Here is a 212,038-nt window from a genome sequence, read left to right on the forward strand (position 1 = left end):
CGAACACGCTAAGTTTGCACCGACTTACCAGAATGCATGCATATACTCGTACCTTAGGAGTGCCATACTTGGCATGAAAGTATACATAGGTATGTATGCAATATATGCAACTGATACCTACGACTGCAAGTAAGTATATCCTACAATAAGTACAGTACGAGTAGGCATTTGATAGTGCTATCATTAGTAAGCGATATAATATTCTGCTGCTAGCTAGCAGCGCCTATATGTGTACCACGGGCTTTAGATATTGCTTGCTTAAATAATAAAAATGGGGGCGGAATTTAGTAGTCTGTGAATATTGGTGTGGTGATTAAGGCAAGATGCGGTGGACAGTTCTGTGTCTAGTGACGTATTACCTTGCCAGTCATGCGTATGGTTAGTTAAGCATATATTATTATATCTTCGCTTTCGGTTAATATTTTCAGGATGGAAATGGATTGTCCATTTATTTTTATTTACAACTAAAAAAATAACTTGGCTAAGTATCGCTCCTTCATAAATAATTTGGTCAACTTAAGGAAAATAATTATTTACTTATAACAACCGTTGCGATACAGCGAGGAAATGCCGCCAGCATCCTTGGTACAATGCCTCAAGGGCCTATTTTAGATTTAAGCTAGTTATTAATTTCGTTTAGTAGTACCACTGTATATATATTGTATGTAAATAAATGTTAAAAAAAACAACCGTTTAATTAAAATCGTTATTATTTAAATAATAACGATTTAAAGTTGCTCTGTTTCCTTTTAGATATAGATTTAGGCAGTTTTTTTTACTCGTTAGGTATAATAATCTATGAATTTATTAATTATTAGATTCAAGCTATACCACACCCACTTTTATAAAATTTCTGTCAACAGCTCAACAAACATTGAAGACCATCAACTTCCTTACCAACACCGACGCCACCGTCGACATTAATCTCAGCAACACAGGCACCGCGGGAACATGTCTGCTAAAACAGCCCAACGGTCTAGAGGTCGACCTAGCCTCCCTCAACGTGGTGGGGGTTACAGTTCAGCCAAGCAGCAAATTTGTGTCTTGTCGAGTTACTATTGGACCAATGACAGCAGCGCTTCTTGGCAGTTGGGAGTTGATTGAGAATTCAGGACTTACTTCTCGCATTCAACCCGTTACTATTGCTTGGGCTGGTAAGTTCCAGATGTTTCATATCCAGTAAATCTTCAAACAATGCGGAAGTTCAGCACGCAGTCCAAGGAGTTCACTTAGCGCCACTTGCACCATCCCACTAACCAAGGCTCGGAACCGGTTTTTTCTTCATACAAAAAATACCGGTACTATTGCGTTCTTTGTTCTTTTTTGTTCTTTGGTTTATTATTTAACTTTTTATTGGACAATCTAATAATACGAAGTTGTTAACTAAATAGGTACATACTTCAGTCCTACGTTAAGAGCATAAAATTATTTAAAATATTGGGCTATTTCGGGTTATACCCGTGTAGCCCAATATTAACGTGTAGGTACTAACAAACCGGTTCCGAGCCTTGCCACTAACCCGAGGTTAACCGGTTAAACCTGGAGTTACCATGGTTACCAGTACAATTTGACGCTCGGTTAACGGTTTAACCGGTTAACCCCGGGTTCGTGGGATGGTGCAAGTGGCCCTTAGCAACTCATTTAAGTGGGCAAGTAGCAAGTAGAAGTTTTAACATGTCTGAATCTGAGTCTAAGAAGAAAGTGGTAGACCTTCCGCGACCGCTTCTCCATACAAACGTTAGTCCCCATTTTGATCTCTGGATATTGTCACTATGGAAAATATTTTACAAGCAATAGGATAGGATCCATTGGTTAATATTGGATCGATTTTTACACAAGATTCTGACATCATCACAGTTAGGCACAATTAGGTAGGTACAGGAAAGTTGCTGAAAGCTGCGCTGCGCACTTCTGCAATAGGTATTTGTTCATGCAAGCCGATAAGATAAGATAAGATAATCTTTATTGGTAGCATTACTGGTACACGTACGTTAAATACAATTTTGTACAACAAACATACAAATTGCACATTACAGAATACCTACTTATTTCTTACGAAATACACCTACAGGATCATCCATTAATTACATCACACGTTTAGGGGGAGGAAGGGGGTCAAGAATATGTGACATGTTGTGATAAACGGGAGAGAGAGTCACAAAAATTGTGGCGTCACTTTAACTTCATCAGTACCCGATTCTTTTTTTTCGTTTTATTTTCTTTCCTAATCGATTTTGTGTAATAATATTACTAATATTTTGAAAGGCTATTAATAATACATTCCCCTCCCGCACAGACTCTATTTGTGTGGGTGAAGGTTGCAATTTGAAGGATTGATAAAGAATAAAATTCTAATTTCAGATACCGCAAATCCTTCAGCGACAGCACGACAAAGAGTCTTAAGTGGCGAACAACACTACAAAGTAGACGTCGGTGGTTTAGTCGTCGCAAACCTTCGCCGAGAAACCGGTACCTACGAAGGCTGCTTCATCACAGCCCCTGATGGCACCACCATGCCCTTGTCGGACACTACTGACTATCCTGGCATTCAGTGGACTTCAAGACCTACTTTCACGAACATTTGTAGTGTGCAGCTGGGGCCTATTGACGCGGACATGCTCGGGGCATGGATGATGAGCGGCTGGTTCGTCCATAACGGGCTTTTGATCGAGGCGCAACAACCTGTACTTGTTCACGAGGAAGGTAGGCGGGACCATTTCTTGGTAAACGACTTATTTATTTTATGTTTAACTTTCTTTGTTGTTCTGTACTTGTGTATGTTATAGTTTATCACGAATAAATGCAATGATTATGTTAATGATTATAGGTAGGTATGTAGATTGTAGGTACATTAAAAATATACTTGATAGGAATGAAAGGCGTTGAAACTTGGTGTTGAAACTCTAGGTCCATGGGGTCCCAGCGCGCATAAGTTGTTCGCAGAAATCGCGAAGCGTCTGGTTGACGTAACTGGTGACCGAAGAGCTGGCGGCTACCTCGCACAACGTATCAGCATTGCGATACAGCGAGGAAATGCCGCCAGCATCCTTGGTACAATGCCTCAAGGGCCTATTTTAGATTTAAGCTAGTTATTAATTTCGTTTAGTAGTACCACTGTATATATATTGTATGAAAGTTAGGTAGGCATAATAATATGTAGACAGTGACAATCTTTGTATTTCGTCGGTTAGCAACTAGCCGGCTAATAGGCAGTGCTATCGGAGTCATAGTGCTCAAACCACATTAAAAAGCATTCCACTGTGACTGTGATTTAAAGAACATTTTTTTTTCCAGATGGGATCGAGCATTTACCCGTGTTGGAATATCTGACCCACACTGGCAAAACATACGACATCAGCTTGAATCGAACAGTCAACCTCGCCACCTGCATTTTAATCGATCCTGCTGGCACAGAATACACCCTTAGTACAGCCTCCACCATCCCAGGAGTCACGGTCTACAACGCCGACCAATACGTCATCTGCCGCGTGCGTATAGGACCCATGGAACAGAGTTTGCTAGGGGAATGGACGTTGGTTCAGCAAAACACTGATAGTACGCAGCGTCGGCAACATGTAATTTTTCAATGGGCAAGTAAGTACTCGCAGAACCAATTAGTAATATGAAAGTGAACTGAAGTTCATTGCATTGAAGTAAATTGTAGGTCCGATATTTTAGTAGTTGTAGGTTACGTGTGTTATTAAGTCAATTTTTTTCCAGATCCTTCCAACCCGGATGAAGAATCCTGGTTTGTGGCGCACGATATGCCAAGGGAAATTTTTGCAACCACTGGATCCACTACAGAAATATTTATAGGAAGAAACGAAGGCTTCTTTGAGTTTTGCTACATCACCACACCTACCGGAGTACATTTGCCTATGTACGGACGAAACTATCCGGGAATACAGCACGTGTTATCCAATAGAGTATCATCGTGCGTTGTTGAACTAGGCCCCTTAAATACTGAAATGTGGGGTGACTGGACCTTACACGCAAGACACGATGTCGACGGAAGACACATTGAATTGGCGCAAGTTTTTCATGTTACCCAGGACAGTAAGTACTTAGTGTTAAAACAGATTTGTCAACTCTAAATGATAAATCTGATATATTTAGCAAATAAAACTGTTTTAATTTACAGCCGGCGTCAGAACACTGCCACGTATGCGGCACTGGACAAACATAGGAGCGACAATCGATATTAATTTGAACCAAACTGGAGTGACAGCGACTTGCCGACTCCAGGCACCAAGTGGGATTGAATATGCCATAACGCCCGGAGCCACACCTTTAGCCGGCGTCACCGTCCACAGCAGCTCCAGTTACGTATCCTGCCGAGTCACCATCGGACCAATGGCTGAGAATTTGATAGGTCAATGGGTACTGGTTGAGCAAAGCACCGGGCTGCAGCGTAGACAACCTGTCATCATTCAATGGGCCCGTAAGTTTACATATGTACCTATATTGTAACTTAATTTAATGCATTACCTGTACACAGCTAAACATGATAACGATTTTGTTTATTTAGACCCAGCAGATCCCGAGAGGGATGCAAGACAACTGATTATTGCCCCCGAGTTAATACTACCTACGGACCTTGACGGTATAGTAGAAGTGGGGGTCGGGCGAGAGATGGGTACTTTCTTTGGTTGTTTCCTGACCATCCCAGACGGGACCGTAATCCCGGTGATGTACAACACCATCTACCCTGGAATTAGGCTTGGTCAACCTAACAGGAGTATTAGTTGTCCCATTGAGATCGGTCCAGTGACTGCTGACATGGTTGGTCGGTATACATTGTCAGGAATGGGTCACCATGTCGGATTTAGAACGGAATCTCAACAGAGTTTTACTATAATCGAAGATGGTAAGTAAACATTGTCGGAGAGTTCAAAAGGCTCATTATAACTACGGACACCGGGTTAACATTTTTTGTCGATTACAGATGGAATTACGAACCTGCCACCACTTATAGTACAGACGCATAGAGGAGACAATGTAGATATTAATCTGGAACAAGCGGGCAGTATCGGTATCAGTGCCGGTACTTGCATGCTCAGGAACCCAGCCGGACAGATCTTCGTACTAGACTCCACGTTCAACAACCCTGGAATCACCGTGCACAGCAGCAGCAAGTTTGTGGCCTGCAGAGTAACCATCGGGCCAATGAGTGACGACCTGTTGGGCGATTGGTCTTTGATGCACCAAGTCGCCGGGGAAAGAGATAGACATGTCCATGCTAGTGTATTTTGGGCAAGTAAGTAACAAAATATTCGCATTTACTATTTGGCCAAACTAAATCTCATTATGTATCAGTATCTTAGAGTCAATATCTTTGTACTGTGTTCATAGGTGTTTGAAATATACCTATACTTATAAGCGTATCTTTGATAATATTGTTGCAGGCATTAAGACATTGTTAAGAAAGTATTAACATTTACACCGAAGATTATTAAGTCTGATTCTATTTACAGATCCAATGGACCCATCATGGTCGTATCAGGTTATAACAGCACCAGAACAAAATGTGATCGGGGCATTCGGTGACATTATCTCAGTTACCGTACCTTGGCATCAAGGTTTGCAAATAAGCTGCGTCATCATAGCTCCCGATGGTACTGTTATGCCTCACTCCGAAGGCCACAACTACCCTGGTGTCGGCTGGGCTAGAGCCAACAGTATTGCTTCTTGTAACGCTCTACTCGGCCCACTCGATGACAGTATGCTTGGCAGATGGACCTTGGCGGCGAGATTCGATGATGATGGATCACTTTTGGAGTCACAACAGTCTATTACATTAGGACGCGACAGTAAGTCGTTTAATAATGTGAATAATACAGTTGCTATTGAGTTAAAAGCAATAGGACTAAACACTATAATTTATGTTTTAGCTGGAAATGAACTGGAGTTACCAGCGCTCGAGTATTTGACCAATATTGATGCGTTAGTTGACCTAAGTCTGGATAATATGAACAGTCCAGTCCAAAGCTGTGCTCTGTTGACGCCCGGTGGAGAATATCACGAGCTTGCGGCAGATTCAAATATACCTGGAGTTACAGTTCACGGGCCGAATAAATTTGTCTCTTGCAGTGTAACTATCGGACCTATGACTGAGCAACTGTTAGGTACCTGGACGCTCGTCGAGAATAGTGTGGATGGTAGACACAGAAGGCAAGCTGCTTTGTTTTCATGGGCAAGTAAGTGTCGTCAAGTTTTTGATAATATACTGAAGCTATTGACGTCAAACCAGTAACCACAACTTATTATAACCTTTATTTCAGATCCTTCTAATCCCAATGCTGCACCAAGATTAATTATTGCATCCCAATATGATCTAAGAGCAGATACTGGTGAAATTCGTAATGTGTTCGTAGCTAGAGAAGATGGGTTATTTGAGGGTTGTTACATCACCACCCCTGATGGCACTGTCTTACCGCTGTTTCCTCATATGGAGTACCCTGGCATCGCCCACGCCGGTGTTAACAGGTTTACAGCGTGCTTCGTCGACTTGGGACCCATGGACGCCGATATGGTCGGGACATGGACCATAGCCGCAAGGTTTAACAATGCCGGAAGCAGAGTTGAGTCGCAGTTGCCTATTAACATCGTTCTAGTCGGTGAGTGAAATTTTGATTAATATTTAATTTAAATTACACAATGCGCGCGGGACAATTTATGCGCGGTAGGAGGTATCCAAAAAACTAGCTATGATATCAATCAGTTGGATACAAAGGGCAAAATAAATAGCCAATCAATAATTATACAATGTTTATCCGATCAACATATTGAGTTATTCAATGAAAAGTGTCAGAACTCGAACTGAAAAGGTACCCGTAAAAATGGTGTGATTAATTGACAATCCTCTTATTTTTTCAGATGGCACACATAGACATCTACCTATCCACGAATTGACGTACTTAGGTGGTTACGTGGACTTAAACTTGAATCAAACTGGTACTACAGGAGGTTGCAGCTTGACTACTCCTGACGGCCAAGAGTACATCTTAGGCACGACATCGAATATACCAGGAGTTGCTATACATGCCGCGAGTAAATTCGTCGCGTGTAGAGTTGTTATTGGACCAATGACGGAATCTCTTTTGGGCGATTGGGTTATTTCGCATATGGGATCAGATAATACTGAAAGGCATCAAAATATGACGATTACTTGGGAAAGTAAGTTTATGAACTGGGTGCGCAGCCAACATGCCAATCATTTACGCTCCGTAGCGAACGAAATACAACGGTCCCTTTCGTACTAATATGCAAGAATTATAAAGAATTGTGGCAGCGCAAGCGATTGTCACCTTGGCTAGGCACCCAGAACTACTTAAGTATTCCACGCAAATAATCACACAAAATGAATCATATCTCTTTATAGATTTAGGAAGGAAATTCGTGTGATTAAGAAAATGAAAGTTTGCTTTGTTTTATACATCCATGTTTACCACTATTTTCAATCCAGACCCTGCGGACCCGTCGGCACAACGGCAAGTAACAACACAAGAGCAACAAACATACAGCGTTCGACCCGGCACCATCATATCCACTTCAATCGCACGTGATGGTGATGCCCTGTTTGAGGGGTGTTTCCTTACCACTCCGGATGGCACAGTCCTGCCCGTTCTGGAAACCAATGCTTACCCTGGCACTATCTGGGCAGGGGCCAACAGAGTTACTGCCTGTTTCGTCCAAATAGGACCGGTTGACCCCGAGGAGGAGGGCACCTGGATTCTGACCGCAAAATCTAACGATTATGGAGTCCGTGCGGAATTAAGGATACCTATCCAAATAACACTTATACGTAAGGAACACCTACCTTTATTTTAATGTTTTAACATCAAACTGTAATCTGAACTAAAATCCACATTTTATTACGACTCGTAGAGACTGTTAAGTTTTAAAATTTAATAAAGTGTGATTATCTTCATTAATTAAACTTTTAAAACAATTATTTTAGCTGATCAGAACCTTCTCACGGATAATCTCCCAAGACGTGAAACCTTCACTAACACCGGAGGATTCGTAGACATTGCTATGAACGAAACTGGAAATGTAGCTGGGTCCTGCAGCCTGAGGAATCCCGCGGGCCAAACCTTCCTCCTCCAGAACACCGTAATGGTATCGGGAGTTCAAGTGCGTGAAAGCAATCAATTTGTGTCGTGCAACGTTAGAATCGGACCGATGTCCCAAGAGCTGCTCGGCACTTGGACTCTTATTCAACAGGACTCCTTGACGACGGAAAGAACACAACAGGTTCAAATATCTTGGGCCCGTAAGTATTGAAGCTGCACAGTATTTAAAGCTGATCATATGAAATATGACTTTTAAAACGTGGTCTTGCCTTTTGCAGATCCAGCAAGTCCACAAGATCCACCGACGTTAATAAGGCAAGCTGTAGAGGAAATCGTCGTGGAAGAAAACGACGTTTTCACCTTAGCCGCGCCTAGAAACTACAACGACAGCTTTGCTGAGGGCTGCTATATCATCACTCCTGACTTCACAACTCTGCCGATCTTCGGCGATAACGGATACCCTGGCATTCAGTACGCTGGTGCCAACCGTCACACCATATGTTTTGTTGACATTGGTCCTATTACTGCTGATATGGCGGGGCCTTGGACACTCTTTTCGATTGTGAATAGAGCTGGGGAGAGAATAATTTCAGAGACACCTAGCCATATAACTTTTAGCGGTAAGTTTTTACTGGCTATTAATTTAGATGAACCGTATTGAATCTACATGATTAAGTGTAAAAATTTACAAGTACCTACTCATTTTGATGCAGAAAATAACTAAAATGACGTAACTCGAAATGACGCATAAGCATGTTTTGTCCTAACAAACCTTACTTAATTTCATTTTAGACGGAGTCATAAGATTGCCAACTCTTCAACACGTTGCACATGAAGGTCACTTTGTCGACCTGGCGTTGAATCAAACTGGCCAGACAGGGAACTGCCTCCTCAGGGTCCCATCCGGTCACGAGTACACCTTGGCCACGGCAGGAACTCTGGACGGCATCACAGCACACGAACAGAGCAAATTCGTGTCCTGCCGGGTGGTGATAGGGCCGATTACTGAGACGCTAATCGGAGATTGGGTTTTGATACAACAGTTCACCGATCCCCATTTAAGGGAACAGCCAGCTACGATTTCTTGGGCTAGTAAGTCAAAAATAAACTTTGTATTTAATTTTCGAATTATTTATATCAAACTGCCAAATGAGTACCTACCAAAATAATATCTTCTAGATCCCGATGATATCACGGCGGAAGTGTGGGATATCAGAACAGAACCCGATAAAGACATTTACGGAGACTACGGAGCCTCTGTCGAAATCTCCATCCCACGGCAGAACCTTAACTATCTCTTCGAAGGCTGCTTTATCACGACGCCTGACGGAACTACCCTTCCTATTTTCGCCAACCTTGCGTAAGTTTTACTCAGTTGCACATAATTTAGTTTGTGATAAATAATATTTATAAATACAAAAATATGGTTGTCTGTAAAGTCGGTTTACGGGCGATAATTTTGCGTGATAACGTCATAAGAAAACATTGATGAAAAATTGCATACTTTGGCCGTAACGTTACCATGGAGATTTGTCCACAACGTTACCATGGAGATCTGTCCACAGCGTGACACTTTTTCGTGCATGCTACCGGTGTTCATCGATTTATAAGACGTTATCACGTCAAAAAAGTTTGTGCTTAGTATTAAATTCAAAAAGTACCTACATGTAAAGATTATGATGTATTTTCATAATAGAGCATTAAGTAGGTACAATTGCTGCATATTTATACCTATTAACAAATAACTTAAGTATGCGTAAAATATAACTACCTAATTTATTTCAAACTGTGATCGCTCGTTTGACTCATAGACGCGCAAGTTTATTGCCCTTCAACCTATGTTTCCTTCACCGCATTCAATGATGTATTTGATCCAGGTATCCAGGAATCGCGCACTTAGGAGTGAACCAAAACACAGCTTGCTTCGTGGAGCTCGGGCCTATAGACAGCGACATGGAAGGGACCTGGGTACTGGCAGCCAGGTTTAATGACAACGGAGATCGCCACGAGGACCGCCAGCCGTTCATCCTCGCTATCGGACGTGAGTACCTTACCTACCGTTGGTTGTATTCTGTTCATGTTGGTTTCTATTGTGTGCTCGCACGGGACTATTACTCTTATGTTTCATCTGCAGCAGGTATTCGAAACTAGATACTCGTAATTTTAATTTTTAACAAGCAGAAACGTCTGCGAACGATGCTATTAAGCTTAGAATAAATTTAAAAGTGGCAGAGGCCGTGAGTTCAAGTCTCACCCAAAACAGTATTTTTTTCCACTTTTAAATTTAGATACTCGTACTTTATTGATTGTTAATTTTGATCCCCGTAAGCTGGATCTTTGAATCTTTGCATCCTAATTTGAACAATGACCTAAGATTACCTGTTTGTGTTTTAGTAGCAGTTCTTAATCGCAAATTTGACAAATTTCTAAAGAAAATTAGGAAGTTTATGCAAATGTACCTTGGTCTACTGTATACGAATCACTCGTAAGATATTCTTTCTGCGTCAGAATTCTCATGTTACTTTTTTCTGCAGCTCCTCCAGCCACCTTCAACGCGACGGCCCTCATCGTCAGCCTGACGGTGATCTTCGGCCTGGTCTTCATCGTGGTGGGATTCTTAAGCTACAAGCCGACGAGGGACTGGGGCTCAAACACGTGGAACCAATCGCGGTCCTGGAGTACGCAGAGGTGGAACCGACTTCGGAATAGCATGCGCAGTGTTTCCAGCAGGAGTCCTGTCGTTGATCATGAGTTAGGGTCGACGAGCTAGTTGTATTTGTTTTCAATTTTGTTGTTATAAATTGGTCATAGACTACACGAAGGCTATCAAAAGTTTCAACGGAAAATATAACAGTACGTCCCGGTTTTTAACTTCTCAAGCTGAAATGGGACCCTATATAGGGTACACATATAATAAAACTATATTCAATATATTCATCCAATATTTATTTCCTTCATGCTTCTCGATACTTATTTATAATTTGGTATAGTAACAACTGCTTTTTATGTACATTCGTAATATATACCTAGGTACCTACTCGGTACTCGGCAAGTTAATGGCTTTCCAAAATGATGACAATAAAATATGATATGAATAGTTTTGTAAAAGTGAATAGATATTTAAATATACTGTGATATACTGAGTGACAGGCAAAAAATAAGTACTTAAAATAGGTATATTAGGACTAATTCTACAGTTTTATGTATTGTAATAATTAATTTTTAATAAATAATCTGATGAATTCTTTATGATCTACTAGATAGGTATATAGACCATGTTTATACCTACATATTCGTGATAAAGAGCTGTATATAGCTGTAATTAAAATAATTAATACCTGATAGATTGTTATCATTTATCACTTGTGCATGGAGGTTTCTCACGTATCCTTTATCACCTAAATCTATTTTACCTTCCCGATAAGTTCGGAGTTATAATTATAAAATAATTACGACTCAAGGTGAGACTCGGATGGTAACTCCGGACGGGTGGGCTCGAGAATTGCCCGGAGCCCTCCTACAGCAGCAGATCGGATAGGGCCCATCAGCATGCGGACCCGCTTAGGGTGGTATTCCATCTGTCCAATGTCATTGCATCTCACTCTCTCCATTAAGCAAAATGTGAGACAAAATACAAATTGGACAGGTGGAAGGCCCCCAGGTACCAGATACCTGTCCTAACACTCTGCGTACGGTCGGTGCCCCAACTTATAAGTACCTAGCCAAGTTCTGATAGGTACTAATTGTATAGAAAAGTGGATACCTACATAGGTTAGGGAACCTACTGTAGAAATGTTTGTTGTACATATTCCACAATCTATTTTGACCTTTTATTGAGTAACTAAGGGTACCAAAGTTCCAATTAAAAAAAATATCTATGTGTAAACAAAATATTAAGTAAGTACCTAATTCAATGAATGAACTTTGATAATATTTCACCTTGTATAAAGCTAAGGACGAACATCGTATTTAGACAAAGGCCAATAGGTTAAGCAGGCCAAATAAGCGAGAATCTTTTTAACTGAATTGTCCTTCAGCACTCTGGAACGTGTTTATTGACGGACTTCCAAAAATGAGGAAGTTCTCAATTGCACTCTTATATTAACGCATCCACTGATGTTTACACATAACACGGTTTTTCCCGTTTGTAGCGAATAGTGCCCAAGAACCGAACAGAGAACCCGCTTAGCGGGTTGCTGGCAGTTAATATGTTAACGTGTAGCTATTTACACGGTTGGTATGAAATCGATGGTAGGTAGATAGGGACAACTGAAAACGACATTGTCGTGGTAGGAAAAACGATATAGGTACCTACCTACTTATCGTCAACAGCCAAACCGACTCTACCGCCATCGTCATGCAATAATATGCAATCATATGCTGGTATAATAATTAGGTAACCGTAGACCTACTGAAAGAGTCCATTCACAGACATCAACCCACTGAACGACCGAGTCGACCGACAATGTTTGTAATGTTTGTATACAATCTATCTATTCACAACACAGCTTAATCAACTGTGAGCTAATATCTACTCTCATTTGACCCTTGCATTTTAAACAATTAAGGTCAAACTTATACTGGTCCGTTTGCGTATAGCGTTGTTAGGTTTTGTGAACTGTGTTGTCTGTGGACGATATCAGTGTGGCCGTGCGCGCCGCTATGCACGCGCGTGCGTTGATCATCACAATCTGTGTCGCCATTTCAAATTGTTTGACGATCCATCAAAACAACGAGCCAGACATAGGTACGTGACTTATCGACTAAGACACGCGTGATGTGTAACGGTAATAAGGTTTTTTAATTGAAGTGGACATTGATTTATCAAGTTCTGTTTGTTTACGCTCAAAAGTGATTGAAAAAACGTGCACCGATAGCAAATTACGTGATTATTGTGAAGTAAAAACACAATTCCTTTAAATTAAAACACTAACTTGCATATAGGTATTCATTTCGAATTGAAAATCCATACCTACCTATCAAAAATTGTTGTTTTTGCTTGTCAAAAAGTTGTAAGTTCTTCGAGTGACGATGACTAAGAGTTGGTCGCCCGTAACGCCATATGTTTGGACGCGGGCGCAATGCCCTCCCGAAACGGGCCTCTTTGCCCGCGTAATTCAAATAACGGTCAGCTGTCATTTAAAGTTAGCTAATTCCTAAAAAGTAGGTAGGTTCCTAACTTGAATTTAACAACCTCCTAGCCAGTTGGTAGTGGCCATGCCTACGCAGCAGGTCTCGGGTTCGAATCCCGGTAAAGGCATTTATTTGTGTGTTTATCACGAATACTGGTTCGTTATCTATGTATTTATGTAATTATATTTATTTTAATGTAGTACGATGGTAGTACGTATGTCGTCGTCGCCAAGTACCTATCTAAATCCATCACAAGCTTTTTCTGTATGAGGCTCGGTCAATCTATGTAAGACTGTCCCCATAAATTTAATATTTAAAATATTTAAATAGGTAAGTATTTTCACCGTAACAAGGTAGGTAGCTTACAATTCACGCTAACATTACTGAACCGTTTTTAATTTTAAGTCAACTGAATAAATACAGATGGCTAGATAAGTACCTACATGCGATGTTCCAGTTTAACCTACTTAGGTACTGCTTGGGTATATCAATAGGTACTAGTTTATTTAGATAAGTTATCGAAAGTAAATACATACACGGTGTGGATATTATCACCACCTATATCTTGTCATTCCGACAAACCGCATGACTAACTATACGCTCAAACAATTTTTGTCAACGTTGCATGACACTTATTCCACTGTTTGATAAACTCCGCAGGAATTTACTTCAATGAAGCGCCGTAATTCAGAAACATAAAATAAAGAAAAACATTTCAATATCAATCCATCGCGCTCACAATTCGAGTACTTTGACATAAAATATCTCTGAGTACCGTCCAAAACTTATAACAATAATATAAGTACTTAAGTAATTTTGTTATTCATTTCAGAAACGCTTTCAAAAGAAGAACTGCCGCCACTCTTCATAGTGTGTAACCTCACCGACATAGTAACAATCACTGCACCAGGAAAATACAGCACCGACGCACTATACTATTTATACAACCCAAGTAATGACGTCACTAAACTGGACATTAAGCAAAATGCAGCGATAGACGAAAGACATGATGCGAATACCGGTGATAAAGCCGTAGTAAATAATAAATACAGTGTAAGAAATGTTAATCTAGGACAGAAGGTCGACTCCAAAACGAATGATTCGTTTGGAGGAAACAATGAATTTGTCATTGGGCCTGTGGGGCAAGAGGAACACGGGAATTGGGTGCTCAGTATTTATTACAAGAGGAATGGATCATGGATGGAAGAGTTCCAGGTTATCACAATTCAGATAATTGGTAAGTATACCAGTATACCTAAAGAAATCTGCCAGGTACATTTAGCATTATAAAAGTTGCTTCCCTTATAGACGGACAGACAGGGTCCCGTTTTTACCCTTTGGGTACGGTAAGTGGCGGAGCGTCCATAGAACTCGATTCCCATCGGCTTGTCTGATATTCAGGCTCTTGGACCATTTTCTTTAAACTTATGAAGAAAAGAAAGGGCAACTCAGCTACGGTTTGCCTACGAACAATCTAGACGCGCCGCCATTGGTACGGAACCCTAAAAATGTTAACTTTCGTGCTCATAAGTCATAATATTAGACAGTTGTTAATAATTATATGTCTCATACCCGCCAGGGCGGCACCTGTGCCGAGCGAATAGACGAAGACGCATGTTGGCAATTCAATTAACTAGCATTCGATACGGAATGCGCAGCTAAAGTTATTGCCAAATGCTTAGTGCATTGTTTCATCAGGCGTTAGCGAAAGAATAACATCACAAATAAATAAATAATAACACATAATCGTAAAAACAATCATCACAGTCACAATAGCAACATTAGGAAGAGTACATATAGGTACACCGCGCGTAACTTGGTTAGATTGGTTTTATGCACATACATAATGGACATAAGTTTAAAGCGAACATATTATAATAAAGCCATAAAAAGAACAATGGTTTAAAACAATAAACGTTTACGTACCTACAGCTTACATCACGCTTCCATAATTTTTTAAGTCTCATTTAGCGCTGTTTAGAGACCATTTACTTAAATACCTAAATATTTTCATTTTATTTTAGATTACGTCCCTATCCAGCCAGCATCCCCCGTACTCACGGAGGGAGAAACATTGGAGTTCGGTTTCGCGTACCCCTTACCCGACGTCGAGACCTGTGAGCTGGTGCAACCCTCTGTCGACCGACCATACGACAGGTACTTTAGGTAGGTAGGAACATATACAAACACAACTTCAGACTATGTTTCGATATCACCAGCACTAACTACTCACATTGGAGTTTGGTTTCGCGTACCCCTTACCAAACGTCGAGACCTGTGAGCTGGTGCAACCCTCTGTCGACCGACCTTACGACAGGTACTTTAGGTAGGTAGGAACATATACAAACACAACTTCAGACCATGTTTCGATATCGCAAGCACTAACAGTAAAACATTGGAGTTTGGTTTCGCGTACCCCTTACCCGACGTCGAGACCTGTGAGCTGGTGCAACCCTCTGTCGACCGACCTTACGACAGGTACTTTAGGTAGGTAGGAACATATACAAACACAACTTATTCAGACTATGTTTCGATCCAGCATTGACAGTAACACATTGGGTTTCGCGTACCCCTTACCGGACGTCGGGACCTGTGAGCTGGTGCAACCCTCTGTCGACCGACCTTACGACAGGTACTTTAGGTAGGTAGGAACATTATACAAACACAACTTCAGACTATGTTTCGATCCAGCATTGACAGTAACACATTGGGTTTCGCGTACCCCTTACCGGACGTCGGGACCTGTGAGCTGGTGCAACCCTCTGTCGACCGACCTTACGACAGGTACTTTAGGTAGGTAGGAACATTATACAAACACAACTTCAGACTATGTTTCGATCCAGCATTGACAGTAACACATTGGGTTTCGCGTACCCCTTACCGGACGTCGGGACCTGTGAGCTGGTGCAACCCTCTGTCGACCGACCTTACGACAGGTACTTTAGGTAGGTAGGAACATTATACAAACACAACTTCAGACTATGTTTCGATCCAGCATTGACAGTACCAGCATTACGTATGAATTTACACGTGCGACAGAGAGGCAACACGTCGAACGTGTTTCGCGGTAGGCCCTCAGATACACTTGTAAGCGTAAAGAGGTAACAGACGGGCAGAGTTACTTTCGCTTACAATATTAGGAGGGATTTAGAATTCATTACAAAATACCCATGATCTCGAAAAAGTAGGTAATCTAATGTACTGTACTGGACCTTTATTATTTTGAATAGGTACATGTACCTACTCAATATTATTTTAAATAAATAAATAAATAAATATTAAGGACATTTTTACACAAATTGACTAAGTCCCACGGTAAGCTCAAGAAGGCTTGTGTTGTGGGTACTCAGACAACGATATATATAATATATAAATACTTAAATACATAGAAAAAAACCATGACTCAGGAACAAATATCTGTATCATCATACAAATAAATGCCCTTACCAGGATTCGAACCCGGGACCATCGGCTTCATAGGCAGGGTCACTACCCACTAGGCCAGACCGGTCGTCAAAATTTTATTTGACTAAACAACGATACTTTTTTACCTTATCAGTACACGTAAAAAATATCAGTCTCAGATATAACTTGCTATCCAAAGTAATTACCTGTATAGATAATTTGTTTTCACCACACCAGCTGGTAAAGGCTCTCTTGATTGTTCAAAAAAGAAAGTTGCATTTTATCCACATGTGGAGCAAAGTAATCAGATGCAAATTTTGAGTTGTTTCCTTATGTTAGCTGGTAGAATTGACTTTTTAATGATGATTTTGAGTGATACCTACATATTCAATGACGTTCATTTGGATTTGATTTTATTTGATATCTTACAGTTAATATTTTCTTTAGGTTGGTGTAAGTGGTGAAAAAAATTGTTTTTCAGTCGCGGGCAAATTTTGTTTAACCCTCGTGCTTTGAAACCCGAAGGTTATTAAAGGTTCGATAATCCAATTGGCCGACTTGCACTATCGTATTATATAGTCCAGCTGTCAAAACCAAGCCTAACATTTTTTCCCATCACTTTATGCGTTTTAAATATTCCTTCGTGTACGACCGAATGTAATAGCATTGTGCATTAATGCCTACATTGTTGTTGGCAGAGCAGTTTTGACTGCATCTACTTATACTATGTATCTTTAGGTATTTAAATAAAAGTAAACAAAATCTACCCTAAAATGGGTCCTTAAGCCAGTTCAGGGTAGAAGAAAACATTACACGATCAAATTTCTTGGATCTTCTTCTTCTTCGATCAAACGACTTGGCCTCCGACACAAGACAGCGCCACTTTTCTCGGTCCTGTGCGACCTCTCGCCAATTGTTGACTCGAAGTTCGCGCAGATCAAATAATGTAGGTTAAAGTCAAGTCGTTCAGTGACTGATCCAGGCGGTTTTGTAATTGGTTGGTTAACCAATAAATGTTATAACTACCCGAAAATGTACAGATTGTTTGTATACTTTTATTTAAATACCTAAAGATACAGACTATAGAATCTGGACTTACTTAATATTTGAAACAACATTTGAAGTCGATAAGCGGGTCCGGTGCCAAAATTAACGCAACGCTTTTATTCTCCTGACAATAAAGTTGTGTTCTGACAGGACAACTCGCAGGGGTTTTTTTATTATGTAAATACTTTTTATTATGTACACTTACAAGTGTGATATGAGCGAAAGCTTGAATTAAATTATTTTTTAGTTACTGCTGAAGAAAAATGTTGGTTGTACGTTGTTTTACAGATATTACGAGAGGACATCGCTGCACACGTGTACTTACGTCATTCGTAACCTGAGCACCCAGGACTCAGGTGTATGGAAGATAATCGCAGTTGGAAACATCGTGTACGAAGGTCATAGTTCCGTGGAAGTCAGGAAAATCGGGGACGGTCTTTCAGAGGCTTTGCCTCTTGTGAGCGCTAGTGGAGATGGAACCAAATACTTAATATTTAGTGTACTTCTGCCAGTTGGACTGATTTTGAAAATATATTGCTTGTAATTAATTGTACGTATTTATTATTTTCGTTTATTTACCAGTGATACTCTTGTAATACTTGATGCCAGAGGATTTTTAGTTTATTAACATGATAGGGTCACCAATCATGGGCAAGGCTTGTAATAAAAAAATATAGGTTGAATGTCACTATAGTTATAATTAAATATTTACATGCTTACATTTAAAGTTGTTTGTCAATTGGACATCATTAGTATTAACTTAAGTTAAGGGGGAGGCCTATGTTCAGCAGTGGCCGTCTTATGGCTGAGATGATGATGATGATGATGATGATGATGATGAGCATTAACTTATAATATGTTTAAGGGCCACACTAGTTATTAAATGTAGAGAAACCGTTGCAATTTGCAAGACGTCTCATAGACTTTAAACTTCCAATAAAATTTTCAGGACAAACAGTCTTAAAAAAGCCGTTGCTTAAGTTTGTTTTTTATAAAATTATCACCGTAAACTTGTATCAACATAATACAAAATTTGACGATCATATATCACCCGTGTCCTCTCGACAATCGTCTATTCGTCTCCGCTGCCGCTTCCGCTTCCGCTGGCGCTGGCGCTGCGACTGCCGCTGCGGCTGCCCGCGGCGCCGGCGGGCGCGGCCTCGCTGCCCGACGAGTCCGAGTCCTTCAACGCCTTGGCGCGGTCCAGGCGGCGCGCGCGCCGGGTCTCCACGTCCGACCCGTCCGACTCGCTCGAGTATATCGCTGCTCCTGCCGTCGCTGTAAATTTAATTAAGCATTTGTGAACCTCAAAACTGCGGGCATATTTGGGCGGTCTTCACACGGTGGGATAGCCACTTTACGAACTAAAAATAGATTCACACACGAATGCCTCTTCAATTGCAAAATGAGTCGCTTTACTTCAAACTCGGGTAAATCCATCTGTCAGATTATGCGATTTTGGTAGCAAGAAAAGGTAATAGAGATAGGGTAGGGTAGAGTTTGCTGAGATCGAATGAATTTACCCGAGTTAGAAGTTAAGCGACACAACTATAAATATTAAGAGACGAGAAATGCTCAATCTCAACACGGATTTACATTCGAAGGTGGCGAGGACTCGAGTGTATTATGGGCTGCTTGCAGAAAAGCTGAATTGTCAGAGTCCCGTCGTCCCTGTAATACTTACAACGGACGCAAGTGTATCATGGGCTCGGAGCTGAGCGTTTCTTATATTTTTTGCCATTTTTATATATTGTGACATTTTTTAGCCACTTTTGTGTTATTTCTAGTCAGGATCGCGAGCCCTTTCCATCCTTATAGGAGAAAAAAGTGTCCTAAAAAAAACTCTGCGACATTTTTTTATCCCATTAGGATCGAAAGAGCTCGTGATTCTGAATAGAAATAACACAAAAATGGCAAAAAAAGTCACCATATATGAAAATGGCAAAAAATAAAAGAAACGCTCAGCCTCAGCTATACTTCCTCAAGTACGTAGCAGTAGTAGTAGTTCTCAATGGCCTGCAGACCGACGGCGACGCCACCCTCGAGTACCGCTAATACTTAGATCCGACACAAACGCAAGTATATCAATAACTCAAGTTTCTCAAGGTTGTATAATTTTTTATACCTTTCTGTCCCTGCTTGTACTTGTTCTTGATGGCCTGCAGGCTGACGCCGCCCTCGTCGTCGGAGTCGTCGCGGCGGCTGGCGGCGGCGGCGCCGGCGCGCCGCTTGGGCCGCGCCGACGGCCGCGACCGCATCGCCGCGCGCAACTCCATCTCCTCTTTCTGTACACAATGTTCACAAATTAAAGTTAAACAATAGGGTAATGGTCTAAGAGCTAGCCACGGCAATAGGTATGCAATTTATAGAGCAACGAAATCGCTCTAGTTAGTATGCCATACTATATCATTATTAATTAATCCGGGCGCTTGGCAGCTGTCTAGCGGTGGGTGTGGGAGTGGATGGGCAACAAAGTGGTTGTAAAGTCAATTGAAGGTGTGCAATTTATAGAGCTCTGTGTTTGGTGTGATATAATAGCTAATTATGTATTTAATTCAAATGTAACAATGCCAGGCGTTTTATTTGGGGGAAAAGTAGTGCCAGGTGATGAATATACACAATCACTTGTGCGCCTCACGGTGGGCTGAAAATCGGCCTCCATAGAAATAGAAACCGAAGTCTTAATTTTGAACTTTTTTTTATTGGAATAGCTTTTGTTAGGTTTTATTATGTCCCAAAATTAATCTTAGCTAATTTGGTTGGAAAAATAATTAATTATAATTTTTATTCAAAATCTTAAAAAATTGTATGGCGCGTATCAGAAAAATCGAGTGTTCTCCGAAAATAAAAAGTTAACCGTAATATCCTGACAGATGATTTTAAAACCAATTATTCTTGATTTTTCCACATAATTAGAATTTTCCTACGGGGTGCACTTTTTTTTTTTTAAATCGATATATCTTTTTTATTTTTTTTATTAATTTTTTTTTATTTTAATACGGTTATACTCGTTATTTTGACTACAAAAAATGAATTTGAGTTTGATCGAACCAATAACTTACGCGTAGTGAATTTTTGTTCTAAGCAAATGTATGGAGCGTACAGTCAGCAGCAGAAGTCGCTATACACTCCAGGTGCTCAAAGAGAGGTATACGTTTAAACTGTCAAAAAGTTGTTGACTGTCATAGTAGTATTTACTTGTGAGCGCTCAACGTGTCACATATAACTGAACAGTCGCTATTCATTAATTTCTACACTTACAACAAGTCATTGATACCTTAGCTGTCAAAAAAGCACTGGTATCTAAGCGGTCAACGTGTCAAATATATCTGAACAATATGGAAAAATAGACGTTTAAAGCATACGACTATGGTCGAATATTGAATGAAAAATAGCCTTGCTAATTTCAGGTAACGCGTTTTGACAATCATCGAAAGCAGTACAGTCTTGTCATCACATACATCTATCTCACGTTTTGCTCTTCAACCATTTGACCCTCTCGGTCAACTTACTGCAAACTATTTCTTTTAGCAGAATCGTCAAAACGAATGACACAGACACATAGCGAAAGTAACTGAAGCCGAATTTAGAGCCAATTGTCAAGGCACGTTGTGGTCTCAGTAACAGGCGTTTGCTTTTCAAAGCAGAGACCGCGGGTTCAAATCTCAGTCGCACGCACCTAGAGATTACAGCTTTTTATTTTTTTTTGGGTTTCATTTCTATTATTAAGTTGTGTCTTCTGGTTTTATGTTAATATCGCATTAGTTTATATAATTTTTGAAGATAGGTATGTCACACACACAACAGGACGTTGTAGGTTTGAACCCGCAGTGGGCGTTCCTTAGATTACTCCTGTGCGGAATGCCATTTGATCAAGGCCCCAACGCTGTCTGTTCTCTTTGACGGCGCAGCAACTAGTATAATTTCGCTCTCCTTGCTCTTTTAAAAATGCCGTTTGTCAAAAAAGGACAACCATACTGTTGACAAGATGGACTTCAAATCCAGGTGTCCCCTTTTTAGGTAGACCCAGGTTGTGTATGTGTGCGTGAAAACGTATGTGTGCTCATTTAGGGATGTGGAAAGTCGATTTTAATCATGTTATATATCGATAAACGCTACACAGCGGAACGAAATAGCGATTAATTGAAGCTTCAATATCGTCGTTAAACATAATTGAAATGCTAATGAATAATGAATATATTATAATATAATAAAATAATTCAATTATTGCGGAACACCTATTTTAGTAGGTATGTATGTATTTTAATTAAATATCTGAACTTTCCCTTGGTTCCCTGCTGGGGCGTGACTATAAAATTGTGATCTGATAACCACAATAAATAATAAAAGCGTTTTTGTTCATTTTAGGTATCGTTAAACCTTTGAAGTAAAATTTAAATTGCAAGAAATGTCGATAGTTTATAGATATGACTTTATCGACATGGCTACAGCAAGGTGGGCCACATTGTTAATCGTACACTAAACAAAAGTGGTCCCACTGACAGCTCACTTGGAAGGTATCTCTGTATATTATATCTATGCATTTGATGTTTACTGCTAGGTTATACTAAGTTGTAAAAACAAAATTCGTTATTCCTATGGTCAACAGTTTATTACTTATATGCATGGCAGTGATGTTTTTATCGCATACATCTATAGAAGAGGAGGCACCGTTTTTGCGGATCATAAGTCCAACCAACAAAATAAAGAGAGGAGTCATAGTTGGATATGTTTAACACCTTATTACTGCCCGTGCTCCTCACGTGGGGCCACGGCTAGCCTCTATTAAAAAGCCATAAGGTTTACATGTCAGATTGGGACAGTGTACGTGTTACGTTTCAATTCAATTATTTTCTTCTTCGTTCTTTGATCGATTCGGAGCATTGTATTTTAGTACTATATAGTATATTTTAGTACAATAAGCGGGCTAAATAAATATATTAACATATATATATATATATGCTCTACGGTTTGGAAGAACGGCCGGCCGCCTATGACAGTTAAAATAAAAACCGATTATTTCAGGTAGAACCTAATACTTATTTATTGTCTAAGTTTGACACTTGACGATAAAATACTTCTTTATGAAAGGAGGTGTCAATTCGTAGGTGCTACAGTATTTTTTTAAAAGTTAAACAGATAAAATGTTGATGCTTAGTTACCATTGAAATAACAACTGCTTAGCACCCTGTGGCACCCTGGCTGCTGACGTACGTGATTGGCAGTGCGTGTAGGTATTAATGACAGCAGCTTGAATTTGAGTGCTTAGTTACCACTGTCTTTCTAACCGTTATTGTCATTGTGATTAAATAAGGGTGTATGTGTTAAAGGAAAACTCAGAAGTTAAGATATATGTGACGAACTGAAAGACTACGTGAAAATGACAACTTAGATGTCCTTATTTTTGTGACGATTGAAGTGTATATGTTTTCTTGGACACCTTGCCCGCTCAGGTATATCTGCTGCTGACTGTACGAGTAAAACGGATTTTTTTTCAAAAATTAAAGGTATACCGTAATATCCTTGCAGATGACTTAAGTACCAATTATTAAGGATATTTTGACATAACGCGAACTTTTCTACCGTATGCACTTATTTAATAAAAAATAAAAAACTTATTTTTTCATGCTGAAATTACTTTTGCTCATTGTTTTAATTAAATAAATAATAAACATACAAGAGTTACAAGTAGAAAATTGAAAATAAAACCATTATATCCTTTACATTATTACCCTTGTATCCTCTTTATTACATTATCTTTGTACTTAATGAAATAATATTTAACAAATTTGACATATTGACAACTGATGAGTCTTAAATTAATGAGGTCCGGTTACAATCATTAGTAGATACTACGAATTTACTTAATTAAATAAATATCAGTAACATTATCAATAATTGGTTTACATAAAAACAGAAATAAGTATGTGTATCCTACACTAAACTAACTACTACTACACTGTCCTATCCTAATTAAAAGTATTCTAATGCTAATATTGGAATCCTGAAAGTTTAGTTTTCCTGATCGCTTACTTCCGAATTACTTCCATTTCAGAATCAGGGTACACATTTGAGGTATCTGTCACTTCTACTTCTTGAGGTTCCAGACAAGTCTATAATATAGTCGTCCGCTGTATCTTTGCATTAGGCTTTAAACTTTTCAATGTCAATTACTTCACCTGATGTGACAGCTTGCAGAATTACAGCAAATCTCCGAATCAGTTGTTTGTCCAGTCATATTAGCTGTTTTTTCGGGATCTTCGAAAAAATTTCGTGCTGTGTTTCCATCATTCATTGTTCCAGAACCTTGTTTTACTACATCGACTAAAAGATTTAGTTCGTCTTTGAAGCGATCTTGAATAATCTTCTTCCGTAGTTTCATCTTCTGTTTAAGGCCCCTCTTTTCAGTTGCATAAAATTCTTTAAAGTCCAATCGATATGCTATATGAAGAAGGCATTCCATGGTATTGATCCGGGCATGTAAAGATGATAGTCCAAATTCATATAAGGTAGTATCAGGCACTGTTTTTTTCGAAACTTTGTCTATATTGTTCATTTCATTAGGCTTAGCTAAACATAAAACGCATGTTGCACTTGACTTAGCCTGTGAAAGATATGTGCTGAAAAATCAGCAAAAGATGATGGCAAAAGCCATCTACCATCGTCATCTTCAGCTTATGTGTCACTTTGTTGTTCCTATGTTCTGTGGGCACTAGGTCTTTGATTTCATCGTCCATTTTTTTCTTTTGAGCTAGAACAAAGTTTTTGTTCTCTTTAGTAAATGTAAATTGCTTTGGACGACAATATGAAGCAGAACATGGCTTTGGATTTGTCCAAATTGTCTTGTCGCCAGAGATAAGCTTTAGTGGCACTAAAGTCGTCATAAAAATGCTTGAGTCATCTTGTTCACTGCCACCAATTTTCTGCTTGTACCGGCCTTGACTGGAAGCACCGTCAAATCCCCATTTAGAAATTAAACTTAACTGCATGTCTTCTACTTGTTCCTGTAAACTATTCAAAATTCGTGTAACTGTTAAATTCAGCAAAGCTTGCAATGTTATCTCACACAAAAAAAACCGTTACAGTAACAGATTGCGTTGGCGGATAACAATCTAATTTAGCCTTCTGGACTTTATAATACGATGGGTATAAGTTTGAAGCACCCTCTCTGATGGCTGTATCTCGTAAAGTTATGTATTGCCTAATGCCTTCTCTGCTGTAAGTGACGCGGTAGAACCAGGCTTCTTGATGATTGCAGTGAATTTCTGGACTGCTTCTGGGTTCTTTAACATATATTCTATCACTGATGCAATTTCACCCCGACCATCTTCTTTTAAAAGCTTTACAGCTGAAAACACCACTTCGTCTGTGTTTTCAACGCTTAGATCGCTGCATCTGTTTCTTTTCTGCTTCGTTCCGAGGTCTTCGAATGGTTTACGTTTCAATCGCATCATGGTTCCAGTTGATGATGTGCTTAGTGTATGAGGAATGAAATCACTGCTGGTAGATGCGTGGGCTAACTGAAGATCCAACTGAAGATAAAAGCAACTTGGCCAGTCAATATTTGCTTCTAACCAAGATCCATACATTTTTCTAAATTTTTCTGTGTTCCGTTGGCTTTTCTTCCATCTGTCAGTAGCAGCTCTTGTAAATCTTCGGCAAAATTCTTTCAAGGTGTCACGATCTTCTTCTGATAGGTTAAGGTTTAATTTAGTTAGCACTATTTCAAACAAAGCTTCGTGATTTAAACTAGATCCTTGAGATTTTAGGATAACGAACAAGTCCAAGTTCGTAATAAGACTGTCCATGGTTTATGGTCGTATAAGTTAGCGGTTAAGAAGCTCAAGATGAACTAAAATATAAAATGTACCCCTTACCTATTTATTGCTAGTACTAATGAACACCACCATTATATCCCCCTTATTCATAAACGCGCTACAAACCTCAATTAGCTAATAAACGTTTGTCTTTATCTGTCATTTTGACTTATGTATGGGTAAGAAAGGGATAAAACATAATTTGACTAAATCAGGCCCGTAAAGTTTTATGAATAAGGGGGTATATCATTGTTATTGTAATTAGTTTTACGTCTAATTATAAGCATAATGATTAAAACCTTAATGATTAAACTGCATTCATAGTATCTACTAACGATTGTAACCGGACCTCATTAATGATCATTAATTTTAGACTCATCAGTTGTCAATGTGTCATTTGTTAAATACTGTTTCATTAAGTACAAAGATAATGTAATAAAGAGGATACAAGGGTAATAACGTAAAGGATGTAATGGTTTTATTTTCAATTTTCTACTTGTAACTCTTGTATGTTTATTATTTATTTGATTAAAACAATGAGAAAAAGCTATTTCAGCATGAAAAAATAAGTTTTTTATTTTTTATTAAATAAGTGCATAGGTACGGTAGAAAAGTTCGCGTTATGTCAAAATATCCTTAATAATTGGTACTTAAATCATCTGCAAGGATATTACGGTATACCTTTAATTTTTGAAAAAAAAAATCCGTTTTATTCGTACGCTCCATACATTTGCTTAGAACAAAAATTCACTACGCGTAAGTAATTGGTTCGATCAAACTCAAATTCATTTTTTGTAGTCTAAATAACGAGTATAACCGTATTTAAAAAATAATATATATATATATCGATTTTTTTTAAAGTGCACCCCGTAGAAAAATTCTAATTATGCGAAAAAATCAAGAATAATTGGTTTTATAAATCATCTGTCAGGATATTACGGTTAACTTTTTATATTCGGAGAAAACTCGATTTTTCTGATACGCGCCATACAAAGATTTTGCAAAATAATTATAATTAAATATTTTTCCAACCAAATTAGCTAAGCTTAATTTTGGGACATAATAAAACCTAACAAAAGCTATTCCAATAAAAAAAAGTTCAAATTTAAGACTTCGGTTTCTATTTCTATGGAGGCCGATTTTCAGCCCACCGTGCGCCTGCAGGAAGTACTCACAATTACCAAAGACATATGTAACTTCGTTAAGATGAATAAAGTCTAAGGAAAAAACGTGCCTCGGAAATCAAGAAATAGTTATTTGTACAACAAGAGATCAAAGCTTGATATTTCTTCGAGTGCTTATTTTGAGTCCCGTGCAAGCGAAAGATTCTATAATAATCTAATTTAGAATCTTGAGCGTAGTAAGGGACTCAAAAGCGCACGAGATGTAAATAACTTTGATCTCGTGTAGTACACAAAATTTTTCACACCTTAGCAGTGAGAACATACCTATTAGACACCTTGAAAAATGTAATCCTTCTTCGTCACTTAATACCTATGCACTCATGTTTTCTTAAGATATACAAACAATTAAGTTTAATTACCGCAATCGAACACAAAAACAAAACGTAATAATTAATTTCAGTAAAATAATATGGAAATAACGAACATAAACTAACACATCAACCGACAACTTTTTTTTTGTAAAAAAAAAACTTTGTAAGATACGGTCCGAATTGCGGATACGTACTGTTTGTCAACTATAGTAGAAATTCATAAAAGTAAAATAATTAATTTTGCGTGATAATCTGTGTATTTTTTGAGTTCATTATTTTAATTGTACAATAAAATACCTAAAATATAGTATTGTTATCAAATCTTAAACTTTATTTTAATTAAATAATTATTAAGAATTCATACTCGTACGCCTAGTACGTGATTTGGAACGATGCGTTCTGTTCAGTTTTTCGGGGGTCTATTATATAAACAGTCAATATACCGTTGACTAATAGCCTTGACACCCCCATCAATGTAAAAGGAAATACAATTGAATATGTAAAGAAATACATATACCTGGGTAAACAAATTTCCTTTTCACGGACTAATAACGAGGAAGAGGTAGATAGAAGGAAAAATATTACATGGCGAAAGTTTTGGTCATTCAAAGAAATTCTGAAAGGAAAATTTAGTATGAAGATAAAAAGAATAGTAATGGACACATGCCTTCTGCCTAGTTTATTATACGGATGTCAAACGTGGACTTACACCAACAAGATCAAACAAAAAATAAACACCACACAACGAGCCATGGAAAGAAGCATACTGGGAATAAACAAAATGCACAAAATTAAAAACGACACTATAAGAATAAAAACAAACGTCAAAGATGCGCTCACACAAGCCCTTAAGCTCAAATGGCAATGGGCAGGACATATTTCAAGATATACAGATGACAGATGGACAACACTAACAACAAGATGGAAAGGACCATTACCAGCCAAGAGGAAAGTTGGCAAACCAGTCAAACGGTGGACTGATGACATAGTAGAGGTTGCAGGAAAAGACTGGATGTACAATGCCAAACACAGACATTTATGGAAGAAATGGGAGGAGGCCTTTACCCAAACGGGATCCATACCTCACGAAAGGAGGAAAAACAACAGAAACAACAGCATAAAAACATATCTTAACAGAAACTAAAAAAGAGTTATGGAAATAAAGAGGCTATAATAATAATAATAATACCGTTGAATGTCGTTTGAACTTTTTTCGTCTGTTTCTTTTTGCTAACAGTGTGAAAGGGACAGAGATAATAGAACCCAAGTATTTCGAACTTGTATAAGACCCCGCATGTTGAAATGACATTTGACTATAAAGGTCACTTGAATATCATTTTGTCTCACTCAGTGAGCAAAATCGTATTTTGCTCACTATTTTTATGAAGCAAAGTACCCTTGTTCGAGCTGCTGAGGTGAAAAAGTCATTCTCGGATAGATGGCGCACACACCTTTAGCCTATGGTCGGCTAGATGGCGTGACGACACCGTTTCATATTTAACAATTTTAACACATAGATATTAGTGAATGAACATGGGTCAAAATGATATAAAAATAATAAAATCATTTATCCATATATATTCATTCAGATTTTTCTTGGTCTAACTCTATCTATCCTGTTTGAGACGGGCGTAGATAACGCACTATTCGACAATCTATGCATTCTTGTGGTGGTGGAAATAGAAATAGAGGGAGAGGGAGAGGGAGAGGGAGAGGGAGAGGGAGAGGGAGAGGGAGAGGGAGAGGGAGAGGGAGAGGGAGAGGGAGAGGGAGAGGGAGAGGGAGAGGGAGAGGGAGAGGGAGAGGGAGAGGGAGAGGGAGAGGGAGAGGGAGAGGGAGAGGGAGAGGGAGAGGGAGAGGGAGAGGGAGAGGGAGAGGGAGAGGGAGAGGGAGAGGGAGAGGGAGAGGGAGAGGGAGAGGGAGAGGGAGAGGGAGAGGGAGAGGGAGAGGGAGAGGGAGAGGGAGAGGGAGAGGGAGAGGGAGAGGGAGAGGGAGAGGGAGAGGGAGAGGGAGAGGGAGAGGGAGAGGGAGAGGGAGAGGGAGAGGGAGAGGGAGAGGGAGAGGGAGAGGGAGAGGGAGAGGGAGAGGGAGAGGGAGAGGGAGAGGGAGAGGGAGAGGGAGAGGGAGAGGGAGAGGGAGAGGGAGAGGGAGAGGGAGAGGGAGAGGGAGAGGGAGAGGGAGAGGGAGAGGGAGAGGGAGAGGGAGAGGGAGAGGGAGAGGGAGAGGGAGAGGGAGAGGGAGAGGGAGAGGGAGAGGGAGAGGGAGAGGGAGAGGGAGAGGGAGAGGGAGAGGGAGAGGGAGAGGGAGAGGGAGAGGGAGAGGGAGAGGGAGAGGGAGAGGGAGAGGGAGAGGGAGAGGGAGAGGGAGAGGGAGAGGGAGAGGGAGAGGGAGAGGGAGAGGGAGAGGGAGAGGGAGAGGGAGAGGGAGAGGGAGAGGGAGAGGGAGAGGGAGAGGGAGAGGGAGAGGGAGAGGGAGAGGGAGAGGGAGAGGGAGAGGGAGAGGGAGAGGGAGAGGGAGAGGGAGAGGGAGAGGGAGAGGGAGAGGGAGAGGGAGAGGGAGAGGGAGAGGGAGAGGGAGAGGGAGAGGGAGAGGGAGAGGGAGAGGGAGAGGGAGAGGGAGAGGGAGAGGGAGAGGGAGAGGGAGAGGGAGAGGGAGAGGGAGAGGGAGAGGGAGAGGGAGAGGGAGAGGGAGAGGGAGAGGGAGAGGGAGAGGGAGAGGGAGAGGGAGAGGGAGAGGGAGAGGGAGAGGGAGAGGGAGAGGGAGAGGGAGAGGGAGAGGGAGAGGGAGAGGGAGAGGGAGAGGGAGAGGGAGAGGGAGAGGGAGAGGGAGAGGGAGAGGGAGAGGGAGAGGGAGAGGGAGAGGGAGAGGGAGAGGGAGAGGGAGAGGGAGAGGGAGAGGGAGAGGTGACTACAAAATTTACTATGACAGGACCCCTCTATACTATCTATTCTCTTTGCAATTACTTTACGCATAGATTGTGAGTCAGGTGCAATTTGCTCGCGATCTTCCTGCAGGCGCACAAGTGATTGTGTATTTTCATCACCTGACACTACTTTTCCGCCAAATAAAACACCTGGCATTATTATATTTGATGGGGTTGGCAACTGTCAAAGGTTTGCATAGATGGCGCCATCATAGCTTGCCCCTTTTTCTGTGAGATTTGGCTTAAAGGGCTGGCATCCAGGGTATTAAAAAAACAAAAATTTGATACAATTCTAGGGATTGACAGGGCAAGCTACGATGGCGCCATCTGCTAAAAACTTCCACCGGCCAACCCCATTAAATACATAATTAGCTATTATATCACACCAAACTCAGAGCTCTATAAATTGCACACCTTCAATTGATTTTACAACCCCTTTGTTGCCCATCCACTCCCGCACCCACCGCTGAACAGCTGCCAGGCGCCCGAATTCATTAATAATGATAATATGGCACACTAACTAGCTCTCCGGCTATAAAGAAGAAACGCTTTCCAGATACATTTTCGTACATTGACCCGCCTGGCAAGTAAATGTACGAAAATCTTCTGGAAAGCGTCTGGTGCTTTATAGACTGACTATAGTCAAATCAGTTCCTTTTTTCAAAATTATGAAGGTTTCAAAATTATTAACTGTGGAATTTTTTTAATGTATCCGACGAGACATCAGTATGCGGAGGACGGAAACAGATTGAGAGAGAGAAAATATAAACTCACCTTAAGTTGATACTTCCTATCGGCGTCAGGGTCAGCGCCGACCTGCGACAGGATCTTGATGGAGCTGGTCTTTGTGGAGCGGTCCGCCAGAGACAGCGTCATCTTCCTGTGGGTGAAGGACTCTGTCGAATGCGGACGGAAGGACAGCTTCGTGCGGAACACCGCCTGGCCTTGCAGACCCGTGCCTTGGCGGACGAAGAGATGGTTGTGGTCGCCCTGAAATTAAAGGATACATTGAAACATTACAATTGGTAGCCAAGGCTAACTCTTTTATAAAGGCCCCGAGTAGCTGCCTTGACGATAGGTACTACATAATAATTATATATCTTGCCAAGCACCTCTTAACAGCATGTCATCGTCATATGGTCACTGCCAATGTCGCTACAAAACAATACAAATATCAATCTATCTCCAACCACTTTTATCCTGCGGCGGTGTCATGGTCCCATTTTTATGGGTGCGTATCGATGGCTATAAACATTTTTATTATAATATCAGTTGTAAAATAACGCTTATTTAGTATAATTATTAAATGATATAACAACACTTAATATATTTTCATATGATATATATTATCATTTTATATAATGATTAATTGATCTAATAACATTTAGCATAACATTCTTGAAGTATAATGCATATTTCCTATACCGAATTTATGATATAAAGTTATTTCATCTAAAGTAGAATTGTTATAACCTTTGTTGATATAATGTATTAGATATATAATTCCACAGTTACTATTACACACTACAAAAAACGATACTCTTTCTACGTATAACGAACTGCTATTTATAACTAGGTAGGTAAGGTTAAGAACTGCGACCCCTACACAAAACCAACCGCTACCAGAATGGTTAGGTTAGGTTAAGAACTGCGACTCCTACACAAAACGAACCGCTAACAGAATAGTAGGTTAGGTTAGGTTAGAATTGCGTCCATTACACAAAACAAACCACTACCAGAATACTAGGTTAGGTTAGGTTGGAATTATGACCCCTATATAAGGAAAAAAGTTTAGATTAGGTAAAGATAACCCAATTTGCAACGAAAAATTGATATATATATATATATATATAGGTATTTAAATTAAACATTGGATGTTTTTTTAGATTCAAATTGGAAGCCTCACGATACTTGTTAGTATGTACGTGTTTGCTGTAAAAAAAAGTATCAGGCGTTAAACATTTACATATGTCGTCATAAAAATACCTATATTATACCGAATAATGCTTATATAATAATACTTGTATAATAAATGAGCATTATATCACATGATCGTTATAATAAATGAGTGTTATATCAAAAGATAATTATATAAAATGATATTAAACATTTTAATAATATACCAAATGTATATTATACAATATGAGTTATTATATTTTCTGAAATTATATTAAATGTTGTTATATCTACAGAAAATATATTAATTATTTTTATATCGATCATTACACACCCCATTTTTATCACTTGTCATGGCATGCGTCACTTTTACACTTACATACTTGGTAGAACGTGACAGGCATGATGACAGATGACAGGCATGATGACAGATGATAAAAACCGACCAACTTAGCCATACTGTACACTGACAACTTTCAACAAATTTTCATTCCACATGTTGGAGGCGTATTACTTTTAACTTTTATACTGATGACTTCTTCCTTGGTGTTACATTTGGTGCGGTCTACATCTGGGGACCACTACTCAAAAGATGAAGCTCGTAGCGAGAGAGATTTTGCTGTGAAGTTACTAATAGGTACCTACCTATTTATATTAGCTCTACCTTAAAAAAGCTTAGCGTAGCTTTAAAAAAGGATTATCTTACATGCAACGGTTGTTTATACACGTCAAATATCTCAGCGCCGAGATGCAGGGACATACTCCCGTCCGACCATTTGACCATGCGCGCGTTGGACTCTTTGATGGCGTTGCCTTCCTTGTCGAAATTGGTGCGCCAGCGCATCGTGTTCTCCACCTTCAGTTTCAGTCTGCAATATAACAATGTAGCTTTAAGAAAGTCGAAGATGATCTATATAGGTTTTTAGTTTAGAGTCTGGCTAGCCAAAAATTGTTGACAGATATTTCGTTGTTGTATCACCAATTGTATATGATTTAAAAAAAGCTATAGTGCGACCACAGAAACTTTGCAGCGCAATAATTTGACAGTAAAAAAACTATGTATGGCAATGTTTTCTAGCAGACAGTAAACGTCATTCTCTATGGTATGTGTTTGTCAAAATTGTTTAAATATTCGTTGTGTTTTGTGATGAACGAGAAAAACATGGTGAAACCTTACAAAATCGGCGTGCGGGAATCACTTTTCCGCATGACGAATAATTTTACACTAGTAAAAAACCAGCACTAGGCGATTCAAGCTCAAAAACGACAATGTTTACAAAATTTTGAGTTGATGACGGGGAAGTGGAATGAAACATTTTAATACTTGCACCATATCTATTACATAAATAGATAATATATTATAATATCGGTTTAGACTAAGGTTTCACAGCAAATTGAACACACCTAATAGGTATAGGCATACTATTACCTTATGAACTTCCTCTAACATTTCGAGAAACCCATGGGTTCGAGCTGGGTTTTGAGATCGAAGTCCTCTAACCCACAACCTCCATGCTTAATGCTTACGGCATGGGTGCCTACTAGTTAAAGCTTATATTTATTTTGAATGTATGTATGTTTATTGTTTTAATGGTTTATTTCGTTTTTCCGAAATCCGAAGTTCGCGAATTGCGGGCAATTTCTTTTTCAATATAATTACGCCTTAATGGGAGTAAAAGAGAAAGATGCTCGCAATTTGCGAACTTCGGTGTTTGCGGTAGGCTCTCTGTACCTATTTACCGCTAGGCCGTCGCGGATATTACAAAAGCTCAATAATTTTGATGAAGCCAAATGTCATATGTATACATATTAATAGTGACATATATTGTTGGAATTAAATTTATTTAACCATAAATGCACAGCTTAAATGCGGCTGCCGCGGCATTGCATCGCGTCTGGCATGTTCGCGGACGCGCACGTTGACGGTTTTCATGCGACGCTGCGCAAGCGCTGCGCCGCGACGCTCCGCAGAGTCCGCGACAGCCGCCACAGCCTCCTGAGCGTAGTAGCGGGGAGATGGGACAGTGGCCTAGTCAGGCACTGGTCCTCGCTTCACTTAGGTTTAGGTACTAATATAGTTGTTTAAGTATTTTCTTGTTACTAACAAACTATGGACACTTATTAGTCTGAAATAAATGCATTTTTTTTTTTTTTTAATTTTGCATAGACGGTAAATTATGGTAGAAATTTCACAAGTATCAAGACTATTTAATCCATTTTCTGTGGTGTTGTCACATACTGATTTTTAAAAACTACTTTTTATCTAGCGCTGCAAAGTTCCTGTGGTCGAACTATAAAAGTCAGTTGTCAATTTATGTCATTCATTCAAATTATTTGCGGTTTATAAGGGGTTTATTTTAAATAATATTAATAATGTCTATACTGAGTGAGGTTCGCAAACTATTATTTAAGCTCATAAATAATTTATACGACAATGTGCGAAGTCGACGTGTAGCGTTGTATAACGAAAAACTGCAATGTTTACAACTCCTAAACAAATTAGGAGGTTGGTGCTCTATAAAAATTTGGATACTTAGCATTTAGCATATTTGGCATAGTACTTATATATATTTTTTGGTGATGGATTAATATTACGGTTTTATCGAGCTAGGTCTTATTTACACTACATTTCATTTTTCGCCTTGTTACAATGGTATATGGTGAGAAAGTGTTAACATGTGTTTATCGTTGACTGTACTTTACATAGTGGTAGAAATTATGTGAGCTGACTTTGAGTTCACGTCAACGTATATTTAACTTATATCCTTAGGTACCTTACGTGTGCACAGAAAATCAAAAATATTTTCTAGTATCAAAACTATAATTCCTACTACACAAAGTGTGACCAGCCCAAGATTTTTTGAATTTCCCGCCAAACATTTGTGTAATATTTCAGTAGCCAGACTCTAACTTATGAAATGGCAAACTTAAGCCATTTCATTTCATGCCTTAGAAATGTCTGAGGTCTGAGACCATGTCCGACCTTGAAAACCTAGAAATCGACTCCTACGTCGATTTGTTACAAATTGGAATGCTGAAAAGTCAATCACGACTATGTCATGAAAAATACGTTTTAATTCCTGTCGACCGTTTTCTTCTAATGTCTCATTAATTTCATCTTTTCATCCTCATAGGGCACCAGATATCGTAAGGTCGTATTTTCACCGATAAGAAACAGGGCAGATTCTCGGAGTGTTTCTTGTCATTTCGGTCCAGACGTTGACCGATCATGACCAGAACAACTCCTCAGGCAAAGATTCCCTTGGGCCACATCAGACCTCGAGTCAATTTCTGACATACAAATCAAACAACATAAACATACTCTAAGAACAAATTAAATTACTTTCTATGAAAATATTTAAATTTGTGTTATTTCAAGTAGACACACTACTATTTAAATTGTGTCGCTGAACTTCAAACCCGGGTAAATCCATTCGACCCTCTCAGCAAATATCTACCCTATTACCTTTTCTTAATACCAAAATCGCATAATCTGACAGATGGATTTACCCAAGTTTGAAGATAAGCGACTCAATTACAAACGGAAATAAATGTCATATACGAAGGAAAAAACTACTAAGGTCAGGAGTCTAAGGCTGGAATCGAACCAGCGTTCTCCGATTACACGTACCAGACTACCAGTTAGCATAAACGTAACCGATGTCTCACCTGTATCGACCTTCCTCATCCAACGTTTCTTCTTCGTCAATCTCATCTTCATAAGTCGCGGGGTCGTAAGGCCTGGTCTCCACCGACAAGAAATTGGGCAGTTTCACGAAGTGCAGCTCCTTGCCGAGCTCGGTCCAGATCTTGGGCATGTCCACGTCTATGCGCGTCTCAGGGATCTCCACTTCTTCCTCCTCTTCGGGTTTGTCGCGGCCCTAAGATGGAAATTGGGGGTTTTAAAAGATGCTAACTGAAGTAGAGAAGGAACGAAATCGACCACATCCTCTCCAACAAACCAAGCCAAATAACCAACATAGAAGTGCTAAACAACATTGAATTTCCTAGCGATCACAGAGCAGTTAGAGCAACAGTCAAGCTTTCAAATCAGAAATTAAGCAGGAAAAAATTTCAAATATCAGTAAAAACTCCAAAACTCCTGTACACAAATTAATAAAAGGGCAAACCGAAACAAGATCAAGAGACGATGTAATAGACTCGGCAAGATCCTTCTACCAAAATTTATATAAGAAACAGATGAATCTAGACGAACAAAACTATGAAAACACTTTTACTAGTGAAGAACTAAACATAGAAGAAAAAGAAGTATACAACCAAATAAAACACCTAAAGAGTGAGAAAAGTCCAGGTCCAGATTCTATCCCCAACGAAGCCATCAAAATTGGAGCACCAGTTCTCATTACATTCTAAACACAGGTGATATACCAAAACAGTGGGAAAACTCGGACATCACTTTAATATACAAGAAAGGAGATCCACTAAACATAGAAAACTACAGACCAATTAGCCTTCTAGCGAGTATATACAAACTCTTTACATCAATCATTCTCAAGCGAATAACACAAGTCATCGACAATGCCCAAGCTGTAGAACAAGCAGGCTTTCGCTCCGGATATAGCACTGTTGATCATATACATACATTGGAGCAAGTACTTGAAAAGTATAAAGAGTTTAACAAACCACTATATATAGGCTTCATAGATTACAGCAAGGCTTTCGACACTATCAGTCATAACGCTATATGGGAAGCTCTACAACTAGCTCAGGTTAACACAAAATATATCAACATATTTAAGAACATATATAAAAACAACACCAGCAGAGTAAAGTTAGACAGAAGAGGACAAGCAATAAAAATAGAACGGGGTGTGCGGCAAGGTGACCCACTCTCTCCTAAGCTCTTTATCGCAGTGCTAGAAGGAGTCTTCCGGAAGCTCGGCTGGGAAAAGAATGGAATAAGGATAAATGATCAATACCTAAGTCATCTAAGATTCGCTGACGACATAGTGCTATTTTCAGAAACTGCCACAAGCCTAGAAACCATGATGAGAACACTAACTGAACAAAGCAGCAAAGTAGGACTGGAAATGAACACTAATAAAACAAAAGTGATGACCAACAGTTATGAAAAGCCTATAATAATTGGTAACGAGACAATAGAGTATGTTAATAACTATATATATTTTGTGTCCAAGTCTAAGCAGCGGCCGAAGAAAGGGGTGCAGAGCCTTCGTGAACCTGTTCACAAGGATCGGTCACAGCTGACTCTAAAAGAGTCGGGATGCGACAGAGATGGCTTCAAAAAGGTGGAGAGGAGAAAGAAGTCAGCTCGTCTGAATCAGTGCGGTACCGCACCGACTGGACCTAACCATTTGCTGCGTCCTGCAACACCGACGACGCTGCTGTATGTGTCCCGATTACACTACCTTACGAAGGTCGAGGAGATCGTGAAGTATGTACGAGCCAAGTCCGGATTCATCCTGAGGGTCGCGAAGTTGGAATCTCGACACAGTGTGAATTTTAATTCTTTTATGCTGAGCGTTCCGACTGAACATCTAGCGACCTTCACCAAGGAGGAGTTTTGGCCGAAGGGTGTCAAGTTCCGGCGGTTCCGCGGCCGGCTCCCTGACACTGCGGGGTTGCGAACTGCATCGCAGCCATAATTGTGTTTTTAGTATTAAGATATATTTTGTAATAATATGTATGCTAGTTTTAAGGTATTTATCTATGGGCCAATAGTTGCCTGAAAATAAATGTTTTCATTCATTCATTCATTTAGGCAAACAGGTATCATTTTCGAAAACCAGCAACGAAGAAGAGGTTAACAGAAGATCAACTAATAACCTGACCAAATAATAGAAGAAGTACTGGTCTCTGAAAGAAGTTATGAAGGGAGACTACATGACATTAAAAAAAGTGGTGAGTGACACCTGTCTCCTGCCATGTCTAGTCTATGGCTCACAAACATGGGTATACACCAACAAAGTGAAGGAGAAAATAAGAACTACGCAAAGAGCTATGGAGAGAAGTATGACGGGGCTGCGGAAAATATACAAAATAAGACACACAAGTATCAGAGAAAAAACCAAGGTAACCGACGCTCTTATCCATGCTCTCAAGCTTAAGTGGAACTGGACTGGCCATGTAGCCCGCATGACAGACAAAAGATGGACCATACAAACCCCAAAATGGAAGGGACCACACGGAAAACGCCGTGGCAGGCCGAAGAAACGCTGGTCCGAAGACATTACCCAAATAGCCGGAAAACATTGGGTGGAGACAGGAGAAGACAGAGAAAGATGGAAAAAACTGGAGGAGGCCTTCACCCAGAGAGGGATCCATATAAATAAATAAAACAACTAGTTCAAAAATACATAGTTAAACTAAAAATGGATATGGAAGAAAAGGCTATAATAATAATAATAACTGAAGTAGAGATGCAGTGCATAATTCTTTTCCATCGTTTTTTCACGGAAACGTACGAACGTCTTGCTATTTCAGTCAGTCTCGCCACAATAAGTACTGAGGTTGACTGAAGTAGCCTGACAAATACGAACGTTTCCGAGAAAATACGATGGAAAACAATTATGTACTACATCTGCAGACCGGTGTATTACACATATTTGTGATATTTGGCTTCCACATTGGACTGATCAAATAACGATATGTAAAATTATGTCTACGTCTAATCGAGTGTACAAGCAGTCTCTGCGCTCGTCATCGTACTTGGCACGGCTGCCGCTACGCGACCTTGACCTTAACCTCGATCGTGACTTTGATTAGCCACAGATCTTATCACCTGATACCTCACTAGTCATGTATTATATCTTGGACTAACCTCATCCCCGCTTCTACGAGCATCATCGTCCCTGCGCTCATCATCCGACCTGCCTCGGCTTCCGCTGCGTGACCTTGACCGTGACCGCGACCTTGACCTCGAACGGGACCGCGCGGAGGCCTTGTCGCCTTCGTCTTCTGTACTGATGTCGGAGGCGTCGCCGAATAGGGCGTCGGCGGTTACTGTAAAATGTTTTGAGGTAGACATTGGTGAGTAATGCTTTTAAAAGTCAGTCTTTTTGGCATTGACGACGTTTGATTTCAACCGACCTGCAGGGTTTTGGTTGGGTTTTCACTAGACCGCCTTAAAGAACAACATTATAAGTTAGCCTTGATAATTCTTATTATAAAGGGAAAAGTCTACATTGAGTTGTATGTAATAGCATTGCATTGACCCCTCCCTCAACTTCCAGGAGCAAACAAAGCCAAAAACATCCTCCAAGGTTTTAGTTTAAATATAACTTTTTTTCTCTTTTTTTATCGCTTCGGTGGAAAGGAATCTTACCAGTGTCAGTCTTTTCTTTGTCCTCATTGTCATCATCGTCCGAATCCACCAGTTTCTTAGCCTTCCGTTTGGGTTTGCCGCTGGTGTCGGACCCGCTGTCAGAGCCTTTACGTTTCGGCACGCTCTTGCCGCCATCGCTGTCCGAGTCGGATATCACGGCGCGTTTCTTCTTTTCTGCTGCTGTTGGGTAACATGTAACATATATAAGTTACTAAAAAAAACGAGCGGCCACACGTTTTGATCCCAGGCTCAAAATTTTAAAAAAAAGCTACAAAATTATAATATCACTATCTGCTTAAAACTGTCTAAGAACCATTCATTGCTTGTGTATCACAAAATTCACAAATCCTTTGGAAAAGACCGCAACAAAAAAATATATCCAAATACTACCGTCCTTAGAATATATTCTAAAATTAAGGGAACATTAATTTGTGCACAAACACACAAATAGCCTCTTGTGCTCATTACGCTGAGAAAGCTGAGAGTTATTTAATTGCTAGGATCTTTGAAGATGCTATAGAGCAACGGTCGGCAACGTTTTTTTGCGTAGTTTTAGTAGCGTAGTTAACGATGAGTAAGTTGACGCGGGCCGCACTTTGTTAATATTTATGACTTTATCAGACATTGTCGTTGCTCAATATTACATAGCCAGAGGGGCTCGCAGGCCGCAAGTGACAGTTTCACGAGCCGCATGCGGCCCGCGGGCCGCAGGTTGCCGACCGCCGCTATAGAGTATAGATGTCTAGCAAGAATTTTCGAAGTAAAAATGAAGACTATCCAAACTGGGCTGTAGTGAAAATATAGGAAGAAAATACACACTGGTTCGTCCTCTTACTCACCAGCATTAGTTTCTGACGCATTAGAACTCTTAGAACGCGACCGAGAACGGCTTTTCGACTTGGATTTACTTCTGGACTTTGATCTCGACTGTCTTGATCCCGATCTGAAACATATCACAGATTTTTTTCAAATATTGACATGATTTACTAAAAAAAAAGTAATTTGAGCAACAGCAGACATGCAGCATGCATGTTCTAGCAAACTTGTTTTAGTAGTAAAGCATGTAAACAAAAAGGAAGGAATGGAGATATTCGCAAGCTTCTGGTAAGCTTCAGCAGCTCAGTTGGTTAAGAGCGATCGGACTGGTGTACCGAAAGGTCGCAAGTTCGATAAGCAGTGAATTTTGAAATTTTTCCTTTAATATAAAAATTGTATTATTAGATTAGCTATTAGAAATCACAACGAAATTTACCTGGATCTGCTTTTGGCCTTAGCCTGGTCATCTATCATGAGATTCGGCGAATTCGATCTACTGTCCTGCACATCCTGCCTCTGAACCGGGCTTTTAGACCTCGAGGAAGCACTACCAGACCTAGACCTCGACTTCCTACTCTTCGGACTCGCGCTCACCGACTTTGACCGCGACCGGCTTTTCGCCTTCGGACTTGGGGACCGCGACTTTGACGAATGCGACCGAGTTTTCGGACTCTGGGATCTGGACTTTGGACTCTGGGACCGGGATTTGGGGCTGGCGGATCCTGATTTGGGACTTTGGGACCGGGATTTGGGAGATTGCGCGCCAGATTTCGGACTGGCTGAACGAGATTTCGCGCTGCCTGAACGAGATTTCGCGCTGCCTGAACGAGATTTCGCGCTGCCTGATCGAGATCTGGCGCTGCCTGAGCCTGACCTACGAGAACCGCTTCTAGACCTTGACTTAGACTTGCTTCGGCCTTTAGCGCTTCCAGATGATGAAGCTGATTTGTTACTGTGAGCTGAGCCGGAGCGTGATCTATTAGAAGCGGCAGGGGAGTTGGATTTGCTTCGGGATGCATTGGAGGATTTTCTGGAGGCAGCGGAATGGTGGGACTGTGGGGAGCCACTTCCTGATTTAGCTGGACTGCGGGAACCGGATCTGAAAAATTAAAATAAAATAATATTAAACCACTTTCACATGTGAAATAACAAAACTACTTGTGAGATTCATTGTTTTTTCATAAGAGTTTCTCAAAAGAGTTAAGAAGCCTACTAGATAATGTTGCACACTACACAAAACGTTATTATTATAGCCTCCATAATAAATGGTTACAGGTTATAGGTGTTATTTGGTGCTGGAAAATATCATGAGGTAACCTACATATTTCTGCAAAGTAACGGTTCCCTTTCTTTATTTCGTATACTGATAGAAATGACATATAGAATAGAACTGATGCCAATACTCTTAAACGGAACACAACTTCTATATACAAAAGGGACACATATTTAACTCCCGGTGCTTAAAGAGGGGTATATTTTATTATTAAGAGATATTTCTTTTGCTTTTTTATTTAATTTGAAAGTTCATAAACTAACTAAACACTTCACTAATATAGTGAAGTATTAAATACATAGTGTAGTGACCTAGATTGGCTGCCCTCCTTGCCGGATGGAGCCGGACTAGGGCTTTTCTTGCTACTGGCACTGGACCCACTCTCTGACTCTGACCCAGAATCCGTGTCTGAAACAAAATTTTATCACTATTAGGTTTGCTTGTATTTCTTATACCTTTACTTACATGTCCTAAGGTTAATGACCTATTACCACACTATTCTTTGTCAGATTTGCTGGAGACTTGGCTAGTGTCAAAGTTTTCTTGGCAAAAATCAGTGCTTAAGATTTTAAAAACCTGTCAGATGTCAGGGCCGGTCAGTTGTAGGCAAATTGGTGTTGGGCAAGTGTGAATAGCTTCATATTAAATCTGCCACTGAGACATCAGATTAAAATGTCTAACATTCAAAATGTAGTAACGGACTCTTAATCCAAAACCTTTCATGGGCCACTAACCCTTTAACTTTCCACCATATGTGATGTTCTTAATCAAAAGGTACCACATTGTCGCATACGATAAGAACACTCTGACAGGTTATTCATATAGAGATACATGTAAATTTTGTCTTTACGGTAATCGACAAAGCTATACCTTTTGATTGAGAACATCACATATGCTGTAGCTACAGCTTAACCTTCCCTTTCCTGTACTTAGCTCCAAATTTGTAGCTAGCTTCTATTGGTTAGCTGAGGTTTCTAAAAAACCCTGGCACTTGGCAAGTTCTCCTAAAATCCTGACATGTCAGGGCAAATCCTGACACCTGGCAACTGTAGGTGTGGTAGTTCAGGTCAGGTTCTTTACATGCAAAACTTGGAAACCTAAATTAATGACATATCACTACACCTTATAAAACAAAGTCCCCCGCCGCGTTTGTCTGTTCGTGTGTTTCTATGTTTGTTCATGATAAAGTCAAAAGCTACTGAACGGATTTTCATGCGGTTTTCACCTATCAATAGAGTGATTCTTGAGGAAGGTTTAGGTGTAGAATTTGCTAAGCCGTGTGAAGCGGGGGCGGGTCGCTAGTTGGATATAAAAATATAAACTGACGAGTTGTCAGATTGTATAAGATTATATTATTTTTTTAGTACAACGAAACGAAACACGAACAAGGCTTAGACTTTATTAAATCTTTAACTTTGAAAACATGTCTTAGTATACAGTTCAATATTGAAACAAATACCAAATATCCGACAAAACATTGAATATTTTTAACTCGGCCTTTCAAAATTCGTTTTAGCAAGCTGTAGCAACTTACCCTCAGAAACATTTTGCGCTACTGGTGCCATTGTTATGTGTTTCAATAAAACACAATTCTAGTAGCAAATATGATTAGAAAATCACCATTAAATCGAAACCGTACACAAACACAATTACAAACGGATTAATACTTTTGAGGTTATAAGTAAACGTCAAATGTGACGCTTGTTTGACGCGTATGAAACACGTTCACATAGATCTAGTATCGCTACTTTTCTTGAATGTAAAAGCTACTACGCCACTTGAAACACAGATGTAAAGAATAGGTATTAAGGGTGTTAATTCGAAGTTACAATCATTATTACTACATGAATAATAACGGTTGACTAAACACATTAATTTATTTTGAAAATTCAACAAGGTAGTGCTTACGCCAAGTTTGGGTAATATTATATGAAATTTATAAGGCCATATCGTCAGGTGACAAGCAAAAGTCACTAATTACTAAAAAAAAAATTAAACAAAAATCGACCTTCTATTAGTACTAATATGGTGCACTATGGCTATGAACTTGTGGTGGTAATTAGTAAGTTTTGCTTGTCACCTGACGATATTTATTTCTTTAACCTTTATGGACAAAAGAAAACCTTTCCGTACAAAAGGCGGACTTAATGCCATAAGTGCCATAACCATAAGGCATTCTCCGCCAGTCATTCTTTACTGAAACGACGCTACTTTTAACTTTTCTTGAATTAGGCAAGTAGCCACTTATTCTGGCAATGCCGAAATAAATAGTGACCATTATTTAAGCCCAGCAAGCCTAAGCTTCCTTCGCATTGATATAAAAGGTCTACATCTATTAGGTATATAGGTATTATTAGTTTAGTGATTTAGTGTACCTAGTCCTATTCAGGGACAGGAACCGGTTACCTTAACCGGGGTTTTTCATAGGGTTATTTTAGAGGTGTTTATAAAAACCCCTACCATAACGGTAACCGCTTAATAAGGTAACACTTTGATTCGGTAACCGTATCAGATCGAGTTAACCTCTGTTACCGGTAACCGAAATAAAAACCCAGTCTATTCAGTTACCTCATTATGAGGTTTTTGACCAGTTCAAACGATTGTAATCTTTACGCACACTTAAATTCAACTTATTATTGAATAACCGAGGTTGGCATGGGCGGTCTATGAAGCCTCCAGCACAAACAAGTTTTTTTGCCTTTCCTTTGTTTATCTTTATACCTACCTGTGTGGTGTGTTCTTATTATAAATATTATTATTTATAACTAAAATAATTAAATTAAATAAATTAAATAAATTAAATAAATTAAATAAATTAAATAAATTAAATAAATTAAATAAATTAAATAAATTAAATAAATTAAATAAATTAAATAAATTAAATAAATTAAATAAATTAAATAAATTAAATAAATTAAATAAATTAAATAAATTAAATAAATTAAATAAATTAAATAAATTAAATAAATTAAATAAATTAAATAAATTAAATAAATTAAATAAATTAAATAAATTAAATAAATTAAATAAATTAAATAAATTAAATAAATTAAATAAATTAAATAAATTAAATAAATTAAATAAATTAAATAAATTAAATAAATTAAATAAATTAAATAAATTAAATAAATTAAATAAATTAAATAAATTAAATAAATTAAATAAATTAAATAAATTAAATGAATTGAATGAATTGAATGAATTGAATAAATTAAATAAATTAAATAAATTAAATAAATTAAATAAATTAAATAAATTAAATAAATTAAATAAATTAAATAAATTAAATAAATTTAATAAATTTAATAAATTAAATAAATTTAATAAATTTAATAAATTAAATAAATTAAATAAATTATATAAATTAATAAATTAAACAAATTAAACAAATTAAACAAATTAAACAAATTAAACAAATTAAACAAATTAAACAAATTAAACAAATTAAACAAATTAAACAAATTAAACAAATTAAACAAATTAAACAAATTAAACAAATTAAACAAATTAAACAAATTAAAAAAATTAAACAAATTAAACAAATTAAACAAATTAAACAAATTAAACAAATTAAACAAATTAAACAAATTAAACAAATTAAACAAATTAAACAAATTAAACAAATTAAACAAATTAAACAAATTAAACAAATTAAACAAATTAAACAGATTAAACAGATTAAACAGATTAAACAGATTAAACAGATTAAACAGATTAAACAGATTAAACAGATTAAACAGATTAAACAGATTAAACAAATTAAACAAATTAAACAAATTAAACAAATTAAACAAATTAAACAAATTAAACAAATTAAACAAATTAAACAAATTAAACAAATTAAACAAATTAAACAAATTAAACAAATTAAACAAATTAAACAAATTAAACAAATTAAACAAATTAAACAAATTAAACAAATTAAACAAATTAAACAAATTAAACAAATTAAACAAATTAAATAAATTAAATAAATTAAATAAATTAAATAAATTAAATAAATTAAATAAATTAAATAAATTAAATAAATTAAATAAATTAAATAAATTAAATAAATTAAATAAATTAAATAAATTAAATAAATTAAATAAATTAAATAAATTAAATAAATTAAATAAATTAAATAAATTAAATAAATTAAATAAATTAAATTAATTAAATAAATTAAATAAATTAAATAAATTAAATAAATTAAATAAATTAAATAAATTAAATAAATTAAATAAATTAAATAAATTAAATAAATAAATTAAATTTAATAAATTTAATAAATAAAGTCAATAAAATCAACAAAATATAAATAAAGTAAATAAAACAAACAATTTTTTAGTATTTTTTTTAGTTCTGACGGCACATCACTAAAACTACTTTAATGTAGCAAACCAGTAAGCAACCGATAATAAAGGTTACCATAACTGAATAAAAACCTGTTAAAAACCCTTAACAAAAACCCTATCGCGATGGGGTTTTGAGATTAACTCGGTTAAAGGTTAGGGTTACCGTTTCAATAAGGTTACCATTACAATCAGGTAACAGTATGATAGGGTTACCGAATGATACGGTAACCGAATCGATTGGGTTACCGAATTGATAGGATTAAGCGTAAAGAGGGGTTTTCCGGTCCTTGGTCCTATTGTATCATCATCATCATCTCAGCCATAAGACGTCCACTGCTGAACATAGGCCTCCCCCTTTATGGGGGGTGAATGCCATAATCGCCACGCTTGGCAGGCGGGTTGGCGATCGCAGTCGAGTACACTGAATTTGAGGGACGCTGCTGCCCGTCCACCGGTGGTCTTGGACGTAGTTTAAGGACATACCCGGGTCCGTATACCTATTGTATAATATTCATAAAACCTAGAGAATGTAAGTTTTTAAAGACAATGGAACATACCTACCTATCAACCTGCTACTTATGTTATGTACATAGTTGTAAACATTGTAAACAAACTTCTAGTACCTACGTAAAAGTAAACTCAATGCGATAGCAATAAGTACTAGGTACCTAACCAGAGTTTCTAAGTAAATTGGGTACCTACCTACCCAGTATTATCTAGTCTTGGGTAAAGATCTTAAGATTATAACTCGACTTCGTCGCCGCCGGTGCCATTAGGCCCGGAGCATGCCCGGAGCCCAGAGCACACTATGTCGAAACAAGGGTCGAGCTTGATAGTTGATAGCTACGTGACCCGTCTATAGTGAACATAGCCGCACACGCTTGCATCTGTTCCCACTTTGAATGGGCCGACTCAATGGCAACCTTTTTTTCACCGTCTGTTCTGTTTGTTAGTTGAACGATGGCAGCGGCCGGCGACGTATGTGCCGGTCTCATACGGCACAAAGTAACTTTACTACGAGAATTGTGCAACACGAATATCTTAGATGTACTTGTTAAAAAAGGACTTTTCAGTTTGAGTGACCATGAGTTGATAACCGGTGCCTCGGACACCGATAAGTGTAATTATTTTGTGGAAGTTGTTAGTAAACAAAGTGGTGCAAAGTTAAATGAGTTGTGTTCGGTGCTGGAGCGGGAATGCCCGAAGTTGTCGAAGGAGCTTATGAATGACAGGCACAGATTTATAGTTAACGGTAAGTTAAAGAAACTGTCTTGATCTGGATTTTAAGGAGACAGCGACGGGGTTAAGAAAGTAACCGGCATTACAATAATAATATAAAATTAAACAATAATTATTATTAAACAGCTTCTACTAATAACTTCTAGTCGTTTCAGTGAACGGTCTAATAGCGAAGAGTCTCGACCAACATCTTGAGAGACTCTCGCTAGGTGGTTGGATCAAGGGTCAGATGCAGAAGGCGGTGATCTTGGACACGGCACGGATAGTCCGCCGGTTCCTCTCTCTGCAGCCCTGACCACCGGTAGCTTGGGCCTTGCCCCGCTGCTGGCGGTACCCTAGGTTAGGTTTTTTATAATGTGTTTATATGTTTTTTTTTATCGTTTTGTAAGTGTTTTTATATTTTACTTTTATATTCATATTATAAAAACCCTAACTTAAGACGAAAAATAAATAAAGAGAACTTAGGTATGGTAAAAGAAACGTCAATGTAATTTAAATCAGGGTGATGGACATGGACACAAAATGAAGACCTTTCTGGTAAGTATCTACACCTACCCACCTAAGTTAGATTTTAAAGTCTGTTGAGGGCAGGTCCAGATCCAGGATATCTTTATCACACCGACTAATAAGACAATAAGATAATCTATTTGTTTGTCCGTAAATTTACCATTGCTTTAGATTTTTTGTTGTATTACCTTACCGGTAGATAAACCTAAGATAAAATGTAATTACTACCTATAACCCGGAAATAATCTATCATTTTAAAATGAAACCACTTTTGATACCACTAATTGTATTGAATCACGAAAGGTCTATTACGGTATGAATTTGATTGAAAAATTGCATGGCTACAGACCAAAAGAAGGGGAGCTTTAGTGTTTTGATATTGCTCGGTGCATTTCGATAACACATAACATGGGCCATGGTAATTATACTTACCATCAGACGATTGATCTGCTCGTTTCGAAAATACAGAATAAAAAATAGAATTAAAATCAAACAAATCATTTTGAAACGGGAATGGATGGGTTATACTTAGCAATAAAAGACAAAAGCATCCCAAAAGTAACTAAATTTCGTGGATTTACATGTCACATGAAAGAAGAGATAAAGCCAAGTCATTAAATAATTAAGTAAAAAGAAAAAGTCGAAGCCTCATCTCCACAAATGCTGCCACTGTTCGAGTGTTGGATCGTCAAAACGATTACCTATGCGGGTATGGGAGTTGACCCCTCCCCATCATCGTGGGAATCAATCGTTTGTCTATTTATTCAGTTGTCATTGTTTAGGACATCCTGGAAATGGATAACCATTATATACCGAAATAAAAAGTTATTCCACGTTATTAATCGTTGGTCTGTACCTACTACTCTACTCCATATGTATAGGTAATGTATTTTTTGATGTAACTTTGGTGTCAAGCATGCATACGCCCTACCTCTTATCTATTGATAAGCGGTTGTGGGACTTGTGGGTACCCAAGCTTAAAGGCGACATGTAACTAAAAAGGTGTGAAAACCGTTGCAAACCTTTTAAAAACTTGTACACTCCTTTTTTAAGACCCCCAACAAATTTAACAAAAATCTGCTAAGATCTTTGTGACTCATAAGCCATGAAGGTTTATTGAAGGTCAAATACGCAAGTAACGTGCCTCAATGAAGTAGGTAGTATCCAATGGTTGGAAACGAAGCTTTATAAGAGACATAAGTAAATTAAGATGATCAATTTGATCTTGAGACAACATACTTTAATAAATTTACATGTAATAGGTGCTAAGGCATGCAAAAGCACAGCTAATAAATGGTGTTTCTACTACAAACTACAAGCAAATGTTGCATTACTCCTCGTGACAAGATTATTTTGCTTACTAACAGTTTATGTTTCTAATTCCCAGAAACTTCTGTAATACGACTGTACCTACTCTTATTTCTGCGAAAAGGTTACTGTAGCAGATTTACTGACACGATAACTTGGCTAGAATATATTATGTTTAACGAGACATTGTTAAAACTTATACCTACTTGCTTATTAAAAACCTGTCAAAAATAAGGTACCAGCATATGTATATTCCATAGTATTATTTATTAATACAACTAATAAGAGCTGTACCTAAAGGATAAAAATTAAAAAAACGGGTCTCGGCAGCTGTGAAGTACCTATTTGCAAAATTGTTTCCTTAACGCACGTGACGTGCAGGTGCATCTGAGCACATGTTATCGTTTAACATTTTGCTTCTCGTTTCTTATCTCAAACCGTTATCCTAATTTTAAATAATAGGGGTCAATTGCAGTTTAGTATGAGTAGATTACATTAAATGAAATAACATATAACAGACCTTTTATAGTATTTAATTCTACTTATAGGTACTTTTCCTCGTTATTTTGTTAATTAATTATTTATGTTCTACGTCATATTGCCAGCTAAATGGCAGCATTTAATGATATATTGTGTAATATAAGTAGATTTATATTTTTATAATATTTAATTACACCTGTAATTACTGATTATTTACATCGAATGCCATCAATCGAAACCATAGAATTTCATAGTCCACTAACTCTAAGACGGGTCAAAGGCCGCCCAACCCCGTCTAGGGCCATTTAAGAGCCTCTTATAACGCCATTGCTCACGGGGTGTGACGGCGCGTGTGAATCCACCATGGGAACATCTTTGATAATGAACCCGGGTTATTTATCAAGCTTCTTTGTTCCATGCTTATGTCATAATGTTGAACTTGGAATTTCTTATCGTTAAGATAGCTTCGAGCATTATGGCATTTTTTCGACTAAACGATAGGCAACGCATTGTGTTCATGAGAACTTTTGTTTTTTTTGTGAGTCAGAGCATTTTTAATGACAGGAAGTAGACGTGTGCGCCGATTATAAAATGATCGGCGGCGGCGTTAGCCAAAAAATCGGCGGCGGCGGCGTGTTTTCGGCGTGAAATCGGCGTGACCTTGACTTTTAGGTTCCTTAAGAAAAATCATTAAATTGTTGTTTTTCTTGAAAATTTGATGAATTCAGGTTGCTGGTAAGTGAATTACATAATCTACGTATAGTTATGAATACGCTGTGAGTAAAATAGAGTTTGTAAATTAATATAGGATAGGTATAATAACTTGATTTCCCTAGTAACTGGCTTGCTGTAAGCGGTCAGCTGGCCCCAATGACCTACGATTCGATCTGTAACTCTCCGTTTTTTTATGCTTTCCATAAGTTATCGTATTAAAATGACGTACTTTAACAAAATAGAATATCAGATATCCTTGAAATTTGCTAGACATACGACGGACTGCTATTATGTCTTCCCTTTAATGGTTTTCCTGTCGTACAACCTACAAGCACCAGGCTCATTGAGATGTATCTTCTTCTTTCTGGTTTTTTCATTGCTTTTTTGCTTTTGAGCATTGCTGAGGATCACGACATGTAATTTGTCTCCATTTCGTGCGGTCATAAGCCGTGTGGACTGCACATCTGTACACTTCTTCACAACGTTTGACCATCTCACACATGCTCCTCTCCGAGCATGTTTGCCATTCGCCATTCATTCATTCATTCATCCATTCATGCGTTGGAAACCGCATAATAATTATGTCCGAAGAATCTAAGGGCTCGCCCATGGAGAGCCGAGTGGCAATATTCTCTCTAAGAATTAAGGGGTTTGTTCTTCTAGCTGTCCTAGGTAGAAGCAGCAGTCTTCGTCAACATCACATCTCAAAAGTACCTTTGCACGGCACACTTTTTGAGGCTCCAGTCCACTTTGCGGCACCATACTGGAATATTGAAAAGACGAGAGCTCGTACCAAGCGCACTTTACATAGTTGCACGTCGAATACCTCTGTTCTTCCAGATCTTGTCCAAGTTAGCCATAGTACTCTTAGCCATGCCAGCTCTGCGGCGTAACTCGGCGGTGCAACCACCGGCACTGGTTATCATCCCAACATATACTAGCTAGCTTTTCTGTAATCGCCGAGTGCGTCGGTAACTGGGAGCATGTTTGCTCTGTTTACTACCATTACTTTGGTCTTGAAATGGTTGATATTAAGACCTCTCTAGAATTTTCATCTTCAGTTTTCATCAAAAGGGCCGCCATTTCGATGTTTTTCATTCAAAAATTCAAATTAAGAGTTGAAAGTGAATTCACAATGAATAGGAAAACTTACTTCATATATCGCTCCCTCATCTTTCTCGACGCTGAATACTGACGATTACTCAGTTTAAAGTAACTTTAATTCTGTTTCATTCTATAAATAATTGGTATAAATTTGACAACTGTTACAATATAATGAAAAAAATCCAGATTGTAATCCAAAAACCAAGTTGGAATAACTAATTAACAACACTCAAGGACACGCCGATTTCACGCCGATCATTTATCGGCGGCGGCGGCGTGGCAAAAAAGCCCGGCGGCGGCGGCGCGCCGGCGCGGCGCACACGTCTACAGGAAAGGTATGCTAGTTTGCGTATACATGGCAATTCAAAAACATGCAATTTGAAGAGAAATCACTTCTCACTTTACTCACTTCTAGATCAATTTTATGTTTAACTAAGTGGAAAACGTCAACGCTTCTTACTTAGTTGCGGTTGTAAAATGCCAGTGAAAACACTAGTTAAACCACAAATCTGAAAGGAGTTAGTGTTAACTAGTAAGGAATAAGAAAGTGAAATGCTTGAGTGCGTTAGTTTAAGTGCCTAAATGTTTACAGCCGCTGTTAAATTATAATTGCGTAAATGCTTGTATAATAAAATTAATATGTTAGCGAAATTAGCTATTTTCCGGCTCCATAATAGCTAATTATTTTCAAGAACTTGGACTTTTCACTTCATGTAGCATACTCCACTTACTTACACTTACTACACAATGTAATAGCCTACATATGATATAAGTAATGTATTGTTATGCTGGATTAGCCTATTATTGTCGTATAGGAACTTTCGAAAAACTGCAAATCTTTAGCAACTATTATAACAATAGACCTCGAATCGAAACAAAAATTCACAATATTATATTATACAAAGTTTGTACCAACCTACATATACCTACTTCAGCTCACTTAGATCGTCTGATCCATATATGCGTGTGCTTACGGATTCTATTGTACGGAAACCGCTTACCGTCTCGTGGGTCGTACGCTTGTTTGCTACACTACCGACATTGAAAATAAATAATATTATATGTAGGTGAGACCGCTCCTGCATTTCCTACTACCACTTTTATAGTTTCCTGAATTAAAGCTCAGTTACAAAGCCAATACGTGCTCGAATGCGCAGCCAATACGCCATTAAGCTTATCCCGTCACAACAACGTTCGCATTATACCATAAAATACTATTTGACAAGGTGCTGATGGCTACGTGCGCGAAAGTTCAATACCCCGGTGTCTGCCTGAGAAAATTAAAAATACTTAATGTTCAATTACTTACCGATATTGGGCCGGTTCTAAATGGTTGCTGAAGCATTTCATTTTAACAAGCTTGAATTGGGTGCTTTTTGTTATTTAGCTGAAGCAATTGATTTTGTATTTGAACGAAATATCCCCATCGTGTTTTTTTATAACCACCAGATTACAGTTCACAACTTTTTGCAATACTACGTGGATAGATTAATAAGATATTCGCACGCTGTTTTTCCTTGTTAATTGATTGTTAAAAGTTGGGGAAAAATGAAGGAAGGGCCATTGTATAAAAAACTTATATCACACCGAATCTAATGAGATCACATACAGGGGTGTTGATTGTTGATTAAGAATAACAAACGCAAACTGTAAATTAGCCCAACGAGGCGCGTGATTAGGTCACGCTCATGATTGAATTAGCGAAGCACCGTGAGCATTCCTTGTTAACTCCCAAGAATCTACATTTAGTACCTTCTGCATTTAAGTATTTATCAAATCAATCATTACCTACCGAATGCTTGGCTTCTTCTTTTCATTGCCTATGTACATATTTGCCTATTTGGGTAGCGAATTGGCTACTAGCTCAAACAACGCATGTGAAAATAGTACCTAGCTACGCTACATATACAACTAAAGTAAGTAAACAATTAACCCAACAATAAAACGCTGCATCTACGCTTAACCTTAATTAGTCCTCTTTTCTAATTTAATGCTATAGATTAAAAAATATGACACTTTCTTGTCATGCAAGCCTTGCTTTAATTTACTTTTAATGAATCCGGAACGCGGGTTCTGTTAATTTCGAGAAACCATCAGACTCATATTGTTATATACGGGTGTGAAGATTTCTCATTGGGCCTGATCCCACGTACAGGTTATAGGAAAATTTATGGTATGGTTGGTAATTACTTTTTGTTTCATTACAATATTTATGATAAGTTTTATTGATATTTAAGTATGTATCAATAAAAACCTTTAGATATGGACGTGTTTACCGTTTATATTTCTTCGTTACATAAATTGAATATATACTTGGTGAAAACAAAATTAGGATTATCTATATTGGTGCGTTTACCACAGTTATGTATTTTTATCCCGCATTAAAATATTTATGATAGTTTTAAAATAATGATCGAAGCACTAATACTCTTTGTAGATTAAGAATACGGAAATAGGTATTGTGATTTAATTCGTAGCATTCCCATAAATAGTATGTTGCTTAGTTCCATTTCATTATTCACGGACATAAACGCTATAATTTTATGACACATCAGTGTAACGGGCCATATATGGCACTTACTATGCGATCCCCGACAAGACGGCCAAGATAGCGTTATCACATTTCAGACGGGCATAGTTAGAGCTTTCTTGTGTATCGCCGTTTGATGTTTAGACTCATAAATCTTATAGCTTTAAGACAATAAATTACAGAAAACGTCGACTCAAAAAAGATATAAGTAGCTTCTGGTAATCTTTTTCATGAATTTATATTTATTTATAAAAATGCCATATCTCAGAAATTATGTGTCTGATTAAAAATATGGTAAAATTATAATTTATGTACAGAACTACGATGACAATTAATTCTAATTGCTACAACTTGGTAATGCACTTCCGTGCGCACACGTCTCATAGTGTTGCAAAATTAAGTTTAGGGATGGGATGGGTATACTCGTAGTTCGAAACTTTACGATTATCTGCTAATCGATTTTTACCTTTGATTCCCTCAGAAATTAATCGATTAATCAAATCGATATTAAACATATCGCCATGTTACGCTCCAGAATATTAAGTATAAGTATACTGGGTCAAGCAAATCTTGTCAGTAGCAAACGGCGGCAAATTTAAAAAATCGCGGGTTAGCAACACTGTGTTCGAATAATTCGAAAATCGCGTGTCATCTGTGTTTTATCTGTGGAATGTGGATCGCGAATGACAGCCATCATCTTTGTTTACATTCTGAATCGATTTTATTTCAAGAGATATTTCTGCTGTGTCACCATTAAATACCAATGTATTAAATAAGATTGTGCTTAATCAAAGCTAAGATGCCTACAATGCCTACAGTGCCAACTGAGAAATCTAATAAAATATTAAAATCCAGTAGGACATCTACCTGCTGAAGCAATGATTTTATTCTGAATACATTCTTGTTTAACGGCATAGTCCACTTCTAATTTTATTTTGAGATCTTCAAATTAGTTAATCATTTTTATCAACATCACACACCGCTTTTAAATTGTCCGTCCATACCTATTAATAACAATTTCAAACATTTTCAATAGAGAATCCGCGAGTGACAATTTAAATTGACGGGCGCGCTCATCGAAAAAAAAAAGTTGGTTCGATGTACATTGTACATTGCTGCTTTTCTTAGCGCAATACTACTCTTTGAGTGTTGCCCTCAAGTTGCCCTACTTTCGTTTGCTTTACATTGCTACTGACAAGATTTGCTTGACGCACTATAGTTTGCTTACGTGTGATCTACTTTAGTTTCACTTTTAACCAGTAATAGTAATTTTTCTTATACCTATTGCATTTGCTCAACATAAACGAACACGACTAGTAATTATATTCTTTGCTAGTAACGCAGGATGACATAATAAGTGGTTGCATAGCATTGTTAAACGTAACTTGCACATAACTTAGCGCTTGGCAACGTTAAATGCAGTTGGCCTCGCTTGGCATGGAGGATGGTAGGTTATTCATCCAATAATAGGTAATCAAAATTTTAATAGACCCGGGTCTAATAAATAAACCTGAGTTAGAGTATAAATTTAGGGACTACTAAATTCGTAAAAAAACGCAGCAAAATGTGAAATTGTGTTTAATTAACCTATAATTTTATTACATATAACAAAAAAAAATCTTAACGGGCAAAGGATCAAACAGAGTACTTTACCTACGGAAAAAAATATACCTATTGAGATTTCTTAGTTGATCTTATTGAGTGTGCATTATAGGAAGATATTAGATATTTAGTAAACAATTTACTATAATGCACCTTTTTGCAAGTTAAGAAACAATATGCACAATATTTATGACCGCAAATCCGGCAGCCACGGTTGTAAGTAGGTACCTACCTAACTTGAGACCCTTTGATGTATTCCTCATCCTCACCGCTCACCGCAGTTTCCGCCCACATTGCGATGGCTCTCACTCTTTACATTAATGTCCTAGGATGTAAGTAATAGCTCAGTAAAGACTCTATTGCACACTTATCACGCACTTAAAACTCTTTCTATGGTGAGGCTGAGGACCTTGCTACTTAGGAGCTCAATTTTTTTCTTAGGTCGTTATGCTCTTATTTCTTGCTAGTAGGTCCTACATCACTTTACAGCAAACGTTTACTACAATACACAGTTATAATTTGTAAATCACAGGATAAACAACGATATTAGAGTAAAACACTTCTTACAAGTAGGTAATGCATTATAGTACTTACCTATACAATATTTATTTGGATTTGTAATCTGTCTTCGAATCGTACCTACCTAGGAATGATTTTCGAAGGGTCTAGATGCAATTTGGATACTTTCCGATAATTTAAAATTTTAAATATCATACGAGTACTACCTACTCGTAAAAACATTGACGGAGAGATGTGCATTTTACAATTGTTTACACTACTTGAACTATACCTACATAGGCGTTCCTATTAGATACATGTATTGTATAAGTAAACACTGTGGTACAACTGTAGAATCAGAGCTGGAGCATGGTCTCTAATGATGTAGTTCAACACCTGAAAGTTCGACGAACTTTGCTCTAACGAGCCACGAAGGGTAAACAAACACAGAAACAAGACCAGCCCAGGTATTCCCATTGCGCGGGCCATGTCGATTGTAGAGTCATTTGGTAAACTAGTATAACGTGACCACCAGTCTCTTAGAGCGTTTTTACATTGCCCGATCCGATATCGGATGTCGGATAACCTTTAGAGAAAAACAGCTGCTAGAAAATGCCCTATGACATCAGATCGGATCGGACAATGTGAAAAAGCGCTTAGATGGAATGGAGGATACATTGTGCGCTGTGTTAAAATCTGACTCCAGGAGCATTGATTTGTAATAATAAGGATCAGGGGAAGTGCCCCAGAAGAAGTGATACAGAGCCCCAGAATATGTTCATGTCTGCAAGCAGGACTATTCCTAATGGAGAGCGAATAATTGCTCATCACAGCATACGACTCGTTATTGCTTGAAAACGATACGAACACCACAACACAAATACAAGAGAACTTGTATAGGTACCTAAAGGCCGTAAGTGACGCACTTTTTAGTGCATTCTGGGAGTATGTATTAGTGTTGGAAACGTAAGGTAGGGCTACGTAAGTATGCTACTTTTCTTTGTCGTATTTAGTTTGCTTTTGGTTCCATGTTTGTGTTGCACTTTATACGTATATATAGTGGTTAAGGTTGGGTTCATTTATAGGTACACATAATATATTGGTATTGGTTCCTCTCCATAAAAATAGGTACATTGGTACATGAGTCACGGATGGTGTGGTGTTTAACTCTCGTGCATCCCATGCAATTAAAATAAAACACCAGCAGCAGTGTTAAACCAAGAAAGAGAGAATAGCTAATGAAAACTGTGTACCTACCTATTCAATCTATGTAGTTTTGGCTATATCTACCTAAATTAAAACTGCGCTCTTAGTGTTGTTTGAATCAAGATTTAGGTAAGTATATATGTTGCAGTCAAAAGTGTGAACTGGTCAAAAGAACTTTTAACCGACAAAAACAGGCAAAACTGCTTTTGACTGAGCATGTTGGTCAAAAGTAGTTTTACCTGAAAATCATACCTATTATTTCTGGCAGCAGTTTCGTTTTTAGGGCGTAACAAAAAAAAACTGGTCAAGTGCGAGTCGTACTCGCGTTTCAAGGGTTCCGTACATCACACAATTTATAGCAATTTTTTTTGTACGTGTAACGTGAGTGAAACTTTCAAATACCCGAATGGGTCAGTTCAAAAACCAGCTGATGTAACATGAAGTGTTATAGCGCGATGGCTTATATCTCTGCAACTATGCAAAGTAGCAAAGTAGCTTGGATAGGAATATTAAATGCCGAACAATAGTACAAGTGTCCAAATGCGAAGACTGAAGGCCGAGCTCCGCGTAGGGCTGAAAGCTCGGAGCGTCCGGCGGGTTCGCGCTTCCCAAATATTCCGCAAGTTTTTTAAAAGCGAAGGTCGAAAAGAGATAAACATATCTTATATTTTTAAACGAGCAATTCTGTGCATGGTCCTGGGTTCGAATCCCGGTAAGGGCATTTATTTGTGTAATGAACACAGATATTTGTTCCTGAGTCATGGCTGTTTTCTATGTATATGTATAAGTAATATGTATTTATCTATATTTGTATGTTTATATCGTCGCCTAGTACCCATAGTACAAGCTATGCTTAGCTTGGAGTTAGGTCGATCTGTGTAAGATGTCCCCAATATATATTTATTTATTTTATATATTTATTTATATTTATATTTCGGAATTTCGGAAACGGCTCTAACGATTTCGATTATATTTGCTATATGGGAGTTTTCGGGGGCGAAAAATCGATCTAGCTAGGTCTTATCTCCGGGAAAACGTGCATCTTTTAGTTTTTATGTTTTCCGAGCAAAGCTCGGTCTCCCAGATGTTAAATGCTAAAACAACAGTACAAGTCAAGTACCTAATCAATCAATAGTACAAGTACCATTGCGGCTGTGTGCCAGATACAGCCTAGTCGACATTTTTTGTCTTCAATCGGACTCACGCTTGAACCTAAAGGCACACTTCTTCGGGACGCTTCGGACCTTCGGCTTTATGCAGATATCAGCCTAGGGCCTTCGCAATAGCTGTCTACACCACTTTTCACTTAAACCATTGCTGCTGCGTCCCTAAAATTACCTAAACTCATTTTTGTTCCTAAATCCGTCTCACACTTGACTGTAGATTTCTAATAGGTTTTCCTGTCATCTTTCGGTAAAGAACTATTTTGTGTATTTTTTTCAAAATTTTAGACCCAGTAGTTTCGGAGATAGAGGGGGGGGATGGTCATTTTTTGTCTACTTTCTTGAATAACTTCTAAACTATTTATCCTAAAATTATAAAAAAAATATACTTGAGATTCTCACAATGAGCCCTTTCGTTTGATATATAACACGATATGGTTTGCTAAACTTTGTTTTTTAATTTTCTTATTTACCCCCCAAAAGTAGCCCCTATGTTAAAAATTCATTTGTTTACGTTACATGTCCGTCTTTGGGTCACAGACTTTCATATGTGTACCAAATTTCAACTTTTGAGGTACGGAACCCTAAAAATAACCCTAACCTACCTATCTCTGGGAACAGTTTTGACTGATAGTAACAGTCACAATTACTATTAACCAATGATTTTCAGGTAAAACTACTTTTGACCAACATGCTCAGTTAAAAGCAGTTTTGCCTGTTTTTGTCGGTTAAAAGTTCTTTTGACCAGTTCACACTTTTGACTGCGACATCTATACTTAATCTCAGTAATTATACCTACTAGGTACACTAAAGCAAGAAGCCTGAATGCCAAAAATGGCGTAATGTGCACAAAAATCTCGAGATTGTGGGTGCAACTGCAGTTTTTGTCACATGGCCTCGGACAGCGAACGTGACACGAATAGAACGTTCACTAAATCTCGTGTTATTCTTGTAACTCTGGCATTTATGACAGATTAAAATATGTGCAGCTAATTGCTCACGATTTTATTGCAGCTAGAGTGCAATAAAATCACCAGTTGGGTTGGGTTTTGATCATACCGCGACAAAAACTGATGACGGTGTGGCATAACAATGTTACCATAAGATAACATCTCTGCGTGTTACATTGCATAGCTTCAGAAATCTCAGGCGGCAAAGGAGTAATAATCAATCATACTCATTGCGTTAAGTTAAGGTACTTTACGATCCTATATTATAAAGCTACAGTGGGCAAATGGCCTCTCGCCATCGGTCAAGCTCGTGACAATCGTATCAATTACACGAAACACTTTTTCTTTTGCGTCCTATTTATATGTTGGTGAAGAATTGAAGATATATCAGCACTAGCGTCTAGTCCTTACGTTCCAGTTTGAAAATTTTACTTTAATTTAAAGTTTTACTCCAAAATCAAAAGTAGGCGACTGCATATATATAGGTAATGAGTAATGACTTAGCTTAGGATGGATCACCTGCGTTATGTAAACAGTAGCACTTGTCTACAGCGATTTTCCTTGACAGGACTGGTTGACTGGTCAGTTCACATTCTCTGCAAATATATACTAGGTTCTAAGTAATTGAGCACATCCTTTAGGATAGAGTATATTTAAAGAATGCCTTAGGCCTGTTGGTTATTTGCCGAGTATAACAGTGGCGGCTCATCACGCAAACCCCCAAGCGACGTAAATTATGGTCATATAAATGATTTCTGCAGTAGAAATTACTTGGAACTTTCATTCTCAACAATCGAAGGATATTAATATTATTAATATTTGAGACAACTTTTTGTAGTAGGCAATTCTTAATAAAACATGTGAACAGAACAGTGATATCTGATAAGAAACAAATTAGAACTTATTTCATGATTAAAATCATTTCAAATAGCGCATCCCCGCACCTCCACCATGAGGGCCTTTTACTAAATTTAATACCTATTTTGACGATCTATATTTTTGTTTCCTTCACCAAAGAAAAACTAATACAAATGAGTACATTATCTGAACTTGATCGCTGCTATACTTATTTTCCTAACGCCTCCATTCGGATATTTCTAAGTTTGACAAAGACCGCGCGAGTTCTAAATTTAATTTATTTACACGCCAGCCTAAGCTGCTGTAAGACAAACATTTATAGTACCTAAATACCTGTAATAATCAATAACTAAACATCATTAAATCCATAAAACTGTCTAGTCTAGGCCCAACCCAGCCGCACCTAGCGCAATACCCTTCAAAAACCACATAAAAAGCTATAAATAGTACAGAATGCGTGTCCTGTCCCTCATTTGTGGAAAAAATGTCCACGACTTGATGACATCCGCTGCCATTAACGTCGACTTAGGGTAGACAACTACACTACCCGACTATATTTGTCTTTGTTTATTGGAGTAGGTACGAGGGTTTGCGAAGACAAAACACTTTTCACGTCCATTTGTGATTGGAGCATGCGTCGTTTAGATTCTTAATATTTTTATAGATTATCGATTTAATCGAGTGTAAGTAGGTACAAGCAGAGCAGACGATCTGTTTAATGATTGTGGTAATTGTGGAAACAATTATGGGCAATACGTCGGTCACTTCCTTTTGGTCTTTCATGCAAACGAAATTAATACGTAGTCGTACGTATTCTCAAGATGTAGAAGCCGTTTTTGACCTATCTTTTTCACTGTATATACAGAGAGAACATCTGACACTGTGCATACTAACATGAGAAAGGAAGCGTATTTATAGTGTTAGCGGTACACCCCGAAATTCAGCAAATGGTGTTAAAGGTATGAAACTACGGGTCAAATTGATACAAATGTCCTAAAGATCAATCGTACCAATTTTCATGCTTTTAACACAATTTGCAGCGTTTTTTGTACTACTAGGCATTTTTATTTAACTTGTACTTTAAAACGCAACTTTGTTTAAGTCACGGCGACTGTTACTTTGGATAAAATGTATGGTGTTCGCACAGAAAACTCTGTGGGTGTTCGACAACGGCATTGACCGTCAGTTCAGTAACGGTTGCTAGCCGGCCATTAATGGTACACAGCTAAGTGAAAACGCCCATTTAGTAACTTAGCTGAGTGTACCAACTAAACCCTCATAAGCACCAGTGACCCGATGACGTGAGAACTATGCTAATGAGTGACACAGCGCAGTCCAGTTGCATTGTTTAACCGAACCTGTCTCCGACCGTGTATGGAGTGACGGACAGACCTGTCTGACACTATGTATAGTGCTGACTGATTGATGAATGTGTTGAAACTAGATATCTAACACTTATGAACTAAAATTTAAAATAGAAGAGTTAGAAAACACACATAATTATGTACATACACATCAAGATTTTTGATGTTTCGGCCTTAAATAACTTAAGAAGGCCGGCAACGCACTTACAACCCCTCTGGTGTTGCGTGCGGCCATGGGCGACGGTAATCACTTACCATCAGGTGATTAATTTGCTCGTTTGCCTCCTTTATCATTAAAAAGACTGCATAGGTACACCATATTAGAGTATTTGATTCAGCCCGTATACCTACTTTCTAAGCCGTGTCTACTGAATATTGACTAATATGTTCGAACTGACTCGTATGGAGGAAATATTTTATGTAAATTGCGCCCTCGAAATTCAATTGTCAGACAACTTACATCGTACGAACAGGATGATAAATATAGAACAATATAACTAAATCACAGAAAGCCACTTCAAGATCAAGACACGTGCGCAACTTCAAACAAACACCAAAAAAAAGTCTACAGTCACCGCAATCAAACCAAAATATCCTTCCATTTTAAACCTCAATTGTTTTCGGATACGATTGAAGTCAGCATGGTTTTATTTTTGTCTTAAGTACAATGGTAGCATGGCAAATGAGTCATGGTGCGTTGATCCAACATCTACATTACATTTTTTGTCGACATATAAGTATCGTGTCAAGCCGATACCATGGCTGATGGAAGTCAATCTGTATCAGATTAAAGAACATGAGTGGCAGTTTTAGAGCGAAGCTAATATCGTTTTTGCTGAACGAGTATTATCTTTGGTTTTAATGGACACAAATCACAATAACGGATGAGAGTTGTTGTGTTTCCAACGGATATAAAAATAAATATGGACATAGTTAATCCAATGACAATAGGTACTATGCAATCTATGCATACAACAGAAAATTGTGTCGTTTGGCAAAGAGCCTTCTTTATAATACAAGTGACCCAATAGTTTTCTTTTTAAGAAAGGTTTCATCTATTGAGATTACCTACGTCTAACATTGGGATTGGGACCTTGAAAATTATCATTTGGTGTTTGGGAGTTTACATTTTCTTCCGCAACTTGAATTCATGTACAACTCGTTGGGTGGCAATCGTTCTTATTTGATCACTATCCAATCTATCCGTGAACCCGGGTAATCCGATATTGTGTAATCAAACTAAATGGATAGACAAACTCGGCGCACACGCACCCCTGATTTTATGAATTAACTACCTAGCCTCCGCGACTTTGTTGGCGTAAAAATTGTTAAAATAAAAAAATGCACAATTTTTACCCTCCTAGGCATTTAATTAAAGGGGCCCACAGATTACCAGTTCGCCGGACGATATCAGCCTATCAGTTAATCGCAAAAAGTGACAGTTCCGAACAGGCTCATTATGGTCCGGCGAACTGGTACCTAATCTGTGGGCCCCCTTTAGAAAAGTATTTGAAAACTGCCGGGTGATGTGATTAGATTTTACGATTTTTACTTGTTGATACAATTTACAAGACTCTTATTTTTTTCCACAATTCTTGGGACCCTCATTTTTAATTACTTTCTAACCAAATAGTGTAAGATTTTTTAAAGAATTTGTTTTGTTGCAGGATACAGTGCAGCTGACAGTGCCAAAGAAAACATGGTTATGAGCCATAATTTAAACAGGTTAGTTTTCAAAGTACCTACTAAATGTACCTACTAATCGATAATTTTGCATTATGTTTGATAATTGCCAAACAAGATGGTCCGTTTTCATTACTTTTGAGTGTAAATAAATGTGATTTGGTTGGAAAAAGGAAAGTCGGACATCCACGACAAAGATGGGCGGATGATCTTGTTAAAGTAATCGGCAAAAGCTGGCTAACAGCAGCCCAGGACAGAACGAGGTGGAAGAATCTGGAGGAGGCCTATACCCTACAAGAGGGGTCCCTATAAATTAAGAAACGTAATAAAATAAACTAATATCGATGTAAATTATGTATTTGGGAAATAAAAAAAGGCTTTATTATTATTATTATTAAATGTGATTTAAGGCCAAGGACAAAAAGCAACTGCAAAGTTGCAAACAAATAACCAACATAATTAAACAATAACCGTGTAGCGAATAGGCATTGTCGACACGATTGTCAGGTCGATAGCGAATAGCCCGCTTTGTGGCTGGTTGTAGGCGTTGCCGATCTGATCTGTAATTCCTGTTTGCAATGCAACTGTGGCTTATTGTTTGTTATTTGAGTTAATAGTTAAGTGGTAAAACAGTAGCGGTATCGTTTATACTTAATGGTTATCTCTGTTAATAAAACGGTAGCTTAAGGCTTGTTATTTTAATTATTTATACTTAACATACAGTAACTAAGTTGAGTAAGTTGTACCTAATAAAATATATGTTTTAATAGGTTAGTAAGGTACAATCAGGAATTCATTTAAAAAAAAACATTTATTTGACAACAATGCTGCTTAAAAACTTGTACTTAAGTAGTTTCTTCAAGAAGTTTCCGTTTTTGCTTGTTTTTCACTGAATCAGTAAATGAATTTATATAAATGTAGGTACTTACCTATAACGAAATCGAAATATTTTAAAAGAACACGCGAAGAAGTGGAATAGGTAAAACGATCAATATCTACATATATTATAAATGTATGTTTATTATTGTGTACGATAAATAGAGTTTGTACAGAAAGAGCAGATTCGTGGAATGTATGGGGCCCAACGCATTCCACGACTCTTCTCTTTCCGAAGACTCTATATGAGTGTTAATGAATCTTGACATCCCAACATATTTCAATTAGCCATCTGATTCCATGTACATATTTATATTTAAATGTAATCGTAATCAAAATAAAAGTATTCATGCTCGTGCGCACTGCACCGCGTCTGCAGCATGGGATGTTCCGGTGGGGTTCTTCAACATTTTTTGCAAATAGCTTGAACAGAACAAACTGAGGAAGTATCATTATAAACGACATACATATTTTCATAGTAATTAATGATGACATTGCCACAATGCAGAGTTAGCTTGGTTCGACTATCTCTTAGTCAGCTATGAATTCATTTAAGGTTTAAGGTAAGTAGATAAGTGGATATAACTTATAATAGGTCTCGAAATATTGACAAAGGCTTACAGTATGAACTATTATAAATTAATGGAATCAAACACTCGTGTAAAAAAGTAAAGGTCATAATCATCTTCCTAGCGAAGTCCCGGCTTATTACCACAGCAGAGCTCATCGGACCCTGAGTAACCTACTTTTTTGTCAAAAACGAATGATAAGAATTCTAATGTTATCATTTCTTCACTTTCTTCCTTAGTAGCACTTCCTAACTGCATCAGAAATGAGAGGCCCTATCGAAAGAACCCCTTAGCTCAGCTGCTTACGCGCACGTGCGCTCTCAGAGTGCAAGATCCGTTCTACGAAGAAGGACGTATGTCTAATAAGAACTCTATGGATGCTAGGTTGTTTTGGAACTGAGCTGAGTATAATATCCGACTTACGAAGAAGGGCGTATGTGCCACAGGAACTTTATAGATGCTAGGCTGTTGCAGAACTGAGGACGTTGGAGATTGTGCAGCGATCTTATGAAACCAGCTGTTTAAGTTTATTTGATAAACTTTCATTGTGAGCACATATGTATACGCAATACGCATTGAGTAGGTACAAATATTCTTTGTTGTGTCCAACAAACCAAAGATATTGGACTTATAAAACTACTCCCGGTGTCCCGGTACACACACACACACTGCATGCACACTGCTATTGCTGCTCACTTATAAAGTGGGACCTTAATTATAACCCTCAACTATTCGACCATTTTTAAGTAAGTAGGTAGTTACCTACTTATTTTATATTTATAACGTTAATATGTACGTAAAATTTTAATAATTATACTATATGTGTACATTGTGTACTGATTTAAGGTAAAAAGGTGTTGTTTTTTTTTGATATCGTTCAAATAAAACACAATTCGATTATCCGAACCTTTGATTATCCATATTAGTCTCGGTCCCAATTAGTTCGGATAATCGAGGTTCATGCTGTGTGATACGGTATGAGAGCAACTACTTTTTTCTAAGAAGTGTAAGTTCTTCAAATAAGTTGCTAAGCTGTATAAAATGTAGGCAGATACTCGTATACCTTACATATACGTAAGAGCAGTAAAAATACCTATTCTCCTAAGAAGGTCATAAATAAAGTGCACTTAGTGCACACTGCAAGCCGATCGGAGTAGACCCGCCCACAACACTGACGGAAAATGCCCTTTGAAGTGGCTTAACTCCGAATCAAACGTAATGCACCCGCGACGTAAACTTCCTGCAATAACGGATGGGCTTATTGACAGGACTTCAGTCTGCTCAGAGTGTTCAATTTAGACGCTTAATGTATATTTTATAAACGTTTTGATTTAGGAGAAAAAGTGTAAAAGTGACTCACTTTACCGAATGGGACTACGGACTACATATATGGTATGGGAATATCCCCCTTATTCATAAACGCGCTACAGACCTCAATTAGCTAATAAACGTTTGTCTTAACTGTCATTTTGACTTATGTATTGGAAAGAAAGGGATAAAACATAATTTAACTACTTAAATCAGGTCCGTAAAGTTTTATGAATAAGGGGGTTAGTAAGTACATATTTATTAGTGAGGGCTCATATATTCGTTGGCAGGCTAATTTAGTTTTCCTTCTGTTGTTATAGTTTTTCGTTTAGCAATTAATCCGGTTCCTGCGCTAACGGATGGACTTACTTAATATACATTTTATAAATGATTTGATTCAGATAAAAAGTAAGGGCGATAACACACTGCATGGGGCTATTTGGAAATAGTTTGAATTACAGTCGGAAAAACAAAAACCTGATCCATATAAATATTTGGGAGCGAAATATTCGCTAATTATTTTATTCCTCTGGGTCAGAAGAAGGACACATTCATTGTCTGTCCATTGACACCTGTCATATCTTAAGGGGCCCACAGATTACCAGTTCGCCGGACGATATCACCCTGTCATTTGTTCGGAACTGTCACCTTTTGCATTTTTTGACAGGCTGATATCGTCCGGCGAACTGTTAATCTGTGGGCCCCTAGGTATTGTGAGAAAATAGGCCCACGAATTTCTCATTTTTCTCACGCCGTACGTTGCCGTCGTTTTTTGTTTACACTACGTCAACAAGCATTTAATTAAAATCCTTCACTCTATTTTACACGCAATCCCATGGAGGCTCTATTCTATTTAAATAGATACGGTCATAATGCACTTTAGTTCCGGTCGCAACCCATCAAATTATTCCAATTCGAGCACATTTCCCGCGGGGTTCGCTTCTAGACCAAAATACAGTCATGCCCGTAGCGCAACGAACAATTGAATTGTAAAACCATGGCGCTGTGTTGTGCTACCACAGATATAATAATTGACAGTAGAAAGAGCAAGATGTGCAATATAAATGTCTAAATATTTCTAGAGTCGAGCCAAGCCAATTCTGCACAGACTTTACAGTAACAAAGTGTTGTAAGCATCGAAGTACCTACCGCCTATTTGCATTATGTGTCTAACAAAACACGTAAACAAAAGTTATATTTTTTTTTTACTTTTCATAAACGGATAAAACTTATAACTCATACTCCAAAGAGCCATTGAGATTGATATCGGCTTTCAGCACTAACTGGGTTGACCTAGATGTCGAGCGCTGCGGTGCACTCGCCAAAAATACTGTGCATGCCTAGATGGAGCTGGAGATTTTGTCTATACTTTTCTAAAGGCTTTGATGGAAAAATACTGGCCATTTACACACGCAGGGTTTTTTATTAGGGCGGTGTTGCAGACTCGTTGGTTTGGAACTTTGGAGCAGCATCAAGCTAGTCATGTGTTAAAATACAAAATTTGCGTTTCTATAAATTGTGGCACGATAAAAAAAATACATTCATAATATTGGTTGCATCGATATAGTCTAACTGCAATTTATTTGTATACTTGATGATGATGATGATGATATCCTGTTATCCCTCATCAGGGACATAGGGCTCTCAGAAGGGATTTCCATTCTTCGCGGTCCAGCGCGGCCTCTTCTCTCTCTTATTTGTATACTTACTATAAATAAATATAAATCTTGAAATTTACATTATAGGTATTATTGATTTATCGAAGGTAACATTCAGTTTCATTTATTAGGATTACTGCCCATTCTCATCTTTATTAGGGGTAAAATCAGCCTCCCAAATAGGTCACTGGAATAACAACAATATTAAAAAGGTTAGAATAGTAACCTAAATGTGCACTTACCAAACTCGATGCATGGATCAATGCCTGACTGCTCCCAATTTAAGTTTCCAGCCAAACCTAGATTAAGCCTAGAGCAGTACTTATAATAGCACATTACTTACCGAGCACTCGCCTCACGAACTAGAATATATGTCTGATCCCGATTTAATAAGGTAATTAAATTGAAAAAGGCACTATGGTTCTCAATGTAAATTGACAAATTATGTCGTTATATTAATCGAAATGGCGGCTCTGAACGGCAGAAGAAAAAAATTAGAAGCATAAAAAATAATATTTTTAGAAAATCAATTTCCCCATTTGGACGAAACATCATGTTTGGTGTATTCGGGTAATTCCGAAAACATCAGGGGCCCGTTTCTAAAATGCTTGTAACTTGTATATATACATACAAGCGGATGTCACTTTCTGACAGCTTTTGTTAAAAAGGGACTTCCACTTGTATTACAAGTTACAAGCTATCGATAAACAGGGCACAGGTCGGGTTATTCTAAAAATAGACTCTAATACATTATTATGATGTAATTATTGGTGATTTTGAAGTAGTCGGAATTACCCGAATACACCTTACCTATACTATTTAGGGGTCCGAGTCCACGTTTATATTATACTGGTTAGCCAGTTCTCTGTATGTAATTCGAGTAGCACCCAACCCAGGTCGACTATCCCCTGTTTCTTTTACGTCCCACCCACGATGATGTCTGACTTAACAACAATTTAGCCGTTATTCCCGAGGGCTAAAGCTCGTTTTTGCTTGGTAAACAAAAATTAAAGTGCATAGTCCGTACCTGAAGTACAGTGGACACATGTGCAATAGGTCAGCTTTCGACTGAAAACTAGGTCACGCAGTTAATTTTAAACATTGAGTTCCCCTCAATCGCCTCTCCCATTTTTTTGACCTTTGTTAGTTTGGACTACCTATTTTTGACAGCTCCCTATGTTAATCGGCGGAAGTCATCAAAATGTTTGAGAGCATGCGTCAATATCCTGTAGGTAGGTACCTTACCTACAACTACATATAGCAATTACAGTTTTTTTTTTCTAAAAATAACTCAAATTGCATTTTCTCGAAAAGCATCTTCCGCATTTGCTAAGGCTGACCAAATATATACCATTTCTAATCTGGCTAATGACTTTTTGTGGTTTTTTTTTCAGAATGTGTTTTAGATCTAGGTAAAATCTGATGACTGTTTTCCTTTGCGATCTTCGATCAGCTTTTGTTTTTAACCAATTGACAGTAGGTACCTCCTTACAGAATTTAGGGCAGCCATCAAGTTAATAAGTGTTTGAGTAACTGAGCAAAATAGCGTCTATTCAGTTCAATCGTGATCGTGACCGGCGATCCGATTAAAATTGCGTGAGAATAAATCTTCTTGAAGCCTTAGGCTCAGTTATTGTTTACCTACAGACTTGTCTATTTTCATGGAACTTTGTATGGAAATAAAACTTACCTAGTGAAATGTATTCGAAAGATCTGAAGCTACATCTAGTTACTGAGATCATAGTGGCACAGCTGTAAACCTCGCGAAATCGCATAGCTCTGCCATTTTAAAAAACTTCAAAAACTGAATCGACGTGAAAAAACATATACCTACATAATTATCGAACCTGCTCATAAAATTTCACGAGAATCGGTTGAGAAATGCGAAACAGTCGGACATATGAAAGCATTTTTGGCCTAGCTGAAAAGAAACGCTTTGCTCGTGCTTCGCGCTCGCTTGGTTAAATATGAAGTAGGATGGTAACGGGGCCGCGGGGGGCGTACTCAGCAATGGATGGTAAAGGGCAAAAATGAAGATGATGATGATGACGACAATAGAAAAATGGAGAGATGATGATAAGATTGATAAGAATGTTAACATTTAAAAAATTACCCACTATAAACACTTGATTATGAAAAAAACTCCGCAAATCGTGTCGACTTTACATACAGAGGTAGGTTGGTAATGTTCGTAGTTATGTGTCTATGAATTAGAGCACGTTAACATTATGTCATCCACGCTTGAAAATACTTATTCACCCGATGAAATAAGCCGTCTATTTACCAGTGACAGATGCTATATAATATCGTGAAGACATCTTGACGGCTGCCACAAAGAATGCTGTCAAAAAAGTCAAAAATAATTCAGCTGGCCTACTGTATTTTATACACATGTCGCTCAAATGCAGTATGCGCCTGAACTTTTATTGCTATTCTATATAAATAACCAGCTATCGGGTCGTTACGGTTTGATTCGGCTCCGCCATTAGGGGTAACTACGAGTTTCCAACTTCTTTATCTTCTAAATTACTTACACTTGGGTTTTGTTGAAGGTATTCCTTTTTTTTTTAAGGTGCAGACGATTGTTTCGAATAAGGGATAGGACTTTTATCAAACACATACGAAACTGTAGGATTTACCTTAGTGCAATTAAATTAATCATACATTTTTATAAATTTTAATAAAAAATACTATCTTGTGACAAATCATCTTACATACTGTACGACTCATTTAATTTTAAGAATATCTTTAATACCATGCATGGTTTGCGACAAATAAATGATGATGATTATGATCTATTCCATGATTTTCAGGAATGAATAGAGCAAGGTAAGCTAATTATATTATTCAATTATCGTATTAGCTAGAACAGTTGTACTTGAAATAGGTATGTATGTACGAGACGACTTGTATCTCGGGCACTCGTATTGTACGAGTACGCGTAGTCGTTAGCCCAGAATAAGCCATATAAACCGTACAATTTATGAACAGTAAACACTGCAGTTCTAAACATCAAACTGGAAATTATCTTTCTAATGCTAAAATAAATAGTCATATCTATATAAATAAATGTTTTCTCCAAGCGTCGCTGGCAGACGGCCGAACGGCGCGGCGCCCAGTCGACGAGGGCGGCCCGACGCGTCGCGTCGCGGGCGGACTACGAAATTAAAAAGTAAAGCATTCGGAAATCGAATGTTCGAAATTTGAATTTGAAAAAGTTCAAATGTAGAGTAGTGATGCGACACGAAATACCGAATACCGATTAGTGTAGTGTGACAGTGAAGTGAGAATTGGAACATGTGCGAAAAAGTTTTATGGCGATAAAGGATTAAACTATAGCGGTTTGAAATATAGAGTCGGACTAAGCTAACTCTGCATTGGCATTTGCAGTAACAATGTGTGGCAATGTCATTATTAATGTCAAATTTCTATGAAAATATGACGTGTATAATGACACTCCCTCACAGTCTCACCTTGTTTTAGTCAAGTTGGTGCAAAGTTAGAGTAGCCGGTCTCTTCTTAAATCATAATTTGTTATACAACATACTTGCATCACCTTTCGACCATTGCTTTCATACATAACATACCTACTTACATTTACGGAGGCCTGTAAAGTAGTGAGTATGAAGTGTAAGTTTGTAATGTCGTATAGGTACATCAACCTAAAATCATTGTTGACTCAAAAACTTATCACAACTGCGCCTATTACCTACATACTTAAACTTTTGAACTTTATGAATACAGTAAAACTTTTGCTATTTGTTCTAATTACTTTCCCAAATGAATTAGGTACTTACGCAAAGCTCTGGAGTCTAATTAAAGTAAACGACACTGTTAGAATCATTATTCCAGTGTACCTAGGTATCAACATCATCATTATTTTCGTGAACACTTTTTGACGAATTAGTCGTAGATTTTAATATCGTTCGTTTTTTGCTAGAGGTCCTATACTTTTACAAGATAACCGCAAAAACTACAGAAATCAACAGTTATACAAAAGTATATTGTGACATCAAATTAAATCAAACATGCCAAAGGAACAAAGGTCTTATCTTAACCTTGTAATGATATATGCCACACTGCTTGTATGTAGCTCATCATTACCTTGATATCGATGTTATGAACCTGAGGTCGTACCGCGAAAACCGCGAAAATCTAAATTTCGCTCTTGCCCATTCGAGTGATAGAGAGGTAAATAAAGAAACTTCGATTTTCTTTTTCGCGGTACGGCCGCTGGTACGTACGGGAAATGAGCTATTATGCTATTTAACTCAATCAATTATGATACGAACGATTAAAATGTTAGGCATTCCAAGTGCGCTCTACAATCCGCAAACAAATCTTCAAACACAAAACGAAAGTATTAGCACATTGTATAAATAAACGGAATACGTTGACCCGGCGCCGGATCCGCCAATAACACAACTGGGGTAATGTTTGCGCTAATTGTCTAACCTGCGAAAAGTAGATTGGTATGTTTACGTTTTGGTGGCAGTGGAACTTTTATGTAAAATCAGGGCACCTGTATTTTAATTTTAATTCGTATGTGCATTATAAGTCATCGATTAAATTAAAGTATAGGTACGCATAGAACAGTGGCACTCTTAAGTAAACTTAGGGCACCTGTTTCTCAATTTTAATTCGTATACCTATGCATTACCTATAACTCTAAATTAAAGTATAAGCAAAGAAGATTCAAACTAATCTGCACGAAAAGAAAAGAAAGATTAATTTTTTGCGTAGTGATTATATTCTCTTTGATTTTTGCATCTACTGCTGCTTCTACTGAGCCGAGACAACTGCGAGAGCCCATTGTACTCGTATTGTATTGTAGTTCGGGCGATTTTCCGCAACGCGACAACGAGAGCTCAAAATGCGAGGTGTGTCTACTATTTCCAAGTCGGGCAAAGACTGCAAATTTACTTCACAAATCATGAACTAGGTACAGTACTGTCTCGCTATTTACTTATAAGTTTCTGGGGTACAATAGATAGCAAGTTTATTAGAAACATGAACCTCACAGGAAGTAGAATCGATGGGGATCTTGCAAAAAAAAATCATGTGTAGTTAATTATACATATTTACCTCACCTCCTCATAACTTTACCGCGTCTAAACAAATATTCTAAGCTTTTACCAGCGCCCCAAAGTGTCTGCAAGTAGTAAAATCCCCGAACAGGCGTCGCGAATGATCGAACACAAATAAGTTCCTCAGTGTTTGCACATTACAGATAAGATAAGGGAACGCTGATGGGCGGAAGACGAAGTTTTGCATCATTTCAGAGTTTATTTTCTGAGATGAAAGAATTATCGTTAAGTATAAAATTTTGTCAGTCTTTGCACCAAACAAATGAAAAGTCTTGAATTGGATGACTTTCTTGGCTGAATAACCTCAGGTAATAAACACACAATTTAGTACTCAGTAAGTCAGTGTGATATTTGAGCAATAACAGTGAAAGTTTGTGTTGACTTGAGCCAGTCTTCTCCGAGACCACGGGGACAACGCCGTCCTCAAAACGTCGGAGGTAAAACTTAAATACGCGATTAAGTCCCGTTGTTCAATTTAATGTTTAATAATCGTTAAAGTTTAAATCAGATACAGATGTAGTGCATAATTGTTTTCGATTGTAGTTTCTCGGAAACGTTCGTATTTGTCATGCTACTTTAGTCAACCTCAGTACTTTTTGTACCGAGACTGACTGCCGGATTCGAACTTTAAGATACGTCAATTAATAGATCTAGAAACAATATGGATTAGATATGTCAGTGTCAAAAGTGACGTATATATGTTTGAAGAAACGTCACATTTGACACTGACATATCTAATCCATATCGTTTCTAGATCTATTAATTGACGTATCTTAAACTTAGAATCGGGCCGTGACTGAAATAGCAAGACACGTTCGTACGTTTCGGTGAAAGTACGATGGAAAATGATTATACACAACATCTGGTCTAAAAATCGAAAACTTATAAAAACGGCAAAAGTATAGAAAATAGTAAATACGCTTATTAGAAAACTGATGCGATAGTACCTATGACAGGCATTTGCGAATAAATTATTAAGAAATTGCACCAATTTTGCTTACCGCAAGACAATGGTATTGCATGTGGAAGTAATAGAAGGCGTAATGTTTACAACTTGCGCCGATTGAATGAATGGGCGGCTCAACGAATGGACAAAACTCGCAATGACACGGGTTACCGCCATCAGTACGGTTACCATCAGTTTGTCACTGACATAAACGCCGTCGAGAACGTAATTTACTTTCTATACATCTCGCTCGCACTCGCATATTAGTGCAAACGGGATGTATAGAAAGTAAATTACGTTCTCGACGGCGTTTATGTTAGTGACAAACTTATGGTAACCGTACAGGTCAACTGAAACTGTTTTACTAATTTTGGTCACGTTAAAATTCGACCCGCGAGTCTTATCAGATTTTTTTAAAACTCTATTGGTTATAATTTTATCCATCAAATAAGCTTCAAGCGGTAATTTAATTTCGTATAAATATGTAGTAGGTTTTTTTACCGAATAGGCACCAAAGGGTTTTTGGGATATTTTAACTTTAGTAGATATGTATATCGCGAGCTCTTATGATTCTACCACACCACCATACACGGATCCACCATCATGTGATAGGTTTTATTACCAATTCTAATTTCCCGTACTATTTTTTTTATGTTTGAATTGGTAAATTAGCTACTTAACGTACCTTTATCTAGCTCTACCGCTATTTATCGCTATTTAACTAGTTAACTACTGGCCATTTAATCAACTTCTATTATCTGTCATATAACCGATATCTTCCGCATCGCATGTAGTGCCAAATTGGTGCCAAAATGCAGTGAACACGGAACTTTCTTTAACGCTAATATCGCTACATTTGAACAATATGGGTCTTGTACATAATATAGAATAGAACCTAACAATGAATTATAGTTTCCTAATCTCATTCTGTAGCTGTATTAACCTTTAAAGTTCTTACAACAGTCGGAGTAACCCGTTGGGACAATGGTTATTAATTTGTTAAAGTAACAGTTGCTGTCGGCGCAGAGCGGGCCAATAACAATAAATCTGTCAATGAACGAACGACTTGAACTAACTGGCCGACTATTTTCTACGTTATACATTTAAAAACATTTATTTACATACAAAATATATACAGTGGTACTACTAAACGAAATTAATAACTAGCTTAAATCTAAAATAGGCCCTTGAGGCATTGTACCAAGGATGCTGGCGGCATTTCCTCGCTGTATCGCAATGCTGATACGTTGTGCGAGGTAGCCGCCAGCTCTTCGGTCACCAGTTACGTCAACCAGACGCTTCGCGATTTCTGCGAACAACTTATGCGCGCTGGGACCCCATGGACCTAGAGTTTCAACACCAAATGGTACAAAATGGTACTCTCTACCGAGGCTCTTATATTTGTTACGTTTTAGAATTTCGGCGCTTTCCGCCGCTCCGCCCGCTTTTACAGTAGTCCGTTGGAGGTGGGACGGTGCCAGTGTGTCTACGCAGGTAGCATCCCACACCAACATCCGTCCCAAGCTCCAAGGAACTAAGGACACTCCATCGGGCAATACATACATATACATTATACATTACTAAAACTAATAAAAAGAAATGACACTTTTGTAGATTTTTTTACGAATATCATTTGTTTTGCTGTTTGATTGTGACCATGGTATAATAATATACTCCGCCTGGTACTCCATTCCGAAATTCGCGTATGACCTAACTGACACGCGCCTACGTCATCATGCTGTTTACAGGTTCTCAAACTTTGAAATGTGGGAGAATTTTAACCAACGGTGAAAATTATTTTAACGGCATTAATTTTAAGTTATTCATGTAGAAACATAGTAAAATAAAACAAATCTAATGTATTAAATTAAACTTTATTTATCTATACAAGACAAACGTTTAAAAAACTAATTCACAGTTACACATTAATTACCAAGCTTACGACGTGAAAAGTTTGGAAAACACTGCGACAGCTGACACTGAGCGAGAAGGAAATAACAATTAACACGCGTTCGACAAGGATGACGGTCAGGGCATGAAGTTATCTAGATCCGAATTGTCAAATGTGCACAGCGCTATCCTGTGTTGCCAGTAGTATAAACAGAATTACCCGAAAGTCTGAAATTTCTTTCGTGAATCGGAAGATATTGCTAACGAGTAATTAAAAATGACGTGTTATTGTAAAATTTAAGCTAAAATACATATAAATGAAAATTATAAAATTATAAAGAAATATTTTAACTTATTAACCATAGGTATAATGTACCCATGTAACATGTTATGTTGAAATAAAGTAGCAATGTTATTGTGACGTAGGCCCGTGTCACTTTGGGAATAGAAGACCATGTTTTATTAGACCATGATTGTGACCAGACACTGACCAGATCACGACGCGTTCTAGAACGTGTCAAAAAGTTCGTTAACATCGTAAATATTATAACTATTCATTTTCCTTAAAAATAGCCAGTATTCAGCCAGTCGGTAAGTAGTCATATGTTTTTCTTGACAGAGACACATTTCATGACATGACATGCCTAGTGTTTATATTTACAAAACCATTATTTTTATGTTAACTATTATAGTATATGCTGGAGAAAAAAAAGTGGCATGGGCGTAGAAATACCAAAATTAAATCATGTCAAAAAGTTACGCAAGCCACAAACGTTAACCAATTTAACCACAAAAAAATTAGTTGACGCGTGATTCTTTTTAATTCTACCAGACAGGCCGATTCGTTTTCGGCCAGCCCTTTTCTTTTTTTTTCTAATTCTCAGAGACGTATTAGTTTCGGCCAACCATACGCGAGTTGTCACCGAGACATCCGGATATAGAACGGTTGCGTAGACGTCTGCCCTAATTGACGGATTCAAGTGCAAATTACGACCGTTATGATATTTTTGGAAATGGAAATGTCATTGGCCCGGATCTAAGGCGAGGGATTATTATTTTTGGAAACAAAATGTCGGTGATCTGAGTAGTGCGAAATGGTAGTTGATAAAATATTGATTATGTTTTCCTGGAAAAAAATAATAATTAGAGCATTAGGCTCCCATATAACCATTCCAGTCGCAGAATCACAAAGTGGTAACTAAATGTCAGATGTGTCGTAACAGAGTCCACACAATGTGTCTAGAATTGTTTCGAAACAAAGTGTCGTCGCCGTGTCTACACTTTTCCGTAACAAGGTGTCGACACATTTGTGTGCACTTTGCGTGCGGTTTGCGACTAAATCTGACAGCAAATTTGTGACAGCAAATGTCAATATAAAATACCTCTTGAAAACCAAGGTTTGTCAAACTACTATTAGTGTCTCGTGTGCTCGTAATTCTAGTAAGTCATCATGGGCAATGCAAATGATAATAATCGACCGAAACCATATAAACACCCAACACCCGTCAACCTTTTACAGAAAAGTTTTTAAAGAAATTCAATAAGCTACTTAGGTCAGGCAACGAATGCTCCAAAAGTTGTAGAGGGAAATGCTCGGAACACAATTTTTGACTCCGTAACTCGGTTTGACAAGTTAGGAGGTGAACATATCAAAAGTCCCCGGCCGTAGCCCTTGAGCGGGGGGGAGAGAGGGGGCTTTGAAGGTCCCATTTTCCATCCATTCCATTTTTTCCATTATATCTATATTATATCATTATATTATATCTCGGAAACTATGCATCTCAGCGACATGGCCACTTATACAAAATGAAAGTTAATTTAATTTGTTACAAGTTTATTCCGTCAATTTTTTCGATATGTTGAATAGTTTTTGAGATATCCGCTCTTGAAAGTTTATTTAGGGCTCTCAATTTTATCTTGATATATCTATATCAGTGAAGGTGCTATTAGGCCGTGTTTGGTATCGTTTTCGTATAAATCTGGGGTGCTGAATCCATTTAAGATATCACATTGACACCATTCCACAAAATAAAAATAAATCTTTTTAGGGTTCCGTACCTCAAAAGGAAAAAAACGGAACCCTTATAGGATCACTCGTGCGTCTGTATGTATGTCCGTCTGAATACACAAAATAGTTCTTTACCTATAGATGACAGGAAAACCTATTAGAAATGTGCAGTCAAGCGCGAGTCGGACTTAATGCACGGAACCCTTAATACGCGAGTCCGACTCGCACTTGGCCGGTTTTTTTGAAACTCTTCTTGACGCTTAACCGCTGAACCGATTTCGTTGAAATTTGGTATAGAAATAGTTTGCGTCCCGGAACAGGACATCGGATAGATCTTATAACCAAAATCGTCTTTTGAAGGTGTGAAAAGTGGCGTGGAAATTTGTACGGGAAATCAATAACCGCTGAACCGATTTATATGAAATTTGGGATGGTCTACATCTTTGATTTAGTTAAAAAAACCGGCCAAGTGCGAGTCGGACTCGCACACACACGAAGGGTTCCGTACCATTATCTATAAAAACGGTCACCCATCCAAGTACTGACCCCGCCCGACGTTGCTTAACTTCGGTCAAAAATTACGTTTGTTGTATGGGTGCTCCACTTAAATCTTTATTTTATTCTGTTTTTAGTATTTGTTGTTATAGCGGCAACAGAAATACATCATCTGTGAAAATTTCAGCTGTCTAGCTATCACAGATTGCGAGATACAGCCTGGTGACAGACGGACGGACGGACGGACGGACGGACGGACGGACGGACGGACGGACGGACGGACGGACGGACGGACGGACGGACGGACGGACGGACGGACAGCGGAGTCTTAGTAATAGGGTCCCGTTTCACCCTTTGGGTACGGCACCCTAAAAATGATGAAAAAACATGACTTCAAACCTAAACTTAAACAGTATTAACTTCAAGAAGTCAAATAGTGAATTCCCCCCTACACCTCATTTCACACCTTTAAAGGGTGATTTTTGAGATAACTTATTATATCCTGTCTCGGGACTCAAAATATATGTGTACCAAATTTAAATTAAAACTGTTCAGCAGTTTAAGCGTGAAGAGGAGTTTAAAAGAAAGTATTTTAATAAGTTTATATGTTTTTACTTCGGAATGGTGTCAATGTGATACCTTAACTAAATTTGGTACTGCGAATTTATACGAAAACGATACCAAAACATGGCCTCGTAGCTTTACTGTTGTAGAAGTCAAAATAAAATTGAGTGCCCTAAATTCTTATTACTTGGCCAAACTTGTGTAGAAGGAAAAGGTAAAATAAAAGTCTTCGGCAGGAATATAAGACACAAATATATTTTTTTTTGCGTTACTATTTCATTCATCAAATATAAACATACCTTGATTATACTATTCTAGTGAGATCCTCATAGATAAACAAAAACATTTACTTAAAAAATTACAAGGTCGAAATGTCACGGAACTTTTTTTTTTTCCTTTATTAAGGGGCTTTTTCGATTGAACGAATATGTCACCCCATAAAAAACAGACTTAATTAACAAAGTTAAAAGAAAGTAAATAGCTACATCTAGTTTAATTACATCACACATTTCTGTCCCTCAGACCGCACTTAACAATATTTAGTACCTTTTCAACAACCTCAGACATGGGGTTCGAAAGGTAGGTATTACATAACCCAATGGAACTGTCATTGTCATGAAATATCTGTCTTCTAAGTCGCTCATTTCGGACACACTCCATTAAAATATGATACACATCCTCGACGCGATTACATAAGGTGCATAATTCCGAATTCACTTTACGCATGAGGTAGGCGAACTTATTCAATGGAATGTGTCCAGAGCGCAATCTCAATAATAAAACTAGATCCTGCCTACACAACACACTATTATCAATCCAAGGAGAATTAAAGGGTTGTGGCTGTATTGTCTTATACCAAATACCTTTGTCCCTAGATCTCTCGTCGAAATATTCCTTCCACAATTCGCGACACTTTAATTTGACTAAATGTAAACAGTCATTATTGCCCCCATATAATGTTTCAAGTGAAATTCAATGCCATCGCTGCATGCCTGTTTTGCTAATGCATCAGCTGTCTCATTGCCACTTATACCTACATGCGATGGAATCCATTGCAATATTATAACTTTTGCCATAGATTTAGTAATATGTGAAAAATATAAACTTTTATGACAAAAAAAATCTGGACACAATTTAAGAATCACCCAATTGCGTCGAGGAATCATCTGTATTTTTGCTTGTTTCATTACCTCCTCGCTTCTTTTTTGTCCTTTGTATTCTGTAGCAATTTGTTAGATCTGAAAATAAAGATAACTTGCGTCGTCACGGATGTCGATTTATAGGTTTTAGGGAGTGCAGAATTCGAAAACGATGATCATTTTATAATCCAAGATGGCGGCTACGTATTTTGTCATAAAAGTGGAATCCAAAATAGTCATCATTTTCGAAATCTGCGCCCCCTAAAACCTATAAAACGACATCCATGACGACTTTTATGACATAGTGCATGGCCGCCATCTTGGAATCCAAAATAGTCATCATTTTCGAAATCTGCGCCCCCTAAAACCTATAAAACGATATCCATGACGACTTTTATGACATAGTGCATTGCCGCCATTTTTAAATTGAAAATGTTATCATTTTCGAAATCTGCGCCCCCTAAAACCTATAAAACGACATACATGACGACTTTTATGACATAGTGCATGGCCGCCATCTTGGAATCCAAAATGGTCATCATTTTCGAAATCTGCGCCCCCTAAAACCTATAAAACGACACCCATGACGACTTTTATGACATAGTGCATGGCCGCCATTTTGGAATCCAAAATGGTTATCATTTTCTAAATCTGCGCCCCCCAAAACCTATAAAACGACACCCATGACGACTTTTATGACATAGTGCATGGCCGCCATTTTGGATTTCAAAATGGTCATCATTTTCGAAATCTGCGCCCCCTAAAACCTATAAAACGACACCCATGACGACTTTTATGACATAATGCATGGCTGCCATTTTGGAATCCAAAATGGTTATCATTTTCTAAATCTGCGCCCCCCAAAACCTATAAAACGACACCCATGACGACTTTTATGACATAGTGCATGGCCGCCATTTTGGATTTCAAAATGGTCATCATTTTCTAAATCGGGGCCCCCTAAAACCTATAAAACGACATCCATGACGACTTTTATGACATAGTGCATGGCCGCCATCTTGGAATCTAAAATGGTTATCATTTTCGAAATCTGCGCCCCCTAAAACCTATAAAACGATACCCATGACGACTTTTATGGCATAGTGCATGGCCGCCATTTTGGATTCCAAAATGGTCATCATTTTCAAAATTGGGGCCCCCTAAAACGTATAAAACGACATCCATGACGACTTTTATGACACAGTGCATGGCCGCCATTTCGGATTCCAAAATGGTCATTATTTTCGAAATCGGCACTCCCTAAAACATATATATCGACACCCATCTCGACTTTTATGACAAAGTGTTTTGCTACCATCTGCATGCAAGACATTTCTATTATTTTTACGTACAAAAATGGCCCCCTGTCAACTTTCAATCGAGATTTAATCGATAATTTATTCGATTAATATTCAGATTAATTCAATTTCAATCTATGTTAGGTCGACTAAACTAATCGCGATTAAAATTTGAGAATTAACTTTTTTTATTCCATTAATTAGTCGAATAAACAGTTAATCGATTAATGCCCATCTCTGGCCACGGCATTTTTACACTTTGAGAATATCTGAAAACAAATCAACACAAGGAGCCATTTTGCAAATCCAGTAACATACCAGTAACTTTGTTATTACTTTTGACAGCGCGTGTCATGTGTCAACACAGAGTCGACACAAAGTCGAAACATTGCAACTACTTTGTGACTGCAATATTTCTCAGCCTTAAACCATATTTATACATCATAATTAACAAGTTTCGTAGTATGTAAAGCGTTATTTCTGTTATTTAAGTATAGTATACGCATCGAAGTACTAAAAATGCTTCAAATAATATAGTTATGAACACAGGCACTGAGAAGTAAACAATTTCATTTCCGGCTAAACTAAAACAATGTGGTGGCGCGTTGATTATATTACACTTAGTTTATCAAATCACTCGAGCAGTTTAATTCCCCATAATAATTTAAGTCATATTGTAATATAAATGCAAACAATATATTATAATTACGTCTTGTAATCCGTTTTAGAGATGGCGTATTAATGTCACTTAGTTTTATTAAAGTATTTTTCCATCTGACAGTTTCCATTTGACAGGAACAAAATGAACGAATGAACGAATGATTTTGGCATAAAGTAGTCGCAAACCCGAAACAATGTGTGCACACGGCGACCACACTTTATGTCACTTTGTGTCATGTGTCGACCCTTCCCCATTTCTGGTAACTGTGTCGACACGGCGACGACTCTGCGACTGGAATTGTGACCGAAACAGACGGTGTCGACACAAGATGTGTCAACACCGCGTCGTAACGGCGACTGGAAATGGTTGTATGGGCTAGTCAACACAATTTTTGTAATGAACTTTTATCATTATCATATGTGTATGACAATAATGAGAATAATCATCACTTGTATAAGGGGCTATTCATAAATTACGTCATTTCAAATTAGGGGGGGGGGGGTCTGGACATCGGATGACGGTAGCATGAAGTAGGAGGAAATGGGGTCATTTGAAGCATGATTTTTGGATGATTATAGGGGGGGGGGGGGGTCACAAATTGTCAAAAATCGATGACGTAATTTATGGACAGCCCCTAAGTAGGTAACTATGAGCCGAGTTAACAAATACAGGATAAATATGGAAATTCAAAATTAACTTCTGAATCTACAGTGAAAACGTTAGGCCTTTTAACTAAATTACTTATATTTACATAGTACCCTGTTAACAAGAATGTTTCACCTCCACTTTCGTTACGTTACACGCCTCTTCCTACAAAGATCAAGACTCTAACCAGCCCAGCCGTTGCATATTAGTTTAACAACATTATTGACTCAACTCACAAAGTCAACATACGTATTACTTACACAAGATCTCTCGTCCTCCTCTGGTTAGTACCGTTAGTAAAGGACAGGGATAGCTGTAGGAGTTGGCAGTAGGATCTTCGGAAGTGTTCTGAGTACTTCTGAGTCATTAGAAAGATTACTGTTTGTTATCTAAATGATACTGTAGTGTTAGATTTTCTCACGATGTTTTTGCTTGTCGATTTTGAAGCCCATTTCCTGTAAATTTCAAAATAGATCGGCCGATAGATTTCATAATATTTCGTTTTTCTCATTATATGGTAAACATTGAATGAGTTTATAATTTTGCAAAATGGAGACTGGAAGGAAAGATTAGAGTGACAATCAAGAAATAAAGTGTGTTCCAAAAAGGTTCCAAAACTACTTACCTACACCGCTTTCAGTTTATTGAACAACTAGGTAAATTAGTTCTACACAACATTCAATTTGAATAAGAGACTAATATTGGAATTGGAATTGGAAAGGTGGTATTCCTCCTGTCCAATTTCTTGATCCAATGTCATTGCGTCTCACTCTCTCACTAAGCAAAATGTGAGACGCAATACATATTGGACAAAGAAATTGGATAGGTGGAATACCATGCCAGATAAAAGTTTTTTTGTGTTTGTTTTACAAAAGATTCCAATTACATACTTATCGGTTCACATAATAGTCCCATTCTCTTATCTACACAAAAGGCATAATTAAGTATCAAGATAGTACTTCGAACCGCCAATATTGAAGCTAATGTATGTGACAATACCCCTTCAGATAATGGCCAATTCCTGATAGCAAACTTCATAATAAATGGCCAACTCCTGATGGTATCAAAACAAGCATTACACAGATTGTTTGACCAAGTTGTAACAATAACAGTTATCTCAATCGAGATTTCAATGAATAGACTCGAACAACCATGGGATACCGAATCAGGGAATCAATTGTAGGGATTGGGTATGCGGGTAACCTGTCAATGGAAATAAATGGCACAGAATATAATTGTCATTGTTATTTGTTTGGCAGGATAGTAACGACGTACGATGGATGTTCCAATAATGGTTAAGGTGAGGGTAAACTGTAGGGAATAAAATAAAACTATTTAAACGGATTAATATCGCGTGTTCATGCTAGTTATACCACTTATACCTACATTATAACTTTTTCGTTTTTAAGGCCTACTTGATTCAAGAAAATGTTGACTCTGCACAGAAGTTTACGAGTACCGTCAGCTGCAACTAAATTTAGTACAGTGATAAATTATCTGACACTATAACTTATTAAATAGAGCCTTATAAGCGCGTTAATATATTTTTCCGCGCATATTTAGGTGACTGCACCTACTAAGTGCATTTACATTCTACAATATCGCACTGCCTTGTAATAATAAACGGTTTTTCGGTCGATCTTTTAAAGCTACCTATATAAACCATAAGATATAGCACTGATCCCAATTGCTATTACTGCCATTAGGTACACGAAATTATTTTAAGAGATCCGGAAACTTGCCGAGATACCTACACGTTACACTTAATTATAAAACGGGACAGCTCGGGGAAAGAGCTAACGGAATGTACTAAAAATACCGAAATGACGATGTTGATGTCATTTAAAAAGAACATTTTTGGTGACTGAGATGAACGGAACAAACTACGAAATTTATGGATGCTGTTAATTTTCGTACAAGAATAGTTTTGGATACCTAATTTAAATGAACAGGAGATTGAGCTGTCACTCAAATAAGCCGTGATGTTGTACTGTTTAATTTGTAAGTACCTATCTCAGAAGCTGTCATTGTCGCAAGAAATGGAAGTCAGAATTAATCCTTGTTTTTACTCGTAAAAAGGAGCAGTAATAAGCATTAATGTAATTTAATATTTACTGCGTTTGCTTTGCAACTTTTATAATTGTAGAGTTGTAGAAAATGCGTTAAATGTATTACTTGTTGGTAGAGTCCGTCTAAGCTAATTCTGCACTGACTGACATCAACAAAGCATGATAGCGCGAGCGCCACTATTAAACGTTAAAAGTCATATTTTTACAGAAATTTGACGTTCCCAGTGGTAAGGTTGACGAAATATAAACGGCCCGATTCGAACTTTAAGATACGTCAATTAATAGATCTAGAAACGATATAGATTATATGTCAGTGTCAAATGTGACGTTTCTTCAAACAAAAACGTCACTTTTATCATATATCGTTTATCATATAATATCGTTTCTAGATCTATTGGCGTATCTTAAAGTTCGAATCGGGCAGAAAGAGAGCCGATCTCTCGAACCAGTTTGAACCAGATAGGCTCACTTTATATTTCATCAAACTCTACTTCAACACAGTCTTTTGCCAAGTCTGTGCAGGAGTTGTTTTACTTATCGGACTTTTTTTCATATGTTACAATGATTCACTAGGCATAGCTTTTGGATGTAGAGGCCCAATATGTTAAGGTGTTAAACAAGAACAAATCGGTACAATTCATACAACATGACAATTAAATCCCACGCTCGACACCTTCCTAATGACAAAATAAAATGTGATTTATTGCCTGCCGTCAAAATGAAGATCTATACAACTACAACAAGTACGCCTACGCCTACGCGAACCAGTGAAGAAGAACCTCTAGTAAAGTAGTCGCGGAACCAACTCACAACTGTAGTTATCATGTCATGTCTTTTCAATTTGCTGGGTTTTAATTTAACACGTGTGAAAGAGGTAGTCTGACTTGACATCAGTCGTCAATTAGCTTTGCGATTAGTATACCTTTACTTATTGTTTGTATTAAAATGGACAGAGAAGGTCATGTTTGTTTGGTTTTTAGCTGAATCAGAGGACCAGCAAAAAACGTGTAATGAACCGTAGTCACACACGGCCCATACGGGTCGCTTGGCTTTAGAGATCTCATAATAGAAAAGTCCGAGAGATAAAATACTTACCTATATTTCGTTACACGATAATGTTGGATGTAAACAGATTTTAATTTTCTATTTTTTAGGCATCGTAGGATTTACGGACGCTTTAAGTCAGCGTATAATAGATACCTTCATGTTTTTAAGTCGTTTGAATACCTAGTGTTTCCTCGCCTGTACATTTTCAACTTACATGAAACTTAAATACCTACCATAGCGAATCATACCTACCCTAAAGTGGCATGTTAATATGTAATAGGTACTTACAAGTTAAATGATTTTTTATCATACACCGATAGTGTCACGACTGTAATAGTACGTGATCTTGTAAAATCGGTCACTCGTCATACCTACGTAGTCATCGATACACTGTGACTAACCCGGTAATCATGGTGTAACTAATAAAATAACCCGCCGTTCTGAACAGATTCCGTATGGTATGATACAGCATAACATAGCATAATATCACGTTGGAATTGGTATAAATAAGTAGCGTACGAAGAAACAAGTAGGTGTATCGAGTAAAAAGGATAACGATAAAAGAGCTCTTTTGCCAGTTATAAAGCGTGATACATCCTGTAAAATAAAATTGAATCCTACATGTAACAAATACTCGTCACACCGAGGTCACTTCGCCTGCAAACACCAGAAGGGTCCACAATGGCCCATAATCATGTAACCCTATAAACAGTCCTATGATTAGGTGTTGTAATTAATGGTCACGATACGATAATAGTTAAGGCATCAACAAAGTTGTCTAGTGTGAATCATTATTCATGGACCGAAATGTCAAGATAACCTCTTCTTAGTATTTCCCGGTCATCGCCTACTCAATTAGAAATACATATTAGAATATAATAATATCGTAACACAAATTGGCAACGACCACAACACGCAGCCCAAGTTAATCACAGTTGTCCTTGGATGTGTCATTAAAAAAACTTCATAAAAAAAAACAAAAAAAAAACGTGCTCGTGAGCTTTCGCACGGTACATACATCGCTTGACTTGAGGACCACGTGTTTCCATGATTTTGGTACGGTACTGTACGGTAGCCATATAGCAATATCGCTACCTAAATAACTTTTTAATTGGGTACTTAATTGATGCATCAAGAAAATCATTCAGTAATTTCGTTTTTTAAAATTACATGAGAATTTGACACATGTTTTAGGTACCTAAGTATATATAGTAAGTACACCAACATATTGTTTCGTGTAAACATATAGCAAAGAACATCTGCGAATAAGCAAATCTCCTTAAAAGCGTGTGAACATAACAATAAAGCAAAGTGTTAAAACAGACAGAATAATGTTTATCCAGATCAATCGGGGAGAAACACCCTTTCAGTGTAATGCTGTTTGAGTTCAGTGAACTTAAAACAGTACCTACCTAAATGCAAAAAGTGTACGTACATATATATGTACACGTTAATACACATACGAACTGCAAGTTAGTGCAAAATTAAAATTTGTGTTGACATAATTTTATATTCAGTATTAATCTTGCAGCAAAAGGATAAACGTTTATGCGTTGTGGCATGATTAATAATTGTAATACCCATGTATTAAGTATATTTAAGGTAAGATTGAGTAAGTTAGGATATGAGCCAGAGATATAGAGACGCCTAGTCAGGTTTTGTATGTACTTGATACTTATGTGTGTTGTTGTTGTGTGTGCTGCACGGAACTGACGAAATATAGAGTACCCACTAGGACTTTGGGAATTATCTTGGACGTACCTATCTTGTACCCATAATACATACCAGCATTAAGGAATCCTTTATAAGCTTGCGTGTTTAACTGTCCCTTGTTATTGTATTGTCAACTTGTTCCTATTCAACATTGTTAAAGCAAAGATTAAACGATTTCGCCACCAGCCGCTGAAACTGGGGCATTTCTAAACGAAACAATTAGCGAAACTACATTTCGTCACATGAATGGCCAGAACCGGACCGAGCACTTTACAACAATCAGGCTATTGGATTTCAAACTTTATTCCTTAGAAAATAATGGCTTGTGTGAGTGCATTAAGGGGTATAGACCAGCGGTGGAACAAAAATGGGTTTTGATAACATTAAAGTTTTTTCTTTTTTGATATGTTATTGCATGCATGTTAAATAACATTTATGTAAAATATTAGAAAATTATAGGTGGAGCGTTCGGCCATATTTAAATATTTCAATTTTGCTAAATAACTATGTAAATATAAAATTAAAGTTACAAAAAACTGTAACATGTTCAATAACACTTTAATTTATTCACAATATTCGGTTTTTAGAAATCTGGAACAGCTGCTTTCTGGTGAACGTAAAAACACGAATTACTTTGTCAATAAAGAATTAAAGTAGCTGATATTGTAAAATTACGATATTATCTATCAACTTAGTATACTTGTAAAAAATTAGAAATGTAGACAATGTGCTTGTCTAGATATTGATTTCTGGTTAAGCAGTATAGCCAATATTGAATTAAAGTTTGTAGAGTTAATATTACACGGTCATAATAAAGATCTTAGTTCCCACACAAAATATTAGAAATATAAAATCACGGCGACACTAAATACTGATACGTAAGTATGCATTCCGCGCTTATATTGAGTTACATTTCAAACGCGCGGCGTTTTCGCGCGCCGCGTTGTGCGCCGTGGCAGGAGGCAGCGATCGACGGTGGCGGGCTAGCGATTAGCGCGGTGCCCGTAAAAAATACGCAAAACGTTTATAAAATTATTATCAATGGTAAATAGTTATATTGTTAATAGTAGGTACACTAATGGAAACTTACCTACACTTATTTATTTCTATATGTACTAGGGATTGCCCGCGGTTTGGTTTACGTAGAATTCGTTATCGTGTTAAGTATAGAAATAATAGATACATTTGAAAATTATTTTAGGTGCATTGTCATACAGATAACCACCCTTGTTAAAGTATTCTTCAAATTCAATAGAAAGGTGTCATTTCAATATAATTTTGCGTAATTTGGCGCTTTTAGGTTATAAATGACTAGCGACATATATTTTTTGTTTAAGAGCGATATCCGATATATATATCTCCGATAATATTTACTTTATCATTTAAATTAATTTCAAACCAACGTTATTCAATATTTATCATTTTAAAGTCAATTTTACCAACCAACGGAGCTTTACGAGTATACCTACGGAAACAACTCAAAATTTGCATCAAATTAAATGCCACTCTTCTTATCCGTTTCGAACAATCAAGAGGGCCTTTACGAGCTGATGTAGTGAAAATTTTATTTAACCCTCGTCCCTTGAAACCTTCACTACGCTCGAGGTTCAACTTTACGAACCACTCGCTACGCTTGTGGTTCAATTTTAGAATGTTTCGTTTGTTTGGGTATCAATATTAGCATGATTAATCAACAAATTTTCCCCTTGTAAAACAAATAAATAAGGTAGGTGAGGTGCAGGCATATGAGGCCCGGCGGGTAACAAGGCCCAGCATTCAAAAATAGCAGTTGCTCCCTATTATTCTGAATTTGTACTTGTTGCTAAGAAGATCCACTGTCAGTGCAGGTAAAAAGGTCCAGTCCCGGGCCTTATTGAACGTATGAGATGAAATAATAGATTAAAATATTTTTAGATAATTTTGAATATTTTTAATCTCTCATTAATAAGGCCGATTTGAAGAAACTTTTATGAAATTATGACTTATAAATAACACCTTCACTGCGTGGGCTGTCCAAATCGCTGCAGACTTTTCTTGGTCTAACTCTAATAATTTTTCACTTGCTTTATTGACCTAAAGACGTTTTAAAGAATCAAAAAGTCTAATAACATTTAGACACTTATACTTTTTAAAGGCAGTAACTACTTACTTATATAGGTAACTTTTTTTATTAATACATAGGTAGTTATTTACGATAGAAGTGCGAAAAATTGAAATTTTGCAACGAATGACGAATTTTAAAACACGGCCAAAGGGAGTGTTTTAATGTGCTTATTATAGCACCGGTGTCGTAATGTAGCACCAGGGCCCTATTTCACCAACGTGACATTGTTGCTGACGTCACAGGCATCCATGGGCTACGGTTATAGCTTACCATCGGACGGGCCTTATTCCTGTTTGTCACTATCATTGTATTATTAAAAAAAAAACTTTATTATATCGGCAAAAAACAGGTATCTTTCTTGTGATGTTTATGATGATAATGATGACAATTGACACAAGATTTCAAAGAACTTTCGGTAATTCATGACAGTAAATGAGTTCTGTGTCGGAATTTCGTGACAACTGTCGTATTTCTTGTGACAATTGTCCAAGTCCCAGCCCCCCCTTTGCTACAGTCCAACCCGAAAGGCACCTTAGGTCGGCGCTTACGTCATTATTACCGGCGCCCTAATACTAATGAAATGAAAATGAAATGAAAAATATTTATTTCGAGCAACTATGGACTCATACAGATTTGTTAGTAGACTTACGTTCCTAATGTTAGTACCTAATTAACTATTACAATATATATACACTGCTGGAAACATGCATTTCGCAGCAGTGTCTCATATACGGGCAGTCAAGTCTGTCCGCTATCACACACAGGATAGGGTTGGGGCTGGCCCGCACCCGGCGCACCAGGGATGTGCATCGTGCAAACTAATGCGGTGCTACGCGACGTAAGCGCCGACCGCCATATTCAACGTGGTTTGTCACATAGTTCCATTCCATGATTCCAGGGATAAAAAATATGTTATAACGTTCAGCGTAAGCGTATAATGGAATTCATAAAAGTTTTTCTTTATAATTACTACAAGTAAATTTGTTCATATTTGCATATTATTAAAAAGGTAAATGAAAAGTAATTGAGTAATTTAATTACTAATTAATGTAATCACAATTGCAAATTACACAGAAAAATTAATTACATGTAATTACATTTTATGTAATTAAATTACACGAGTAATTAATTACATGTAATTAAATTACACGAGTAATTAATTACATGTAATTAAATTACACGAGTAATTAATTACATGTCATTAAATTACACGAGTAATTAATTACGCCCAACACTGGTTGGTGGCAAACAACCACACCGCTCGTCTAATGGTAAGCGGTTACCGTAGCCTATAATGGCCTGTGACGTCAGTAACAGTGATGTCGACAAATGTCGCACCTGTCACGTTGGTGAAATAGGGCCCAGATGTACAGTAAAAATCATGTTAAAAGATAATACTGTTACGAATAAATATTTATACTGTAAAAAATTATCCCACCAAAAACATTTTCATGTAAAATGTTGCTAAGACGAAACCATAAGCCTAAGACTCGCACTGTTAAAAAGTTATCAGATCTCTTGTCGAGCCAAGCTTCAAACTCTACAAGCCCCTTCACTAACTCTACACCTTAGTCAAAATATGTGGCTTGGCTGTTTTGCTACCGCCACATGGGCATAAGGTGAAAAACTTATTATAATCATTATTTTTAGGGTTCCGTACCTCAAAAGGAATAAAACTGAACCCTTATAGGATCACTCGTGTGTCTGGCTGTCCGTCTGTCACAGCCTATTTGCTCCGAAACTACTGGACTAATAAGTTGAAACTTGTCTATAACCCAAAGACATATTTACATGTAAAGTAAATATGTAATATAAATTTAAATAAAGGGGTCACTTTTGAGATGAATGATAAATAGAAGAAAAAAAACTATATCTTTGTTATATATCAAATGAAGGGGCTCATTTGAGAATTAGAATCTCAAATATTTTTTTTTCATAATTTTAAAATAAATAGTTTAGAAGTTATTTAAGAAAACAGGCAAAAAATTAACATTACCCTTATCTCCGAAACTACTGGGTCTTTTTATTATGAAAAAAAAATACACATATTAGCTCTTTACCTATAGATGACAGGAAAACCTATTAGAAATGTGGAGCTGAGCGTGAGCAGGCCTATGGAACTCTCTGCGCGAGCTCGGATTAATACCTACGAATCTGCTCCCGTTCACGGTAGAAAAGCAAGCCAGTTGGTTGCCACACGCGCTCACGTACGCACGTCACCGCGCGCCGCACTGTCAATTTTTACGATAGTTACACGGACGGCGGGATTCGGGAAATGAATTAGAGATGCACTAGATAAGAAATAGTAAAGATATGTGACGTTCCACGGCAAAAGGTACCATTGCCCCGACTGAATATTGGAGTGGCGATAATAATAAGCGTAAGCGCCAGCGTCCATAAGGTACCTTTTGCCGTGGAACGTCACATATCTTTACTATTTCATATCTAGTGAAGTCTAACGGCGCGATATCTTAAAGTTCGGATCGCGCGGGTAGTAGGTACCTACCTACTATTGAATTTCTTGAATTAAACATGTAATGTTTAATATGTGTGACAAATGTATAGATTTAGATATCTATCTATTTGAAATAGGTAGTAAATTTTTAATTTATTTTGGTAAATGTTTATTTTAACGACAGTAAGTTTACACCGGAAAGTGCCTACTCATTTTTGCTCTGGTTAACTTCCCAACTAGCAAATCTATGTGCTATAAAAGTTGAGAGCACGTTTTTATTTTCGCTTTTTGGTGCTATAAACGGTGTAAAAACAGTCGAGTAAAAGTCCTGTAAGCGTTTACTCAACGCGAAAAGGCGCACTTATACAGACTAAAAGTGTTATAAAAATCGAGTAAGCGCTGTATAAGAAGCAAATCGATGCTGTAAGAGTTGAGTAAACGTGGATAAAAGCACTTCTAGTGTTTTAATAGTAACGATAGTGCTTTTACTCGACTATTTGTTCTATAAACATTAGCAATTTACTATTACTCAGTAAAAGTGTTCTATAAAAGCAGCCGCACTGCTTTTTCTCAGCAAAAATGTTTCGTAAAGGTAGCCGGATTGCTTTTACTCGGCATTTTAAATGTGTAAGAGTGCAGTAAATGCTTTTATTCAACTAATATGTGCTAAAAACGATCTCAGGTAAGCGATTATATTTCAATTATTTGATTAAGTTTGAGGCCTAATCGTCTTCGCGTGTCTAATAAAACAAAAAGGTACTTAAGTATTTTTTACCGCTGTCATCCATGACATTTATTTTTACCGTGATTGTGTACATAAGTTTTTACTGTCTGTAAGTACACGTAATACAGTAAAACCCAGCGCGAAAAATACTTTATTGATAAAACCAAAGGCACTGGTTCATATATATTCATGGGCCGCCTATTTTCTTAAATTTCAATAAAAAAATATTAATAAAAATAAGTAAAAATTTGCTTACACGATCTAGTTTCTGTTATATCTCATTAATTCGACTATAAGTCGAGTAACTGCGTTTACTGCTACACTTATAGCACATGATGTCGCCATGTTTATGGATTTATAGTCCGATGGCCGACTGCATGAAACCCTACCTGATAAAAAAATTGAAAAATCCTACTCTGTAGGGGTAGCTGACTTTTAGCAGCTTCAACTGCTCTTGGTCGGCCGTGGCTTAACTTGGCAAATTTTGCGCAAATGGCGAAAAAGTGGTACAAATATTCATCAAAAAAACAAAAGTGGTCGGCTACATCCTGTGTTGGCAGGTTCCTGAGTCCGACCGAATTTGTGGTACCAAGTGAGCTACAATTTACCTCATCGAAAAATAGAATGTCACTTGTATGGTAGGATAGCTGCCATTGACTTTTTTTTTAATGCGGACGGACTGAAAACGCTGTCAGGCTAAGGTGAGGCCGACCAAGACATATGTCAACAAATTTAATGTAGGTATTACAATCAGTTGTTTTGATTCTATTTTTCGATGAGGTAAATTGTAGCTGTCACGTGGTACCACAAATTCGGTCGGACACAAGAACCTGCCAACACAGGATGTAGCTGACCAGTTTTGTTTTGCTGTCCTCAAAGGCAGCTATCCTACCATGCAAGTTTCATTCTATTATACGATGGGTTTTTTTTTTATGAATTTTTGTGCCACTATTTTGCCATTAGCGCAAAATTTTCCAAATTAAGCCGCGGCCGACCAAGAACAGTTGATGCTACTAAAAGTCAGCTACCCCTACAGAGTAGGATTATTCTATTTTTTTGTCAGGTAGGGTTTCATGCAGTTGGCCACCGGACTATATTGAAACGTCGACATGGCTGACTTGTGCTGTTAATGTAGTTCAAAACTCTTTAAAAGTACTCTAAGCTGAATACATTTTGAATAAAACCTGTAAATACACTTCAGCTCCTATAACAGCGGTTTGAACCCCATTACCCGAATTATGATATAAGCGCGCTGTTACAGCAGCATTGTTGCCAAATGGTTATTTGATTGCTTTTAATAGGCTTTTATAGCAACAGAGAAGAGAGTTGAGTAACAGTTGTATTAAAGCGCCTTATTCAGACAATTAGCTAATCTATAGCTGTTATATGATTTTAATAGAACAATTATGCTGAATAAAAGTGATTTAGTAGCGCTAACTCAGCATTTATTAAAAGGTGGAATAAAAGTGCTAAAAGATAGTGCTATAAACGTTTATACGACATGATTATAGCACTAATTAGCGAAAATTGCTAAATAATCGAGTTAACCGCTATTATACGATATATTGGTGCTTCAACAACCGTAACTCGGCTGTTATACGAGTACAGGCTGAGTAAATCAATTCTTATACGACTATTTTGCTAGTTGGGTTATAATTAATTACCTTTATTCATGGGGTTTCTATTATTTTTCTTTACTATGTAACATTAATCTCTATCTGGTTTTAAATTACACGAAGTTTTAAAACTAATTCTTGCTGGGATTATTGCGCGGTTTATAAAACGGCGTAAACACTGCGGTTACTGCAGGGACATATGACCTTTTAAAATGACTATTTCGCGAACACTAAAGCATAATCGGAATATTAGGTATAATTTAAGATTTAGCTTTCCTTTTATCTCACTCCTCTGTTTAAGTGGGTATTTATTTATCATTTCTAAGCGTCAGCAACCCTAGCGTTGTGCCGGTGCGCGCGGTGCGGGGAGCGGCGCGTTGAAGGTTACTACATTGTATTTTTGTGTAGGTATCAAAACGGTAGGTACTTGCGTTTTGTTTGAGAGATAAGTATCTGTTCGTAAGAACTATTGTATAATCTGTGGCGTGAGTCGGACTTAAGTACTTAGTTTTTGATCCGATCCCTACGGGTTTTTAAAAGACATTTTACTCACTTTTCACTAAAAAAACATATTGTTAAAAATTGTGTAATGTACGGAACCCTTGGAACGCGAGTCCGACTTGCACTTGGGCGGTTTTTTTATTATACATACAATAGTTCTTGTAGAAACGAAACGGCCGAGCTACATACTTTGACTAAGGTGTAGAGCTAGTGAAGTTAGGGCTTGTAGAGTTAGAAGCTTGGCAAGGCGGTTTTTTTATTATACATACAATAGTTCTTGTAGAAACGAAACGGCCGAGCTACATACTTTGACTAAGGTGTAGAGCTAGTGAAGTTAGGGCTTGTAGAGTTAGAAGCTTGGCAAGAGATCTGATAACTTTTTGACAGTGCGAGCCTTATGGTTTCGTCTGGGCAACATTTTACATCAAAATGTTTTTGGTGGGATTTCACTTCTTTTTGTAAGTTGCTTATGACAATCTTCCATCCCCTAATTTAAAGGTTTGGGGGTGATTTACTATTAAAAATCCTGAAATAAGTATCTGGGGGCATCTGTTACACAATGTACTTCTTACTGATTCCATATATAAACCCTTCACCCCGTAAGGGTAAACTTTGGGGTTGAAATCTGCCTTCAGCCCGTAAGGGTAAACTTTGAGGTTGAAATCTATTTTATATCCTTCCCCATAACAATACCTATCTACATACCAAATTTCAACTAAATCGGTTCAGCGATTATTGATTCCCCATACAAGATTAAACCCCCTCATCATCCCCTTAGGGATTAAAAAATTCAAGTTTTTGAATTTATTTGTTGTTTGTGTACTAAAACTATCTTACATATCAAATTTCAGCTTCTTAGAGGACTTCAGGAAGTACCCTAAAGGTATTGATAATGATCAAGTGAGTGAGTCAGTGACGAAATCGAAGTTTTTAGATATGAATAAAATCTAAAGTATAAGAGCTATGCAATTGATATGCTTAATAAGTCCGAGAACTTTGTTTATCTAGTATAATCCAACCCCAAGTTATGAGGGTTCCAAAAAACGACGAAGCGCTTCGAGAAAAGGTAGATAGTGCCCTTGCGCTTTGCTCGTCTTGGCGGGGGCACTGCCGTGCCCCCAGATGTTAAAACATAATAATAATAAAGCTTTATGTTTAGTGACTTTAGTTACCTACTATTTTCGCGTAAACTAGACAATTTTTATATCTTTAGTTAATAAGGCCCAAAAGAATTATTATTAACTTATTATAAATATCCTCTTGTTGTGAAGTACCAAATATTGTTATTTGTATATGTATAACTCTTAAGTTAAAAACAATAAAATCTGTTATTGTCTACTGTCAAAATTATTATTTTTTGCGGGATTAAGTAATACCCTGCTAGTGTTCAATAAGGCCCACAATAGGACTTTTATAAAAGGTATATTTTCCAAGAGTATCGTAATATTTTTATAACTATTTTGGTATAATGAAGAAACTTCAATAAATAAGATACCTATTTGAGTGAGTTTTTCATACTTAATATCCTGTTTATTAAAAAAAAAACATTTTAATTTAAGGTGGGCCGTATATAGGCATATACGGCCGACACGGAATATACAATAAGGTGAGGTCACTTACCTTATTGTATATTCAATATGTATACGTGTAATATTGAGCAGTTGGTTTATAATATACATAATATGATATTGACGTTGAATAGGACAGGACATGACAATAGGAACCAGAAATAGGTATAGTCGGTCAAACCAATTTGTCAGTAAATAAAAACAAAAAACTATATTCATCCTTTTCTTTTGGGTGCTAGTACTAGTGTAAGTCAAAGATAGTATGATGATTCTCTCTATGTTTGAAATGAGACAGTCCTTTGACAAACTATGGTAAAAAATAGTTGTGAATATCATGTACATTTTTATTACAATTTCGAAATTCAAATGTTCTTCCTAATCAACTCGGCCACTAAACTAACTGATAACTTGGTATCCGATCCGCTAACTCGGCGAATGAATCGCCAATTCGCCAACTCTCCGAGCCGAGTCAACGCTATCACACTGCTACTAAGGCCATTCAAAAATAAACCTTAATTCGAGAGCCCGAAGGTTCTTATATGACAAACAATACATTATGACTTAAAACTTTATGGGAAATTAATTTCACGTAATGTCCGCATCTAATTTATATATGTCCACAGTAAACAAACAAATGAATGATAAGAAAAGACAGACAGTGCTGTGAGCGGCAGGTGGGGCGAGGCGAGGGGCGAGGTATAGGTAGGCTATGATAGGGTCTCGGGCGCCGCGCCGGCGACACTGACGGACCAGCGCGGCGTATGTATGAATTTCGCGCCTTTTTAAATATATTTTACTATTACAATGCAAGCTACACACCGAAATTTCTTATTTTCCATAATATGGCTGCGTATATTATTTTATAGTAATAGACTTATTTTTACAGACTCTAATTCAATATTAGATATTATAGGACAAAAAACGCATATTACTTCTAAAGCATATATCTTATTCTTCTAAATTTTTAGCTTGCCTATTAACTTAAGAATTTAGATATGTTGTTGTGGATTTATTAAACTTTAATTCAATATCGACAAAATAATAAGCTAATTTGTAGTTTGACTAAGAAGCACGTTAAAAAAATTTCTAATAATTTTACATTATAAAGCGTCATACATATTATAAACGATGGAACTTAAACATTGCACTTTAATTCAATATTAAAAAATCATTACTAAAAATATATAAATACCTAATTTATATCTAACGCTCGTTCTAACTTTTCGTCATATTTTACAAATATGCTTAAAAATATGTCCCATGTCAGATAAGTATCACTTTTTCATCTTTAGAATTATCAAAAGTTTTAGTGCAAAAATCCGGTCCCACTATTGGTCTAGTAGCAATAACTAAACAATCGAGAATCGTACACAGAGTCAATGGTCGATGATTCATCGTCGCCGGTTGTGTATTCTCAATGGTAAAATGAGCGTGGGGAAGTTTGGGTTATCGGATCGACCACTTTAACTCGACCTCCGGATCCATAACTACTACGAGAGTACAGTTGTCTTGAGCTTTTAACTCGCCCGTGAGTGGTAAGCGATCGGAATGAAACTCGGTGTTTGTAAGACTGAAATACACTCGCGTGCTCCTCGGTAAGTGCGCGAAGGTAATTTTGTCACGTTTTTACGATTTGTCAACAAAAATAACAACGTTTAAAGATGCTACGGTCGGTATCTACTACTCCATTTCAAACTGGCAAGTATGAACAATATCTGACGAAAATTCAAGAGTAGCTAGGTAACTTATTCTTATCTTATTATTTTATTATACTTGCCAACTATGGGCAAAATATACACGAAAAGCCTACAACATCCTTAGAGTACAGTACAATGACGCTTTGCGAATTCTCACCAAACAACCACGGTTTTGTAGTGCGTCAGCGATGTTTTTTGAAGCCAGGGTACCTGACTTCTTTGCCATTATTAGAAATCGAATAGCGTCGTTCTGGAACAGGGTACGCATTTCTAATAATAGGCTAATTACGACTGGGAATGAAAATATTTACCAAAATGTGTTTTTCCGGCATTGGTTGTCCGCGCATACGCAACCGAACCGTAAGTAGTTTTTTTAGTTTATTAGTTATTTTTAGTAGTTATTTATTTTTACATTTCAATTTTTATTTTTTCTCAATTTGCCTTTTTATTTTTAAATTCATTGTATTTTTATTTTAAAATTATGTAATGGGTCTATTGCCTGAATAAAGAAACATTCATTCATTCATTATTCTCCTTTCTCTATTAGTTACCTAGTCAGCCATACCACACCTATGAGACAATTAAGTAATACATAAACTAAACTGTCAATACTGATATAAAATCGAGTATCTGTACACGAAACTATTTACGAGCAACTTTACACTCTACTAAACTATGTACGAGTAAGTACCTATGTATATGAATGATTTGCTTAGCACTGCACGTAATATTAGATAGGTACTATTACTAGGTCAATCAGTATAAGAAAAGAACCAAATTTCATCCTTGGCATTTTCCTAATAAGGCCTCTTATATTATACGCCTCCATAACGTCTATCAACTCGCTCTCATCAAATCAAACAACAATACTCAACCAATCTACATACTATAGAATATAGACCCTTATCATATTAAGCTGAGAGATTATTTAAAGTAGCTTGCCTTACACTGGCTATGGTTAATTAAGTTTGATAAGGTTCTAAAGGATTAAATCGTGATGGTCGGCATGGACCACACAAAGTGTATAAAGCCATTGATCAAAATGTAGATCAATTATTATCTACGACTACGTCGATGATCATTAAGTAATTTTGGAGATGGAGGAGCTTATTTAAATTAAGGAATATGTTCTCTGCGTGTTATCGTTATTACCTCTAGACATTACATAAATATGATAAAAGTCGATCAGATATGAACATACTCAATTAAGTTGAACCTTTTAGATTAGGTATATTTATTCTAAATATAATTTTAGACATTACATAAATATGATAAAAGCCGATCAGATATGAACATATTTACTCAATTAATTTGAACCTTTTAGATTAGGTATATACTTAAATAAGTAAGTTAAATACGGGTAAGTGTGGCTGGCCTTCACATTGGGGTCTGTATACCTACACATCAAACTGATTAGTGTGTAGGTATACATATTACGAGTTCATACATTTTCCACTAAACGCCAGTAGCAAATAGAAAATGTATGAATTTACAAAAAACACTAATCAATTTGAAAGTCAACGACACTTACCCGTATAGACCTCACATATTTATTTTCCCCATTCCTGAAAGATAACTATATAGACCAGCGGTGGAACAAAAATGGGTTTTGATAACATTAAAGTTTTTTCTTTTTTGATATGTTATTGCATGCATGTTAAATAACATTTATGTAAAATATTAGAAAATTATAGGTGGAGCGTTCGGCCATATTTAAATATTTCAATTTTGCTAAATAACTATGTAAATATAAAATTAAAGTTACAAAAAACTGTAACATGTTCAATAACACTTTAATTTATTCACAATATTCGGTTTTTAGAAATCTGGAACAGCTGCTTTCTGGTGAACGTAAAAACACGAATTACTTTGTCAATAAAGAATTAAAGTAGCTGATATTGTAAAATTACGATATTATCTATCAACTTAGTATACTTGTAAAAAATTAGAAATGTAGACAATGTGCTTGTCTAGATATTGATTTCTGGTTAAGCAGTATAGCCAATATTGAATTAAAGTTTGTAGAGTTAATATTACACGGTCATAATAAAGATCTTAGTTCCCACACAAAATATTAGAAATATAAAATCACGGCGACACTAAATACTGATACGTAAGTATGCATTCCGCGCTTATATTGAGTTACATTTCAAACGCGCGGCGTTTTCGCGCGCCGCGTTGTGCGCCGTGGCAGGAGGCAGCGATCGACGGTGGCGGGCTAGCGATTAGCGCGGTGCCCGTAAAAAATACGCAAAACGTTTATAAAATTATTATCAATGGTAAATAGTTATATTGTTAATAGTAGGTACACTAATGGAAACTTACCTACACTTATTTATTTCTATATGTACTAGGGATTGCCCGCGGTTTGGTTTACGTAGAATTCGTTATCGTGTTAAGTATAGAAATAATAGATACATTTGAAAATTATTTTAGGTGCATTGTCATACAGATAACCACCCTTGTTAAAGTATTCTTCAAATTCAATAGAAAGGTGTCATTTCAATATAATTTTGCGTAATTTGGCGCTTTTAGGTTATAAATGACTAGCGACATATATTTTTTGTTTAAGAGCGATATCCGATATATATATCTCCGATAATATTTACTTTATCATTTAAATTAATTTCAAACCAACGTTATTCAATATTTATCATTTTAAAGTCAATTTTACCAACCAACGGAGCTTTACGAGTATACCTACGGAAACAACTCAAAATTTGCATCAAATTAAATGCCACTCTTCTTATCCGTTTCGAACAATCAAGAGGGCCTTTACGAGCTGATGTAGTGAAAATTTTATTTAACCCTCGTCCCTTGAAACCTTCACTACGCTCGAGGTTCAACTTTACGAACCACTCGCTACGCTTGTGGTTCAATTTTAGAATGTTTCGTTTGTTTGGGTATCAATATTAGCATGATTAATCAACAAATTTTCCCCTTGTAAAACAAATAAATAAGGTAGGTGAGGTGCAGGCATATGAGGCCCGGCGGGTAACAAGGCCCAGCATTCAAAAATAGCAGTTGCTCCCTATTATTCTGAATTTGTACTTGTTGCTAAGAAGATCCACTGTCAGTGCAGGTAAAAAGGTCCAGTCCCGGGCCTTATTGAACGTATGAGATGAAATAATAGATTAAAATATTTTTAGATAATTTTGAATATTTTTAATCTCTCATTAATAAGGCCGATTTGAAGAAACTTTTATGAAATTATGACTTATAAATAACACCTTCACTGCGTGGGCTGTCCAAATCGCTGCAGACTTTTCTTGGTCTAACTCTAATAATTTTTCACTTGCTTTATTGACCTAAAGACGTTTTAAAGAATCAAAAAGTCTAATAACATTTAGACACTTATACTTTTTAAAGGCAGTAACTACTTACTTATATAGGTAACTTTTTTTATTAATACATAGGTAGTTATTTACGATAGAAGTGCGAAAAATTGAAATTTTGCAACGAATGACGAATTTTAAAACACGGCCAAAGGGAGTGTTTTAATGTGCTTATTATAGCACCGGTGTCGTAATGTAGCACCAGGGCCCTATTTCACCAACGTGACATTGTTGCTGACGTCACAGGCATCCATGGGCTACGGTTATAGCTTACCATCGGACGGGCCTTATTCCTGTTTGTCACTATCATTGTATTATTAAAAAAAAAACTTTATTATATCGGCAAAAAACAGGTATCTTTCTTGTGATGTTTATGATGATAATGATGACAATTGACACAAGATTTCAAAGAACTTTCGGTAATTCATGACAGTAAATGAGTTCTGTGTCGGAATTTCGTGACAACTGTCGTATTTCTTGTGACAATTGTCCAAGTCCCAGCCCCCCCTTTGCTACAGTCCAACCCGAAAGGCACCTTAGGTCGGCGCTTACGTCATTATTACCGGCGCCCTAATACTAATGAAATGAAAATGAAATGAAAAATATTTATTTCGAGCAACTATGGACTCATACAGATTTGTTAGTAGACTTACGTTCCTAATGTTAGTACCTAATTAACTATTACAATATATATACACTGCTGGAAACATGCATTTCGCAGCAGTGTCTCATATACGGGCAGTCAAGTCTGTCCGCTATCACACACAGGATAGGGTTGGGGCTGGCCCGCACCCGGCGCACCAGGGATGTGCATCGTGCAAACTAATGCGGTGCTACGCGACGTAAGCGCCGACCGCCATATTCAACGTGGTTTGTCACATAGTTCCATTCCATGATTCCAGGGATAAAAAATATGTTATAACGTTCAGCGTAAGCGTATAATGGAATTCATAAAAGTTTTTCTTTATAATTACTACAAGTAAATTTGTTCATATTTGCATATTATTAAAAAGGTAAATGAAAAGTAATTGAGTAATTTAATTACTAATTAATGTAATCACAATTGCAAATTACACAGAAAAATTAATTACATGTAATTACATTTTATGTAATTAAATTACACGAGTAATTAATTACATGTAATTAAATTACACGAGTAATTAATTACATGTAATTAAATTACACGAGTAATTAATTACATGTCATTAAATTACACGAGTAATTAATTACGCCCAACACTGGTTGGTGGCAAACAACCACACCGCTCGTCTAATGGTAAGCGGTTACCGTAGCCTATAATGGCCTGTGACGTCAGTAACAGTGATGTCGACAAATGTCGCACCTGTCACGTTGGTGAAATAGGGCCCAGATGTACAGTAAAAATCATGTTAAAAGATAATACTGTTACGAATAAATATTTATACTGTAAAAAATTATCCCACCAAAAACATTTTCATGTAAAATGTTGCTAAGACGAAACCATAAGCCTAAGACTCGCACTGTTAAAAAGTTATCAGATCTCTTGTCGAGCCAAGCTTCAAACTCTACAAGCCCCTTCACTAACTCTACACCTTAGTCAAAATATGTGGCTTGGCTGTTTTGCTACCGCCACATGGGCATAAGGTGAAAAACTTATTATAATCATTATTTTTAGGGTTCCGTACCTCAAAAGGAATAAAACTGAACCCTTATAGGATCACTCGTGTGTCTGGCTGTCCGTCTGTCACAGCCTATTTGCTCCGAAACTACTGGACTAATAAGTTGAAACTTGTCTATAACCCAAAGACATATTTACATGTAAAGTAAATATGTAATATAAATTTAAATAAAGGGGTCACTTTTGAGATGAATGATAAATAGAAGAAAAAAAACTATATCTTTGTTATATATCAAATGAAGGGGCTCATTTGAGAATTAGAATCTCAAATATTTTTTTTTCATAATTTTAAAATAAATAGTTTAGAAGTTATTTAAGAAAACAGGCAAAAAATTAACATTACCCTTATCTCCGAAACTACTGGGTCTTTTTATTATGAAAAAAAAATACACATATTAGCTCTTTACCTATAGATGACAGGAAAACCTATTAGAAATGTGGAGCTGAGCGTGAGCAGGCCTATGGAACTCTCTGCGCGAGCTCGGATTAATACCTACGAATCTGCTCCCGTTCACGGTAGAAAAGCAAGCCAGTTGGTTGCCACACGCGCTCACGTACGCACGTCACCGCGCGCCGCACTGTCAATTTTTACGATAGTTACACGGACGGCGGGATTCGGGAAATGAATTAGAGATGCACTAGATAAGAAATAGTAAAGATATGTGACGTTCCACGGCAAAAGGTACCATTGCCCCGACTGAATATTGGAGTGGCGATAATAATAAGCGTAAGCGCCAGCGTCCATAAGGTACCTTTTGCCGTGGAACGTCACATATCTTTACTATTTCATATCTAGTGAAGTCTAACGGCGCGATATCTTAAAGTTCGGATCGCGCGGGTAGTAGGTACCTACCTACTATTGAATTTCTTGAATTAAACATGTAATGTTTAATATGTGTGACAAATGTATAGATTTAGATATCTATCTATTTGAAATAGGTAGTAAATTTTTAATTTATTTTGGTAAATGTTTATTTTAACGACAGTAAGTTTACACCGGAAAGTGCCTACTCATTTTTGCTCTGGTTAACTTCCCAACTAGCAAATCTATGTGCTATAAAAGTTGAGAGCACGTTTTTATTTTCGCTTTTTGGTGCTATAAACGGTGTAAAAACAGTCGAGTAAAAGTCCTGTAAGCGTTTACTCAACGCGAAAAGGCGCACTTATACAGACTAAAAGTGTTATAAAAATCGAGTAAGCGCTGTATAAGAAGCAAATCGATGCTGTAAGAGTTGAGTAAACGTGGATAAAAGCACTTCTAGTGTTTTAATAGTAACGATAGTGCTTTTACTCGACTATTTGTTCTATAAACATTAGCAATTTACTATTACTCAGTAAAAGTGTTCTATAAAAGCAGCCGCACTGCTTTTTCTCAGCAAAAATGTTTCGTAAAGGTAGCCGGATTGCTTTTACTCGGCATTTTAAATGTGTAAGAGTGCAGTAAATGCTTTTATTCAACTAATATGTGCTAAAAACGATCTCAGGTAAGCGATTATATTTCAATTATTTGATTAAGTTTGAGGCCTAATCGTCTTCGCGTGTCTAATAAAACAAAAAGGTACTTAAGTATTTTTTACCGCTGTCATCCATGACATTTATTTTTACCGTGATTGTGTACATAAGTTTTTACTGTCTGTAAGTACACGTAATACAGTAAAACCCAGCGCGAAAAATACTTTATTGATAAAACCAAAGGCACTGGTTCATATATATTCATGGGCCGCCTATTTTCTTAAATTTCAATAAAAAAATATTAATAAAAATAAGTAAAAATTTGCTTACACGATCTAGTTTCTGTTATATCTCATTAATTCGACTATAAGTCGAGTAACTGCGTTTACTGCTACACTTATAGCACATGATGTCGCCATGTTTATGGATTTATAGTCCGATGGCCGACTGCATGAAACCCTACCTGATAAAAAAATTGAAAAATCCTACTCTGTAGGGGTAGCTGACTTTTAGCAGCTTCAACTGCTCTTGGTCGGCCGTGGCTTAACTTGGCAAATTTTGCGCAAATGGCGAAAAAGTGGTACAAATATTCATCAAAAAAACAAAAGTGGTCGGCTACATCCTGTGTTGGCAGGTTCCTGAGTCCGACCGAATTTGTGGTACCAAGTGAGCTACAATTTACCTCATCGAAAAATAGAATGTCACTTGTATGGTAGGATAGCTGCCATTGACTTTTTTTTTAATGCGGACGGACTGAAAACGCTGTCAGGCTAAGGTGAGGCCGACCAAGACATATGTCAACAAATTTAATGTAGGTATTACAATCAGTTGTTTTGATTCTATTTTTCGATGAGGTAAATTGTAGCTGTCACGTGGTACCACAAATTCGGTCGGACACAAGAACCTGCCAACACAGGATGTAGCTGACCAGTTTTGTTTTGCTGTCCTCAAAGGCAGCTATCCTACCATGCAAGTTTCATTCTATTATACGATGGGTTTTTTTTTTATGAATTTTTGTGCCACTATTTTGCCATTAGCGCAAAATTTTCCAAATTAAGCCGCGGCCGACCAAGAACAGTTGATGCTACTAAAAGTCAGCTACCCCTACAGAGTAGGATTATTCTATTTTTTTGTCAGGTAGGGTTTCATGCAGTTGGCCACCGGACTATATTGAAACGTCGACATGGCTGACTTGTGCTGTTAATGTAGTTCAAAACTCTTTAAAAGTACTCTAAGCTGAATACATTTTGAATAAAACCTGTAAATACACTTCAGCTCCTATAACAGCGGTTTGAACCCCATTACCCGAATTATGATATAAGCGCGCTGTTACAGCAGCATTGTTGCCAAATGGTTATTTGATTGCTTTTAATAGGCTTTTATAGCAACAGAGAAGAGAGTTGAGTAACAGTTGTATTAAAGCGCCTTATTCAGACAATTAGCTAATCTATAGCTGTTATATGATTTTAATAGAACAATTATGCTGAATAAAAGTGATTTAGTAGCGCTAACTCAGCATTTATTAAAAGGTGGAATAAAAGTGCTAAAAGATAGTGCTATAAACGTTTATACGACATGATTATAGCACTAATTAGCGAAAATTGCTAAATAATCGAGTTAACCGCTATTATACGATATATTGGTGCTTCAACAACCGTAACTCGGCTGTTATACGAGTACAGGCTGAGTAAATCAATTCTTATACGACTATTTTGCTAGTTGGGTTATAATTAATTACCTTTATTCATGGGGTTTCTATTATTTTTCTTTACTATGTAACATTAATCTCTATCTGGTTTTAAATTACACGAAGTTTTAAAACTAATTCTTGCTGGGATTATTGCGCGGTTTATAAAACGGCGTAAACACTGCGGTTACTGCAGGGACATATGACCTTTTAAAATGACTATTTCGCGAACACTAAAGCATAATCGGAATATTAGGTATAATTTAAGATTTAGCTTTCCTTTTATCTCACTCCTCTGTTTAAGTGGGTATTTATTTATCATTTCTAAGCGTCAGCAACCCTAGCGTTGTGCCGGTGCGCGCGGTGCGGGGAGCGGCGCGTTGAAGGTTACTACATTGTATTTTTGTGTAGGTATCAAAACGGTAGGTACTTGCGTTTTGTTTGAGAGATAAGTATCTGTTCGTAAGAACTATTGTATAATCTGTGGCGTGAGTCGGACTTAAGTACTTAGTTTTTGATCCGATCCCTACGGGTTTTTAAAAGACATTTTACTCACTTTTCACTAAAAAAACATATTGTTAAAAATTGTGTAATGTACGGAACCCTTGGAACGCGAGTCCGACTTGCACTTGGGCGGTTTTTTTATTATACATACAATAGTTCTTGTAGAAACGAAACGGCCGAGCTACATACTTTGACTAAGGTGTAGAGCTAGTGAAGTTAGGGCTTGTAGAGTTAGAAGCTTGGCAAGGCGGTTTTTTTATTATACATACAATAGTTCTTGTAGAAACGAAACGGCCGAGCTACATACTTTGACTAAGGTGTAGAGCTAGTGAAGTTAGGGCTTGTAGAGTTAGAAGCTTGGCAAGAGATCTGATAACTTTTTGACAGTGCGAGCCTTATGGTTTCGTCTGGGCAACATTTTACATCAAAATGTTTTTGGTGGGATTTCACTTCTTTTTGTAAGTTGCTTATGACAATCTTCCATCCCCTAATTTAAAGGTTTGGGGGTGATTTACTATTAAAAATCCTGAAATAAGTATCTGGGGGCATCTGTTACACAATGTACTTCTTACTGATTCCATATATAAACCCTTCACCCCGTAAGGGTAAACTTTGGGGTTGAAATCTGCCTTCAGCCCGTAAGGGTAAACTTTGAGGTTGAAATCTATTTTATATCCTTCCCCATAACAATACCTATCTACATACCAAATTTCAACTAAATCGGTTCAGCGATTATTGATTCCCCATACAAGATTAAACCCCCTCATCATCCCCTTAGGGATTAAAAAATTCAAGTTTTTGAATTTATTTGTTGTTTGTGTACTAAAACTATCTTACATATCAAATTTCAGCTTCTTAGAGGACTTCAGGAAGTACCCTAAAGGTATTGATAATGATCAAGTGAGTGAGTCAGTGACGAAATCGAAGTTTTTAGATATGAATAAAATCTAAAGTATAAGAGCTATGCAATTGATATGCTTAATAAGTCCGAGAACTTTGTTTATCTAGTATAATCCAACCCCAAGTTATGAGGGTTCCAAAAAACGACGAAGCGCTTCGAGAAAAGGTAGATAGTGCCCTTGCGCTTTGCTCGTCTTGGCGGGGGCACTGCCGTGCCCCCAGATGTTAAAACATAATAATAATAAAGCTTTATGTTTAGTGACTTTAGTTACCTACTATTTTCGCGTAAACTAGACAATTTTTATATCTTTAGTTAATAAGGCCCAAAAGAATTATTATTAACTTATTATAAATATCCTCTTGTTGTGAAGTACCAAATATTGTTATTTGTATATGTATAACTCTTAAGTTAAAAACAATAAAATCTGTTATTGTCTACTGTCAAAATTATTATTTTTTGCGGGATTAAGTAATACCCTGCTAGTGTTCAATAAGGCCCACAATAGGACTTTTATAAAAGGTATATTTTCCAAGAGTATCGTAATATTTTTATAACTATTTTGGTATAATGAAGAAACTTCAATAAATAAGATACCTATTTGAGTGAGTTTTTCATACTTAATATCCTGTTTATTAAAAAAAAAACATTTTAATTTAAGGTGGGCCGTATATAGGCATATACGGCCGACACGGAATATACAATAAGGTGAGGTCACTTACCTTATTGTATATTCAATATGTATACGTGTAATATTGAGCAGTTGGTTTATAATATACATAATATGATATTGACGTTGAATAGGACAGGACATGACAATAGGAACCAGAAATAGGTATAGTCGGTCAAACCAATTTGTCAGTAAATAAAAACAAAAAACTATATTCATCCTTTTCTTTTGGGTGCTAGTACTAGTGTAAGTCAAAGATAGTATGATGATTCTCTCTATGTTTGAAATGAGACAGTCCTTTGACAAACTATGGTAAAAAATAGTTGTGAATATCATGTACATTTTTATTACAATTTCGAAATTCAAATGTTCTTCCTAATCAACTCGGCCACTAAACTAACTGATAACTTGGTATCCGATCCGCTAACTCGGCGAATGAATCGCCAATTCGCCAACTCTCCGAGCCGAGTCAACGCTATCACACTGCTACTAAGGCCATTCAAAAATAAACCTTAATTCGAGAGCCCGAAGGTTCTTATATGACAAACAATACATTATGACTTAAAACTTTATGGGAAATTAATTTCACGTAATGTCCGCATCTAATTTATATATGTCCACAGTAAACAAACAAATGAATGATAAGAAAAGACAGACAGTGCTGTGAGCGGCAGGTGGGGCGAGGCGAGGGGCGAGGTATAGGTAGGCTATGATAGGGTCTCGGGCGCCGCGCCGGCGACACTGACGGACCAGCGCGGCGTATGTATGAATTTCGCGCCTTTTTAAATATATTTTACTATTACAATGCAAGCTACACACCGAAATTTCTTATTTTCCATAATATGGCTGCGTATATTATTTTATAGTAATAGACTTATTTTTACAGACTCTAATTCAATATTAGATATTATAGGACAAAAAACGCATATTACTTCTAAAGCATATATCTTATTCTTCTAAATTTTTAGCTTGCCTATTAACTTAAGAATTTAGATATGTTGTTGTGGATTTATTAAACTTTAATTCAATATCGACAAAATAATAAGCTAATTTGTAGTTTGACTAAGAAGCACGTTAAAAAAATTTCTAATAATTTTACATTATAAAGCGTCATACATATTATAAACGATGGAACTTAAACATTGCACTTTAATTCAATATTAAAAAATCATTACTAAAAATATATAAATACCTAATTTATATCTAACGCTCGTTCTAACTTTTCGTCATATTTTACAAATATGCTTAAAAATATGTCCCATGTCAGATAAGTATCACTTTTTCATCTTTAGAATTATCAAAAGTTTTAGTGCAAAAATCCGGTCCCACTATTGGTCTAATAGAGATTATGTGCCATGCCGGTCCGAGAGTGCTTAAAAATTAAGCTCTTCAGTGTTCTAGGAATTTAAAGGCTAACAATCTAACATATCTTACTTATTTAGGTAAGTATGTAGTTAATGTAGTTATTGTGAAAACAGACGCATACAGGCGCCAGCAAACATAACATTTGGCAGCTACACCGTACTCCACGCCATAATCCTTGTACCTACAGCGTTACGAGTATGGGCCTCTTGGCACCGCCTACGCGTTTTCGGACCTCACACAAGGCTGCCCATTGTCTGGGTCTGGACATGTGCCCTTGGGTGTAGTTCTCGGAAAACAGGAATGTGGGCTATGGGCTAGTGACAAAACCCTTGAAAGATGATGTTTGACATTCGCAATTTAAAAACAAAGAACAAAAGGGATTTAGGGGCACTTTAGGGGAAGTAAATGGTTTTTGATGGCCTAATTCCAATAAATGACAGAAGGGGTATCAAATCTAATACTTACTATGGACTAAAATTGAAAGTGAAACCTCTGTTAAGCGTTCTTATGTTCTTACTTACCTACTTAAAATTTTTAATAGGTGATGAATGATGATATTGTAAGATAAAAGATATGATTTATTGTTACTTATATCAGTTATAGTTTATAGTAGTTACCTAGGTACTAGTTAACCAAAAATAAGAATAAGTCATCCCGTGCGAAATTACACAGTATAACCAAACCAGTTGCATTTTAATCCTTCACGATTGTGTATACATTATTTATGTGTTACTTTTATCACATATATTCCTCGCTATTGATTATCTACAGCGATAAATGATACAGACCGTACCATACTTGGCCCACCCGTGTGCCTGCTCTTGAAACGAGTGAAGTGATAAAAAGTATTGTAAACAAACAGGTAAAATGGGATAGCCCTTGGCCCTCGCCCGTTAAGGGTTGTTCGTCTAGACTGCTCCTAAAATAGCCATTCAAACCTTTCATCGCCACAAAAGGAAGTTACGGACGGTTACTGCTTTAAATGCGATGTGTCAACTATTCAAAATAGACGCCGTAGACTACACTGCATACGAATAGGACAAACTGAATAGTTTAAGCTTAGAATTACTAGAGAAAAATCGTCATTATACCAAATACCGTATGAGCTATATTGCTTTGGATAGTTTGAGGAATTCACTATTTTGTAACTTAAAATCAGTTGTTAGAGCGTACACAGAAAGGACGCGACAGGATACATAATCAACTCATGGCTAATTACAATTTAAAGTACTTACAGATACAGCGAAGAAAATATTTTGACTAAGAGACTTTGCATTAGGTAGTTATTAATTTATTATAAAAAAATGTTATTAAAAATATAGACGACATAATAATAAAATTCTGGAGAAATGTACAGTCAAGTTTGACGCTGTCCCCTACATCTTTACAATTATATCATGCGGTATTTACGTGCCCTTTCCCTGAATCAGAGTTAACAGGAAAAAAATAGTTTCCGTAAAAAGGACAAAAATGATAGACCAAAGGAAGAAATAAAGGCTCCCAAAATACAAGCCCCTTTAATAGCCTTATTTAAATCCACCAAAATACTTGAGTGTATTTTAGAAGCTCATATCTACCAACATAACATTAGGAAAGCCAAAAAATCTCTGCCACAAAGTCACCGCCGTCGCTACTTATGTTTTATACACACTTCCATACATTGTCGACGTAGCGCCATAGAAGTGATAGACCATCATTTACGAGTAAAAAAAAGAAAAAAAGTTCATTCATAATCACATTAGCGTCGGTCCCTTTGTGCGTCACGGGGACCGTGGGCCCGAGGAATGTGCATTCCTTCACGATCGGTTTTTTAACAAATAAGTACGTACCCTTTAGGACTTTCCTCGGGATCAGGTAGCGGGTAGCTTTCTCGCGATTAAATTGATATTGGGTAGGTAATGTAGAGCTATTATGATGTTAGTAGGTAGGTATAAACATTTCATTAATCTACTCATATTTTACTACTACGAATATTATCAATATCATGGCATGCAAAAGAGCGTCTGTTAGTGCCTTACTCGTATTAGTTCTCAATGTATGTCAGGAACAGAAATGACAAGTCTCTGTAAACCCCTAAAATACATACAGAAATTGAAACATGAATTTATCCTCTTTCTGTTTAACAATTCATACTAATACCTATTATAAATTCGAAAGTGTGTCTGTCTGTTACCTCTTCACGCTAAAACCGTTGAACCGATTTGGACAAAATTTGGCATGGAAATATTTTGGCCCCGACTGCCTCGAGAAAGCACATAAGGTAGTTTTTATTAATCATCATCATCATTCCACGCAGACGAAGTCGCGGGCAGTAGCTAGTATACATTATACGGAGAATGCCTATTAATTCAAGGAGCTTATTCTCAAACGTAAAAATCGTAAGATATAATTTCAATCTGTACGTCTACCATCAGTTTTGACATTGACATATACGCTCACGTCTACGTAACTTACTTTCTATGCATCTCGCTCGTACTCGCATATTAGTGCAAGCGAGATGTACAGAAAGTAAATTACGTAGACGTGAGCGTTATGTCAATGTAAAAACTGGTGGTAGACGTACTACAGAAGTGTCTAGCGAGCGTGCGAGTGTGGCGCATTGATATTGAAATTGCATTTTGTCAGGCCTCCGTCACACGCTCAAGGCCACGCGCTATATGCCTACCGCTCGGCGTATCGTCGACGATACAACCGACAGAGGGCCGCCGAACGCCCGCCTGAACGCTCGCAACGCACGTTTCCCGCGCTTACGCTTCGAAATGCCGAAACCACGTAATTATTGTGCAGTAAATGGGTGTAAAAGTCAAAAAACAAAGGAAAAAACCTATAATAAAGATTCATCTTTTTATGGCGGGCTAAAGGTCCCACCTGAAACGTTTAAGAATTATATTGAAGGGTTAGAAAAAGTATTTTTAAATAATTTTGACGACGTAATAATTAATCGGCCTGGTAGCACCGTATTACAACTTTAAAAACCGTTGATTTTCCGTTGCTTTGCTCCTGAGTATTTATTAAAATTATTTACGCAATTTAGGATATTTACAACTATAAAATTTAATAACAGAGAATTCCGAGAAGGGAAAAAAATATAAATCATATAAAACTAAAACATATTTGATTGACTAATAAAAAATATGGTTGATCCGCAACATTCGTTTTATTACAATAATCATCATAGGTAGATGCCTACAACCCTAGCGCATTCTTACGATGACGCGTTAGCACGTGACTCGCACGGCGGGCAACACAGTCTCGACTCTTTGTTCGCGTACTTATGGTACATTTCTTCTTGTCCTGAGCAGCAGGTATTATTATTAAGGTTTTGTAGGCTATTATAGCGTAGGTATTTTCGCTTTTGTTTGGGAATGAAGTATCTGTTACGTAGTAACTATTTATTAATCTGTGATTTTGTCTCGTCTTATATGTATCATGGGAAAGATCGTTTATGTAGGTGTTATGAACGTTAGTATGTTACAGTATCTATTCTACAAAAGAACATTATACGAAACTTATAAGAATCATTTTGTCACCTATCACTAGGCTATCATATAGAATTGAGATAGGTACTAATGCAGAACACAAATTCATTTATTATAATTATATCGATAACTTCAGATGTCTGTCTCACGTCTCATGAATCACCCTGTATAAATTAGATTGAAATATAGTAATAGTACGTCAATGATGTAACTAAAAGAAAACCTCTCACTTAGCTAATAATCTATTATAGTGTAGATTAGGTTAAGTAAATCCATAAATATTGTAAAATTTATTTATAATAAACAGTTTAAATTATTATTTTTTTTTAGATAAAGGACACGACTTGCACGAAGGCTGTTACAACTATTTAAAACAGGACATTGATTTGATTATGTACGTTTTTCCTATACAAATTATACGGTACTGTATTGTGTATTCTCCTAGTTTAACGTTCCATTTTAGTTGGAGACTTTAGTTGGTCCTGGGCCAAAACGAAATAGTTGTTACAGGCAATATTTTATACCAAATAGGTACAAAACACTCAAAACACGTACGAAGTGTCAACACACGCTGTTTATGCTTCTTATTGCCATTCAAATCCGGCTACCAACTGTAAAAAGTGTAGCAATAAAAAGAGACTTGTATTGAATAAATGTATTAGGTATATCATCATAAGAATTATGAAGAATGTAACGTTTCTTGTCTTTTTTTTTTTAATTCTTAGTCGCCTCCGTTTTGGGAAATCTATCGATATTTTTTCTACTTCCCTAAATATTTCGATAACTGATTTATAAGCACTTGCTCACCTAATTAAATAATATTTTATCTTATCTTCTTTATATCTAATTGCCGCTAGACGCACCTAAAATTGTAGCTCATATCTTTTTTCGTCGTGTTTACAACCCAAACAAAATTGAGGTTAATACTTTTATAGAAGCGCTTAGCTCCGAACGTGACTGTAAAATAAAAATAAGATAAAAAATAATGTACGACCAAGGTGTTAAATGTGCAAAATGAGTGAAAGTGTCCGGTTATACCAACATAAGTGATAAAACCAATATAAACATAGAAAAAAAAAAGAACTTAAAAACAAGTGGCCAGTGTTTCCCGCCGAAAATCCGGCGACATTTTTGTCTCGTCTAAAATGCCGGCGGTTATGGATGTTGAGCCATTCAGCCAGCCAGAGTGGAGCGACTCCACGGACTCTGAGCCTGGGCCGTTGCCTCAGCTGGGGTATTTCGTCCCAGTGCGATGCAGGTGCGACCGAGCGTCCAGCCACGTGTGTAGGAGAAGAAGAAGGTAAATAGATATACAAAGGATGATTTTTTTTGGTAGCCTATGTGCGTGTCCCACAGCTGGGCAAAGGCCTCCCCTCTCCCTTTCCAATACTCCAGGATGATTATATGCAAGAAAAATATACAAACCTATAAATACCAAAGGTAATAATAATAATATGTATAGTCACTTTTCAATATTAACCCGCCAGTAGGTACAACCAAAGAGTAAAAAGTAAGTGGGTATAACTGGAGACAGCGTTGTTGGTGGTCTAGATAAGAAATGTACCTACCTACCTAAGTAGGTAGGTACTATTAATATAGTATGAACATTTCTAGTAGGTGCCTAATATAGTTATAGCTTATACAGGGTGTCCCATAAGTGACACGTCACAGTGACACTGGAGGTAGACCAGGCCAAGAGGACCCAAACCAACTTAACATGACCCCAGTAAAAGTGGCACGGTTTTCGAGTTATTGCCAAATTAAGGTTTTTCATGAATTTTGACCGTTTTTAACATTGTTAGTGCCAGTGTGCACTCGGAAAGGTCTCGAAGTTAATTTTTTTATGTGTACGGCATCATGAATAGTTAATTAAGATAACAGAATAGGTATTTTATCGATAAACAATGTAAAATGCAAAAAAAGTAGTGGTTTAATCTTGAATTAAATTCACAGCGAAACATTAATTTCGGCTTTGACCACCTGTCGTGAAAAAAAATTACTAGAAAAGTAATGAGCAAATAACGTCAAGCTATTGAGCATGTTATGCAGATTCAAAAATGGTATGACACATGTACCTTCCTGCAATAAAATATGAATTATTATCATCTTTCGAAAGCCTCATAAAAAATAAGTTAAAACTAGGAAATCTGCAATCCGTTGCTACTTACTAAAAATAACGATTTATGTTAAGATAGGTATCTAATTCTGGATACAGAAATAAAAAAACGCCTATTCAGTATTTGCCAAATGCCTAAAAGAAAGAGATGGAAAATGGTTATCTCCCTTTTTAAGGATATCATTTATTTGATAAAGGTTCAAAGAAAATATTAAAATACTGCAGGTTGAAGTTTAATTAATTTATTAAAATAATTTTATTTTACATTAGGTGCTCGAATTGTTTTACCCCGGCTCGTATGAACGCTTGGCACCGTCTTGTAAAACTTCAAGTTAGTTTTCTTAAATAAATATCGGATATGTTTCGTGCTGCCTCGAACATGCCGCCGTCTTGGGACGTTATTGGCTTGGAGGAAAATTTATCTTTTAAGTATCCCCAATAAAAAAATCGAATGGGTTTAGGTCCGAGAAACGTTAGGACATGCCACTGGTCGGCCGATCCATCTTCTTGGAGCTGGAACCACAGCAAGATGGATGCCCAGAACACTACGCTCGCGATGTCCGCGACCACCTCACACAGAAATTCCCGATCAGCAGATGGATCAGCCGACTGGGACCAGTGCCATGGCCGCCGCGTTTCCCAGACCTAAACCCATTAGATTTTTTTCATTGGGGATGCTTAAAATGCTTAAAAGATAAAGTTTACTCCAAGCCAATAAGGTCCCAAGAGGAACTACGGCGGCGTATGTTCGAGGCACCACGAAACATATCCGAACTTTATTTAAGAAAATTAACTTGAAGTTTTACAAGACGGTGCCAAGCGTGCATATGAGCCGGGGTAAAACAATTCGAGCACCTATTGTAAAATAAAATTATTTTAATAAATTTATTAAACTTCAACCTGTCTATATCTTAACATAAATCGTTATTTTTAGTAAGTAGCAACAGATTGCAGATTTCCTAGTTTTAACTTATTTTTTATGAGGCTTTCGAAAGATGATAATAATTCCTATTTTATCGCAGGAAGGTACATGTGTCATATCATTTTTGAATCTGCATAACATGCTCAATAGCTTGACGTTATTTGCTCATTACTTTTCTAGTAATTTTTTTTCACGACAGGTGGTCAAAGCCGAAATTAATGTTTCGCTGTGAATTTAATTCAAGATTAAACCACTACTTTTTTTTGCATTTTACATTGATTATCTATAAAATACCTATTAGTTATCTTAATTAACTATTCATGATGCCGTACACATAAAAAAATTAACTTCGAGACCTTTCCGAGTGCACACTGGCACTAACAATGTTAAAAACGGTCAAAATTCATGAAAAACCTTAATTTGGCAATAACTCGAAAATCGTGCCACTTTTACTGGGGTCATGTTAAGTTGGTTTGGGTCCTCTTGGCCTGGTCTACCTCCAGTGTCACTGTGACGTGTCACTTATGGGACATCCTGTATGTAAAACCAATGACCACAAGGCTGGTTTTCGTACACTTGCACCAGCTTTAATGTCTAACTCAAATCACAGTTAAGTACTTAAATAAATAACGTGGCACCTACAATTACCGCGCAAAGTTTAAGAAACTTTAAGAGTAAAGCAAAAAGAAGGGAACAACAAGTAAATCTATATATGTATGTACTTACTTTTTATATTAATGTGTCTCAATAAAGTACCTCGTTGTTGGAGATAGTTACACGTCACGACATTTCGTGACCGCTTCAGGCGTCATCAGTGTTCTAAAGGCAAATAGTGACGGAAGTAGTGTCACCAAATGTATGGGACGTGCAAATTTTGGTATCGGATGAATTCACTTGGCACAGATGTAGTACACGTAAAGCTAAACCAATCCAGCTCGGTAGCCATCCGCCACCCCCTGGTGGGTAGGCAGGGGGGTATCCAAAGTTACACGCCGCATATCGGCTTCTATTTACCTACCTCCTCGAGTTTGGTATCAATTCCAGATAAAGCGGGCATGAGGAATTCATTTTTGAGACCTTTGATGTACAGTTTAATAGAAAAAAATAAAAATATTGACGAATAAATCAAAACCGGCGTGCTATTTTTTTATTCAACTATTGCTATTATCAGCCGAAACTAGAAATGCTAGAAAGTTGAAATTTGCACACCAGGTTACATTTATAATGTGTACAAGAGATAAGAAGAGATTTTGAAAAATTCAACCCCTAAGGGGGTTAAAAAGGGGATGAAAGTTTGTATGGGGTTCATGTTTTATTTTAAGCTAGGAATTTCAAACTTCGTTAAAAGATATACTATTAAAATACAAGAAAACTAATTTCAGCGTTTTTGAAAATACATCCCCTAAGGTGGCGAAATAGGGGTTGAAAATTTGTATGGAGATCAAAAAAAAATTCCAGTGTGGGGCTTGAAACTTTTTATATGTGCATATTACTAGAATACAAGAAAAGTAATTTCAGCGTTTTTAAAAATTCACCCTCTAACGTGGTTAAAAAGGAGTTGATCCATTACAAATTACTTTGACTGCCCCCCTGCCTACCTGCCAGGGGGTGGCGGATGTCTACCGGGCTCAAATAGCTTAGCTTTACGTATATTACATCTGTGCTAAGTGAATTAATCCGATACCAAAATTTGCACCTTATGACACTACTTCCCTCAGTAAAACTGCTTTGGCAGCAGAAAACTACACGGAACTTAAAGCAGTTCGAGCTTTAGATGCGGAAGACTTGACAATCCCCAGAACATGGACAGGATAAGTATAGGACAACTAGGACAAGACAAGTTTGTTAAACCTATGACTGGTCCATGTGGAACTAGGTCACAGTGAGATCCCAATTTGAAATTTTGAAATATTGTAATCTTCTTCTACGTAGCGTTATCCCGGCCTTTGCCAGGGTCCGCTTTCCTACTTGCTTTCCTCCACTTTGCGCGATCTTGGGCGTCGTCTCGTGTGAGCCCGTTCACGCTCATATCTGCTTTCACGACATCGAGCCATCGCTTTTTTGGTCTGCCTTGGGGTCGGGGGCCGTCAAGGGCTAGGTTAAGGCATATGTTTCCTACATAGTCAGCTGGCCTGCGACAAACGTGGCCGAACCACCGGAGGCGACATTCTTGGAGCTTCTCTGCTACGTCACGGACTGCGAGGCTGCCACGGATGTACTCGTTACGGATGCGGTCAGCGCGCGTAACGCCGCACATCCATCGCAGCATCTTCATCTCTGTAACACTAAGCTCCTGAACGTGCCTTCCAAGAACCGGCCACGTCTCGGCGCCATAAAGTAGGACTGGACGGATAATACACTTATACACTAGCCCTTTGAGTCTAAGCGGTATTCTGCGATCGCAGATGACTCCTGTGACCTCCCGCCATTTAGACCAAGCCGCGCTGATTCGGGCCCGGATGTCGTGATCAATGATCCCGGACTCATGCAGTACTGATCCCAGGTACTTAAACTTGTCCGTTGTCACGGCAGGTTCGTTCCCTATATTTATGGGAGTGGAATCCGTACTTCCGCAGGCCATGTATTCGGTCTTCGCGACATTTAGCTTCAGACCTCCATTTTCTAGCGACCCCTTCCATTGGTTCACCTTTCGCTCTAATACCTGCTTGCCCTCGTCTGTCAGTGCGATGTCGTCTGCATACATGAGCAACCACGGCGGTGGGTCTTGTATCTCCGCCGTGACGGCGTCAAGCACCACACTGAACAGAAAGGGGCTCAGAGCGGAGCCTTGATGAACACCAACTGTAATCGGGAAGGGTTTTGTGTCGCCAACGGAGGTCCTTACCAGAGAAACCGAATAGCGGTACATGTCTCGGATAATGTCAATGTAGACTTGTGGCACGTTCTTCACCTTCAGTGCCCACCAGATCATCTGACGTGGGATACAATCGAAAGCCTTTTGCAGGTCAAGAAAGGCCACATGTGAAGGGGCTTTCTTTTATCCCTATAAGTTTCGGTCAGAGTTCTGAGGGCAAATATCGGATCAATCGTGCCACTTCCAGGTCGAAATCCGTATTGACAGTCCGAGACAGTGCACTCTTGCCGCAGCCTCGAGTCGATAATGCGTTCGAAGAGCTTCATGGTGTGACACATGACCTTAATTCCTCGGTAGCTTCCAATATTATTCGGTAGCTTATTACAATATTTTGAAATATTGTAATATCTACTATAATCTTTTTATTTGCAGCCAAGTTGCTTAAGTTCATAGTCCTTAAAATCCTCCCGAATTACGCCGCCATAGGATGCCAATACTAACAAAATATGAAAAAAAAATTCTAAAGCTTACTTTCCCTTGTTCTCAGAGAATCTCCCCGATCCCGCCGCTCGGTGTCGCAATGCTCGTGCAACACGTCGAGGCGCTCGTCGATGGCCGCGTCGCCGGCGCCCGCGCCGCTGCCGCCGCTCAACAACACCATGGAGATGTACGTCGAGCCTGTTGTCGAAGATGTAAGTTTTTTTCCCTGTTTGTCTACGCTCTGTCTGTCTAAGAACCTCGATTGTCTGTATTGCAGTGTTCCTGATGAATACCATATATTACTATACTAAACTATAGGTGTACGCCTGCGCAGTTTTGCCCGTGCTGTTCAACTGCACCGTCGAAGCTGGCCCCATAGACAACCTGCCAATCGCTAACGCTCCGTAGCGAACGAAACGCAACTGTCACTGTCACACTAATATGGAAGAGTGATAGAGAGATACAAAGCGATTCGATGGCGAAGCGATAGCCATTTGTCACCTTGGCTAGACCGCCTGGTTATTGCACAGTCGAAAGCCACATACGCTACGTTTTACCTGTGCAGTTGGCAAAACTGCGTAGGCATATCCTACCTAGTGTGTATGGCCAGCTTTAAATTTTGTTTAAGTAGGAGAGTGTAACAACCGGCATCTTTAGCCCAAAAAAAAATAAAGTGAAATTGCTGTTAACTAGCTAGAACAGGTACCTATATTGATACAATTCAGTATTTGGATAGTGTTCGCCAATCTCGACCATTATTTTGTTGACAGTTAAATCTATTACTATACATAGGTTAGGTATTATAGTAATAGATTTAACTTTACTCAATATTACTTAGAAAGCGCTAAAATCTGTAATAGAGTTGTAGATCAATCGGAGAGTAATATTTTTTTATATAGATAGATGATTAATGGAAGGAATATTAAAAATATAACCACGTAACATATATTTGACTTAGTTTATTAATGCCAATATCCCAAATTCTCTTTTCGTATGCAAGTTTCGGTTACCGAAGCGTGGTAAAAAGTAGGTGATTCAAATTCGAAGACTGCCGACTTTGCTGGTTCCTCGCCCATCCAATCACTGAAAAGAGTTAAGTACATTTCCATATTCGGAATTCAAATCAGTAATACCAGTATTTTCATAAAGGTGTTTCATACATCGAACTTTTCGAGGTTATACTTTTCTAGGACCTTTCTCATGGACTTCGCGATTTGCTCCGGCCGGCTGTAGAAGAACTTATGCTGACTACTGCCGTCCTCGTTGTAGATTTCTTTGTCTATTTTGCCTGTCGGTGACGTGAATAGGATCCTATGTGGAAAAAGTTTTTTTAGTGAGTACCTACACAAAAAGTTTTTCACCACACCACTTCGGAAAGGCTTACTTTGCACTTCTAAAACAGATAGCAAAGTTGCATTTTATTCACATATGAGGCAAAGTAATCAAATGCAAATTTTGAGTTGTTTTCTTATGTTTGCTGGTAGAATTGACTTTTAAATGGTGATTTTGGATGATAAATATTTAATAACATTCATATGGATTTGGTTTGATTTTGTTTGGTTAGTGTGGTGAAAAATTTTGTGTTTCACACGGGGGCAAATTTTGTTTAACCCTCGTGCTTTGAAACACTCGCAACGCTCAAGATCCATTTTTCGAACCACTCGCTCCGCTCGTGGTTCAATTTTGGAATCTTTCGCTTTCTCGGGTATCAATATTAGCACGAGTGGTTAAACAACAACTTTGCCCCCAACAACGATAATTTAATGGAGAAGACAACTATGAACTTGATTGTATGTTATATTAGCTTTTGTCAAATTTTCTACATACTCGTAAAAAGTTACGATTGTGTCTTTTTGTGTAGGAAATGTAGAACAACGCAACCAACAATTAGCTTTTACCTTTCCTATCGAAAGTAAGCGAGATTTGAAATAGTGAAACAAACATACCTACTTCCTGCGTGAACAGGCCTGGATATTGTCAAACATTAAAGAATTGTAGGTACATTTAAAGGCAAGATCAAATCAAAATAAGCAAGTTAAGCAGCAAAATTTGTATATATAACCTATATTAGCTAGTTCTGACCACGTTTGTAATAATAATTAAGCTTTAAATCCTCTTACCTGGGTATGTAAGTACCATCTGGAGCATAAACAGTGCTTTCGGGTTCCTCGTCATCTATTAAATTAACCATAACGAACTTCCTGCTCAACGACTGGATTTCAGGGCAGTTAGCGAACTTTGGCTTCAGATTTTTGCACGCGGTACAATAAGACTTGTGTATGATTATCATCATGGGCTTCTTATGGCGGGATGATAGTTCTATACCGGATTCTAAAGAACTCGCCCAAATGTAGTTGTTCCCGAAACCGTTGTCCCTTCCTAGGGAAGCGCTGCAGTAAACTTTGTTCGATAACAACGAATAGAACGCTTTAGCTAAACCAGTACCGGTCGGCATTTTGTGCTGTGGGGTCTGTTAAGAAATGTATCAGGTTTTATTTGGAGAGGATGGCCATACCGGACGTCCAGACTGGTATTGTGGAATTATTTACATTTTAAACACTCCAATGCCTTTTTCCGTTGCACACCCATGTTTGACAATATTTTGCAAATTGACATTTATTTGACATTTTAACAGGAATCTATAGAGTTTATTGTTATAGGGATTACTGCAATGTTGTGCCGCCAGAGTGCAGCACTAATTTCTTTAGTAAACCATAGTGTAACTTATACATACTTGGCCTTAAACATTTTTTTGACAAGTTTTCACTATGACATTGATGCACCAAGACGGTTTGTTTACAGGTGGCCTACCGCGAAACGCGAAAATCGAAATTTCTTTATCTGCCTCTCTATCGATCGAATAAGCAAGAGTGATAGAGAGGCAGAAACCGAACTTTCGACTGTCGTGTTTCACGGTAGGTCATGTGATTGACCTAGTGACGCATGATGTGTCATTGATGATGTCAATGAGGTTTGTTTACTGTATGTGCTAGTGGCGCCAACTACGCACGCCTAATATTCCCTATTAACTTATTTGTTTCTATAGAAGCTGGGGCCATGGAATGGTCATGGATATACACGTTACGCCATCTATGGCGGCAATATGAAAGCTTTGAGTAAGGTCGAGAGCGAATGGTAGCGAAGAGCTTGGTTGCTCGCTTTTTGATGCCTGATTTTAACGTCAGATGGCGCTACAGGTCTTACAAGCTTTTGGATATGTTACAGATATTTGCAGATAGGTATTTTTCAATAAGGTTTTGGTAAAGTCTTTCAGCCCGTTTTAAGTATGTTTTATCTACCTACCTATACATATTTTATATGAAGATCATGCAAACAAGTTTTGCGTAATTCTAAACAGCGACGCTTGGTTCGTAACTGCCCTATTGTCGACAGCGACACCCCATCAATGGTAAGCTACTTCAACCTTATTTTTTGGCAGCAGTGGTAAAGATACCTCTTTCCCACAAAAATAGGTGTTATTGACTATCTTTTCAGTGCCAATCATTGGGTAGTTGACCTTATAATGATAGCAGTCGAGCCAACATTGCTCTAAATTAGACGTAACACTGCAAGCAAGTGCTTCAACTGCTGCTACCATCACCCGACATCGCTGGTGACACCTGGGGCACAGAATAAATAATAGTACTAAGTACAGAAGACTCACTCTCTAACAAAACGCGTCTGTTACGACCAGCACAGATATGGCCGCTAGGTGGCGACAGCGCCACGCGCGGCTTATGGCAAACCCCAAAATTGGGGCCGAACGGATGCACTTTTAGCTACCTGTAGCAAAGCGACGAAATCGCGGAGTGAGACACGCCTGCCTGGGGGCCTACCGCGAAAATTCGCAAATTGCTGTGACCTTTCTGTTTTACTCTCATTAAGACGTAATTAGTTAGAGTGACGGAGAAAAATGCCCGCAATTGACGAACTTTGATTTTCGTGGTTATACGAGTACGTCTGTATCGGGATCGATTTCCCTCTAGCAAACCCCAGGTTTAATTACTGATGCTTGCGTACCTACAAGTACCGAGGTTGTCTCAGATTTGCCTGTGGCTGCTACGCAGTGTTGAAATGCTAGCCGGCAACGGCTATTCAATCACCTGTAGAATGCCCCCATTACAACGACAATGACAGTTGCATCCTTCGATGCAAGCGACAAAATGCTATGACAAACTTTTTAAAATCGCTCATGTGTATCGGCGTGTGGCGCTGCGTGTGCACATGTTTTTTTACCCATTTTCAAACACAGCAATGTCGATACGTCTCGCTCCACGTAGCCTATTGGAAAAAGCAGATAAACTATGATAATTAAATGTGCAGCGTGCGTGATTGTATCTGGCGGAGAGGATACGCATTTCAGTACGGCTTTTAACAAGAACGCCCGCTCGCAATGTCAGGGTCCTAATTTAAAATATTAGTAAATATTTATTAGAAACCTTGTCACTCAAAATCGATACAATAGTGGCTTATTTTTGAGTAGGATAAAAATAAGTTCTACATTGTCGCAACGCGGGATGGTGCGCCATTTTGGAAGTTCGCGCGCGCTTTTTTCTTTTTAAACCGTGCTTGGATTCATGGTTATTCAGCCAGTGATTGTGCTATGATGTATAATCGAAATCGGAGTATGTACGGGACAGTGAGATCCTTGGCTCCTTCTCGGACCACGCCTGTAGCGGGTCTCGAGGATGTTCTCTACACGCCGCCTTACTTTTATCACATCCCTCCACCGCCGCCGCTTAACACCTATCCTGGAAGGAAGAGACGGAAAAGAGATAAGGTAAGTTACGAATGTTAAGCAAATGTATAACTACATATATTCAAATAACTTTATTAAAAATATTGTAAATTCGACTTTATAATACTTTGCCAAGTTCTAAACTTATAAATATACATGTTACTTCAATCTAATTTTTTAACCTCAAGGGAGTTAATAGGTGTTCATCGCGTAAGATTATAAGAAACCTAACTAAAAATTGCAATGATTCAAGATTACGCACTGGTTTAAGTATAGGTACTTGGCGTCTATCTATACCAGTCGTTTGTTTCTATATCTATATGTTTTAAAGAAATTATTCAAATGATACAAGGATCTTACCTTAAACATACTGTAGGCACTTCACGAGTCTTTCTTTAATTTTTCTAGTATTATATTCCTAGGCCGATATTTTTCAATTAAGTAAGAGAAGAGATGATAAGAAATGTAAAAAGACGTAGAAAATACAGCTGCATCAAAAAATAATTTAGACCCCCTACGCATAGTAGGTAAAATACTGTAATTTCCTATTGTATTGATTTATGTAGTACTTTTTTACTGTGGAATTTTAATTAGCCCCATTATTTGGCCAAATTTTGTTTATTTTATTTATTTTACGTAGGTATACTGATGTTTTCATAGTCGTGACAAATACTTTTTTTTTAATCCAAAATGTGTCATACTTCATTCCATAGATATTCAAGAGGTTGCGATATTACAAGCAAAACGAGTTTGTACGGAAAGAGAAGAGTCGTTGTATGGGCTCCCTTACCTTCCACGACTCTTCTCTTTCCGCACTCTCGTAGTAGTACATGTGTTGTACCAACCTAAATTCAAGATATATTTCACATTTTCATAACACCTAGGTACATAATCTACAAAATACCTACCGATCAATAATCATAATTAACCGAACAAATGCCTAAGCCAGCTGACCGTTATCGGTTTTGTGGAACAGACACCCCTTTTATAGTCTTATCGTACAGTGTCAGTATTCCAACTTGCGTCAATAATATGTTAGCGCTTTACGCAGATACGCGAATTTAGATATCACACGAAATAGAGGCGGATGGTGTATGGTTAATTATTAATTAACAATATCTGGGAGACCGAGCTTTGCTCGGAAAACATATAAAAACTCAAAAATGCGCGTTTTCCCAGAGATAAAACCTAGCTAAATCCATTTATCGCCCCCTAAAACCACCATATAGCAAATATCATCGAAATCGTTAGAGCCGTTTCCGAGATCCCCGAAATATATAAATAAATATACAATTGAATTGCTCGTTTAAAGGTAGAATAGATAAAATCAGCAGGAAAACAAATATTACATTATGATACAAGTGCGAAAAGTAGAAAATTCGCAAGAGTTGCGATAAATTAAAAGTGTTTTAAATCGACACCAGTTGCGAATTACCTTTTCGCACGTGTATTGTACAACGTTTTACAGTAGGTACATATGGGCCTTTAAATTTTCAACATAGACACGTATTGTGCCAATTACCGCACTACGGCGGTAAAGTAGCACCATATGTATGTACTTTAAAGAAAATCTTGCCCTAGCTTCAAATAGACTCCTGGTACCAGCTACTTACTTTAAGTTTGAGTTTGACCTGTATTAGTTTTGATCTCATAATTATTGATGATGATGCTACAATTACTGATGTAAATGTAAACTTTCTATATTGTATTTTTTTTTAATTTCCGAGAAATTTCCAACATTTTGGACTGAACCCCTATACTTAGTCCACCATCTAGCTTTAAGGAATTGTAAGGAAGCCTGGCCTGCATCCTTGTGCTCGGTGCAAGGTGCAGCACGCAGCTTTCTCGGCCCAAAAGCTTCGGAACTCGTGCGCATAGTTACCTAATTTCCTTAACCATCGGGACTAGAATAGTAGATTGTTAACCAAGGGATGAAATGATGCCTTTCACCCGAGTTAAACACTCTACTTTTCATTTCGAATACGAGGAAAGTAAAATGCATGTTTTTTTTTTAAACATGACTAAGTATATTTTTTTATAGTAGGTATGTATTTTATTAGGGTACTTTCAATTAACAATTTAGGCAAAAGTATCGTTATTTATGGAATGGGGAATCAAATATCAGAATGGAAATTGTATAACAAATCCATTTATACCCAAATTTCAATTGTAATCGTACTTGGAACATAAAATGCTCTAGTGCAGAAACGTATCATTTTCTGCACACCTTTTAGAACAACAATGACCCTCTTTCAGAGCATGAGAAATGAAAATAATATTCATCATTCATCATCATCAAACTACAAATCTACTTTCAAAGCGCTTAAAATCGTGAAAACATATTTAGGTACGACTGGTGTAGACTTTTTACGGACACGAGAATTAGGTATATCAAGGAAGTTTCTATAAGTTTTATGCCAATATTTTATTTTCTTTATTTACATTGAAAACATCTAAAAGGGAACATCTAAATTTAAGATTACAAATAGTTCTACGAAGTTTGTTGCAATTATATTCCATCATGATATTGACATATATTTCAGTAGCTCCATGCATACTCGTACTTCAGTTCAGTAAATAGTTTTGGAACATAAAATGCAACGATACAAATCAATAATTTTCTTTAGCTCATAGCAATTATACTTATATTATCTTAATGATAATACAATAAAGATTTTTTTTATAATTATAACAATCCACATATATATGTGGAATATATACTTAAACTTTCATAGCACACTCTGTTGGTAATCTGCTGAACTGATCTCCTCGTTCCTTCTTGGTAGTTCGGCAGAATCATTCAAATGAAGTATGCTTCTTTCATCTTTGGTATGTGTCTGTATTGGTAGTGCCTGTGTTATTCTGTGTGATACTGTTCTCCTTTGAGGTGTAAACTTTGTGAGCGACCCGTACGACCATGCGATCCCAGTAGCCATAGAAACCGCAATACAAATTAACTTTAACTGGTCCTTCCTATCCATCTCTGTTACATTGGCTATCTGCGTGGTTAGTTTCCATTTGACTTCAAACAGTATAATATTTTGGATAAATAATTTTGTTTTATGGTTCAAATGTCCTTTTGGCGTGTCAGTTGTCATTGTCACAGATAGCTTTGCGTATGTCTATGCGTTTTTTTTCAAATAGGTGAGTAGGTATAACAAGTTTTTATAGAATATACTTATTCCCACGCCGCATCTGTCTGTTTGTGTGTTTGTATGTTCGCGATAAACTCAAAAACTACTGAACAGATTTTCATGCGGGTCTCACCTATCGATAGGATAGAGTAATTCTTGAGGAAGGTTTGTGTATAATTTGTTAACCTGTGCAAAGCGGGGGCGGGTCGCTAGTGTTCCATAAAATAAAGGGTAATAGGGAGTATTACAGCAATGTTCTGCCGCCAGAGTGAAGCACTGGTGCACATAGTAAACCATAGAGTAACTTATACCTATACCTTTGCTTATACATATTTACTAGGCCTTAAACAGTTTTTTGAGAAGTTTTCACTATGACATTCTTATGGTACATTTATGCACCAAGGCGGTTTGATTACAGGTGGCCACCTACCGCGAAACGCGAAAATCGATATTTCGTTATCTGCCTCTCTATCGATCAAATAGGCAAGAGTGATAGAGAGACAGAAACCCAACTTTCGATTTTCATGTTTCACGGTAGGCCCTGTGATTGTGCTAAGTATTGACGCCCTCTACGCGCTCTAGTTTTGCGTAATATTCCCTATTAACCCCTTTCCAGACCGCACCAATCTACAGTTTTCCAAAAAATCCATATATATTCCAATGAATCCAGTTTTGATGATATGATGATTCATTTGAAGACATCAAATTTCCCGAAAGTGAAACCTTAAATCGGGATGCTAAGTTGAAATTCTGTTTTCGCGTATGCGGTCGATGGTTGCGAATATTGTATTTATTTAATGATTTAATTCGTACTATGCCTGGAAAAGGGTTTCTAATCCTTATTTTTGTTTGTGGCTTTGACTACAACCAAAATTCCGGTGCTAGTTTTGGGCTGTAAGTATACAGGGTGATCAATCCAAATGGGTCAGAATGGAGAAGTCAGAAACTATAAGAGATAGCGAAATCTGTTCTTAGGAACCAGGGCGTCAATTTTGGATTTAATAATAATGGCATTCAATTTTTTTTTAAATCTATCATACATAACCGGGATTCGAACCTGGTCAATATTTTTTATGTAATCGCGTGTAGTATTTGTTTGTATGGCAACTTTTAAACGATGCGTGATAGGTGGGAGGTCCTCGACCAAATATCATAGAGGGCCCCGAGACAAAACAAACTACATTAAAAAAAATCAAAATGGCCTACTTTTTTTTTATTTTTTCAAGTTGGTTCGAGCGCGCTGAGATTTGACATACGGCGAGCCTGGGGGCTCAAGATTACCATGTCAAAAAAGTTTTTTGGAAAAATCCAAAATGGCGGCGGACACGGGCAAAGCCAAATTTCCAAGTAGGTTAAGCGAGCCCGAAGGGCGAGCTTCAGGCCGGGAGGCCGAAGGCCGACCCCGGCGGAGGGCCGAAGGCCCGGAGCCTCCACCCCGACTCCCAAAACGCGACTCCCAATAGGAAAAGTGTTGGGTCGTGTTTAAGCTCCAACTTCCCCCTCTCGTGTGAGCCTTCGGCCTTCGCAAGCCTCGACGCTTCGCCGTCGGGCATTCGGCCCGCCGGCTTCGCTCATCAAGACAGTTGACTTGGTAGAACGATTGGAAGCACCGCATTCACGCAGCTCGGCCTTCGGCCTCGCGTTTTGGGAGTCGGGGTGGAGACTCCAGGCCTTCGGCCCTCCGCCGGGGTCGGCCTTCGGCCTCCCGGCCTGAAGCTCGCCCTTCGGGCTCGCTTAACCTACTTGGAAATTTGGCTTTGCCCGTGTCCGCCGCCATTTTGGATTTTTCCAAAAAAAATTTTTGACATGGTAATCTTGGGCCCCCAGGCTCGCCGCATGCCAAATCTCAGCGCGCTCGGACCAACTTGAAAAATTAAAAAAAGTAGGCCATTTTGTTTTTTTTTTAATGTAGTTTGTTTTGTCTCGGGGCCCTCTATAATATTTGGTCGAGGACCTCCCACCTATCATGCATCGTTTAAAAGTTGCCACACAAACAAATATTACACGCGATTACATAAAGAATATTGACCAGGTTCCAAACCCTGTTATGTATGATAGAATTTAAAAAAAAATTTAATGCCATTATTATTAAATCTAAAATCGAAGCCATGGTTCCTAAGAACAGATTTCGCTATCTCTCATAGTTTCTGACTTCTCCATACTGACCCATTTGGATTGATCACCCTGTATACCAATTACCAACATTGTCGACAATCGTTCTTAACTTTTTGGGTACACAAAAGATCGTTAGAACATGGTTGGAACCTAAATCTTTGTATGATCTATCTACAAGAAACATTTGGCTTACCTAATACATATCAAAGGATATTTATTGCTAGTTTTACCCTTAGGTTTTACCTGGTCTACTGCCTGAAATAAAACGGTTTCTCTTAGCACTGTTAAAGTGACACCCAGTAACTTTTTGGGTACACAAAATATCGTTGGTACATGGTTGGAACCTAAATCTTTGTATGATCTATCTACAAGAAACATTTGGCTTACTTAATACATATCAAAAGGATATTTTATTGCTAGTTTTACCCTTAGGTTTTACCTGGTCTACTGCCTGAAATAAAACGGTTTCTCTTAGCACTGTTAAAGTGATACCCAGTAACTTTTTGGGTACACAAAAGATCGTTGGTACATGGTTGGAACCTAAATCTTTGTATGATCTATCTACAAGAAACATTTGGCTTACCTAATACATATCAAAAGGATATTTTATTGCTAGTTTTACCCTTAGGTTTTACCTGGTCTACTGCCTGAAATAAAACGATTTCTCTTAGCACTGTTAAAGTGATAACCAGTAACCGCGTTCACTAGAACATACTTATTCATAAGAGACTAGATACATACATTTGTGAGAATGCTTGTTGACTATTAGGGTTTGACGAGATGTTATCAATAATGGCCACTTAAAACAGCATGGTATACAATATACATGTGTATAAAAGTGATTAATATGACATATACTTAAACAAAAATGCTACACGCTAAAATAATACCTATAACACTTCTAATAAGCGTTCTTTGGCGCTGTGGGAACGACTTACCTACTTATGACGACTTTAGGTGCTCTGTGCGTCCAAAACTCCAACGGGCTCAAATTTATAAATTAAACAAGGGGGTATAATTTTAAAACTTTAATTTTTAACCATAGTTCTTTTATAATTTTATCTAGTTATTTTTCGTCAATTATTCGTCATGAAGGATCTATTAGTGAATGCGCGGATATTTTCTTGGACAGGGCATCGTAGGACGGTTGTCTGTGGTGCACACCTCCGGAGGTTTAGCCTTAGGGGTGAACCTCCCATATACATATAATAACCCTGTAGCTGCAAGCAAGGAGATACTTAGTATAGTAAGCGCGTCTTTGCGTTCTAAAGGCGCATGGGTATGGTTGACGGCACTATAGCGATCCTTGAGAATGCCCCAGAAGTGCTTCTTGCCAGTCAAATGCCAGAGGCGGGTTGGCTTCATACAGTCCAGTTTGTACGGATGCATGTTTTTGGTTTGTAGAAAATTGGTGCAACTTGGAGACACTATTTTTGGTGGATCATGGATCTATTTTGTATTGTTTGTGGCTCATTATGGTAGTTATATCAGCGATAGGAGACATTCCGGGCCTGAAAAACAATGGTACAGCAATTCTTAAGGATAGGTTGCTTATTTATAACACGTTACAGTAAAACATGGTGCTGTTAAGGGCTGATGATTATTTAATAAGTGCTTTGGGCTAACTTTGAAAGGGGTCGTCCAGAAATCATGTGGTCATATTTGGCCTATTTTTGACCCTCCCTCCCCCTTGGTGATATTTGGTGATTTTAGGGCTCGGAGTAAATATCTATGGAGCGGCCATTAACAGGCGTTCCCCTCTGCAAAAAGATCGCGGCCGCCGGTCAAGGAGGTTATATAAAACTAGTTGCCACACGTCATACGCCATTCAGCAAACGTCAGTCTAAGCGGAATGATAGGAGCCGAAAATGCCGAATTGCAGCGTTTTCTCGTGCAAAATGAGATCGGAAACGTCTAGTCTACAAAAAGAACACGTTTCTTATCATATGTAAGTACTATTACATCTAAATATTATCAAATAGTGCATTAATTTTGCAAATAACTAAAAAACATTGTCAATCTGACAGTGATACCAGTGATATGATATTAGATCTATTTTAGGGTAATTCTAAAGAAGACTTTCTAAATATTAATTAGGTACGAGTAGAATTTCAAATAGGAAATATTATGCGAAACTCTGCGTAGGGGGCGCGACTACCACAATCCATCACAATCTGGGGGTCCGCCGCGGAACAAGAAAATTTAAATTTCGTTGTCTAACCTCTCTATCACTATTGCATATTTGAGCGATAAAGAGAAAAGAGAAAATTTACTAGCTAGCTTAGTGCTACACTCTGGCGGCAGAACATTGCAGTAATATGCCCTATTTGCGTTGCTTTTTGGTATATGTGACGTTCTATGGAAAAAGGTACCTTATGGCGGCCGGCGCTTATTTCGCATGGCGCCGCAATAATATTGGAGCGGTGTTAATAATAGCGTAAGCGCCAATCCCCATAAGGTACCTTTACCCGTGGGACGTCACATATAATTTATGTAACACATTATTTTTATATAACACCTTAGTTTCATATCAACCTAATCTATTTAATCAAATAAATAGATCTATAAGAATAAAGAAAAGGGGGACGGGGGATCAAAAAGTAGTCGAAAACATCTCGCGTGATTTGTGCACAACCCCTAAATAACGTAAAATTACCGATAGACTTTTTTTTTAATTAATTTTTCCTTTAGTTTCTACATATAGCTGGTCAAGCAGATCTTGTCAGTAGAAAAAGGCGGCAAATTTGAAAAATGTAGGCGGGAAGGGATATCGTCCCATAGAAAATTTGAATTTCGCGCCTTTTTTACTGACAAGATTTGCTTGACCAGCTATATATTTTTATTTAACATGTCAAATATTTTATTAATTTAAGGTATTTACGGCTGTCACTTTCCATAAATAGGCACTTTTAATTTATTACTCTGGTATCACCGTACCAATATTAGTGATGGGACACCATAAAAACCAATATCGGTAAAATCGATATAAACATAATGAATAATATACAGATGGTCATGATGCCTAGCGAACACCAGCCATATCGTACAAACCTCAAGGAGTGATATTCCTAGGCAGATGATGATCTGCCTAGTGACCACCAGCCATATCGTGCTAACTTCAAGGTGTGATATTCCTACGCAGATCGTGAAACGCCGGCATGTCATGATCTGACTAGTGACCACCAGCCATACCGTTCAAACCTCAACATTTAGGCATATCGAATAAGTAGGATGTCCTAATTTTAGCAAATGATAACCATTGAAATGGCTTGACAGCCTACTTATAGTACGTGTTTGGGTAGCGTATGATTTTAGTACCTACCTAGTACCTACGCATTCTGCTCCAAATGCCACATAGAATGCAGCACTAGCCGTGGCAAAAAATGCAAAAGGCAGATTATTAAATGGCGGCGTTTCATGATATGCCTAGGAATATCTCGATATGCCCGATTTTACGATCTACCGCCGATATATATACTAATTATCCCCTACTCAATATCCCTTAAATGACATCCTATGGCCGCGTTTCATCTCTGTCATCAGATCTGCATGCTCGATAGTATATTGCATTGCTTTCAGAAGTAAACCAACATGTACAATATTAACTAATGAACTGATAATAAAAAATCATTCTACAGCATTGTATATCAGCTTGCAAGATTCGCCCTAAACAAATTGACAAACTATTAGAAATAACATCTAAATCATCATAAGTTAGTAAAATGCTGGTACAAAGACTTGATATTGTATTATTATTATAATTGATAAAATCAGAAATTAAAATTCATTGTCAATTTTATCGACAATATTATCGGCGCGTCCCTCGCACTATCTAGGTTTACTTAGAACTGACGTCATCTCGTTCACGGACAGGGTTGTCTGTGTTTGTTCTTGTACTTGTGTGAATATAGTTTTTGCTAGTGTTTGATAATTTTGTCGTGTGCGTGTGTAGCGACGCATGCTAAAAATGCATTAGTGTTAACATTATTTGTGTGCGTTACCTCGTCCCCCGCGCCAAAAACGACAGACTTTTTCAGATAGAAATTAGTGCGCGTCTCTACTCCATAGATATTTACTCCGAGTTTTAGGGCTTAAATTTAGACGATGCAAGAACTCGCATGCGAGTTTCATTACATTGCGGTTTTTGAACGGTCGGTTGAATTGGACGTAACGTAATCAACAGTCCGCAATGTAACTAAAATCGCATGCGAGTTCGCGCGTCGTCTAAATCAGCTCTCGTAATCAATCAGTATTAATTAAACACGAGACAGGTAACCCTACTGTCATCTGACATATTGTGTGGCAATCATGGCAATGTCAAAGACAGTATCTCAGTAAACAGAACGTCGGGGAGAATTTTGTACAACACTGTCGGGGAAATTTACGCCAAGAAGCCAAGAACGATATCACTTACATCAGCAGCTAAGCTATTGTGTTGTTAGCGTTACCTTTAAGCTTTCATATGTGTGTGACTGGTGGTCTAAAATCGAGGACTCAAATCTCGGTTGTGCTGACAAGATCGTTCTCGACAAAATGCAAAAAGATTACTACAAATTCGGTCAGGATCCTTACAACATCAACATACAAGAAGTTAAACATACAGAGCAAAGGTTAGTGTTATGGAAATAATTGTATCAATATTCTCACCATAATGATGTTTAGGGTCCTGGCCGTTTCCCGAAGTTGTCCCACATGGTGCCCGCGAATGAGGCCACTGCCGAAACAGTTACTATAAAAATTAATTGGTTTCTGTTCATGACATTTGTAATTTTTGAAGTTTGTCGGTTTGTTTATTTTTTTATTGTTAATTTAAATGTCACAGTTATTACTGTTCATAGCAAGAAGTTTGCACATTGTGTTTTGGAATCTTTGAGCGAATAATTCATCATGTATAAATTTTATCTCGTTAGGTTATAGTCACTAAAGTAATATGTACTAATATGTTTTACTTTATTTGCGCAATATTTGGGGACATAATATATGAGATGACATAGGTTTATTAGCTTTACTAAAGTGACCCTTATCACCTAAATAATAACGCTGTCAATAACTTACTTATTACAATAGCATGTCCACTCCACACCTGTCCTCTCTATGACTTGTTAATTATTCAGACTGATATTTATAGAAATTGGCATCTTCACAAAAAAAAAACTGCCAATTATGAGGGCATGGTCCAGGTAAGAATAATCCTTAATGCCCATGTGCGCGTGTAGGTGACAGTTCTGACCTCATTCCTATGACTTTCCAAGAATTTCCTCTGTAAAATCAGTATAAAAGTGTTCTGTGGACCCGTAACAACTGTACGTTATGGAGAGCTCAAACTTAATCTGGTTCAGATAAATCGAACGCTGGCCGGTTGACAAGGAGAAGGAATAATAGTCCCGTGGTTGTGTTGTTTGTGTGTGTGTGTGTGTGTATCCCTGTGCGCGGGAGTGTCCCATGTAGAGGTTAAAATTCTCGCGGCCTTCACCAGAGATGCATTGGGACCGGTTTGATTTATCGGCCGGATCGATCGGTTCTATGATTGTGTGTCTACTTTTTTTCTAGTTATAAAACTATTTAACTTCCTTTTTCGGCTGTTATAGGCAATGAAAATGCCTAAGAACTATCAAAAACTAACATTGGACTATCAATTGGAAAATATTGCCATTTTTTTTTATTAAGTATCAAGTAGGCGTAGATAACGACCGATATTAAATCATTATAAGCTCTCTCGATGGTCTCGATCGATATGATTCATAAAGATGACCATCTGAACCTTTTATCTCGACGTACCCAACGGCTAGGCCAAAACGTAAAAAATTGCCTGTGTCTAGGAGCCGAGCCGTCCGAGCGACTGTGCGCTTGTTATGTTTTTTTTCAACAACAACTTTCAAGCTCCGAGGCTCTCCGAGTCCGCGCCATGCCTCCTTATAGTGGGAGAGCAAAACCTGTAGATACTGTTCGTCCACTTCGGTACGGAGTACCTGCGCGCCCGCCGTCCCTTTCTCTCCTACCGAGAAATATATTATAACGAGAACGTCTGTTTCACCGCACCACACTGGTATGCAAAGATTGATAGCTTATATGACCATTTGGTTTTGAAAGCGGCAAGAAATCACGCACGGTTGAAACTTTTCGCCGCCTGGCGTCCTTAGGACCGGCCAGACGTCTCTGGCTCTGTAGCTTTAGTTTACTTTTGTTAATAATTGTGCGTTCATAATGTCATTAACTTGTGTGAATTATCGATTGCTCGGCGGTGTAACTCGTTTGTTTAAAGTAAGCCAGTGAAGCCTTACTCTGTGGAGGCAGTGGTCTGTTGTATTCACTATTCCTAGTTAAGTTTTGAGTGCAACTGTGGAATTGAATTGAAAGTGTGGTCGGTTAACTTGCGAAGGACAGCGATGTGTTTTGTTTTTGAAACTGTGAGTGTATAATGCTTGTAGAATGGATCCTATGGCAGCAGACAACGGATTAGTGGTGAATAATCTGAACCACGTCCGGACGGACTCTCAGGTAAGCCGGCTCAGTAGGTATCGATGAGGCAAAACACGTTTGCTATAGCATACCTACCTACCCGTGATAAGTACAATGACTTCTCAATCATTTGATACATTTCTTTTTCGTTCAATTAGACTTACTTCTAGCTAACTAGTTACATACCTCTGTATCTTTATCCTAGATCCTAGAACCCTACATAGGTACATTTTAGAGTTTATATCTCTTAGCGTGCTACAGAAGGTATTAACCGATCCTATACTTCTGTCTAGCTATACATTATCTATATTTCTAACGGCTCGGCTATATAATCATAATTTTATTCGATCCTGTTATCTCTTAAAGTAGTACATATAACTATATTTAACAATAAGTACCTTTGAATTACGGTCTTACATGATACTTTTGACTTACACAACACCACTAACTATTACTAAGATATGGCGATATAAACATAACATGGTAGGTAAAAAATATACCTACCTACTTTGTTATCTATGAGGATACTCGATAGAAATCACACCCTCTTTAGACATTAAATTAAAGCATAAGTACTTAACTACCTAATACCGAAGTTCGTTAGCGCGTTAAAGTCTTTTAGATTATAGAGGAAATCGGCTGAAATTCAATTAAAATTTAAAATATTGTCGAAGGACCAGGCTTTCCATTTCTGGGTCTTCGTGCCGGATTCTCTTCTCTTCTTTTCCCTTTTCTCTCTTCATCCATTCATTGCGAATCGTAAAAGGGGCAAATATGTTGCCGTATTTTGGTATCGCGGTATTTCAAAATAATTTAAAATAGACATATACAATCATAAGATCTATGTATGTACCTGCTTACTTATGTACCTACCTAAATAACTGTTTTTCCTACAAATATAATTGGTCAATTAAACTCTCTCCTCTCTTCCTTTCTAGCTATGTAATCCACAAAATGGGGCCAGCTTTCCTTATTTTTCCTCTAGCCCCATTTCACTTTGCACTCGCATCGGGTAATATCTGACACTAACGGGGCCCACTGATTAACAGTCCGCCGGACGGTATCGGCCTGTCAGTTAGAACAAAATTTTGACAGTTCCGAACAACTGACAGGCCGATACCGTCCGGCGGACTGTTAATCAGTGGGCCCCTGAGCGGTTTCGCACTACGTCCGATCCGAACCCGTGAAAATATGATCCGTAGTCCGTAGTAGCCGTAGAACTATTTCCATGGTAAGTTACGCACCCCACACGTTGAATGACGGAAAGAAATCGGATGACGGAGATCGGATCTAGTGCTTAACTTAGGTAGGTATCATAGAAATAGTTCTACGGCTACTACGGACCATATTTTCACGGGTTCGGATCGGATTCGGATCGGACGTAGTACGAAACCGCTCTCAGCCACATCCTTTTGGTAGAACTTAATCTTTTCTTCCTAGAATAAGTAAGATAAGTACGGGATCAAGTTAAGGATGACTCACGTTAGAAGAATGAAAAAATGGTACGCTCCCAATCCCGGTTTCCATTGCTAAATATTTCACCTGCCAAAGTAAACAAAACAAACGAAGCTAACAATGCTAACATTATACACCACCAAAATTGCCCTTAATTTTTTTAAACCGAAATCAAAGACCACGTGACGTCACCATTGTTACCGAAAACCTGTTTCGCGCCAATTCGCAGCTGGCGGGCAGCGGTTGCGATTTTTTTTTCTTTTTCTGTGGCCTGAGGGCTGAGTCGTTCAGCCTCCGTGATACACCGTTAACCTTGCATATGTCAGTTGTTATATTGATGAAGTTTTTGTGGTGCAACGCACGACTGGCACGAGTATGCAATTTCAAACAATGGTAGGTAAAGGTAAAACCACCGGTAACTGTGAGTAAGTATATAATAATATACTACATATATTCAATCCTCTTTTTTCTCTCTGCCTATATGCTCCACTGACAATCGACTCTTGCCAAACTATACTTACCAATTAGATTTCAATTAAATAATACAATTATAAATCATAGGTGTATGACGCCTTATTCATGCCTTGTTAATTCCTTAAACATGTTTAGATATTCCTATGAAGTAGGTATGAAATGACTAGGTACCCGATTTTCAATATCAAAACAAAACATAGGTACGGTCTGGCAAGCCGTAAGTAAACCAAGTGCTGATAATTTTGCTACTAAATGGTTAACATTATTTAACAACGTAGTAAACAAGGCATTGCCCAAACAATTTAACTTCCGAACCATCAGGTTAAAAGGTCTGCCACTGTTTTACGACTTTTTTATATTTTGCGACGTTGAACTCTTAAGTATGTTTCAAGTAGGGCCTTGACGAAAACCTTAAGTGACATGTGCATGTGGCAGAATATAACGTAAATTATTACATACTGACAGGTGGATGTTCATGAAACAGTAAGACACTCTTTTAAAAGTTCAGTTGCTTAACAAGTTTTTAACGAATAATGACTGCCTGGATATAGGGTTGCCAGGTGGCCGGAATTTGGCGGGATTCTCCCGATTTTTAGCATGTGTTTCCGATTCCCGACAAAGTGAAAACTGTCCCGAAAAACAGCTACACGTTATAAAGCAATAATTTCAAGTTCCGAACTGCCGTCAAGCGAGCGAGCGACCCACGCCGAGCATAGTGCCCATAAAGTAAAATATCGTTGTTTTTAATACAATTACTTTAATTTGAATGTTTTTTTTTTCCGATGTCCCGAAATCCCGAAAAATTTATATTTTTTCCCGATAAAAGCGCCTTTCGATCTGGCAACCCTACCTGGATATGAGTGAGAAAAGAGAAGAAATACTTAATAGACTATTTATAGCCGTAAATTTGATACTCTGAAGTAAGTTGCTTCAGTTTGAAGTTATTTTATATTTTGTTACTTATTAGCTGGATTCAAGTGCTTGACTACCTCGTGACTACCTCGTTACTACCTCGTTACATTACAACATATTTTTGACAGTTCGTGGACTAATAATATTAGTCTCCTTAATTAAAACTGCTATAAAGTAAGTACATATAGATCGACAAGAAATTGTAGGAATTAAAAAGTGGCAAATTCGTAGTGTCGTCCCTTTCACATCAATCTAAGAAAACGGGACGACACTACGATGTTGCCACTTTTTTATTTCTACAATTTCTTGTCGGTCTATTCTATAGTATTCATTAAATTTAATATGTCCATTGAAGCATTTTTGGGTATAATGGCTATCAATGGTGCAATCGCTAAAGGTCTCTGACAAGTACCCAGTTCGGTGACTTTTTAGTTTTTACTCTTTTAAAGTAATTTTTAGTCATCGCATGGCAATCATGGCATGAGTCACAATACCCAGAAACAGCCTCAAATTAAACCTAAATTTGCAACAAACTTGTCGGGTCGATAAAAACTTAATTTTATAACACAAAAGGTTGTTGTCTCTGATAAGCATCTATTGTTAGGCCGTCTTAAAAGGTATTCCAAGTATTTTCTTTGTTTTATGGCTAGTAAATATAAGTCTTAAACCCTGAAATGAGTCACACTAAGATAACTCCACACTTGCTGAAAATCTAAGTAGTTACAATAAGCGACCTTACACAATCGAATTAGAGTTCAAAATGTTCAAATCCTAAAAATACGCGAATACCTATGTGATACGAGTTTGCAATTCTTACTGGTCTGGGTATGTTCTAACAGCAACCATTCGCTGATCATTCTTGGACCTTATTTCCGTGCAATGAGGTTCATAAATAGTTAATAGTGGGCAACTGTTAATGTTCCCACGTCGGCGCATGTCCTGGTCCTGCAGTTTCCGGTGATACCTGTTGCTTTTTTACAGAAGTTAAAACAAAATATCAAGTATTTCTCTCACGCTCAGCGTATATAATTATCGGCTATTTTAGGAGTGGCAGGATTCCTTTATTATGATGCTATTTAAACAAAGGAACTTTGAATTGCGCTTCCGTGATTGCATTTTTTTTTTCATTTCACAAGCTACTGACAGTCGAGGGCATAATATTAGCTACATAATTATCTCTCGTTTTCAGTTATTGCCTGAGACTTTGTACGCGCAGTAGGTAGTATTTCCATATACCACTTCCGTAGTAAACTTCACCCCTCTTTTACCCCCTAAAGGGATTTAAAAAACTATCCTATTCCTATTCCCGGGACTCGAACTCCATACCAAATTTCATCTCAATCGGTTCAACAACGGTTAAAGCGTGAAGCGGTAAGAGACAGAGTTACTTTCGTATTAATAATATTAGTATTGATTTCATATTATTAATAAGGTCAATTAGTATAGGATTGAACAATTTTCTACCTAGGTATAGGTATCCTTACTAGGTAACAGGAACATTTGTGATTAAATAGGGGAGCGGGGGGTTTGTTGTAACAGTTTTAGGGAAAAGGCCTGTACTTATGTCTAAAATATGTATAATTTTATGATTCTATGTCTGGCAGGGCAATGGCAATGGCGGTGTTTACGTTATTCCTCGAGTTATAGAAAGTCATTCAGTAAAAAAAAAAATTAAAATGTTTTTAATTCCCCGTCAAAATTGAGCGTTACTACTTACCCCTGTTACATTAAGCCCCCGGCTCCCCTACAAAAGTTTTTAATACATATTTGATTAAGCAGTACCTAGTCTACCTCTACTACCGGTAACAAATCTTAGTTAGCTTGGTAACTACTGCAGCTATCTACAGCTGCACATACTAGAATCAAATCACAATGTGTTTAATAAAACCCCTTATTACCTACACGTAATCCAATTTCACAACCAGGATCTGTCAGTTCGGCTTCGGCATTCGATTGTTTTCTAAGAAATCGCTCAAAGGCCTTTGAAAGTGTTCAGCTTGTGGCCTATAGAATTCTGTTGTGGGCATTGCCAATCTATGACGTCATCAAGGAATTTATGCTCTACAATCTAGCTAGCAATCAAAACTTTATTCACCTGATAAGTACCTGTACTTACCTAAGTTTTAAAACTTTTACAAAATGGTTCAATAGATTTTTCTCTAGATTTCGTTTTCACCTAAAACTAGTCTTATAATTTAACCAAGCTGCCAACCTAAGTTTTTATGCGTGGGGGTTGTCAAATCGCGGCTCGCGATCCGCATGCGGCTCTTTGGGCCTGCAATTGCGGCTCTTCAAGACACCAAGAGGGTTTAGACTAGTTCAACCGCCTTTTGTGGTTCTTTGACATTCCTAAAACATGATTTCTCATGTGGATGGCTCTTAACTTCGAAAGTTTGCCAACGCCGGACTCCCCCAAATTAGACCATAAAGTATAGCTGGTCAAGCAGATCTTGTCAGTAGAAAAAGGCGGCAAATTTGAAAAATGTACGCGCGAAGGGATATCGTCTCATAGAAAATTTGAATTTCGCGCCTTTTTCTACTGACAAGATTTGCTTGACCATCTATATGTACCTAGTCTGTGGTTAGACGGTCAGATTATTCAGATTGAATACCACGAAAAAACAATAAGTAGGTACTTACATTTCATTATATGCACAAAAAAACACCGAATAAATGAATCTATTGACAAGATGTTAGCTCAATTCCTGTTTGTGTTATGTAATATTTTAGGATTATGTATCCGAGCTGAGAAAGTGCTAGCTGAATTGTCACAATAGCACAAAATCTTCCATGCGATAGATTCAATTTCATAATTGAAACGACTTAACCAAACGGACCTTCCGCTCACGGAAGTTTGTCAAGTTAATTTAGCAATGCACTGGGTTAAATTTAGTACAGCCTAGTACTCCTAGTAGGTCGTCTGTAGCACACTTCCTGCCTCCTTAAATAACCTGGAAATAACTGAGCAATATCGCCCGGCGTCTTGCCTCACATGGATAATGAAGACATTAAATGAGCAACTGTAGCAAGCTATCAAGGCGTGAAATGCAGGCGAATTTAACGCAGCAAAACTATATTGATAATATTTTCTTCGTCTCAACCGTGAACTAATTATAAGTTATGTAGGTTAAGTGTTTGCTACAGGTAGTATACTAGGTATAGTTTAGGTGTAGTTATTTTATTTATCCCTTAGCAACGATGACAAAATTAGTAAAAGATTTACGATTTACATTTATAAATATTTTAATTTGTTCGTACTTACAGTCAACGGTAAAAATATGGGTGTAGACAACTTACTCAAAAATATGTCCCATAGTTCTTAATTCACTGACATAAGAGTTATGGGACATATTTTTGAGATGATTTGTACACCCATATTTTTACCGTTGACTGTACAATCTGCAGTGTTCTATACATAGGTACTTAATCTTATAAATGGAATAAGGTAACTAACTCTGTCTGTCTGTTACCTCTAAAACGCTGAACCGATTTCGATTGGGTATAGAGGTATAGTATGAGGCCCTGGGCGGACATTATAGCGTAGTTTTATAAATCATCATCATCATGATTCCTCGCAGACGAAGTCACCGACGGGCAATGGCTAAAGTTTTATAAGTAGGTATTTAAATTAAAAACGTTAATTCATCATTGATGTTTAATGAGCCTGCCTGGGCCCAGCAGTGACGACGTGGAGCTGAATTATTATTATTTTTATTAATTCATTCATACTTAATTTCAATGCGCCTCCAAAAATAAACGTTTTCAAAAACAAAAACAGGATTAAATTACTTATTCATATATATGTATATGTGTTTCAATTTGTATTTAAATTAGGTACTTAATTAAATATGCCACATTAATTCGCAAATTTCCGATTATGTCAGGTATATTTTTATTCCTATAGGTAGGCACTAACTACTTAATGTAAACTTGACGTCAAAAGTTCAAACCCTTCCTTCTACTGTTCCAATCTCTCTGGTTAGGCAACATTTTCGCGCGTTTTCACTGACCATAAAGCTACGCATTCAGCCAACGGACTGGCTGAATAGCAACTCTCACCATGGTCATAAATGGTCTTGATTGAAATGATTGGTAATGTTAGTACACGTAGTTGTAGAATAAATTACCTCATCTTGTATAATTAAGCTTGAACTAATTGCAGTTAATAAAAGTCAAGTGTAGCTGTATTTATATAGCGCAGACTTCAAAGCCTCCGTACTTACTCGTAGATAACCGTTAGCTTCAATTAAAGTTTAAACGTTTACACGCAAACATGTACGTACTGAGAAATAATTTAAAGGAAATAGTAAATTATGTATCGCAGTAAAATGTAATCGGCCTGTGGAATTGAATCTCAATGTTCAGTTTCCATAGATGTCTGTAATTTATGGATTACATAATGGCATACAAGTAAAGTACCGACTTTACTAGTTTTACCTCAGAATAGTTGTTGGCTTGTGTCGCTTGCAGCGGGTCGGACAGCTTTCTTCCTAATGGCATTGCATAGTGTCTACTTTCAAGCATTCGGACGTTGTTGTGGTTCCAAGTGAAATAGTGGCTATTAACCGTATCGATGGTTTTGGCGCGCGTCATCAATATGTTTATGTACCTAGAAACAAAAGAACACATAAATAGATTACATAATTCCAAGTTTTTAAAACATTGGGAATTGACCCCCTGGGAACATTGGGAAATGCTATAAAAATTTGAATGTCAAATAAAAATATAAATGCATATAAACGGCAAAGTTATATCCCACGGTTGGTTTGACGATAGTAAAGGTGTTCAGTCTATAGTACTGCTATATTACAGCTCACAAGTATATGTAAAACTAGCTGTGCCCGCGGCTTCGCCCGCGTGGAATTCGGTCTGTGTCAGTAAGCGGCTAATTTCTAATCCTAATTTCTCTCCCTCTCCCCTGGAGGCGGAACTTGAAGTAAGCGCGCGCGAGCGAAAGCGAAGCGGCCTGCCTGGCTAGAGCGCCACCCACCGTGGTCTTCTTCAAACTCCTGAGGAAGACCACGTGCCCCTTGTAACCTCAATGCGTTGCGAGACTTTCGCGAATGATTCGTTTTTTTCGGGAAGGCATGGAAATGCGTATAAAATGCGAGTCCCAAATCGTTTGACTCCGCAAACGACCAGTGCCAGATTAAGATATTTTGATGCCCTAAGCAGTTCTAGACCATGGTGGCCCCCTCTCCCCCGTCGTTCTCCCGCGAGCGAAGCGAGCGCGAAAATTTTTCGATAAACGTAATATAGATAGACAGTTGTATATTTTAACTTTTAGTATGGAAATCAGTCACATAATTTTATCACGAAAATTGACAGTGCTGCAGCAGTAACGTAGCAACAGAGTAATGCTGCTGCAGTCGCCACCCGAATGTCACCTTGGTCATATCTTAGAAAGTAATTGAAAACGCGAGCGAAGCGAGCGCGTAAATTTTTCGATATAATAAACGCAATTTTATAGACCGTTGTACATTTTTACTTTTAGTATGGAAATCAGTCACATAATTTTATCACGAAAATTGACAGTGCTGCAGCAGTAACGTTGCAATAGAGTAATGCTGCTGCAGTCGCCACCCGAATGTCACCTTTATCATATCTTAGAAAGTTATTGAAAACGGGAGCGAAGCGAGCGCGAAAAATTTTCGATATAAACAACACAATTTGATAGACAGTTGTACATTTTTACTTTTAGTCCCAACCAGGCGCGAATCCAGGATTTTATACAGAGCAGGGATGGGACAGTTTTTTATCAGCCTAGCTTCGCATAGGGCTCGATATTTAAGGGTCTCAGCGAGGTTGTTTGATGCAAGAGAGGTGAAAAGATGCAAGAAAGCAGAGCTTGGAATTGACCAAGTGAATTGAATTGGCGAAGTGTGAGCAAGGCAGAAGGCCCAGCTGCGAAAGAGGAAAGCTTGGATTGGGATCCACGCCCAAGTGTAATTAAGGCAGAAGATCAACTTTGCCGTAAGGCAGAAGGCCTCGCATAAGACCTAACGCCGAACTGCAAAAGAGTGGCTTGAAATCGAATCTATGCATGTAATCACGACTCTTTTACTGCTCGCTCTTTGGCTTCACTCGAAAGCGCTACTTGATAGAATGCTTTTAGTTTTCGGCTTTCACGGGGCCCCTTATAACACTTTGACAGTTTGGTCTCAGGATCGCGGCTAAGGAGCAACTCGGCTTGGCCGACAAATCTGGCGTGCAAGAGAGCATAATTCGCTATAAAATCGGTAACCTATGTCGAAAAAATCGGCTGGCCGCAAGCCCGAAAGCAAGATATTTTTCCATGACTTTAAGGGCATCCGCGTAAGGTCAAATCGAAAGCCTACGTTGGAGATGTTCTTACGTACCCTCACTCTCTTACTTGATCCCTACGACCCTTCGTTATTAGATGGGTACTTGTACACGTATAAAAGTTTCATGTAGGTACTTACTCCACGACGACTGCAATGCTGATGCAGCCTGTACGTTTTTTTGCCTACGGTTTTGGTGCGCCCTAGACGTGGTGCCCTAAGCAAGTGCTTATTTTGCTTAAAAGGGTTAATCCGGCACTGCAAATGACAGAGGTCAATGTTTTTTTTTTTCAAAGTACCCACCTTCGTGGCCATTATTAAATGCTGTAGTATACGTATGAATATGGATTTGATATGGATGCGATATAATTACGATTAGGTATAATTCATGACGGAGAAAATTAATAATTTTAAATAATTATACAATTATACGCGTGTTGATATGTGTGTTTATTTTACCACTACGTAACTATGTAAACTCATTTTTAGTTTTCTTGATTACTTAATGTTTACTACTGAGTAAACTGGGGAACTGTCCCCAAAAGATGGCACTGAGCAATGAGGGACAATTAATTTACTGTCGTTTAATTTTGTTGTATTATTAAATCAACATAATTATTCAATTAAATTTGTTGATATCCGTACCCTCTCTTCTAAAGTTAGAGTTAATTTGGCAAAATCCTTCCTCGGTGGCATATTCATGTCAACACGTATTAAATTCAGCGCCATCTGTTAGTTTACCAGGGTACTCTATATAATAGTGGTAGCACATCTTTGAAAAAAGTTTGCCCCTCCTTCCTAAGTAGCGCCATAAGATTCAGAGGCAAACTTAAGTCAATCGAGTGTTGTGGCTACCCCCCCTTTTAGGGGTTGAAGTTTTATAGCCTATAACCTGGCCGGGGATGTTTTCGACAGATTAGTAAAGTTTGCATCAAAATCAGTTCAGCCGTTTTCACGTGATGCGCGTTCAAATAAACAGACAAACAGATAAACAGATAAACAGACAAACAGACAAAAATTCTAAAAACTGTTGGAACGTGTTCTGTTATCGATTCTAAGTATCTCCAGCCAACTTTTTTTCGAATATCTTCCATGTACAGACTTTCGACCCTCTTCAGCTTTATTATATGTATAGATGTAAACTTACATTTATTTAGGTATACGTTATATTTATTAAATCACAAGGCATGTGGGGTGCCTACATAATGTACCTACACATTTTTGTTCAAATATCTAATAATAATAATACGTTTATTATGTCTGCTATTTAGACACAGGCATGACACAGGTAATCTTGTTATGTTAGGCACGCTGTAATTAAATAAACGACGTTGATGCATCTAATTTGCCCACTTCTTATTCTCTGACCATCAGCAAAGTGCAGAGCATTCGGTTTTCATGGAATCCTAACTTCAAAATTGTAACAATGGTTGGGTCTGTTAAAAATGTATTAAGACTGTAATTTTAAGATTGGATAATTTGACATAACAGATCACGGTGTCTCGAAAACTAACTTTTACTTTTCCCCGAACCGGTCTACTAGCGCACCTGGTCGCGGTGCCGGGAGGATAATAATGAATATTTATCTGAATATTCATTTATCTCGCATATTAAGCTGGTGCTAGACTATTCAACCTAAGCCTATATCTTTTAATTTAAACTTTCACATTTATTTTTTTACTAGGTATTTGCACTAACTAATCGGGCAACTTTGAATTGGGTAAAATTGAATAAGTATTGACTGGAGTGGAATTGAACTAATAGGTAGGTAGGTCTACTAGATTAGTCTAAAAGTTTCGTACCGTACCTCCATGATTTGTTGGCCTGCGTAAGCCTATAGCCGTAAAGCCTGCGATAGCGCAAATTTCACCGGACCCGATATAACCATTTTTGAGATTTTTCTCAAGTACTCTTGATATTTCTCTCTACGTACAAATGTTGCTCGTCTGTTAGTCAGCGACTCATTAAATTTAATCTCATTAGTTATTACTCGTATAAAATTATGTAAACGGTTTCCACCAAGTATCATATTGATAGACGAGTTTCCGTCTTTAAGTATGGCGTTCTACCGGGATGCGGTTCTTGAACTTTTATGAACTACGTAACTAACGATAATCTAACTAATACCATTTAATACTAGGCACTACGATGGCGCCTCGCCTCTAAAATACACCGAAGAAAGGTACCTAGTTTAACTACACTTAAGGATCAAAATAGAACTACATATAAATATTGAATCTACTAATAAATTAAGTTGCGTCTCCCTTTCCCACCGTTCGTATTATCATTATGAAGTATTAGATAATATTAAAAATTATCCGAGACTTCCATAATACTGTGTAAAGTGGGTAAGAGTATCGTCATTAACTAGGATGCTCGTGAGCTTAATTCAAGGCATTGCTGCACATAATAAGTATATCTTATTATTTTAATAGCTTGTTGCCAGGATCTGGTTTGTCTATTAACTAATCCGGCACTCCTTTGGATTCCCATCACGCTTCTAACCCGTGACGAAAAAAGACAACTGTCTCATCCATCACGAATTCATGATCTGAATCATGGTCTAATAAAACATGGTCTTCTATTCCCAGAGTGACACGGGCCTACGTCACAATAACATTGCCACTTTATTTCAACATAACATGTTACATGGGTACATTATACCTATGGTTAATAAGTTAAAATATTTCTTTATAATTTTATAATTTTCATTTATATGTATTTTATCTTAAATTTTACAATAACACGTCATTTTTAATTATTCGTTAGCAATATCTTCCGATTCACGACAGAAATTTCAGACGTTCGGGTAATTCTGTTTACACTACTGACAACACAGGATAGCGCTGTCACATTTGACAATTCGGATCTAGATAACTTCATGCCCTGACCGTCATCCTTGTCGAACGCGTGTTAATTGTTATTTCCTTCTCGCTCAGTGTCAGCAGTCGCAGTGTTTTCCAAACTTTTCACGCCGTAAGCTTGGTAATTAATGTGTAACTGTGAATTAGTTTTTCAAACGTTTGTCTTGTATAGATAAATAAAGTTTAATTTAATACATTCGATTTGTTTTATTTTACTATGTTTCTACATGAATAACTTAAAATTAATGCCATTAAAATAATTTTCACCGTTGGTTAAAATTCTCCCACATTTTAAAGTTTGAGAACCTGTAAACAGCATGATGACGTAGGCCCGTGTCAGTTAGGTCATACGCGAATCTCGGAATAGAGTACCAGGCGGAGTATATTATTATACCATGATCTGAATCGTGCCGTAACGGCGTGGTGTATTGACACACTACAGATTTACACAACTACTCGGTAATTTCGGTACTAGTACTAGTACTAGTACGTGATGGTCTGCATAATAAACATAATTTACCTTTAGATGTTTTTTAATTTTATTTTATTTTTCTAAATAACTTTTTTGAAGGAAATTAAACTTGGGCGACATTGACAAAAAACGATGTTGAAACGTCGCTTGAGTCAAACGGATCGCATCTAGTGAGCTTGGCTATTTATACTGTCGTTTAGCAATACGTTTCTTTGTACGTCACATTCAGTTTTATTTTATTTTACTTATAAACGTAAAAAACGAATAAGATGTTATAAGTATGTAAGAAGCTATTGTATGTTATACACAACGTTAATAACACATAATATTTTATAATGATATTATATCATAATTTAAAATAAAATGTGTTTCAAATAACATTGCCAGCTCTCACTCGCGAGAGTGCAATGGAACGCTATGCGCACGTTTAAATAGCCTTCGCTGCGATTGGTCCGATGACGCCATGCTTATGATCGTCCATTTTGACATTTATCACGTTGTGAGAAATGTAGACGGAGTTATTTTATTGAAATAAACATGGCTATGTTAGCGGAACCTCGTCGTAAACAGAAAGTGATTAATCTACGTGCCAAGAATAGTGCTTGGAGCAAAGATGCCAATAAATTCGGGCAACGTATGCTGGAGAAAATGGGTTGGAGCGCCGGGAAGGGGTTAGGTGCTAAAGAAAATGGAATTGTGGATCATGTTGTGGCTAGATACAAAAATGATGAGAAAGGCTTGGGCTTTGAGGATCGCAATGACCAGTGGACCAAACATGAGGATGATTTTAACGCTCTACTTGCGAATTTATCTAATGGTAAGTTTGATATAAAAGATTTTTTCTGTATTTACTTAAAATACAATAATATTTTGTAAGAATATTTAATATTATTGATTACAACCAAATATTTTTTTGTTTTAAGGTGACGATAAAGAATCAAAAACACATAGTGGTGTTTCTTTAGAAGTGAAATCAAAGAAAAGCAAAGCGAGAGTACACTTTCATAAGTTTACACGAGCTAAGGACTTGTCCCGCTACAGTGAGAAAGACCTAGCCAATATCTTTGGCAAGAAGGAGCTGAAGCCTGAGAAGAAAAAAGAGGAGATAGAAAAAAAGGACATTATAATAACAGAACAAGTTTTCACAGAAAAAGGCAGTATGGCTGACTATTTTAAAAACAAATTACAAGCTTTAAACTCTAAAAATAAAGTGACCTTACCTTTCAATGAGAACAAGTATGAAGATGATGCAGATTGTGGTTTTAGAGGATTTTCAGGCACAACAAATGATACTACCCTTGAGTCTGAAGATGCTTTCACTGGCTTTGGATGTTCATTTTACAGTTCTAATCTACAAAATAATGTCAAAGATGAACCTATTATAAATAGTGAAGAAAAGGAAATACCAGTTGCTACAGAAGGTTTAGAAAATATTAAGAAAAAGAAAAAAAAGAAGACCAAGAAAGTAGTTGATTCAGATGAAGTGTTAGAAACACAAAGTTCTTTATCTGAGAAAAAAGATTGCTTAAATACTGAAAGTGGCCACTGTATACCCTATGAATACCTTGAGGTCGATACGAAGAAAGATAAAAAATCAAAAAAGAAACAGGACTTACAAAAAGATGTTGTGAAGAAAAATGTAAATCATGAGAAAGGTGAAACAAAGAAAAATAAAAAATCTAAAAAGCGGCAGGACTTAGAGGAAAATGTTATGGAAAATGAAAATCGAGAAGAGGAAAATTATGTTCCAAAGAAGAAGAAAAAAAAGAAAAATAAAAATCATGAATAAGTAACATTGTTTTTGTTTTTATATAGGTAATTACTTATAAGGTGTATTCAGGTAATTTCGGAAATTGGGTCATCCCAAAATCATTCAAAAATCACACATATTCCGTTGTAATAAGAGTCCCGTTTCGGAAATGTTCACCACTGTTTTTCCTTTCGGAATTACCCGAATACACCTTAAGTATATTAATAGAGCATATTTCAAGGCAGGAGCCTTTATATAAGAAGGGCGGGTTTATAATCATCAACATCATAAGTTTCGTTTTTTTAGATATTCATTTCAAATCATCTTAAATGTCTTGACGTTCAATTGATAACAGCCGTGGAACGGAACATACGGCCGCCATTTTGAAACGCATGCGCGCTCGGCCCCGCCTACGTCATGTTGCATAGTTTAGTGGTGTCCTGTTACGAAGCCGATTATAACGAAGCTTATCATTTCTGAAACGAATACGAGAAAAAGTAAAACAATTGGATCATTTAACTTCGGGAAAATACTCTGCAACTTCGTGTAAATAGATAACCACATGTGAGACAACAAAATTAGAAAATAACCTATCGCGCAAGATGGAAAGGATATTCAATGTATTTACCGACAGAAAAATAACTCCCTGTAAATAATTGGTGCATCACTACAACTGTCAGCTGTAAATCGTGTAAATGTCAAAATTGACAGTATATGACAGTTTACTTTGCGCACGTGTTTATGTTCAACGCTGTATTGTTTCTGTGAAATAACTGAAATTATCGGATTAATTGCGGGGGAACAATCCTATAATAAATAGAAATGGTAATACACGAAGAAAGCGAGTGTCCAGTTGAAATAGCGGTGATAAGGAAACCTGAAATCCTGGAGCCGAAAAAGTATCTTATGATCAACAACCACATCCGAGAACTCATCAACAAAGAGGACAGCCCTTCAGATGCCTCCTCTAGCGACCAACTATTAGAAGAAGAAGGAAACGAAGACAGTAAAAAGCGCGGTAGGACGTCCTCAAAGAAATCGAAGAAAAGAAAAACTGATTCTGAAGATAACACAAAAGTTAACGAAATTAGTGAGAGTGATTTAACAGAACTTCGTACTGTTTACCAAAACTGTTTGGCCGTTATCAATAAAATTGAGGTCAAGTATGGGCATCTACTGAATATTGATAGACCGGGCTATAGTAGATTGCAATATGGATATAATTGTGACGGAGGTCAGAGATACAATGAATGCCACTGTACCAAGAACAAAAAGATTGTGTTTGATGATGACGGCCAACAACATACACAGGAAATTGAAGACCACATATGTCCTCCGATGCCTAAGAAGTATGCAAAACCAGCGGAGTGTAGTGTAACTACAGATAGTGAAGATTACAACTTATCCTTACCGGACGATTTGCCGAGCTTAGCGAAGTTGCTTCAGAACCCAGAATTAAATCATCGAAATAAAGTTATAGACAAAATAAAGAGCATAAAACAAGATCATTTGAATGAGCTGAGATTTAACCGGCCAGCTATAATACAAGCTATTAAGCGAGATCCAGATGAGGTGTTAGGGTTCACAGGGGTTAATTTTGCTTCCTTGCCTGGGTATTTATAATTTTTAAGTGTTAGTTATATAAGCCATTATTGTTTTCTATAATAATTATACTCAGTTATTTTATATTTTTATCGTCTTTCAATTCACAAGTACAAAATGTGCCCTATACTAATATACTACTATAGAATTTCTTATGGGAAAATGTTATTATGCAAGTTATGCTAGATCAAATAAAGTGGAAACAATTTGCCAATTGGTTGTCTCCTTCCCTTCTTTCCACATTTGTGTCCCAATTTTCTGCTTCTGATTGATTCTATAAAAACTGGTACCTAGGTAGTTATTATTATAGCAAAACTGCCAATGCTTAAATTTCCTAAGATTTTTTGTCAAAGTTACTTACCTACACCCTACACTATAACTTGGTGGATTTGGTCACTTTCTGCATTGATAAAAAAATTGAGTTGATTGTTTTCTGCATAACTACGGTCAGTTTACAACTTACGGCTCGGCCACGACATCGAGCGACTTGCGACGGCGGGAGCGATAACCATAGGTTGGAGCGAAAGGTCCGATGGCTGTGTCACGCTCCAACCTATGGTTATCGCTCCCGCCGTCGCAAGTCGCTCGATGTCGTGGCCGAGCCGTTAGGTGTGGTATGATAAAATTTTCAGCAGAGCAGAAGACAGGAACCCATTGCCAATTAGAATATATCATAATTGTTCATAAAAGTGATAATGATAAAATTATTAAAATTTAGTACATTTTATGAGGAAAAAACGAGGATTGTATTTATGACATTCTGTATCTCAAATTGTGTTCAATACCTGTCCCAGGTATGGATGGCATCATAATTAGATTATTTGAATACTATTTTATTAAACACCTTCAAAATAAACAGTTATACAAATAACGACTTTTTCATCATTACAACAAGGACTATTCACTACTATGAAATATATAGTATTTCTGGCACCACAAATTATAGATAACCATTGTCTGGTTCAATGATACCAAATTAGATGTGCGTATGATGAGCTATGCGTGCAATCGAATGAATACCTTATTATTTGGTGATAAGGTCTTCTGTGTGGTTGATGAACTAATTCGGTACGTTTGCATGTGGTCATATTGCAGACTGAATAATGATGTGGCCGCATACCGCTAGGGAACCTGACGGCTTTATGAAGTTACTGGAATTTTGTGTCAGGCCTTTGTTACCTCGTTAAACTTCACAGTAAGTACATATGGTGCTACTTTACCGCACTAGTGTGATAATTAGCACATTACGTAACTATGTCGAAAATGTAAAGGGCCGTACGATACATGCGCAAATAGGTACCTAATTCGCAACGTTTGGCGATAAATTAAAACACGAGAATTTCGTATTTTTCGCACTTGTACCGTAATGTACTATTACAGTACATATGGTGCTACTTTACCGCCCTAGTGCAGTAACTACACGTATTTCTAGTGCACGTGCGTATTTTGAAAATTTAAAGGGCCATTAATGTACGTACTGTAAAACGTACAATACACGTACGAAAAGGTCATTCGAAACTCGTGTCGATTTAAAACACTCCCTTCGGTCGTGTCTTAATTTATCGCCACTCGGTGCGAATTTCCTATTTTTCGCACTTGTATCGTAATGTACTACTTAATTATAATTAAGGGTGCCAATTTCTTCTGTAGATTGATTTAGTTACATATGTACCTGCAGAATTAATTTCTGTTATTACTTAAATATTTTTTAAGACTATCAAAATACCTAGATTTACGCAACTTTAGGATGCGGTTAGATAACTACCTACCTAGAGCGCCGTAATGCCATCTGGATTGTACGTACACTTGCATAGACATATAGGTATTTTGACCGTGCTAAGGTACCGCGTGTTAACTTAAAGTACTAATAGCATAGGAAACCGAAGAATTTATATTAGGTACTCAAGTATTTAGCATCATTTGAAAATCTTGTAATTTTGATGCATAACATACGTAACTATATAATTCAGGTCACGGCAAATACTCTGCTTACTCTCAGTTACGTTCAAGTCAGTAACAGTTATAGCTACATAGAGTTTGAAACCTTACGCACAAGTAGGTAACCTGCTACATCATAAGGGCTTATCCAATCGATACTCAAGGCTTGTCCCTGCTTTCCCAAGATGTTTAGTCAATACGGTCTGCCTCACGACACCTAGCACCGCTAAGTTCTGAGTAAACAAAACAGTAGTACATTTGCATAGTATTACCGCGTGGCGAATGCTTTTGTTAGTATACTTGTTAACCCGACCACTCGAAAAATAACCGAAGACTATTAAGCAGTCTTAGAGCGCTGTGGACGTTCTACTTTGGCAATATAACGCGTTACTGCCTTCTGATTTCAAACAAGGCAGTTCTGTTCTGTAATCTCATACGGCGTTGGCCCGCGTCATCATCAGACGCCGTGGACGCCTACGACAAAACCTTTGGAATACGATTAAAATTTAATAATTTAAAAGTAAACCGTACGACGCGTTTGATGAGGCCTATTCAATAACAAAATTAACCAAGACACTGGCCATATGTAAAACTTAATTGACTGTTGCATTTTTCAGTGTTAAAAAAATATTTTTAAAAGTTTGCCTGAATTGGTTTTAGAGTGTAAAAAACAGTTAATTTAAAAATCATTTGATACCTACGTAAGATAAAAGTGTAACAACGAACATGCGAAGTGATTGATATTAATGTAACGTGATACGGTGATTGCATGATGAAATTGGATAACTTTGGATTTGAAAAACTACAGGTCCGTATTTTTTACATGTTTGCCACTAAATTTTTTGTAGTAAGTTAAGTAGGTAGGTATGTATGTATGGAATTTGTTGACGACATTCATCGCAGTCAAAGATAAACATGTAGGTATTATCTTACTTGATTCGTTTTCTGGCTGCCGCTAACTGGTACAATACTAATCCACACAGTATAGGTACCTACCTAAAATATAAGGTTATAATTAAATTGTCTATTAAGTATAGGATGAAATGAGTCCTTTTATGCCCTCGTAAAATTTATCGCTACAAAAAAATGTTTTAGCTTTAGATAAATTAATAAATTTGGCACGATGGTTTACCTAAGGTGATTTAGAGTTTGTTATCGATTTGTTAATTTTTGTTGGAGTTTTATACCGTGAACTCTAATCTTACGTTGTTTTTTTATAACCCGGTGGATTGTATAATGTGCCATACCATGACGTATAATTCGTAACACTGATGAATTTAATTATAGAAGAAACCACAGATCAGGAGAAAGTGGTCACTAACCGTTGTTATATTAGTTCGTATACGTTGTCAGGATTATAATGCAGCTATCCATAATAACGAGAAGATGAATTAATATGACTGAAGCAAAAAATAAGTTTAGTCATCTATACTCTATACCATTTTCCCGCCTTTTGTCTGTATGAGCTTTGGCATTTATATAACAAAGTGTGCATGACCATGCTAAAGCTGCATGGCATTTGTTAACGTAGAGTCAGACCAAGAAAAGTCTGCAGCGGATTTGATAGCCCACGCAGTGCAAGTGTCATTTATACGTAATAATTTCATAGAAGTTTGACGTTTAAAATAACACGTGCACTGCGTGGGCTATCAAATCCACTGCAGACTTTTCATGGACTGACTCTAGATGGAAATTTCATCATAAAGACATAAACGTCAAATTTCTATGATAATATTGTTCTGCCGTAGTCGTACGTATGGCCACTATAATACCTACTGACCTCTCTAATTTATTTACAAAAAAGTGCCGGCTCTTTTAGCCGCGTATTTTCAGAGATGCGTTCCTATAATTCCCATTAGCCAATAGAGGTCATAAATTATTCTTATTTAATTGAAATACGTAGGTATATTTAGAAAAAAATGAATCGTTGGTATTATTATGCTAAGCCACTGCTAAGCTAATATGCCAATAGCTGAACTCTATTAGAACCTTTTAACTGACTCATTTGGCAGATATTTTTAACTGTAGGAACTTACTAGGGATAGGTACACAAGAATCACCCGCTTTTAGATTAAATCTCAACATATGACAAGAAATTAACTGATGAATGTATCTACTTATCCTCATCTCAAGCGGTAGGCGCATTATGCCGGCTGTACACTCTCGGCGAGACATCCCGAGACAGGCCGAGAGCGAGTGTGTAGAGACTGCTCTCGTCTCGTCTCGTCTCGCCGTTCTCCGATTGCGGTCGGTTTTTTGCGGCCGAGTCAAAGGGTCTCGCTGCTCCCGCGAGGGCAGCGAGCAAAGAATATAATACTCACTAGGAGAAGAACGGTAACTCCATACAAAAAAATGTCCCCAACCGTTTATACGTTTATACTAGTGGCGCCGTCGTTGTGTACCAATGGAACTAAAGTTGACAACCGGTTTAGCCTGGCGGGTATTGGTAGGTAGTAATTCTGTTGATAAACATATTTGTTATTTTCATATCACGAAATATATGAAAGATGCAAATATTACCCCTTGTTTGTGGTATTATCAATTAATTTAAATAAAAGGCATATTTATGTTTATAAGTTTTATAACATTGTATTATTTTATTTATTTAAAAAATGTTTTACATATAGAAATATACACTGAAAATTAAACCCTGGCAACTTAATAAAAAAATAGACATTAATAAAGCGCATTCACAAAGTTTTCAGTATAATACAAATAACTTTAGGCATGCCTACCTATTACACTTTACACACACAGATACACTACACTTTACACACGGCATTTTACACAGATTTCCAACTTGTATTCATACATTTCTTCACGGTTAATTAATACGCTTTCCAGATGCGTTATGACGCGGTTCCTTCTGAACCCACTAAAGCTATGAATTTCACTCAGATATGTATCTTCAACAGCCGTTGCTCCGCATTTAGCACATTTTCTATGTGCATTGCTGTAATCCATGTAGGTACAGACTTACAGAGTCTTAAGTGGTAGTACCGCTACGTTGTATTTATTATTTAAAGATTTAATAACTAAAATTTTCGTTATGAACTTTAACCACAGCAGTTGGACAGAGTCATTGACAAATATATTTTTTTATTATGGTGGGTAGACGTACCTACCCTCCATATATTTTATGAACATTGATAAAGACAGTTGGAAGCAAATATTCATTATAAAACTTAATCGCTTGTAGTTAAGTTTTAACTGTTTTTAGTCCCGTTTTATGATTAATAATGTAAAAAAATCGTGAAAATTTACATCTTAGTTGGGAGCAATGTTGCTGTAGAAAAATGTTTTTATTTGATTACTGGCAACTTTTTCTAGGAGGCCAAAGCACACATAGAAGCTTCAGGCGCATACATGCGCAATTATTTGGGGACATAACTTTCTTAGGAAGTGAACAGGCCTTGGCAGCGAGGCAGAGCATGTAAAGTCTATTTCAATAGAACTTGCTAATAACTATGTAAACAAACCGCCATATTGAAATTGTCTCTGAATGATGAATTTACTAGTGATGGGCAAGACTCCTACTTACTACTTTACTAATGTCAAACCATATCGAATAATAAAATACCAACAGTAAAAAACAAGTAGTTACTTATTTTTAATTTGTTTAATCACGATCAGAAGACAAATTAGTACTTAAGCATGATGTATTGATGTATTTTATAACCGCGGCGGTAGGTACAGAGCGTGGGTTGGGTAGTGTGTAGCGGGTTTAATATCACAAACTTTAGTCACAACACTACCCATCATAGACAATTGTAGAATTTAAAAGAAAAAATACCGTCATTCCAACAGGTCCTAATAACCTAACTTATGAACCCATTTTAAACTTTTAATTAAATATCCAAGATATAGTTATATATTTATGTATTTTACGGAACGGACCGTGTCAATAGTGTATATGTGTATGGTTTCAATGGTATTTGATGAGGTGGTGTGAAAATTGAAAGAAAAACAGTGATAAAACAAAGTTACGTTGTTTGTTTACATAGTTAGCAAGTTCTATTGAAATAGACTTTACACTCATTGTTAAAACAGAGATTTGTGTAACTACCCGACAAAAATCTATGAACAAATTGGGGGTAGACGTCACAAATGCAAATTACCACCACCCGTATGTTAAATATTATTATCAATAATTACCCAGTGTGTTTCTGTAAAGACGCGTTTTGGTGATCAGCCGTTAAAATGTGGTCCAACGAGACTGAATTGCAGTTTTTAGAATTTTACCCTATGGAACCCAAAAGATGTGAAACATAAAGATAAGCAATATATCTACGATGCTTGGGTCCGAATAAGTGAGCTAATTGATTTGGGTTATTTTGCGGTGCATAGTAACCATCCACTACCTCCTTCTTCTCCATGGCTTAGTATTTTTTTTAATGATATACGCCTAAATCATTATAGTAGCTAGCAGCACAGAGGCAAATCGCAGCAACAGTTTCTGTGCATCGTGGCGGGCATCCGCGGTTTAAATGATTCAACGAGTGTGTACATGGTGTGCTGTCGTCGACAGCTTCTCGCCCGAGACTCTCGGCGAGAGGCTCTCGCCGAGCGTGTACAGCCGGCATTAGAGGCATGCATTTTGATTTCTAGGTGAATGGGTGGTCGAGGCTTCATTTTCTGCTAGAACTCGTACCTACACCTACTTGCATATAAATACGTTGCCCAAGTAGGTTTCTAATGACTGTTTGTCTAGTTGTTTTGCCTCGTACCTAATAATCGTTTTTGTTCTGTTTTCGGAACAGTTAGACATTTTCGGTTAGTGTATTTATGAGACAAGCCATTCCTAAATAGCATGGTGTCATGGATTCTAGCACAAATAGGTGCAGTATGTTTTAAGGAATTATGTCAAATGAAGTTAATAGGAAATTAATAAATAGGCATTAGGTTTTGAGATAGACATACCTAGGTATCCCATACAACCATTTCCAGTCGCCGTTACGACGCGGTGTTGACACATCTTGTGTCGACACCGTCTGTTTCGGTCACAATTCCAGTCGCAGAGTCGTCGCCGTGTCGACACAGTTACCAGAAATGGGGAAGGGTCGACACATGACACAAAGTGACATAAAGTGTGGTCGCCGTGTGCACACATTGTTTCGGGTTTGCGACTACTTTATGCCAAAATCATTCGTTCATTCGTTCATTTTGTTCCTGTCAAATGGAAACTGTCAGATGGAAAAATACTTAAATAAAAATAAGTGACATTAATACGCCATCTCTAAAACGGATTACAAGACGTAATTATATATTGTTTGCATTTATATTACAATAGGACTTAAATTATTATGGGGAATTAAACTGCTCGAGTGATTTGATAAACTAAGTGTAATATAATCAACGCGCCACCACATTGTTTTAGTTTAGCCGGAAATGAAATTGTTTACTTCTCAGTGCCTGTGTTCATAACTATATTATTTGAAGCATTTTTAGTACTTCGATGCGTATACTATACTTAAATAACAGAAATAACGCTTTACATACTACGAAACTTGTTAATTATGATGTATAAATATGGTTTAAGGCTGAGAAATATTGCAGTCACAAAGTAGTTGCAATGTTTCGACTTTGTGTCGACTCTGTGTTGACACATGACACGCGCTGTCAAAAGTAATAACAAAGTTACTGGTATGTTACTGGATTTGCAAAATGGCTCCTTGTGTTGATTTGTTTTCAGATATTCTCAAAGTGTAAAAATGCCGTGGTCAGAGATGGGCATTAATCGATTAACTGTTTATTCGACTAATTAATGGAATAAAAAAGTTAATTCTCAAATTTTAATCGCGATTAGTTTAGTCGACCTAACATAGATTGAAATTGAATTAATCTGAATATTAATCGAATAAATTATCGATTAAATCTCGATTGAAAGTTGACAGGGGGCCATTTTTGTACGTAAAAATAATAGAAATGTCTTGCATGCAGATGGTAGCAAAACACTTTGTCATAAAAGTCGAGATGGGTGTCGATATATAGGTTTTAGGGAGTGCCGATTTCGAAAATAATGACCATTTTGGAATCCGAAATGGCGGCCATGCACTGTGTCATAAAAGTCGTCATGGATGTCGTTTTATACGTTTTAGGGGGCCCCAATTTTGAAAATGATGACCATTTTGGAATCCAAAATGGCGGCCATGCACTATGCCATAAAAGTCGTCATGGGTGTCGTTTTATAGGTTTTAGGGGGCGCAGATTTCGAAAATGATGACCATTTTGGATTCCAAGATGGCGGCCATGCACTATGTCATAAAAGTCGTCATGGATGTCGTTTTATAGGTTTTAGGGGGCTCCGATTTAGAAAATGATGACCATTTTGAAATCCAAAATGGCGGCCATGCACTATGTCATAAAAGTCGTCATGGGTGTCGTTTTATAGGTTTTGGGGGGCGCAGATTTAGAAAATGATAACCATTTTGGATTCCAAAATGGCGGCCATGCACTATGTCATAAAAGTCGTCATGGGTGTCGTTTTATAGGTTTTAGGGGGCGCAGATTTCGAAAATGATAACCATTTTGAATTCCAAGATGGCGGCCATGCACTATGTCATAAAAGTCGTCATGTATGTCGTTTTATAGGTTTTAGGGGGTCACGCTTTCGAAAATGATGACCATTTTGGAATCCAAAATGGCGGCCATGCACTATGTCATAAAAGTCGTCATGGGTGTCGTTTTATAGGTTTTGGGGGGCGCAGATTTCGAAAATGATGACTATTTTGGATTCCAAGATGGCGGCCATGCACTATGTCATAAAAGTCGTCATGGATGTCGTTTTATAGGTTTTAGGGGGCGCAGATTTCGAAAATGATAACATTTTCAATTTCAAAATGGCGGCAATGCACTATGTCATAAAACTCGTCATGGATATCGTTTTATAGGTTTTAGGGGGCGCAGATTTCGAAAATGATAACATTTTCAATTTCAAAATGGCGGCAATGCACTATGTCATAAAAGTCGTCATGGATATCGTTTTATAGGTTTTAGGGGGCGCAGATTTCGAAAATGATGACTATTTTGGATTCCACTTTTATGACAAAATACGTAGCCGCCATCTTGGATTATAAAATGATCATCGTTTTCGAATTCTGCACTCCCTAAAACCTATAAATCGACATCCGTGACGACGCAAGTTATCTTTATTTTCAGATCTAACAAATTGCTACAGAATACAAAGGACAAAAAAGAAGCGAGGAGGTAATGAAACAAGCAAAAATACAGATGATTCCTCGACGCAATTGGGTGATTCTTAAATTGTGTCCAGATTTTTTTTTTCATAAAAGTTTTTATTTTTCACATATTACTCTCACAAGTTCCGTGACATTTCGACCTTGTAATTTTTTAAGTAAATGTTTTTGTTTATCTATGAGGATCTCACTAGAATAGTATAATCAAGGTATGTTTATATTTGATGAATGAAATAGTAACGCAAAAAAAAATATATTTGTGTCTTATATTCCTGCCGAAGACTTTTATTTTACCTTTTCCTTCTACACAAGTTTGGCCAAGTAATAAGAATTTAGGGCTCTCAATTTTATTTTGACTTCTACAACAGTAAAGCTACGCTACGAGGCCATGTTTGGTATCGTTTTCGTATAAATTCGCAGTACCAAATTTAGTTAGGGTATCACATTGACACCATTCCGAAGTAAAAACATATAAACTTATTAAAATACTTTCTTTTAAACTCCTCTTCACGCTTAAACTGCTGAACAGTTTTAATTTAAATTTGGTACACATATATTTTGAGTCCCGAGACAGGATATAATAAGTTATCTCAAAAATCATCCTTTAAAGGTGTGAAATGAGGTGTAGGGGGGAATTCAGAATTGACTTCTTGAAGTTAATACTGTTTAAGTTTCGGTTTGAAGTCATGTTTTTTCATCATTTTTAACTAAATCAAAGATGTAGACCATCCCAAATTTCATATAAATCGGTTTAGCGGTGATTGATTTCCCGTACAAATTTCCACGCCACTTTTCACACCTTCAAAAGATGATTTTGGTTATAAGATCTATCCTATGTCCTGTTCCGGGACGTAAACTATTTCTATACCAAATTTCAACGAAATCGGTTCAGCGGTTAAGCGTCAAGAAGAGTTTCAAAAAAACCGGCCAAGTGCGAGTCGGACTCGCGTATTAAGGGTTCCGTACATTAAGTCCGACTCGCGTTTGACTGCACATTTCTAATAGGTTTTCCTGTCATCTATAGGTAAAGAACTATTTTGTGTATTCAGACGGACATACATACAGACGCACGAGTGATCCTATAAGGGTTCCGTTTTTTCCTTTTGAGGTACGGAACCCTAAAAAGATTTATTTTTATTTTGTGGAATGGTGTCAATGTGATATCTTAAATGGATTCAGCACCCCAGATTTATACGAAAACGATACCAAACACGGCCTAGCACCTTCACTGATATAGATATATCAAGATAAAATTGAGAGCCCTAAATAAACTTTCAAGAGCGGATATCTCAAAAACTATTCAACATATCGAAAAAATTGATTGAATAAACTTGTAACAAATTAAATTAACTTTCATTTTGTATAAGTGGCCATGTCGCTGAGATGCATAGTTTCCGAGATATAATCGAAAAACGGGAAAATGGGACCTTCAAAGCCCCCTCTCTCCCCCCCGCTCAAGGGCTACGGCCGGGGACTTTTGATATGTTCACCTCCTAACTTGTCAAACCGAGTTACGGAGTCAAAAATTGTGTTCCGAGCATTTCCCTCTACAACTTTTGGAGCATTCGTTGCCTGACCTAAGTAGCTTATTGAATTTCTTTAAAAACTTTTCTGTAAAAGGTTGACGGGTGTTGGGTGTTTATATGGTTTCGGTCGATTATTATCATTTGCATTGCCCATGATGACTTACTAGAATTACGAGCACACGAGACACTAATAGTAGTTTGACAAACCTTGGTTTTCAAGAGGTATTTTATATTGACATTTGCTGTCACAAATTTGCTGTCAGATTTAGTCGCAAACCGCACGCAAAGTGCACACAAATGTGTCGACACCTTGTTACGGAAAAGTGTAGACACGGCGACGACACTTTGTTTCGAAACAATTCTAGACACATTGTGTGGACTCTGTTACGACACATCTGACATTTAGTTACCACTTTGTGATTCTGCGACTGGAATGGTTATATGGGATTATTCAGGTCACCAAAAAAAGAGTAGGTATTAATCTTTATTTTTGTACTTTATGCATTCCGTTGAATGAAAGATCTTAAATTGTCTATCTGGTCGTCCCCAGGCCATCTCCCGCATAATGAGTCACTCATATAGAATACGTTCTTAACGTTTTTATTAAACGGGCCTCGATTAAGTTTAAGTTAGTTACCTAATTTTTTTAAGCTAATATTTTTGCAAATGCGTTCCTTTTATTGCCCTAAAAAAATTAAAGTGCATGCAGGCGGGATCCGGGATGAGTCACACTTACGATGAATGAAACATTATCCAGTTTGTATTTATCAAATGTTACGGTTAACATGTGGGCGTACTAGGTATCTGATTCCAAATTATGCTGGTATTGCAAGTGCAATCCCACTCTTACGTAGGATAGACATCATTATTCTCTATCACCTACATATAGGTAAACCATGGGTAAACCTGTGACTAAAACAGCTTTGTAAAAACCGTTAGGTACTTGTTAGAAATTGAGTTTCCTTTTAGAGTCTGTGCGGAAACAGAAGAGTCGTGACGTGGAATGTAGGTATGGGACCCAAATGGCCAAATACATTCCACGACTCTTCGCTTTCCGAACAGACTCTATGCATTTTCGTACCTTTATCCTAAAGTAGGTAACTCTATTAGCTCTTTTAATATCAGCTAAATTAGTTAAGATCCAATCATCAATTTCTATCAGGTGATACTGTGGAATGTTCACCTGCTCTACCGTTTCTGGAATTTAAATTAGCAATTCCAAATTTGTAAAACACGAGACAAGTCGTGACATGTGCGCCAGACAGGCTGCCTTTATAATGGCGTCCAATAAACGATGCGTCACTCCATTTGCCCTTTAGTCCCTTTGCAAATGTCACAACATGTGTGTCTTGCCTACTACCACATAACGCAGTCTCTAATGTCCAAAAGAAAAAGTTACATAGGTACGTAGTTACTCAAAATATGACGATCAATCAAAGTGGAATCTTGAGCGTTTGCTAGGGTTTCAAGGCGCGAGTGTTAAACAAACTTTGCTACCGAATAAAAACAAAAATTTTCACTACGCCAACGCGAGGAAATCGTGTTGCAATGACCTTTGGCAATAATGAAAAATAAGTGAGTTTTTTTTTAACTTTAACCCAAGTTAGGAGAAGTAGAAGTCAAGGCTGACTGTGGGCGGTAACCCACAATGCCGTGACAACCGGTTACTTACCACAATATCTCTTAAGCCAAATATGGCATAAAATATTACCGAAGTCATCTCGTATTAGTTGCTTCAGACTATGTTATTTTGTAGGTTGGATGCTGTTATGCAATTAATGAAATTCGGCAATGCTGAACCGCGGAAAATTTATGCATTTTAATGCATTGTTTAGTATATTTGGGATTGCATAAGATTTGATTAATGTTTGTTTCTTCACTGCCTTTTGGTTTTAGGAATATTTCAAAGCAAAATATTTGTGGTTATTTCTATATTTTCTACACAACGTAAGTGGATACAGTCAGCAGCAGAATTAAGTAGCTAATCGGATACTTAAAGGAAGTAAGAGCGTGTTCAATCATTTTGAACACCTCGGCTACTTACCACTACTTACCTTCTGCTGCTTACTGTGGAAGTTAAGTAGTACTTAAGTAAGTACCTATTAGGTATATGTTGACTTCCAATTCAAAAAATCTCAAGACACTTATGATGAACTTATGGATGGCTGAACTCATTGATATTAAGAATGATAAGACTGTACCTATTTTGGTTAAGATAATATATTAGTTCTATATCCTACATGCCTTTACAAAACTGGCTAAACCACCTTACGCAAAGTGCCTAAGTGCGTGTTGTACGCAAAATTTAACGACCATTTATGCTTTTCACAACATTGCATCGAGCATTAAAGTCTATGTTAAAAGCCTAATAAATTCCAAATCTAGCTGTAGATCTACCATATCGCTTAGTTTAAGCAAGGAGTGTCGAGCCACTCCTGAGTCCCCGTGAGAACAGCCTTTAAAGTTAATCGGTTTGCAATATTTGTTTACTGTCACATTAATATTGCTTCGTGCCTTGACTCTGTCTTGAATTGTTTAACTATACCGGGTGGACCGGAATATACCGAAACACTTTAACCATGTACCTTCCTTTATTCCTAATGGTAATAGGTACGAGAAAAAAAAAATGTTTTATCGTTTAAAATTTAAAGAAAGTTTTTTATTCACTTTTAAGCCATTCAGCCAAGAGAAATACAGTAGGTGGAGTATAACAATAATTTTGAAACCAGGTTACATTGTACTACGAGTAGGGGAGGTGGGGGACCATTGGGCAAATCCCTTATAGATCGTCCAGATTTACAAGGGGGTGCCCGAGCCTCCCGACTGCCCAATGGTCCCCTACCTCCCCTAGGTATGATAGCACATACATCATAAGATTCATAACTCACCTGAAAAACTGTGCTTTAGATTCCTTAGGTACTTATATACCTTCTCTGAAAGGCTCCACAGCTTTATCAGATTATAACTATAAGATTACGGAAATCAGCGTTCGTATCATCTATTCTCCATTTGTTTACAGTTCAATAAATTCTAATGCTTAGGCGTAATATATCCAAGCAAGTCGTCTTAAGTTTCAACATCATAATGTACCGCGAATGGGTTGTGGTTGTGGATAATCGAGTTCTAATGTTTTGCATTGTCCATCGGGAAACAAAGCGATTGTGAAACGTGCTCGTCAATTTTATCACGGTCCGTATCGATTTTGCGAGGTCGTTTGAATGGGGAAGAGCTTGCACGCACTTGTGTACATTATTGCGTATTCACCTCACCGTCTTTGCTTCTTAAACTAGCTCGTTGTACAGACAAAGTACTTACCTTATCAGAACTTTGGCAGAGACTGGAAAACGCTTTCTATCGTCGTAGAGTGGCTTTGCATTGTTTAGTTGACTTTTCTGACATATAAAAGCGCTTACGCTTCTCGGGATTGAAGAGACAATGTACTACTCGAAGATAGATTTCCCACTGTTCATATCATTAATTTTCCCTAAATCATGAATAATAAATCTTCTTCTCTTTTTTCCAGACGGCAGAACGCAACAGCGGTTGGGAGACGCACAGGGTGCGGCTGAACCGCGTCCCCGGCTACGGCTTCGGCATCGCCGTCTCTGGAGGCAGGGACAACCCCCACTTCGCCAGCGGGGACCCCTCCATAGCCGTGTCTGATGTACTGCGAGGAGGACCGGCGGAGGAGAAACTACAGTGAGTTCATTTGAGTTAAATATACAGGATTCAGCATTCTCAACGGGACAGGGATATCTCGATCCCATTTCATGAGCAGGGATCGCGCTTTAACTGTTCGTCAAGACATCATCTCAGATATCTTCATAGAGATAGACTCGCAACAGGTCTCGGAAAATATTAGGGAAGACGAATGAGATCAGAGTTACCACACGGATATGTTTAACGAACCGTGAATTATTATCAGAAACCATCTTGGCACGTCTGAACAAAATATGTTTCTTCTACCTACATAAATTACCGAAATTCACATTTTATTAAGGTGACGGACTGATCAACATCACTCGGCAGGGAACTATGCAACTTCCCATACAATAGAATTTGGGGACAGACGGTTTGGTGCAATCGACCCTAAGGACTTATCATCATCATCCTCCTAGCGTTTGTCCCGTACTGTGACGGGGTCCGCTTTCCTACTTTTCTCCTTCCTACGTTCCTAAGTACTTATCTTCAACGTTACTTACTTACTATTTGACTTAAAAAGTGATACTCGTAGTACTATATGCCGGCGGTCGAGAACCTGCGGCTCGCGGGCCGCATGCGGCTCGTGAAACTGTCACTTGCGGCCCGCTAGCCTCTCTGGCTATGTAATATTGAGAAACGACAATGTCTGATAAAGTCATAAATATTAACAAAGTGCGGCCCGCGTCAACTTACTCATCGTTAACTACGCTACCAAAACTACGGAAAAAAAGGTTGCCGACCGCTGCTATATGCAATAGAGATACGGACGTAACTGTAATACCTACCTAATTGTTGATTAAGATAAGAAGATAAGATAAGAATAGCCTTTATTGACCAAAAAATAAAGTTCATTGCATATTACATTTAAATTAATTCACATTTCATTTATATTAACATTTTTCCTTAATTAATTTTAATAAATATATTTTTGAATGTCATTGCTTTTTATTAATTATTCAGTCTGCCTTCTTGGCATAGGCCTCCTCCAGCTCTCTCCATAGCTCTCTATTCTGTGCTGTCCCAATCCAATTTACTCCCGCATGCTTCTTGATGTCATCCGACCACCTCATTATTGGTCTCCCTTCTCTCCTCTTTCCATCTCTAGGATACCATTCCGCTACCTCTCTATCCCACTTATTTTTACCTTCTCTTGCCATATGTCCAGCCCATTTCCATTTTAACATTTTTACAGTTACTGATATATCCTTAATTTTAGTTTTCTTTCTAATATCTGTCAGTCTTACTTCTTAGACAAAGTAAGACTGACAGAAAGTAATTGTTGATTAATACTCCCAATTCCTGAACCATCAAGAGGAAATACGAATTAGCACTTAAATATGTGTGTGTGCATTCTGCGTGTGTATTAACGGTATACGGTACATGGCAGGTACATTGAACTGGCACAAGTGAGGAATGTCACGCGTCCTGGTTATGTAATCACGGCCATCGGTGGCGTAAGTTCCTGGGTAATAGAGATTAAGAATAGTTAGGTGTAACTGTTTAAGCAGATTATTGTGAGAGTAACACTTATATTAATTATCACTTAATATACACGGTGCCCAAAAAATAAGTGCATTCCCGTTGCCAGCGAAGTTTTGGGATTATACTGAGCAACCCTGAAATCGCAAAAAAAAATTACCCTCCCATAGAAAATGGACCAGCCGAAATGTATGAAACAGCCATTTTTTTTTTCGCGATATCGGGGTTGGTCCCATAGTAAAAGTTGCTCAGTATAATCCCAAAACCTCCCTGGCAACGGGAATGCACTTACTTTTTGGCCACCCCTGTTTATTACTGTGCGCATTTTCCAAAATGATCAAACAAATCATAAATATTCTAGATTATAAATCTGCCAATGCCATGTTACTTTCTATCACTTTCCCAAGTCAAATAGGCCCCCCGGTTAAACTACAGCAGGTAAAATATAGGTTCATTCCTCTATCCACACGAATGAAGCTGTCACTTCGACTGCTGTTAACTGCTCAGCAAGTTTCATATGTATGATCCTCGCGCATGGCTGGACACAGTCAAACTCTGCTTTCCAATAGAATTAAGATTAAGCGTTTTGAATTGATAATCCGGAATTATTTCATGTCACATTGATGTTACGGTTAATAAATTCAATTACAGTAGGAATGTACGTATTTGCTAGGGTGTGAAAAAGTTAAACGTTACGTTTACGTAGTTACCATATCTCGTTTAAAAGTATAACGGACGAATAATAAGCTACGCGAGGTATAAGTCACCAGTAGGTTTAAGTCACCAATTACCTACACATGTACAGTAAGTGTCCCAACTTAAGTGCCCACGTCGCCATTAGTACTAGCTGTATAGAAAAGTGTACCTATTTAAACAAAATTTATCGGCAATTACTTTGTCATTTAATACAGTGAGAACTAGATCATGTCATGCGGTTTATGGCTAACATAAAGTCTTTGTAGCAACATAGCACGCAAATGTAACTTTGTAAAAGTGGGTTTCCTCGTGCCGCAGAGATAGGAAGGTATCTATCTACCTATCACTCTAAACTAGATAGTTTGAGTAAATAAATTGTTATCGGGCCCTAATTTGACTATGTCACTATTAAGTATTAAAAGGCTGCCAACTTGTCGAGTGTTTCCTTAGAGCATAACAACATACTATTTGACCCTGAGATAGTGTCGCTACAAAACAGCTTACATATGGTAGGTAATAATTTAATGTGCGTATGTTCATAGTCAAATAAAATGTCAGTAGATACCGGCGTAGGTCATGTCAGCGATCAATTTCAAAACTTTGTTTCTATAAAATCGTAAAAAGCGATCGAAAATCGTAAAGAGCCTACTCCATGCCAATCAAATAAATTAGTACTTACCACTCAAAATCATGGCTAAGGCGATATAGAACTTTGTCAGGCAATACGGGGCTGTAAAGCGCCATCAAAGTCGCAAAATTTTTGGTTACAATGCACTACGTTATGCGACTTAATCGTGTTAAGTAAATACATATGTATAATAAGAATCTCATTCTAAATATACCTATATATTCCTTATTTCCAGAGTCAACGACCGTATAGTCTCCGTGAACGGAGTCCCTCTAGAAAACGTGGAGTACGGCCGCGCGGTGGCGGTGCTACGGGACTCGGGCGCCGCCGTGTCGCTGGTGGTGCGGCGCCGGGCGCCCGCGCCGCCGCCCACCGCGCCTACTAACATCAAGCTCGCGCTCACTAGAAACGGGAAGAAGGAAGGTCGGTGTTACTCCATTTAAATTCAATGCCTGCAGTGGCTGGGCCCCCTGAACTCTCTAATTTTGTATTGCGAGTCGAATGTGTGCCCTGGATGTTATCTTGGCTAGTTGTTATGTTGTGTTGGCAAATTTTTATACTTACTAAAAGACTAAATTTAAAATAACATAGACAAATATAATGTAGCATGTAGGCGAAAACCTAGCTAAGTCAAATCCCTGAACTTTTATTAACTACATCCCAAGTGCACTAAAACTTGGCAACCATATAAATCTCAATTATTTTGCCAGCGAAATCAACAACGACGCATATTCTTAATATTCAACTGGCCTCATTTTACATTCATAAATCACATGCATATATAGGTGTTTGATGGGATATCAATCTACTTAAATATTTACAACAATATATATGCAATATACCTATGATACTAAGATACATATTTTAACCCTCCTTACAGACTTCGGCATAGTCCTGGGTTGCAAACTCTACGTCAAAGAGCTGACCCTCCGAGCCAGAGAGCAGCTAAACCAAGCCGGCCAGGGACTCTGCGAGGGAGACGTAGTCACCAGAATCAACAACACAGCCATCACTGACGCCATAACGCTCAAGGAAGCCAGGAAACTGATAGAGTCCTGCAAGGACAGACTTAATTTAGTGGTGACGAGGGAACTGATCCGGGAAGAGACGGTCACTAACGGCAATTATCAGAATAATTACAATAGTTTAGGTGAGTCTTTACAACCTCATTCTAAAAACTAATGTATGCCATTCCTCTACTCTAGCATCTATCACATGTTTTATTGACCCGACGTCAGCTAGGTATAAGTACACTTTCCGATTTCACCAATATGTCATGTATCTTTTGGTTATTTCCGTGTTTGGTCATTTCAAATTAAAGATGGAGATATGTATTAGAAAATCTATGTGCGTTTCTATATATACCTATGTGTAATTTATGTGAAAAACGGTTGAAATATTTAATAGGCACGATGCGACGTTAATAAATCACATATATTGTATGAAATAAGTAAGACTTCTTTCTTTGCTTTAATGCTAGAGTTAAGTAAATCATCTACTTTCATAATAATTACCGACATCACGTAACGAAAATTAACAACGAAACAATGTTAACTACGTCTATCGCTCAGCTCAGTCAACAAACAAGATTCATTAGGCCAAATACCTTGAAATAACCAGCTGATTAAACTGACGCATCCGATCTTACTAACTCTTTTGGTATTCAAGCTGTCAAACATGTACATATAGGTAATTAATGAGATTCTTTTAAATTTAATGCGACATAACATAACGCCGCATCGTTTTCGTTAGCAGGTACTTATAATATAAGTACACTTATTTGCGGTTTAAGGCATTATTTGCCATCTGGGGACCTAAGCTGCTTCTTATTCTTTGCCCCCCATTTTATAAAGCTATACTTAAGTTACATGTGCACATATGTATAAACCGGAAACAATGATGACATACGGTTGATACTATTAATTAGCGTGTGGGTCGTACACATTTTATAGCAAACTCGTTCGCGTCTTTCCTGTAGACATTGCAAAGTTAAGGGAATCTAAAGCAAATTTTTAAGCGACACGTTTATAGGCAGGATACATTTTTCAGTACTTGAGACTCAAATATTAAGAAAAACGGGATATTTATGTACCAGAGTCGTTAACTTTTAATGTATAGTCCACAGAAGTGACCTTTTTCTAAAATGTGCTTACCCGTGTGTGACCCCAATGGTGATATGCATTTTCATCCATTTTGCATGTTTAAACTTGTATCTTGTAGCCATTTAAAATTGGGTGACTGGCTATCCCCTTTTTCGGTGCAAAGGAAATGTCATTTCGTGATATGCACTGATTTTTTACTCCTCCTCGATCGGTGGATTGGATTGACTGATTGAGTGTTGTAATTTTTCCATTCCATTACTGAAGAATGTAAACTTGTACAATTTCAGATGGGTCCCACAACGTATACGCGGGCGCGGAACCGATGCAGTCAGCCTACTCCAGCAGCGGGCAGAACCTGTACGTGGCGGCGCCGGTGCGAGGCGGGCCCGCCGGGGACAGCAGGAGGGGCCCGATGTCGCACGAAGTGGAGCAGCCGCCGAGACCACCGCCTCCGAGAAATGACGGTACCTACGTTTACTAGGCTTGGTGCAAGAATTATGGTATCAGTATTCTTCAGCAGCGGGCAGAACCTGTACGTGGCGGCCAGTGCGAGGCGGGCCAGCCGGAGACAGCAGAAGAGGGCCGATTGTCGCACGAGACTGAACAGCCGCCGATGCCGCCGCCTCCGGAGGAATGCAATATATTTGCTAGGATGTACTTGGTACAAGAGCTGAGCATACTCTTGCATTGTATGTGGCGGCGTCAGTGTGAGGTGGGCTCACTGAAAACAGTTACATGGGTTTCATTTCGCACGAAACGGAGCAGTCATCACGACCACCTTTTGTAAAATTTGATTGTTTTTATTGTAAAAGGAACAACTTTACTGCACGTTTATTTAGATACTTGAAAAATTCAGCAAACGTGTTAAATACTTCAGCGGTTATGTAATTTCAGATTACCTATAACTTGTGTTTTCATATTTTCAGACTATTATAGCAGCAGGCGGCAACTGTACGAAGAAGACGGAATGACCAACCAGCGAAACAAACCACCGTAAGTGAACTACTTTCGTGACTACAATTTTTTGGCCAGTTCATTCGTAAAAGTCTTGCATTTACGTGAAAACAAATTCAATTATTCATATTCTTGAATTATACAGGATGTGTATGAAGAGCCTTAATAAACGCTACCAATTTGACCCCCATATGTTCAGCGATAATGATTTCCTCTTTCGCTTGATCCGTACTGAACGCGACCTCCTAATAGCTGTATCTACACTCACTAACGGTTCAACATCAACGATGAAAATCCTCAAGGCTTATTAAACTACATTCTATTCAATTGTTATTCCAGAAGCGAGCCCCGCCTCATCAGCTTCCAGAAGGAAGGCTCGGTGGGGCTGCGGCTGTGCGGCGGGAACCGCTCCGGCGTGTTCGTGTCCGGCGTGCAGCCCACCAGCCCCGCCGCCCTGCAGGGCCTGCAGCCTGCTGACAAGATACTCAAGGTAAACATTACACATCCAGAACGTCGCTTAATTACCAACACTACTTTTTTGTATTTCAAAAAATGTGCACAACACTGTTAAATTTGTAAACCAGGTCAAGTTGGTTGGTTTATCATATGACCAAAATCGGTTTTCGAGCTTTCGGAAGTTTAATATGACTAAATACCTATTAGTGATCGACATTCGTGGAAGTATCCCTGTGTTAATGTGCGATGTGCGTCGAATAGTAACGTAGAGGTTCAGCTAAACTCACCTACCTCTCTAAGCTAAGCTCTTAATTGACACTGAAAGAGAGATAATCATAAACTCTCTCAGACCATGATACTCTACTTGTCTTATCTCATACTATATAACGAACTGTTCCAGGTGAACGATATGGAGATGAAAGGCGTGACGCGAGAAGAAGCAGTTCTCTTCCTACTTAGTCTTCAGGAGAGAATAGACCTCATCGTGCAACACTCGCCGAGCGAATACAGCGCTGTTGCTGGTGGACAGATGCGTAAGATTTTATCCTGAATACTAATTGCACCTAAATCCATCGATCTAACAGTCTAACAATAATTTTAAACGACTTCAATAATTCAAAGGAGGTTCTCACTTTGTCTTCTTTTCTATGTATGTTCCCCGAATTCCTCAAAACTGCTCGGTCGAATTGGAAGATTCTTTTTATGCTTGCTTTTTTTTTAAATATTATAAGCATACTTATATTTTTTTGGGTATCATACATTTTCTATAGGAAAGCGAAATTTCATGAAGCGGAACTGCTGAAAACCTAAAAATTATCATCACCCTCTGTCATCATCATCATCCTATCCTCATCACTCTAAATTCTTGGCCAGAAATACCTCATGACATTTATATTTCCTTTACAGCTGGTGACTCGTTCCACATAAAGACGCATTTCCACTACACGGAGCCAACGGACGGAGAGATGTCCTTTAGATGCGGAGACGTGTTCCACGTGGTGGACACGCTGCACAACGGCACTGTCGGCGCGTGGCAGGTCTACAGGATAGGTAAGTGAATATTTAAACTTATTTATATTTGCGAGCATCTATACCTATACGAGTATATGATACTGAACCAAATGTGTTTGCATTAGGTACCCAATGTGAAAAAATGTTTTTTTGTAAAATGGACCTAAAAATAAAAAATATATTATGTCTCAAAAATAACAATGATACTTAGACTTAGGAGCCAGTGCAAAAGTCTTAAAGTCCCCATTCAATTGCATCGGAGACTTGCTGTACATACGATCCAAAAATTTCGCCCGGGATGACTTATTACTGCATTTTTTATTTATTTCTGTACCAAATACATCTAATAAGATTATTATCCTTCATCATAACAGGTCGCAACAATCAAGAGGTCCAAAAAGGCACGATCCCCAACAAGGCCCGTGCTGAGGAACTTGCAACGGCTCAGTTCAACGCGACCAAGAAAGAGATGTCGGGCAACGACGGCAAGCACAACTTCTTCAGGCGGCGGCGCTCCACGCATCGGAGGAGCAAGAGTCTTGGCAAGGTCAGTGGCTTTCCTACTCCTTGTAACAGGTGGTCCAGAAAGAGATCCCCTGCAGGGTGTAGTTTAATGCGAGTAATGCGACCAAGAAGCAGATATTACTCAACGATGGTAAGCACAACCTCTTCAGGTGGCGACGTTTTTTCACACGTCGGAGGTGAAAGAGACTGCGCAAGGTCATTTTACATTACGTAACTTATGTGCTGGTCGTAACAGCTGGTTCAGAAAGATACGATCGCTAACAAGGCGCAATTCAACGCCACCAAGAAGATGTCAGACAACGACGGCAAGCACAAGCGGTGGTGCGAGCGTCCTGGCAAGGTCAGTTATACTCGACCTAAAATGACCTAAACAATCGCACAGCTCATAGACACCAAAAGATCCAGAACCTTGCATTACAGTCTCTTAAAGCTTTTATCTTAGTAACTTGTACGTTTTTTTTCAACAGGAGCATTGGGATGAAGTAGTACTGTCGGACAGCATCAGCAAATTCCCCGCATACGAGCGAGTGGCGCTAAAACAGCCCGGCTTTGTGCGTCCTGTGATCGTTCTGGGTTGTGTCGCTGACTTGGCACGAGAGCGATTACTACAGCAGGAGCCAGACAATTTCGCGTGTCCTAGTAAGTTCTGTCATTATAATTTAGCCTATATACGTCCCACTGCTGGGCACAGGCCTCCTCTCAAGCACGAGAGGGTTTAGGCTTTAGTCCCCACGCTGGCCCAATGCGGGTTGGGGACTTCACATAGACCTTCGAATTTCTTCGCGGATGTAGGTATACAGGTTTCCTCACGATGTTTTCCTTCACCGAAAAGCTAGTGGTAAATATCAAATGATATTCCGTACATAAGTTTCGAAAAACTCATTGCTACGAGCCAGGATTTGAACCCACGACCTCTAGATTGAAAGTCGGACGTCAGAACCACTCGGCCACCACGGCTTAATCCGTCTCCTTGAACTGGAACCTCTTTGGATATGACGGCTCCATCCTAAGAGAAGCCGGAACTTTTTTCCCTTAGATCCACATACATTTATCCTGAAGATTGTGGTTCAAGTTTCCAACCCGTGCATAATCGAGTCGTGCCCTATTTCGTAGTTAGTTGACACGCCAAGATGATCGCCATAGGCTCGTTTTATATGAGGATCAATTTGCTACATTAACGAGCTAAATCCGAGGGTGATTGGACCAACGTACTATGAACGTCTACCTGCAAAATTGCGAACTGAACCATCTGACGAAACATTTGAACGCCAATTGAGACTCTTTTTATTGGATAATCCATTATATTCTGTAAATGAATATATGGAAATTACATGTAACACAATAAACTGAATGTAATTAATTTTTCTTTGACCTATATTTCATTTTTATTTTAATTTGACGATCATTATGACATATCCATGCTTACTGTATTGACATTGTTTTTACATTTTATATTATTTGACATTGTTAAAAAATTTAGTTAATTAATTGATTGCTTATAATAGTTATAATGGTTTTTAAATTGGGTACTTATTGCTTGACATTTGTATAATTATAATCAATTCTTATTTTCCTACTTGACGATCATAATATAAATTCGTATAAGTAGATTAGTGTAAAATAATTTATATTGTAATTTCATATTATGAAATAAATAAATCTAAATCTAAATCTATATTTCTCTTTACTTCAAACTCGTGAGCTCTTATTTGAAAAGTGGTTTGCCTGGAATCATTTGGTAAGTACCGTTATCTCACAGCTGGCACAAATGTCTTCCAAAAATATTAGGAACATGTAAAAGCGTAGCCTTTGAATATTTATGTCAATTCTTAATCAACCATTTTATTTACAGAAATGGACAGCACCCTAGAAGACAGTAAAACAAAGTCAGCTGGCATCATCCGCCTATCTAGCATACGATCCATTATGGAGCGAGGGAAGCACGCCCTACTGGACATTACCCCCAACGCCGTCGACCGACTGAACTACGCGCAGTTCTACCCTATCGTCATCTTCCTGAAGGCTGACAACAAACATATCATCAAGCAGTTGAGAGCAGGCCTTCCAAAGTAAGTTATTTTAGGAAAGGTCACTGTCCCCTGACACTTCACTGCTCTTTCTCTTAGTACCTATGCGCGAAAGTCTTGAAATATGCTTTCTGCGCGGCTTCCCACTTTGGTACATTGCAATCAGGCTAGCCGCCAGATATAAGGCAAAAGTGAATAATAAAAACTGTTTTCTATTCCGCGAGCGCTAACAATCATACCATTTCTGAAGAAAACCAGTTAATTTATCAAAAAAATATTTCTTGATAAAATGGGTATGTCACTTTTATTTTCAAAATTTTCTTTCTGTCTCCAGATCCGCCCACAAGTCCTCAAAGAAGCTCCTCGAGCAGTCCCAACACATGGAGCGCGTGTGGGGCCACGTGTTCACGCACACCATCACGCTGAGCGAGGCCAACCAGACCACGTGGTTCAACAAGCTCACTGATCTCATACAGCGGACGCAGCAGCAGCAGCTGTGGGTGTCTGAGACCAAGGTGAGGAATTATTATGTGACCAGATTCGCCCACAAGTTTAATTTAAGACTATATGTATGAAAATAATATGAAATTGGTACCTGATATGATGTCTAAAGTCTTTAATTGAGATAGCATTTTGTGTATGTCATTATTTTGTGCCATTGGTAAGTAAACATTATGTAAAAGCTTGTTATCTTGTTTGAAGACTTCAGAACACGTATTTACATTAATCGGAATATATTTCTATGTTTAGTATTGGAAAGGTGTCTTACTCGTATGTCTGTCTATTTACAACAGTATGTCGCATCATGCTTCAAGATGGTTGATTGGTAAAGGCAAAGGTGCATTTGGTAAACTATGTGCTTCGTATAGATCTGTCTATGTTAATATTAATTGTGATCGAATAAATGACTACAGCAAAATGCAAAAAGAAATGATAGGATTTGGGGATCTCTTAATGAACGTCATTTATTCGATCATATAAAAAGGCCTTATTCCAAACCAATTTCAGCGATCCCAAAAAAAGGGAAAGTTCTAATTGCGGATTGGTTTGAAATGGCATTAAATGTATTAACCAATTTCATTTCTTCTGTCTTTGCTGCGGTGTAGCACGTTGAAATGGTGTCGGACATATACTTCCCGATCCCACCGTCCCCTTATCCCGCCTTCTACCCCATCTCCTACCCCATTAACAACTACCCCCAGTCTCGGTCACCCCACACCCCCATGCAATCACCACAGAACATGCCTAATCTAAACGCTAAAACCAAACGCCACAATCAACTGTATGACGCTAACAGAAATCACGTAGTACCTTACTATTACGGTGAAACATTAACTCCTTGCATGGCTAACAACAACTATAGCGTTCCTAACACTTACTTGACTAACAAAAACAGACACACTTTTGCCAGTTATCCAGAGAGGCAGTACTATTCCGGTCGAAATTATAATCCAAGAAATTTTATCAGTCCTGAAATGTCGAGAAATTTCGGAAAGAATATGTACCCACAACAAGGATTTAGACCTTACAGCGTCCTCGAAACTTCTGCTAAATCTCCCACTCCAAATATACAGAGACCATCCTCAGTTGTTCCCATGACTGAGCAGTTTAGGCCAGCCTCGGTGTTCTTTCAAAAGAATGAGGTAGAAAACAAAAATGAAGTTCCCGAATGGAAAGCTAGGTTACAAAAAGAACTGCCACTTCCTGTGTTAAAAAGTTTTGATAAGCCTTCAAGGCAAATATGTCGAATTCCGAATTGTAAATGCAACTCAAAACCTGCCGTAGACCCTGGAAGGTTCAGTGAGGCTCGCACACTTCCTACATTCACAGAAAGATCACTTCATAAGATCAAAAATTTGTCGCTACCCACTTTAAAGCTAGAGGAACACGCTGTTAACCAGAAATGTGATCAGTCCGAGGCAGAAAGGGACGAAACAACGGTTAATAAACCTATTTCTGAGTTACATTTAGGGTACGTGTAGGTTTAAATATGGTAAATAACTAAAACTAAAAGTTACCAAAATAGGTTAGAACACAAAATGACTCAATACTTTGATTTGTTTATTTCGCTTTTTATCTACTTTTGTATGTATATCTGCTGCATGTAAATAATTTGCATTGTTTTATGTATCGCTTCTTGTGTATGTGGTATTGTTACGCTTCTTGTAGATTTAATTTGTTTTATTTTAATTGATTCTCATTAATATAAACCAAAGCCAAAGAGTTGACATAATGTGTTATTGTTTTTGTTAAACATTGTCATTATTTATCAGTGTTAAATACCACTTAAAAACAAATGAACATTCAAAACTATGATAAACCGTCTTTTACAATATTTGCACAAGCCTACACAGTACTCGTGTCATTGACGCTTGGCCTGTGTAAATGATTTTTTCCCAACACCCCAATTAACTTGAATGTTAATTTGTCCAGTGTGCCCCATTTAATCATTCACAGACGCTAAACATAGTTGTAACGTTTTACTGCAATCATTCATTTGTCTTGTCACCCCATTCCATACCCACCCGGACCCGAACAAAATGGCCGACTCACAAAATGGCGGACGCGAAACAGAGGCCGGAGCCGTTGTCGGACGACTTCTTGTTCTCAATGTCGTCGAGCACGGAGAACCGTCTGTCGTACGCGTCGAGTCCGGAGAGCGACTTGGAAGTCAGCCCGCCGCCGGCGCCGCGGCTGGTTAAGTCGTCGTCGGACCCGTCGATAGCCACGACGCAGGACAACATGGACCGAGATGACGATATGAATCATATGGCTGATGCTGTGCCACCGCCTTATACGGTTCGTATAACTATCATTGCTTAATAAATGTTGTAGTATCGACAAGTTACATAAAATCATCAGATCATCACACAAAAATGGACGCTGTCTATCATGGTAATCAATCGTCATAAGTTATGCGTATCCACGGTATAGGTATTAGGTATATAATTAATTGTAATATTTTATTAGGACAGTTTTTTACTTACCTAGTACCTACCGTTAACGTCAGTAACTACAATAACAATACTAATAGTTCTTTCAGTGATGTACTTACCTGTTTTTTTTTATCTATCAATTGTTTTTAATAAAAATCAATTACCTAACAGGTAGGTAACCTACCTTAGTTTAGTAATGCCAGATTTTTAAGTAAGTAGCTAATCATGGCAGGGGAATGTAATGTAACTGAGAGCATACATTCAACTCAAGTTTTAACAGATGAATGTGTATTCTCAGTTCTTTTCTAGTACCACAATCTGCTTGCAACTACCTCAAGATTATTGAAGATATTTAAATGTCATAGGTACTTTTAATATTTAATTATTGGGTAAGTAAATAATATAACGTTATTATAACCAGTAGCTAACTTCAACTGAACACTTCCTCAACCCAACAGCAAGGCGGCTACGGCGACAGCAAATACGGATTCTCAACGAACGGCAACGGGCCCACCAACGGCATGACGCACCATAACGGGCAGCAGAATATGACGCAAGAGGCTCCGCCGTACCAGATGAATCCTATGGCACATTCACCTCCGCACTCCCCGCTGTATGGGACCGGTAAGCACTTTGTCAAAGTCTTAAAATAAGTAACTGTAGGTACCTATCTGTGTAGGTACCTAATGCTACGTTCACCTTCAGCTCATAATAAAATGTATACTTAATCATTTGATGGGCTAGTCAGGCTAGTGTAATTATCTTCCTACCTATAGTCTATTGTGTACAAAATTTTACAAACTAATGAAGTAAAAAAAGTAAACTATGACTTTTGTACGTCGCTAACTTAATATACAACGCAAGGAGCTGGCAACCAACTGGCAACGTCACAAATCATGAATATCTATGACATAGACTTTCCCAAATGACCTCCCCTGGTTTCTTCATGCAAATCGCAAGTATAAGGACCGTAAGGATATTCGTACCTGTTATAATCTGTGTGAAACGCGTCTGCAAGTAGTGTGTGCACGGTTCAGTTCCAGAGCTGCCGCCGCGCACGCCCGGGCGACCGGCGGGCGGCGTGCTGCTGCCCGCGCCGCCGCCGGCCCGGCCGCCGCTCAGCAGGCACCCGCACCAGGTAACACCGAGGGTTTCTTATTGTTAGTCGTGTTAGCCCCACTTGCACCATCCCACTAACCCGGGATTAACCGGTTAAACCAGTGTCAAATTGTACTGGTAACCATGGAAACTCCAGGTTTAATCGGTTAACCCCGGGTTAGTGAATGGTGCAAGTGGCCCTTACAAGTGAAAAGAGGAATATTTGACCAACAAACCTCCTCCAAAATGGCGGTCTAGGGATTCTATGCCTATCAAAAAAACCTTATACAATTTTATTAGACGTCAGTCCTTGTTTACAACACTTAGCGTCACTTGCACCATCCTACTAACCCGGGGTTAACAGGTTAAACCGTTAACCCAGTGTCAAATCGTACTGGTACCCATGGTAACTCCAGATTTAACCGGCTAACCCCTGGTTAGTGGGATGGTGCGAGTGGCCCCGGTTAGCCTATTTGTTGTCTCTTATTTCAGTGGATATCCTAGTAGCAACTTTAGCTCCTGTTCCCAGCATACCTTTATATTAAAAGCTTAAGCTTTAGATTTACTTATATTCTTTTTCCATTAAGCCAGATTAAGGATGCTTTAAAAAAATCTTTCTTAACCGTTATCGTGTAAATCCTCGGTTGACACAATGGGTATTTAATAAAGCCACTACTTCCACAGAACACCCGTCCCAGCGCACAAGAGCGTCTCTTCGGACCACCAAAGGAAGCGAACGGCGACGACACGGCCACGTACACAGCCCGACCTACGAGCATGATCATACAACCCACGCAGAACTCGCTCGATCGGCACCGGCATCCTGGGAACCCGGTACGTTCTCATCATGAATCAGGGTAGCAGATAGCGACTAATGGTTTGGTTTGACGTAAACGCAGCTGATGAAAAAGCTGGAATAGATTGACTGATTTGACTGAAGTAACTGGTCTGGATCTAACTTGACTTTACAACTTGACGTGGTGATTGGAAACTCCTATTTGATTAGGTATTATGTGTCATCCAATACTATATATGCTGGAGGTGGGAATGTCGGAAAGTCCAACTTCCGTCTCACCGGTCATCACTGGCTGTGTGACTTACCTGTTTTTGAATTGTCACAACAAGTCACATTTCCTTGACCCCCTACCTCCCCCTAAACGTGTGACGTAATTAATGGATTACCCCTATACAATTAGTGCCTAATCATTCTTAGTACCTACACTCTCAAAACTATATTAAATAAAATAGTAACACAATTACAAATGTTACGTAAACTACGTCACCGAGTTTGTATTGATTGAGCTTGTTTCTCTCACAGCAGAACTCGTACGACGGCACGTCGTCGTACGAGTACGGGGGCTCCAACAACGGCTCGGCCCTCGGCTCCTGTCGCCTGCCGCCCAACGCCCCCGATGATCTCAAAGTCGCCCCGCCTCCGAAGTAAGTTTACTGTTTATCAAATTATGACGTTGCAAATCCTTCCAGCTTCCATCCTAGTGCAGTTCGTACATAAGTTACGAGCCGCGGTTCGAACCCGCGACCTCCGGATTGAAAGTGGAAAGCAAGAATGAGCGCCGCGCGTGATGACGTGCAAGACAAACGGAGCTCCCTACGATTCGCGCTTCGCAACTTGTCACAGTGGCCATCGACATGAAAATTGCTAGGGATCACATATAGTCAGGGCCGGATTAAGCATGTCGGGGCCCCTAGGCAGTGCGAGGCTCGGGGCCCCCTACAGTCAATTGTGCACACAACATATTCAGTACAGGGAAATAAGTGCGTTTTTAATTTCAATCTTCAGGCGTCGGCCTAGCCGATCCAAATCGAACGATGCCTTTTTCGCTCTTATTGCGTGGACATAAAGCTTTGTTCTATCGGTTTTTGCCGATTCCGCGTCGTGTCAAGTGTGGGGAGAGCCCTTTTAGGCTTAAGGCCAATTCCCAGTGGAATACCAAAGATGTGAGCTTCACCGTCACTTTCCTATCTACCTCTAATGGCAAATTTTAAGCGAGGGCTAAGCTCAACTAGTGCCGCAAAGTTGATTTTCTCAATAGTTAATATTTTGCGAGGCTGAACAGCGATTGTCCGACCATAAGATCAAACGCCGAGCCACATGATTAGAATTAACCTAATAATAAAGAATTTCCATATGTTAAAATTACTTAAATTATTAGAGTTAGACCAGGATAAGTCTGCAACAATTTTGATAGCACTCGCAGTGCGAGTGTCATTTTAAACGTCAAAGCTTCTATGCAATTATGACGTATAAATAACACTTGGACTGCTTATGCCATCAAAATCATTGCAGACTTTTTTTGGTCTACCTCTATTTATTCACCAGTCAAGCTAACATGTAGATGATACAGGGTCAACTAAGGAACCAAAAATAAACGCGAGCGCAGCGAGCGCGAATTTTTTTTTAACTACATATATCGCAAATTGTGAAAGCGTTTTAAAAGGCCGGGTATCGATCTTCATCTGGGCCTAAAAGTCCGAAGTGCCCCAGTGAGGCGAACCTTCATGCGAAGTCAAAGCCGTGCTTCATCAGGCTTCAGGATAAATAGTTGAGCACAGACACGAACCAATGTCCATTGTATTAAAAAGCGAGACCGCAGGCCGAGCTTGGCGCAGCGAGGCCAAAGGCGAAGCTGAAGTAGAGATGTGGAACACAAACCAATGGGTAAATTGAGGTAAAAAGTGAGGCTGAAGGTCGAGCATTCCTATGAAAAACTGGGGACACGTTCGTCTTCTTTCTTTTTCTTTGTTTTAATCAATAGTCCTCGTGATTTTGGGTCGAAATAACCCAAAAGTTGTTGGTTGTTCGAGAAAAAGTGAACCATTTTTCCTGAAAACCCCTATTATTACAACTTTACAACAGGTACGCAGAATACGTCCCGTAAACTGTAACGTATTGCTTAAATTTTATTGCAGTAAGTATTTCATTAATTAAAGATTCAGAAAAAAAAACAATAACAAAGCATAATCATTATTATAATAAAAAATTTACTCATGAATTTTGACCCTATGGAACAAAATTTTTATTGGTGCGCGCTGAGCCGCCGGGGCCCCCTAGCCGAGGCGGGGCCCCTAGGCAGTTGCCTACTTTGACTTAGGGTTAATCCGGCCCTGCATATAGTCACCATGAAAAGATACGAAGTGGCACATACGTCAAATTCCTTGATCGTACCTATACAATGAATGTGATTGATCGTAATCCGTAGATATAACGATGACTTATTAATATTATTGTTTCAGTAAACTTGAGCCGCCGCCGCCTCCCAACCCGACCGCCATGTCGTCACAGAGTCCGCAGCGAAACTCCAACTCGCACGAACACAACTCGCTCGAGTACAGAAACTCCGACAACTACAGGTAACTTACTGAAACTTAAAATTAAAGATACCTTTGTGTAATTTTCAAGGCTTTAGAAATTCGAAGCTTAAGTTTTGTACAATAAGGATCATTATTGAATGTCGTCTATCGCAGCAGGTCCGCGGAGAACTTCCGCAGCCCGCAGCGGCCCGCGGCCATGAACGGCTCCGCGCACGCCGCGCCCATGCACGCGCGCGGGCCCTCGCTGCCCAACGCGCCCACTAACGACCACGCCAAATACAGGTACAGTGAAACCTGGTTAAGTGGGACCTGGATAAGTGAGAAACCTCTATAGCTGGGACTCATGGTGCGGTCCCGACACTTTAGCACTGAATTACCTCTGTTAGTGAGATAAACCGAACCTCTATAACTGGGATTAGTTGTTGTAATTTTATAGTCACATTTACCTCTATAATTGAGACAGAGAGTGTATTTTACCTCTTTTACTGAGACTATATTTATAAAATTACATTTCCCTAATTGTTTTTTTGAATTTTATACGAATTACCTCTGTATCTGAGATAACGTCAATCTATGACCTCTATAACTTGGACTTTATTGATCTATTTCCGTATTCTTACTAACTCTTAGTCTATCCACAAATTCCGCATTTGTTTAATTGTGTCTAAACGACTTCAAGTTTCCTTTAGTTAATTTCTGTAGTTAAAACTATCGAAACGAAAGCTGAAATCTTGATAAGTAACAAGAAGAAACAAATTTTCATTTAATACATTTCTAAGGCGCTATGAAGTCGAATGTTGATCGAAAAAATCTATCCTTTGGAAAATCATTCAAAATAAATTCAAAGAAATATTTAAACAGACTTAAAAAATATTTAGGGACAAGGATTATTTTACCTAAACATTTAAAGATAATTACAAAATACCTTATTAACCACCTCTATAACTGAGATATATCCTCTATTCTCACCTCTGTTAATGGGACCCTCTGTAAATGAGACAGAAATTTATTTGTACCTGGCTAACTGAGAGCCTGGGTAAGTGGAATACCTCTTTAAGTGAGACAAATCTGCTCGTCCCTTGAAGTCTCACTTATCCAGGTTTCACTGTATATACCTACACCTAACTTTTGAACAATAAATATTTCAAATATCAAGGCCTATATTGTCTGTGTTATCTGTCAGTATCTTATAATTATAACGCAACAAATTTACCCATAGGTATAATATTAGTAACATTTACTCATACTATTGCGGTTGTACGTAAAAATCATTGTAGATAATATATGTATTTATATTCAAATGAATGTCCTCTACATATAATATGATTTGCCATTTCGTCAGGTGACAAGCAAAACTCACTAATTACCACTACAAGTTCATAGCCATAGTGAACCATATTAGTAGGTACTTAAATAAGTTTGATGTTTATTTAATGCTTTTTTAGTAATTAGTGAGTTTTGCTTGTCACCTGACGATTTCATCTTTACAATTTCATAGATATTTAACTTAGTAGGTACCTACATATAAAAAAAACTTACAAGGTTGAGTGCTTCAACATTGGTCACTGAACCTGTACAATCTGTTCTGTTTGTGTGCAGCAGCCGCACCAACTCTGCGTCGCAGGCGGACTACAGCGCGCGCGGCGCGCCGCCCTACAAGCCGGTGCCGCCGCCCAAGCCCAAGCACTACCGCCCGCCCGCCGACCAGCCGCACCCGGGACACCCCAGGAATGGGGTATGTTACTCATTAATGTCAAATTTTGTTTCTAAATCGAAGACGCAATACAACACATGTTTGAGCTAAGCTTTACCGTTGGAGTATATCACTGGGTCTAAAAACATTTAAACAGTAAATGGTGCATATCAGATTAGAACTCTTCGGCTTCCCGAGTCTATTCTGAAAGTCATGGCGTTTCATTTATCAGAATTTCGCTACAAAATCGAATACGCAGCATGAAACTATCGAACTGTGCCCTGGAGGTTAAATGTCGCCACCCGACAAACATACATCAAGTGCAAAATGGGACTGTGTAAACTATTGGTCAAATAAACACAAACGATGAACATCTTAGTGGTCATTCATAATTTCTGAATAGGCGAATACTGTCTGTCAAACGAATCATGTCTCTAGGCGAGATAACGACTCTATAGAGCGACTGGTCGTACAAGGAAGAGTGGAGGGAACCAGATCGCGCGGCAGATCACCTATGCGGGACTGATCAAATAAAATCCGCAGTGGGAAACCGCGTATCTGATTGTGCCAGACAGTCTGCCAACTGGGAGAGATGGCGGGAGATCGTGCGAAGAGCTGTATCCGCCTCTACTATCTATGCGGACCGCTCTGTCAAGAGCGATACGACAGAGAAGAAGAAGAATTCTGTCTTCACCAATTTTTAACACTTATTTTATACTCACAACCGAATACTATCCACCTATTTTTCGGTGTATTTACTTTTAATTTATAAAAACCAATCGACATTCATCTAAATTGCTTGCCTATGACTAAAGTTTATATTTGTGAAACGTTTCAACAGAGCATGGATCCGGCAGCGGCGCCTCCGCCCGGCCCCGGCGCCGGCGCCGGCGCGCCGCCCCGCGCGCCCGCGCCCGCGCACTACCCGCACTACTCGCACCAGCACTCGCTGTCGCAGCCGCACCACCGCGTGCAGCACAACAGCTACCCACAAGTAACTATATGCTCAACACTGTTGGACCTACAATACTGCCCTGAGGAACTCCGTAGCCAACTCTATTGTGCAGTTATGTGATACGGGCAACACCGACGCATTTCATTATACATATTTCGTTACAAATACTCATCTACTGCAATAGGAGTCCATCCATTACAATAGCAACTCTGAAATCATCAATAACCATAAATACTAAATAGTACCGGACCTAGTTTAGTGTAGGGAATGCAAATCGGTTATTTTCGGTTATTTTTTGTATGGAAATTATCGGTTATTAACCGAAACCGCGGTTATTTCCATACAAAAAATAACCGATTTGCATTCCCTAGTTTAGTGCCTTGTGGAATTCTTGGCTAAATTTATTATTATGTTGTCGATATCGAATATCCTATTTTATTTCTTAAATTGGAATACATATAATTCACATTCAAATAAATGTATATATATTCTGTTCTTTCTATTTCTACCTTTTAAAAGTTTAGTCGACCACTTGTCAGTTTTGCAACCGTGTCGAAAGCTTCTTAAAGTTCACCTTTTAAAATATTAATTCTACGCACATGTGATCAAATCGTTTTTGTCTACAGCATCAACAAAACATGTCATACGGCGGTCAGATGCCTCCCCAGTCCCCGCCGTACTCCGGGCCTCCGCCCCACCACCGCGCCATTAACCTGCCGCACAACCCCCATCTCATAGGTAACCTATTTGTTATTACACCAAATGCCTTAAACGCTAAAAATTTATACTTTTTCTTGTCACAATCTAAACAATATCATTTTATTTATCTTCCCAGATTTAGCAGGCAGTCGAGAACAACGCGGATCCGCCTTCGAACTATATAGAAAGCCTCAACACATGCACAATATAAGGTAAGACCTTATCAAACGGTATAACCTTGTAATTACACTACCAATCAGTCCCCTAATTTACAAATACATTCAAACTCTAAAATAAATTAAAGTATACCTCAATACATATCTCTGAATTTGCATGTTCCAAAAATCATATCTTCGAGAATCTCTAGCCGTTTTCAGTCCCGTTTACATCAGCCCTGTACAATTTGCTCTAACATGCAAACACCAATCGCTTCACAAACGACTAACAATGTCTTGTCGGGCCACAGTATTAGTATCGGTCTTGTATGTGGTTATGAATATACATAATACATATTTTGTAACATATACATATCTCTATATTGGGGTAAGTCTGTAAATTGTAATAACATTGTATATTAGAGTATTTAGAGTTGTTTGTTATGACAATTATTATTGGCAGTGCGTGTCTGCATTTTAGTGCAACTTGAAAATTCTATTTAAAAGCATATTGAATTAATTTGTCTTTCTATTTGCTTAGTTTTTCTCATTACATTGTACATCGACGTCTTTGGTTTTCATTTGGCTGTCTTTTCCCTCCTGAAATTAATTATATTCTATCATCTTTCGTTCGTTGTTTATCTTTTCTTTTTCATTCCTTCAAGGGGCATTTATTTCAATATGCTTTTTAAGGAATCTCTAAATTCACTTCTTGAAAATTGCCATTAAATTTGGACATTTCAGATTTTCATTGCTTTTATTCTATCTGATCTCATAAGTTCTATTTAATACATTAATGTTGTGTCTGAAGTGTCCAGATTACTTATCATAGCGTAACTAAGTGGGTTTTTGGTTGTGGGTTTCCGCAGTTCATCCGATGCCATGAACTCGAGCGTGGAGCGCGACGAATCATTTTCACCAAAAACAAAAAAGAAATTGTCTAAAAAGCCATCGTTTATTAAAAACGCTGTGCTCGATCTATTCCGATCAAAAACGAAAAATTCCCAAAAAGTATCTCGGCAAAAGTCATTATGCGAGACAGACTTGCAGCCTAGACATCAGATGCATCAAATGCCGATGCTCAGACGAGAGAAGTCTGATCTTAGCGACTTGAATACGCATATAAGAAATACGCAAATAAGAAATCAAATGTTGCAGCGTAGCAACTCGTCCTCATGTGAAAAACCAGTTTTAAAACCAATCCTAAAACGACAAAGCTCATTTTGTGACGACAGAAATGGCGTAATTTGCACAGTTAGAGATTACGACGCCAAACCCGTCATTAAAAATCTAAGACGGCAAAATTCAATGTGTGAGATAGAAACGGAACCGAAAGTTACCCCACTGTTACGCAGACAGAATTCCCTCATAGAGTATAATAGGCGAGGCATTTACGGCCAGTCGCCCGGCTTTAATATGATTACCAAAATAGATCCCATCTACCAAAGACAGCAGCAAACAAAACACGAACCATTCCACCCTACGCAACCGCTACCTCCAGAACCTGTTTACCAAACCAAAGAACATCTCGTTTATGATCCTATTCCTAAACCAAGGAGAACGTATGCTTCTCTGTATGATACCTCAAGCGAAAACCCTTATGCCAGTAGATCTGAAGTTAATCAGAGTTTTGAAAGTCCGTATGGAAACCGACAGTCTATGGGCATGCCCCTTATGGACCCTTATGCTACTAGAGCCGAATGCATTAGAGAGAATCCCTATGCAACACGATCTGAATGTGTGAGAGAGAGTCCTTATGGCACAAGGACCGATATCGTAAAAGAAAGCCCATATGGAACTAGAACAGATTCTGTAAGAGAGAGTTTGTACGGAACAAGAACAGATTCTGTTAGAGAAAGTCCTTATGGTACCAGATCAGAGTCCATTAGGGAAAGCCCTTATGCCACCAGGAGGGAAATAATAAACGATAATCCATATGCTACTAAGCAGGACATCGTTAAGCAACCAGATTCATTGTACAGCGAATCTCCTTATTCTAGCAAAGAGCACATACTTAGGCACAGAATGACTTCTGAAAGTCCATATTCTACTAAAGAAGATATGCTGCGACAGAGATTTTCAGAATCACCTTATAATACCAAGGAAGAAATGCTTAAGCAAAGAATGGACGGGTCGTTTACTGCTAAAGAGCCCTTGTATGGTAGAAGGACGTATGATCCTCCAGCAAGCACCTCATGGTCAGAGAATCCCTATAGTGTGAGGCCTGACAGAAGATTACAAACTCCAGTAAATTATCCCGAAAGGCTATCACCTATGGCTAAGTGTATGAGCGAACCACCATATTCATCTAGAACGGAAATGCTGTCGAGAACAGGGCAAGCAGAATCACCATATACAACTCGATCCGAGATCAAATCTAGCAGCTCGGAATCTAATTATTGTACGAGGAGTGACAGTCTTGAGTTTAAACCAGATGTTCGACCCGCTTCAGCAGAGTGTACATATGTATCAAGACAAGAAATTTTATCTCAGAAAGCCGCTATGTTAGCCAGTAAAGAGTCCACTTATGGTATTCGACTAGAAGAAAAACTGGAAATGATAAAACAAAGAAATCAAGCTAAAAAGGAAATGATTTATCAAACCAGGAAGGAAGCAAATGAAAGTGATGCAGCTAAAATGAGAGAACCTTTGTATGTTTCCAAAAGAGAACTAAAAGATAGTGTAATATACGAATCCCACCAGGAAACTAAAGAAGTATTACAAGCCCAAGAAGGTAGCGCGAGAAGTAGCCCGTATGAACTCAGTGATGCTAATCATTTATCCCGCCGAGAACCTATTTATCAAACAAAGACAGAAGCACAAAGCTGCGTTGAGAAGGAGACATTCCAAGAAATAGATTTTTCAAAACTCAGATTAACAGAGTCAAAAACCGACGCAGAAAAGGAAAAGTCACTGAACATAGAATCTACCGTACTCAAAGGTGAACCTTTATACGCACCTCGTTTGCATGGGAAGACCGAACACATATCGAATGCTTTAAAAGCAACTACCTCTCCTGTACCTTATGAATCGACAACGTCTATGGAAACTCATTATGCATCTGAATGCAGCATGAACTTTGAAAATAAGCCTCAAAGTACCCCTTACACCTCTCAAGATTTAGAGGATCAACCTCCAAAACCTAGTAGAACCGTAAAATTCTGCGAAAGGATAGTAGAGAAAAGTCCTGAGAGCAGCCAAGAAAATTCTGAAAATATGTCTTCAAGTCAGAACGAAACAACCGTTATTAACAATCAGAACACAGTGGTTCAGGCATCCATGTCAGAAAGTGCCTCAGAGAATAAAGAGGAAGTAGAACCTGATGGTCCGCATACTACTTGGGGAATATTTGACAGTGAAGGCGGTGTATTAGAAGATAGACAATGGGGAGTTTCCCTAATCATCCCGCCTAAAGCTATAGCTCCTGGTATCAAGCAAAAGATCTACTTTACGGTGTCAGACCCGAGGCTGAGCCAGCGCGTGGGGGGGCCACCAATCGATATGGACAACGGTAAAGCTTATTGTAATGAAGCACGCGCCTGTAGTCTAGAATCTAGAAAGCACTTACTAATTGGGCATTAACGATGATAATAGAGGAGCAACAAATTTGATTAGTGACTGTACCACTGTTTAGCTAGCTATGTACAAAACAATAAATATGTTTATATATTTTGCATGGACATTGTGAAGCATGTGGGTTGTAGATAGACCTTTATGTATAGAACACACTCTAATTTCTGACACTTATTATCATTACGTAGTACATTATTAGGCCGCTTTATTTCATGTAACAAAGTCATAAATACAGAGCACTTTCTACATGTACAGCAATTACCAAGTATTTATAGTATAAAGTATTGCTTGTATAGTTTTTATTTGTTTTTAACATATGTACATTTATCATATTCGTTTTACATACATCTATTAACCAGGTCAGTCATATATGTATTATTATCATTTATTTGTGCAGCTTCTACCACACAATACACTCGTACTTAGAGATTGAGGAGAGACGACGTCGCCTATGCTACGTTCAACCAACCGTATGATTGTATGTTTGACCAAAACTCTATATACTCGTACTCGTATCAACACATTATTTTATTCTTATTTTCACTGATGAAAGATTTTTTTGTTCTTATTTACCTACTGTAGTTTCTCTATATCCTTTTTATTTAAATATCTTATTTTTTATTAATTCTTCTTATGACTTCAATTTTGTTCTTGTTTCGTGACCATTGTCCATTTTAACCGCTTGGCATGCTTAATATAATGCATAAAACGTGTTGCGATTTGTGTTTGTGTGTTACAGTGTACATTACTATCTTTGATGTTATCTAATACGATTGACAAATTACCAAACAACTTATTCACCTTTTAGCACTCAAAAGATTTTATCATCTTCTGCTCGAATTTCTAGCACATCTCAATTCTAATTCAATTATCCAACTAGGTACATATCATATTTAATACACCCTAAACAGTTTTACCAATTTAATTTTTCAATTAAAATTAACTAAAACAAATATCAAACGAATACCTATATGATTGATGTTATTATTTCCTTTACTTTCTTTTATTTTCCTGATTAGCTCGAAGATGTTTGCAGGACTTTAACGTCTTTTCCTGAACAGGTGAAGCGATGCTATCCCCACTAGTGATGTGCGGTCCGCAAGGGCTGGTGTTCCTGCGGCCAGTGACGCTGCGGCTGCCGCACTGCGCCAACGCAGTCCCCTCCCTAGGCCTCACGATCAAGGCCACCGACACCGAGGCGCACCTCAGCACCGACTGGGACCAGATACATCTCCCTGCGACTACAACACTCAACACTGTTGCTGTCAAAGTTGATCATTTTTAGCTCACGGTATAAAATGTTGTTAGCTCGTGATTATTTTGAGCTCATGTACGACCAATCGAATATATGATAAATATAATATATTAGACGGTTAATTGTGAAAATATGACACTATATAGCTTGAATAGGCTATTGTTTTTATACCATAATATTGGACCCAGTTGTCTAACATTAATGGGGTTGCAAAGATAATGTTCTTCCAAATTGTATCTAAATTCCCACCTTTTAGGCCATAAGACCGCATTTTTAATTCGCATAAAACGCATTCTCAAAGAGATATTTTTTTTTTAATATTAGAAAATCTCTTAAGTAATTTTAGGCTTTGAGAGCTTGGTTTGACACGGTAATATTGGTGGTGCTCTTGCTATGCCAATATTTTATGTATAAAATAATTAATATGCCCTGATAACACAAATTTAGAAGTGAACACTGCAAAGATAATATTCTGGCAAGACTAGATTTTAAGAATAGTTTTTCACGTTAGTTAGTTATCAAAGGGTTTATTAAAGTCTTGGTGTCAATTGGTGATAATAAAATGAATAAATTCAATGATTGGAATTGTGAAATTAGTGAAACATTTTAATAAAATTATGTTCAAGAATTTATCATTAAATAAGATGCCTTACCATAACTTAGAGCTATTACTATAGATGTAATAATGTTGATATTGTAATGTTATTATTTAATGTAATGCATCTGTATTTAGAAATAGAAATCGGAATGTTGGATGTTTTATCCGAATGGAATGTTTTCGTATTTTGACTTTTCAAAATAATGATGTGACTGTTGCTTTTAACGTGAGTCATGGAAAGGGAAATGAAATAAATGTGTAATCAAATTGTGTCAAATTAATAATACGGGGCTGAACTTTTATTACCATTTTCCTTTCCATGATGTCTTTCTCAATTGCGTTGCAACTTGCTAAAGAAACCTTAGTTGTGGATTTAAGCGCTACTTCTACTCGTATGTTATTTCCCATTCGCCTTATACCTGTATTGTATATTTTCTTGTTATTAACGATGAGTTTAACTATGACTCTACAATAAAATTTTATATCTACAGATTTTTCTTTTACTTTATCACCATTCACCAAGTAGGTATATTCCTTTAAGGAACCCTCCTTAACCCCCTACAAACCCTTACAAGGGAAGAATATATGAACATGTAGACACTTGTATCATCTGTGGACTACCATAATTTATGAACACCAGCAAGGAAACTTCCTCTCCTGCAAAATGACTTAAAATGTAACTTAAAAAGTACTACTTATTTCAAAAATCTCTATCCACCAAGAGCTGTGACGGCATAAATGTATGAGAAACCTGGCATGTTAGTCTCAGACGGTTCTGCTAAGGCACGATTGTTCCTTAGGTCAGTCCTTGTCCTAGTACTACAGTTCCTCGGTCACTCTTGACTGCCCTGTACCTTCCAAAAAAAGTTGGGCAGGACAGTTCCGATGGTCCAAGTGCGCTCTGTTTCTGCTTACTTGTAGTTCTTAGTTCGAGTCTGCTATTATTTAACCCCTTGACCGCCAAAGATGTCCACAGACACGCGCCGCTACAGCCCCAATATCAACCTTCGTACATTCATGCACACGATAGGCTTGGTGTTGAAAGGGTTAAATTGAATACAACTGAAGGAAGAGGACTTTATTTATGAAATAAAATTGTATACCTATAAAAAAATCGCATAAAAATGCCCAAAACTTACGTTTGGCACAGTGTGGGTGCGCTGCCCGGTCACGGCGGCAAAAAAGGTGGCCGATGGCGGTCGTTTCCTGGTGGGGTGGTCCTCCGCACAGGTCAAACTGCTGGAGCCGAGAGTAATGCGCTGCTTCCGTTGCCTGGAGTGCGGGCATGTGAAAGCACAGTGTCAGGCGCAGGTGGACCGTGGCGGACTGTGCTACCGCTGCGGGAAGCCTGACCATAAGGCGGCGCAGTGCTCGGCGGCGCCCCACTGTGCCGTGTGCGACACGGCGGGCATGCCGGCAAGTCACGTCCTTGGCTCCAAGGCATGCACTACATCACGTCCGAGAAAGGGGAAGAAAGCTGGTGATGGCCCCCGGGTCTCCTCGCAGCTTTCTCAAGTGGCTACAAAAACACCTGTGGCCCGTAATGAGGCGGCAGAGGGAATGGCTCTCGATTAATAATGGCCATCCGATTTCTACAGGGGAATATAAACCATAGCGCCAGAGCCCAGGACCTGCTGACTCAAAGCCTGGCGGAATGGCAAATCGGAGTTGGGATTATTGCTGAGCCTTATTCTGTCCCACCTAGAGACAATTGGGCCGGAGATTTGGACGGTCTAGCGGCTATAATCGTCAATCCGTCCGCTGGTTCTCCGCCGCTACAAAGAGTGGAAAGGGGCCACGGTTACGTCGCGGCCTGGATTGGCGACACAATGTTGGTTGGTGTGTATTTCTCGCCGAACCGGACTTTGGCCGAATTTGAACCGTTCCTGGTCGAGATCGGGACACTGATCGGCAGAAGCCGTCCCGGTATGGTGCTCGTGGCCGGAGACCTCAACGCTAAGTCCAGGACGTGGGGATCTCCAGCAACGACCGCCCGTGGTGCGGAGCTGGAGGAGTGGGCGGTGTCAACTGGGCTCGTTGTTCTGAACCGAGGGTCGGTAAACACGTGCGTGCGGCAACAGGGTGGCTCAATCGTTGACGTCGCGTTCGCAAACGCTGCCCTGGCGCGCCGTGTTCGAGATTGGGAGGTGCTGGAGGATGTGGAGACTTTATCGGACCACCGATACATTCGGTTCGAGGTCTCCACTCTTCCGGCGGACCCGAACGGCCAGAATCGGCCCTTGCGAGGGGATGGCCCGCGTTGGGCGCTCAAGCGCCTGGACCGGGATATATTTATAGAGGCAGCTATGGTAAAAGCTTGGGTGTCAGTCCCTGAAGGCCCTGTTGATGTCGATGCGGAGGCGGAGAGAATGGGGAGTATTATGGTCGAGGTGTGTGACGCGGCCATGCAACGGGTCGGCCCGATTCCCCCAAGGCGTGGAGTGTACTGGTGGTCCGCGGAACTTGCGCAGCTGCGCCAGTCGTGCGTTGCTGCAAGACGCCATTATACTCACTGCAGAAGGCGGCGGATTCGAGACGTGCCAGAGGAGGAGCGTCTATATGCTGTATACTCGGCGGCCGTCAAGCTACTGCAGAGAGCGATCGACAGGGCGAAGGATTTAGCCGAGGAGGAGATGCTGGAGACTCTAAATAACGATCCGTGGGGGAGGCCGTATAAAATGGTGAGGCGAAAGCTTCGCCCCTGGGCACCCCCGCTAACGCAAACTCTCCAGCCACAGCTCCTCGAGCAGGTGGTCGGTGCCCTGTTCCCGACAAGGGACGAACACATACCTCCGCCAATGACACCTCCCAGGGTAGCAGATGTGGGCGAGGCGCCGGAAGTAACGGAGTGTGAACTGGGGGCAGCGGTGCTCCGGCTCCGAGCCAAAAACACTGCCCCCGGCCCCGACGGAGTCCCCGGCCGGGCCTGGGTTCTGGCGTTGGGCCCACTCGAGCCGCGCTTGAGAGCGCTTTTCAGCGGCTGTTTGGCGCAGGGGCGGTTTCCTCGTGTGTGGAAGTCGGGAAAACTTGTCCTTCTGAGGAAAGAGGGGCGACCGCCGGACTCGCCCTCGGCTTACAGGCCGATAGTGTTGCTGGACGAGGCCAGTAAGCTGTTGGAGCGCGTGGTGGCTGCTCGTCTCGTGCGGCACCTCTAGGGGCTGGGACCGAACCTCAGTGTCCATCAGTTCGGTTTCCGTCGGGGCAGGTCCACGATCGACGCAATTGCGAGGGTGAAGGCTCTAGCGGATGAAGCAGTGTCCAGGGGTGAGGTGGTTTTGGCGGTGTCTCTAGACATCGCCAACGCATTCAACTCCCTGCCCTGGGCTTGTATCAAGGCGGCACTGAAGCGCCATGCCGTGCCTGAGTACCTGCGGAAGACGGTGGAGGATTACCTCACCGATAGAACCGTTAGGTACCCTGCGCGCGGTGTTTGGGAGGAGAAGGGGCTGTCGTGCGACGTTCCACAGGGGTCTGTCCTAGGACCACTCCTGTGGAACATCGGGTACGACTGGGTGCTGAGGGGGCCAACTTGCCGGAGGTGAGCGTGACCTGTTACGCCGACGATACACTGGTAACGGCTCGCGGCAACAACTTCAGGGAGGCGTCAATTCGGGCCACAGCGGGAGTAGCGTCGGTCGTGACTCGGATCAGGAGGCTGGGGCTGGAGGTGGCCCTTAACAAATCAGAGGCCTTGTGTTTCCATGGGCCTCGGAAGGCCCCTCCGGCGGGTTCCAGCTTAATGGTGGGGGGAACGTCCATTGGTGTCAAGTCGACAATGCGGTACCTAGGCATAGTCCTTGACAGCCGTTGGACGTTCAAGAAACATTTTGAGGGCCTTGCTCCCAAACTAATTGGAGCGGCGTCGGCACTCAGCCGGCTTCTACCCAACGTCGGTGGGCCGAATGTGGGCTGCAGGAAACTGTACGCGGGTGTTGTGCGGTCGATGGCCCTATATGGGGCGCCCATTTGGGCATTCACCCTGACCGCCGAAAATCAAGCCCAGTTGCGGAGGCCGCAGCGGGTTATGGCGGTCAGGATGGTGAGGGCATACCGCTCCGTATCCCACGAGGCAGCGTGCGTGTTGGCGGGGACTCCGCCCTGGGACCTCGACGCAGCAGCGCTCGCTGATGTTTATTGGCGTGTCTCTGAGGCGCGGGCCAGGGGGGTTCAACCACCTCTGGAGGAGGTAAGACGCTGGAGACTTGATTCCCGTCGAGTGCTCCTCCAGAAGTGGAAAGAGAGATTGGAGGCGCCAAGTGCCGGCCACTGGACCGTCGAAGCCATCCGACCCGTTCTGGAGCGATGGATCAGAAGAAAGGGGGGGTTCCTCTCCTTCCACCTTACTCAGGTCCTCTCGGGGCATGGTTGCTTCGGGAGATACCTGTGTAGGAGGGCGGGACGGGAACCAACTATGCAATGCCACGACTGCGGCAATGCCGAAGACACGGCGCTACACACGCTGGCCATTTGCCCAGCGTGGGCTGATGAGAGGGCCGCACTCGTGGCCGTAGTGGGGAGAGACTTGTCCTTGCCAGCGGTGGTAAAAGCCATGCTTGGTGGGGAGAGTCGATGGAAGGCGGTGGCCTCCTTCTGCGAGGACGTGATGGTGCAGAAGGAGGCAGCGGAGCGTAGCAGAGAGGAAGATCCGGCCTCTCAGCCAATGCGCCGCAAGCGCGTGGGGCGGCGGCGGTTGGCATACGACCGCCGGTTACCCCCATAAGGGCACTTGTGGGCGGCAGGCTCGGGGACGTCTGTCGCCCACACAAAGGTCCCTGCGTGGGCGGGCGCGATGTGTAATCAACGCGCCCACTGAGGTGAAGGGGTGATTTCCCCTAGAGTCGGGTCCGAGTCCGGACGGCCGCTGGCGAGGTTGCGGAAGAGTACTTCGGCGTTCCTGGGACCTCGCCATATAGCAGCGAGGCGGCAACAGAGGGGTTTTAGTGGGTAAACCTGGGGTCTCATTAGCCCACAACAGGGAGTCCCACATAACCATCCCGGCTCGTCCCCGCGCCGGGTGGTATGCGTAAAGCATTTCCCCTCTTAAAAAAAAAAAAAAAAAAAAGGCGGAACCCGAATGAGGAATTAGAGAATGAAATCAAATAATCTGATTCCATTCCCAAAACTTGAAAAATGACACCAAAGTAAGTAATCTATCTTATAAAAGTTATAAAAGTTAAAAAGTTATAAACGAGCAATTCTTTGTTTATTTATTTATAAGTTTCGATGATCTCGGAAACGGCTCCAACGATTTCTATGAAATTTGCTATATGGGGGTTTTCGGGGGCGATAAATCGATCTAGCTAGGTCTTATCACTGGGAAAACGCGCATTTTTGAGTTCCTTCTTATATATTTTCCGAGCAAAGCTCGGTCTTCCAGATATTTAATAGGTATTATCTGTGCAATAAAGCACCAAGAAGTGTGAATATCCCGATGTTCGCACGGCGATTATGCGAATGCGTGCAATGATTCTCATGTGTGTTAATGTTTATCTCGAACTGTGTGTAAATCGGACGTGTTTATACCATTATACACTGCACTTGTTGAGCTAATAGCATGAGTGCGGAAAATGACGCTTTTAGCGAGCATAAGTGTTTTCATATAGGTTTTCATATATTGACTAGTATAAAAAACAAACCAAACTTGTTATAATAATAAATCAAGTTGTGAGAATAACTGTACTTAATAAATTTGAGGAATATTAAATAGAGAAGCTTACGAAAACTACGTACCTAAGCTTCTGTTTTGTATATAAAGCTTAGTCCAACAGATTTTACTACGAAAAGTCGTTTTCTCAAACACCTAAATATAACTGACCAGAGCTCGGTTTCCTAAAATATCAGAGGAAAAAAGCGGCATTGTCAAAATTAACACCGAATAAACTGTCCAATTACAATCTGAATACCTACCTACGTATTCTTTCAAACCGTTACTCGCAATCTATTTAAATAATCCGGGATCTTTTATCTTTTTATCTAGGCACACAAATATATTCGCGCATAAGTATAGGGATTAGAACGTAGTGCTAGCTCTGACACACTCTGGCCACTGTTTAATAACTGGCCACCTTATACTCAAAATAAATACTTTTCATCTATAAACATAATTAATTTTAGTATAAGGTGAAAAAAATAATTCTATTCACCTATAAACATAATTCATTTTAGTATAAGGTGGCTAGTTATTGAAGGGTGGCCAGTTATTGACGATTTACCCCTACTGAGTATTATATTCTTTGATTCACCCTATATATATGCGCGAAGATGAGCGCAGTGGAATCTTAACGGCCCGAGCTCGGGCATAATGTCGCAAACAGTGTCAGGCGATGAGTGACGCGCGGTATCAATCGCAGTCACCCCGTAATGCCTGCGCATCTCCGCGCCGTGTCGGACACTCGTGCACAACAGTGCAGATACAATCAAAAAGTTAGTATCGATCGCAGTCGCCGAGTAATATCTGCGCCGTGTCGCGTCGTGCAGCGTCGTGTCGGACACTCGTGCACAACAGTGCAGATGCAATCAAAAAAATTGTATCAATCGCAGTCGCCGAGTAATACCTGCGCATCTCAGCGTCGTGTCGGACACTCGTGCACAACAGTGCAAATGCAATCAAACATTTTCACACAGATTTAAACCTCGTCTATACCTACCCCAGATACTAAAAAGACAGTTCGAATGCTGCAATTTGTCTAATCGATTTGACATTTCAGTACGGAATAGATACAAATAAAGCAGGATGTTTATCACGAATAGGTAATATCTTATTATTTTGACGAATAATGCGATAATACCTAAACTAAAAAAATTAACAGTAATGTACTTACCTACTGTCTACATGTTTTGTATTTAACGCAAATGAGTTACCGATATTTTAACAAATTTAACAGTAAGTAATCATGTGAAAAAATCTCCACAATCACTGAAAAATGCTGCAGTAAGTATAAATTATAAACATTTAGGTACTTATGCACGTTCACTGCCAAGAACACGCAGAGTGTGTTAATTTTGTAGTAGAAATGGGGCGCTTAGCACTGAAAATGTTAAATGTTAAGCTTAAATAGTAGGCTTAAACATTACGATACAAGAGCGAAGAGTAGGGAACTCGCAACGAGTGGCGATAAATTAAAAAACGGCCGAAGGGATTGTTTTAAATTGACACAAGTTTCGAATTACCTTTTCGCACGTGTACTGTACAACGTTTTACAGTACATATGGCCGTGTAAATTATCGACATACGCACGTATAGTGCTAGTTACCGCACTAGGGCGGTAAATTAGCATCATATGTACCTACTGTAAAAGTAGGTAATCCGCATCCTACGCTGATGAAGCACTGTTATCTTCGACTGTACTATGGTATGATATGGGCATTACTCGCCGTTATTATTGAAGTAAAAGATTACCTATGCGTCCTACGTGTTGCAAGCTCTAAATAGTTCTGATACACATGCAACTAGGAAATTTATTTTACCACATTGGGATAACTCGCTGACCTACCTTACGCCACAAAGAAATAAGTAAAGTACTCTAAAGTACTCACTCAATACATCAACATTAGTTCCCATACTTAATAAATAATAATTGTCTGGGGGGTTAGTAAAACGTATTATTAATAAGTTTTAAAATTGCTTAAAACTTAATAATAGACCCTTATCATCTGTGTAAGCGCTTAAAACTTAATTCTTATTAAATTATAAATGAGTGTTTATCTATATATAGAGTAATCACTCTAAGCTTAGGTACCTTCTTATTTCTCTATGCCTACGCTCAAGTCAATCAAATCCACTTCTCTCTTCTCTCCTTCGTAGATGTACCTACGGGTAATTAAAATCCAAAATACAATAAATAATAAATAACTATAGGCTCCACATTAAATAATTATAATTAAAGTTAACTTACGACTGAACTGACCTAAAATTGATTGTCTGCGAGTAAATGTCACCGAAGATTCAAACCGGATACAGTACTAGGTAAGTACCTACTTCAAATTATTTCATGTCATGGTTCGTTTTTATAATATTATCGAAACGGAGCTTTACACCTTTACCAGAGAGTCTACTTAGAGAATAGAAAGCTAAATGTGAGATAGATAAGCTCTATAGGCCTAGCGGTAAACCTATTAATGCTTGACAGGTTTTGATTGCGGTAAGCTTTTAAATTAAGCTTTGAAATTAAGTTAGGAGCTTCAAATATCCTTAGGTATTTATGTAATGAGAAGTAAAAGTCAGTAGGCCTGCACTGATCTTTGCAATTATTGCTTAATTTTCATATTTAGCCACAGTTGTATTTAGCTACTGAATTTTAACGATAAATTTTCATGGCTTGGGTTTAAAATATCAGTCAAAACTAAACTGTTAGGTCTGTTAATTATAGTAGAAGTATTCAGAAATATCCAATTTTAGCTAATAAGTATTAATCACGAATAAATAGCAACGCAATAGAGCGGAATAAATTTCATGTCACGCTGCACTCTGTCACGAGGCAATACGAGTATGTGGGTTACCTACTAAATAAAATAAATAATTGATTGCTAATATTTTACGATTTATTAGTAAACTGACGCATTTACGATTTTTCGACCTAAAGTTACTTAACCTGTAGGTACCTACACCTACTCAAACAAGTATTTTCCAATTATCAGCGGATGTACTTTTTATCTCGCATGAAATAATGCCATTGGGACATCATGATTTTCTCCAATAATTACGAAAGTTTATTCGTAGTTACCTACGTTTCTTTTGTTAAATACATGCCTAATTAAGCTGTCGTAGATACGTCTGGCTGTCTAAGTGTGAAATTAAATTAGTTTCGCTTTTTATGTAAACTAATGTGACTACAATGACCGATGATGAGATCGATGCGCTATGAATGTAGGTATAAGTACCACTTAACTTTTACCTTCAGGTCAACAAGGGTTACATTCTGTAAAAAAAATACTGCGGATAGTTACTATGAGCTGAATAGTGAATAGGTACCAATTGTAGCGTGTAAGAAATCATATAGGAAAGAATAAATTAACTATTAATATTGTTTTCTCAAACATGCAATGAAATATTGATGTTATGTTCCTTATAATAGGCTGCGAAGTATGACGTTTCAGGTGCGGCTAGGACAAAAGGTCGTTAATGGAATTTCATACACATCTTGCAGGCCTAGGCCGGCAAAGTCCTCGTTTTTAATTTTCATTTCACAGATATTTGTGACACAGCATCGTGGCATTCATCCATTAAAAAAAACTAGACGCAGTATTTGCTTTATGGTTCGTAATGACACTCTGCCTATAAAAAAAAACAATGTTTGCTATAATTTGCAGTTTTATTTGTATAAAATCAACATGAACTTAATAAATAATACATTCAATAATATTATAATTTTAAATTATAAATTTAACTACACAAATAAAAACATTTAAAATATTTCATCTAAACGTTAGCGGTAAAAAGGTCTACTCAAACACGCGTAGTTATATTTTTTAAATTGTTATGGAGGTAAAGTTGAAAAATATTCATTCTGTTTTATTGGATTTATGGTGCGTTGTTGATTTTTTGACTTTAATATGAGTTCCGACGAAATAATGAAATTAATACTAGTGGCTCTGTGAGCTGTAGACCTCGCGAGCAGAGCTTGAAATAACATGGTGCTAAGAGCTTTAAATACACCGTGTTTTTTAGGGTTCCGTACCCAAAGGGTAAAACGGGACCCTATTACTAAGACTTCGCTGTCCGTCCGTCCGTCCGTCTGTCACCAGGCTGTATCTCACGAACCGTGATAGCTAGACAGTTGAAATTTTCACAGATGATGTATTTCTGTTGCCGCTATAACAACAAATACTAAAAACAGAATAAAATAAAGATTTATATGGGGCTCCCATACAACAAACGTAATTTTTGACCAAAGTTAAGCAACGTCGGGAGTGGTCAGTACTTGGATGGGTGACCGTTTTTTTTTTTGCTTTTTTTTCGTTTTTTTTTTGCATTATGGTACGGAACCCTTCGTGCGCGAGTCCGACTCGCACTTACCCGGTTTTTTTTGATTTCCGTTAATTTCAAGGGTGCATTCCTGAGCTTAAATCAAGTAACTTTCTCAAAGACACCGATGTTCTAATTAAGTCCATTTCGGAGATAATCCATAATTTATTTTTTTACTATAAGGCCTCTACAAGCGTGTACACTTGCCTTAGGGCCGGCTTACATATTGATTAGTGTTTAGAATGAGTTCATACATTTGCTACTAAACTTAAGTACAATCTCGGTCGATTGATGTACGAAATGACATTGATATGTCACAGATTTCAATTGTTTGGTTGAGTTAAATGTAATGCCCGTGTTACAACAACGCTATATGCTACATTTAATTACTTTTTAAACAAAAAAAAAAACAAAAAAAAAAACAAAAAAAATTTTTTTTTGAAAATTAACTATGCCATTTAGTTCTTATAAACGTACTTAACTATACCCCGAAGTTAACGGAATTCAATAAAAACACGGTGTATAGTAAATTAAAGAAAAACAATACGAAATTTATGTGTATAAAAATACAAAAAGTTATAATATCCCAGCATACAATTACTGGGGATCGAACCCAGACCCTCTGTGCAAACAGAAAAAGCGAACGTTTACAAACTGAGCCAAATAGTTCTTAGATGGGTTGACGAAATTTAGCTACTCCTTCTCAAATTAAAATTAGTTAAAATTAAATATCTAAATACCGCCTAAACCAGCGATAATTTTTTTCTGCATTTTTTGCTATTAACTCTGTAAACATGTCTCAAAAAGAAAAAAGTCTTATGATATCGATACGACTATTTGTTTAGGCGCCAGGTATCACGACTCCGCCATTTTTAAAAATTTCCAAAAACCGGATTGACAAAAAAATTTTATTTAGTCATAAAATTCGGTCACAAAATTTCACGAGAATCGGTTAAGAATTGCGACCTGTAGAGGAGAACATCCGGACATACGAAAGCAAAATGCCCGAGTCAAAACGTAGACCTTCGCTTCGCTTCGGTCAATTAATTGTAATCGTAGGTGTTGGAATTGGCAGCGTAAGCAGAATTGTTTTTAATAACTTGCTGCCTCTGCCGCCAAGTCAAAGACGAAGTATGTATATGGTTGCTTATGGCAATTTTATTATTTGAGAAACTAAGAAAAATGGCTTACAGTTTATTAGAAACAGTTTTGTGGCATATTTTAAATGAATGTAACTACAAACTCGTCAACACTGTGGAAATTATACTTATTTACTTCATGCATAAAGCAACGATGTATGTGAAACATGATATCAACATGAAAGACTATGTAAACTTATGTGACGAAAACGACAGTCAGACGGATACAAGGCGAAAAAATCAAAGATACATGAAAATATACGGGTAGTAAAAATACACGACTCGTGTAAAACATACGCGTGATAATGATATAGGTACGTGTTGGTTATATTTTGGGTGTAGTTTACTTTTAGTTTTTTCTATAAATAAAACTTGGGTTTCGTGGATTTTTTATTTTATTTATTTCATTGCATGTTTGAGAAAAGCACTATACATACCTCGGCGGGAAATGGGGTTGCCCGCGCTCAGACCTATCCGGCCTCGCTTCGCTCGGCCGTCTATATGTCTTCGGCCGGCAACCCCTTTCGTCCCGGCCTCTGTAGTAATGTACTATTATTTTAAACTTACACAAACAACTTTTTTGTCGGTAGATAGACAAAACGTTTCACCAATCTTCACAGTTATGTCAAAACATTTTTTTTTCTATTTATGTCATGCCTGTATTTACCTACATACAAGTTATGAGTTAAGTTATGATTTCGTTATTTCAAACACCCCCATTTTAAGTAATAACATGACGCATTGTTCACGTCACCCAGACTTCGTTACGCCTAGATTCGCGCACGACTCATTTGTACTGACCTATGAGCACAGCTTACAGGACTATGACGCTGGTGACTCATTGTTTCAACAGATATTAATTTATATGCATAATTATATGTAATTAAAGCACGTGTCAACATTATGGCGCACTCCCCAAAGCCGCTTATGTCACCCAACATTTAATTACATAACGAAAAAACTAATCTAATTATTATTAATCTCAAAATGTATTAACAGGTGCGCACCGAAACGTACATATAATGAATTCTTTTTAAATACATGCTTATACGTTATGCACAAGTAAATACTTAAACTTATTTAAATAAACAATGATTTATTTGACACTTCGTGATATTTACTACAATTCGCTGATCTTATCCTTCCCTCATTTTCTCCACAATTAAACAATAGATGCATATCGAGTGTAGCATCGGTTTTTTGTCGCCGCCGTACAATCCACTCAATAGTCAATGCTAGTGTGCCACATTGTGCCGCATAATGGGCAATGAACTTAAGTAATGTGGGATTAACGTTGCGTGTCTAACTATCAATTCATACGTAACTTAGATGTGTGTACAGACAGAAGTCAAGATCGCGGTAGATAAGAAGAGAAGAGGGAAGAGATATAAGAGGAACTTTTACGATAGATGAAATAAGAACGTGTATGTGACTTCCATTCTTTTTTTGAAAAACTTTTATGTTTTTTAAATCAATAAAATAGTAAAATAATAAATAAAATTGTTGATATTAAATAATAATTAGAAAATAATTTACCAAATTTTTTATTCACTCCGTATCACATTTTTGCCTAGATTATTATTTAATAGAATATTTACCTTAATATTCTATATATCTAATAAAACGATAAAATCAATTATAGGAAATTTAAAAGTAAGCACTAAGCAAAAAAACATACTACATTTCAGAGTATAGTTTTCCGTTCGAAGTTTTACCTATGATATCCTAATGTAGCCACCTATACTTAGGTGACTAGACAAGTAGAAGATGGATTGCAATCAAAGTTTTTCATCACATTATCATTGCTACAATCGAACAAAAAACGAAGCATATTAAACGCTAATTAGCGCAGTTACATAGAACATTTCTAAACGATCCGATCCGTGTCAGGCCGAAATTACATCACCTACAAATTTGAGTTCACCTATGACACACGGACGGACAGACGTAGGAAATCTCACATTAAAGTATCATTTGCGTTTGCGCATCACAATTATACGTTACCAATGGTAGGCGCGGAAAAATCATATGTGGTTTGGCGGTTATAATTTAAAGGGTTCCGTAGAGTATACCAATATACATAGGTAGAATACACATTATTTTTTCTATATACTTAATAGCTTGTTGTTGTGGTTGTGTAGGTACGTATAATTTACCTGACGCCGTTCCGTAGAGAAAGATATGGGTGTGTTGAGGGTGGTGGAAAAAGGTGACCCAAAAATTATAGCCCTATGCCCAAAATATAGATTCGAAGGGTCGCTTGTGACTTGACTTTGACTTATCATTTATTAATTGAAAAATTCTTAGGTATTTTGGGCTGTCTGATGAAGCACTTACTTCACAACGCGCTATGAAAAATGATGTAAGTAATCAAAAGGTTTTTACAATATTCCTAATAATTTCTGTGCTAAAATCATTATGGTGGTGATTAGTAGGTATTATTGTACTTTTATCCATGTAAATATCTATCTTATCAAATAGGCACATTAGGTATGCTCCAATGTGCAATGACAATTATGTTCGGGGTCTCTTAGTCCTACGCTACGCAACCGCAAAATCAACAGAACAAATTATTTGCAGTGAAATATTAACCTTAATTCGTTATATTTAGAATCAAACGCTTCGACATCTTAAATCCACGATTCGCGTATAGGTCAGTTACGTTCGTGAAATATGTATTTTTCGTCGACTTCTAATAAAGATTGTTAGATAGATTGTCAATTATCCATGTTATGTGTTAGTGTTACATTAGCTCCCGAATAGAATGTGCACGCAAAGTTCAAAATAGTTGGAGCAACCGTCATTTAGTGTGTTTGAAGTGTGTTATTTTATACCTAAGGACGTAGGTCTATTGTATTGTATTTAACATTACTACAGTCCTACTTGGCCGCATTATTATCGACGGAATGATTTTTTATTACATACACATATAATTATATGTTCAAGTGTTTTCACACATAAATATAGATCCAGCATGCCCATAGGCGAAATTTTTACTGAGTTAAATTTTCATAAAGCACCTAATGCAATCTGTCATGACAGGTGTATCGTAACAGGGGGCCGATTTTTGAATTCCGGTCACTCGATTTCGTCACTTGACAATCGGTCGAAAACGGCGAAATACTAATTTTTCGGAATCTAGTGGTATTGACCACTCGTTTTCAATTCTATTAGTAGAATTTAAACGCCTAGTATTGGAGATATTATTGAACGAAATACACGAAATCGAGCGGTCGAAATTAAAAAATCGCCCCCCAGCTCGAATCGGACCATATTAAAAAGGTTGTAAATAACGGCCGACCTTTGACCCGCAGTATCACTTACGGCAGTTACCTACGGTCAATATTGCTCTAAGGGTGTAATTAAACGAGATAGTTCTGTTGATTCGAAAGTAAAATTGTGGCAATCTTCTGCAAAGTGATTGGCAACTTTTGATAAACTACATGACCCCGTGGAGTAAAATTATACCTATATACGTAAAATGTGGCAATGACCTACATAGGTAACTACACTGTGTAACGCGCACCACGCTCTACTTCCATGAAATATACCGCTGGGATGACACATTTAATACCATTTTGCCTCTAATTGAATTTGGATATTTTGAATCTACGTTTTCAGTCAAAATCTAATAATGCTCATTGTTCAGGCAGGCATTGTTCGCACAGAAACTACCTTTAGAGTTCAGACCAAACGCTGCTGGCGGACACAGAGGATCTATCCTACCGCGAAAAACGAAATTAGAAGTTTCATTATCTGCCTCTCTATCGCACGAATATGGAATACAGATAAAGGCAGATAAATGTTTCCTGTTTCGTCACTGAAATATATGAAAACTGGTTGAGCAAGGATCTGGATCTGCAAATATGCGGCCTCATTACATATTGTCCTTATTAAATGACAATCTCGGTAACTAGGGTCACGGGATCATCGCGTGAGGACGCGACGAACCATACGAGACTGCCGACTGCCACACAAAGTATAACCGCAAATAAAAAAAGTCTACGTCTTTTTGTCTTAAAAGTCTTTTTATGGTATACTTACATTTTATGAAATTTTTTTGTTTTTTTTATTGTTGAAAACTATACTTAACGATTTATATAATAGAAGATATATATACCTTGGTACAAACAGCAACACTCCTAACTGTACATCGGTGGACCTTATTACCAGACATCGTACATTTTCCAGCATTTTTGGTACAGCAGAGTGGTGTTAAGGGAATTGGTATAGATAATTTCAACTGAAATGGTAAATTAAGGTTAATATTAACGTAATTAACGCCAATTAATCATTAGGGTTGAAATTATTTATATATTATTAACACCACTCCGCTGCACCAATAATGCTGGAAAATGTACGATGTCTGCTTATTACAAAAGGTATAAGGTCCACTGATGTACAGTTAACAGTGTGGGCGATGGTACCAGCAGGATATTGAACGATGAACAATGGGTATTTTTTTGTAATCCCGCATTTCTATGTTTTCTAATCAAATAACGGATCTACGTTAAACTGGGTTACGAACTTTACGTGTTTTAGAAAAAAAATACTATCTCATACCTAAAGCCAGAAAAAGATAACTCTGCAGCGATTTTGATAGCACAGACTGTGCAAGTGTTATTTTAAAAGTCAAACTTCTATGAAATAATGATGTATAAAATAACACTTGCACAGTCTATGCTATCAAAATCGCTGAAGAGTTATCTTGATTTGACTTTATTACATTTTTGCTATATTCTTACGTAACTGTTGTATTGAATTAGATTTTTTACTTCCTAATAATTTTCATCAGACATATCTATAATAAAAAAAATCAATCCCTATTTGCCTTGGTCATTGCATCACGCGTGAACGGGTGGACCAATTTCGTTAATTATTTTTTTATTGTATTTGTTATTGTCAGAAAAAATAAGAAAGTGCCAAAAAAAGATAGATATAGGTGAAACGAAGTTCACCGGGTCATCTAGTTAAAATTAAAAAGTCAACTACAAAAATTTAATTTTTAACTACCTACATTTTGTATAAGCCGGCGGACAACATTGTTACACTTTTATTTTAATTGCCATATTAAGATTACATTGCATTGTTGTTACGTTTAAATGATTTTAATGATATAATTACGAAGGCTTACTATAAATAATATTCATATTGATATACAGAGCTTCACATGTCAGTGTTTAGGTTGTTAAAGGATGACTCACGTTAGACCGGGCCGTGTCCGGGCCGGAGCTTCCGGCGCTTACTTTTCTATGACATGACAGGCGATCACGTCATGCTTTCCATAGAAAACAATGCGCCGGAAGCTTCGGCCCGGACACGGCCCGATCTTAGCTTGAGCTATCCTTCATTTAGTTATTTTCCAGGAATTTGACCTTTTTAACGTACCTACACTGATAATTAGATGAGATTATTATCGTGCGAAACTGTTGCGGAATGATTCCTTGATGCCCGAGCGTGAGATCCAATTCAATGATTTTTTGGAAACTATATCATGTATTCTGCACTTAAATCGGTTTATCCATTTGGAAGCTAAGATGCTACACAAAGACACCCACAACAAAACCCCTTTGTTGCGTAGGAGGTTTAAACAACTCGAGAAACCCAGGAGTTTCCAAATGAAAACTGGCGAAAATTTTTTATCCCATACAATCGGCGAGCGAAAAGTTAGCGAATGCCTAGCAGTGGTTCCCTCGGGTCAAAAACTTGGGAGTCCCCTCTTCTAGAAGCCTTAATTGAAGCTCTATTTTATCTGTCATGCATATAGAAACTGCTGAAAGACTCATATTTAAGTAATAGACTAACCTTTTAATTTAATTTCTAATGAGGCAATATTTTCCTCTTTTGGCCTGGTTTCTCGAAAGACAGAAATACGGTCTTAATTAACTGTAAGACTATAGACTCAGTGTATCTAATATGAATGCTGTATAACTACATACCTATACTACCTGATCAAACATAACACCTATACTATCGGTGCGATTTGGAAAATGAATTAGAGATTAACTAGATACGATATAGTAAAGATAATCGTTATTATGTCATATCTAGTGAATCTCTAATTCATTTCCCGAATCGCGGCACCAGCCGCCATAAGGTGCCTTTTGCCGTGGAACGTCACGTATCTTTACTATATCGTATCTAGTTAATCTCTAATTCATTTTCTGAATCGACCCGTTTATTATGACATGCGAATATTCATTTTTTTATGGTAGGTAAGTATTCTCACGCAATAAAATACAGTACCTACCAGTGGCGGCGCGTCAAATATATCCCTAGGCAAGCCGGGGCTAATTTGACTTACATATTTCCTTTACAACTCTGCTCAAACGTCCAAAATCAGGCAAGCCGGTGGGAATCGGCTTTTATGGACGCGCCGCCACTGGTACCTACATATGTACCTTACCTATGCACTTGTATTTAATCTAATATAACACACAGGAGTGCGGTGTGTTCAGATCAGAATAATGTGAAATCAATATAAAATCATATTTTTTAACGATGAATACGTTCCCATGCCTCCCGTCTCATGTTATCCCACTCGCACACCACATCCGACATATACTCGTAACGTGAATATAGCCATTCAAAATTTCCGACCAATATAAATTGAGAAACTAGGAGAATTAGGAGATCCACTTAAGTGTGTGTCTGTCACGTCACTCAAAGGTGTTTTTTGTACCTTCGGAATAAAGTAAGATTTTATATAATGTCGCCGGCCGATCGTAAGATCAGGCATATCGTGAAATTCCTAGGCATATCGTGAAACGTGAAAATCTTTGACTCGTTCCCTGAGTCGACGGAGCCCCGCTACGCGGGGCTCTTATTTCTGGGCAGTTTGCCCTTCGGGCATCTGAAGCAACCTAACGAACCTATCCTACCTATATATTGGTTTGATGTGACTATCGTCAAAACATTACACAGGAACATTACGATCTACCTGATCGTACGATCGGCCTACGACATATAGATGATAAATTACTTATTCTAGTGGAAATGTGCTTCTTCTTATTTAAAATATTCATTACGTTTGCGTTTTTATGAACGTCTTAATCGTATTAACGATTAACGGCATATTTGCATGTAAATTTGTACTGATTTTTTTTGACGTAACAGCTCTTTCTGGTACTTTTTCTTCAGTCGGCCGACCGATATGATTCAGACTTCCAGGGTTTTGTAAAAAAGACTTGTGACAAATAGTATTTAGGATAGCCTCAATCTATTATGATCACCTCGCAAACCTATATACCCACTGGCCACATCACAAGTGTAATTATCGAGTACCTTAATTACTTCTAAATTGGTAAGTTCGTGTCAAGAATGGAGGTCAATTGTCCAATGTGTAACCAGTGTGATGCGCATGATCATGACCTTCCGTGCGCCGTTGCGGAACTTCTAAAGCCTATTACGTAAATAATCAACTTTTTTAGCATTCATCAAAGTATGATAGATGTGCGTTTGGACATCTACAGGACATCTTGGACTTGGACACTAATAGATGAATGATTGCTAACAGGCGCATGAACTTGTGTCTGCAAGCCTAGTGTATTTTATTGTAATTAAATGAAGCTTGCATTGTGAAAAAATATGTGATATAGATACAAATATGCAACAACCGTTTTAACTCCTGTCCGGGCTAACAGTTCAAAAATTGACAATCGCATTATACTCTTAGAACATATGATTCAAATGCCGCAGGTGGTTGCTAAGTCGCCTTTGCATTTGGGTGGCCTAATTAACCTCCTGTGATAGAGTGTGGTCACTGTACTGGTTGTCTAGACAAAAACAGTCCCTGGGGGGCGATTTTTGAATTTCGATCGGTCGATTTCGTCACTCGAAAATCGGTGGAAAACGGCGAAATTTTTGAAATACGAGCGATAGAAATTTGGAATCGAGTGGTATTGACCACTCGTTTTCAATTCTATTAGTAGAATTTAAATGCCTAGTAGTGGAGATATTATTCAAAGAAATACACGAAATCGAGCGGTCGAAATTCAAAAAGCGGCCCCCTGAACCCGGAATTCCCGGTTTCAGGGGAATTTAGCTATCATCCCCAACATGGCGAAAAAGTATTGCCGTTTCATGTATTCGGCTTGTCACATGTCGATGTTTCCTGGCCGGCCAATTTCATTTCCGACTTCTATGTTGGTGCCATAGTAAAACCCCTATACATTATCATCACGTCTTAATTTTCCACAGTTCTAGACGTCTTTATACCACGAAGAAGAAATAAGCTCCGTCTTTCAAGGACACAAAGTAATGATAAAAGTCATTTTTCAAAGAAGTCTCCGGATTAGAACAAATTGTACATAATTGTGTATATTACCCATAAACGTTACTCTTAATAATGTAACTTGAATTGCCGTAGGCTGTATCTTCATCCTCGTGTCAGCACCTACTTACGTGGTCTATTAAAATGCCGATAAATATTTTCCTTATTGCTGTTATTTATCGTGACTTATTTAATTATTTTGTGTTGGATCATAAGTGACTGTTCTATAAAGTTTAACCTTATGGTGTTTCAATGACCCCTCTTTGATTAAATTAATTCCGTTTATTTAGTCAATAGCAAACTAGTGCAGATCAAGGAAGCAAGATAGGTACAGCATTCTAACTATATGGTAAAAAAAGTGTGTAATCGCTGTGTAGATAATTAAATATTTCAAGACTCAAGAGCCATCGGCCAGCAATGGACGTCTTTTGACAAATAATACTGATAATCTACAAATAAGACTAATTTTTTTTTACAGGACTTTCCTCGTGATTAGGTACACCAAGAGAAGACCACAAACCTGGGATTGTAGGTATCAATTTGTCGCCTAGGTAGCTATGTATACTTATGTAAGTATTTAATACCTTTTTAAGAATTGGTTAGTGCTATACTCTTACTCGGTCAACTTAGTAGGTCAATTTTTTTATTCACTTTAACTGTAAATAACAATATTTTTATTAACACACAAACGTGTTTTTTTTTTACGTGAGAACGTCTTATAAATCGATGAATACCGGTAGCATGCCCGAAAAAGTGTCACGTTGTGGACAGATCTCCATGGTAACGTTGTGGACGGATCTCCATGGTAACGTCACGTAATGGTCATGTTTTCATATGTTATCACGCTAAATTATCGTCCGTAAACTTACCGACTTTACAGACAACCATATTTTTTCATAAACACTTTGTACTGGCTAATGTAATTTACCATTACTTGTTCTTGGTCAAATGTATTAAAATTGAGTAGGTAATTGTTAAAATGTTCTTTGCGCATATCAAAGTGCTTAATTTGAAGTGTTGCAGGTCGGCACAGCTAGAGCTCTGATTGTAGTGCTTAAGAAATGCGGGTTAGGTAACCTAACCGGGCGACGTGATGCGCTCGCC

At 38.2% G+C, this 212,038-nt stretch overlaps 8 protein-coding genes and 2 long non-coding RNA genes across 23 annotated transcripts; 5 read left to right on the forward strand and 5 right to left on the reverse strand.

Moving 5' to 3' along the window:
* Window positions 1-306: 306 nt before the first annotated feature.
* Window positions 307-10,913, forward strand: LOC134789780 (uncharacterized). The gene is made up of 19 exons (XM_063760430.1): window positions 307-378; window positions 864-1,154; window positions 2,362-2,703; window positions 3,295-3,594; window positions 3,721-4,056; window positions 4,142-4,441; window positions 4,529-4,867; window positions 4,946-5,257; window positions 5,475-5,810; window positions 5,892-6,197; window positions 6,282-6,617; window positions 6,877-7,176; window positions 7,466-7,804; window positions 7,961-8,275; window positions 8,354-8,695; window positions 8,868-9,167; window positions 9,255-9,435; window positions 9,953-10,116; window positions 10,610-10,913. Exons 1-19 carry the CDS (start codon window positions 324-326, stop codon window positions 10,843-10,845), a joined length of 5,430 nt encoding a protein of 1,809 aa, XP_063616500.1. The 5' UTR covers window positions 307-323; the 3' UTR covers window positions 10,846-10,913.
* Window positions 10,914-12,690: 1,777 nt separating this feature from the next.
* Window positions 12,691-18,208, forward strand: LOC134790109 (uncharacterized). Of its 2 annotated transcripts, none has more exons than XM_063760893.1 (4): window positions 12,691-12,822; window positions 14,041-14,445; window positions 15,233-15,374; window positions 17,949-18,208. In XM_063760893.1, the coding sequence occupies exons 1-4, from the start codon at window positions 12,738-12,740 to the stop codon at window positions 18,202-18,204; spliced, it is 888 nt and encodes a 295-aa protein (XP_063616963.1). In that variant the 5' UTR covers window positions 12,691-12,737; the 3' UTR covers window positions 18,205-18,208. The 2 variants fall into 2 exon arrangements, with proteins under 2 accessions (XP_063616963.1, XP_063616968.1); XM_063760898.1 differs by having other exon boundaries at window positions 15,233-15,365.
* Window positions 18,209-18,550: 342 nt separating this feature from the next.
* Window positions 18,551-42,880, reverse strand: LOC134789982 (another transcription unit protein-like). The gene is made up of 11 exons (XM_063760717.1): window positions 42,721-42,880; window positions 41,498-41,594; window positions 40,350-41,012; window positions 39,937-40,040; window positions 39,098-39,277; window positions 38,594-38,775; window positions 35,461-35,672; window positions 32,498-32,660; window positions 30,670-30,885; window positions 19,786-19,945; window positions 18,551-18,938 (listed from the first exon to the last, which is right to left on the reverse strand). Exons 1-11 carry the CDS (start codon window positions 42,749-42,751, stop codon window positions 18,733-18,735), a joined length of 2,214 nt encoding a protein of 737 aa, XP_063616787.1. The 5' UTR covers window positions 42,752-42,880; the 3' UTR covers window positions 18,551-18,732.
* A 3,588-nt stretch (window positions 42,881-46,468) lies between these two features.
* Window positions 46,469-192,049, forward strand: LOC134789893 (tight junction protein ZO-3-like). 12 transcript variants are annotated; one of them, XR_010144132.1, is made up of 29 exons: window positions 46,469-46,775; window positions 62,714-62,771; window positions 118,815-118,959; window positions 165,208-165,383; window positions 168,425-168,612; window positions 169,070-169,339; window positions 170,579-170,755; window positions 171,218-171,284; window positions 171,585-171,735; window positions 172,102-172,234; window positions 172,608-172,751; window positions 173,087-173,259; window positions 173,705-173,876; window positions 175,090-175,306; window positions 175,599-175,779; window positions 177,839-178,063; window positions 178,659-178,824; window positions 179,238-179,338; window positions 179,983-180,132; window positions 180,617-180,738; window positions 182,554-182,670; window positions 182,785-182,913; window positions 184,231-184,366; window positions 185,166-185,318; window positions 185,906-186,017; window positions 186,115-186,190; window positions 187,003-189,644; window positions 190,104-190,184; window positions 190,768-190,908. XR_010144132.1 is itself a non-coding variant. In XM_063760573.1 (28 exons), the coding sequence occupies exons 1-28, from the start codon at window positions 46,484-46,486 to the stop codon at window positions 190,989-190,991; spliced, it is 6,897 nt and encodes a 2,298-aa protein (XP_063616643.1). In that variant the 5' UTR covers window positions 46,469-46,483; the 3' UTR covers window positions 190,992-192,049. The 12 variants fall into 12 exon arrangements, 11 of the variants coding, with proteins under 11 accessions (XP_063616643.1, XP_063616651.1, XP_063616667.1 ...); XM_063760573.1 differs by lacking the exon at window positions 190,104-190,184 and having other exon boundaries at window positions 190,768-192,049; XM_063760581.1 differs by lacking the exon at window positions 190,104-190,184 and having other exon boundaries at window positions 184,234-184,366; window positions 190,768-192,049.
* LOC134790099 (uncharacterized) lies at window positions 117,377-118,500 on the reverse strand. The gene has a single exon (XM_063760882.1). The coding sequence runs from the start codon at window positions 118,382-118,384 to the stop codon at window positions 117,377-117,379; it is 1,008 nt and encodes a 335-aa protein (XP_063616952.1). The 5' UTR covers window positions 118,385-118,500.
* LOC134793882 (thioredoxin domain-containing protein 12-like) lies at window positions 119,692-121,363 on the reverse strand. Of its 2 annotated transcripts, XM_063765682.1 has the most exons (3): window positions 120,868-121,363; window positions 119,908-120,058; window positions 119,692-119,830 (listed from the first exon to the last, which is right to left on the reverse strand). In XM_063765682.1, exons 1-3 carry the CDS (start codon window positions 121,200-121,202, stop codon window positions 119,828-119,830), a joined length of 489 nt encoding a protein of 162 aa, XP_063621752.1. In that variant the 5' UTR covers window positions 121,203-121,363; the 3' UTR covers window positions 119,692-119,827. The 2 variants fall into 2 exon arrangements, with proteins under 2 accessions (XP_063621752.1, XP_063621700.1); XM_063765630.1 differs by having other exon boundaries at window positions 119,692-120,058; window positions 120,868-121,362.
* LOC134794042 (uncharacterized) lies at window positions 123,156-124,137 on the reverse strand. The gene is made up of 2 exons (XR_010144633.1): window positions 123,846-124,137; window positions 123,156-123,498 (listed from the first exon to the last, which is right to left on the reverse strand). It is a non-coding gene; the product is annotated as an uncharacterized LOC134794042 (long non-coding RNA).
* LOC134790203 (uncharacterized) lies at window positions 129,748-133,524 on the reverse strand. Its single transcript, XR_010144162.1, has 2 exons — window positions 133,382-133,524; window positions 129,748-130,245 (listed from the first exon to the last, which is right to left on the reverse strand). It is a non-coding gene; the product is annotated as an uncharacterized LOC134790203 (long non-coding RNA).
* Window positions 148,140-149,465, forward strand: LOC134790089 (PIN2/TERF1-interacting telomerase inhibitor 1). The gene is made up of 2 exons (XM_063760857.1): window positions 148,140-148,489; window positions 148,596-149,465. Exons 1-2 carry the CDS (start codon window positions 148,210-148,212, stop codon window positions 149,459-149,461), a joined length of 1,146 nt encoding a protein of 381 aa, XP_063616927.1. The 5' UTR covers window positions 148,140-148,209; the 3' UTR covers window positions 149,462-149,465.
* Window positions 149,783-151,045, forward strand: LOC134794562 (uncharacterized). Its single transcript, XM_063766373.1, has one exon. It carries the CDS (start codon window positions 150,245-150,247, stop codon window positions 151,043-151,045), a length of 801 nt encoding a protein of 266 aa, XP_063622443.1. The 5' UTR covers window positions 149,783-150,244.
* Window positions 192,050-212,038: the final 19,989 nt, after the last annotated feature.

This window comes from Cydia splendana, chromosome 1 (assembly GCF_910591565.1).
Source record: "Cydia splendana chromosome 1, ilCydSple1.2, whole genome shotgun sequence".
In the NCBI taxonomy this organism is placed as follows: Eukaryota; Metazoa; Arthropoda; class Insecta; order Lepidoptera; family Tortricidae; genus Cydia; species Cydia splendana.

What these genes read in the sequence shown, in the direction of transcription:
- LOC134789982 (XM_063760717.1), bottom strand. Translation starts at nt 42,751, where the DNA reads ATGGCACCAGTAGCGCAAAATGTTTCTGAGG. An exon ending in AAGGCCAAAAGCAGATCCAG is followed by an intron (nt 40,041 to 40,349) that starts GTAAATTTCGTT and finishes GATATGTTTCAG; the next exon opens with ATCGGGATCAAGACAGTCGA. An exon ending in CTCGTAGAAGCGGGGATGAG is followed by an intron (nt 35,673 to 38,593) that starts GTTAGTCCAAGA and finishes TTTCCATCTTAG; the next exon opens with GGCCGCGACAAACCCGAAGA.
- LOC134789780 (XM_063760430.1), top strand. Translation starts at nt 324, where the DNA reads ATGCGGTGGACAGTTCTGTGTCTAGTGACGTATTACCTTGCCAGTCAT. An exon ending in TTTTACTATAATCGAAGATG is followed by an intron (nt 4,868 to 4,945) that starts GTAAGTAAACAT and finishes TGTCGATTACAG; the next exon opens with ATGGAATTACGAACCTGCCA. An exon ending in GTTCATCCTCGCTATCGGAC is followed by an intron (nt 10,117 to 10,609) that starts GTGAGTACCTTA and finishes TTTTTTCTGCAG; the next exon opens with CTCCTCCAGCCACCTTCAAC.
- LOC134790109 (XM_063760893.1), top strand. Translation starts at nt 12,738, where the DNA reads ATGCACGCGCGTGCGTTGATCATCACAATCTGTGTCGCCATTTCAAAT. An exon ending in TATCACAATTCAGATAATTG is followed by an intron (nt 14,446 to 15,232) that starts GTAAGTATACCA and finishes ATTTTATTTTAG; the next exon opens with ATTACGTCCCTATCCAGCCA. An exon ending in CCATACGACAGGTACTTTAG is followed by an intron (nt 15,375 to 17,948) that starts GTAGGTAGGAAC and finishes GTTGTTTTACAG; the next exon opens with ATATTACGAGAGGACATCGC.
- LOC134793882 (XM_063765630.1), bottom strand. Translation starts at nt 121,202, where the DNA reads ATGCCGACCGGTACTGGTTTAGCTAAAGCGTTCTATTCGTTGTTATCG. An exon ending in GATGGTACTTACATACCCAG is followed by an intron (nt 120,059 to 120,867) that starts GTAAGAGGATTT and finishes TTTTCCACATAG; the next exon opens with GATCCTATTCACGTCACCGA.
- LOC134794562 (XM_063766373.1), top strand. Translation starts at nt 150,245, where the DNA reads ATGGTAATACACGAAGAAAGCGAGTGTCCAGTTGAAATAGCGGTGATA.
- LOC134790089 (XM_063760857.1), top strand. Translation starts at nt 148,210, where the DNA reads ATGGCTATGTTAGCGGAACCTCGTCGTAAACAGAAAGTGATTAATCTA. An exon ending in ACTTGCGAATTTATCTAATG is followed by an intron (nt 148,490 to 148,595) that starts GTAAGTTTGATA and finishes TTTTGTTTTAAG; the next exon opens with GTGACGATAAAGAATCAAAA.
- LOC134789893 (XM_063760573.1), top strand. Translation starts at nt 46,484, where the DNA reads ATGGCAGCGGCCGGCGACGTATGTGCCGGTCTCATACGGCACAAAGTA. An exon ending in AACCAGCGAAACAAACCACC is followed by an intron (nt 171,285 to 171,584) that starts GTAAGTGAACTA and finishes TTGTTATTCCAG; the next exon opens with AAGCGAGCCCCGCCTCATCA. An exon ending in TCAGCAGGCACCCGCACCAG is followed by an intron (nt 179,339 to 179,982) that starts GTAACACCGAGG and finishes CTACTTCCACAG; the next exon opens with AACACCCGTCCCAGCGCACA.
- LOC134790099 (XM_063760882.1), bottom strand. Translation starts at nt 118,384, where the DNA reads ATGATCTGGTGGGCACTGAAGGTGAAGAACGTGCCACAAGTCTACATT.